General features: G+C 44.0%; 4 protein-coding genes across 5 annotated transcripts in view; all 4 read right to left on the bottom strand.

Moving 5' to 3' along the window:
* bmpr1ba (bone morphogenetic protein receptor, type IBa) overlaps positions 1-9,490 on the bottom strand; it is a 146,133-nt gene extending 136,643 nt beyond the window's left edge. The window contains exon 1 of the mRNA XM_084176647.1: positions 9,340-9,490. The gene's annotated coding sequence lies outside the window, so the exon portion shown is untranslated. The remainder of the gene's footprint in view (positions 1-9,339) is intronic.
* A 2,458-nt stretch (positions 9,491-11,948) lies between these two features.
* On the bottom strand, positions 11,949-133,222 carry pdlim5a (PDZ and LIM domain 5a). 2 transcript variants are annotated; one of them, XM_084176645.1, is made up of 14 exons: positions 133,087-133,222; positions 119,002-119,168; positions 99,959-100,110; positions 69,428-69,464; positions 65,339-65,751; positions 55,069-55,089; positions 54,473-54,645; positions 52,936-52,972; positions 27,441-27,553; positions 17,095-17,314; positions 14,634-14,814; positions 13,507-13,627; positions 13,056-13,171; positions 11,949-12,681 (listed from the first exon to the last, which is right to left on the bottom strand). In XM_084176645.1, the coding sequence occupies exons 2-14, from the start codon at positions 119,098-119,100 to the stop codon at positions 12,589-12,591; spliced, it is 1,776 nt and encodes a 591-aa protein (XP_084032771.1). In that variant the 5' UTR covers positions 119,101-119,168; positions 133,087-133,222; the 3' UTR covers positions 11,949-12,588. The 2 variants fall into 2 exon arrangements, with proteins under 2 accessions (XP_084032771.1, XP_084032772.1); XM_084176646.1 differs by lacking the exon at positions 55,069-55,089.
* Positions 133,223-139,644: 6,422 nt separating this feature from the next.
* On the bottom strand, positions 139,645-171,352 carry opn4xb (opsin 4xb; the record flags this gene model as incomplete). Its single annotated transcript, XM_084176649.1, has 9 exons — positions 139,645-140,043; positions 140,385-140,507; positions 141,735-141,897; positions 142,091-142,198; positions 146,112-146,273; positions 152,573-152,744; positions 153,269-153,472; positions 154,002-154,135; positions 171,183-171,352. 9 exons carry the CDS (start codon positions 171,350-171,352, stop codon positions 139,645-139,647), a joined length of 1,635 nt encoding a protein of 544 aa, XP_084032775.1.
* Positions 171,353-198,646: 27,294 nt separating this feature from the next.
* On the bottom strand, positions 198,647-246,876 carry egflam (EGF-like, fibronectin type III and laminin G domains; the record flags this gene model as incomplete). The annotated part of the gene is made up of 24 exons (XM_084176226.1): positions 198,647-198,798; positions 203,476-203,579; positions 204,309-204,392; positions 204,936-205,079; positions 205,443-205,521; positions 205,884-205,907; positions 206,127-206,307; positions 207,596-207,712; positions 217,617-217,728; positions 217,934-218,177; positions 219,398-219,523; positions 220,694-220,883; positions 221,214-221,358; positions 221,611-221,711; positions 222,109-222,209; positions 223,361-223,781; positions 224,295-224,410; positions 228,990-229,156; positions 233,715-233,850; positions 234,735-234,852; positions 235,036-235,062; positions 238,028-238,114; positions 241,396-241,505; positions 246,771-246,876. The coding sequence occupies 24 exons, from the start codon at positions 246,874-246,876 to the stop codon at positions 198,647-198,649; spliced, it is 3,192 nt and encodes a 1,063-aa protein (XP_084032352.1).
* Positions 246,877-254,699: the final 7,823 nt, after the last annotated feature.

Genomic DNA, 254,699 nt, shown 5'->3' with positions numbered 1-254,699 from the left:
GGCTTCAATAGCATTCACACTGATATAGGGGCTAGGCCTACTGTAAATTGCATTATGTAAGATTAAATTATTTATTGATAAAAAGAGAACGCATAGTTATAATAAAATTCTAAACAAAACAACAACTAGTTTTAAATAGGCTATGTCACACTTACAGGCACCATCATTTCTCCCCGTGGGCATATCATATTAAAACAACGCAGACTATGGAGGGTTTCACCCACATCCAAACTTTTCACAGTAGCTAGACACATTTTTTATTTTATTTATTTGTACCTTTATTTAACTAGGCAAGTCAGTTAAGAACAAATTCTTATTTACAATGACAGCCTACACCGGCCAAACCCGGACGACGCTGGGCCAATTGTGCGCCGCCCTATGGGACTCCCAATCACGGCCGGTTGTGATACAGCCTGGAAGCGAACCAGGGGGTCTGTAGTGACGCCTCAAGCACTGAGATGCAGTGCCTTAGACCACTGCGCAATTTGGGTGCCCAATATTTGTCCAATATTGGACAAAGACCCAATATAAATAGAAAGAGAGAATTTCCACTCACTGTTATCCTGCTCCCATATAGGCATATGTTTTATGAACATAATCAGAACCATCTTACAGATCAGAGCGCATCCACACATCTCCCAAGTTGCATTGCAAGCGTGCCATGGACTTTGTCACCCTAAAACCAGGAAGGTGAATCGTTCTAATAAATTTGGTTGTAATAAAATTTTATGAAACAAGCGTTTTGTTTTTCTTTAACAACAACAACAAATATATGTAAAATGTAATGATATAAAACAGCCAAAATAAAAATAAAAGACACTCATTGTTGTTGAACCAGCCTTCGTTATAGTAGACCTAAGGGAGGGCTTGTTGTTGAACCAGCCTTCATTATAGTAGACCTAAGGGAGGGCTTGTTGTTGAACCAGCCTTCATTATAGTAGACCTAAGGGAGGGCTTGTTGTTGAACCAGCCTTCGTTATAGTAGACCTAAGGGAGGGCTTGTTGTTGAACCAGCCTTCATTATAGTAGACCTAAGGGAGGGCTTGTTGTTGAACCAGCCTTCGTTATAGTAGACCTAAGGGAGGGCTTGTTGTTGAACCAGCCTTCATTATAGTAGACCTAAGGGAGGGCTTGTTGTTGAACCAGCCTTCGTTATAGTAGACCTATGGGAGGGCTTGTTGTTGAACCAGCCTTCGTTATAGTAGACCTAAGGGAGGGCTTGTTGTTGAACCAGCCTTCGTTATAGTAGACCTAAGGGAGGGCTTGTTGTTGAACCAGCCTTCGTTATAGTAGACCTATGGGAGGGCTTGTTGTTGAACCAGCCTTCATTATAGTAGACCTAAGGGAGGGCTTGTTGTTGAACCAGCCTTCGTTATAGTAGACCTAAGGGAGGGCTTGTTGTTGAACCAGCCTTCGTAATAGTAGACCTAAGGGAGGGCTTGTTGTTGAACCAGCCTTCGTTATAGTAGACCTAAGGGAGGGCTTGTTGTTGAACCAGCCTTCATTATAGTAGACCTAAGGGAGGGCTTGTTGTTGAACCAGCCTTCGTAATAGTAGACCTAAGGGAGGGCTTGTTGTTGAACCAGCCTTCATTATAGTAGACCTAAGGGAGGGCTTGTTGTTGAACCAGCCTTCATTATAGTAGACCTAAGGGAGGGCTTGTTGTTGAACCAGCCTTCATTATAGTAGACCTAAGGGAGGGCTTGGGTTGTTGTTGAACCAGCCTTCATTATAGTAGACCTAAGGGAGGGCTTGTTGTTGAACCAGCCTTCATTATAGTAGACCTAAGGGAGGGCTTGTTGTTGAACCAGCCTTCGTTATAGTAGACCTAAGGGAGGGCTTGTTGTTGAACCAGCCTTCATTATAGTAGACCTAAGGGAGGGCTTGTTGTTGAACCAGCCTTCATTATAGTAGACCTAAGGGAGGGCTTGTTGTTGAACCAGCCTTCGTTATAGTAGACCTATGGGAGGGCTTGTTGTTGAACCAGCCTTCGTTATAGTAGACCTAAGGGAGGGCTTGTTGTTGAACCAGCCTTCGTTATAGTAGACCTATGGGAGGGCTTGGGTTTTGAACATATGAAATGGAAAACAAGCCATTTTTACAGGTTTCATGATGGGCATGGACACACAGCCTACATCATGGAGGGGGGACACGTAGCCTACATCATGGAGGGGGGACACGTAGCCTACATCATGGAGGGGGGACACGTAGCCTACATCATGGAGGGGGGACACGTAGCCTACATCATGGAGGGGGGACACGTAGCCTACATCATGGAGGGGGGACACATAGCCTACATCATGGAGGGGGACACGTAGCCTACATCATGGAGGGGGGACACGTAGCCTACATCATGGAGGGGGGACACGTAGCCTACATCATGGAGGGGGGACACGCAGCCTACATCATGGAGGGGGGACACGTAGCCTACATCATGGAGGGGGGACACGTAGCCTACATCATGGAGGGGGGACACGCAGCCTACATCATGGAGGGGGGACACGCAGCCTACATCATGGAGGGGGGACACGCAGCCTACATCATGGAGGGGGGACACGTAGCCTACATCATGGAGGGGGGACACGTAGCCTACATCATGGAGGGGGGACACGTAGCCTACATCATGGAGGGGGGACACGTAGCCTACATCATGGAGGGGGGACACGTAGCCTACATCATGGAGGGGGGACACGTAGCCTACATCATGGAGGGGGGACACGTAGCCTACATCATGGAGGGGGGACACGTAGCCTACATCATGGAGGGGGGGACACGTAGCCTACATCATGGAGGGGGGACACGTAGCCTACATCATGGAGGGGGGACACGTAGCCTACATCATGGAGGGGGGACACGTAGCCTACATCATGGAGGGGGGACACGTAGCCTACATCATGGAGGGGGGACACGTAGCCTACATCACGGAGGGGGGACACGTAGCCTACATCATGGAGGGGGGACACGTAGCCTACATCACGGAGGGGGGACACGTAGCCTACATCATGGAGGGGGGACACGCAGCCTACATCATGGAGGGGGGACACGTAGCCTACATCATGGAGGGGGGACACGTAGCCTACATCATGGAGGGGGGACACGTAGCCTACATCATGGAGGGGGGACACGTAGCCTACATCATGGAGGGGGGGACACGTAGCCTACATCATGGAGGGGGGACACGTAGCCTACATCATGGAGGGGGGACACGCAGCCTACATCATGGAGGGGGGACACGTAGCCTACATCATGGAGGGGGGAAACGTAGCCTACATCATGGAGGGGGGAAACGTAGCCTACATCATGGAGGGGGGACACGTAGCCTACATCATGGAGGGGGGACACATAGCCTACATCATGGAGGGGGGACACGTAGCCTACATCACGGAGGGGGGACACGTAGCCTACATCATGGAGGGGGGACACGTAGCCTACATCACGGAGGGGGGACACGTAGCCTACATCATGGAGGGGGGACACGTAGCCTACATCATGGAGGGGGGACACGTAGCCTACATCATGGAGGGGGGACACGTAGCCTACATCATGGAGGGGGTTTTACACACGTCCAAAATGGGACCTGCATGGCTAAAATAATGTGAGCCTGCCTACAATACAAAGATAAAAAGGGAATGTCAGCTCACTGTTTTACTCCTCTCAAACTTGATATTTTAATAAAGCTTTAGTGATTAAGATGTATTTCCAAGCGGTCTCAGGAGTCAAACCCTTTTGACAGTCTTGACTACTTCGCAATTGCAAAAAAAAAGCCTTCATTGAGAGGAGGGGAGGCTATGCTTGGTTTTTAGTCGAATAAAATGAAATGGGAAAAAACATTAGTTTTTAATTTTTCTAAATATGAAGTATACAGGCACCAAAAGCACATTAGACTCTTGTTCCATGTGCATATGGGCACTATGCGTCACGGCTGGATAGGATGCGTTTCCGTTGTCAAAATTAATGCCATAACCAACTCCGTTACCACTAAAACAAGCTTTTGGTTGGTCTTAAATATCCCCATCAGCGCTGTCTGAAATAAGCACTTTGGATCATGTTTTTAAGGACACACCTCAAATATTTCCACCCTGCCCATCTGTGCAGATATAAGACAGGTAAATTACCGAACCTGGTGTTAGGGCTGGAAAATGCCAGTGCGGCAGTTTTAAATTGCAAACTGACGTGCGTTTGACAGAATAACAACAAAAATCCAGAAAAACGCATGTCAAAAATGTTATAAATTGATTTGCATTTTAATGAGGGAAATAAGTATTTGACCCCCTCTCAATCAGAAAGATTTCTGGCTCCCAGGTGTCTTTAATACAGGTAACAAGCTGAGATTAGGAGCACACTCTTAAAGGGAGTGCTCCTAATCTCAGTTTGTTACCTGTATAAAAGACACCTGTCCACAGAAGCAATCAATCAATCAGATTCCAAACTCTCCACCATGGCCAAGACCAAAGAGCTCTCCAAGGATGTCAGGGACAAGATTGTAGACCTACACAAGCCTGGAATGGGCTACAAGACCATTGCCAAGCAGCTTGGTGAGAAGGTGACAACAGCTGGTGCGATTATTCGCAAATGGAAGAAACACAAAAGAACTGTCAAACTCCCTTGGCCTGGGGCTCCATGCAAGATCTCACCTCGTGGAGTTACAATGATCATGAGAACGGTGAGGAATCAGCCCAGAACTACACGGGAGGATCTTGTCAATGATCTCAAGGCAGCTGGGACCATTGTCACCAAGAAAACAATTGGTAACACACTACGCCGTGAATGACTGAAATCCTGCAGCGCCCGCAAGGTCCCCCTGCTCAAGAAAGCACATATACAGGCCCGTCTGAAGTTTGCCAATGAACATCTGAATGATTCAGAGGAGAACTGGGTGAAAGTGTTGTGGTCAGATGAGACCAAAATCGAGCGCTTTGGCATCAACTCAACTCGCCGTGTTTGGAGGAGGAGGAATGCCTATGACCCCAAGAACACCATCCCCACCGTCAAACATGGAGGTGGAAACATTATGCTTTGGGGGTGTTTTTCTGCTAAGGGGACAGGACAATTTCACCGCATCAAAGGGACGATGGATGGGGCCAAGTACCGTCAAATCTTGGGTGAGAACCTCCTTCCCTCAGCCAGGGCATTGAAAATGGGTCGTTGATAGGTATTCCAGCATGACAATGACCCAAAACACATGGCTAAGGCAACAAAGGAGTGGCTCAAGAAGAAGCACATTAAGGTCCTGGAGTGGCCTAGCCAGTCTCCAGACCTTAATCCCATAGAAAATCTGTGGAGGGAGCTGAAGGTTCGAGTTGCCAAACGTCAGGCTCGAAACCTTAATGACTTGGAGAAGATCTGCAAAGAAGAGTGGGACAAAATCCCTCCTGAGATGTGTGCAAACCTGGTGGCCAACTACAAGAAACGTCTGACCTCTGTGATTGCCAACAAGGGTTTTGCCACCAAGTACTAAATCATGTTTTGCAGAGGGGTCAAATACTTATTTCCCTCAATAAAATGCAGATCAATTTATAACATTTTTGACATGCGTTTTTCTGGATTTTTTTGTTGTTATTCTGTCTCTCACTGTTCAAATAAACCTACTGATCATGTCTTTGTCAGTGGGCAAACGTACAAAATCAGCATGGGATCAACTAATTTGTCCCCTCACTGTAGTGCACAACCCTACGTGGTCAAAAGTAGTGCAGAAAATAGAGCCCATATAGTGCACAACCCTACGTGGTCAAAAGTAGTGCAGAAAATAGGGAATAGGGTGTCATTTGAGACGCTGCCTTATAGCGTCCAGATTGACACTTTCCCTGAGCGTTGTCCTATGGTTATTTTGAATACAACCTTGAACCTTCCGACAACTTTCTGGGTTATGGTGCAGGATAGTAGCTTGGCTCTGGAACATTCTCAGCACATTGATGGAACTTGGTATTTCACTACTTTAACAGAACGTTTCCTAAAAGTTCATCCATGGTTACATTTCATTAAATTTTTACGTAATGTTCTAGGAACGTTTTCCAATGGTTTGACATTGGCAATGTTGTCAAATAGTTCCAAGAACATCCGTTTTTCAGTACTTCATCATTACGTTTCCTACACGTTTCCTCATGATTATATTTAAAGTAATGTTCTCAAATTGTTCAGAGAACTTTAAGAAACAATGTTCTTCTGTGGAAATGTCTGTACTTCCTCAGAACATTCCACACAAGTTCCCATGTGGTTCTATTTAATGTTATATTTTTAATACATTCTGGGAGCGTTTTCAGAAATGGTGTGACTTAAGCGATGTTCTAAGAATGTTCAGAGAATGTAGGAAGGAAAGGACAGGGGGATATCTAGTCAGTTGTACAACTGAACGCATTCAACTGAAATGTGTCTTCCACATTTAACTCAACCCCTCTGAATCAGAGAGGTGCGGGGGGCTGCCTTAATCGACGTCCACGTCATCGGCACCGGGGGTATGGTTCTCTTTTACATTTAACATTTTAGTCATTTAGCAGACGCTCTTATCCAGAGCAACTTACAGTTAGTGAGTGCATACATTTTCATACTTTTATGTCAGTTCTTTGCAATATTCTAGGAATGTTCTAAAAATAATAATTCTACACATTAACATCAACAAGCGCTTAATTTCGTTTTCAGAACATGAAGAAAACTTTAGTAACTTTCAGATTACATTCTAAATACATACTGTATAGACGGGTTGACTGACAACATCACGAAAATGATGCGCGCGCATCAATGTGGCCCGAAGGCGTGTGTTGTTATGCTTCTGAACAGTCAGATAGCTAGCAACAATTACAAGAAACTGCCATGTGGGGAATCGTAAGTGGCTCATTTCTGCTCGTTGCATCTTGTTATTGATACCATGTCTTGTCTTGACCAATGTCATGTCTATGCTAATATGGCAAAAATTTGCTAGCTAACCAACAACTGTAACGATGTATTTGAGAGACAAAAAGTGCTCATTGTGCAAATGTATTCGTTTTCAATAAACATGGAGACAAAATATTGTTTACATGTTAACAGTCTAAGCCCTGGATAAGAGTGTCTGCTAAATGACTAAAAAAACTAAACAAAACAAAAAAATAAGCAAACCCCGTCTGTTTTGCCCCATAGTTGCGTACAAGTTGGTTTTGTTGCTAAACGACCAACCCATCTATACATTCCATTTTCAGAACATGAAGAAAAAACTTTCCATAAAAACAACAAGAAAACATTAGTAACGTTCAGAAAACGCTCTAATAACGTTATTTAAAAAAATATGTTCCTTTCTCAACGTCAACAAAACTCTCTTGTTAAGTGTGTTCAGGTGTGTTGGCCCACTAATTGGCCACACCTGATCTTAATGAGTGATTGTTTCCTTTGAAATGGGGTCTGTTTGAATAGACTAAAATGAACAGGTTTGTATGCGTTAAACAAAACATGGCATACTAGCATTAGCCTGGTGGCGCAGTGGAAGATAATTTCATAGGTTCAACTCTCACTGATGCCGTGTCACAATAGAAAATAAAATGTGTTTGCATGATTGAAGCCTAAGCAAATTAATTTCCATGTGTCCTATCTGTGCTTGGAGTGCTTACCCAAAATAAGCTAGAAGTGTTATTAAAAGTCTTAAAACATTCACTGAATGTTTCAATAAGGTATTCAAAAACCTCCAAATAACCTTTACATTTTGTTGTTAGGGCCATATTCAATCCGTTTTGCGAAAATCCAACGTAATTCAAATTTAAAGGCACTGTTCCCGCTTTAGCAGAAACTGCATTCACGCTGCATACGTCAGCTCAATCGTAAATTAACATTACATGTTTATCAGGGAATCTATAACGCTTCACCATTACAGATTGAATAGAGCCCCTAGTGTTAAAAAAAAGTCCAGCAATAACCATAAAACTTTCAGAACATTTAGAGAATGTTTTCAGAATGTTATTTAACTACCTTCAAATAACCTAATAATTTCCGCTCTCAGAGCGTTAATAAAACCTCCCAGAAAAACTTTCAAGGAACCAGAGTAAAACGTCACAGATCCTCCCTGCAACATAAAAATAAATTTTCCCAGAACAGGCAACATTTTCACTTCTGTTCTCAGAATGTTTGAAATACTTTCTGTTTTACTGGTCAGGAAATGTATGGCTTAGTTCCACAACCAATGTGAAACCAAAAACATAAGTTCCAACTTCCAAGGAACCAAATGTGCTAGCTGGGATGTACTGCAACCTGGTCTCAAAGCATTTCGTATTATTCTGTACGTATATTCGATAAACTCCTTCAGTATGATATGTTATGTTTCTTATGGTAGGTATTCATTTGTGGATGTCCATCATCCACTTCTTATGATATGTTACAAATTTGCAAAACATATGATATGTTATGAATTTGCAAAAATACAATATGTTACAAATTTGCGAAATGAATGATATGTTATGAATTCCAATTTGTTGTGGCTAACGTTAGCTAGATGGCTAGGTGACTAACGATAACTTTAGCTAGCTGGCTAACTTTGGCTAGGCTAGGGGTTAGGGTTAAGGTTAGGAGTTAGGTTAAAGGGTTAGCTAAATGGGTTAAGGCTATGGTTAGGGGTAGGGTTAGCTAACATGCTAAGTAGCTAAAATGTAGTAAATAGTTGAAAAGTTGCTAATTCGCTAAAATGTTATCCGTGATGAGATTCGAACACGCAACCTTTGGGTTGCTAGATGTTCGTGTAATACGCCCAACCAACCACCCTCATTTTGTTTTTGCCTTAAAGGAAAATGTTACCCAAAAAACTATTCGTCCATTGTTGATATAAAAATGCGACATCTATTTTGAATGCTACATATCTTGAAAACGTTATTGCTGACAAGCAAAACATTTTGGGACTATATCAACAATGGACTAATGAAACAAATGCAAAAACATAGTTTTTGTTTGGTTTTCCTTTAAGTAACCTTCTGTCTTCTGTAACCATACCAAAAGTAACATACCATACTAATTTGTTAACCCGGATTTACATTTACTATGTTACGTTTAGTCTATATGACCAGGCTGTGTGAAAAGCCACATTTTAGTGCCATTAGATATAGAGATCTGGAGCTGTCATTGTAAGCGACTGGATTTATGAAACACTATTAAAAAAAAGTGTTATAGCAACAAAGTGTCTCAAACTGGAGGGTAGGCTACATTCCTTGATTGTGTAAAATGCAAACTACTCAACTCCCGTGCCTGAATAAACATGTTTTGCTGTTCTACCTGTGATTATCGCAGTAGCTTTCAGACTGATGAAGGCAGCAATTCGACTGTTCGAAATTGAAACGCCTCCAGCTCTCAAAGTATTTCAACCTTCTAGCCCACATTATTTGTTCTCACCTTACTCTCAGAATGCCAGAAGACTTTTGTAGTCAGCACCTCGGGAATCCACTACAGATGATACTCTTCTGAACACTAGAGGACCGACCGTCTGTCTGTCCGTTCTGCAGATGTCTCACGTTCGCATTCTTGAGTCAACAACCTCTCTATCTCTCAAAAAAGCGTTCTACTTCTTAAGAACTGCTCAGTTCCTTGGCTCCAACTACCGACGTATTGAAGAAGTGCAGTCAAGAAAACAGCTTTTGAATTGAGGATGGTTAGTGGTTCTCAAACCTCTACTTGGGGACCCCCAGGCGTTTCAAAATGTCGTTGTAGCTTTAACTAGAACACCTGATTCTCCTTGCTGATTGGTTGACAAGTTGAACAAGGTGTGGTAGCTCCGGAATAGATAAAATACATATGGAACGGCTGGGGGTCAATGCTACCTTGGCATTGAAGTAACCAATATCAAGGTGTCCAGCGGAACAGTCATGAAACGTGGATCTCAGATAAAAAAAATAGAAGTGACTGAGTCAAATCTCAGGGGTTGTTATTGTTATTTTTCATTTAGGTGACGTCATTATGCATTGAATTATGTTGTTCTATTTATTCAGAAGACATAAATACAATCCATTGAGGGTCATGGTGGTGATTACATGACTCTTGTAAAAACAATGAACAGGAAGATGATTCCACTACCCTATGCTTTTAATACTGCAATATGTAACTTTTTGGGCAACCTGACCAAATTCACATAGAAGTCTAAGAAGCGGTATATATTTTCTATGTGCGCTATTTCTATGCTTCCCATTCTTATGGTTTGTTTTTGCGTCTTTTACTTTAGGTTTTGTACACCAGCTTCAAACAGCTGAAAATACAATATTTTTGCTTATGGACAATATATTTCACAGCAGTTTACATAATACAATGATTATTTACACAATGATAGCTTGTTTTGTCACATAAACAGAAATTAGGTGAACTATTAGAATTTTTGCAACCAGGAAATGGCGTAGCGATTTCTGCGTATTGCAACTTTAAATACACTTTTACAGGAGTATTTTCTAATCAAATCAACATAATTATAATATATGGCCTCAATTGATATGTTAAGATAACCAATAGGATTTGCAAAGACAGGACCAGTAATCCTCCTCATGTCATTTTCACAAAAGGGTAATAACCTAATTAGAATGTTATTTACCTCATTCTTTGTTCATTTTTGTATAATTTTATTGAGATAGGCTAGTGAAGAGGAGACAGGAAATGAAGTACGGATCGCGAGGCAGAAAGGCAGTGGGTCGGATTTGAACACATGCCGACTCTGGTAGCCTAGGTTGTGTGTGCCAGTATCCAAGCACAGGCCACTTAATGTGCACGTTAAACCCTGTGAGAACCAGCGTTAGAAGATGTGAAGTGCTAAGTCATTAATGTAACAGTGAAGTATGCCATATGACAGGCCATACAGTTGAATCCAATGCTAATTGAGACCTCTGAGGTTAAAAGAGAAGAGTTGTTACACTCCATTACCGATGACAGGATTTCAGGATGTGAGATTTACAGTATGGACCAAGACCTTAGTCGAACCTTTTGGACTAACATTTTAACAATAACAAACTGTAAAATAGAAGATAAATAACACATCACATTTTAAAATCAAGAGCTAAATATACGTGATTTTTTAAAATCACCACTGAAAAGATCTCAGACGTATTATCCATGTAACTTGGTTTACTCTTTGTCCTCTGTACCGTTCGTCCATGTCAACAACAACAACAAGATTCAATCATTCATTCTGTTGAGATGGAGGGATAGTGAAGTTTACATCAAGATTAATACCAAGAGACCACAGGAGGTTGGTGGCACCTTAATTGGGGAGGACGGGCTCGTGGTAATGGCTGTAGCGGAATCAGTGGAATGGTATCAAATACATCAAACACGGGGTTTCGATGTGGTTGACACCATTCCATTCGCTCCATTCCAGCCATTATTAACGAGCCGTCCTCCCCTCAACAGCCTCAACTGCAAGAGACTTCAAGAGACTTCAGGGAAAAACAGACGAAGAAAAATGTCTAAACTTCTCCCCTCACTCTTCGGTCTTCGCTCATCCTCACAGTGTAGGCATGTTCCCAGGGCAACGACACAGCTAGCCCGGTTTATGCTCTTGCCGATGATATTGTCAAGCCAAACATGACATGACAATGAGTGACAAGGAGTTGGCATGACAGCACAAACAGACTGTCACTCAGGCTAGAAACAGCCTCCTCGAAAAAATATATTTCTTTACAAACATTATTTTTCAAACCCTTTCATATACAGTATGATGGGTAGCCAACAACAACGTGGCTTTTGGAAACGGTAATGACAATAAGGTCAATGCAGACTCTATCACAGTACGTTGGTAGAAATGATGACAAACAGTCGAACCACCACGTCTCAGGGCAGATGTTTTTTTTGGGGAGGAAAAATTTCATTTATTTATTTTTCAACTGGGACCAATTCTAACAGTTGAATGCAGCATGGTTAATTGTAACGGTATCCTCTCTACCGCTTTTCAATACTCTGTATGCTTTGAGATGTACATGTAAAAGATACACATTGAGTCAAAGCTGACAGGGAGCCCTTCTCCGTTGATTTTGGCAATTCAAAACAAAACAAAAGGTATTCGTTTTAGTCTAGTCTTATTACGAGAGGCAGGAGTATACATGGATAGATATATAGACAATATGAATATAACCCAACAAATTATTATTATCATTATTACTACATATAGCCTATCATACTTGACACAAAGCCAGTAAAACAACACTTCATCCCCAGATCTAAAGACCTCAGTCAGATAAAGTCCAGAAAGATCAGAGGGATCTCCATGGATGTGTCCCAAAACATCACCCTATTCCCTATGTAGTGCACTACTTTTGACCAAGGCTTAGAGGGCTCTGGGCAACAGTTGTACACTATACAGGCAATAGGGTGCCATTTGGGATGCACCCATGGAGATCTCTCTGATCTTCTGGACTTTATCTGACTGAGGTCTTTAGTTCTGGGGATACTCCAAATACCATTCAACAGTCATAACATAAGTTCTCCGTCTAGCCCAGCCCTCTTCCTCCAGCTCTCCTCCAGCTCTCCTCCAGCTCTCCTCCAGCTCTCCTCCAGCTCTCCTCCAGCCCTCTTCCTCCAGCTCTCCTCCAGCTCTCCTCCAGCTCTCCTCCAGCTCTCCTCCAGCTCTCCTCCAGCTCTCCTCTAGCCATCTGCTCCTGTCCTTGTTCAGATTTTCACCACACTATGTGCATGTTTCCTGCACAGAGGCTTGTCCATTTTGGAGAAGAAGGCTTGACCCTCCAGAGTGGTGCAGCAGACCTGGAACACATATACAGATACAGGATAAAGATACAGGATAAAGATACAGATACATGTGCGTATAATTCAGCAATAAGGCCAGAGGGGGTGTGGTATATAGCCAATATACCACTGCTAAGGGCTGTTCTTACGCATGACACGACGCAGAGTGCCTGGACCCAGCCCTTAGCCATGGTATATTGGCCATATACCACAAACCCCCCAAGGTGCATTATTGCTATTATAAACTGGTTACCAACGTAATTAGAGCAGTCAAAATAAATGTTTTGTCATACAGTCTGATATACCACGGCTGCCAGCCAATCAGCATTCAGGGCTCGAACCACCCAGTTTATAAATATATATATAATAAATATATGCAAGGCCTAACGTACCGCACACACAAAACAGGTGTCATGCCAGGTGAATCCCAGAGCCTCCAAGAACTTGTCCCCTGCCTCTATGGGGAACTCACAACCATGGCAACCGGTACCAAACAGGGAGTAATAGTCTGGAGGGGAAAAGAGAAGAGTTAAGATTTAAACTCCTGAACTCAGACTACTTGTAAAACTGAAAACGCCTGGCCCTAGTTCTGACAGACAGGCAGTCAGTCAGCCTGGGTGCATCCCAATAATGTCTCCTTTCTCCTGAAGTGTACACTTGTTCACTACTTCACAAATATCTACAAACATTGAATTGGTGGAGGCATGGGCTAGTGGGAATGTCCAGCATATTTTTTCTACCAGTAATTTCCTTTCAAATCAGTGAAGGGAATTGGACAGGGAAGGGAGGTGCACACCTTGGGAGGAAGGACAGATAATTGAGACATAGCCTATGTGTGTTCACCTCTTTCACAGTAGGGCTCTCCATCCTCCAGGTGAAAGGTGTTGTTCCTAATAGGCTGCTGGCACGATGCACACAGGAAACAATGGATGTGCCAGGTCTGCTTCAGGGCGTTGATCACTTCCTGCAAGGAAACCACAGACAATTACTAGTCCAGCAAGTCAAGCTCATCATTACAGAGCCTTATCGGTGACAAAGCTGCAAGCGTGTGTGTGTGTGTGTGTTTCCGTGTACGTGTGTGTGTGTGTGAATATCCAACCATCTACCCTGCCCTCTGATTGAACTCTCCCTCTCCAGCACCTCTACTGATCTACAGGAAGGCCAGGCTGACGGGTGCTAAATGCCAGGCTGCCGGGTGCTAATTGCCAGGCTACCGGGTGCTAATTGCCAGGCTACCGGGTGCTAATTGCAAGGCTGCCGGGGAGGTTAATTGTCAAGATGCCGGGTGCTAATTGTCAAGATGCCGGGTGCTAATTGTCATGATGCCGGGTGCTAATTATCAAGATGCCGGGTGCTGATGGCCAGGCTGCCGGGGGCTGATGGCCAGACTGCCGGGTGCTGATAGCCAGGCTGCCGGGTGCTGATGGCCAGACTGCCGGGTGCTAATGGCCAGACTGCCGGGTGCTAATTGTGACACATCTGATCGTAGAGCTTTTCTCCAGCTCCCTTTCTTCTGCGGAGCGCATGACAGAGCTTAACACACACACTGATTTCCCACCATTCAGCTGTGAGAACTGGGGAGGTCATTGGGGGATAGACTAATGCTGGAATGAAGGAGGGATTAAGAACGAAGGAGTGAGAAAATTGTTAGCCAGTTAGAAAGGGTGAGAAATAAAAGGGTGGACAAGTTTGAAGAATAAAGGGTTGAGAGAAAAAATGAGGCCTCTGAGGCCTAGTCGTGAATTGTCACTCCATGTTTCCTCAAAGCCGCTCTGTCCTTTTCACGTCAGAGTTTCCATCCAGTCAAACACAGGGTGACAGAATGATTGACAGCCCATGGTAAAGACCCAGAGTTTTTCCTGGTCAGGTGACGCGGTCAGGAAAGACTGTGAAGCTAACTGAAGCTGGTTAGAGGTAGAAAACCCTGAGTAGATCTAGCTCGCTTCGTAGGATGCCCTCTCAGGACTTACCCCCAGGATCTTCAGCTGGCAGCGGCTACAGGTAGGTGCAAAGAAGTCCTCGTAGCAGTGTTCACAGTAGACGGAGCCCTGCTCCTCCACGAAGCCAATGTCTGCCAGGGATGTCCGGCAGTGGGCGCAGTTAAACTCCTCGGGATGCCAGGACTTTCCCATGGCCACCAGGAATGGGCCTCTGGAGGGAGAAAACAGCTTTCATTCAGATTAAAGGAGCATGATTTTATACCTCATATGCATTATATTCAGCACCATACCAGTGTCTAGATATGTGAAAGCGGTGAATTTCGTCATTTTGGAGTAAAAAATATAAGAAAAGGTCCTAAGCAAATTTCTCCCAGTGAAGTGTTCCTTTAAGATGAAATAAGTTCAATTAAATACAATCTAACTTTCCTATTAGCATCTGAAGCAGCGTTTTCTACCATACTCCCAGTTGAACCCTAACCATAATTTTTCTAGAACCATCACTGTTTTCACAGCAGTACATTTAGCTAGTGTCACCAAAGCCTATCACGCCTGCAAATAGGATGATTAGCTTAAGTGGGGAAAACAACAGTGGGATATTTAATGCACACAATGGTCATTCTAAACTGTGCCGTCACCGACACTCTTTGGCAGGAGCTGGATCTGCTACCCTATCCCCGGGGTTCAGTGTAAGCCAACACCAGAGGAGATAGTCTTAGCTACCGGCCAATAACAGGCTGCTGAGAGCCATGAACTGTAATTAAGGTGAGGAGAGAACCAGTCTCTGAATCCCCAATGGCACTCTATTCCCTGTGTAGTGCACTACTTTGACCAAAGCTCTATGATTTTCCCTATGGGTCATGGTCGAAAGTAGTGCATGACATAGGGAATAGGGTGCCATTTGGGACGCAAGCAGTGTGTTCTCCTCCTCCACCACGGACTCTCATGTTCTATTCAACAGTCCTAACTCTGGGCAAATTAAAGAATGAACCAGACACCATCATCGGAGGGAGGGAGAGATAGAGAGGGAGGGGAGAGAGAGAGAGCGCGCGGAACGAGAGAGAGAGCAAGGAGAGAGAGAGAGCGAGGAGCGAGAGAGCGAGGAGAGAGAGAGCGAGAGAGAGAGAGAGAGAGAGAGAGAGCGAGAGAGAGAGAGAGAGAGCGAGGAGAGAGAGCGAGAGAGAGAGAGCGAGGAGAGAGAGAGCGAGGAGCGAGAGAGAGAGAGAGAGAGAGAGCGAGAGAGGGAGAGAGAGAGAGCGAGGAGAGAGAGAGAGCGAGGAGAGAGAGAGCGAGAGCGAGAGTGAGGAGAGAGAGAGCGAGGAGCGAGAGAGAGAGAGAGAGAGAGAGAGAGGAAGAGAGGGAGAGAGAGAGGAAGAGAGGGAGAGAGAGAGAGAGAGAGAGAGGGAGAGAGAGAGAGGGAGAGAGAGGGGGAGAGAGATAGGGGGGGAGAGAGAGAGGGGAGAGAGATAGGGGGTGGGGGTGGGGGTAGGAAGGGAGCGCCAGCCCATATGCCTTATCTTAATCATGGACTGTGTCACATCCCATCCAGCCTCCTCACCGCTGATTGAAAAGGCTTGGACAACACTTTCCCTTTCACTTTTGCCAATAAGGTGTGTGCTGTGCACCATTTTCATTCATATTTTGGAATGATATGTGATTATATTATGTTTTGTTGAATTTTGTAATTCTATTGAAATGGCTGTAGAGCATGGCGCTTGCAATGCCAGGGTTGTGGGTTCGTTTCCCACCGGGGGCCAGTATGAAAATGTATGCACTCACTAACTGTAAATCGCTCTGGATAAGAGCGTCTGCTAAATGACTAAAATGTAAAATGTAAAAGACATTTCCCTCAGGGTCCAACTCTGTACTGTTCTGTATGGTCCCATACAAACACGCTAGAGCTTGGATAAAACAAAATATTATCAATACCGACCGAACCGATAATATATCGAGGGCATTCTAATGATATCAATAATAATGATAATTAGCCTTTACTAGATGAATGTTATGTTCGAAATGAAAGATGTCTGCTAATATGGGCTATTGCTAATGGTCCGTCCAACTGATAGCTACAACATTCAAACAAGTAGTAGTCGTTTTAAGATTAGTATAAATAAGTAACTGGTCAATTGTGATACAGACTTTTGTCCATATTGCCCAACTCTAACTCTCTCTCTCTCTCTCTCTCTATCTCTCTCTCTCTTTTCTCTCTCTCTCTCTCTCTCTCTCTCTCTCTCTCTCTCTCTCTCTCTTTTCTCTCTCTCTCTCTCTCTCTCTCTCTCTCTCTCTCTCTCTCTCTCTCTCTCTCTCTCTCTCTCTCTCTCTCTATTTTCTCTCTCTCTATTTTCTCTCTCTCTCTCTCTTCTCTCTCTCTCTCTCTCTCTCTCTCTCTCTCTCTCTCTCTCTCTCTCTCTCTCTCTCTCTCTCTCTCTCTCTCTCTCTCTCTCTCTCTCTCTCTCTCTCTCTCTCTCTCTCTCTCTTCTCTCTCTCTCACCTGATGTCCATGTTGCAGTGGCCACACATGGGCGTGCGTGTCCCTGCCGGGATGTGTTCGGCCATCTGCACCAGAGTATCCTCGTCTTTGGGATGGGGCTGGGGGGCCGGCCTCTCTGGGGCAGGGCCCTTAGGGAGAACACTGGTGGTGACGTTCCCTCTCATTCCAAAAGACGGGGTGATGAAACATGTCTGAAGGCCAGGTTTAGGGAAACCTGAACCTACAGGATGACAAGCGGGTGGTAAGTTCACACACTCATTCATTTCAACACAAACTACACAGAGTTCAGACACAGCTCAGACAGAGTTCAGACATGTTGAATGATGAATCATGAACATAAACATGTTGGGGGACTTGGGGGAGGAAGTGTGTGTGTGTGTGTGTGTGTGTATGTTTAAGTGCGTGTGAGTGTGTGTGTGTGTGTGTGTGTGTGTGTGTTTGTGTGTGGATGAGTTTGTGAACGCGCATGCATCCCTGCACTGCATGCTTGTGCAATTCTAGGTCTTTGTGTTCCAGGTGTCTTTTTGTTTTGTGTTATTCTCTGAGTTGACCTCTGTGACCAAGAGACCTGGTCTAGGCAGCTGGCCGGATCCAGGAGATCAACCAACAGCACCAGTGAGCAAAACACAGAATCAATTATTTCAAGCAGCAAGACATTCCAACAGCTCGCTGGAACACCTGGCTAAACAAGCTCCCCTTTGATCCCACTTTGAGGCTCCAGAAAAGAAACAGTGTTGCAAATGCAGCTGGGATTGGAGGTCGATCGAAAGTGGTTACATTTCTCAGAGTAAAGTCAGACCTTGCAGACATCGCAACAGGCAGACTCATCAGGGGTATTGAAATAAACGCCACAGCAGCAATCGATCAAAGTCATAGGCCATGCGTACAATTCGGACAACAGTGACCTTCTTTGTCATGTCAAAACATATTAGTGAAAGAGAGCGACTGTAGGTCAGTAGACATTCAGGACTAGACAACTCTAGTGCACAGTGCATGCTGGATCACTGTGTGAACTAGGCCTTTGTTGGCACAGGTCCGAAGCAGCATAGTGTCCATGTAAAACCTGGTGGGAATGAGGTTGAGGCTGAGGCTGGGGCTGAGTCTGGGGTTGAGGCTAGGGCTGGGGCTGAGGCTGGGGTTGATGCTGGGGCTGAGACTGGGGCTGAGGCTGGGGTTGATGCTGGGGCTGAGACTGGGGCTGAGGCTGAGGCTTGGGCTAGGAGGCTGAGGCTAGAGTTGAGGCTAGATTTGGGTCTGGGGCAAGAGTTGGTGCTGGTGCTAGAGTTGTCCTGGGGCTAGATTTGGGCTGGGGCTAGAGTTGTCCTGGTGCTAGAGTTGTCCTGGGGCTAGATTTGGGCTGGGGCTAGAGTTGTCCTGGGGCTAGAGTTGGGTCTGGGGCTAGAGTTGGGTCTGGGGCTAGAGTTGTCCTGGGGCTAGAGTTGGGTCTGGGGCTAGAGTTGGGTCTGGGGCTAGAGTTGTCCTGGGGCTAGAGTTGGGGATGGGGCTAGAGTTGGGGATGGGGCTAGAGTTGTGGTCTAAGTGGCGCAGTGGTCTAAGGCACTGCATCGCAGTGCTATCTGTGCCACTAGAGATTCTGGTTCGTATCCAGGCTCTGTCGCAGCCGGCCGCGACCGGGAGACTCATGGGCGGCGCACAATTGGCCCAGCGTCGTCCAGGGTAGGGGAGGGAATGGCCGGCAGGGATGTAGCTCAGTTGATAGAGCATGGCGTTTGCAACGGCAGGGTTGTGGGTTCGATTCCCACGGGGGGCCAGTATGAAAAAAAATATATATGTATTCACTAATTGTAAGTCGCTCTGGATAAGAGCGTCTGCTAAATGACTAAAATGTACATGTAGATGTAGAGTTGGGTCTGGGGCTAGAGTTGTCCTGGGGCTAGAGTTGGGGATGGGGCTAGAGTTGGGTCTGGGGCTAGAGTTGGGGATGGGGCTAGAGTTGGGTCTGGGGCTAGAGTTGGGGATGGGGCTAGAGTTGTCCTGGAGCTAGAGTTTTGGATGGGGCTAGAGTTGTCCTGGGGCTAGAGTTGGGTCTGGGGCTAGAGTTTTGGATGGGGCTAGAGTTGTCCTGGGGCTAGAGTTTTGGATGGGGCTAGAGTTGTCCTGGGGCTAGAGTTGGGTCTGGGGCTAGAGTTGGGTCTGGGGCTAGAGTTGTCCTGGGGCTAGAGTTGTCCTGGGGCTAGAGTTGTCATGGGGCTAGAGTTGGGACTGGGGCTAGAGTTGGGGATGGGGCTAGAGTTGTCCTGGGGCTAGAGTTGGGGCTGGGGCTAGAGTTGTCCTGGGGCTAGAGTTGTCCTGGGGCTAGAGTTGGGGCTGGGGCTAGAGTTGTCCTGGGGCTAGAGTTGGGTCTGGGGCTAGAGTTGTCCTGGGGCTAGAGTTGTCCTGGGGCTAGAGTTGTCCTGGGGCTAGAGTTGTCCTGGGGCTAAAGTTGGGGCTGGGGCTAGAGTTGGGTCTGGGGCTAGAGTTGGGGCTGGGGCTAGAGTTGGGTCTGGGGCTAGAGTTGGGTCTGGGGCTAGAGTTGTCCTGGGGCTAGAGTTGTCCTGGGGCTAGAGTTGTCCTGGGGCTAGAGTTGTCCTGGGGCTAAAGTTGGGGCTGGGGCTAGAGTTGGGTCTGGGGCTAGAGTTGGGGCTGGGGCTAGAGTTGGGTCTGGGGCTAGAGTTGTCCTGGGGCTAGAGTTGTCCTGGGGCTAGAGTTGAGGCTGGGGCTAGAGTTGGGTCTGGGGCTAGAGTTGTCCTGGGGCTAGAGTTGGGGCTGGGGCTAGAGTTGGGCTGGGGCTAGAGTTGGGCTGGGGCTAGAGTTGGGGATGGGGCTAGAGTTGGGGATGGGGCTAGAGTTGTCCTGGGGCTAGAGTTGTCCTGGGGCTAGAATTGAGGCTGGGGCTAGAGTTGGGTCTGGGGCTTGGGCTCTGAACCTTTATTCACAGCTCCCTCAGTAACTATGACTTTATCTTATGGAGCGGAGGGTATACATCTGCAACGGAGGAGGAAAGGCAAAGCAGGCCTGCAAGCCTGACTTTAATGGGATTCGTGGAAACATATGTCACGCTTAGCCCGTGGAAAATAACCCTCTTTCCTCACTAACAGACCGCAACAGCATTCACTTCAGCCCCAGTAAATCACCATTTTATACTACTCTAAGATTTTAAACCAAACATTTCTGTAAAAGGACAAATCCCTTTAACAACGGAAAACTATATGAGTCAATCAAAATATCTAACACACTAGATTTAATTCAATTTATGTCCTAATCATGAGTTTATTTTTAAACTCTATTTTCGGTTTAATGTGCATGCCATTGCTTCCACTATGAAAAGAGCTTCATGCACCTTGCTCTTATTAGCTTCTTCATTCAATGAAAACAAATATATACATTCGTACATACAGGCATACCACTGTTGGAAGAGGCTGCTTTACTCTATATATTACATACATATGTTGCGGTAAAACTATAAATTTCTCAAGAAAAAATCAATAATAATCTATAGATCCACAGCAGTGGGGGCTGCTGAGGGGAGGACGGCTCATAATAATGGCTGGAATAGAGCGAATGGAATCAAACACATTGAAACCATGGAAACTACGTGTTTGATGTTGTTAATACCTTTCCGTTACCACGTGCCCATCCTTCCCAATTGAGGTGCCACCAACCTCCTGTGAGCCACAGGTCTTACACATTTACCATAACATATACACTGAGTATAACAAACATTAGGAACACCTTCTCTTTTATTGATTTGTACCCCCTTATGCCTTCAGAACAGCCTCAATTCGTCGGGGCATGGACTCTATAAGGTGTTGAAAGCGTTCCACAGGGATGCTGGCCCATGTTGACTCCAATGCTTCCCACAGTTGTGTCATATTGGCTGGATGTCCTTTGGGTGGTGGACCATTCTTGATACACATGGGAAACTGTTGAGTGTGAAAAACCCAGCAGTGTTGCAGTTCTTGACACACTCAAACCGGTGCACCTGGCACCTACTACCATACCCCGTTCAAAGGCACTTAAATATTTTGTCTTTCCCGTTCACCCTCTGAATGGCACACATACACAATCCATGTCTCAATTGCCTCAAGGCTTAAAAATCCATCTTTAACCTGTCTCCTCCCCTTCATCTACACTGATTAAAGCAGATTTAACAAGTGACATAAATAAGGGATCATAGCTTTCCTCTGGATTCACCTGGTCAGTCTATGTCATGGAAAGAGCAGGTGTTCTTAACGTTTTGTACACTCAATGTATGCGTATTTCACACTTATGTTGAGGTAAATATCTGAGTATAAGGCTTGTATGGATGTCAACCCCAATACATGTTCATGTCATCGTCACCAATTAACTGCATTGTAGTTTAAAACGACTTTGACTACCAACACCGATTTCTGTATGCTAGCTATGCTATCAGCTTATACTAACGGGAGTTAGCATTCACTTCTTCTAAACCTGAAAAAGGGAAAACTTCTAAATGTTACGCAGCAAAAAACTGCAAATATATCAAAATCTGACTTTAGTAACCACATTGTGGGTCTGTTACAATACATCAATCATGACGGATTTGACTAATATCCAATGTGTTAGATCAGACATGTTGAATGTGAGCCAATCCGGCGTCTTTCTTCTGTCCCACATGGTCTGCATTCCATGAACCTCTTCACCACATCTATAGGTACAGCAGAATTATACCATGTATTTTTGAGGTGAAATGGAGTACTGTAGGTACAGAGGTGCTGCTATCAGGTGGGCATGTGAGGAATTACTCTAAACGGTGTACTCTCCATAGTAACTTACACTACATGACCAAAAGTATGTGCACACCTGCTCGTCGAACATCTCATTCGAAAATCATGGGCATTAATATGGAGTTGGTCCCCCCTTTTGCTGCTATAACAGCCTCCACTATTCTGGGAAGGCTTTCCACTAAAATTGCTGTGGGGACTTGCTTCCATTCAGCCACAAGAGCATTAGTGAGGTCGGGCACTGATGTTGGGCGTTTAGGCCTGGCTCGTAGTCGGCATTCCAATTCATCCCAAAGGTGTTCGATGAGGTTGAAGTCAGGGCTCTGTGCAGGCCAGTCAAGTTCTGCCACATCGATCTCGACAAACCATTTATGTATGGACCTCACTTTGTGCACGGGGCAATGTCATGCTGAAACAGGAAAGGGCCTTCCCCAAACTGTTGCCACAAAGTTGGAAGCACAGAATCGTCTAGAATGTCATTGTATGATGTAGCATTATTTATCCTCCACCAAACTTTACAGTTGGCACTATGCATTGGGGCAGGTAGCATTCTCCTGGCATTCGCAAAAACCCAGATTCGTCCGTTGGATTGCCAAATGGTGAAGCGTGATTCATCACTCCAGAGAGCGCATTTCCACTGCTCCAGAGTCCAATGGTGGTGAGCTTTACACCCCTCCAGCCGACGCTTGGCATTGCGCATGGTGATCTTAGGCTTTTGTGCAGCTGCTCGGCCAAGGAAACCCTTTTCATGAAGCTCCCGACGAACAGTTATTGAGCTGACGTTCCTTCCAGAGGCAGTTTGGAACTCGGTAGTGAGTGTTGCAACCGAGGACAGACGATTTTTACGCGCTACGTGTTTCAGCACTCGGCGGTCCCATTCTGTGAGCTTGTGTGGCCTACCACTTCGTGGCTGAGCAGTTGTTGCTCCTAGACGTTTCCACTTCACAATAACAACACTTACAGTTGACCGGGGAAGCTCTAGCAGGGCAGAAATGGGATGAACTGACTTGTTGGAAAGGTATTTTGGTATTTTGGTATTTTATTAGAATCCCCATTAGCTGTTGCAAAAGCAGCAGCTACTCTTCCTGGGGTCCAGATAAAACATGAAACATGACATAATATAGAACATTAATAGACAAGAACAGCTCAAGGACAGAACTACATACAGAACTACATACATGTTTTAAAAGGCACACGTAGCCTACATATCAATACATACACATAAACTATCTAGGTCAAATAGGGGCGAGGCGTTGTGCCATGAGGTGTTGCTTTATTTGTTTTTTGAAATCAGGTTTGCTGTTTATTTGAACAATATGAGATGGAACGGAGTTCCATGCAATAATGGCTCTATCTAATACTGTACACTTTCTTGAATTTGTTCTGGATTTGGGGACTGTGAAAAGACCCCTGGTGGCATGTCTGGTGGGGTAAGTGTGTGTGTCAGAGCTGTGTGTAAGTTGACTATGCAAACAATTTGAGATTTTCAACACATTAATGTTTCTTATAAAAATAAGAAGTGATGCAGTCAGTCTCTCCTCAACTCTTAGCCAAGAGAGACTGGCATGAATAGTATTTATATCAGCCCTCTGATTACAATGAAGAGCAAGACGTGACACTCTGTTTTGGGCCAGCTGCAGCTTAACTAGGTCTTTCCTTGCAGCACTGGACCACACGACTGGACAATAATCAAGATTAGACTAAACTAGAGCCTGCAGAACTTGCTTTTGGAGTGTGGTGTCAAAAAAACAGAGCATCTCTTTTTTATGGACAGACCTCTCCCCATCTTTACAACCATTGAATCTATACGTTTTGACCATGACAGTTTACAATCTAAGGTAACGCCAAGTCATTTAGTCTCCTCAACTTGTTCAACAGCCACACCATTCATTACCAGATTCAGCTGAGGTCTAGAACTTAGGGAACGATTTGTACCAAATACAATGCTCTGTTTAATGCCAGTGGCAGGTCATTGGTAAAAATAGAAAAGAGTAGAGGACCTAGAGAGCTGCCCTATGGTACACCACACTTTACATGTTTGACATTAGAGAAGCTTCCATTAAAGAAAACCCTTTGAGTTCTATTAGATAGATAGCTCTGAATCCACGATATGGTAACAGGTTATGGTCAATAATATCAAAGGCTGCACTGAAATCTAACAGTACAGCTCCCACAATCTTATTATTATCCATTTCTTTCAACCAATCATCAGTCATTTGTGTCAGTGCAGTACATGTTGAGTGCACTTCCCTATAAGCATGCTGAAAGTCTGTTGTTAATTTGTTTACAGAGAAATAGCATTGTATTTGATCAAACACCATTTTTTCCAACAGTTTGCTAAGAGCTGGCAGCAAGCTTATAGGTCTGCTGTTAGAACGAGTAAAGGCCGCTTTACTATTCTTGGGTAGCGGAATAACTTTGGCTTCCCTCCAGGCCAGAGGACAAAGACTTTCCTCTAGGCTCAGATTAAAGATATGACAGATAGGAGTGGCTATAGAGTCAGCTACCATCCTCAGTAGCTTTCCATCTAAGTTGTCAATGCCAGGAGGTTTGTCATTATTGATCGATAACAATAATTTCTCCACCTCTCCTACACTAACTTTACAAAATTGAAACTTGCAATGCTTTTCTTTCATTATTTGTTTTTTTATGCATGAATATGATGGCTCACTGTTCATTGTTGGCATTTCCTTCCTAAGTTTGCCCACTTTGCCAATGAAGTAATCATTAAAATAATTGGCAACATCAAATGGTTTTATTGATGAATAAGCCATCTGATTCGATGAAAGATTGAGTTGAATTTGTCTTTCTGCCCATAATTTCATTTAAAGTACTCCAAAGTTTTTTTTCCATCATTCTTTATATCATTGATCTTGGCTTCATAATACAGTTTCTTCTTCTTTTTGTTGAGTTTAGTCACATCATTTCTCAATTTTCAGTAAGTCAACCAGTCAGATATTAGCCACTCCTTTTGCCCCATCTCTTTCAACCATACAGTTTTTCAATGTCTCATCAATCCATGGAGCCTTAACAGTTCTAACAGTCAGTTTCCTAACAGGTGCATGTTTATCAATAATTGGAAGCAATTTCATAAATTCATCATGTGCAGCGTCTGGATGCTCCTTATTAATCACATCAGACCAACAAATATTTGTTTTACATCATCCACATATGAGTCACAGCAAAATCTTTTGTATGATCTCTTATACACTATTTAAGCCCAGCTTTTGGAACTTTGGCTTTCCTGGATATAGCCACTATATTGTGATCACTGCATCCAATGGGTACGGATACAGCTTTAGAACAAAGTTCTACAGTATTAGTAAAAATGTGATTGATACATGTGGATGATGTTGTTCCTGTAGTGTTTGTAAACACCCTGGTAGGTTGATTAATAACCTGAACCAGATTACAGGCACTGGTTACAGTAAGAAGCTTCCTCTTGAGCGGACAGCTTGATGAAAATCAGTCAATATTCAGGTCCCCAAGAAAGTAAACCTCTCTGTTTACATCACATACACTATCAAGCATTTCACACATATTATTTAGATACTGACTGTTCGCACTTGGTGGCCTATAGCAACAACCCAAAAGAAAAGGCTTTAGATGTGGCAAGTGAACCTGCAACCACAACACTTCAATAACACTTGACATAAGATCTTCTCTAAGCATTACAGGGATATGGCTCTGAATATATACAGCAACACCTCCCCCATAAGCATTTCTGTCTCTTCTGTAGATGTTATATCCCTGTATTGCTACTGGTGTATCATCAAATGAATTATCTAAGTGAGTCTCAGAAATTGCAAATATATGAATGTTATCTGATGTTAGCAAGTTATTGATTTCATGAACCTTATTTCTAAGGCTACATATATTAATATGGGCTATTTTCAGCCTTTTCCTGGGTAGCTTATCAGAGATAGACATAATACTGAAAAGAACAAACAAAGCAAGAGAAAAAAATATACATTCAGCAGTCCATTAATCAATTGGTGTGTGTGTGTGTGTGTGTGTGTGTGTGTGTGTGTGTGTGTGTGTGTGTGTGTGTGTGTGTGTGTGCTGCGGAGTTGAAGCTACGAACCCATAGGCTTGTCCTCTCATCCCTTCCAGGCTTCTGGGAGGGAGGGTGGACAATGAGCCTGTCATAGCGGATGTAAGCAATGTCCCCACGCACAATGTCCCCACGCAGCTTTCATGGCTGGGATAAGTTCTTTCCTCTTCTGGCGCAAAGCTTCAGGATAGTCCTCGTTGAGAAAGATATATGTTCCTCTCAAGTTCTTGGCTCTTTCCAGAACAGCTACCTTGTCCTTGAACCTCAGGAACTTGACCACTATTCGGCCTGGGCCTGTCACCTGAGCCGGTGGTGGGTTTTCCAGTCCTGTGGGCGCGCTCCACCTCAATCTTGCTGTGGTCCATCTTCAATTTATTTTCCCTCACTTTGTCCTCAGATTCCGTCCAGGTCTCATGTAGAGATTCTGCAATTCCGTCCACAACCATGTTGTTACGCCTTGATTGCCCGTCATTGTTATCATGGATTCACACACAGAACTGATGTCCTATCTTAATGACTTACAGATTGCTGTAATGTTGACGTTCCCCTGTTTCAACTCATCGAGTTGACCCTGGGAGAACTGCAAACTGTTCTTTAGGTCCTGGACCTCTCTGGTCAGGTCGTCCATTCTTTTATTAGTCGAATCCACCAGTATTTGGACAAAGCACTTTAAGCTATTTTCTTGTTGTTGTAACAACTGCTTGTAGAACAATTTTTGTTTGCTTAAAATATCCTTCACATGTGATAGAGAGACACCACTGTCCTCGACAACGGTACTCCCGCCGGCTTTGGTCTTTGTCATGGTAGCTAGCAACGTAGGTTACGCTGTTACTCCTCGCAGTTCCAGACAGGGAGGTCACAGGGAAGATTGAAAACAACAAACAGCAGGAATCTAGAAAACCACAAACCCGGGACAATCCGTGGTCCCAGCCACAATGGCTAACCACGGGCTTCAAGCCCTCAAGAAAACCCCACTAGCTTGATATGCTACTAGCTAGCAGCTAGGCTAGCTGCAACGCCAAATAGCTCCTCAGACCCGTCCTTGGTCGGCAGGATCACTGGACAGAGATTAGCAATCCCAGCAACTGATGCCAACTGTGTCGCGGGATCCAAACGAAAAATGTAGCTAGCTCCTAAGAACTTCCCAATACACTTTCAAAACAACAAACTTTTCAAAACATCCTATGACGGTGCCACGTTGAAAGACACTGAGCTCTACAGTTAAGGCCATTCTACTGCCAATATTTGTCTATGGAGATTGCATGGCTGTGTGCTCGATTTTATACACCTGTCAGCAACAGGTGTGGCTGAAATAGCCAAATCCATTCATTTGAAGGGGGGTCCACATACCTTTTGTATATATAGTGTATCTCTGCTGTGCCATTGGGACAGCATGAGCACTGTTAGGGAGACATACTAAAATGTAGTACACACACACACACGCACACACACACACACACACACACACACACACGCACACACACGCACCTACACGCACAGACACACGCATGCAAGCACACACGCACACACCCACTCACACAGCTTACCCTGAGTGGTGGTAAAGGTGATGGAGTTTTTGGGGCTTCCAGCAGGTCCTTTGGTCATGGTCTTGACTGCAGACGACACGTGAGAACTGGTCTCTGGCTCCTCCACCTCCTCACTGCAGGGAAACATGGAAGAGAGGTTTAGTCATTCCAGTCTGTCTGACACCAAACTCCAAGTCTTCCTGACTTCAGAGTCTGGAAAGGCTCCATGATGTTGTAGGCAAGATGCGTCAACAATGAAGGGGGGCTGTGCTTTTTACTGGTTGGTTCTCCCCCTGTGTCTTTCTCACTCAAACACCAACATGGACAACCACACACAGCCCCCGAGTTCCGCCCCCCTTCCAATACAACTGTTGGATTTTCAAATCCAAACAACGAAAGGTCTCAAACCCTCTAGGATCAGTTTCCTCCTCCCCCAATCCTAACATTAAGCATTAGTGGGGGAAATGTTAAACTGACCCAAGATCAGTGTCTAGGGGTAACTTCACCCTACTAGTAGCACCATTATAACATCACACTTCTACAGTATCTAGCGTCTTTTAGCGATAATTGGTCATCAAAAACACTTACTTTTTTTGTGCCCATGACTGTAGTAAACTACAGTTCATTCACTCAGAAGTAGACGAGGTTCCCACTTCACGTCAAGACACATCCAAGAACACCAGAGTGCTGAGAGGAGACACATCTCTCACCTCCTAATGTCTTGCACAGGCCTCTACTCTGCCTGATGACTCCCATTGAATCCAATGAGAGAGAGAGAGAACAGAATGAATGAGTCCTCTATGAAGGGCCGCTGTTTTTGAGGAACTCAGATACTTGGGTGGGCCAAAAAAAAGGCCCATTGAATGCTACAGCCATGATCTACAGTAGTGCCATGCCAACTGCTGAAGTTGCTGAAGCTGGATCTCCAGTCTGTCTCCCCCATGTCTGCTTATGGTTCCCCGAGGAGCTGAGTGTTATGGCAACAGCGGCCGCCTTGGTTACGGAGATGAAGAGGTCGGTTGTCCACGACGACTCAGCACTTGTGTATGAGGCTGGCGCCACACCAAAGGAGCTGCTATTGCACCAGCTGCCCTGGCTCTGGGCTGACACACTTCATTGAAACACTGAAGCCAGCTCCACCATGGAATGATCCCTGCACAGCTGAACTGTAATGCACAGTGTAGGGTGAAGTTGCCCCTAGACACTGATCTGGGGTCAGTTTAGCATTTCCCCCACTAATGGTTAAGGTTAGGATTGGGGGGAGGGGAAGCTGATCCTAGATCTGTACCTAGGGAAAAACTTCACCACGGACGTAGTACTTGGACCTTTTTGCATCCTCGGCCTGAACCATACAACTTCCCCTTCATTGTTCAAATGATGTCTGATGTGCACTTCAGGAGAGGGTGGTAGGTAGCCTAGTGGTTAGAGTGTTGCAGTAACTGAAAGGTTACTGGTTCGAATACCTGAAAGTGAAAAATCTGTCTGTGCCCTTGAGCAAGGCACTTAACCCTAATTTGCTCCGTGACAGGGTTCATAAAGTCATGGAATGTGTTTATGTTTTTCAAGCATTTCGCTACATAACATCTGCTAAATGGTCCTGTGTAGCTCAGTTGGTAGAGCATGGCGCTTGCAATGCCAGGGTTGTGGGTTCGATTCTCATGGGGAGGGGGGGTCAGTACGAAAAAATTTATGCACTCACTAACTGTAAGTCGCTCTGGATAAAAGCGTCTGCTAATTGACTAAAATGTAAATATGTGTATGTGACCAATATGATTTGACTTGATTTGAGAGGATGCGCAGAGAAAATACCGTAACACACGCAAACTAGTGTGTATACACACACACACACACAATAACTGTGTTATATTCATACACAATTCAATTCCATGTTTACCTAAAGATATAGACAGCATTGACAGGAGAGGAGAGGTTGGGGTCACCCAGATCAGTGACTGACTGGTGCCAGGAGACTCTTGGACAGAGCAGAGAAGGGGGGGGGGTATGAGGTATGAAAGAGAGAGACAGAGGAATTAAAAGGAAGGTGAGGGGTGAAACGGTGATGACAGAGTATAATGCACACCACAGTGGGTTAAATTATGGTTATTAACCATGGTTACCTGCAGTGGGATAGGTTATGGTTATTCACCATGGTTACCTACAGTGGGTTAGGTTATGGTTATTAACCATGGTTACCTGCAGTGGGATAGGTTATGGTTATTCACCATGGTTACCTACAGTGGGTTAGGTTATGGTTATTAACCATGGTTACCTGCAGTGGGTTAGGTAATGGTTATTCACCAGTCCAACAAATGTGTGTCACTGTGCTTGCTTAACAGTATAGCTTCTTTCCTCACAAATCATTACTCAATCGCAGATCCTCGCACCCAAACGTGACCGCCCGCTGGACAACGTCTCAGCCAGTAACGGCATAGAAAACGACCAATTCGATAGCACCAGTGGACACATTTCAAGCTGTGAGTGAGGTTACGAAGCTGTCCCCTTTCCCCTGTTTAAGCTGGGGAGTGAGGTTACGAAGCTGTCCCCTTTCCCCTGTTTAAGCTGGGGAGTGAGGTTACGAAGCTGTCCCCTTTCCCCTGTTTAAGCTGGGGAGTGAGGTTACGAAGCTATAGCCTTTCCGCTGTTTAGTTTGGTGTGACATCGTTCACAGCTCTGGAGACAGTGTGCACTACAGTGTGCCAATAAATCACTTTTTAATTGGACAAGTCGGCTTGTGCCAAGTTCGTTACGAGAAATATTGTCTGAGCAACACATTTTCAAATATCTAAGCAGTTATCAAGTCCCGACAAGAGGTGACCAATGTATCTCATAAACACATGCCAACTTCACAGGACTGTCATTCTAATAACAAAGCTGTCAGATGTCCAACTGCCTCCTCCCCCCCCCCCACCCCCACCCCCACCGCACACACACGCACACATACAGTATACGGAAATAAACCCACAAACCACAAACACATGCACACACACACATGGACATGTATGAGCGTGGCTATTCCCTGGACAAATGTCAGATCTCACATACCGTCACACGTGTTCTAAACACTTCTATATGCCTACTGTCACGTTTAAACTCAGCGAAAATGCGTCTCATGGCAAATTGTTTCGGCGGGATCATAGCTTGTCCGTAAGGTCCTCTCGGAGACACAACACGGCTGTTGCCATTGGCAGCGTGCTGAGGGAACTCGGCTGTTACATGTCAGAGGCAGTGGCTTTAAAGTTCAACGCTCTTTGTTGACACTAAGCATGCACCCCAATTCAATATTTAGTGCACTATTTTTGGCCGGGCCCATAGGGCTCTGGTCAAAAGTAGTGCACTATGCAGGGAATAGGGTGCAATTTGGGAATAGCCTAAGACTCTCAATTCCAAATGAACCCTTAGCCCCTCATCTCTAGGCGCTCCTGTAGGTCTGAAGGGATTGGAAAGGTGTAATATGGTGCTTGCTTCACCTTCACTTTACCTCTTCTGAAAGGCTGGATGGAATTTCCACCATATTGCTAATATCTATCCATTATCTTATGATGTACAGGGTCGATGTGGAATCGAGAGAAAGAACAGTGTTCTCTCTAGCTGGAATTCATGATATTTGTTTATTTTGTTAGATAAGGTTGTCAGTTAATGACCCACGCTATAACATGCCGTCATGGGGAAATTGTGAGTAATCAGTCATCATTAATGGTTCATGTCAATAGGTCTTCAGCCTACAGGGTAGAGGGAGTGATCACTCGGTGACTGACCACCATACATTACATTACGTGATGACGTCACCCTCTACCTCTTGTTGTTGGGCAGGTGTATGGCACTAACACTCCGACGCTTCTTCTTCCTCAGGCGGAGGGGCGGGAGGGTGGTGATAGGCGTAATGAGCAAGGCATCCAATAGGGACTGAGAGACCGTCCCCTCAGGTGACCTGTGCGGGGTTCTTTTAACGAGGTAGTCATGGAAACACAAGGGGTTGACAGGACAGGAGAGGAGAGGAGAGGACAGGAGAGGAGAGGAGAGGAGAAGAGAGGAGAGGAGAGGAGAGGAGAGGAGAGGAGAGGAGAGGAGAGGAGAGGAGAGGAGAGGAGAGGAGAGGAGAGGAGAGGAGAGGAGAGGAGAGGAGAGGAGAGGAGAGGAGAGGAGAGGAGAGGACAGGAGAGGACAGGACAGGACAGGAGAGGACAGGACAGGACAGGACAGGACAGGACAGGAGAGGAGAGGAGAGGAGAGGACAGGACAGGACAGGAGGAGGGCAGAAGAAGGTAGGACAGACAGGGTGAAGGGAACAGGAATGATAACTTCAGTGATGAATGCAGATCCACATTTACAATGACTGAAATCAATCAAGAATACATCCTAAATAGAATGCATCTACTATGATCACTAGACCTCAGTTTAGCAACCTTTGCACGCTTGTTCGCATGCACACACACACGCGCGCGCGCATACACACACACACACACACACACACACACACACACACACACACACACACACGTGCGCACACACACACACTCAGCACTGAGCTTTACCTGGCCTGTAAACCAATATCAGTAGAATGGGACTGTATAGCCAGGGTCGGTGCACTATGGGTGAGGGCCTGAGGGCAGGGGCCTCCCGGAGGGAGGAACTCCAGTGGGTTCAACAGGAGCCCTCTCCTGCACCCATAGAACAGAGGAAAGGGTGCAGCAGATTTTACACTGATAAGGACACTGGGATAGAGCAGATTGGTGTGACGCCCGTACCTCACTGGCTTTGGGTAGAGCAGTGGCTGTACTGCAGACACAGGAGAAAGATGTGTGAGTGGCTGCACTGGAGAGCAGCTGGGAGGGACAGAGAGATAAGAGGGTGGATGGATGAGCATCCTGTCAATGAAGGGTTTCATCTTTCTTTCCCTGTAGAGCCACTAGTACAGAGAAACAGGTGCATTGTACTGTATACACATAATGAGAAGACTCACTGGTGTGTGTGTGTGTGCTCATATCACAGGAAAGGCCATTGCTGTATGTATCAAGAGTCTCAGAGTAGGAGTGCTGACCTAGGATCAGGTCTCCCCTGTCCATCCAATCTTATTCAAATCAAATCAAAGTTTATTGGTCGGATACACAGGTTTGCAGATGTTATCGCAGGTGCAGTGAAATGCTTATGTTCCTAGCTCCAACAGTACAGTAATAATACCTAGCGATACACAACAATACACACTGAAGAATATCAGAATGAGCAATGTCAGAGTCCGGAGTACAAACACAGATACACTGAGTGTAGAAAACATTAAGAATACCTGCTCTTTCCATGACATAGACCGACCAGGTGCATCCAGGTGAAAGCTATGATCCCTCATTGATGTCACTTGTTAAATCCACTTCAATCAGTGTTGATGGAGGGGAAGAGACGGGTTAAAGAAGGATTGTTAAGCCTTGAGACAATTGAGAGATGGATTTAGTGCCATTCTGTGGGTGATTGACAAGATGCCGCTGATAGACATGGACACCCTGTTCCTGGCTCCTAATCAACTTTGCAATAACATCTGCTAAATATGTGTTTGCGACCAATAGAAATTTGATTTCATTTGAAGACAAAATATTTAAGTGCCTTTGAATGGGGTATGGTAGTAGGTGCCAGGCGCACCGGTTGAGTGTCAAGACCTGCAACGCTGCTGGGTTTTTCACGACATCCAGACAACTTGACACAACTGTGGGAAGCATTGGAGTCAACATGGGCCAGCATCCCTGTGGAACGCTTTCGACACCTTGTAGAGTCCATGCCCCGATTAATTGAGGCTGTTCTGAGGGCAAAAGGGGGTGCAGCTCAATATTAGGAAGGTGTTCCTAATGTTTTGTACACTCAGTGTATATATATAATGGTGTGTCTAGACAGTATGGACAGTATATGAATAGAAAAGGTGTGTACAGCAGTAGTTATATAGGATGAGCCATGACTAGAATACAGTACATATGATTTTAAAAACCAGCATGTAAACATTATTAAAGTGGCCAGTGTTCAATGACTCTATGTACACTAAAGCCCTGGACCAAGGCTAAACCAATCCCAGGTCTCTGCTGTTCTGACCTCACCTGGTCAACCTTCCAATGGAAGGAGAGGACTGAATGGTGATAGATGACTGAGGGCTTTTTATGATCAATTTCATAATAATTTGTTTTGCTTTGTTGTACCTGTGCATTGGTGAGAGAGGAGCCGTATGTGTTTGGTCTATAGCAGAGGAGTAGTCATAGTGATGGAGACATCACTAGCTTCCCAATCCGACTCAATGGGTTGAATCTTACCCTCTAGTGGTGTCATATGGAAACTGCTAGAGCAATGAAAAAGTTGTGGAACATGACAGAGCCACATACCTTGATTATAACATTAGCATGTGCTTCACCGTTGCATATATAATAATCAAATCAAATTGTATTTGTCACATGTTTAGTAAACAACAGGTGTAGACTAACAGTGAAATGCTTACTTACGGGTCCTTTTCCAACAATGCAGAGTTTAAAATAAAGATTAAAATATATACAGTACCAGTCAAAAGTTTGGACACACCTACTCATTCCAGGGTTTTTCTTTATTTTTACTGTTTTCTACATTGTAGAATAATAGTGAAGACATCAAAACTATGAAATAACACATATGGAATCATGTAGTAACCAAAAAAGTGTTAAACAAATATATTTGAGTGTCATGGGCCTCTCACTCCACCGGGTTACCACCTTAATTTTCTTCCACTCTGCTCACCACTCTCTCTACTCAGCCTAACTAGCTCCACCTGTCCCTGCTCTGCTCTGCTCTAATTACTCTGCCAGCTGCGCTGCATTACCCACTACCTCTCCCAGTATTTAAGGCCCTGTCTTTCAGCTCTCCGGTGTCAGATCGTCTGCAAAGCTCACACCCGGAACCTGTTTGCTCGCGCTTCTGGCTCACCCTGGTTTTGTGACCCCGGACCTGCCTGTTTTTTGGATACTCTTCTGCCTCAGGAGATCCAGACCTGCTTCTGCCATTACGACTCCTGACTACTCTTCAATCCCGGTAACTCTGACCAGCCTTCTGCCTTGCTACTACGTATTTTGGATTTCCCTTGAACTGTACTGCTGCCTGGTTTCATTCCGCCCTGTTGTGTCTGTGTCTCCCCCCCCCAGGACTTCTGGACCACCCACCACCGGCTTCATAGGACGCATCGCTGCCACTGGGGGGGGCACAGACCCAGCGCATTGGACGGGATCCCTGTTACCCCTGGAGCCTTCATTCACTCCCTACTTCCCTTTTCCCTTAAGTTTAATAAACTTTCTGGTGTGACGCAATTGTGGTCCTCTGGTCGTCTGTCTGAACCGTGACAGTACGATCTGACCATTATGGACTCAGCGCACACTTTCCCCGACATGGAAACCGATGAGCATGAGCAGCAGTTCCAGCAGCAGCAACAACAACTCGCCATGATCATTCAACTCCTCACCAACCTTACCCCAGCCAGTCTGCCCACCAGCCCAGCCCCCGAGTTACCTGCCCCGGTCATTGCAGCCGCTGCTCCGGAACCCAAGATTGGAAACCCCGAGCGGTTCAACGGCGATTCAACCCAGGTCCGGCCATTCCTGACTAGCTGCCGACTTCAGTTCTCCTTGCAGCCAAGGACCTTCGCCACGGAGGGGGCTAAAGTTGGGTATGCCATCACTCACCTGACGGGCCGAGCTCGACTCTGGGGAACAGCAGAGTTCGAACGTCAAACCCCCGCATGTGCAACCTTCGACCTGTTTGCTGAGGAGATGCTGAAGGTGTTTGACCTGGATTCACCCACCGCAGAGGCGTCTCGTGAACTGTTCAGTATTCGACAAGGCAGACGTACAGTCGCAGACCATTCCATCGACTTCCGAACCCTGGCTAGACGAAGTTCTTGGAACACACCATCGTTGGTGGACGCGTTCTTCCATAGTTTGGCTGACTATATCAAGGACGAGTTGGTCTCCCATGAACTGCCTTCCACTCTTGATGAAGCCATCGCACTGACTGTCAGGATCGACAGAAGGATACAGACCCGTCGTCGTGAGAGGGGGCGCCAAGGTCCACCTACTACCGGCATTCGGAGAGATCCGACTGGGCTCCTGTCATCTACTGCCACTCACCCAGGTCAGCTTGATCAGTCTGAGCCTATGGAGATTGGGCGAGCCTCCCTCACTCCTGCAGAGCGCCAGCGCCGCTTCACCTCAAACCTCTGCCTCTATTGTGGAGGTGAGGGACATCGTGTGGTAACCTGCCCTTTAAAGGGCCGAAGCTCACCGGGCATAGGGGGAGTCCGGTTGAGTTCAATGACCATCCAGTCCTCCGACCGCAAACCCCTGCTGCAAGTTCACCTCCGCCTCTCTGACTCAACTCACACCCTGGCTGCTCTGGTGGATTCTGGCGCCGAAGCCAACATAATGGACATCAAGCTGGCACGCCAACTGGGACTGGAGAACCTCCGTTTGACACCTCCTATTCCTGCCCGGGCACTGGACGGACACTTACTCGGATCGGTCACTCATGTCACGGCCCCGGTCTCGATGGGTCTGTCCGGAAACCATCAAGAAACTATCCAGTTTCACCTGCTCCCCTCTCCAGGCCAACCCCTCATCCTGGGTTACCCATGGCTCCGCCGGCACAACCCTCAGCTCGACTGGGTGACCGGGGTGATCAGGGAGTGGGGAGAGGACTGCCACCGAACCTGCCTGCTTGCTGCCGCACTACCCCCTCGGCCAGTACCTACTAACTCCGCTCCTGACCTCTCCAATGTCCCAGAATGCTACCATGGTCTCAGAGAGGTGTTTAACAAAGCAAGAGCCACATCTCTGCCCCCTCACCGACCGTACGACTGTGCCATCGACCTCCTCCCTGGAACAGCTCCTCCAAAGGGTCGTCTTTATTCGTTGTCTGCTCCTGAAAGAAAGTCCATGGAGGACTACATCAATGGCTCTCTGTCCGCAGGATTAATCCGTTCATCTTCATCTCCTGCTGGTGCTGGCTTCTTCTTTGTGGGGAAGAAGGACGGATCTCTTCGCCCCTGCATCGACTACAGGGGACTCAACGACATCACAGTGAAAAACCGTTACCCTCTGCCTCTGCTCACCTCTGCTTTTGAGTTGCTCCAGGGAGCCACTGTTTTTACCAAGTTGGATCTCAGAAACGCTTACCACCTAGTGCGGATCCGGGAGGGAGATGAATGGAAAACCGCATTCAATACACCAACAGGCCACTACGAGTATCTGGTTATGCCTTTTGGCCTCACCAATGCTCCTGCTGTGTTCCAGGCTCTAGTGAATGATGTACTGCGGGACATGTTAAACAAGTTTGTCTTCGTTTACCTGGATGACATCTTAATCTACTCCAGAAACCTGTCTGAACACACCCGCCATGTCCAGCAAGTCCTTCATCGTCTTCTGGAGAATTCCCTCTACGCCAAGGCAGAGAAATGTGAGTTTCACGTCAAGACAGTGGCCTTCCTGGGGTACATAGTGGCAGAGGGAAGTATCCAAATGGATCCTGCCAAAGTATCAGCAGTCACTTCATGGCCTGTTCCGGAGAACAGAAAGAAGCTGCAACAGTTTCTGGGGTTTGCTAACTTCTATAGGAAGTTTATCCGGAACTACAGTACCGTTGCTGCCCCTCTCACTGCTCTAACCAGCACCAAGCAACCCTTCACCTGGACCCCAGCAGCCGACAAAGCCTTCAGTACCCTCAAGGTGAGGTTCACCTCCGCTCCCATCCTCCAGATGCCTGATGTGGACCGGCAATTCATTGTGGAGGTGGACGCCTCGGATGTGGGAGTTGGTGCTGTGATTTCTCAGTGGGCTGCGGAGGATAGGAAGCTCCATCCCTGTGCCTTTTTCTCACGTCGGTTGTCCCCCTCTGAGTGCAATTACGACATAGGGAACCGTGAGCTGCTGGCTGTGAAGCTTGCCTTGGAGGAGTGGCGTCACTGGCTGGAGGGGTCCACCATTCCATTTCTCGTTTGGACCGATCATAAGAACTTGGAGTACATCCGCACGGCCAAACGGTTGAACTCCAGGCAGTCCCGCTGGGCCCTGTTCTTCACCAGGTTTAATTTCACTCTGTCATACCGGCCTGGATCACGCAACACCAAGCCAGACGCCCTCTCCCGTCAATTCCAGAAGGATGACACCCCCTCCAAGGACCCTGTGTCGATTCTGCCAAGTCCCTGCATCGTTGCAGCTCTGACCTGGGCTGTTGAGGAACAGGTGCTGGAGGCTCTCCGTAACCAGCCAGGTCCCAGCACTTGCCCAGCTGACCGCCTTTTTGTCCCCGAAGACCTGAGGTCCCAGGTCGTTCAGTGGGGACATGACTCCCGCCTAGCTTGTCACCCTGGCTCCACCCGCACTTACAACCTGCTCGCCCAGAGGTTCTGGTGGCCCTCTCTGAGGAAGGATGTACGGGAATTCGTCCAAGCCTGCCCCATCTGCAACCAACACAAGTCGTCCTGCCAGCCCCCAGCCGGATTGCTGCAGCCCCTGCCTGTGCCCAGACGTCCCTGGTCTCACATCGCCCTTGACTTTGTCACGGGGCTGCCCCCTTCAAGTGGCATGACCGTCATTCTCACCATCGTTGACCGTTTCAGCAAGATGGCACACTTCATTCCCCTCCCCAAGCTCCCAACCGCCAAGGAGACCGCCCAGGTGGTCCTGGAACACGTCTTCCGGATCCACGGACTGCCAAAGGATGTAGTTTCTGACCGTGGTCCACAATTCTCCTCCGCTTTTTGGAAGGAGTTCTGTCACCTGCTGGGAGCCACAGTCAGTCTGACTTCCGGATTCCATCCCCAATCCAATGGGCAGTCAGAGCGGGCTAATCAGGAGCTCGAGAAGGCACTGCGATGCATGACTTCACGCAACCCCCACTCCTGGTCGCAGCAATTGACATGGGTGGAGTACGCACACAATTCTCTGACCTGCTCTGCCATCGGTATGTCCCCTTTCCAATGTGTTTATGGATACCAGCCTCCTCTATTTGCCAGCCAGGAAGAGGAGGTTACTTGCCCATCTGCACTTGCTTTTGCCCGTCGATGTCGCCGCACCTGGTCACAAGCCCGAGCCACACTCCTCAGATCCGTTGCCAGCTACACTACCGGGGCCAACCGTCGGAGAATTCCTGCTCCCACCTACCATGTTGGTCAAAGGGTGTGGTTGTCATCGAAGAACCTGCCACTCAGGGTGGAGTCGCAGAAGCTGGCACCTCGGTTCATTGGCCCATTCCCTATCATAAGAGTGATTAGCCCAACTGCTGTCCGGCTCCAACTGCCTAATTCCCTGAGGGTGCACCCCACTTTCCATGTGTCTAAGATTAAGCCCATCCATGAGAGTCCGCTGGTCCCTGCTGCGCCTGGTCCTCCTCCTCCACGGCTCGTCGATGGTGGTCTGGTTTACACCGTCCGCCGCCTGCTTCGGTCCAGACGGAGGGGTAGGGGTCTCCAGTACCTCATTGACTGGGAGGGCTATGGACCTGAGGAGAGGACCTGGGTGCCAGCTAGTCGGATTGTGGATAGGACTCTCATCACCGCTTTCCACCAACGGCATCCTGATCAACCTGCAATCCGTAGGGGCCGCCCCAGAGGGGTCCCTAACCGTCCGGCCCGCTCGGCTTCCTGTCCTGTGCCTGATCCTGTCTCGGGACCTGTCCCATCTCCCGACCACGGCCCTCCGGCTTCCTCCGAGGATGAGGACGTTCACTCGGACCGTTCGGAGGAGTTCTAGCCCTCCTCCGGCTCCCCTCCTCCCGCCCGGCGTGGTGTTGCTCTTGGGACTTCTGGGGCCGTCCCTTGGGGGGGGGGTTCTGTCATGGGCCTCTCACTCCACCGGGTTACCACCTTAATTTTCTTCCACTCTGCTCACCACTCTCTCTACTCAGCCTAACTAGCTCCACCTGTCCCTGCTCTGCTCTGCTCTAATTACTCTGCCAGCTGCGCTGCATTACCCACTACCTCTCCCAGTATTTAAGGCCCTGTCTTTCAGCTCTCCGGTGTCAGATCGTCTGCAAAGCTCACACCCGGAACCTGTTTGCTCGCGCTTCTGGCTCACCCTGGTTTTGTGACCCCGGACCTGCCTGTTTTTTGGATACTCTTCTGCCTCAGGAGATCCAGACCTGCTTCTGCCATTACGACTCCTGACTACTCTTCAATCCCGGTAACTCTGACCAGCCTTCTGCCTTGCTACTACGTATTTTGGATTTCCCTTGAACTGTACTGCTGCCTGGTTTCATTCCGCCCTGTTGTGTCTGTGTCTCCCCCCCCCAGGACTTCTGGACCACCCACCACCGGCTTCATAGGACGCATCGCTGCCACTGGGGGGGGCACAGACCCAGCGCATTGGACGGGATCCCTGTTACCCCTGGAGCCTTCATTCACTCCCTACTTCCCTTTTCCCTTAAGTTTAATAAACTTTCTGGTGTGACGCAATTGTGGTCCTCTGGTCGTCTGTCTGAACCGTGACATTTGAGATTCTTCAAAGTAGCCACCCTTTGCCTTGATGACAGCTTTGCACACTCTTGGAATTCTCTCAACCAGCTTCATGAGGTAGTCACCTGGAATACATTTCAATTAACAGGTGTGCCTTGTTAAAAGTTAATTTGTGGAATTCCTTTGCTTCTTAATGTTTGAGCCAATCAGTTCTGCAGTGACAAGGTAGGGGTGGTATACAGAAGATAGCCCTATTTGGTAAAAGACCAAGTCCATACTATGGGGGCGGCAGGTAGCTTAGTGGTTAAGAGCGTTGTGCCAGTAACCGAAAGGTCGCTGGTTCTAATCCCCGAGCCGACTAGGTGAAAAATCTTAACCCTAATTGCTCCTGTAAGTCGCTCTGGATAAGAGCGTCTGCCAAATTATTAAAATGTATGGTAAGAACAGCTCAAATAAGCAAAGAGAAACGACAGTCCATCATTACTTTAAGACATGAAGGTCAGTCAATATGGAACATTTCAAGAACTTAACGTTTCTTCAAGTGCAGTCACAAACACCATCAAGAGCTATGATGAAACTGGCTCTCATGAGGACCGCCACAGGAAAGGGAGGATAAGTTAATACGAGTTACCAGCCTCAGAAATTGCAGCCCAAATAAATGCTTCACAGAGTTCAAGTAACAGACACATCTCAACATCAACTGTTCATAGGAGACTGTGTGAATCAGGCCTTCATGGTCGAAATGCTGCAAAGAAACCACTACTAAAGGACACCAATAAGAAGAAAAGACTTGCTTGGGCCAAGAAACACGAGCAATGGACATTAGACTGGTGGAAATCTGTCCTTTGGTCTGATGAGTCCAAATTTGAGATTTTTGGTTCCAACCGCCGTGTCTTTGTGAGATGCAGAGTAGGTGAACGGAGGATCTCCGCATGTGTGGTTCCCACCGTGAAGCATGGAGGAGGAGGTGTGACACTGTCAGTGATTTATTTAGAATTCAAGGCACACTTAACCAGCATGGCTACCATAGCATTCTGCGGCGATACGCCATCCCATCTGGTTTGCGCATAGCGGGACTATAATTTGTTTTTCAACAGGACAATGACCCAACACACCTCCAGGCTGTGGAAGGGCTATTTTACCAAGAAGGAGAGTGATGGCGTGCTGCATCAGATGACCTGTCCTCCACAATCACCCGACCTCAACCCAATTGAGATGGTTTGGGATGAGTTGGACCGCAGAGTGAAGGAAAAGCAACCAACAAGTGCTCAGGCATATGTGGGAACTCCTTCAAGACTGTTGGAAAAGCATTCCAGGTGAAGCTGGTTGAGAGAATGCCAAGAGTGTGCAAAGCTGTCATCAAGGCAAAGGGTGGCTATTTGAAGAATCTAAAATATAAAACATATTTTGATTTGTTTAACACTTTTTTGGTTACTACATGATTCCATATGTGTTATTTCATAGTTTTCATGTCTTCACTATTATTCTACAATGTAGAAAATAGTAAAAATAAAGAAAAACCCTTGAATTAGTAGGTGTGTCCAAACCTTTGGCTGGTACTATATATATATATATATATATATATATATATATATATATATATATATATATATATATATATATATATATATATACACACACACAGTATATAGTGACACAAGGAATAAATACACAGTGAATAACAATAATGGGTAAAAATAACATGGCTATATACAGGAAGTACCAGGTAATAACATGGCTATATACAGGGAGTACCAGGTAATAACATGGCTATATACAGGGAGTACCAGTATCGAGTCGATGTGCAGGGGTACGAGATAATTGAGGTAGCTATGCACATATAGGTAGGGGTAAAGTGATGTAGGGGTAAAGTGACTAGACAACAGGATAGATAATAGCTGTAGCAGCAGCGTATGTTGTGAGTGAGAAAGTGTGGCGTCAGTATGCATGTGTGCACATGTTATGTGTGTGTGGGCGTATGCAGTGTGTGTGTGTGTGTGTGTATATGTGTGTGTTGGGTTGTCAGTGTAAGTATGTGTGTGAGTGTGTGAGTCCAGTGTGTTTGCAGAGAGTCAGTGCAAGAGAGTTAAAAAAGGGTAAATGCAGGTAGTCCGGGTAACCATTTGATTAGCTATTTAGTAGTCTTGTTTAGCAGTCATAGCTTGGGGTTAGAAGTTGTTCAGGGTCCTGTTGGTTCCAGACTTGGTGCACTTGGTACCGCTTGTCGTGCGGTAGCAGAGAGAACACTCTATGGCAATTTTTTGGGCCTTCCTCTGACACCACCTGGTATAGGGAGCTCGGCCCCAGTGATGTACTGGGTGGTACGCACAACCCTTTGTAGCAACTTGCGGTCAGATGCCTTGCAGTTTCCGTACCAAGCGGTAATGCAGCCAGCCAGTCAAGATGCTCTCAATGGTGCAGCTGTAGAACATGTTGAGGATCTGAGGGACCATGCCAAATATTTTCAGCCTCCTGCCCTCTTCACAACTGTGTGGATGTGTGTGGACCATGTTAATTCTTTAGTGATGTGGACACCGAGGAACTTGAAGCTCTCGACCCGCTCCATTACAGCCCCATCGATGTGGATGGGGGCCTGCTCGCCCCTCCGTTTCCTGTAGTCCATGATCAGCTCCTTTGTCTTGCTGACATTGACAGAGAGGTTGTTGTCCTGGCACCACACTGCCAGGTCTCTGACCTCCTCCCTATAGGCTGCCTCATCGTTGTCGGTGATCAGTCATGTCGTCAGCAAACTTGATGATGGGGGCGGCCCGTCAGGAAGTCCAGGATCCAGTTGCAGAGGGACGTTTTCATTTGTTCAGTGTTCAGGTGTTGAATGCTGAACAGCATTCCTAATATCAGTGACAGGCTGATTGTCAAAGCTACATTGTTTTTGATGTGACCAGTTAGCACGTACACAACCATGCTCTCTATCAATTCAATTCAATTTAAGAGCTTTATTGCTCTCTCTCTCTCTCTCTCTCTCTCTCTCTCTCTCTCTCTCTCTCTCTCTCTCTCTCTCTCTCTCTCGTCCTCTCTCTCTCTCTCTCTCTCTCTCTCTCTCTCTCTCTCTCTCTCTCTCTCTCTCTCTCCCTATCTCTCTCTCTCTCTCTCGCTATCTCCCTCTCGCTATCTCCCTCTCTCTCTCTCTCTCTCTCTCTCTCTCTCTCTCTCTCTCTCTCTCTTTCTCTCCTCTCGCTTGCTCTCTCTCTCTCTCCTCTCTCTCTCTCTCTCTCTCTCTCTCTCTCTCTCTCTCACTCTCTCTCTCTCACTCTCTCTACCCTTTAGCTCAGTGTGGATGTTGCCTGTAATCCATGGCTTCTGGTTGGGGTGTGTACGTACAGTCACTGTGGGGATGACGTCATCGATGCACTTATTGATGAAGCCAGTGACTGATGTGGTGTACTCCTCAATGCCATCGGAAGAATCCCGGAACATATTCCAGTCTGTGCTAGAAAAACAGTCCTGTAGCTTAGCATCTGCTTCATCTGACCACTTTTTTATTGACCGAGTCACTGGTGCTTCCTGCTTTAGTTTTTGCTTGTAAGCAGGAATCAGGAGGATAGAATTATGGTCAGATTTTCCAAATGGAAGGTGAGGGAGAGCTTGTGGAGTAAAGGTGGTCTAAAGTTGTTTTCCCTCTGGTTGCACATTTAACATGCTGGTAGAAATGAGGTAAAACGGATTTAAGTTTCCCTGCATTAATGTCCCCGGCCACTAGGAGCGCTGCCTCTGGATGAGCGTTTTCCTGTTTGCTTATGGCCGTATACAGTTCATTGAGTGCAGTCTTAGTGCCAGCATCGGTTTGTGGTGGTAAATAGACAGCTACGAAGAATATATATGAAAACTCTCTTGGTAGATAGTGTGGTCTACAGCTTATCATGAGATACTGTACCTCAGGCGAGCAAAACCTCGAGACTTCCTTAGATATCGTGCACCAGCTGTTTTTTACAAATATACATAGACCGCCACCCCTTGTTTTACCAGAGGCTGCTGTTCTATCCTGCTGATACAGTGGGCACTAAGTCATAACATTATATGTATGATTAAATTATTTATTCAGTGGCTTCTATTACAGTGAGAATTAAGTGGGTGCGTCACAATAATCTCTCCTTTCTCCTGAAGTGAGCACTCACTACACCCCTAATGGATTGGTAGAGGCACTACACCCCTAATGGATTGGTAGAGGCACAACATTTGGACGGAGACATGGCTCCGAGAGCAACCCCATTGTACATTGGGACTGGAGCCTGGGCCATCACTTCCTGATCAGGCTCCTCCAGTACTTCCTGATCAGGCTTCTCCAGTACTTCCTGATCAGGCTCCTCCAGTACTTCCTGATCAGGCTCCTCCAGTACTTCCTGATCAGGCTTCTCCAGTACTTCCTGATCAGGCTCCTCCAGTACTTCCTGATCAGGCTAACTCCAGTACTTCCTGATCAGGCTCCTCCAGTACTTCCTGATCAGGCTCCTCCAGTACTTCCTGATCAGGCTAACTCCAGTACTTCCTGATCAGGCTCCTCCAGTACTTCCTGATCAGGCTAACTCCAGTACTTCCTGATCAGGCTCCTCCAGTACTTCCTGATCAGGCTAACTCCAGTACTTCCTGATCAGGCTCCTCCAGTACTTCCTGATCAGGCTCCTCCAGTACTGGGAGTCCACTTTATATTCACACACAGCCAGGGAGGGCACCTGGTGGGATATACAGTATGTAGACCTGGACCTCTGGACACAGAAGGAAACACATGCTGTGGTCACAGTGAGGATATCGAGGGAAGTGCTGAGCTTTGAGTATGTGGTTGTTCACTGCCTGTCATCACTAACAGCACCTAGTATTACTTCTACTGCAGCTGTGAAACACATCGGCTTATGCCAGGTAACAGACGCAGAAATATAATTGCTGTACTTCCTAGCCACCTGTCCACCCATTATGGCCTTATTGTCTTGAATGGGGACCCCCGTTCTAGTCATTCTATTTCTATGGTATCAGACCCAGTTGTGGGATTAGGCCTACATGTTGGTGTAACATACACTGCCATAGACTGGCAATGTCCCTTTATAGGTACTCCAATTAGGACCCCAAAACATTGAGAGGTGAGAGGTGACATATATACCCCAAAATGCTAACCTCCCTTGTTATTGTAATAGTGAGCGGTTAGCATTTATTTTTTGTTGGGCGGGGGGTGGGGGTATGATATTTGTGAGTCTGTAACTTTCTCTCTCATCATTATTCACGATTCTGTCACGACTGCCTCCAAAGCTGCTTCCTCTCCTTGTTCGGGCAGGCTTCAGCGTTCGTCGTCACCGGCCTTCTAGCCACTGCCGCTCCTCATCTCATCATTCCATTTGTTTTGTCTTGTTTATTACACACACCTGGTTCATATCCCCTCATCAGTACCTGTATAAGTGTTCCCTCTGCCCCCCTGTCTTTGTGTGTGATTAGTTATTGTGGAGGTGACTCTAGCTCGGTGGAGCTACTTTGTATTTTGTATCGCCGGGATATTCACCCGTGTGCCTTGTTTTACGCATTGCTTCGTACCGCTGTGTTCCGGAATAAACCATTTATTCTGTGATTTACCCTCCTGCGCCTGACTCCGTCCAAAATCACCAGCTACAGAGTCATTCAGGATTATCCGTAATCATGGTAGCATCCACATTAATGTAGACATTTTTTAGAAGTAATTTAGAAACATATTCTATTCCTATTTACAATAAAAGTTACTCCAAAATGACACAATACATAATTTACCATTCATTTCTATTGGGCACAAAATAATCTGAAACACAACCAAAACAAACAGCAAATACATCCAACAAGTTTGTAGAGTCACAAGCTTGATGTAGACATTGTGTGCTATGAATATGGGACCAAATACTTAACTTTTTACTACTTTAATACACATATTAGTGAATTTGTCCCAATATTTTTGGTCCCCTAAAATGGGGGGACTATGTACAAAAAGTGCTATAATTTCTAAATGGTTCACCCAATATGGATAAAAAATACCCTCAAATTAAAGCTGACAGTCTGCACTTTAACCTCATAGTCATTGCATCATTTCAAATCCAAAGTGCTGAAGTACAGAGACAAAACAACAACAAATGTGTCACTGTCCCAATACCTTTGGAGCTCACTGTAGATCCACAAAGGGACATTTCCTTCAAGAGTACAGAGTGCAGAGTGAGTAGTCGAAAGGTCAAAGGTGAAAAGGTCAACGGTCAGAGAGTGGATGAGTGTGACCGTGCCTGACCTGGCCATCATTTGTCTCAGGTAGAATGGGAGAACTATTGTCAGAGAGAAGAAGAATACAGGGAAATGAAGACTTCTTAACTTTATTGAAACGTCATGACAACTCTTTATGACATCACATTCCAAACACATAACAGAAGTTGAGGCTAATATACCCTGTACATAATGTAATGTATTAAAGAGATTCTCCGGTACATTTGTATACTTTTTAACCAGTAGTTCTGAATGTAGTGCTCACGAGCCAAAAGTTGTCCCCGAAGATTGCATACAATGTTGTGTGCACCACATCATTTCTCTCTCTCTCTCTCTCTCTCTCTCTCTCTCTCTCTCTCTCTCTCTCTCTCTCTCTCTCTCTCTCTCTCTCTCTCTCTCTCTCTCTCTGCTGTGGGTGCATGATGTGCCTCTTGCTATAATTTTTGTTGTCATCACAACACATGGTCTTATAAATTATAAAAACTAAATCCCAGGGATGAAACGATACCAGCAGAAGTACAGTATATTGCATGAATCAACCTTAAGTGGTGATATCATCCTATGTCAACACACCACCCTTGTGAAGGCACTAAGGCCAAAACACGTCAGTTTCTAACAATAATACAACTTTTATCCAGAAAAATGTCAATTTGTCTTCGAAGAGTGTGTGAATACCTCTCACAGAAAACACTTCCCCAGGCCATGCCAAAGTGGGAGTGCTGATCTAGAATGGGTTCTCCCCTCTCTTATTCAGAGGGGAGAAGACAGGTTAAAGAATGATTTTTAAGCCTTGAGACAATTTGAGACATGGATTGTGTTATGTGTGCCATTCAGAAGGTGAATCGGCAAGACAAAAGATTTAAGTGCCTTTGAACGGGGTATGGTAGTAGGTGCCAGGCGCACCAGTTTGTGTCAAGAACTGCAATGCTGCTGGGTTTTTCAAGCTCAGCAGTTTCCCATGTGTATCAAGAATGGTCCACAACCCAAAGGACATCCAGCCAACTTGACACAACTGTGGGAAGCATTGTAGTCAACATGGGCCAGCATCCCTGTGGAACGCTTTCGACACCTTGTAGAGTCCATGCCCCAACAAATTGAGTATGTTCTGAGGGCAAAGGGGGGGGGGGGGGGTGCAACTCAATATTAGGAAGGTGTTCCTAATGTTTTGTACACTCAGTATATGTACTTAATATGTTTGACTATTCTGTTAACCACAGCAGCAGACATACTGTAGCAGTCCAACCCTGTAATCAAGGGTCCTCTGCCTAAAAACTGTCCACATTTTGTTGGCAGTGTCCGTTTTCATTGAATATCCACAGTACACATACATATAGGAGGAATCTAAACCACAATGGAAATAACCCTTATGGTTTTATTGTGTTTTATCCTCAATAATATTGTGTGTCTCTGGCTGGAGCAGACTTATATTTTTAATGATCACATAATACAACCAACCAACCAATCAATCATCAGTACACACTGTATGTATCAGGTTTCAAACATGACCCAACTGTTACACTAAAATATTGCACATTCTGAAGAGCAATATACTATAGACCAATATACTATAGAGCAATATACTATAGACCAATATATTATAGACCAATATACTATAGACCAATATACTATAGAGGAATATACTATAGAGCAATATACTATAGACAAATATACTATAGACCAATATACTATAGACCAATATACTATAGACCAATATACTATAGAGGAATATACTATAGAGGAATATACTATAGACCAATATACTATACAGCAATATACTATAGAGGAATATACTATAGACCAATATACTATAGAGGAATATACTATAGAGGAATATACTATAGAGCAATATACTATAGACAAATATACTATAGAGGAATATACTATACAGCAATATACTATAGACCAATATACTATAGACAAATATACTATAGACAAATATACTATAGAGGAATATACTATAGAGGAATATACTATAGAGCAATATACTATAGACAAATATACTATAGAGGAATATACTATAGAGCAATATACTATACAGCAATATACTATAGACCAATATACTATAGAACAATATACTATAGAGGAATAAACTGTGAGATTGTGAGCCAAACTGGGTATTAAAATTAGACGGGACACAGTCGATGACGTTTGGGATGGCAGTTGTGCTCTAGGCTAATACACGCACACACACACGCACACGCACACACACACACACACGCACGCACGCACACACACACACACACACGGCAACCCGCAAGGTCCGAGCAAGGGCCCCTCCCCAAACCAAATGAATTGCTTTCTTTTAGGAAAAAAACAAAACAAAAACCATGGGACAGAGAAAAAAAATCAGTTTTATAGTTAATCTTGTGCTATTTTACATATTTTGCCATGAGGCTGAGAGAAAAGGTTGCTGTTTTAAAGCTAATTTCCTGTGATTCTAAACATTTTATTTCATGGCTTATGAAATCTTCATACGCTATCTGGGGGGCCCGATCTCCTGAGGGACCCCAACCCAAAAAGCTTGGGGGGCCCCTGCCTTGCGGGGGCTGCGGTGGGGTGTACTATGCCAGTGACACACTCACTCAGAGGGCACTATTGGAGGGTAAAGACGTTGAGTGTGCGTGCAGACACCCCGTGATGCCAGTCTCTCAGCTTGGTGTATTTCGGTCCGATCACCTGGGTGTTCATCTTTTTCACTCTGCCACCCACCCGGAAGAGGAGTGAGAGGAGAGAGGAGAGAGGAGAGAGGAGAAGGGAGAGAGGAGAGAGGAGAGAGGAGAGAGGAGAGAGGAGAGAGGAGAGAGGAGAGAGGAGAGAGGAGAGAGGAGAGAGGGAGAGAGGAGAGAGGAGCGAGGGAGAGAGGAGAGAGGGAGAGAGGAGTGAGGAGTGAGGAGTGAGGAATAGAGGAGAGAGGAGAGAGGAGAGAGGAGAGAGGGAGAGGGGAGAGAGGGAGAGAGGAGAGAGGGATAGAGGAGTGAGGAGAGAGGGAGTGAGGAGTGAGGAGAGAGGAGAGGGGAGAGAGGAGAGAGGAGAGAGGAGAGAGGAGAGAGGAGAGAGGAGAGAGGAGAGAGGAGTGAGGAAAGAGGGAGAGAGGAGAGAGGAAAGAGGGAGAGAGGAGATAGGAAAGAGGGAGAGAGGAGAGAGGAAAGAGAGAGAGGGCAGATCGGAAAGAGGGAGAGAGGAGAGAGGAAAGAGGGAGAGAGGAGAGAGGAAAGAGGGAGAGAGGAGATAGGAAAGAGGGAGAGAGGAGTGAGGAAAGAGGGAGAGAGGAGATAGGAAAGAGGGAGAGAGGAGATAGGAAAGAGGGAGAGAGGAGTGAGGAAAGAGGGAGAGAGGAGTGAGGAAAGAGGGAGAGAGGAGAGAGGAAAGAGGGAGAGAGGAGAGAGGAAAGAGGGAGAGAGGAGTGAGGAAAGAGGGAGAGAGGAGAGAGGAAAGAGGGAGAGAGGAGTGAGGAAAGAGGGAGAGAGGAGAGAGGAAAGAGGGAGAGGGGAGATAGGAAAGAGGGAGAGAGGAGTGAGGAAAGAGGGAGAGAGGAGATAGGAAAGAGGGAGAGAGGAGAGAGGAAAGAGGGAGAGAGGAGAGAGGAAAGAGGGAGAGAGGAGAGAGGAAAGAGGGAGAGAGGAGAGAGGAAAGAGTGAGAGAGGAGATAGGAAAGAGGGATAGAGGAGAGAGGAAAGAGGGAGAGAGGAGAGAGGAAAGAGGGAGAGAGGAGAGAGGAAAGAGGGAGAGAGGAGAGAGGAAAGAGGGATAGAGGAGTGAGGAAAGAGGGAGAGAGGAGATAGGAAAGAGGGAGAGAGGAGATAGGAAAGAGGGAGAGAGGAAAGAGGGAGAGAGGAGTGAGGAAAGAGGGAGAGAGGAGAGAGGAAAGAGGGAGAGAGGAGATAGGAAAGAGGGAGAGAGGAGAGAGGAAAGAGAGAGAGGGCAGATCGGAAAGAGGGAGAGAGGAGAAAGGAAAGAGGGAGAGAGGAGAGAGGAAAGAGGGAGAGAGGAGAGAGGAAAGAGGGAGAGAGGAGATAGGAAAGAGGGAGAGAGGAGATAGGAAAGAGGGAGAGAGGAGAGAGGAAAGAGGGAGAGATGAGAGTGGAAAGAGGGAGAGAGGAGAGAGGAAAGAGGGAGAGAGGAGAGAGGAAAGAGGGAGAGAGGAGAGAGGAAAGAGGGAGAGAGGAGAGAGGAAAGAGGGAGAGAGGAGATAGGAAAGAGGGAGAGAGGAGAGAGGAAAGAGAGAGAGGGCAGATCGGAAAGAGGGAGAGAGGAGAGAGGAAAGAGGGAGAGAGGAGAGAGGAAAGAGGGAGAGAGGAGATAGGAAAGAGGGAGAGAGGAGATAGGAAAGAGGGAGAGAGGAGAGAGGAAAGAGGGAGAGAGGAGAGTGGAAAGAGGGAGAGAGGAGAGAGGAAAGAGGGAGAGAGGAGTGAGGAAAGTCAAGAAGAAGAGGAAGAGAAAAGAAAAGGAGAATATAATAAAAGTATATATCAAAATATAGTAAAAGTATATATCAAAATATAAACTGTCTCAAGTTGTAGAAGCCATTATGACACTTTATGATGCGCTAAAGACACTGTTATGGATACGTCATGAACATCACTTCAAGTGTTACCGAAAAGCTGAATAAAGGACAAATGGATGAGAATGGAATGAGTTGCTGGTCACAACAATCCATGAAGCATGATCACATCACACAAGGCTGAGCATTCCAAATAGACCTATAGGCCCTGGTCAAAAGCAGTGCACTATATAGGAAATAGGATGCCATTTGGGACGGAATCAAGAAGACATGCTCATCCCCAGTCATGAAGATGCTTCTATAAGGAAAGACAATGGCCATTATTTAATTGAACACATTAATGATCACAGCATGACCACGGCATGACCACAGCAAGATCAAGCACTGCCATAACCACATGAATACCAAGACAAAACTGCAATGCGACCGCAAATCATGACCACAGCACTATAATCACCAAAACGGTCATGTTCACAAGAAAACCATGACCACAGAAAGCAACACACACACAGTCACAAACACACACACACACACACACACACACACACACACACACACACACAGAGGTAGTATGTCGAACAAACTGTAGTAAATATTGTTACATTTGGAATACACATATTATTTTGGATGACCTCATCTATAACTCTGTCCTCTCAAGGGAAAACCAGATCCACTACAGCTAATCCACACTACAGGGTGAAGTTTCCCTTAGGTACAGATCTAGGATCAGCTTTCCCTCACCAATCCTAACCTTAACCATTAGTGGTGAAAATGCAAAACTGACCCAAAATGTGCGTCTTGTTGTGGGTTGATGCCAGCCACTAGGCCCACATTCACTACTACTATGCTAAGCACAGGCCCAGAGTCAGACCTCTCAGATTGAAGCAGGTTACTGTAACGCCGGCTACGCCAGGCTTATCTCAAGTGGCTTCCTCCCTCTAATTTGGCGGTCAACTAAACATGCAGGAGTTACTGTAACAGGATCAGGGCGTTTGGGATAGTGTGTGTGGTGTGTGTGTGTGTGTGTGTGTTTAGATATCCACACGATGCATGCACCATGTGACTACCGAATGCCCCATGTGATTATTGATTTCCCCATGTGACTACCAAATACCCCATGTGACTACTGAACACACATTGTGAATACCGAATACACATTGTGACTACCGAATGCCCCATGTGACTACTGAATGCCCCATGTGCCTACTGAATGCCCCATGTGACTACTGAATGCCACATGTGACTACCGAATGGCCCATGTGACTACTGAATGCCCCATGTGACTACTGAATGCCCCATGTGACTACCAAATGCCCCATGTGACTACTGAATGCCCCATGTGACTACCGAATGCCCCATGTGCCTACTGAATGCCCCATGTGACTACTGAATGCCACATGTGACTACCGAATGCCCCATGTGACTACTGAATGCCCCATGTGACTACTGAATGCCCCATGTGACTACCGAATGCCCCATGTGACTACTGAATGCCCCATGTGACTACTGAATGCCCCATGTGACTACTGAATGCCCCATGTGACTACCGAATGCCCCATGTGACTACCGAATGCCCCATGTGACTACCGAATGCCCCATGTGACTACTGAATGCCCCATGTGACTACTGAATGCCCCATGTGACTACTGAATGCCCCATGTTACTGTTGAATGTCCCATGTGACTACTGAATACCCCATGTGACTACCGGGTTCCCCATGTGACTACCGGGTTCCCCATGTGACTACTGGGTTCCCCATGTGACTACTGAATGCCCCATGTGACTACTGAATGCCCCATGTGACTACTGAATGCCCCATGTGACTACCAAATGCCCCATGTGACTACTGAATGCCCCATGTGACTACCGAATGCCCCATGTGACTACTGAATGCCCCATGTGACTACTGAAAGCCCCATGTGACTACTGAATGCCCCATGTGACTACCGAATGCCCCATGTGACTACTGAATACCCCATGCGACTACCAGGTTCCCCATGTGACTACCGGGTTCCCCATGTGACTACTGGGTTCCCCATGTGACTACTGAATGCCCCATGTGACTACTGAATACCCCATGTGACTACCGGGTTCCCCATGTGACTACTGAATGCCCCATGTGACTACCGGGTTCCCCATGTGACTACTGAATGCCCCATGTGACTACCGGGTTCCCCATGTGACTACTGAATGCCCCATGTGACTACCGGGTTCCCCATGTGACTACTGAATGCCCCATGTGACTATTCGATTCCACACGCAACCCCATCATCCAGATAGTAACCGTAACAACAGCAGCAGTAACAGCACAGCCATGCGAATGAAGACCAACCAAGAGAGAACGATCGCCAAGCACTTACCTTGTCTTATTCTCTGCATCGTTCTCCTGGGCTTGCTCTGCATAGGAGAGAAGAACATAACACAGCATCACTCCACTCATCAGCACTTTTTAAATATATTGACATGTACAGAACCATATAAATATAATTACTAGAAGAGGCATCTTCATTCAAGTCAATGAGGTCATAATGGGTGGACCATTGAACAGGAAGTACAGCAGGAAGTGTCCCCATTAACAAAAAAGTAGTGCAGGAAGTACATTTTTCTAATTGTGTTCAAAAGTAAACTAAACTGCTGTTACACAAATGTGAATGAAAGGCCCCTTCTAGTAATTATATTTATATGATTAGAACACTACTTCTTAGGTATAACCTAATAAAGTAAGCTACTGCATTATCACAAATGACCATCAATGACACAAGAAAGAGAATGATGGTTGGTATTCTGGTGTAATTCCATCATTCATTTGATAGGCCTGTATACAGGTAAAATATGTATCATCAATGGCACACTATTTGTACTAGTGCACTACTTTTGAACAGGACTGATAGGGCTCAGGGCAAAAGTAGATTACTATATAGGGAATAGGGTGCCATTTGGGATGCAGACAATGTGTTCATGTACAGGTAAAGTGTTCATTAAGGCCTGTATACAGGTAAAGTGTTAATTAAGGCTGGTATACAGGTAAAGTGTTCATTAAGGCCTGTATACAGGTAAAGTGTTCATTGAGGCCTGCGTGATGTACAGATCAAGTGTTCAGTAAGGCCTGTGTAGTGTTCAGGTAAAGTGTTCATTGATCTACAGGAGTATGTGTAAGAGAGTGTAGAGGGTTGAGCAGCTGTGTTGGTGGTGGTGGTGTTGGTGTTGATGGTGTTGGTGGTGGTGTTGGTGGTGGTGTTGGTAGTGTTGGTGGTGGTGTTGGTGGTGGTGTTGGTGGTGGTGTTGGTAGTGTTGGTGGTGGTGTTGGTGGTGGTGTTGGTGTGGTGGTGTTGGTGGTGATGTTGTTGGTGGTGTTGGTGGTGGTGTTCGTGGTGGTGGTGGTGGTGGTGGTGTTGTTGGTGGTGGTGTTGGTGGTGTTGGTGGTGGTGGTGGTGTTGTTGGTGGTGGTGTTGGTGGTGTTGGTGGTGGTGTTGGTGGGGGGGGGTGGTGTTGGTGGTGGTGTTGGTGGTGGTGGTGTGGTGTTGGTGGTGGTGGTGGTGAGGTTGGTGGTGGTGCTGTTGGTGGTGGTGTTGGTGGTGGTGGTGTGGTGTTGGTGGTGGTGTTGTTGTTGGTGGTGGTGTTGTTGTTGGTGGTGTTGGTGTTGGTGGTGTTGGTCTTGGTGGTGGTGTTGGTGGTGGTGTTGGTGTTGTTGGTGGTGGTGTTGGTGGTGGGGGTGGTGGTGTTGGTAGTGGTGGTGTGGTGTTGGCGGTGGTGTTGGTGGTGTTGGTGGTGGGGGTGGTGGTGTTGGTGTTGTTGTTGGTGGTGGTGTTGTTGTTGTTGGTGGTGTTAGTGGTGGTGGTGTTGGTCTTGGTGGTGGTGGTGTTGGTGGTGGTGTTGTTGGTGGTGTTAGGTACTCACGGTGTTCGGTGCCGGTGATCTGGGCCAGGATTCGGAAGGAGCGGGACTGGGTGGTGCCGCTACGGGGACGCCAGTCCTCTGTGTCCTCCATCAGGCGCTTCTTGCTGGCGTCTCCATGGGAAGGCACGTGGTAGAACTCAATGTCTGTCTCCAGAATGGGCTTCCTAGGAACCCTGCATGTGACACAACAGAGCAGAGCAGGAGACATCACTACTGTTTCTCTTTCCTTCGAGAGGAGAGGAGAGGAGAGGAGAGGAGAGGAGAGGAGAGGAGAGGAGAGGAGAGGAGAGGAGAGGAGAGGAGAGGAGAGGAGAGGAGAGGAGAGGAGAGGAGAGGAGAGGAGAGGAGAGGAGAGGAGAGGAGAGGAGGACTTTATTGTTCCCAAATTGGGAAATAGTTTTATCACACATCATCAATGATTACATGGACAATACAAGGACCAATAACGCCAACACATTTTACCACTCCTTGTACCTTTTAGGTGGAGTTGTCCTTAGAGACAGGATATATGAAATAGAAAAGGACCAAAAAGTGAAGGAATATGAAAAAAGTCTGATATAAAAAAAAGTAATTGTGTTGTGTGAAGGAGTACTTACTTCAGAATGCTGTGTGGTCCACTAGTGGGATGAAAAAGAGGGAAAAGTGAACAAGCAGAGTATTAAAGTTACGAGGAGAATGAAACGCAGGTAAACAAGGAGGGTCAAGACAGTAAAGTACATATAAAGGAGTACTACACTCAAAAACTATTTTTTAGTATTGTTTTCATTAGTCCACCGTTAATACAATCTCCAAAAAATGATGAATGTGAGAAGTCAAGGTTTCAAAATAGAGCATTTTCAGTACAAAGCAAAAACTGTTATGAGGATTCAAAACGCATCATTTAATACAAAATGTGAACAGGAACGCTGCGTGATGACCATCAAGCATGGCTTTGAGAAAGTGGTGTACGTCATTGTCACTAGAATTCATTTGTTTGGTATAGTATGGAATGGCCACATGCTAACATATCTATCTATTCATATATCTGAAGCATACATAAAGTAAACTGGATCTTCCAGTGTGAATGAGAGAAACAAACAGACTAAACTCTAGAGCCTCTGTGAGAATATATTTATATACTGTGTGGTTTGTGTTTGCTTATCTAAAGTGCAGGGCAAGGGGAGGATTTAAAACTATTCATTTGTCCACCACAAGGTGGTGCCACTTGCTTTCTCTTATCATTCAAGCTACCAGGGCTCATATTCGCAACGTGTTTCAGAGTGTTTCAGAGTAGGACTGCTGATCTGGGATCAGGTCCCCCCCATGTCCATGTAATCGTTTTCATTATGATCTAAAAGGCAAAACTGATCCCAGATCAGCACTCTTACTCTGAGACATTTTGAATACAGGCCCTGACTTATTTATTGGCCATACATTTAAAAAAAAGATTTTAAAAAAAAAGAAATACATTGTAGAATAATAGTGAAGACATCAAAACTATAAAATAACACATATGGAATCATGTAGTAAGCTAAAAAGTGTTAAACAAATCAAAATATATTTTATATTTGAGATTCTTCAAATAGCCACCCTTTGCCTTGATGACAGCTTTGCACACTCTTGGCATTCTCTCAACCAGCTTCATGAGGTAGTCACCTGGAATGCATTTCAATTAACAGGTGTGCCTTCTTAAAAGTTAATTTTTGGAATTTCTTTCCTTCTTAATGCATTTGAGCCAATCAGTTGTGTTGTGACAAGGTAGGGGGGGGTATACAGAAGACAGCCCTATTTGGTAAAAGACCAAGTCCATATAATGGCAAGAACAGCTGATTTGTTTAACACTTTTTTTGGTTACTACATGATTCCATATGTGTTATTTCATAGTTTTCATGTCTTCACGATTATTCTACAATGTAAAAAATTGTGAAAATAAAGAAAAACCTTTGAATGAGTAGGTGTGTCCAAACTTTTGACTGGTACTGTATGCTCAGTGCATCTCAGCATAAATCCAATAATGTCAGTAGAATGAGGTAAGAATAGGCTGCTTGTGGATTTATGGAAAATAGAAAGGCTAGTCTGTTGTGAAATGTAGAGTTTCTCTGCCTATGGTTAGTGTTACTGTGTGTTGAAGGGCACAGGAATGATGGATGATGCAGGGAGTTGACAAGTCAAATGCTAATAAGCTGTCAATAAATCAAGACCTCTCTGTCTCCACACACACACGCACACACACAAATGCAAAAACACACGTAATCACACACACAACCACACGTACGCACACACACAAACACGAACATGCACACACACACACACACACACACACACACACACACAAACACACACACGCACACAAACACAAAAACACATTCGCACACACATACAAACATACGCATGCACACACACACACAGGCACACACACAGACAAAGACATAGTTCAAATGAACTGCTGCATGTGTGTACGCAAGTCTTTGAAAGGATTTATTTATTAACAGGTTTTGACAAATGCCTGTCAACACCTCCTATCTGGGTGGGTGGTGGTCTGCCTGTGTCGACGCTGATGCTTGAGCCTGTATTTCTATGTGTCAGTGTGTCAGTGTGTCAGTGTGTCAGTGTGTCAGTGTGTCAGTGTGTCAGTGTGTGTCCATATGTTTGTGTGCACACATGCTGTATGTGTTTTGGTGTGTGTTCTTGTGCATGTGGTTGTGTGTGTGTGTGTGTGTGTGTGTGTGTGTGTGTGTGTGTGTGTGTGTGTGTGTGTGTGTGTGTGTGTGTGTGTGTGTGTGTGTGTGTGTGTGTGTGTTTGTGTGTGTGTGTGTGTGTGTGTGTGTGTGGTTGTGTGTGTGTGTGTGTGTGTGTGTGTGTGTGTGTGTGTGTGTGTGTGTGTGTGTGTGTGTGTGTGTGTGTGTGTGTGTGTGTGTGTGTGTGTGTGTGTGTGTTTGTGTGTGTGTGTGTGTGTTGCATAGCGTTATCTATTAGCTTGCGAGGACATGTGCACTGCTCCATGAAGTAACAGGCAAACTTCCATAGAATGGCACACTATGTGAGCAGGCAGTACATTTACACAGGTTAACTTGTTAATTTCCCTGTAGTATAATGGTTGGTATATTACCTATTAGTACACAAACTCCACACTCCATCCTGGTTAGGTAGGTAGTAGTATATGTGTATGCCATCACACTTATTATGTAAACTCCTACAAACCAATCGTATTACACGAGCACACTTGCATGCTTTACACACTAACTTTGTCACTGGATTTCCTGGCTGTAGAGTGAAGAAAGGGAGAGAGCACATGGTTGATATTCTCATATGGAAAAAAATAGTATTAGACCTACCCAGATAGACAGTATTGGACCAGTGACAAATCAACGACCCCTCTGAAATGAAAGGCACACATCCACATGCACTGACAGCACACACATGCAGGTATTTCACCTGAATCACTCCCAGGTGAAATTTCCCTTAGTAACAGATGTAGGATCAGCTTCCCCTCCCCTAATCCTAACCTTTAGGGGAGAAAATGCAACCACTTGACTACAGAAGAATCGATCCAGTCAGGAGAAGATGTCCAGTGGCCAATTTAAAGGGATACTTCAGGATTTTGGCCATGAGGCCCTTTATCTACTCCCCCAAAGGCAGATGAACTAGTGGATACCGTTTGTATGTCTATGTCCAGTATGAAGGAAGTTAGAGGTAGTTTCGCAAGCCAATGCTAACTAGCGTTAGAGCAATGACTGAAAGTCCATGGGTATCTGCCAACAAAATAATCAATGGGTTTTTGTCATTAATTTAAAATCACAAAAATATATGTACCAATCGCATATTGCCCCTTTAAAGTGTAATTCTAACTTGAACCCTGAATCTAAACTCGAACTTGATCAAAGTGTCTCTGAATCATTTTATCAAATTGAGCTGCATTTCCATTTCTGTTTGGAAATGAGGCATTCCCAGGAAAAGCACTTTGTATGGATTACACAGGCAAGCCGATAATTGAAAGCTCTGATCAAAGTCCGATAATCCGGCCCGTCTAATATGTTGAGGATGTTTCCCAATCATGGGGAGTGAACCTCTGCTCTACTTCACTATGTTACACAGTCTGTCGGACAACAACACAGTCTAACACAGCCGGACAACAATACAGTCCAACACAGTCGGACAACAACACAGTCCAACACAGTCGGACAACAACACAGTCTAACACAGTCGGACAACAACACAGTCTAACACAGTCGGACAACAATACAGTCCAACACAGTCGGACAACAACACAGTCCAACACAGTCGGACAACAACACAGTCTAACACAGTCGGACAACAACACAGTCCAACACAGTCGGACAACAATACAGTCTACCACTGTCGGACAACAGCACAGTCCAACACAGTCGGACAACAGCACAGTCCAACACAGTCGGACAACAACACAGTCTAACACAGTCGGACAACAATACAGTCCAACACAGTCGGACAACAGCACAGTCCAACACAGTCGGACAACAATACAGTCCAATACCAACACAGTCAGACAACAATACAGTCCAACACAGTCGGACAACAGCACAGTCCAACACAGTCGGACAACAGCACATTCCAACACAGTCGGACAACAATACAGTTCAACACAGTCGGACAACAACACAGTCCAACACAGTCGGACAACAACACAATCCAACACAGTCAAGCAACACATCCTAATGGTACGTTCACATTGTCCAGTTCACATGTCCTTATAGGACCAGTGTAGATTACATATTTACAGCACTGTGGTGTTAACAGCTATGGTGCTAACAGCTGCGGTGCTAACAGCTGCGGTGCTAACAGCTGTGGCGCTAACAGCTGTGGTGCTAACAGCTGTGGTGCTAACAGCTGCGCTGTGGTGCTAACAGCTGCGGTGCTAACAGCTGTGGTGCTAACAGCTGTGGTGCTAACAGCTGCGCTGCGGTGCTAACAGCTGTGGTGCTAACAGCTGCGGTGCTAACAGCTGCGCTGCGGTGCTAACAGCTGTGGTGTTAACAGATGTGGTGCTAACAGCTGTGGTGCTAACAGCTGCGCTGCGGTGCTAACAGCTGTGGTGCTAACAGCTGTGGTGCTAACAGCTGCGCTGTGGTGCTAACAGCTGTGGTGCTAACAGCTGTGCTGTGGTGCTAACAGCTGTGGTGCTAACAGCTGCGCTGCGGTGCTAACAGCTGTGGTGCTAACAGCTGCGCTGCGGTACTAACAGCTGTGGTGCTAACAGCTGCGGTGCTAACTGCTGCGCTGCGGTGCTAACAGCTGTGGTGCTAACAGCTGTGGTGCTAACAGCTGCGGTGCTAACAGCTGTGGCGTTAACAGCTGCGGTGCTAACAGCCGTGCATATTAGGGCACACACACTGATAGGAGCATAAGATGGCCTCCATCCCAAATGGCACCCTATTCCCTGCATAGTGCACTAGTTTTGACCAGAGCCCTATCAGCCCTGGTCAAAAGTAGTACACTACACTCTAAGAAAAAAAGGGTTCCAAAAGGATCCTTCGGCTGTTCCCATAGGAGAACCCTTTTTGGTTCCAGGTAAAACACTTTTTGGTTCCAGGTAGAACCCTTTTGAGCTCCATGTACAACCCTCTGTGGAAAGGGTTCTACATGGAACCCAAAATGGTTCTACTTGGAACCAAAAGGTTTTTTACAAGGAACCAGAAAGGGTTATTCAAAGGGTTCTCCTATGGGGACAGCCGAAGAACCCTTTTAGGTTCTAGATAGCACCTTTCTTTCTAAGAGTGTACATAGGGAATAGAGTGCAACTTGGGATGCAGAGATTGGTTCAGATGGGATCCATCTGAGCCTGAGGAGAGACAAGCGGAGAGCATTAAACCATTACTGGGAGATCTGAATCACAACAAAGCAAATACTGGTGTGGCTGGAAGGGGAGAGAACGACAGAAACCAGGAAGAAATCAATCTGACTGTCTGACCGTCTTTCTGTCTGTCTGACTCTCTATCTGTCTGTCTGTCTGTCTGTCTGTCTGTCTGTCTGTCTGTCTGTCTGTCTGTCTGTCTGTCTGTCTGTCTGTCTGTCTGACTGTCCGTCTGTCTGTCTGACCATCTGACTGTCTTTCTGTCTGTCTGACTGTCTATTTGTCTGTCTGACCGTCTGACTGTCTTTCTGACCATCTGTCTGACCGTCTGACTGTCTTTCTGTCTGTCTGACTGTCTGTCTGTCTGTCTGTCTGACCGTCTATCTGTCTGTCTGACCGTCTGACTGCCTTTCTGACTGTCTGTCTGTATGTCTGTCTCTCTGTCTGACCGTCTTTCTGACTGTCTTTCTGTCTGTCTGACTGTCTATCTGACTGTCTGACGTCTATCTGTCTGTCTGACCGTCTAACTGTCTTTTTGTCTATTTGTCTGTCTGACTGTCTATCTGATCTTCTGACCATCTGTCTGTCTGTATGTCTGTCTGTCTGACTGTCTATCTGACTGTCTGTCTATCTGTCTGTCTGTCTGTATATCTGTCTGTCTGACCATCTATCTATCTGTCTGTCTGTCTGACCACCTGACTGTCTTTCTGACTGTCTGTCTGTCTCTCTGTCTGTCTGCCTGTCTGACTGTCTGTCTGTCTCTCTGTCTGTCTGCCTGTCTGACTGTCTGTCTGTCTCTCTGTCTGTCTGCCTGTCTGACTGTCTGACTGACTGTCTGCCTGTCTGACTGTCTGACTGACTGTCTGCCTGTCGGAGTGTCAGGACCAGAGTGAGCTGGATCATCCAGACAGACAGTCAGTCAGTCAGACACGTGTCGGCTTAGCAACAGAACAGAACAGCTGTCTGGGGTTTAACGCCGACATGGCTCACCACTATGTGACTCTGATATAGATAAACAGAGTTGGTGGTAATGGTAAACAGAGTTCAACAACCTCCATGTTATCACCAACACTGTACCTTCTGGTGTATGTTCTGTGATAAGACATTCTAAGTACTGAATGGGTATGTGTGCCACTTCGACAGAACAGCCACAATGTGCTAGTGAGATAGAATGGGTGTTATAGGGGTGTCATATTCTGGGTAATATGATTTTGGGGACAAGCAGGGAAACAGAGACGCCCTCTGGCACCCTGTCACCCAGAGTCAGCCGGGGCTACGGGTCACATGACACCACCGTATGTGTGTGTGTGTGTATTTGTCTGTGTGTGTGTGTGTGTGTGTGTGTGTGTGTGTGTGTATTTGTCTGTGTGTGTGTGTGTGTGTGTGTGTGTGTGTGTGTGTGTGTGTGTGTGTGTGTGCATTTGTCTGTGTGTGTGTGTGTGCCTGTGTGTGTGTGTGCCTGTGTGTGTGTGTGTGTGTGTGTGTGTGTGTGTGTGTGTGTGTGTGTGTGTGTGTGTGTGTGTGTGTGTGTGTGTGTGTGTGTGTGTGTCTAGACAGCTTATTAGCACACAGCCAAAACATCAGGCTCCTCCTAGACGGTAACGCTTTCTTCCGACAAATGGTACGTTTAGGAAAAGCTCCCCACCATCAACCTCATTAAAGCCAGCCTCCCATACTGCACCATACAGTAAACAGATAGGGTTACTGCAGGCTAAAAATATGCAATGGCGTCAAAGTATACCCTCTAGCCTGGGACTCACAGAGGGAAACAGGGGTGTGCGTCACGGACTGTCGGAGATTAGAGAAAGACAGAGACAGACAGATAGACAGTCAGTCAGACAGACAGATAGACAGTCAGTCAGTCAAACACACAGATAAACATTCAGTCAGACAGACAGAGAGACAGTCAGACAGGGAGAAAGACAGACAGATAAGGAGATGGGGAGACAGACAGACAGACAGACAGACAGACAGACAGACAGACAGACAGACGGGGAGACAGACAGACAGATAGACAGTCAGTCAGACAGGGAGCCAGCCAGTCAGACAGACAGACAGACAGACAGACAGACAGACAGATAGACAGTCAGACAGACAGACAGACATACATACATACAGACAGACAGACAGACAGACAGACAGACAGACAGACAGACAGACAGACAGACAGACAGACAGACAGACAGACAGACAGACAGACAGACAGACAGACAGACAGATAGACAGTCAGTCAGACAGACAGACAGACAGACAGACAGACAGACAGACAGACAGACAGACAGACAGAGATACAGTCAAAAGACAGGGAGAAAGACAGACAGATAAGGAGACGGGGAGACAGACAGACAGACAGACAGACAGACAGACAGACAGACTAAAAGTATTTAGTCAGCCACCAATTGTGCAAGTTCTCCCACTTAAAAAGATGAGAGAGGCCTGTAATTTTCATCATAGGTACACGTCAACTATGACAGACAAATTGAGAAAAAAAATTCCAGAAAATCACATTGTAGGATTTTTTATGAATTTATTTGCAATTTTGGTGGAAAATAAGTATTTGGTCACCTACAAACAAGCAAGATTTCTGGCTCTCACAGACCTGTAACTTCTTCTTTAAGAGGCTCCTCTGTCCTCCACTCGTTACCTGTATTAATGGCACCTGTTTGAACTTGTTATCAGTATAAAAGACACCTGTCCACAACCTCAAACAGTCACACTCCAAACTCCACTATGGCCAAGACCAAAGAGCTGTCAAAGGACACCAGAAACAAAATTGTAGACTTGCACCAGGCTGGGAAGACTGAATCTGCAATAGGTAAGCAGCTTGGTTTGAAGAAATCAACTGTGGGAGCAATTATTAGGAAATGGAAGACATACAAGACCACTGATAATCTCCCTCAATCTGGGGCTCCACGCAAGATCTCACCCCGTGGGGTCAAAATGATCACAAGAACGGTGAGCAAAAATCCCAGAACCACACGGGGAGACCTAGTGAATGACCTGCAGAGAGCTGGGACCAAAGTAACAAAGCCTACCATCAGTAACACACTACGCCGCCAGGGACTCAAATCCTGCAGTGCGAGACGTGTCCCCCTGCTTAAGCCAGTACATGTCCAGGCCCGTCTGAAGTGCATTTGGATGATCCAGAAGAGGATTGGGAGAATGTCATATGGTCAGATGAAACCAAAATAGAACTTTTTGGTAAAAACTCAACTCGTCATGTTTGGAGGACAAAGAATGCTGAGTTGCATCCAAAGAACACCATACCTACTGTGAAGCATGGGGGTGGAAACATCATGCTTTTGGGCTGTTTTTCTGCAAAGGGACCAGGACGACTGATCCGTGTAAAGGAAAGAATGAATGGGGCCATGTATCGTGAGATTTTGAGTGAAAACCTCCTTCCATCAGCAAGGGCATTGAAGATGAAACGTGGCTGGGTCTTTCAGCATGACAATGATCCCAAACACACCGCCCGGGCAACGAAGGAGTGGCTTCGTAAGAAGCATTTCAAGGTCCTGGAGTGGCCTAGCCAGTCTCCAGATCTCAACCCCATAGAAAATCTTTGGAGGGAGTTGAAAGTCTGTGTTGCCCAGCGACAGCCCCAAAACATCACTGCTCTAGAGGAGATCTGCATGGAGGAATGGGCCAAAATACAAGCAACAGTGTGTGAAAACCTTGTGAAGACTTACAGAAAACGTTTGACCTGTGTCATTGCCAACAAAGGGTATATAACAAAGTATTGAGAAACTTTTGTTATTGACCAAATACTTATTTTCCACCATCGTTTGCCAATAAATTCATTAAAAATCCTACAAAGTGATTTTCTGGATTTTTTTTCCTCATTTTGTCTGTCATAGTTGACGTGTACCTATGATGAAAATTACAGGCCTCTCTCATCTTTTTAAGTGGGAGAACTTGCACAATTGGTGGCTGACTAAATACTTTTTTTCCCCACTGTAGATAGATAGATAGATAGATAGATAGATAGATAGATAGATAGATAGATAGATAGATAGATAGATAGATAGATAGATAGATAGATAGATAGATAGATAGATAGATAGATAGATAGATAGATAGATAGATAGATAGATAGATAGATAGATAGATAGATGAGAAGGAGGTAAGTAAGTAAGGGGGAGAAAAAACGAGACAAGATGTCCTGATTGTTTTTCTACTGTTTGTGTCTACTTGTATGTACTGGGTACTGCAATTCAACTTTTAGCTGCCAAGTACAGCCTACGTGTAATGTAATAAAACTACTACTAACTAAAAAACATACACATAGGCCTTCCCCACTCCTAAATCTGGTGTTGTGCCTGTACCTTGTGGTTTCACAATAATATTTCCAGTATTTGCAAAGTATGACCCTATTTACTTGAAAAAACACTAAAAACGAAAACAGCTTCTTGCTTTAGTGCCAAAACACTTTTGACCTAAACCACCTGAACCCTGACAAGTTCATACTGCCACTTGAACACGAGCAGTACCAACTAAACGGCTTCAAACCCTCCACTGTTTCATTTAGTAAAATTACTGCTGCGTCCCAAATGGCACGCGATTCCCTTTATAGTTTGATCCTTTTGACGAGGGCCCATAGGCCTCTGGCCAAAAGTAATGTACTGTATAGGGAACCGGGCTCCATTTGGGATGCATCCTCCATCTCAACTGATTTACACCTCAAATAGTTCTGCTGATCATCAAAAACTGTCTGCAACAACATCCACTAGGCTACACACAATGGTGAAAAGTTGATATTAGATGACTGTCGTTTCTGAGCTGTGTGGTCGGTTTCACTGTGGTAACCGACCACACTACGATCCAATGAGATCTCACATATCCACATCCAACCTGTCATATCATATTATAGTACTGTAGCTAACAGAAAGGTCATTCACAGCGACACACAGTGCTGTACATGATGGGCCCAACCTCCTAAACCCTAACCATGGTTTAACCACGGTTTCATACTAAGACCTTTTGGGCAACATCTCTCCATTGGAGAGAGGAGGAGGGGAGGAGGAGTAAACGGGGAGGAGCCTGATAGTGCCACTCACCCGTTCGACTGCATGGCTCCGCCCTGGCTCTCCGTTAGGCCCCGCCTCTGGCCCATGGCCACCTCGCAGGCGTTCTCGTTGGAGTAGAGGTTGAAGGGCGTGTTATAGACGGAGGGCTGGGGTGCGGCAGGGAGGGAGGGGGGTGAGGAGCAGGAAGACAAAGGGAAGGGTGGAGGGGGTGAGGACGGAGGAGGGGTGCGGGTTAGGCCGGCGGGGGTGAAGGCGGAGGATGCAGAGGGAATGAAGGCGGAATGAGGGGAGCGTGCGATGGGGCAGTCCCTGTCCTCGCCCCTGCAGCCCCCGAAGGGCCGTGCAGTTTTGTTGTGTGGGGCGCTGGGGGTGAGACTGGCGGGCTCAGTGGGATGGCGGTGGCTGATAATAGCCACAGGCTTAATGATCTCTGATGGCTCGACCTAAATGTCAAATCAAATCAAATGTTATTTGTCACATGCGCCGAATACAACAGGTGTAGACCTTACAGTGAAATGCTTACTTACAAGCCCTTAACCAACAATGCAATTTTAAGAAAGAATACCAAAACAAATACCAAAAAAACATTAAATAAAAAAAATATAAGAAATAAAAGTAACAAATAACTAAAGAGCAGTAGTAAAAGAACAATAGCGAGGCTATATACAGGGGGTACCAGTACCGAGTCAATGTGCGGGGGCACCGGTTAGTCGAGGTAATTGAGGTAATAGGTAGATATAGGTAGAGTTATTAAAGTGACTATGCATTGATAATAAACAGAGAGTAGCAGCAGCGTAAAAGAGAGAACAGACTATGACTAGGGTGGCTGGAGTCTTTGACAATTTATAGGGCCTTCCTCTGACACCGCCTGGTATAGAGGTCCTGGATGGCAGGAAGCTTGGTCCCAGTGATGTACTGGGCCGTACGCACTACCCTCTGTAGTGCCTTGCACTCGGAGGCCGAGCAATTGCCATACCAGGCAGTGATGCAACCAGTCAGGATGCTCTCGATGCAGCTGTAGAACTTTTTGAGGATCTGAGGACCCATGCCAAATATTTTCAGTCTCCTTAGGGAGAATAGGTTTTGTTGGTGATGTGGACACCAAGGAACTTGAAGCTCTCAACCTGCTCCACTACAGCCCCGTCGATGAGAATGGGGGTGTGCTCGGTCGTCTTCTTTTTCCTGTAGTCCACAATCATTTCCTTTGTCTTGGTCACGTTGAGGGAGAGGTTGTTGTCCTGGCACCACACGGCCAGGTCTCTGACCTCCTCCCTATAGGCTGTCTCGTCGTTGTCGGTGATCAGGCCTACCACTGTTGTGTCATCTGCAAACTGAATTATGGTGTTGGAGTCGTGCCTGGCCATGCAGTCATGAGTGAACAGGGAGTACAGGAAGGGACTGAGCACGCACCCCTGAGGGGCCCCCGTGTTGAGGATCAGCGTGGCGGATGTGTTGTTACCAACCCTTACCACCTGGGGGCAGCCCGTCAGGAAGTCCAGGATCCAGTTGCAGAGGGAGGTGTTTAGTCCCAGGGTCCTTATAGTGATGAGCTTTGAGGGCACTATGGTGTTGAACGCTGAGCTGTAGTCAATGAATAGCATTCTCACATAGGTGTTCCTTTTGATCAGGTGTGAAAGGGCAGTGTGGAGCGCAATAGAGATTGCATCATCTGTGGATCTGTTGTGGCGGTATGCAAATTGGAGTGGGTCTAGGGTTTCTGGGATAATGGTGTTGATGTGAGTCAGCCTTTCAAAGCGCATCATGGCTACAGATGTGAGTGCTACAGGTCGGTAGTCATTTAGGCAGGTTACCTTAGTGTTCTTGGGCACTGGGACTATGGTGGTCTGCTTGAAGCATGTTGGTATTACAGACAGGGAGAGGTTGAAAATGTCAGTGAAGACACTTGCCAGTTGGTCAGCGCATGCTCGGAGTACACGTCCTGGTAATCCGTCTGGCCCTGCGGCCTTGTGAATGTTGACCTGTTTAAAGGTCTTACTCACATCGGCTACGGAGAGCGTGATCACACAGTCGTCCGGAACAGCTGATGCTCTCATGCATGTTTCAGTGTTACTTGCCTCAAAGCAAGCATAGAAGTCATTTAGCTCGTCTGGTAGGCTCGTGTCACTGGGCAGCTCGCGGCTGTGCTTCCCTTTGTAGTCTGTAATAGTTTGCCAGCCCTGCCACATCCGACGAGCCGGTGTAGTACGATTCGATCTTAGTCCTGTATTGACGCTTTGCCTGTCTGATGGTTCGTCGAAGGGCATAGCGGGATTTCTTATAAGCTTCCGGGTTAGAGTCCCGCTCCTTGAAAGCAGCAGCTCTACCCTTTAGCTCAGTGTGGATGTTGCCTGTAATCCATGGCTTCTGGTTGGGGTATGTACGTATAGTCACTGTGGGGACGATGTCATCGATGCACTTATTGATGAAGCCAGTAACTGATGTGGTGTACTCCTCAATGCCATCGGAAGAATCCCGGAACATATTCCAGTCTGTGCTAGAAAAACAGTCCTGTAGCGTAGCATCTGCTTCATCTGACCACTTTTTTGTTAATAGGGTCACTGGTGCTTCCTGCTTTAGTTTTTGCTTATAAGCAGGAATCAGGAGGATATAATTATTGTCCGATTTATCAAATGGAGGTCGAGGGAGAGCTTTGTACGTGTCTCTGTGTGTGGAGTAAAGGTGGTCTAGAGTTGTTTTCCCTCTGGTTGCACATTTAACATGTTGGTAGAAATGAGGTAAAACAGATTTAAGTTTCCCTGCATTAATGTCCCCGGCCACTAGGAGCGCCGCCTCTGGATGAGCATTTTCCTGTTTGCTTATGGCCGTATACAGTTCATTGAGTGCAGTCTTAGTGCCAGCATCGGTTTGTGGTGGTAAATAGACAGCTACGAAGAATATAGATGAAAACTCTCTTGGTAGATAGTGTGGTCTACAGCTTATCATGAGATACTCTACCTCAGGCGAGCAAAACCTCAAGACTTCCTTAGATATTGTGCACCAGCTGTTGTTTACAAATATACATAGACCGCCACCCCTTGTCTTACCAGAGGCTGCTGTTCTATCCTGCCGGTACAGTGTATAACCCGCCAGCTGTATGTTATTCATGTCGTCATTCAGCCACGACTCGGTGAAACATAAGATATTACAGTTTTTTATGTCCTGTTGGTAGGATATACATGCTTCTAATTCGTCCACTTTATTATCAAGCGATTGTACGTTGGCCAATAGTATCGATGGCAAAGGCAGATTAGCCAATCGTCACCGGCTCCTTACCAGGCACCCCGATCTCCTTCCACGATATCTTATTTTCTTTCTACTGCGAATGACGGGGATGAGGGCCCTGTCGGGTGTCTGGAGCAAATCCCTCTCGTCAGACTCATTAAAGAACAATTATTCGTCCAGTTCAAGGTGAGTAATCGCTGTTCTGATGTCCAGAAGCTCTTTTCGGTCATAAGAGACGGTAGCAGCAACAATATGTACAAAATAAGTTACAAACAATGCGAAAAAACAAACAAAATAGCACGGTTGGTTAAGAGTCCATAAAACGGCAGCCATCCCCTCCGGCGCCATTTCTACAATCAGGGAGGAAAAGCATGCAGTATGCATCAACGCATCAACACATCAACACAACACATGCAACACTGATGTTTCCACAGCTCTCTTAGAAACCGCCAAAAAGGCACTTTGTAGTGGGACTTATCTTAACCAAGTTAAAGATTACCGTATAGCTCCTCCCTTTCGCTTAGAAATCGTTAAAAGGCTAAATTATCCCTCTGAGAACAGAGAAGCATCAGTTTATATTTGATTTGAACTGAAACCATAAAAACAATGGAACAACTAGGCAACTATCGTAAGAAAATGGAACAACATAGAATGACTTCACAAATGGTGGTCATGTTCCCAGCATGCAACACAGATGTTGTGTGACATCATTTCAGAGGGGCCCAATTTATGCAAAGACATTCAATATCAATCAAATTAACTATGTTCACTTTTTTACAGTAACTGGCAGTAATACAGGACAGGGAGATGGATTTACCAATGCTGAATCAGATATTTTGTTAGGTCTGTACCTGGCTTAAAGGGGGAGAGAATCACATCAGTAATAAACATACGTACCTTCGGGGCCACGGGGGGTTTTGGGATGGTGGAGGCTCTGCGAAGACAAGAAGAGAATTATGTAGTGGATGTAAATGTATGTTGGCTGGGGTATATCGGTGAAATCACAACTTCCCTGAGATCTAAAGCCAAGATTAGAATCTCGCTCTGTCAGCTAAGACGGCTGGCGTTGAGTTGTGTGTGTTCTTGTGCAGAAGGTTGGGAGTTCGATCCCCACTCGGGTCAGAACAGAATGCACTCGGTTACAAATACGCCAGCATTATCAGCCATGAACACACTGGGACCAAATCATGTGTCGATGTAACTGTGTCCACATTGCAAATGATACACAGAACACGAAAACAGTCACACATACATTGGCTTGCGAAAGTATTAATTATAGTACTTCCTTCTCCTTATATGACTTTGGGAATGCGCTTGTATGCCTTATCACTTCTTGCTTCAGTGTGTCATTTTCCACAGAATTCTGAGGTCGTTTGGATGTGAAGGGCCACTTTATACAGTGACTTGCGAAAGTATTCACCCACCTTGGCATTTTTCCTATTTTGTTGCCTTACAACCTGGAATTAAAACGGTTTTTGGGGGGTTTGTATCATTTGACTAACACAACATGCCTACCACTTTGAAGATGCAAAATTTTTGTATTGTGAAACAAACAAGAAATAAGACAAAAAAGCAGAAAACTTGAGCGTGCATAACTATTCACCCCCCCAAAGTCAATACTTTGTAGAGCCACCTTTTGCAGCAATTACAGCTGCAAATCTCTTGGGGTATGTCTCTATAAGCTTGGCACATCTAGCCACTGGGATTTCTGCCCATTCTTCATTGCAAAACTGCTCCAGCTCCTTCAAGTTGGATGGGTTCCGCTGGTGTACAGCAATCTTTAAGTCATACCACAGATTCTCAATTGGATTGAGGTCTGGGCTTTGACTAGGCCATTTCTTGACATTTAAATGTTTCCCCTTAAACCACTCGAGTGTTGCTTTAGCAGTATGCTTAGGGTCATTATACTGCTGGAAGGTGAACCTCCGTCCCAGTCTCAAATGTCTGGAAGACTGAAACAGGTTTCCCTTCAAGAATTTCCCTGTATTTAGCGCCATCCATCATTCCTTCAATTCTGACCAGTTTCCCAGTCCCTGCTGATCAAAAACATCCCCACAGCATGATGCTGCCACCACCATGCTTCACTGTGGGGATGGTGTTCTCGGGGTGATGAGAGGTGTTGGGTTTGTGCCAAACATAGCGTTTTCCTTGATGGCCAAAAAGCTCAATTTTAATCTCATCTTACCAGAGTACCTTCTTCCATATGTTTGGGGAGTCTCCCACATGCCTTTTGGCGAACACCAAATGTGTTTTCTTTTTTCTTTTTCTTTAAGCAATGGCTTTTTTCTGGCCACTCTTCCGTAAAGCCCAGCTCTGTGGAGTTTACGGCTTAAAGTGGTCCTATGGACAGATACTCCAATCTCCGATGTGGAGCTTTGCAGCTCCTTCAGGGTTATCTTTGGTCTCTTTGTTGCCTCTCTGATTAATGCCCTCCTTGCCTGGTCCGTGAGTTTTGGTGGGCGGCCCACACTTGGCAGGTTTGTTGTGGTGCCATATTCTTTCCATTTTTTAATAATGGATTTAATGGTGCTCCGTGGGATGTTCAAAGTTTCTGATATTTTTTTATAACCCAACCCTGATCTGTACTTCTCCACAACTTTGTCCTTGGTCTTCATGGTGCCGCTTGCTTGGTGGTGCCCCTTGCTTAGTGGTGTTGCAGAATCTGGGGCCTTTCAGGACAGGTGTATATATACTGAGATCATGTGACAGATCATGTGACATTTAGATTGCACACAGGTGGACTTTATTGAACTACTTATGTGACTTCTGAAGGTAATTGGTTGCAGAATCTTATTTAGGGGCTTCATAGCAAAGGGGGTGAATACATATGCACGCACCACTTTTCCGTTATTTTTTTCATTTCACTTCACCGATTTGGACTATCTTGTGTATATCCATTACATGAAAATCCATTTAAATTACAGGTTGTAATGCAACAAAATAGGAAAAACGCCAAGGGGGATGAATACTTTTGCAAGGCACTGTAGCTTTACTAAAAAGTGTCTGTTTTCAATTTGTAAAGCCTCAACTGCATGCAGGCCCCATTGCTGCAGACATTAGACCTGCCACAGTAGCACTCTTGATATTCCTAAGAGCATTCTGTTCTGCTAAGGTCATCTTTGAATTTTTCTGGGAGTTGAAATAAACCCCCTGCAATTATGAGGGAAACATTTTGACTTGAGATTTGAATGGAGCGCAAGAGGCAGTTGCTGAGAGGTTGTTGTCATCGAACTTGGCAGCATCCAAAAGTGATCCCTGTCTGTGAAACTTGAATTACAGACAGAAAGAACACACGCCACATTAGATGCCAGCTGTTGAAAGTCAATTAAAACAACCCATCTATTTGATACTCTTGAATCTGGTGCCCTGAAGAGACTGGCTAAAGCTGGCCCTCAGAGACATTTGAATGTCAGCAGCTAGATTAAACATTCTAGAACATCTCAGAGTCACCATAAACCTTTCCAGAAAGTTTTCCCTGACCCTCTCTGACCCTGCTTACAGCCTCTTCCCTTGGCCAAGTTTCCCTTGTAAAGAGGTCTTCTGAGCTCAACGGGAGGAGAAATAAAGGGTAAATAATTGTAGTTTCAAGCTGAAAGACCCTCTCCTGTAATGATTATAAACAACTTTGAACAGTCAACTTTTGACTTTGAAATGTGAACAAAATATAATGGAAAAAGAGTTGCACTCGCTTAAGCTAATGAGCTAATGACCATCAAGCTTGACATAAAGCAAAAACGGACGCAAGAACAGGTCTCAGTAAATTTAGCAGCCGGTGGCCGTTTACCTGCGGCCCCCTGTCTTAAGCCATTAGAGTATCCCTCCATCTGGGCTGTATTACAGGGGACATCAATTAGAGGAGATATGATAGCCTATTAATCCTACACTCCCACGTCTCTCCTGTCCTGCCTGGGGACAGCTCAGCATCCCAGAGCATAACCAAAGTGCCCTGACACCTCGGCATTAATCTCCCTTCGGGCCGGGGTGAAGTCTCCCGTAGGTACAGATTTAGGATCAGCTTCCCCTCCCACAATCCAAACCTTAACCATTAGTGGGGGAAATGCTAAACTGACCCAAGATCAGTGTCTAGGGGAAACTTCACCTGACACCTCGGCATCCATCTTCCTCCCACAGTGCCTGCTGACCTGTGGATGGATCAGCCATCTCAATCACACCCCACAGCTTGCACAAGCCCCTTCACAGGTCAGCCTATGGGAATGTGTTAGGGTCAGAGAGAGAGGGGGGGGGGGGACTACCGCTGTGTACTGACTGAAGCATAGCAATGAATAAATAAGATTGAAAGCACAAGCAACAATCTGATCAGATTGTCGCTTGTGTTTGTAGACAAGGTTCAATCAAACTTCCAGGCATCCTTTCAGTGAGCTTGTCTGTGTGTCCATTGGCTTTGAAATAATGTCTTAGTTCAATATGGCTGGGCTTTTACAGTGTGTTGGGTGTATTGTATGTTCTGTGTGCTCTGTTACTGTGGATGCAGACACTGACGGATGACTCCAACACCGACGGATGACTCCAACACTGGCGGATGACTCCAACACTGACGGATGACTCCAACACTGACGCATGACTCCAACACTGACGGATGACTCCAACACTGGCGGATGACTCCAACACTGACGGATGACTCCAATACTGACACTGACGGATGACTCCAACACTGACGGATGACTCCAATACTGACACTGACGGATGACTCCAACACTGACGGATGACTCCAACACTGACGGATGACTCCAACACTGTGCCATGACGTGGTATCAGCTTCCACAGAGCAGAACATGTTGAATCAATAAAGCCCAGTGTTAGATTTACTGCGGAAGATGAGAATGAGGTCAGAGCCAGGAGAGATCAGGTGAAGGGGAGCGCGCCTCCTCCTCTTCCCCAGGGATGGAGGCAGTTTGGTGGTGAGAGAACAGAGGTTGTGCAGGCGCTCTGGAGGTGCTCTGGAGGTTCCTCCAACCACTTTCCCTGACTGTGATGCCTTGTATACACGCCACGCCACTCCCCTCCTGTCTTTGACTGAGTTTTATGGGGGGAGACATTTCACACAAGCGCTCTTTATGTGTGTAACCCCATAAAAATAATGTGTTTTATGCCTTGACTGGACGAGGCTGTAAATACTTAATGCTCCCAATACATAAACACACCCCATATGGGTGCACCCTCAGACAAACACACACACACACACACACACAGACACACACTCACAAACTCACACACTCACACACACACACACTCCCTAGGTCCCTGGGATAATGCAGTTATTTGATTCTGTGCACTGCCATTTGGCAGACAGACTGGTTCAAGGCAGTGTTATGACAGAATGGTACACAGCCTAGTTTGGGGGAACCTGTGAAGGTTTACAGCATCATAACCTGCTCACATCCCACAGTAAAGCAAGGTGGTGCATACACGCTTTGCACCCACACACACACACACACACACACACACACACACACACACCACACACACACTCAAACACAAGCACACACACACACACACACACACACACACACACAACACACACACAACACCCACACAGACAGACACACAGACAGACAGGCAGGGCGCGGTCCCATGGATGCCAGGCAGGTCGTGCCAGAGCACATTTCATGGGCTGTGGAATAACACAAAGGACAGGCTGTGGAATAACACAAAGGACAGGCTGTGGAATAACACAAAGGACAGGCTGTGGAATAACACAAAGGACAGGCTGTGGAATAACACAAAGGACAGGCTGTGGAATAACACAAAGGACAGGCTGTGGAATAACACAAAGGACAAACGGCTGGTCAATCCACTTCCTAACACCTGCACACAGACTCTCACAGCAGCAGCACAACATGCTGCTTCCATGATGTGTTCAGCGCGTAAGGTTTACAAATCAGAAGCTTTGACTAAGACCAAGAGGCTGACACGTAAGGTTTAAACATCTAAAGCTCTGACTAAGACCAAGAGGCTGACACGTAAGGTTTAAACATCTAAAGCTCTGACTAAGACCAAGAGGCTGACGCGTAAGCGTGAAAACACAAATTGAGGAGCAGTGTGCTGGTTTGTCGTTTCCTGGAAGATACTAGCACATTATTGTTTGCAACAAGAGACCGGTTTTGTTTTGTATCGCTTTGGTACTATTTTTACAAGTATGTGGTAAAATTTCACAACTCTTGGTCCAAAACTCAAAACAGTTCATCAAAAAGGCTTTTTTTTTTTTTTTTACTTTAAGCACATTTTCAATTGACTAAGTACAACACACAAAATCACACAGTAACTTTTAGAAATACCTTTCATATAAAGTAATTGCCTTTCACAATGCAATGCTCACAATACTTTTCATATGATTCTCTTCTCATTTGTTTAAATACATTTGACCATCTCTTATTCCAACTGCGCTTAATGGTTAATCACTTAACCGTTTGGTAAACCTATTGACTTTATATTGGTTTGTCTACTATATATGGATTACATGTGTGTTTGTCAAGTATAAACATCTAAATTACATGTATGACACATGATAACCATACATAATGACTACTTGTTACTGCTAATTGATTTCACATAGTGGTAATCACAATTGGTCACCATATAAAAGGGGGTGTGTGAACACTTGCAATTTCTTTCACCATGGAGCAGGATAGACAACAAGGGAGAGGAAGAAATCAAAGAGCTGGTGGACAAGGGGCCCGTCAGAGAGGAGGGCATGGGGCCCGTCAGAGAGGAGGGCATGGGGCCCGTCAGAGAGGAGGGCATGGGGCCCGTCAGAGAGGAGGGCATGGGACCCGTCAGAGAGGAGGGCATGGGGCCCGTCAGAGAGGAGGGCATGGGGCCCATCAGAGAGGAGGGCATGGGGCCCGTCAGAGAGGAGGGCATGGGGCCCGTCAGAGAGGAGGGCATGGGACCCGTCAGAGAGGAGGGCATGGGACCCGTCAGAGAGGAGGGCATGGGGCCCGTCAGAGAGGAGGGCATGGGACCCGTCAGAGAGGAGGGCATGGGGCCCGTCAGAGAGGAGGGCATGGGGCCCGTCAGAGAGGAGGGCATGGGACCCGTCAGAGAGGAGGGCATGGGGCCCGTCAGAGAGGAGGGCATGGGGCCCGTCAGAGAGGAGGGCATGGGGCCCGTCAGAGAGGAGGGCATGGGGCCCGTCAGAGAGGAGGGCATGGGGCCCGTCAGAGAGGAGGGCATGGGACCCGTCAGAGAGGAGGGCATGGGGCCCGTCAGAGAGGAGGGCATGGGGCCCGTCAGAGAGGAGGGCATGGGCCCCGTCAGAGAGGAGGGCATGGGGCCCGTCAGAGAGGTCAGAGAGGTGGGCATGGGCCCCATCAGAGAGGAGGGCATGGGACCCATCAAAGAGGTCAGAGAGGTGGGCATGGGCCCCATCAAAGAGGTCAAAGAGGTGGGCATGGGCCCCATCAAAGAGGTCAAAGAGGTGGGCATGGGCCCCGTCAAAGAGGTCAAAGAGGTGGGCATGAGAGAGAGGGAGGCAGACGTCAGGGATCTGTTGTGTCTAATGAAGTCTGGGCCATTGTCGTTGACCATGTGGTAAACAGAGGCCTTACCATGACAGAGGCTGACAGATTAGTTCACCTCGATCTGGAAAGATCAACTGTCAATTCAATCGTGAGAACATTTTGCCAAGAAAACCGGTAAGTCTGCAGGATATGCATTATGCTTTACCATTACATTTATAGTAAATTACATATTGTAATGCATGTAAATTCACAAAACATGTTACAGTATTCTTACAGTATGATCTATTGACAGTATACTCTGTTCTACCCTCAGAATTGACAGAAGACCCAGTGGCTGTGTGCTGACCGACCAGCAGGAGTGGGCAGTGGTGGAAGTGGTGAGGGCCAGGAATGACATACGGCTGTCTGAAATAAAGCAGGCCATTGAGGCGAACGATGACACCTTTACCAATGTGGCATCCATCAGCCTACCAACAATCGCCTGCCTTTTGAAGAGACACCAGGTATCTATGGAACACATTTACCTGGTGCCTTTTGAAGAGACACCAGGTATCTATGAAACACATTTACCTGGTGCCTTTTGAAGAGACACCAGGTATCTATGGAACACATTTACCTGGTGCCTTTTGAAGAGACACCAGGTATCTATGAAACACATTTACCTGGTGCCTTTTGAAGAGACACCAGGTATCTATGGAACACATTTACCTGGTGCCTTTTGAAGAGACACCAGGTATCTATGAAACACATTTACCTGGTGCCTTTTGAGAGAAACAACGACCGGGTGAAACAACTGTGGGCCGAGTATGTTCAGGTACAGCCCCATACTGTACATGTATACTGTATTATTGTTACTATTAATGCACAAGCTACTTCACAATATCATAATGGAACTATACTGTAAAAAAGAACTAACCAAAATATATTGTTAGAGGGTGATGGTGCTTGATGCTGCTGATGAAGCTGGCTTCAACCTGGCCAAAACTTGGAGTCGTGGGCGGAACCGCATCGGCCAATGGGCGACCGTCCAAGTGCCTGGACAACGTGGGGGACACATCTCCATGTGCGCAACTATCTCTGAAGATATTGTGGTAGGACGCAGGCCATTACGTGGATCCTACAACGCTGCACACCTCATTGTGTTTCTCAATTAAATTTAGCAGGCCTGTCAAGGTGAAGGGGTCACCTATGTCATTGAGTGGGACAACGTCAGGTTCCACCATGCAGAGGTGGTTCAGGCATGGTTTTGGGCCCATCCCCGATTCATGACCCTATACCTGCCCCCATACTCTCCTTTCCTCAACACTATTGAGGAATTATTTTCAGCATGGAGTTGGAAGGTCTACGATCACCCTCCCCATGAGCATGCCACCCTCCTTCTGGCCATGGATGAGGCATGCGACGACATCAATGCAGACCAATGTCAAGCTTGGATTCGCCATGCCGAAAGGTTTTTCCTGCGGCGCATGAACAATGAGGACATACAATGTGATGTGGATGAGAATTTATGGCCAGATGCTCAACAGGCTTGATGCAAATTAATGCGTGCTAAACGTTATGTTTTATTTTCATTCATTTAATTTGTTTCATTTAATTTCTTACATTTGATTAAAGACAGTACACCTATGTCGCAATTATATACAGTGGGGAAAAAAAGTATTTAGTCAGCCACCAATTGTGCAAGTTCTCCCACTTAAAAAGATGAGAGAGGCCTGTAATTTTCATCATAGGTACACGTCAACTATGACAGACAAATTGAGAAAAGAAAATCCAGAAAATCACATTGTAGGATTTGTAATGAATTTATTTGCAAATTATGGTGGAAAATAAGTATTTGGTCACCTACAAACAAGCAAGATTTCTGGCTCTCACAGACCTGTAACTTCTTCTTTAAGAGGCTCCTCTGTCCTCCACTCGTTACCTGTATTAATGGCACCTGTTTGAACTTGTTTTCAGTATAAAAGACACCTGTCCACAACCTCAAACAGTCACACTCCAAACTCCACTATGGCCAAGACCAAAGAGCTGTCAAATGACACCAGAAACAAAATTGTAGACCTGCACCAGGCTGGGAAGACTGACTCTGCAATAGGTAAGCAGCTTGGTTTGAAGAAATCAACTGTGGGAGCAATTATTAGGAAATGGAAGACATTCAAGACCACTGATAATCTCCCTCGATCTGGGGCTCCACGCAAGATCTCACCCCGTGGGGTCAAAATGATCACAAGAACGGTGAGCAAAAATCCCAGAACCACACGGGGGGACCTAGTGAATGACCTGCAGAGAGCTGGGACCAAAGTAACAAAGCCTAACATCAGTAACACACTACGCCGCCAGGGACTCAAATCCTGCAGTGCTAGACGTGTCCCCCTGCTTAAGCCAGTACATATCCAGGCCCGTCTGAAGTTTGCTAGAGTGCATCCAGAAGAGGATTGGGAGAATGTCATATGGTCAGATGAAACCAAAATATAACTTTTTGGTAAAAACTCAACTCGTCGTGTTTGGAGGACAAAGAATGCTGAGTTGCATCCAAAGAACACCATACCTACTGTGAAGCATGGGAGTGAAAACATCATACTTTGGGGCTGTTTTTCTGCAAAGGGACCAGGACGACTGATCCGTGTAAAGGAAAGAATGAATGGGGCCATGTATCATGAGATTTTGAGTGAAAACCTCCTTCCATCAGCAAGGGCATTGAAGATGAAACGTGGCTGGGTCTTTCAGCATGACAATGATCCCAAACACACCGCCCGGGCAACGAAGGAGTGGCTTCGTAAGAAGTATTTCAAGGTCCTGGAGTCTCCAGATCTCAACCCCATAGAAAATCTTTGGAGGGAGTTGAAAGTCCGTGTTGCCCAGCGACAGCCCCAAAACATCACTGCTCTAGAGGAGATCTGCATGGAGGAATGGGCCAAAATACCAGCAGCAGTGTGTGAAAACCTTGTGAAGACTTACAGAAAACGTTTGACCTGTGTCATTGCCAACAAAGGGTATATAACAAAGTATTGAGAAACTTTTGTTATTGACCAAATACTTATTTTCCACCATAATTTGCAAATAAATTCATAAAAAATCCTACAATGTGATTTTCTGGATTTTCTTTTCTCATTTTGTCTGTCATAGTTGACGTGTACCTATGATGAAAATTACAGGCCTCTCTCATCTTTTTAAGTGGGAGAACTTGCACAATTGGTGGCTGACTAAATACTTTTTTCCCCCACTGTATTGGATAGATATTATGGAAATTATAGATTTTCTGTCAATTTTGTTGGGTAATGTAAATGTATTACCAAATGTGAAAATTGTGTAATTTACATATTACTTTCAGCACTTCTAAGGGCGATTTGAATCACGTACTGTATCTTGCATTGTTTGCTATTGGATTAACTGATAGTTAAAATGACAAAATTGAAAATATATAATTATGTTGTGTTTTGGTGATTGAACCAATGTTGTGATTACATTACACAATAAACGTATATTTTGAATCAATGGTTGTGTGGTGAGAGATGTTTACAATCCAAATTAATGCACAATGACAGGTTTTGAATGAAAGACTGGCTGCATTACAAGTGTGACCAGTTTTGGAGTTGTGAAAATGTACTACGTACTTGTGAAAATAGTACCAAAGCGATTTTTTTTTTAAACGAACTCAGATGTGAGTGCTTTTTATTTATTTTAGAAATCGTACAAAAATAAAGGGAAGATAGATATGCCTTGATATGGCCATAAGGATTCTGTTTCGTATCAGATGGAGCGCATAGATAACAGCTCCCATTAGGGCTGAGGTATGCACTACATGACGAAAAATGAAGTGATATTAAAACTTGTCCTTTCCCATGGGAGCCTAATGCTAATTACCAAGACTATATGCCCTTCTGGAAACATGACTGTAGAGCCCTAATTGATGTACTGGCTCACTAATACCTTCCAGCTACTGAGCAAGACTTGACCGCTGGGTTTTTCTTTCATTAATAACTAAATGTCCTCCTCCTCCTTCTCCCCCTCCTCCTTCTTCTCCTCCTCCTTCTCCTTCTCCTCCTTCTTCTTCTCCTCCTCCTCCTCCTTCTCCTCCTCCTCCTCCTCCTCCTTCTCCTCCTCCTCCTCCTCCTCCTTCTTCTCCTCCTCCTTCTTCTCCTCCTCCTCCTTCTCCTCCTCCTCCTTCTTCTCCTCCTCCTCCTCCTCCTCCTTCTCCTCCTCCTCCTCCTCCTCCTCCTCCTCCTCCTCCTCCTTCTCCTCCTCCTCCTCCTCCTCCTCCTCCTCCACCTCCTTCTCCTCCTCCTCCTTCTTCTTCTCCTCCTTTCCTCTTGTTTTTCTTTTTCTCCTCCTTTCTCTCTGCAGTTAGGTCACTTTTATTATGCAAAAGAACCAATCAGCACAGCCTTTCCAGAAAGTAGTCGTCATTCCTGAAAGTGGGACACACTCTGAGGCCATCTCTCTCCCTTATTAGGAAGAGAGGCAGGAATGAAGTGTTTTCGGAGCACTGTTTTCCCTTAAACTGAAGCAGACAGACAGACAGACAGACAGACTCCCTTCTCTCCAGAGTGAATGTCAGGGCACCACCAAAGGCCCCTGATGGATGGGATTGTTCCCACATGTGTGTGTTGTGTTTGTGTGTGTGTGTCTGTGCGCGTGGGTGTCTGCGTGTGTATGTGTGCGAGAGCGAGAGAGAGAGAGAACACTTGTCTTTCCCCTGTGCCTCCTGGTAAGGCATGCTAATAGGCTGAGTGAGTCCCACATAACAACTTGATTCCTTGCTATTTTTAAGACCAAAGTGGAGAGTTATCTAAAAGGCACTTAAAATAGTGTGGGAAGCTGTGGCTGGTTCTTTTTATCTGGGCTCACACTACGGGGGACGGAGGTCAGACAGAGAGCGTGTGTGTGTGTGTGTGTGTGTGTGTGTGTGTGTGTGTGTGTGTGTGTGTGTGTGTGTGTGTGTGTGTGTGTGTGTGTGTGTGTGTGTGTGTGTGTGTGTGTGTGTGTGTGTGCGTGTGCATGTGTGCATGCTTGTGTGTGTGTGCACGCACGTGCACAGCAGTCATATCTCAGCAGAGGAACAAGAAGGTTGTCCAATGTCACCACAGATCCTTCTAGAAGCCTGACAATGACCAGACCTGGGGAAAATACAGATTTTAAGCCTACAGTGGTTTCCTCAATGTATTTCAACCAGATCACATACCGGTATTTCAACATTTCAAAATACTTTTAAAATATACTGTATATGGCCTGTAGATGTGGACCAAAGTGCAGTCTACGATGAGCATCAATATGACCAGACGGTCTGGGGTCAAAACACAAAGACAGCTTCCAGACTATGAACCTATAACCTCAGGCTAAACCTAAATTCAATTCAATTTCATTTGGATGAAGCTTTTCACTAGGAAAGCTTAACAAAGGCCCAGGCAACATGCACAAAACCAAGTATTGCACAGACAGGCATCTACTGCACAGACAGGCATCTACTGTATGATTTAACTGACAAAGATACAGCCCTATAAACAAAAGCAGTACATCACCGTGCAGTACATCACCGTACAGTACATCACCGTGCAGTACATCACCGTACAGTACATCACCGTGCAGTACATCACTGTGCAGTACATCACCGTGCAGTACATCACCGTACAGTACATCACCGTGCAGTACATCACTGTGCAGTACATCACCGTGCAGTACATCGCCGTGCAGTACATCACCGTGCAGTACATCATACAGAGCCTGCATCACAAACGGCACCCTATTGACTATGTAGTGCACAACTTTTGACATAGTGAATAGGCTGCCGTTTGGGTCACAGACAGAGAGCAGCAGAACAAGATTGAAGTAACCGTATAAGGCCTAGTAGTTTATCACGGTGGATGGACAAACCAGAGCACATCAAAGAGTCAGAAGGCTGAATCTGATCAAGGGTTTTTATCATTTTACAAGTTGTCTGTCTCATCTTTATTAAAATATAGATATTTTCCCAGAGAGTCAAACAAAACAAGCATTCACTTGAAACACTATGGTAAGTCCCCATTTGTGAGTTATAGTGGTTGTCATTGAGACCTAGGCATACTAGTAGACCTGCATGCAGACTCCCTGTCACATCTATGGAGAGTCATGGGGCACTAAATGGTGTGTGTGTGTTGTGTGTGTGTGTGTGTGTGTGTGTGTGTGTGTGTGTGTGTGTGTGTGTGTGTGTGTGTGTGTGTGTGTGTGTGTGTGTGTGTGTGTGTGTGTGTGTGTGTGTGTGTGTGTGTGTGGACGTGTTTAACTATACCTGTGGTGACCAGAAGAAGGTTAGAATTAGTGTTAGGGTTAGAATTAGGTTTAGGGTTAGGTTTAGGAGATAGGGTTAGGTTTGGGTTAGGGTTAAGGTTAGGTTTTTGGGTTAAGGTTGGGGTTAGGGTTAGGGTTAGGGTACGGGTTAGGTTTGGGGTTAGGGGGTTAGGGAAAATTGGATTTTGAATGGGACTGAATTGTATGTCCCCACAAAGGTAGCTGTGCAATACTGTGTGTGTGTGTGTGTGTGTGTGTGTGTGTGTGTGTGTGTGTGTGTGTGTGTGTGTGTGTGTGTGTGTGTGTGTGTGTGTGTGTGTGTGTGTGTGTTTGTGTTAGGAGTGAGGCCCCTTGTTATCTTTTCAAATCTAATGTAGTCTTTTATAGCTATGGTTCCTAACAGACTGACCCGGCCTAGAACCAAACACACAGTGTATCAATGAGGCATGCAGGGAGGCTGCGTCTGGTGTGTTTATAACAGTCTAAACCTCATTCTTAATGAGTCTTGTTTATAACAGTCTAAACATCATTCTTAATGAGTCTTGTTTATAACAGTCTAAACCTCATTCTTAATGAGTCTTGTTTATAACAGTCTAAACCTCATTCTTAATGAGTCTTGTTTATAACAGTCTAAACCTCATTCTTAATGAGTCTTGTTTATAACAGTCTAAACCTCATTCTTAATGAGTCTTGTTTATAACAGTCTAAACCTCATTCTTTAATGAGTCTTGTTTATAACAGTCTAAACCTCATTCTTAATTAGTCTTGTTTATAACAGTCTAAACCTCATTCTTTAATGAGTCTTGTTTATAACAGTCTAAACCTAATTCTTTAATGAGTCTTGTTTATAACAGTCTAAACCTCATTCTTAATTAGTCTTGTTTATAACAGTCTAAACCTCATTCTTTAATGAGTCTTGTTTATAACAGTCTAAACCTCATTCTTAATGAGTCTCCTGTCAAGGCGTTATACTTCCTCAACGTTTTCCTAAAGGCGCCTCCACCACAATGCATTAAAATCCTGTCTAAAAGACTTCTATTGGAATTGTATAAACAAATTACTCAAGGCCAGCACTTGGAGTGAGGCCAGGCATTTGGTGTGTGTGTGTGTGTGTGTGTGTGTGTGTGTGTGTGTGTGTATGTGTGTGTGTGTGTGTGTGTGTGTGTGTGTGTGTGTGTGTGTGTGTGTGTGTGTGTGTGTGTGTGTGTGTGTGTGTGTGTGTGTGTGTGTGTGTGTGTGTGTGTGTGTGTGTGTGTGTGTGTGTGTGTGTGTGTGTGTGTGTGTGTGTGTGTGTGTGTGTGCGTGTGTGTGTGTGTGTGTGCGTGCGTGTGTGTGCGACCATGACTCTACACACATCCTGTCAGAGCCAAGTCAACCTACTTGGTCCCACGTAGAGGGAAAGTCACAACCACCGAATGGTTTTGCCTTTTAGATCATAATGAATAAGATTAAATGGACAGAGGGGACCTGATTCTAGATCAGCACTACTCAGAGACACTTAATGTATTTGGGCACCTAAAGTCAAGGGGTGTGAATACTTTCTGAAGGCACTGTATTATTTGACAGCCATGAAGCTGCTTATACAGTGTATATGTGCTTGTTTTCTCTCAGGCAGCTTCTAAGGCGGCCAAAACAGCAAGGACCCCAGCTGGGCAAAAAGCAACACTCTGAGACATGCTGTCAGTCAAAGTGATCTACAGTATAGTCGGAACAGGAACCCTTTCCAAATGGATATATATTGTACAATCGTGGTCAAAAGTTTTGAGAATGACACAAATATTAATTTTCACAAAGTCTGCTGATTCAGTTTTTATGATGGCAATTTGCATATACTCCAGAATGCTATGAAGAGTGATCAGATGAATTAATTGCAAAGTTCCTCTTTGCCATGAAAATGAACTTAATCCCCCAAAAACATTTCCACTGCATTTCAGCCCTGCCACAAAAGGACCAGCTGACATGATGTCAGTGATTATCTCGTTAACACAGGTGAGAGTGTTGACGAGGACAAGGCTGGAGATCACTCTGTCATGCTGATTGAGTTAGAATAACAGACTGGAAGCTTTAAAAGGAGGGTGGTGCTTGAAATCATTGTTCTTCCTCTGTTAACCATGGTTACCTGCAATGAAACATGTGCCGTCATCATTGCTTTGCACAAAAAGGGCTTCACAGGCAAGGATATTGCTGCTAGTAAGATTGCACCTAAATCAACCATTTATCGGCTCATCAAGAACTTCAAGGAGAGAGGTTCAATTGTTGTGAAGAAGGCTTCAGGGCGCCCAAGAAAGTCCAGCAAGCGCCAGAACCATCTCCTAAAGTTGATTCAGCTGCGGGATTGGGGCACCACCAGTGCAGAGCTTGCTCAGGAATGGCAGCAGGCAGGTGTGAGTGCATCTGCATGCACAGTGAAGCAAATACTTTTGGAGGATGGCCTGGTGTCGAGAAGGGCAGCGAGGAAGCCACTTCTCTCCAGGAAAAACATCAGGGACAGACTGATATTCTGCAAAAAGTACAGGGATTGGACTGCTGAGGACTGGGGTAAAGTCATTTTCTCTGATGAATCCCCTTTCCGATTGTTTGGGGTACCCGGAAAACACCTTGTCCGGAGAAGACAAGGTGAGCGCTACCATCAGTCCTGTGTCATGCCAACAGTAAAGCATCCTGAGACCATTCATGTGTGGGGTTGCTTCTCAGCCAAGGGAGTGAGCTCACTCACAATTTTGCCTAAGAACACAGCCATGAATAAAGAATGGTACCAACACATCCTCCGAGAGCAACTTCTCCCAACCATCCAATAACAGTTTGGTGACGAACAATGCCTTTTCCAGCATGATGGAGCACCTTGCCATAAGGCAAAAGTGATAACTAAGTGGCTCGGGGAACAAAACATCGACATTTTGGGTCCATGGCCAGGAAACTCCCCAGACCTTAATCGCATTGAGAACTTGTGGTCAATCCTCAAGAGGCAGGTGGACAAACAAAACCCCACAAATTCAGACAAACTCCAAGCATTGATTATGCAAGAATGGGCTGCCATCAGTCAGGATGTGGCCCAGAAGTTAATTGACAGCATGCCAAGGCGGATTGCAGAGGTTTTGAAAAAGAAGGGTCAACACTGCAAATATTGACTCTTTGCATAAACTTAATGTAATTGTCAAGAAAAGCCTTTTACACTTATGGAATGCATGTAATTATACTTCAGTATACCATAGAAACATCTGAAAAAAAGATCTAAAAACACTGAAGCAGCAAACTTTGTGAAGACCAATACTTTTACAAAATTTTTGACCACGACTGTATAGGTCCTTCAGTTTCAGTCGAATGGGTTCCCTTACAACAACAAAAAACATGAACAAATCACGCAAACAAATCATGTGAAAAATGTCACATGTAAAAAAAAACGACATGTGGTTTTCGGACACGTGTGATGTTTCACATGAATTTATCACATGTGAACAAATCACATATGAAAAATGTGACATGGAAAAAACAGACACATGTTCATTTTTCACATGAGGTTTCCCAACGTTTCACATGATATTATAAACATGATATTATAAATTCCATGTGTGCTTTTGTAACTGGTGGGATTAGAAACCGGGTCTCCCCTAGGAGAAACCTACATCTGGACCGTTAGACCAATAGGGACAACACTAATTTTGAAGTCGCAGGTGGGGCTACCTCATCACGTGACCATGAGCAACCATGAGGACTCACGTCCACTACACTTTCACATGTGCATTTTCACATTTTAATGTCAACTAGGGCTGTCAAACGATAAAAAAATTGTAATTGAGTTATCGCAGGATTTACTGTGATTAATCATAATTAATCGCACATTTATAATTTGCTCAAATTGTGTTGTAATTTAAGATTTTTAATACAAAAAAAGCATTACAAGATTTACATTTTAGTCATTTAGCAGACGCTCTTATCTAGAGTGACTTACAGTAGTGAGTGCATATATTTTCATACTGGTCCCCTGTGAGAATCTAACCCACAACCACGGAGCGCTAGCTTCTCTGTTCTTTTCACTGGGCTTCTTCCAACAGTCACTGACCAACGCATGAAGAAGAGAGGCGTGAGCCTGCAGCAGTAACACTCCAAATGGATGGCTCAGAAATAAGAAAGCATTACTTTTTAACACACTTGAATTATTTTACTCAGGTAGGCTGTTACCTTTTTACAGAATGGCATTACAGAATTTGCAATTCCATTGCTACTGCAACATGTTAACACCACCTTTTCACATGTGAGGAAAATCACACTATTTCACCACCATGTTAACTTGCAATCCCACATGTGGGTTTTTCTTACATGTGAAGTGGCAAACGTGATTTTTACATGTGATTGTTTTCTTACATGTGAAACCACAAATGTCACATGTGCAACTGCAATTCACACGTGAGGTGAAAACATGTTTTTTCTTCTCAGGTGAAAAGGTGGTGTTAAAATATGAACTCTAAACTTAATACATTTGAAAATATGGGATCACGTGAAATGTAAACTTAACATGTGAAAACAGCTATTTCACATGTGAAACTGCAAAATTGACAGTGTTTTTTCGTATGTGTTGTTAGGGCAATCCATTTTTCTGCTTCATATAATAGATTACCTACACACTGACAAAAAACATGCAAATACACACAGACACACACACACACACACACATTTGACATGGTAGTGAGCGCTTTGGGAGTTGTCGTCCCGGTGACTGACAGCCTGAGGGGCCTATAAACAGAGGAGACAGACAGTGTCATTAAAGTGACAGTAAAATAAAAGTTGGCGAGTCCTACCTAGAGTTACGGAATGCATCAATCTCTCATTTTCCTCTATTAAAAACGGACTGCGTTGTTCTACAGACGAGCTACGTGGATCGGAGAGGTACACAAGCTCACAGGTGAAGAATGTGCTTGTGTCACTGACTGATCGTTCGACTCGAGGCTACCGGTGTGCATGACGTCACCCAATGCTTCATGTGGTCTAACAACATCGATTGGGTCAATTTTGAATTGAAATTGCAGTCAATTCAGGAAGTGATTGGAAAAAACGTTTGGAATCAATATTATCTGCTTTTCGATACACTGAGAAGTCATTGAAAATAAAAGCAAATTTTTTTTTTCAATTATTGAATTGGAATTTCAGTTTACTTCCTCAAATTGACACCAACCCTGGTACACAGTATTATTGTTGGTAGTAAGACTACAAGGGAATTGTTCTTGGACGTTTACAATGCAGATTACTATGGATGCCACTCAGCCCATGAAATGTTGCCTTTCCAGTCCCGAGACCTTGTGTCTGTAGACAGAGCAGAAAAAGCTTAATGATGATAAAAAGCTTTTCAAAAGGTTAACCTAAGGTCCATGTAGTAGTAAAGTGAACCCCGATGTCACTAAAGTACCGCCGTCATCTAGAGGAGACGAACAGAGAACAGCTTAAAGGGAAAGTACATCTTTAAATATTTGTTTCCTGACTTGAAAGCAGTCTAAGGACTGTCTGCAATCCACTCTTTGCTTTTGCTAAACTAGCCACTGCCAACTAATTTGTCTAATGTAATTTATACTGTATGTTGTATTGTGTATATATTCTACCAGTTGTATTACTACTATCTATTACTTCCATGTTATATTTTTGATTTCGGTTTGACTTTGACTTTGTCTCTGATATGTGACATTTGATTATTGATATTGATATTTGCACTGCACTGTTGAGGAGAGTTTGAAAGTTAGCATTTCACTGTACCATTTACACCTGCTGTATCTTGTGCCGAATACACTTTGGTTTGATCATGCTAATGTTAGGATTTTCAGACCAAAAACTAGTGCCTTCGGACAGTATTCAGACCCCTTGCCTTTTTCCACATTTTGTTACGTTACAGCCTTATTCTAAAATGGATTAAATAAAACAATTTCCTCAGCAATTTACACACAATACCACATAATGACAAAGCAAAAACAGGTTTTTGGAAATGTTTGCACATTTATTTAATATAAAAAACAGAAATACCTTATTTACATAAGTATTCAGACCCTTTGCTATGAGACTCCAAAATTGAGCTCAGGTGCATCCTGTTTCCATTGATCATCCTTGAGATGTTTCTACAACTTGATTGGAGTCCACCTGTGGTAAATTCAATTGATTGGACATCGAAGGAGGTCGAAGGAATTGTTCGTAGAGCTCAGAGACAGGATTGTGTCGAGGCACAGATCTGGGGAAGGGTACCAAAAAATATCTGCAGCATTGAAGGTCCCCAAGAACACAATGGCCTCCATCATTCTTAAATGAAAGAAGTTTGGAACCACCAAGACTCTTCCTAGAGTTGGCCGCCCAGCCAAAATGATCAATCGGGGGAGAAGGGCATTGGTCAGAGAGGTGACCAAGAACCCGATGGTCACTCTGACAGAGCTCTAGAGTTCCTCTGTGGAGATGGAAGAACCTTCCAGAAGGACAACCATCTCTGCAGCACTCCACCAATTAGGCCTTTATGGTAGAGTGGCCAGACGGAAGCCACTCCTCAGTAAAAGGCACGTGACAGCCCGCTATGAGTTTGCCAAAAGGCACCTAAAGACTCTCAGACCATGAGAAACAAGATTCTCTGGTCTGATGAAACCAAGATTGAACTCTTTGGCCTGAATGCCAAGCGTCACGTCTGGAGGAAACCTGGCACCATCCCTACGGTGAAGCATGGTGGTGGTAGCATCATGCTGTGGGGATGTTTTTCAGCAGCAGGGACTGGGAGACTAGTCAGGATCGAGGCAAAGATGAACGGAGCAAAGTACAGAGAGATCCTTGATGAAAACCTGCTCCACAGCGCTCAGGACCTCAGACTGGGGCAAAGGTTCACCTTCCAACAGGACAATGACCCTAAGCACACAGCCAAGACAACGCAGTAGTGGCTTCGGGACGAGTCTCTGAATGTCCTTGAGTGGCCCAGCCAGAGCCCGGACTTGAACCTGATCGAACATCTTTGGAGAGACCTGAAAATAGCTGTGCAGCAACGCTCCCCTCCAACCTGACAGCGCTTGAGAGGATCTGCTGAGAAGAATGGGAGAAACTTCCTATAACTTCCGTCATCAACTAAGTAAAATACATAGACCTAGCCGACAAATAAAAACAGTAGAAAATATCCTGATGAAAATGATGGTTCTTTCAATCACATTCATCTCTCTACTCTGCCTGTCTGCCTTCCTTTGTATCTGTCTGGACTTGAGCTACTGTACATTGTATCATGTCATCGCTGGGTACGGCCCGAAGCTGTCGCTAGGGAACTTGCAACATTGTATCATGTCATCGCTGGGTACGGCCCGAAGCTGTCGCTAGGGAACTTGCAACATTGTATCATGTCATCGCTGGGTACGGCCCGAAGCTGTCGCTAGGGAACTTGCAACATTGTATCATGTCATCGCTGGGTACGGCCCGAAGCTGTCGCTAGGGAACTTGCAACATTGTATCATGTCATCGCTGGGTACGGCCCGAAGCTGTCGCTAGGGAACTTGCAACATTGTATCATGTCATCGCTGGGTACGGCCCGAAGCTGTCGCTAGGGAACTTGCAACATTGTATCAACTAGCCTATTCCGGGCCCTCACAGTTCCCTGCGCCAGTGAGCTCAGGACAGAAAGCAGTTTTTTATGACGTTTCCACTGGATGTATGGGATCATCATATTTTGCTCTTTCACACTGATGCTTGGTTATTATCGAGGCCGGGAGTGGTCAAAAGATTTTTCAAATACTGAGGAACTATCAATCGCAATGGATGTAAAAAAATAAATTAAAAAAATACTTCCTTGACTTGTGTGAGGCGAAGAAAAAAGTAACTGTGAAGCTCAGCTTATTAGTGGTGTGCGTGGTGAGTTAAGACAATCAGAAATCAGACATTGCCAAATGGGTACTTTCTTACATACAGCAATGCATTCTGGACGCACCATATCTTTGTCACACCCCCCACCCTTTCTTCTAGATGCAACATTTAAAATTTTACTCAAGACACATTATCTTCAGACATATTTTAGACGCTTTTCACTGACAGCCGCAACTCAATCAGCTAGACCTACTGCCAGAAGCTCTACCCAAATTGCGGGCTTCCCAAATAAGCATAGGCCTACACACTTGTGATTTGAAACAATCCACAGCCATTTTTTAAAAAGAAGCTAATGATCCTGGTGAAGTATTTTGAATGTCTTTAGACAGGAGTAATTATATAATTTTGCCAAAACATCAATTTACTTTAGGGCAATCCATCAACTTTCCTTTCCAACTCGCTAGAGGCTGAAACCAGAGATCTGTATATAATGATGAGATGCTCATGTCTCCTCCCTGACAATGGGAGTCTTTTGTCCCAAAGGCGGGCAGGCAGGCGAGAAGCTTAGGACAGATTTTGGGGAGCGCTCTCGCTTCGCCTCTTCCTCTCTGCTGAAACTATATCACTGGAGAAAGCATCCTAGCGAGCGAAACAGCGCCCCTCAGTATGTATAGTCCATGTATCTGATGCTGTCTGGACAGAAATAGCATGACATGCTATACTCTTTTGGTCCAGACAGAATCAGATACATGGTCTATACATACTGAAGGGCGCTGTTTCGCTCGCTAGGATGCTTTAACTAAGATTGTTGTGCCTTTCTGTCGGCTCGCATCTCGGCCAAATAAATGATCAATATTTATATTTTATTTGGATGGGCAAGGAGGTACGGTAGGGCTGGCCAGGCCGCTAAAGGCCCTCCCATAACGCAGGCCCTGTGGGCCTTGGGGATTTACACAGAGCTGTTATATACTGCAGCCAGAAGTCTCCTTCACATGTTACTTGTTATAACACATTTTTATTTATCCCAGAGGAGCAATTAATTGTTACTTGAACTGTCTGTTATAAGCACATGTAACCATGATAAGATAGATGCAATTAATACGACTGGAAATAAGCGCTGGGTTATGACAAATTATAGGATGCTGTCACGTTGCATGCAGTCATGTGAAGAAGAAGAAGAAGAAGAAGAAGAAGAAGAAGAAGAAGAAGAAGAAGAAGAAGAAGAATCTATCTTGTCGGCTAGCTGTCTAACTAAGCCTATATTTATGTTTGTGTCACAACAGTGTTAGATCATTTATCATAGACTGCCAGCCGGTGTTGAGTTACGAAGGTTCAAGTCAAGTGTTACCGGAGGAGTCTCCTCAGGCTCCTCTTCGATGCCAAGAGAAGGTTTTATTAGCAACCAATCAGAGGTCAGAACCGGTCTGAGGTGGTCGGTCGGGCCTCCTCCCTCACTGCTGCCCACGTGGATGTGTGTCACTGTGTAAAACCCCAACACTCACCCATGACAACCCCGAGCCCAACCTTTACCCATGATACCCCCGACTCCACCCTCAAGCATGACACCCCCGAGCCCCAACCCTCACCCATGACACCCCCTGAGCCCCAACCCTCACCCCTGACACCCACTGAGCCCCAACCCTCACCCCTGACACCCACTGAGCCCCAACCCTCACCCCTGATGTCCCATAATACCCCCTGAGCCACACAGACACCCACACAGACACACATATACAGTACATTCATTCTACACACACATCACAACTGCTGCTACCAGACTCTTATCATGAATGCTAAATACTGCACAATTTATATACTTGACCCCCAATCCCCCTTCCCCAAAACACATGTAAATATTGGACTGTAAATTGTGCCTTCCAGTATTATACTGATGCTAAAATGTTTATTATATTCTACTGAGACATTTTACTTTAGGTTCGTATTCTTATCTTTCATTATTTCTTGTTGTTGTTGCATTGTCCAGAAGGAAGCTGGAAGGAAGCGTTTCATTGGACGGTGTATACATACTACTAATAAAACTTGAAACTTGAAAGGGGAAACTGCACCCCACAGCCTGTTGCACAGGTGGTGCACAGAACTACTAGGAACATAAAGTGCTTTCTCTAGTCAAACAACTATGGGGAAACATGATGTGCCTCTTTGTGTGTGGGGTGTTTTCATTGCCAAGATCTATATTATAGCAGAACCTTCTTTTTTATTAGATTGAAAACGAAGCATAATCAAGCTAAATGTGTTTGTGTTTAAGCCTTATCAGGACCTAGTATCTGTATCCTTGGGCTGTGTTTGTGTTGCTGTACTGTTCCACTGTGGGCTCAGTCACAACGGAGGCTTGTCAAGCAGCGCAATTATTCTCTACCAGTCTTTTCAGCAGGAGAGATGTGAACACTGATAACGGGACAGAAACTATGAGAGCAATTAACTCTGCAACACAAAAGCTTTTTCATCTGCGATCTGAGCGTTTGTGTGTGGTGTGTGTGGTGTATGTGTGGTGTATGTGTGGTGTGTGTGGTGTGTGTGTGGTGTATGTGTGGTGTGTGTGGTGTGTGTGGTGTGGGGTGTGTGTGTGGTGTGTGTGGTGTGTGTGGTGTGTGTGGTGTGTGGTGTGTGTGGTGTGTGTGGTGTGTGTGGTGTGTGGTGTGTGGTGTGTGTGGTGTGTGGTGTGTGTGGTGTGTGTGGTGTATGTGTGGTGTGTGTGGTGTGTGTGGTGTGTGTGGTGTGTGTGGTGTGTGGTGTGTGGTGTGTGTGGTGTGTGTGTGTGGTGTGTGTGGTGTGTGTGGTGTGTGTGGTGTGTGGTGTGTGTGGTGTGTGTGGTGTGTGTGGTGTGTGTGGTGTGTGTGGTGTGTGTGGTGTGTGGTGTGTGTGTGGTGTGTGTGGTGTGTGTGTGGTGTGTGTGGTGTGTGTGGTGTGTGTGGTGTGTGTGGTGTGTGTGGTGTGTGTGTGGAGGCAATCAAGCTGGAGTGCCTGTAAGAAGCAGCATGTGTTACCTCCTAAGCACCTCATCACACGCACACACACACACCACACACACCACACACACCACACACACCACACACCACACACACACACCGAGAGTGGGCAACGCCCATAAGGCACGGCCACTGCCATTTACCAGAACAAAACAAATAATGTAATTAAGGAGAATGGGTTTCTAATTGAACCCTCTTTGGGAACTAAGTCATTTCTCCCCATATTGGGCAGTAAACATATAGGATAATAGCAATACACAAAGACTGTTCTGTTGAAAGAGATGAAACATTTGACAACAGTGCCAATGAACACCTTATAGACACAATAACTCAAAAGGGAAAATAGAGTATGAACCAGGAAACATTGTTTCTATACTGAATGAAATACCTATTTTCTCCCTTTCCATCATTCTTTTCCAACTTTCCTTCCCAATAACCCTGATATCCTGGTCTTCCCATCCCCATGAATCTCTAAGCATATCTGTGACTGTTTTGTGTCCGTTGGAGACCATCTGACAGTCATTGGACGACGACGGGTTAATATACAGCAGAGCTCCATGTGTTTGTTATGGTCCCTTTCTGAACTAACTGACAAGAATTTGTCCTTTTTATTAGCCTTATCGAACAGAAATCCAGTAAAATCTTAATACGGGGATGGAAATATTATTAATTAGTGAATCGATTCGATTTCGCCAGCTGCCCCTAGCTGCCCGTAAAACTTTATGGAAGCTTGTGAATGTTAACGTGGCACAATGTTAATTGTGTTTTTGCAAAGGAGCAGCGTTTTGTCGCTCTCGTTTATCCGAGGCTCTGGCGCTCTAAATGTCACTCTCTCTCCTGCTCTCTGGCTCGCACAAACACACACACGCACACACACAAACGTTTTCTCTCTCCCGCCCTTCTCTCCCCGCCTCTCTCTCTCTCATCCATCCCTTCTCTCAGTGAGCTGAGATGAGGACAGGGTAATTCAGGGTAAAATGGCATAGTGAGATGGGAGCAGAGCGGCCTGACAGTTTAAAAGGCTCAGTGTTGTGGTTAGCAGCAGCACTGGTTCTGTGTGTGGAGACTAACAGTAGGTAACAATCCAATGGGTTTAGAGCCCATCTTGAACTAAGAGCTACCCAAGCAAAAGGACCACTGCAGTGATCGTGTTTTATTTGATTGCATGACTTCTCTCAGTCTAAAGATGGACGTTTTCCCAAAGTCGATAAACCTGAGGGTGACCAGCAAGACAGCAGAAATGGGAGAGGAACTGTTTCACATAGTGATACCACTTAGCACCATTAAAACCAATTTACATGCTTACATTTTCAGACGGTTGACATGACACACAAAGTCAGAAAAAAGTTATCGGTAGACGTCGCCAGTGCATTACTAATTCACTGTAAAGCCATCTTCAAACGTTATTCACTATCAATAGTCCTACATTCCATGGGGCAAGTCGAATTTTCACTTAGTCTCCCATTGGCTTCAATGCATGACTAAGTTAACATTTTAATTGGGGTTAAGTGAAAAAATAGGATTCGTCCCCATGAGAGTCCCAATTTCTCTATAAAATATTAGTAAGTATGATCATTGTGAGTGTGAAACAATCTGATATAGACTGATATAGCAGCAATGCTTTCTTATCTAAAACCAGTCAAAAAGCTGTGCCTCACATTAATCTAAGATTTAAAAAACACCTGACCACAACAAAAAAAAGAAGTAAAATGAATCTAAGAATATCTAAGAAGGTTTTTAATACGGTGCTTGTAAAAAAAGAATTGTCCGTGTTACAATCGTACTGTCTCACATCTGTCTGTTTGACCTTTTACCCCATGTCTCACATCTGCAGCCCATCTCCTCTCATCAGGCCTGCTTTCAAACCAGAGCCTTTGCTGGAAAATAACTAAAAAAGTGTCTCCTTTTCAAACACAAGGAGATACAGAAAGCGTTGTTGTAATTTTTAACGTCCTCTTCCTGTGATATCTGACCTGCCAACAAACCCAAATCAAAGACGCAAAAAAAATAAAAACCGGCCTTTCTGAGCGAGGCAGTAAAAACTAACAGTAACCGAAGAGAATATTGTTTTTTTTTTCCATTACACATGTTCACTCATTAAACTCCAGATGGAGTAGGGACCTATCCCTAGCTTTACTGCCAGGGAATGCCATGAAGCACAAAGCTAGCTCTGATAAGGCAACTTGGTGTTTAAATAGGATTTGAGGAAATCTACCCTTAAGTGGAGCAATAAAGGAGATGTGGAACATGTTTTCCCCCACAATGGCCATCCGATCACACAGATGTTAATGTTAATAATGGTTGTTAATGAAACTAATGAAACACGTATCACAGCATGTGTTTTCAATAGGTCGGGATCTACCCCTAAAGAACTGATGGCTCTCAGCTAGCCTAACGCTCAACCAGTTTTCTTTAAAACAAACTCTCGAACTGAAGAACAATTAAATTAGATCGGCACTTGGCAACGACATTTCCACCCTAATAAAATAATCGAGAAAAAAACGTCCACCATTTAACAGGGCCTCTAGCTGGCAGTGTTGGAATAGTATGACCAATGGAAAGACAGATGACCCACAACAGAAAATATGTGGCATGGGGTTTCATAAGTTCAATCATAAGTGGATCTATCTTTTCATTAGCTTAAAAAGAAATGTACAGTTAAAGTTTCATCTAGCCTATTATTCATATTCCTCTAAATCATTTGGTAAATGTAACTAATTGAAATGACTGGTCTGTCAGACTGTGGCCTTAAAGTAGAACATCTAACGAAATAATCAAGACATAACTTAGCCATCTCAGCCTTCAAGTGTCTTTCAAGACAATCCTTGAGAAGAACATTGAGTGTACAAAATATTAGGAGCACCTTCCCTTTCGCCCTCAGAACCATCTCAATCCGTCGCGGCATGGATTTTACAAGGTGTCGAAAGTGTTCCACAAGGATGCTGGCCCATGTTGACTCCAATGTTTCCCACAGTTGTGTCAAGTTATCTGGATGTCCTTTGGGTGGTTGACCATTAATGATACACATGGGAAACTGTTGAGCGTGAAAAACCCAGCAGCATTGCAGTTCTTGACACAAATTGGTGCGCCTGGCACCTACTACCATACCCCGTTCAAAGGCACTTAAATCTTTAATCTTGCCCATTCACCCTCTGAATGGCACACATACACAATCCATGTCTCAATTGTCTCAAGGCTTAAAGATCCTTCTTTAACCTGTCTCCTCCCCTTCATCTACACTGATTGAAGTGAATTTAACAGGTGACATCAATAAGGGATCATAGTTTTCACCTGGATTCACCTGGTCGGTCTATGTCATGGAAAGAGCAGGTGTTCTTAATGTTTTGTACAATCAGTGTATGTAACCCGATATGCAAAGTAGGGTCCAGAATTCGGAGTATAGAAAACAGGGGATCCAATCATTTTTGACCCCTATCTTTTTTAGATTTTTTTTATTACTGGTTAAACAGAATCGCTTTCTCTGAGCAATTTTATTAGTATAAAATAATATAATTTTTTATCATACAATACAGCTCAGTATTTGTATTATTTATTTTATACAGTCTTTTTTGCTAATCTTTATCAAGGCATCCAATAATTCCGGACCCCACTGTATTATACATGCTTACTGACTGACTTTCCCATGTGGAATCACACATACTGTATGTATAGAATTCCCTTGATGTCGAGGAGCATGACATTTACTCAAGTCTTATTTTAGGAACTGTCTCTTCCATCTCACAGATCATTGGCCAGGTTTTTGTTCGTGTTTATTTTTTACACATACATGTGTCCTTGAGTTATACGCTATGGTTATGGCATTACAAGTTTCTTTCGAGGCTGTTATTTTTCCCATCAGACCTAAAGCAAACCTCTTTAATCTTTCAGCGCTGAGACAGAACCAGAGGATACGCTCCCTAAGCCCAAAATTGCTCTGTCAACACAATTCATGCATGTGTTTTCTTTACTGTTGCTCCAGTCCCAATCTGAGTATGCATGTGTTTTCTTTACTGTTGCTCCAGTCCCAATCTGAGTATGCATGTGTTTTCTTTACTGTTGCTCCAGTCCCAATCTGAGTATGCATGTGTTTTCTTTACTGTTGCTCCAGTCCCAATCTGAGTATGCATGTGTTTTCTTTACTGTTGCTCCAGTCCCAATCTGAGTATGCATGTGTTTTCTTTACTGTTGCTCCAGTCCCAATCTGAGTATGCATGTGTTTTCTTTACTGTTGCTCCAGTCCCAATCTGAGTATGCATGTGTTTTCTTTACTGTTGCTCCAGTCCCAATCTGAGTATGCATGTGTTTTCTTTACTGTTGCTCCAGTCCCAATCTGAGTATGCATGTGTTTTCTTTACTGTTGCTCCAGTCCCAATCTGAGTATGCATGTGTTTTCTTTACTGTTGCTCCAGTCCCAATCTGAGTATGCATGTGTTTTCTTTACTGTTGCTCCAGTCCCAATCTGAGTATGCATGTGTTTTCTTTACTGTTGCTCCAGTCCCAATCTGAGTATGCATGTGTTTTCTTTACTGTTGCTCCAGTCCCAATCTGAGTATGCATGTGTTTTCTTTACTGTTGCTCCAGTCCCAATCTGAGTATGCATGTGTTTTCTTTACTGTTGCTCCAGTCCCAATCTGAGTATGCATGTGTTTTCTTTACTGTTGCTCCAGTCCCAATCTGAGTATGCATGTGTTTTCTTTACTGTTGCTCCAGTCCCAATCTGAGTATGCATGTGTTTTCTTTACTGTTGCTCCAGTCCCAATCTGAGTATGCATGTGTTTTCTTTACTGTTGCTCCAGTCCCAATCTGAGTATGCATGTGTTTTCTTTACTGTTGCTCCAGTCCCAATCTGAGTATGCATGTGTTTTCTTTACTGTTGCTCCAGTCCCAATCTGAGTATGCATGTGTTTTCTTTACTGTTGCTCCAGTCCCAATCTGAGTATGCATGTGTTTTCTTTACTGTTGCTCCAGTCCCAATCTGAGTATGCATGTGTTTTCTTTACTGTTGCTCCAGTCCCAATCTGAGTATGCATGTGTTTTCTTTACTGTTGCTCCAGTCCCAATCTGAGTATGCATGTGTTTTCTTTACTGTTGCTCCAGTCCCAATCTGAGTATGCATGTGTTTTCTTTACTGTTGCTCCAGTCCCAATCTGAGTATGCATGTGTTTTCTTTACTGTTGCTCCAGTCCCAATCTGAGTATGCATGTGTTTTCTTTACTGTTGCTCCAGTCCCAATCTGGGTATGCATGTGTTTTCTTTACTGTTGCTCCAGTCCCAATCTGAGTATGCATGTGTTTTCTTTACTGTTGCTCCAGTCCCAATCTGAGTATGCATGTGTTTTCCTCTCGTCCTGGCTATAGTCAACACCAAGTCAAATATGCAAACAGGCATAGTGATTTATGAATTCAAGCTTAATGAAATATTGCTGTCCCAGCTGGTCTGTTTAATTAGTGTCTGCTACCAAAGAAGATCCAACCCGGTTCACAGAACCTAATCCCGAAAAGATCACCCCTTGCAAAATTGTGATTCGTCAAAAGAATCAGTGACAGAACATCACGGCACCAAAACGAATTGATGCCCCTAGACACTGATCTTGGTTCAGTTTTGCATTTTCCCCACTAATGGTTAAGGTTAGGATTGGGGGGCAGGGAAGCTGATCCTGGATATGTAGCTAGGGGAAACTTCCTGCACCACAACAACAGCTCAGAGTAATAGGCCCATAAGCCATACTGTGATTGCTTTAGCAGATTCCCCTACAAAAGTTCAACTGGGCTCTATGAACCATTTATGTAATAATACCTACGCAAAATTCCACCCAGTCTGTATAAATGTTCTCTCTCTCTCTCTCTCTCTCTCTCTCTCTCTCTCTCTCTCTCTCTCTCTCTCTCTCTCTCTCTCTCTCTCTCTCTCTCTCTCTCTCTCTCTCTCTCTCTCTCTCTCTCTCTCTCTCTCTCTCATCCCCCCTGCCACACCTTTCCTGTCTGACCTCTCTTTGTGCCAGTGGACTGAGCTCAGACCAGACGATCTCATCACCAGCTAGAAGCTCTTTGCTCTCCTTACCATGTGATTGTGATGTCATTGATGAATCAATGGGATGAATCAATGGGATGAAATAGCATATTGGAAATACAGCGAGTGTGTCTGTTTGACTGTGTCTTACAGCCCTAGCCCCTAGCTAGCACGCACACAGGCAGAATGTTACCAGAACAACAGTGACCAAACAATTAAAACCACATGACCACAGACAAGAGACTGCAATACATTCAACTTCAGTGTACATCAGCATCCCCATATGGAGGAGACCAGAGAGCATTGCAACTTTGATTTGTTTCACTTTGTTCTATTTCAGGGAAGGAAACATACAGTGTGAGTCCACTTAAGATACATTTTTACAATAGCTGTGAACATCTGCCTGTGTGTGTGTGTGTGTGTGTGTGTGTGTGTGTGTGTGTGTGTGTGTGTGTGTGTGTGTGTGTGTGTGTGTGTGTGTATGGAGTCTGTGTTCTTATACCGATATGTAAATTAATGCACCACTGGGAGCACATGTGTTGTGACTTAGTTGTGCTGTTATGATGTGAGCGGCAGGTAGCCTAGTGGTTAAGAGCATTGGACCAGTAACCGAAAGGTCGCTGGTTCAAATCCCCGAGCTGACTAGGTGATACATCTGCCGATGTGCCCTTGAGCAAGGCACTTAATCTCAATTGCTCCTGTAAGTCGCTCTGGATAAGAGTGTCTGCTATAAAATAAATTCAAGGTGTGTGTGACCTTACACTGGCTAATTGTAAACCCAGCAAGCGGTTGGATATTTGCAGATGATAGTTTGTTAATATCTTGTAGATCATCTATAGGGGGACTATATCCAAATACAGTGTGACCCTCCGTGTTGCTGTATCAGTTCTTACCTTTGCAGGGTGAGGTTGAGGTTGCCAGTGCAGGCCTTGATCTTGTTCTGAGCTTCCAGATGGTTCATTCCATCAGTAGTGATGCCATCAATAGAAAGAAGCACATCGCCCACTGCGATACGTGCCTTGGCTGCCTTTCCCAGGTCCGTGAGCTGAAAAACACGACAACACACATTTGTTAGAGAGATCTGTTCATAATGTATACAGTATATTTTACAGAAACTAAGAGAGACATATAATCTAGCGGTGTAATTTAAATTGAAATTTTTCCTTCAACAATGTGTCATGTAAAGAGCCCTCTATTTATGTATTGCTCAGTTTACTAAAACTCTAGTTAAGTAAATGCCTTCTTATAATGGTCATTGCTGAAGAAAAGTTTGACATGAAATCACACTCCCAGAATATGATGAGGCTTATGGACAGATCATTTGTTTGCTTGTTCTGAACAACTAGAAGCCAGACACACACTTGTCAGACTCTGGTTATTATCACATGGATAATAAAATACAACAGATTTGAATTCTTCTGCATGGTTATATGATAAACCAGCATGCAAACAAAGTGAAATTATACCACTTAGATTCCGACAGAAAACTGACTAATTTGAAACAGCTTTTACAAACACAAAATAAGGGTTTTGGAGGACGTTAAATAACAGCACAGCCTTGTAAAATGGTGGGAATAAACGTTTCACAGCCACAAACACAATAGCATCACTCTGTTATTGAAGTCAATGCTGTTCGCCATATGGTTGATGAGCCATGTCATAACTGGGGTTACCACTTGAAAAAGGTTTCCCACTTGGCAGAAATGATTAGTTGGCATTGGCTGGTGAGACCAAACACACATATGGAAACATATTCCTGTCATAGTTACATCTTAAATTCAAACAGTGTTTTCCTTTTGCTCTTTCTGAGAAAGTCACTTTAACACAATTAAACAACGTTGCCGTTGAAAATTATGTATGTGGTAAAAAAACTAATTAATACACGTGCCAAGCCTTGATTCTGTTACTGTAAATGCACATCCGTGATTTAAGCAACACACAAAGAGACTACGTTTCGGGGTATACTGTACGCAAAAACGTTGTCCTGTACTGCTTGTAGCCTCATAGATCATGCTGTTGTCAGAGCAGTACGTTTAGTTTATTTATATGTATGACATCATGATATTCTGTGTTTTAATTATGTTGTGGGCTGTAAATGCCAAACGAATTTCCCAAGTGTGAGATAATAAAGGTGTTCTAATCAAATCTAGACATTCCCAACAGTTCATCCTCCTCAGTTTACATTTGCTCTTACACTCTGCTCAAACCAACTGACGACTCAGTAGTATCTCGTGACTGCCTAAACCCAGTCGCTGATGTGGTTATTTGTACCGAGAATAACTGCTGACTATCAGGGGCCAGATGTATAAAAAGTCAAAGTGCCGATCTAGGATCAGATCCCCCCTAGTCCATGTAATCATATTTGGTATGATTACACATACCAACTGATCCTAGATCAGTACTCCTATGCTGAGAAGCGTCATGAATACAGGCCCTGCTCTCCAGTCAACTTACTGTCCCTTTGACATGATATTTACAAATGGCTCATAGTGTAGCTGGAACATGAGAAAGGGCTGCGATAGGGACCTTCTCTTCTGGAAGAGGAGGAACATGAGAAAGGGCTACGATAGGGACCTTCTCTTCTGGAAGAGGAGGAACATGAGAAAGGGCTACGATAGGAACCTTCTCTTCTGGAAGAGGAGGAACATGAGAAAGGGCTACGATAGGGACCTTCTCTTCTGGAAGAGGAAGAACATGAGAAAGGGCTACGATAGGGACCTTCTCTTCTGGAAGAGAAGGAACATGAGAAAGGGCTACGATAGGGACCTTTTGCTTGGACAACACATCCTCATCAGAGTTCTGGAAGAGGAGGAACATGAGAAAGGGCTACGATAGGGACCGTTTGCTTGGACAACACATCCTCATCAGAGTTCTGGAAGAGGAGGAACATGAGAAAGGGCTACGATAGGGACCGTTTGCTTGGACAACACATCCTCATCAGAGTTCTGGCAGAGGAGGAAGTAATACAGGTGAAACCGTGTCCCATGACGATCAAGCAACTGTGTTGCCTGGAAAACAGACACATACTGGTTGCATCTCAAATGGCATCCTATTCCTTATATAGTGCACTACTTTTGAACAGAGCTTGGGACCACCCAGTAAAGCGCTTGTCTTTGCAAAGTATTACGGTTCCTCTACTCACTCGGCGATGCACTCTATCACAAAGTTTCTACAAAACATGGTTAATGGTTCTAAAATAAATCAAAACAGATTTTTGAATGACAGTACATTCCCGGTTCATACCATTGTAAACACATGCAGTACTTGGAGGTTGTGGTTAAACCCAGTATTAAGGCCATTCGCTTCTTTTGACACCATCAAGAGAAACTACAGGGACCACTTCACAGACAGTGTGTTCCCTTGGGCAGATGGGAACACAACTGAGGGAGGAGTGGAATATATCTGGTCATGTGTGGCAGCCTGAGAGACAGAGAGAGACATTGCACTGTGTGTCTGTGTGCGTGCGTGTGTGCGTGTGTGCGTTTGTGCACGTGTTTAAATATACTTGTGTGGACCAGAAGTCCCCACAAGAATAGTAAACAAACAAAAATCTGACCAACTGGGGACATTTTGTTAGTCCCCACAAATGCTATTTCTAGGGGGTTTAGGGTTAAGGTTATAATTAGTTTCAGGGTTAGGAGCTAGGGTTAGTTATAGGGTTAGGGTTAGGAACTAGGGTTAGGGTTAGGGTTAGGGTTAAGGTTAGAGTTAGGGTTAAGGTTAGGGTTAGGGTTAGGGTTAGGGTTAGGGTTAGGGTTAAGGTTAGGGTTAGGGTTAAGGTTACGGTTAAGGTTAAGGTTAGGGAAAATAGGATTTTGAATGTACGTGTGCGTGTGTTCTCTCTATTTCTACAGCGTGAGTGAGTGAGTGAGTGAGTGAGTGAGTGAGTGAGTGAGTGAGTGAGTGAATGAGTGAGTGAATGAGTGAATGAGTGAATGAGTGAGTGAATGAGTGAATGAGTGAGTGTTCCTGTGTCTCTACAGTACGAGTCTTCTCTAATCCTGCCTGGTGAGGGGTAGGGCTGATGCTCAGTGAGGCACTGTGTTAAGGAACTAGCAGCAGGACAGAAAGTACTAATGAAGGGCTTCACCGCCAGGATTAGACCAAAGCTCTGTGGCTCCTGCCTTTTATAGTCATATTAGGGAATCACACGCAACATCACTCATCACTCCATATACACAGTCAAAAGCACCACCCGTTGGTCTCCACATAGGGGAGTACAAGGGGGTATACAGGCAGAGCATGGGTACTGGATGTGTGGTGGTGGTGGTGGTGGTGGGGGGGGTTCTTTCCAAAGGGTGTGTCTCTGACTCTTTCCTAACCGCTTGGGGCCCCTGAAGAACAAATATTTATGGCGAGACACCCAATCCCTCTTATTATCACCCCTCCCCTCCCCTCCCCCCTCCCTCTACCCTCACCTCCTCTCCCGTCCAGTCCTCTCCCCTCACCTCCCCTCCCCCCTCCCTCTACCCTCACCTCCTCTCCCGTCCAGTCCTCTCCCCTCACCTCCCCTCCCCCCTCCCTCTACCCTCTCCTCCTCTCTCCTCTCCCTCTACCCTCACCTCCTCTCCCGTCCAGTCTTCTCCCCTCACCTCCCCTCCCTCCCCTCACCTCCCTTCCCCCCTCCCTCTACCCTCACCTCCTCTCCCGTCCAGTCCTCTCCCCTCACCTCCCCTCCCCTCCCCTCCTCTCCCCCCTCCCTCTCCCCTCACCTCCTCTCCCGTCCAGTCCTCTCCCCTCCCCTCCCCTCCCCTCCCCTCCCCTCCCCTATACTGGAAACACTATAGTCTTTCATGCTAATGAAGGTCCACAGGTCATAAAAGTGAAAAGAAATATGATGGTGCTGAGTAACACTTTATGAAACCCCTGTTGTTCTAATTGGTCCAGTGGCTAAGTTCTAAGTTCTAAGTTCGTATGCATGTAGGGTTGCCTCTTTTGACAATATTCCTTTACATGACCATATGACCGGCACACACACACACACACACACACACACACACACACATACACACACACACACACACACACACATGGAGTAAACCATACGTAGCTGTAGTAACTGCAACAATATGAAGAGAGAGGCTGTGTGTGTGTGTGTGTGTGTGTGTGTGTGTGTGTGTGTGTGTGTGTGTGTGTGTGTGTGTGTGTGTGTGGGGGGGGGGGGGGGGGGGGGGGGGGGGGTGGGTGTGTTTGTGTGTGTGTTTGTGTGTGTGTGTGTGTGTGTTTGTGTGTGTGTTTGTGTGTGTGTGTGTGTGTACTGTATGTGCAGTATGGTAATGTAAGATAGGCGAGCACATAGTTTGGGGTAGTGTGTCTGTCTGTGTTCCACTCTGAACAGATCTCATTGCTAATTGTCTCCATGTGTTTCTCTGGTAGTTTTTATGACACTATTAGCCACAGTAAACACAGCCAATCAGAGGAAAAACAAAACCCAAAAGTGCTAATCTAATTGGACTCAAACTGCTTACATAAAGATGGTTCTGATTAGGGTTGCAAAGGGAGGGTATATTACTGGAAACTTTCTAAGTTTACTAGTAAATGTTGGTATCTTTCAAGGATTTTATGTAACCGATCACAAGACATCTACTGGCCCTTTTGGATACTCCAGATTATTACAGGTGTCTGTAATAATCTCTGGCCCTCTGTGTGGCTTTATGACATGTAGAATATCTGAAATAATTGAATAAGATGATTTTAAACAGAAAATAGAATGAACGACAAAGCTGTAAAACACTATCCTAAATATAAACCATCAATTTAGTGAATACCATTTGGGTTTCAGCATAAAATATCCTTTCTTTACAGTGGGGGAAAAAAGTATTTAGTCAGCCACCAATTGTGCAAGTTCTCCCACTTAAAAAAATGAGAGAGGCCTGTAATTTTCATCATAGGTACACGTCAACTATGACAGACAAAATGAGAAAAAAAATTGAAATGCTTCTTACGAAGCCACTCCTTCTTTGCCCGGGCGGTGTGTTTTGGACCATTGTCATGCTGAAAGACCCAGACTCATTTCATCTTCAATGCCCTTGCTGATGGAAGGAGGTTTTCACTAAAAATCTCACGATACATGGCCCCATTCATTCTTTCCTTTACACGGATCAGTCGTCTTGGTCCCTTTGCAGAAAAACAGGTTTCCACCCCCATGCTTCACAGTAGGTATGGTATTCTTTGGATGCAACTCAGCATTCTTTGTCCTCCAAACACGACGAGTTGAGTTTTTACCAAAAAGTTATATTTTTGTTTCATCTGACCATATGACATTCTCCCAATCCTCTTCTGGATCATCCAAATGCACTCTAGCAAACTTCAGACGGGCCTGGACATGTACTGGCTTAAGCAGGGGGACACGTCTGGCACTGCAGGATTTGAGTCCCTGGCGGCGTAGTGTGTTACTGATGGTAGGCTTTGTTACTTTGGTCCCAGCTCTCTGCAGGTCATTTACTAGGTCCCCCCGTGTGGTTCTGGGATTTTTGCTCACCGTTCTTGTGATCATTTTGACCCCACGGGGTGAGATCTTGCGTGGAGCCCCAGATCGAGGGAGATTATCAGTGGTCTTGTATGTCTTCCATTTCCTAATAATTGCTCCTACAGTTGATTTCTTCAAACCAAGCTGCTTACCTATTGCAGATTCATTCTTCCCAGCCTGGTGCAGGTCTACAATTTTGTTTCTGGTGTCCTTTGACAGCTCTTTGGTCTTGGCCATAGTGGAGTTTGGAGTGTGACTGTTTGAGGTTGTGGACAGGTGTCTTTTATACTGATAACAAGTTCAAACAGGTGCCATTAATACAGGTAACGAGTGGAGGACAGAGGAGCCTATTAAAGAAGAAGTTACAGGTCTTTGAGAGCCAGAAATCTTGCTTGTTTGTAGGTGACCAAATACTTATTTTCCACCATAATTTGCAAATAAATTCATAAAAAATCCTACAATGTGATTTTCTGGAAAAAAAATTCTCAATTTGTCTGTCATAGTTGACATATACCTATGATGAAAATTACAGGCCTCTCTCATCTTTTTAAGTGGGAGAACTTGCACAATTGGTGGCTGACTAAATACTTTTTTCCCCCACTGTAAATATGTATTTTACTATGTCGATATGTCTTTGTTGTAAGTGTTTTGACATCAAACTGGTGGCAGTTGTGAAAAAAGTCAATAGTTGTAAGAGTTAATTTAAAATAATGCCATTGTTAATGAGATGCTTTTTATTTTTATTAATTGGGCTATTTTCTCTTAAAACATATGCTCTATCCACACTCATGGACAATATGGACACAGATTTATATATTTTTTTATATTTATATATATATATTAAAAAATGTATTGTTACCATAGATTGCCATACATTTTCTGTTAATTACCAAAAGTGTGTTTGAGTTTATGTGAGTGAGTGAGTGAGTGAGTGAGTGAGTGAGTGAGTGAGTGAGTGAGTGAGTGAGTGAGTGTGTGTGTGTGTGTGTGTGTGTGTGTGTGTGTGTGTGTGTGTGTGTATGTGTGTGTATGTGTGTGTGTGTGTGTGTGTGTGTGTGTGTGTGTGTGTGTGTGTGTGAGTGTATTACTATCCTTGTGAGGACAAAGGCTATTTTACGCTAGATTAGGGTTAGGGTTACAATTAGGGTTGGAATTAGGGTTAGGGGTTAGGTTTAGGGAAAATGTTTAATGGATCTTTTGGGGGGTCCCCATAAGGTTAGTAAAACATGCTGTGTGTGTGTGCGTGTGTGTGTGTGTGTGTGTGTGCATGCGTTGAATACTTATGCATGTGTACGTTTGTTGTATGCATTCGTGTGTGAGTGTTGGTGCACGTGTGTGTCTGTGTGTGCGGGGGCGTGTATTCAAAACCATGTGTGGATCAGCCGTTAAAACCGAGGTCAATTAAACACAATGAAATAATTGAGTGTCTCCTTGGGAGCAGGAAGACGCGGTACAATGGAGACACGTACAGTACAGCACCTCACCTCACCTCACCTCATTCAGGGGCTTGAGAAAGGAAGCCAGCTCAACCAGGGCCAGTGGAGTTAATTAGACGGAAGTCAGACTCCAACATGGACACTCCAAGAAAGCTCCTACTGTCAATACTCTCAGAAAAAAAAGGGTTCCAAAAAAGGGTTCTTCGGCTGTCCCCATAGGAGAACCCTTTTTGCTTCCAGGTAGGATCCTTTTTGGTTCCAGGCAGAACCCCTTTGGGTTCCATGTAGAACCCTCTGTAGAAAGGCCTCTACATGGAACCCAAAAGGGTTCTACCTGGAACCAAAAGGGTTCAAAAGTGTTCTACCTGGAACCAAAAAGGGTTCTTCAAATGGTTACACTATGGGGACAGCCGAAGAATCATTTTAGGTTCTAGAGAACACCTTTTTTTGTAAGAGTGTAGTACTAAGGAGCATGGGAAAAGAGAGAGAAATATTGAGAGAATGAGATCAATTCCTGGTCTACCATAGAGAGATGGTGGTGGGGTGATTCTCCTCTCCAAACATTCAGATTAAAGTGTTGTGGGTCTGTTTAAAAACCCAGTGATCAAATGTTCAAAACGTTTGGAACTAGTTCTACTAAACCTCAATATGTGTCTTGCAAACACAAATAGATCTGGTACCAGGAGGGAGAAGGCTATATCTGTGTCCCTAATGCAGTAGCAGTGCGTGGGTAAAATCACTGGGGAAGCTCCCCAGTTGTTTGCTCTATAACCTGTTAATTAATATGCCTTGCAGCTGTGATATATAGGCCTAAAGGCCGAGACAATAAGAAAACACAGTGGCAGAATAAATGAAACCACACCTTTGTTTCATCACAAAACCGGATAACAACCTCTGTCTGGTGAAGTCCACAAAGCATATTGCATGTACAGTAACAGACAGTTACATGACCTACAGCATGGTCAAGCAAGTTAATGTTTACGAAATGTTGGACTACTAAACAACTATTGATTTAGAACCACAGAGAGTTACCGCAAGTCGCAAAGAGAACAGGAGCTGCCTCCACTGTTCCAATAAAACACAGAAAAATACGAAATATAAATTATTATTTAAAAATAATAATATTATTGGTCCATTTTTGGGGGAGGCCTGGCCTTCCCTTGGCCTCCATGAATACACGCCAACGCCCAAATACCACCCTATTCCCTACATTGTGCACTACCTTTGACCAGGGCCCATAGGGGGTAGTGCACTTCAAAGGTAGTGCACTACATAGGGGAAAGGGTGCCATTTGGTACACAGCCTATAGGTTCCAGTCAGTGCTCCAAGCCCTCTGCTGGGCCTCTGGCAGGGTTCCATGGAGGCAACAGTAAACAGTCCTCCTGAATAACTAACACTATCCAGGAGACCTTGTGCCAGACGTTCCCCCAGAGGAGCCCACACACCGACCCAGTCCTGGGAACAGCAGGACATCCGCTAACACTTCACCACTGTTTGTATTCACATAAATACATCTGGAGAATCTGACCTCGGATCAGTTGATCTCATGTGTACAATAGATAGATGACCAGTAGAGATAGGAAGAGAGAGGAGGGGTTGGGGGGGGTTGAAACTCTAAGGGAGGGAAGGTTTGTGATGAATTATTGTAAGAAGTTCCTTGTTTGACCTGCCACTCGGGTATTCATACTGTACGGGGAGTTACTCACACAAAAAAAAGCTCAATATGTTAACACGCATACAGTACAACCAATACAACCAAATAATAACTGGAAACATAAATAGTGAGGGTTACATTTTCAGCTAGAGATGGATATCAGTGCCGTGTTTTTTCAACAGAGCACATAAAGGACGGTCCATATATCGCTCAGCTGGAAAGAAGGACTTGTGTACTTTATCCATTATTTTAAGGCATGTGTTCAAAATAATCTCAGGGATTTTCTTTGAAACGTGCATTTCAGTTGCATATAAATCAACGTCACAAACTAACCCAAGGACGGAATCCTACATTTATTAAAATGTCCGAACATTGATTTTGTTCGCAGCTTAAACTTTCCCAGTGCTAAGAACAGTGTGAAGGAGTGGACAAGCAGATGTTCCCCAACACACTTCAGTAAGTAAAGCTAAGGAACAGTAAACAGATTACCATTTTTTTTGTGTGTGTGTGACAGTTTACCCACCTTTTACGGAAAAAAATGCATTGAAAGTATAAGGAGCGTTACTTTTTTCACCGCGATCGGTGATCAGAGTTTAGCCGATTTTTTTTTACCACTATATCACTGCCTGCAATTAAATCATGTTATAATTTATAAGCCAACAAAAGCTTTATTTTTTAACAAGAGTAAAATAATCAAATATGGCCAAAAACTGCAAAACAGCAGTTAAAGCTTAAAGTCCATAGCAACTCAGCAACAGAAACACAACAACAAACATGCCGTTGAGAGAGAGGGAAGCTCACCTCAAGCAGCGCCACACATACAGCCATCAACGGCACATCATAAAATGACCGAATTAAGGTTTAATTTAAATAATGCACTGTGAGAGTTAAATTAGAATCAGTACGGATGACGGCCGGGGGACACTATTTGGCATGACAGGCCCTGGTCAAAAGTAGTGTGCAAAAAAATAAAAAAAAGGTGCCATCTGGGACGTAGACAGTTTTACAAGTGCGCGACAAATAAGGCACTACCATCATCCAAAGATTACAAAAATGGATGTAGGTAAACCATAATAGAAGTAGTTATGTAGCCCAGGCTCCACCTGTATTGCATTATGGTAGGCTGGCTCATGTTCATCTCTCTCTCTATGACCGGATTAAACCTGTTCTATGAGGGTTTTATCTGCCTGGCTGTAGGTCTCATCAAGACTGAAATGGGCTGCTGCTGCTAGCACCTTCTCTGACAATACTAACAGAAAGCACTAACAGACGTTATGTGTGGATTGGATTCTGTTGTTGTTGTTGTTGTTGTTGTTGTTGTTGTCGTCGTTCTTGTTTACATCAACTGCCTAGTGACTTTTCTTTTTCTTTGTTAAAATGCAGTCAAACACCTTGGCCCGTATGCATGAAACTTAATGATGAGAATTACTTCTGAATGAAAAAGTTCCTTTATGCATACAGGCCCTTGTTTCTAGGCTAGGGCTGTTAGGACCTCCATTCAATCCACATCCGCTGGGACCTGAGAGAACTCAACACAGTAACTCATCACATTTCCTCTTAACTAAAGACAAACTAAGAACGATCATCATCATAGTATTCGACATTATACTAATATCAAATCAAAGTTTAGCTATATACTATGATGCTGTTTATATAATATCATTCTGTTAGGTAGAATCCATTTGGATGGCCTCAAATTATACCATTGTCAAATCCCCAATGCCCATTGCTGTTCTAGGTTGCCCCTAGACGCTGATCTGGGGTCAGTTTTGTATTTTACCCACTAATAGTAAAGGTTCGGAATGGTGGAGGAGAAGCTGATCCTAGATCTGTACCTAGGGGAAACCCCATAGCGCTTATCTAACTGTTAGCTGGTCTATGTTCAAGTCGACAACACAAAGATACTTTAGAGCAATAATTAATAATAATTTAGCAGACGCTCTTATCCAGAGCGACTTACAGGAGCAATTAGGGTTAAGTGCCTTGCTCAAGGGCACATCGACAGATTTTTCACCTAGTCGGCTCCGGGATTAGAACCAGCGACCTTTCGGTTACTGGCACAACGCTCTTAACCACTAAGCTACCTGCCGCACTGCGTCACTATAGAAGCCCCTACAATCACCACTACCATCACTTTAGGGCAGGGGGTACTGCAAGGGGTCTGCAGTACCTCACCTTTTTTTTTTTTTTACATTTAATTTGTTCAATGAATAAAGTAACAACAGATTAAACAAATTGTGGTCAAGGGATCTGTGGAATAAGTTTAGAGGGTGTAATACAATACAATATAATGTAATATTATTAATCTACATTAATGTTTTTAACCCTGGGCTTGCGAGGCTAACAGAGATATTGGTATCCACAGTATACATTTTTCAACTAAATAATTATTGTTTTCCCCCCTATTTTTATTTTCTTCATAAACGCACTGTAATTTAAGCTTTAAAACTGAAAAGTTTTCTCTCTGCCTCATGGCAAAATGTATAGAATGGCAGGAAATGAGCTTTAAAACTGCCAAATGTTCTCTCCGATGCCAAGAGGCGGGCCTTTAAAATGTTTCTTCCCAGGGCCCGAGGTTCGTCCGACTATGCACTGCGGAAGTCATAGTAAAACTCCTTGTATGCTATTTTCAGTATTTCACTTGAGTTGTGTTCTCATTATGAGGGGGTCCCTGATGAACTTGCTATAACAAAAGGGGTCCCCAGACCCAAAAGGAACCCCTGCTTTAGAGAACATTCTCTATAGGTAACCCAATTAGCAACCACATGCAGTGCCTACAGAAAGTATTCACACCCCTTGACTTTTACCAAATGTTGTTGTGTTACAGCCTGAATTTTAAATGGATTAAATTGAGATATTTTGTCACTGGCCTACAAACAATACCCCATAATGTCAAAGTGGAATTACGTTTTTCTAAATTCAACCCCTTTGTTGTGGCAAGCCTAAATAAGTTCAGGAGTAAACATGGTCTTAACAAGTCACATAATAAGTGTTATGGACTCAGTCTGCTGAGGATGGATCAACAACATTGTAGTTACTCCACAATACTAACTTAATTGACAGAGTGAAAAGAAGGAAGCTTGTACAGAATAACAAATATTCCAAAACATGCATCCTGATTGCAATAAGGTAATACTGCAAAAAAAATTGGCAAAGCAATTAACTTTTTGTCCTGAATACAAAGTGTTATGTTTGGGGCAAATCCAATACAACACATTACTGAGTACCACTCTCCATATTTTCAAACATAGTGGTGGCTGCAACATGTTATGGGTATGCTTGTAATCGTTAAGGACTTGGGAGTTTTCAGGATAAAACATAAATGGAATGGAACTTAGCACAGGCAAAATCCTAGAAAAAAACCTGGTTCAGTCTGCTTTCCAACAGACACTGGGAGATGAAGACACATTTCAGTAATCACTTAAAACACCAATAACTTAATAACTTAAAAGGCCAAATCTACACTGGAGTTCCAAGCGACGGTGAACGTTCCTTAGTGACCGAGTTACAGTTTTTACTTAAATCTACCTGAAAATCTATGGCAAGACCTTAAAATGGTTGTTTAGCAATGATTAACAATCAATTTGACAGAGCTTGAATAATTTTGAAAAGAATAATGGGCAAATGTTGCACAATCCAGGTGTGGAAAGCTCTTAGAGACTTACCCAGAAAGACACAGCAGTAATCGCTGCCAAAGGTGCTTCTACAAAGGGGCGTGAATACTTACACTATAAATACAAAAGTATGTGGACACCCCTTCAAATTAGTGGATTCGGCTATTTCAGCCACACCCATTGCTGACAGGCGTATAAAATCGAGCACACAGCCATGCAATCTCCATAGAAAACAATGGCAGTATAATGGCCGCACTGAAGAGCTCAGTGACTTTCAACATGGCACCGTCATAGGGTGCCACTTTTCCAAAAAGCATGTTCGTCAAATTTCTGTCCTGCTAGAGCTGCCCCGGTCAACTGTAAGTGCTGTTATTGTGAAGTGGAAACGTCTAGGAGCAACAACGGCTCAGCCGCGAGGTGGTAGGCCACACTTGCTCACAGAGCGGGACATCCACCAAACTGCCTCTGGAAGCAACGTCAGCACAATAACTGTTCGTCTGGAGTGGTGTAAAGCTCGCCGCCATTGGACTCTGGAGCAGTGGAAACGAGTTCTCTGGAGTGAAGAACCACACTTCACCATCTGGCAAGCTGACGAACGAATCTGGGTTTGGAAGATGCCAGGAGAACACTAGCTGCCCGAATGCATAGTGCCAACTGTAAAGTTTGGTGGAGGAGGAATAATGGTCTGGGGCTGTTTTTCATGGTTCAGGCTAGGCCCCTTAGTTCCAGTGAAGGGAAATCTTAACGCTAAAGCATACAATGACATTCTAGACGATTTTGGCTTTCCAACTTTGTGGCAACAGTTTGGGGAAGGCCATTTCCTGTTTCAGCATGACAATGCCCCATGCACAAAGCGAGGTCCTTACAGAAATGGTTTGTCGAGATCGGTGTGGAAGAACTTGACTGGCCTGCACAGAGCCCTGACCTCAACCCCATCGAACACCTTTGGGATAAACTGGAACGCCGACTGCGAGCCAGGCCTAATCGCCCAACATCAGTGCCCGACCTCACTAATGCTCTTCTGGCTGAATGAAAGCAAGTCCCTGCATCTAGTGGAAAGCCTTCCCAGAAGAGTGGAGCGTGTTATAGCAGCAAAGGGGGGACCAACTCCATATTAATGGCCATAATTTTGGAATGAGATGTTCGACGAGCAGATGTCCACATCCATTTGGTCATGTAATGTATTTAAATTAGATATTTCTTTATTTCATTTTCAATACATTTGCTAGAATGTCTAAAAACTTATTTTCACTTTGTCATTACGGGGTATTGTGTGTAGATGGGTGAGGAAAATAATCTATTTAATCCATTTTGAATTCAGGCTGCAACACAACTAAATGTGGAAGGGGTGTGAATACATTCTAAAGGCACTGAACCAACTGAAATCACTTCCCTTCCATACAGGAATATGAAAGTATCCCATATCTGACTCTCTCGTTTCCATTGATTGTACCATAAACATAGATATTATACCATAAGGGAGTAGGCTTTTCCTTCTAATGTCTTTGTTGAATCTATTGAAACCAAAGGCATTCAAGCGTATACAAGGTTATAAAGGGAAAAAATAGGGGAAGAATTTGATATTAAAACACGGCCTCAAGACTCTTTATATAAATGTGAGTAATCCGTCAGTAAGAATCTATATTATGTTCTGAGAGTTTTAAAAGCTCTGATACGAGCCAAAGACCCTTTTAAGTGATTGAACATTCCTGTAATATGAACAGCTGTTCTACGTGAGGACTGACTCATTCAATACAATGCATCTGAAAATAACTCGCTTTTTTCTCCACAGCTGTGTTGCATTGTCTTATAATTGGATCTGACATGCACTTAATAAAGAGACACAAGGAGAACCATGTTCCCATAGATACTTCACTGCAGGCTTTGCCAAAGCCACGGAAAGTCGCGGAACACTTTATATAACGTAATGTTTTGCAAACCAGATATAAAATCTGGCCCAGTGTTCAGAGCCATGGTTTCTCCAAGTCAGGCTTCCATGTCAACCATAACCGGTGAGCTAATCTCAGCTGCTTTTGGTAAGCGTAGAAAGCCAAGACAAGGCAGGTAAAGCGTTTCAGAGATTTTGAAAAACAAAAAAAACTATGAATTGACTAGGATCTCCATATCTCTATACAGCAAGACCTAGGGAACCCACATGAAACAGCATGTAAAGTAGAACATTGCTAACAGACATGCAGACACAGTGAATGAAGACATTGCTAACAGACATGCAAACACAGAGAATGAAGACATGCAATAGTAGCATAATGGTATTTCGTCATGTGACAGAGAACTGAAGAAAACATGGCACCCATGTATTTGCGTGACTGTGGTACAACATTGCAAAACTAAATGACGCCTACCTAAAATAGTCCTAACAACCCAGTGTTCACAGAATGACGGAGAAACTGAATGACAACATTGTCTGAGTGTGAAAGACAAAGAAAAACAGTGCCTTTGGGACTGCACAGAGAACACTTGAGAGTAAGACTGTCACTCCGAGGGAAACGTTGTCAGACTCGCTACTCCAAATCTACGTACTTGCCGTTGGTGGTGCGGGAACTTGGTTGTCTGCCAACCTTAAATCCCAGAGTGTCACAGTCTGAAAGGAATGTCGGAGCAAGGTAGCATTGGTAGCATGGTGGAACATACATACAGCAGCATTCACCAATAATGTATCTCTCTGTCTCACACCTACAGAGATGGCTTGGGAATCTAATTTGACGTCAGATTTGACACCAGATCTGTCTCAAAGTCAGATTTGGCACCAGATCTGTCTCTTGACACTACAAAATTACGGCTGTGTTTACAGAGTGAGTCCAATTCTGACCATTTCTAAATTATTGGCAAAAGAGCTGATCTGATTGGTCAAAAGACCAAGTAGTGAAAAAAGATCAGAATTGGGCTCCCTGTATAAACACAACCTAAGAGTTGAAAACCAGTTTTAAAAATAAACCAGTTTCAAACTAATGTAGTGTAAAAGGGCTCTTTGTTTAAAAAAAGACATCATCTCTAACTAGCGGAGGTTTGATTTTTGATACCTGCTGAGAGTGATGACACCTTGACTACTGTTGCCTGATAGATTAGTGATGAGTGATTTCTATGACACCTTGACTACTGTTGCCTGATAGATTAGTGATGAGTGATTTCTATGACACCTTGACTACTGTTGCCTGATAGATTAGTGATGAGTGATTTCTATGACAACTTGACTACTGTTGCCTGATAGATTAGTGATGAGTGATTTCTATGACAGCTTGACTACTGTTGCCTGATAGATTAGTGATGAGTGATTTCTATGACACCTTGACTACTGTTGCCTGATAGATTAGTGATAAGTGATTTCTATGACACCTTGACTACTGTTGCCTGATAGATTAGTGATGAGTGATTTATATGACACCTTGACTACTGTTGCCTGATATATTAGTGATAAGTGATTTATATGACACCTTGACTACTGTTGCCTGATAGATTAGTGATAAGTGATTTCTATGACACCTTGACTACTGTTGCCTGATAGATTAGTGATGAGTGATTTCTATGACACCTTGACTACTGTTGCCTGATAGATTAGTGATGAGTGATTTCTATGACACCTTGACTACTGTTGCCTGATAGATTAGTGATAAGTGATTTCTATGACACCTTGACTACTGTTGCCTGATAGATTAGTGATGAGTGATTTCTATGACACCTTGACTACTGTTGCCTGATAGATTAGTGATGAGTGATTTCTATGAAACCTTGACTACTGTTGCCTGATAGATTAGTGATGAGTGATTTCTATGACACCTTGAGGAGTTAGAGTTAAGCACCTCATCTAAACAGAATTCCTCTCTTTGCGTTCTCAATTTTCTCCTTATGTGCGTACAGACACCTTGAGACCGACCATACAAAGGTTTACGACGTCACAAAGAGGTTCAATATTAACGTTAATATTAGAGTAAAACAGAACAGGACCCTCTGTTAAAACACTGATTCGTGTGTCTAAACGATAAGCTGTTGTTTAGGCCTCAAACATGTTTGATTAAGATAAATGCTCAAGAGTGTAGGGCCTGTCAATCCAAATTCCCCTAGGTACAGATCTAGGATCAGCTTCCCCTCCCCTTAATAATAACCTAAACCATTAGTGGGGGAAATGAAAAGCTGCCCCCAGATCAGTGTCTAGAGAAATCTTCCCCCCCTAAACACTGGCCAGACAAGGGTTGGTGTAACCCTGGAGAAAGCCTGTCCCCCCTAGCTGGCACACAGTTGAGAAAGACCGAACAGTAAACAAGTGTCTCTAAAAAAGCTCCAATAGCCAACACGTCCACTTCGGTTCTCTTCCTGTGGCTTTCTTTCATAGCACAGCTGTAACATTTTTATTGACACCCCCCGAAAAGCAACACCATCAATCTACGCCTTTTTTTTAGAGCTGCTGGTCTGGCAGAATGACGAATGAATGACGCTCCCCACAGGCTCCACAGTTGAGACTGTGGCCATCGCAGTATTCGGAGGGACGTTCACAAATCTAACACAGCAGATCTAGCCAAGCATCTCTCTGTCAGCGTTCTCACCCCCCAGCTGTCAGCGTTCTCACCCCCCAGCTGTCAGCGTTCTCACCCCCCAGCTGTCAGCGTTCTCACCCCCCAGCTGTCAGCGTTCTCACCCCCAGCTGTCAGCGTTCTCACCCCCAGCTGTCAGCGTTCTCACCCCCAGCTGTCAGCGTTCTCACCCCCAGCTGTCAGCGTTCTCACCCCCAGCTGTCAGCGTTCTCACCCCCAGCTGTCAGCGTTCTCACCCCCAGCTGTCAGCGTTCTCACCCCCAGCTGTCAGCGTTCTCACCCCCAGCTGTCAGCGTTCTCACCCCCAGCTGTCAGCGTTCTCACCCCCAGCTGTCAGCGTTCTCACCCCCAACTGTCAGCGTTCTCACCCCCAGCTGTCAGCGTTCTCACCCCCAGCTGTGTTGCATCATTCCCTGTCAAGAGCAGAGTTTGAGTCCTCAAAGGCGGTCATACTCTCTCAATATATGTTATCATAATACAGTCTTATTGGCTATCATCTCAAAATGATATTGAGGAATGAATACATTTTGAGTCAATGAAAATGTGCTATTTATAGAGATATAACATATTATGAGCCTAATAATAAAACATTAGAACGTCTCATACAGTACACAGCCTCACATTTACAGATACATCATTTCTGTATTTCATTTTACATTTCTTATCAATTTTCACTTTGTCATTATGGGGTATTGTGTGTAGATGGGTAAGAAAATAAATATTTTGAATCCATTTTGAATTCAGGCTGTATCACAACAAAATGTGGAATTAGTCAACGGGTATGAATACTTTCTGAAGGCGCTGTACATGCCTGTTATAAGTTATAAAGCATTTTAAGTGTTCCTAAAATACTATTGTGAAACTGTGGACACTTCAGAGAGAGGGGGGTTGTTAAGTCATAGACAACGAGGTCAGAAAACAAGAAAGAGTTATTAAAGTAAGGCATGTCCACAATAAGCATCATAGAGGTAAAAACAATGGTCTGGCACCAGCACTGGGGCTTCTAATAACCTATGCACACGGCTTTTTCCAAGAACCTCTACTGTAGTTAGATTGGGAAGTGACCATATCTGTTATGGTCTGCATCCCAAATGGCACCCTATTCCCTATACGTATGACCAAGGCCCATAGGGGCTCTAGTCAAAAGTAGTGCACTAAATAGGGAATAGGGTGCCATTTGGGAGGAGCCCATTGTCCTTTGGCCTCTCTTCGAGAAACTCTGATAGGTCCTTGCCGCTCTTCAGTGTTCCGAGGCTCCGTCCACAATCTTTAAATGGAATTGAATGGCTCGGTCTCTGGTGTGGAAACAATAGTGTTTATGGAGTATGAGTAATGTCTCACAAGAGATGTAACAGAGGGAGACTGAGTTCAATTAGAGTGTTAGGTCATAGACTGGCATTACAGCGGGGCTCTCCCGCTCTCACCAGTCCTTGTTAACCCTGACCCTCTTCTCTCCGCCACTCATTTCTATACCGTGGGAGGCGTGCATTACCAACATAGCATTGGACAACATATATACCCATACATGTGTAGGCCTACCATTGTATACAGTAGGTGGGGCACATAAACAGTGTGTGGCTTCAATTGTTTGGTTTGGACTTTTGCGGGGGTTTGCAACTCACCTGACCAATAGTCTAGGGGAAAGACTGGTCCATACATTTTGGGTGCTGATGGGGAATGACAGTTGAAATAAGCTCATGAGGCATTCATAAGTTACATTGTCTTGCCAATGCACCCAAACCTCACATAGCCAGATAACCTATCCATTAGGCTACTGCTGCCCTCAGTGCGTTGCCAGTTTGGACAGTATGCCGGCAACACTGAGAGAGCTAAGGCAAAGCACATCCATCGTCTTTTACAACCCTCAACAGCCAGATGGCATCGTAGGGATGGTAGCCATTCTAGAGCTGAGAGGTTTCTGTGAAGTGGGCTGGTGGAACGGGAAGGGGGAGGGGCAGGGGGAGGGGGAGGGGGAGGGGCACCAGGACAGTGAACAGAGCAGCAAGAAGGTGAGGAGGGAGGAGGGGGGTTAAGATTAGAAGGTAGGGGCCAATGCTTGCTCCAACCAGAGGACATTTCAGGGAATATTGAGAGGGTGTCAAGCAAGAGGAGACGGAGGGGGTTGTGTGTGCGTGTGTGTGTGTGTGTGTGCGTGCGTGTGCACGCGCGCGTTTGTGCGTGCGTGTGCATGCGTGCGTGTGTGTGTGCGTACTCACCCTGGAGATGGTGAGTGGCATGTTGAAGTCTTTTCCCCCCTGCAGTCTGAAGCCCCATGGGGCAGGGCCGAGCAGGGACACACTGTAGTTACTGCTCATGGTTCTAGAACACTGGTAAGGATGGATTTCCACTGGTATGTTAACCCCGTAACTATGGCTTCCAAGATCTGGGATGTGATAAGGGAAAGAGATTGTGTTTATTATATAATTGGAAGCAATACGGACAATCCATAAAAGTCTGTTAAGATTGAAATCAACCTGAATACCATACCTTATATTCAAAAACAATATATGTGAACATTTATTTAATATATACATAAATCGGAGTTTAAAATCTGTGGTATGATGCAATGTTAATATAGGTGAACATTTATTTAATATATACATAAATCTGAGTTTAAAATCTGTGGTCAGATGCAATGTTCAAATATGATTAAATATTAAATGCAGAGAGAATACACTGTACTTCCTAGCACATAAATAAAACAAGGGAGCGAAATACGTTTCTTAAAATAAAACTCATAACATTGTCAAACGAGAGCCTTCAAATCTCAGCCCACAGGATTCCCAAAATAATAAACCGTATCACTGTGTGGAAAACTATTCTAATAAGTAATAGGCTACAACTGAAGGACACGACTAGAAGATGTTTAAACACAAATGCTACTCAGGGGCTGGTTTCCCAGACACAGATTAAGCCTAGTCATTAAGTAAAAGGCATTCTTAATGGAGAGTCGGTATATAATCCCGGACTTGGCTTAATCTGTGTCTGGGAAACCAGCCCAAGTGTTTTAGAATATGTCAAACCCTACCTCTATAGTAGGTAGTCGTATCAGAGATGTAACTGCTGTGCAGATAGGTGGACAACGCAGCACACAGACCAATTCCCCAAGACAAATCCCTTACCGGCAAAACACTGAGCCACACAGCAGTGATGTAATGGCCCTTTATACTGGACTAGTGAAGGAGGGGAAGGGAGGGGGTAAAGGGGAGGGGTTAACAGGGATGGGGTAAAGGGGAGGGGAGATGGGGTAAAGGGGAGGGGAGATGACGGGAGGGGGTAAAGGGGAGGGGAGGGGGTAAAGGGGATGGGAGATGAGGGGAGGGGGTTAAGGAGAGGGGAGATGAAATGAGGGGAGGGGGTAAAGGGGAGGGGAGATGAGGGGAGGGGGTAAAGGGGAGGGGAGATGAGATGAGATGAGGGGAGGGGGTAAAGGGGAGGGGAGATGAGGGGAGGGGGTAAATGGGAGGGGAGATGAGGGGAGGGGTAAAGGGGAGGGGAGATGAGATGAGGGGAGGGGTAAAGGGGAGGGGAGATGAGATGAGGGGAGGGGTAAAGGGGAGAAAAGATGAGATGAGGGGAGGGGGTAAAGGGGAGGGGAGATGAGGGGAGGGGGTAAAGGGGAGGGGAGGGGGTAAAGGGGATATGAGGGGAGGGGAGGGGAGATGAGGGGAAGGGGTAAAGAGGAGGGGAGATGAGGGGAGGGGGTAAAGGGGAGGGGGGATGAGATGAGATGAGGGGAGGGGGTAAAGGGGAGGGGAGGGGGTAAAGGGGATATGAGGGGAGGGGAGATGAGGGGAAGGGGTAAAGAGGAGGGGAGATGAGGGGAGGGGGTAAAGGGGAGGGGAGATGAGGGGAGGGGGTAAAGGGGAGGGGAGATGAGGGGAGGGGGTAAAGGGGAGGGGAGATGAGATGAGGGGAGGGGGTAAAGGGGAGGGGAGATGAGATGAGGGGAGGGGGTAAAGGGGAGGGGGGATGAGATGAGATGAGGGGAGGGGGTAAAGGGGAGGGGGGATGAGGGGGTAAAGGGGATGGGGAGATGAGGGGAGGGGGTAAAGGGGAGGGGAGGGGGTAAAGGGGAGGGGAGGGGGTAAAGGGGAGGGGAGATGAGGGGAGGGGTAAAGGGGAGGGGAGGGGGTAAAGGGGAGGGGAGGGGGTAAAGGGCAGGGGAGGAGAGGGGGTAAAGGAGAGGGGGTAAAGGGGAGAGGAAAAGTCCTCTCCTCTCCGTTCAGTTCTATTCCAGGCCAATATTGACTCGTTTTTTAGCAGGAGACTGATATAGTTGCACTCAGTCGGTTGTTCCACAGCCAGCTCATAGCTCTCAGTGTGTACACCCAGCCAGTAATAGCTGTCTTTAATGGGCCTTCATTCAAAAGTAGGGCTGTGACAGTCATTTAATTTTAGATGACGGTAATTGCCCAGCCAAATGACCTCGGTCTCCGTAATAACCGTTGGAATAGCAAACAAAATATATAGAGTGCCAGTCAAAAGTTTGAACACACCTACTCATTAAAGGGTTTTTCTTTATTTGTACTATTTTCTACATTGTAGAATAATAATGAAGACATTTAAACTATGAAATAACATATTTGAGATTCTTCAAAGTATCCACCCTTTGCCTTGATGACAGCTTTGCACACTCTTGGCATTCTCTCAACCAGCTTATGCAGTCTAGAAGTAGTTCCCACATATGCTGAGCTGCTTTTCCTTCACTCTGCGGTCCAACTCATCCCAAACATCTCAATTGGGTTGAGGTCGGGTGATTGTGCAGGCCAGGTCATCTGATGCAGCACTCCATCACTCTCCTTCTTGGTAAAATAGCCCTTACACAGCCTGGAAGTGTGTTGGGTCATTGTCCTGTTGAAAAACAAATGATAGTCCCACTAAGCCCAAACCAGATGGGATGGATATAGATGCAGAATGCTGTGGTAGCCATGCTGGTTAAGTGTGCCTTGAATTCTAAATAAATCACAGACAGTGTCACCAGCAAAGCACCCCCACACCATCACACCTCCTCCTCCATGCTTCACGGTGGGAACCACACATGCGTCTCACAAAGACACGGCAGTTGTAACCAAGAATCTCACATTTGGACTCATCAGACCAAAGGACAGATTTCCACCGGTCTAATGTCCATTGCTCGTGTTTCTTGGCCCAAGCAAGCGTCTTCTTATTATTGGTGTCCTTTAGTAGTGGTTTCTCTTTGCAGCAATTTGACCACGAAGGCCTGATTCACGCAGTCTCCTCTGAACAGTAGATGCGGTAAAGAGGTCAACGGAACTCGAACCAAACAACGGAAATGCCATGGCAGAAAGATGCCGTGGGGGAAAGATCCCAAATCTCCTCATTTCCCACAGCAAAATGTAAAAAGGTTTTCACTACCACCACCGATTTCTGTATGCTAGCTATCTACTGTACCAGCTTCTACAAACAGCAGTTAGCATTTAACACCTTGCTTGTTTCAGCAAGGGGCAACAGAGTCCATGTTATCGCAGAAAAGGACTTGTGTGGACTACCACTTCGTGGCTGAGCTGTTGTTGCTCCTAGACGTTTCCACTTCACAATAACAGCACTTACAGTTGCCCGGGGCAGCTCTAGCAGGGCAGAAATTTGACGAACTGACTTGTTGGAAAGGTGGCATCCTATGACAGTACCACATTGAAAGTCACTGAGCTCTTTCGTACGGGCCATTCTACTACAAATGTTTGTCTATGGAGATTGTATGGCTGTGTGCTCGATTTTATACACCTGTCACCAACGGGTGTGGCTGAAATAGCCGAATCCACTAATTTGAAGGGGTGTCCACATACCTTTGGCAATGTACTTATATATAAATACAGTATATATATCATTTAAATGGTTATGATGGTTATTTTATTTTTCATGAAGGTTTGTAAATCTCTAATCAAAGGGATTTTTCATATTAAAGCCAAGAGAGAAAAGAATGCATGACCTTATGTGACAGGCTGAGGCATTTCATTAGGCATTAATGAGTTCATCCATCTGCCACAGACATTTATGATTCATTATCTCCATCTACTTTCCCGCACAAATGCTCTGTTATGACAACTTCCACCAAATAAAGCCGTTAACTGACACAAAGAGGCGAAACACACAGAGGGGACGGTCTTGGTTAGTCTCTCAGACAGACGGACAGACAGACGTACAGACGTACAGACAGAGAGACAGACGGACAGGCAGACAGGCAGGCAGACAGACTGTCTGAATCATAGTCTGTTTGTCCGGAGGCCTGCCAGGTGTAACAGGAGCAGCCCCGGGGAGGGAAGCCAGCCCACTGACCAGCTGCAGCCCTGTGCCGTGAGGTCACAGGTCACCAAAGGTCCCCAGATGTCACCAGAGGTCACAGGAAAGTCTGGGTGTAGAGGAATAGGAAGTACCAAAGAATGGAGGTGGATCAAAGGGACCCTGATTACTACTACAGCTAATCGCTTATAAAGAGCCACGTGGAAGGGCCATGAGCAACACCACTTCCATTATGGGAACCATGGAAATGGTAACAAACAATTGCGTAACATGGAAGTTGCTCCGCGACCACCCAAGGCAGGGTTGCATTTCAGTTCAGTCCCAGTGCTGCTTTCTGAAAATATAACATGGAGGTCGACTACATTGACTTGATTGAACAAAAATGTGCCATGTTGTATATACACACAGTGTCCATATTAGGACAGCCTCAGTCTCAGCAGGACTTGTGTCATTATATTACGTACCCTACAATAGAGATAGGATAGAACCTGAAACAGGGACTACAATAGAGATAGGATAGAACCTGAAACATGGACTACAACAGAGATAGGATAGAACCTGAAACATGGACTACAATAGAGATAGTATAGAACCTGAAACATGGACTACAATAGAGATAGGATAGAACCTGAAACATCTACTACAATAGAGATAGGATAGAACCTGAAACATGGACTACAATAGAGATAGGATAGAACCTGAAACATGGACTACAATAGAGATAGGATAGAACCTGAAACATGGACTACAATAGAGATAGGATAGAACCTGAAACAGGGACTATAATAGAGATAGGATAGAACCTGAAACATGGACTACAATAGAGATAGGATAGAACCTGAAACATGGACTACAATAGAGATAGGATAGAACCTGAAACATGGACTACAATAGAGATAGGATAGAACCTGAAAGTGTACAACAGAGATAGGATAGAACCTGAAAGTGTACAACAGAGATAGGATAGAACCTGAAAGTTTACAACAGAGATAGGATAGAACCTGAAAGTGTACAACAGAGATAGGATAGAACCTGAAAGTCTACAACAGAGATAGGATAGAACCTGAAACATGGACTACAATAGAGACAGGATAGACCCTGAACCAGAGGGGCCAAGGGGATCTGAGGCCCAGGTGGGGGTAGTCAGTCATAATAACAGAAACAATGAGTATATGCACTGCAGTCACAACCCTCAGACGTGGTGCCATTCAAATTTCCTTTGTTCCAGTGTCTATTTCAGGCCCCATATAATCACCTCTCTACCCCTAATGATCTTAGCTTTGCCCCTGCCTCCCCTCCCCCCAACACACACCCCAACACACACACTGCACACACACACACACTGCACACACCCACATGCCACCCCACCCCTGTTTAAATTGCATGATAATCTGTCCCACATAAATTACATTTAATGCACCATCCACATGAACAAAAGAATCCCCCAGGCACAGTGCAATGTACGCTACACCCAGTCCTTCTTCTAGCCTGAGGGGAACAGCTGAGCTTCAACAGAATGATCCATGGCCTTTACGGCATGTTCAGATATACACATTTCAAACAGCAGGATCATATGTAGGCAATGCTTGCAACCCCCTCCAGGCATCCTCCTTCGCCAAACAAAAGTGAAATATGCCGTCTAGCTAGCTAGTTATTTTTTGTTTATTGGGAAATACAAAAGGAAGTAAATTATCCAACGGTGGCTCTTGTGTGATCCGTTATTACTTAGTTTTATTGTTGCTGCAGATTGTGCCCGCCGTGGGGAAAAGGGGCGGTGTGCCAGCATCAACACCATGAGGGCTCAGATGAGCAGCACCACTCACAGAGCAGCCAGCCGCGCGGCGGTGGTGGATTTACTCTTAACGATGTCAGTCTCGCCATCTGATCGCTCTGTTCCCCCACACCTGAGCCTACATAATACCCATTCTATCCTGCCTCTACTGTCGTATTATGTATAGTTCTCATGTACTGACGGAGACCCTGCTGTGTCCCAAATGGCACCCTATTTCCTATACAGTGCACTACTTTTGACCAAAGCCCTTTGGGACCTACACTATGTAGGGATAAAGGGTGTCATTTGGGACGCAGGTCCTCTCCAACCCGCAACCATTACGCTCTGAAAGCTAACCACCAATGGCTGGCTGACAGAAATACAGTCATTTAATTTAGGCAATCTAGACACAAAACAATCATGCTTAATTGTAGCCGTGCGGCTCCCAAAACTCCACGGCATTGGAACAATATGAAAGTATGAAGGAGAACTTATTTTAGTTTCCAATGGACAACCTTTTTATTATCCACTCTTTCACTGTTCCTGGAGCAGCCTAGTGTCCTTTGTTACTTGTTTACAGTTGAAGTCGGAGATTTACATACACTTAGGTTGGAGTCATTAAAACTCGTTTTTCAACCACTCCACAAATTTCTTGTTAACAAACTATAGTTTTGGCAAGTCGGTTAGGACATCTACTTTGTGCATGGCACAAGTAATTTTTCCAACAATTGTTTACAGACAGATTATTTCACTTATAATTCACTGTATCACAATTCCAGTGGGTCAGAAGTTTACGTACACTAAGTTGACTGTGCCTTTAAACAGCTTGGAAAATTCCAGAAAATGATGTCATGTCTTTAGAAGCTTCTGATAGGCTAATTGACATCATTTTAGTCAATTGGAGGTGTACCTGTGGATGTATTTCAAGGCCTACCTTCAAACTCAGTGCCTCTTTGCTTGACATCATGGGAAAATCTAAAGAAATCAGCCAAGACCTCAGAAAAAAGATTGTAGACCTCCACAAGTCTGGTTCATCCTTTGGAGCAATTTCCAAATGCCTGAAGGTACCACGTTCATCTGTACAAACAATAGTATGCAATTATAAACACCATGGGACCACGCAGCCGTCATACCGCTCAGGAAGGAGACGCGTTCTGTCTCCTAGAGATGAACGTACTTTGGTGCAAAAAGTGCATATCAACCCCAGAACAACAGCAAAGGACCTTGTGAAGATGCTGGAGGAAACAGGTACAAAAGTATCTATATCCACAGGAAAACGAGTCCTATATCGACATAACCTCAAAGGCCGCTCAGCAAGGAAGAAGTCACTGCTCCAAAACCGCAATAAAAAAGCCAGACTACGGTTTGCAACTGCACATTGGGACAAAGATCGTACTTTTTGGAGAAATGTCCTCTGGTCTGATGAAACAAAAATAGAACTGTTTGGCCATAATGACCATTGTTATGTTTGGAGGAAAAAGGGGGTGCTTGCAAGCCAAAGAACACCATCCCAACCGTGAAGCACAGGGGTGGCAGCATCATGCTGTGGGGGTGCTTTGCTGCAGGAGGGACTGGTGCACTTCACAAAATAGATGGCATCATGAGGAAGGAAAATGATGTGGATATATTGAAGCAACATCTCAAGACATCAGTCAGGAAGTTAATGCTTGGTTGCAAATGGGTCTTGCAAATGGACAATGACCCCAGCATACTTCCAAAGTTGTGGCAAAATGGCTTAAGGACAACAAAGTCAAGGTATTGGAGTAGCCATCACAAAGCCCTGACCTCAATCCTATAGAAAATGTGTGGGCAGAACTGAAAAAGTGTGTGCGAGCAAGGAGGCCTACAAACCTGACTCAGTTACACCAGCTCTGTCAGGAGGAATGGGCCAGAATTCACCCAACTTATTGTGGGAAGCTTGTGGAAGGCTACCCAAAACGTTTGACCCAAGTTAAACAATTTAAAGGCAATGCTACCAAATACTAATTGAGTGTATGTAAACTTCTGACCCACTGGGAATGTGATTAAAGAAATAAAAGCTTAAATAAATCATTCTCTCTACTATTATTCTGACATTTCACATTCTTAAAATAAAGTGGTGATCCTAACTGACCTAAGACAGGGAATTTGTACTACGATTAAATGTCAGGAATTGTGAAAAACTGAGTTTAAAAGTATTTGGCTAAGGTGTATGTAAACTTCCGACTTCAACTACATTCAGACGCCAGGACACTTTTCAGGTCTGATAGCTTGTTATAATCACTAAACATTTATTGGAGTAATTCAGACACATGTAATTACATTAGTAATTGAATAGGATCTCTGTGTTCAGACAGTGCACGTTCATAGGTCAGCTAATGCTGAACCTTTTCGGCATGAAATCAAATGCTAAAGAAACACTAGCTATTGACAGTCTACGATAAGTCCCATTTGGAGACTCATAACATATTTTCAACTCCCTTACCTTTGCTGACTGTGGACCACGGTGTGGGGTGGCCCTTAGGCCCTGATCTTAGGTCAGTTTTGTCTTTCCCCCGCTAATGGTTAAGGTTAGAATCAGAGGAGTGGAAGCTGATCCTAGATCTTTACCTAGGGGAAACTTCACCCCGGAGCCTGGCCTAAACTCGGTGAATCTGATTCTGATCTCATCATGTTTTTTTATTGGCAGGTGATAGTCAAGAGAGAATACAACATACAATAACAGGCAACATGTGTAGATGTAGTCTAGGTACTACAATATCCAAAATGCTTGTGTTCATCCATTCATTTGATCTCCTCCACTCTACTAGCCTTTTCATCCAAGTCCTCTTATCTGTGCCCACGACTCATGTATTGAAGTTTCCTTACTTACAGTAGGCTGCGTCCCAAATGGCACCCTATTCCCTATTTAGTGCACTATTTTTTTTTAATCATAGCCCTATGGGAGACATGTCAAAAGTAGTGCACTACATAGGGAATAGGTTACAATTTGGGACCAACTCTTACTCACAGTGGAAAATATTCAGAAGGGTGATCCCCTATAAAGGGGATTTGCAGTTCTAAGCAAGACTCTGAGTGAAATGTCGGGATGTGCAGCTGTTCAGGGGCCCCAGATGGGAGGGGCCCAGATGGCAGGGGCCCAGATGGGAGGGGCCCCAGATGGGAGAGGCCAAGCGCCCAAGCCAATATCATTTTTTTTTACATTTTTACATTTTTAGTCATTTAGCAGACGCTCTTATCCAGAGCGACTTACAGTTAGTGAATACATATTTTTTATACTGGCCCCCCGTGGGAAACGAACCCACAACCCTGCCGTTGCAAACGCCATGCTCTGTCAACTGAGCTACATCCCTGCCGGCCATTCCCTCCCCTACCCTGGACGACGCTGGGCCAATTGTGCGCCGCCCATCATTAGAAGAGATATGCCCAAATGGATCCTACAGTATGCTCTCCTATAATGGATCCTACAGTATAGTCTCCTATAATGGATCCTACAGTATAGTCTCCTATAATGGATCCTACAGTATAGTCTCCTATAATGGATCCTACAGTATAGTCTCCTATAATGGATCCTACAGTATAGTCTCCTATAATGGATCCTACAATATAGTCTCCTATAATGGATCCTACAGTATAGTCTCCTATAATGGATCCTACAGTATAGTCTCCTATAATGGATCCTACAGTATAGTCTCCTATAATGGATCCTACAGTCTCATATAATGGATCCTACAGTATAGTCTCCTATAATGGATCCTACAGTATAGTCTCCTATAATGGATCCTACAGCATAGTCTCCTATAATGGATCCTACAGTATAGTCTCCTATAATGGATCCTACAGTATAGTCTCCTATAATGGATCCTACAGCATAGTCTCCTATAATGGATCATACAGTATAGTCTCCTATAATGGATCCTACAGTATAGTCTCCTATAATGGATCCTACAGTATAGTCTCCTATAATGGATCCTACAGTATACTCTCCTATAATGGATCCTACAGTATACTCTCCTATAATGGATCCTACAGTATAGTCTCCTATAATGGATCCTACAGTATAGTCTCCTATAATGGATCCTACAGTATAGTCTCCTATAATGGATCCTACAGTATAGTCTCCTATAATGGATCATACAGTATAGTCTCCTATAATGGATCCTACAGTATAGTCTCCTATAATGGATCCTACAGTATAGTCTCCTATAATGGATCCTACAGTATAGTCTCCTATAATGGAACCTACAGTATAGTCTCCTATAATGGAACCTACAGTATAGTCTCCTATAATGGATCCTACAGTATACTCTCCTATAATGGATCCTACAGTATGCTCTCCTATAATGGATCCTACAGTATAGTCTCCTATAATGGATCCTACAGTATACTCTCCTATAATGGATCCTACAGTATAGTCTCCTATAATTTACTTCTTCTCATGAATCACCTGTTTTAAATACAGTCTTGTCCCAAATGGCACCCTATTCCCTACATAGTGCACTACTTTTCACCGGGGCCAATAGGGTTCTGGTCAAAAGTAGTGCACTATATAGGGAATAGGGTGCCATTTGGGACGCAGTCACAGCCTACCGGTCCCCCACCTTCAGAACATTCCAGACTATTTAACCAATCCACCAATCCCGAGTATGGAGCCATCGAGGGTGCCTGTGCAAACAATAACTTTCCTAACTCTCTTTGCTTCCTGCTAGGGCAGCTGTTGTGTGTTGACTGCATGCTGGCTGTGGGGTGGGTGATGTGTGAGTGTGTCTCTTCTGGAAACTCACGTCCAGTCCAGTTCCAGTTCCAGCCTTTAGTTTGGATTAGCTGTGCCTCTCCTGTTTCCCCATGCAGGCTCAAGCTAAGGGACCCCTTTTAGAGAGGCTCCGTCTGTCTGTCTGTCTGTCTGTGTTACGGAGAGGCTCCGTCTGTCTGTCTGTGTTTTAGAGAGGCTCCGTCTGTCTGTCTGTCTGTCTGTGTTTTGGAGAGGCTCTGTCTGTCTGTCAGTCTGTCTGTCAGTCTGTGTTTTGGAGAGGCTCTGTCTGTCTGTCTGTCTGTGTTTTAGAGAGGCTCCGTCTGTCTGTCTGTCTGTCTGTGTTTTAGAGAGGCTCCGTCTGTCTGTCTGTCTGTCTGTGTTACGGAGAGGCTCCGTCTGTCTGTCTGTCTGTGTTTTGGAGAGGCTCTGTCTGTCTGTCAGTCAGTCTGTGTTTTGGAGAGGCTCCGTCTGTCTGTCTGTCTGTCCGTCTGTCTGTCTGTATTCCAACCCCCTGTCCGCCTGCCTTCCTGTCTGTCTTTCTGTCTGTCTGCCTGTGTTTTAGGTAGGGCTGGGGATTGCAAGGGACCTCACGATACGACATTATCACAATACTTATGTGCCGATTCAATATGTATTGCGATTCGATACTGTGAGATTATTGCGATTCAATGTTCCAAACATATTGCTCACCATAAGTCTGCTGCAGAGATACAACAGAGAGCCATAAGAAAACAAGTTTTGATCAGTCATGTAAATAAAAAAATACTGGAGTTTTGGTGCAGGTACAGCCAACTAGCGCAAAAATAATATTGCGATATTGTCAAAATGATACGATATATTGTCAAAAATAATATCCCGATATGTAACTATATCGATTTTTTTACCCATCACTAGAGGCTCCGCCTGTCTCTCTGTTCATCTCTCCATCTGTCTGTCTGTTTTCAACCATCTGTCTAACGCCCTGCCTCCCTGCCTGTCTGCCTGTGTTTTAGAGGCTATGTCTGCCTGCCTGCCTGCCTGCCTGTCTGTCTGGTCTGTTTGTCTGTCAGTCAATGGCTTCCTACCCCACCCCCCTGGCTGCAGACAGGGCTTCCTACCTCACCCCCCTGGCTGCAGACAGGGCTTCCTACCTCATCCCCCTGGCTGCAGACAGGGCTTCCTACCTCATCCCCCTGGCTGCAGACAGGGCTTCCTACCTCACCCCATTGGCTGCAGACAGGGCTTCCTACCTCATCCCCCTGGCTGCAGACAGGGCTTCCTACCTCATCCCCCTGGCTGCAGACAGGGCTTCCTACCTCATCCCCCTGGCTGCAGACAGGGCTTCCTACCTCATCCCCCTGGCTGCAGACAGGGCTTCCTACCTCATCCCCCTGGCTGCAGACAGGGCTTCCTACCTCGTCCCCCTGGCTGCAGACAGGGCTTCCTACCTCATCCCCCTGGCTGCAGACAGGGCTTCCTACCTCATCCCCCTGGCTGCAGACAGGGCTTCCTACCTCATCCCCCTGGCTGCAGACAGGGCTTCCTACCTCATCCCCCTGGCTGCAGACAGGGCTTCCTACCTCGTCCCCCTGGCTGCAGACAGGGCTTCCTACCTCATCCCCCTGGCTGCAGACAGGGCTTCCTACCTCATCCCCCTGGCTGCAGACAGGGCTTCCTACCTCGTCCCCCTGGCTGCAGACAGGGCTTCCTACCTCATCCCCCTGGCTGCAGACAGGGCTTCCTACCTCATCCCCCTGGCTGCAGACAGGGCTTCCTACCTCATCCCGCTGGCTGCAGACAGGGCTTCCTACCTCATCCCCCTGGCTGCAGACAGGGCTTCCTACCTCGTCCCCCTGGCTGCAGACAGGGCTTCCTACCTCGTCCCCCTGGCTGCAGACAGGGCTTCCTACCTCACCCCCCTGGCTGCAGACAGGGCTTCCTACCTCGTCCCCCTGGCTGCAGACAGGGCTTCCTACCTCGTCCCCCTGGCTGCAGACAGGGCTAGGCCTGTGCCACATAGTAGCTCTTGTGCTGATGTAGACAGCTCAGTGAAATGATAAACACAAGAGCAGATTCCCTGGACTGCTCCATTACATGTCACTCAGTCTGGGCTTTGTGCACAGAATCTGTAACAATATGACACGTTTATACTATTTAATGATTAATTGAATTATTACAATTCCTAATGCAGTCATTGACAATATGTATTTTTTTAAACAACAAGAACATGTGCCTTCTTCCTACTATACAATTTGAGGCCATATGGCCGTGGCTTAAGCCACTACATGAGAGGCAAGCTTGGTCTCAGAGGGATATCAAAGCATCTGGTCCAATCACTGAGCTAACATCAAAGCACCCACCCCCCGACATCAATGCACCCACACCCACCCCTAGCAATGTAAAGCTCCCTGCCTCCCTCTCCTCACTGTCTCTCTTCAACAACAATGAATGAAAATAGTACACTGATGTCTGCTGCTTGATGGTCACTGCTGGTAAGTAGCTGAGGTTAACAGGATCTATCTATTCCACATGCAACTCAATCTGCTCTCTCTCTCTCTCTCTCTTTCTCCGTCAAATGAAAAAAATAAAGTAACATGCACATACACGTCCCCCTACACATGCACACGCGCGCACACACACACACACACACACACACACACACACTCACACACACACACACACACACACACACACACACACACACACAGTAAGTATATCTAATCGAGTTTGTATTTGTGACAGAAAATGCCAAATGCTACAAATAGAAAGGTAGCCTTCAGTTGTGTTGAAATGTGTTGGAATGAAATAATGTGATGGCACACACATTACAAGCAAACCCAAATGTATTCCTTTTTCACCAATTTAGCCTACATTATGAGAGGACTTTATGACAGCTTACATTATGAGAGGACTTTATGACAGGTTCATGACAAGTAATGTAAATAAGCTATAGCAGCAGCCCAGTAAAAACAATATAGCCTATACTAATTAGGGTGACCATGGTTACAATATGCATCATCCTTCACCTGGCCAGGGTTGGGCAGTAACACACCAGGGTTGATTACACACACAAAACATAACAGTAAATCGGTTACTTTACCAGCACAAATGTTGTAATCAGATTACCAATACTTTTGAAAAACTAGATGGTTACTTCTTGTGTTTCTTTTAAATTCAGAAAGGATGTTTGCGAGAAAAAAATAATACATTATGACACCTTTCTGTTTTCTGAATGACATTCAAATCAACATCGAAAAAAGGTGCAAGTCTAAGTTTGTTCCACCCGAGCAAGTCTGACCACAAGTCAGAGGTAAAATTACTTTACTGATGAAAATTTGGGACAGGCAACTAGTAACTAACAAATTACATTTAGAAAGTAACCTACCCAACCCTGCACTTGACCCAGTCTCACACGGCACGGGGCATTGAACACAGATCTTAACTAACTAACCCATCATCTATTGTAGAACATTTTTTCCCCAGTGCACTTGTTTCAGCGCGGTTGTCATCTCCTTTGCCATGCATGCTAATAGATGTTTCGCAGATTGGTTCACCCACCTCTTCACTGCGCGGTCCAGGCTCCGTTGTTCACGACTACTGTCTGCTCCAGTTCAATGGGAATGTGCTCCTGTGGCTTTCCTCAGCGTCCCAGACCAGTTTGACTTCCGCCACGAACTCCGCTCTTTTCATTCAGTTCAACCGCGAGGGAGGCGAATTGCCCTCTTCATTTTACATCATGAAAGCAAGGGCAGTATCAGTGCATTAATTTGTTTCGATTCATAAGGTGTGCTGTTTGAATGCACGCGATTTTCATGGTGATGACGAAAGAAAACAATGAAAACTTAAAATAGAAAGCAATAAAGAAAAAAAGAAAAAAAGAAAGGACATACAGAGAATAATATCCAATATATTTCTGTGAACATTAACCCATTAAAATGTCAATTAAATGATATATGCAGTGTCCTACTTAATATATATATATATATATATATATATATATATATATATATATATATATATATATATATATATATATATAATTTTTTTTTTCAAATAGCTTATAATTGTGAATGACCCAAGAAAATCTGCTCAACGAAGTGTTTGTTCAAGTTAATGTGACTGATGCTGGATGTGTGTATGATAGCAATTCTAATTGCATTTTACGGTAAGTTTCACTTTAATCAGAGTGAGAAGGATGCCAAAACTAGACTTACTTCATTCTCATCCCAGTAATAGCGTTCAGTTAGCTCTGGTCCATGGCGTTAGTGCGCGTTCGTCTAGGACCAGGCCCACTGGTGGAGAAACGCGCACTAGCGCCCTGGACCAGAGCTAGCATGCAGTTTGCTCCTGCTCCAGAGTTGTGAAGTCTTTCACGATAGCTACAGTAAATGAGGGAAACAAATATAAAATAAATAGATACCTTCAGGTAATGGATAATGAATATTGACTAGGCCTAGGCTACTATATTCAGTACATTATGGGATAAATGTATGGATGGCATTCATATTGGGACTCATTTGTTTGCTCTAAATTCCCTTGAGAAAAATATATCCTATTCTAATCTATTCTATAGTATTGTAAGTCACTGCAGATGTGTACATCGCAGTAGAAGTGAGTGGAGCATCCAGTTGATTGCACCTCACAGCTATGCAGCTGCAGAGACTGGGGTTTACGTCCCAAATGGCACCCCTAATCCCTATATAGTGCGCTACTTTTGACCAGAGCCTTATGGGCCCTGGTCAAAAATAGTGCACTAAATAGGGATTAGGGTACCATTTGGGATATATCCTTGGTATCGCTGACTTCAGATACCAGGTATTCTGGTTTCCTGATTACATATCCAGTTTCAGCAAGCGCCATGGAAAGTGATGTCATCTTTTCCCTCAATCAGCTGCTGAAAATTAGTGCCACTTGGAGACTAGGGGAACTAGCAGAGGGGAAAATCCAGTAGTTGATTGTTCTTCAGATATTAATGTTGAACTCCGTACATTATATAAGAAGGAGATCTGATTGAATGATTACTGTTTGCGCATCAAATCGCACCCTATATCCCATTTAGATAATTACTTCTGACCAGGGCCCATATGGCTTTGGTAAAAAGTAGTGCACTATGAATAGGGTCCCATTTGGGACGAAATCTCGATCTTTCTTTCTTTCTTTCATTCATTCATTCTGTCTTTCATTAATTCACTCATTGGTTGGTTGACAGACAGACACAGACTCACACAGTATGTTTTAATTTGGTATAGGTGTGTTAACAGTCTTCCAAAGTACATTTTGTTGTGCTTGTCTACTTCACCATCAGATTAAAGGATGGCTATACTGTGAATGGGTATCTACAGCCCTCTAGTGGCAAGAATGTCCACTGCCGCTTCTCTCCCATCATCGCTCAAGGGCCCGTATTCATAAAGCATCTCATAAGTATGAGTGCTGATCTAGGTTCAGTTTTGCCTTTTAGATCCGAATAAATGACATTAAATGGACGGGGGGGGGCCTGATCCTAGATCAGCACTCCTAATCTGAGATGCTTTGTGAATACAGGCCAGTATGTCCTTGTCGCAACCCATGTAATCATCACTCTCATCAACAAGCAACTGATGGTGTGACATTAATCCCACATTTTACACACTCTCTGTCATGCGTTAAAACACTGTCCGTTGAGTGATACCAGACAGAACCATTGATTCAAGACAGGTAAAACATGATCAAATCCATGCAAAACAGGATAAAATATATATATATATTTTTAACTTTCTGCTTTTATGGCATCACTTAAAGGCCCAATGCAGACGTGTTTATATCAAGATCAAATACTTTCTGGGTAACAATTAAGTACTTTACTGTAATAGATTTCCATTCAAATGGGGCAAAAATTGCTTTTTTAGCAAAAACATATTTCTCAATAAATAATTTTATCTAGGTCTGTCTGTGAGTTGTCTGAGTGGGGATGGGAAAACTGAAAACTAGCTGTTATTTGCAGAGAAGTTTGGTACTCTCTTTGTTATTGGTCTATTAACCAATTTACCGCATGGTGATATCACCATGGAAAGACAAAACTCCCGCCCATGCAAACCTGCTGATTAAAAGGTCCAGTGTAAATTGTATATACAACAAGCAACTATCAGGAAATAATACTGATTTTAAAAAATCACACGCATTTTTTTTTTACAGTGTTTGTTTTTTACAGTGTTTTTCACACAATGTTTTTTACTGTGTTCATTTCATCAGCTGTTGTACAGTCGTGGTCAAAAGTTTTGAGAATGACACAAATATTAATTTTCACTAAGTCTGCTGCTGATGATGGCAATTTGCATATACTCCAGAATGTCATGAAGAGTGATCAGATGAATTGCAAGTCCCTCTTTTCCATGAAAATGAACTTAATCCCCAAAAAACATTTCCACTGCATTTCAGCACTGCCACAAAAGGACCAGCTGCCATCATGTCAGTAATTATCTCGTTAACACAGGTGAGAGTGTTGACAAGGACAAGGCTGGAGATCACTCTGTCATGCTGATTGAGTTAGAATAACAGACTGGAAGCTTTAAAAGGAGGGTGGTGCTTGAAATCATTGTTCTTCCTCTGTTAACCATGGTTACCTGCAAGGAAACACGTGCCGTCATCATTGCTTTGCACAAAAAGGGCTTCACAGGCAAAGATATTGCTGCTAGTAAGATTGCACCTAAATCAACCATTTATCGGATCATCGAGAACTTCAAGGAGAGAGGTTCAATTGTTGTGAAGAAGGCGTCAGGGCGCCCAAGAAAGTCCAGCAAGCGCCAGGACCGTCTCCTAAAGTTGATTCAGCTGCGGGATCGGGGCACCACCAGTGCAGAGCTTCCTCAGGAATGGCAGGAGGCAGGTGTGAGTGCATCTGCACGCACAGTGAGGCGAAGACTTTTGGAGGATGGCCTGGTGTCAAGAAGGGCAGCAAAGAAGCCACTTTTCTCCAAGAAAAACATCAGGGACAGACTGATATTCTGCAAAAGGTACAGGGATTGGACTGCTGAGGACTGGGGTAAAGTCATTTTCTCTGATGAATCCCCTTTCCGATTGTTTTGGGTATCCGGAAAACACCTTGTCCAGAGAAGATAAGGTGAGCACTACCATCAGTCCTGTGTCATGCCAACAGTAAAGCATCCTGAGACCATTCATGTGTGGGGTTGCTTCTCAGCCAAGGGAGTGGGCTCACTCACAATTTTGCCTTAGAACACAGCCATCAATAAATAATGGTACCAACACATCCTCCGAGAGCAACTTCTCCCAACCATCCAAGAACAGTTTGGTGATGACCAATGCCTTTTCCAGCATGATGGAGCACCTTGCCATAAGGCAAAAGTGATAACTAAGCGGCTCGGGGAACAAAACATCAACATTTTGGGTCCATGGCCAGGAAACTCCCCAGACCTTAATCCCATTGAGAACTTGTGGTCGATCCTCAAGAGGCGGGTGGACAAACAAAAACCCACACATTCTGACAAACTCCAAGCATTGATTATGCAAGAATGGGCTGCCATCAGTCAGGATGTGGCCCAGAAGTTAATTGACAGCATGCCAGGGTGGATTGCAGAGGTCTTGAAAAAGAAGGGTCAACACTGCAAATATTGACTCTTTGCATAAACGTAATGTAATTGTCAATAAAAGCCTTTGACACTTATGGAATGCTTGTAATTATACTTCAGTATACCATAGTAACATCTGACAAAAACATCTCATAACACTGAAGCAGCGAACTTTGTGAAGACCAATACTTGTGTCATTCTCAACTTTTGACCACGACTGTACACTATGATACAAAACACAGGATAAACTGAATTTTGACTGCAATGACTGGTGATTTGAGTTTATCTCCAATTTAGGTAAAAAAGATGTTCACTTGAAAGTGTGTGTGTGTGTGTGTGTGCATGTGAGTGTGTGGATGTGAGTGCATGCATGTGTTCGGAGAGGAGGGCATTATGGTGCATTGAAGCGTGGGGAACAGCAGGCTGTCTGAGGCCTCTTATCTGGAAAGATTAAATAGGTTGAGATTCAGGTCATTGGCAAGTGAGGGTTGGCTTAACCAACTCAATCCCCATCAACACATAAACATAACCAAAGCATTGTTGACTTGGGAGCTATCAAAAGATGACGCTTCGGTTAGGGTTAGGTGTCCAGAATCTAGTCAAGTCAATTAATCAGTGATGACGGCACATTTTGTCAGATTTGTCAGATTTCCAGGACAGCACTGAACCATGATATTTTTTGTTACATTTTCTATATTTCTAAATTCAGTGCTCATCATTTTCCTCTTTGTATTCTTTCAGATATCAATTGGGTTAGAGCTATTATTAATACGTAATAGCAATACTGCCCTACCAAGCAAATGTCACCCTCTTCTGTGTCCCAAATGTCACCCTCTTCTCTATGTAGTGCACTACTTTTCACCAAGGCCCATAGCGCTCTACCAAGCAAAAAGGCAGTAACTGCTCATTTGGTCGAAAATGAGTTAATGCCATTTTTGCTACATTAAATACCTGCTTAATCACGTGGACAAGTATCCTGCCTCTGTTGTATTGTGTTTTGGAGAAAATGGGGGTCATGTTAGCAGTAACTGCATAAGGTTACTGTGAAACCAAGGTAAATAAAAGCCATTTTTCTCAGTTCCACGCTATGAGCATTTCCTGCCTTTTTGCTTGGTAGGGCAGAATACAATGTTGTTGTTGTTGTTTTTTTCATTTCACAAAAAAACTTAAAAGGGATGACTAGCAACATTAGTGGGGCAGACAAGTCTCAAAGCAAACAAATAAAAATGATCCAACGATATTGTCAAGAAACATAACCACATGAACAAAATGGACGATAGTGACAACAACATGTACAATAAGTGAAAATTTAACAAAATGTATTTAAATAAACAGGAATCAGGATTGATGATTACATCACTGCCCATGTCATAAAGCAAGCTGTGGTCAAATTAAATGCAAAGGGCACATAAGATTCCATAGCCAAACAGATACAGGGAAGAAGTTTGACCAGAATTATTTTGTTGTGTGTGTTCTTTTCCAAGTGTCAAAATTCTGGAATGTCCATTAAAGGCACAATCTGTAATACATTTCTTACTGTTCAATAGTCATTTCAATGAACTATGCCCGTTGATTATTGAAGAATACAACTTTTGTGAGCTTTCTTAATCAATATATTTTTGTGAGCTCACTACAGCTGTCCTCACCTATCCTAACCCAAATCTAAAGTAAAATTACCCTATTGTTCAGGTTTTTTGGTTCCATTTGAGCATTTGTTTGTAACAATGTATAGCTTCAAAATATATTTAAAACCATCATGTCGATCTCATGGATTGTCAGTCCATAGCTCCATGAATTTGGGAGTGGTCACATTTAGCTACCCCTCCCTCTGGAATGCTCCTTTAAAAATGGTCTAAAAACCCTCCTCTTTAGATATAGCTGTGTTCCTTGTTGTCCTGGCCCTTTGTAGCGTGAGCTTTGTTCTTTGTGTCTAGCTGTGTCCTTTTTTGTCTATGTCTCTTGTTTTTATTTATTTTAATGCACTCAATTTGAAATTGTTTTTCAATGAAATGTGCGTTATAAATTCTGCGTATTATTATTTTAAAACACAGACTCCAGATTGTGGCTTTAATGTCCATATTTCATTAACACTCATTGCCAACATTGGTCCATTGGCATGAGGATGTTAGTTCTATTTGCTACTATAAAGGCCTTCTTTCTAAGTCAATATACATTATGGAACCACTATCCAATCATAGTTCCTCTGAATGAAGGGGGCCATGTAAACAAACAGCAGAAAATGGGATGTTAATCACAGTGGCTGGGGAATGAATCAGCTGGCTTCGAATATTCCCTTCTACCCGGCAACACTTTTTTGTGACCAGAGCACACCAGAATCAGCTGCTCCCTTCCTGGGTTTCTTTCTTCCTTCTGTTCATTAAAGCAACATCAGATCTAGGCCTTGGTCTCCTTCTAAAAGTCTGTTTCAAAAAAGGAGCTGGGTGGAATGGATCGGTTGTCCAACTGGGGGGTAGAATAAGAAGGAAAGAAAGTTCCAAATGGTTTAGGGTGCCATTTGGTACACAGACAAAGAGTTGAGAGTTTGTAGGTGAACTCAGGAGAGGAATCTTTCCACTGACTCCAGTAGCCCTGAGGAACAGTTCAAGCTCCGAAGGCCCACCAGCAGTTCGCCCGCCTCGTGACTCATCATGGCTCCCTGCTTCTCCTCTAAGAACAGGTTGTCATCCGACGTTAGGCTGCTCTCCGACGTTGGGCTGATGATGATTTGCGGGATACTGGAGATGTGAGAAAGCTGGGCTCGTAAACTAGGGGAGTCCAAGGTGCTCCTGCGCTCGCTGCCGCTGTCGCTCTCTCTCGTCTCTCCTCCATTGGATAGCTGGAGACTCTGGCTCCTCTTCGATAATGCCAGCAAGGGGACGGCTGCCATGCAGAAGGAGCCAGACACTACCTCGTGTTCGCTGACGCTCATAGATTCTTTCAGTGCAGGGCTGGGCTGAAACACAGACATGAGAAGAGCATGGTAATGATGACAGTAAATACAGGGCTGACGTTTAATGTGGTCCTGTGTGGCTCAGTTGGTAGAGCATGGTGCATGGAACACCAGGGCTGCGGGTTCGATTCCCTCTGGGGCCACCCACATGAAAAAGTATGCATGCACTACTATCAGTGGCTTGGGATAAAGTGTCTTCTAAATGGCATAAAAGGCTCCATCAATCAAGTAGTACAATTCAGATCAATTTGCTATCACAACATAATGTTCAATGACTGAGGAGGTATCCCAAACCAATGGCAAATAAAAAGGTAAACCACGTGACAAAGTATCTCTGTTCTCACCTTCTGTGCAGCACAAATAATCTTGGTCTTGCAACGTTTGTCTTTGGGCATCTTAAAGGACGAGGTGCTTCTGAAGGAGGAGTCGTTCCGCTCTGGAGAATCCAGCTCCACATCTCCAAACACCTGTGGTTAGGAACCATATATGGATTTAGTTCAACTTTCCCTTCCCGACAAGAAAAACCTGAGGGAGCCATAATCTTCAAAAAGCAAAGAGGATTCTTCTGAGATGCCTGTGAGGGTAGCAGCAGGGTCGAGCCAAGAAAATACCCACATGGCACAACACCTTGTCTAGGCTCAGTGCTCATATTAGACAACATTTAATTTGTTTCACCTACAGCAACAGAAACCCCCCACTCTAATGTGTTGGTAATAAACAGTGTCCTCCACAGGTCGTCAGTGGCACCTTAATTGGGGAGGATGGCTGGAGCGGAATCAGTGGAATGGTGTCAAATACATCAAACACATGGTTTCCATGGTTTCCATGTGTTTGATGCCATTCCATTTGCTCTGTTCCAGACATTATTATGAGCCGTCCTCCCCTCAGCAGCCTCCACTGTGATGAGGTGGTGATGAAGGAGTCAGGCGCAGGAGGTTAAATCACAGAATAACAGGCTTTAATCCTCAAAATACAGGTTAACACAGAAATGCGTCAAACACACTCCAGGGCACAAAACAGGCGCCCTGGAAAATACAAGGCATACGGGGAAAATACTCCCGTCGATACACAATACACGAGCTCCACCGAGCTTCACTAACCTCCACAATAAACAATCACCCACACAGACAAGGAAGCAGAGGGAACACTTATACCATGACTAATGAGGGAATAAGGACCAGGTGTGTGTGATTGAAGACAAGACAAATGGAGTGATGATAAATGGATCGGCAGTAGCTAGTAAGCCGGTGACGCCGAACGCCGAAACCTGCCCGAACAAGGAGGGGAGGCAGCCTCGGCGGAAGTCGTGACATCCACTGGTGTCGTCCCTCCCTGAACTGCAGTGTTCAAATATTGACCCTGTGTTTTGGAATAAAGTTAAATTACCCCATTGCTTATGTTTTTTTGGTTCCATTTGAGCATTTGTTTGTAACAATGTAGAGCTTCAAAATATATTTAAAACTATCATGTCTGTCTCATATGGTTGTTTAATGTCAGTAGTTTTACAGTGAAGTTCTGCCATAGGGAATGATAATGTTGACCTAAAGTCAAATCTACGCCATTGATCTTACTATAGGTCCAGGGTGAAGTTTCCGCTAGGTACAGATCTAGGATCAGCTTCCCCTCCCCCCAATCATAACCTTAACCATTAGCAGGGGAATACACAACTGACCCGGCTTCACCCTACACCTTACCATACTGGAGGAGATGGAGGAAGCGGCGCAGAAATGGGTCCTTGAGACAGACGACTGCCTGCTGATGGTGGAATCTCGGAAGGAAGACTCGCTATTGAAGTCCTTTTTGTCCTTTCTCGGTGACAGACATCTCAAACAAGGTACCTTCTCCGCCAACGTGGCCCTGTAGATGACATGGAGGACAAAAAAAACATTTCAAAAACATTTTTTTATTTTTTATATACAGTAAATAGCACAGAGGAATGTGAATTTTCCTAGTCAGGGTTGATAAAACATCCATTAATTAATTAATTCAGTCATTAGTTTGTTTGTTAATTTATTAATTCATTGGATTGACATAACACACAGTAATTTACCTGTACTTAGTGTGTATAATGGCATAAATAAAAGGGTTGTAGATGGTAGAGGCTTTTGCTATAACTGCCGGTACGGCTTTGGAGTACGGCGACAGAATGTTGGCGTGTCTGTAAAGACAGAAGAGAAGTAAGTAATCTCTCCATTACTCCATTATCCAGTAACGAAGGCAGTGTAATGGTTGGGATTATCCAAAACATCTATCAACAGCTGGACCAGGGTTTATGTACTTTCCAGTACAGATGGAGAGAAATATTTAAATGTTATATAAGGAAGCCTCTGTCTCGGTAGTAATGGGAAAAACACATTGTTGAATGTATTCATTTGAATCTATCATTTTTATATATACACTACCGGTCAAAAGTTTTAGAACATCTACTCATTCAAGTTTTTTTTTTCTCAAATAGCCACCCTTTGCCTTGATGACAGCATTGCACACTCTTGGCATTCGCTCAACCAGCTTCACCTGGAATGCTTTCCAACAGTCTTGAAGGAGTTCCCAAATATGCTGAGCACTTGTTGGCTGCTTTTCCTTCACTCTGTGGAGGAAACCAGATGGGATGGCATATCGCTGCAGAATGCTGTGGTAGCCATGCTGGTTAAATGTGCCTTGAATTCTAAATAAATCACAGACAGTGTCACCAGCAAAGCACCCCCACACCATACCACCTCCTCCTCCATGCTTTACAGTGGAAAATACACATGCGGAGATCATCCGTTCACCCACACCGCATCTCACAAAGACACGGTGGTTGGAACCAAAAATCTCATATTTGGACTCCAGACCAAAGGACAAATTTCCACCGGTATAATGTCCATTGCTCGTGTTTCTTGGCCCAAGCAAGTCTCTTCTTATTATTTGTGTCCTTTAGTAGTGGTTTCTTTGCAGCAATTCGACCATGAAGGCTTGATTCACACAATCTCCTCTCAACAGTTGATGTTGAGATGTGTCTGTTACTTGAACTCTGTGAAGCATTTATTTGGGCAGCATTTTCTGAGACTGGTAACTCTAATGAACTTATCCTCTGCAGCAGAGGTAACTCTGGGTCTTCCATTCCTGTGGCGGTCCTCATGAGAGCCAGTTTCATCATAGAGCTTGATGGTTTTTGCGACTGCACTTGAAGAAACTTTCAAAGTTCTTGAAATGTTCAGTTTTGACTGACCTTCATGTCTTAAAGTAATGATGAACTGTCGTTTCTCTTTGCTTATTTGAGCTGTTCTTGCCATAATACGGACTTGGTCTTTTACCAAATAGGGCTATGTTCTGTATAACCCCCCTACCTTGTCACAACACAACTGATTGGCTCAAACGCATTAAGAAGGAAAGAAATTCCACAAATTAACTTTTAACAAGGCACACCTGTTAATTGAAATGCATTCCAGGTGACTACCTCATGAAGCTGGTTGAGAGAATGCCAAGAGTATTATTTTCTAAAATTTATTTTGATTTGTTTAACACTTTTTTGGTTACTACATGATTCCATATGAGTTATTTCATAGTTTTGATGTCTTCACTATTAATCTACAATGTAGAAAATAGTCAAAATAAAGAAAAACCCTTGAATGAGTAGGTCTTCTAAAACTTTTGACCGGTAGTGTATGCAGTACCTTCGGAAAGTATTCAGACCCCTTGACTTTTTCCACGTTACAGCCTTATTCTAAAATTGATTCAATATTTTTTTTTATTCAGCAATCTACACACAATACCCAATGATGACAATGGGAAAACAGGTTCATATAATTTTTTGCAAATGTATTAAAAATAAAAAAACTGAAATACCTTATGTACATATTCAGACCCTTTGCTATGAGACTCGAAATTGAGCTCAGTTGCATCCTGTTTCCGTTGATCATCCTTGAGATGTTTCTACAATTTGATTGGAGTCCACCTGTGGTAGATTCAATTGATTGGACATGATTTGGAAAGGCACACACCTGTCTATATAAGGTCCCACAGATGACAGTGCATGTCAGAGCAGAAACCAAGCCATGAGGTCGAAGGAATTGTCCGTAGCGCTCCGAGACAGGATTGTGTCGAGGCACAGATCTGGGGAAGGGTAGCAAAACATTTCTGCAGCATTGAAGGTCCCCAAGAACACAATGGCCTCCATCAGTCTTAAACGGAAGAAGTTTGGAACCACCAAGTCTCTTACTAGAGCTGGCTGCCCGGCCAAACTAAGCAATCGGGGGAGAAGGGCGTTGGTCATGGAGGTGACCAATAACCCGATGGTCACTCTGACAGAGCTCTAGAGTTCTTCTGTGGAGATGGGAGAACCTTCCAGAAGGACAACCATCTGTAGTGTATCGCGTCGAATGCTGGTACTTATTGCTGTCAAACAAAGAGTCCGCTTAGGCTGCACTTTGATTACAAGTTTTATTTATATCACAAGATGTCAGCATAAGTTACAGACCCTGCAGGGCTGGAGAAACAGTGTCCCAAAATAATCTGTCTGTTTCTAACCCCCTCTTCCTCCAGCATATACTTATAAACAATGCAAAAATATGGGTTGCTCCCTCTGCTGTCCAATCACCTGTCTCCCCTGGGGCGTCACCCTACAAATGGCTACTTTTGAACTAACATAAACATCTTTTCATTTCTACATGAAAAACATTAACAAAGACATAATCCTAATACACTACACATCTCTGCAGCACTCCACCAATTAGGCCTTTATGGTAGAGTGGCCAGACGGAAGCCACTCCTCAGTAAAAGGCACATGACAGCCCGCTTGGAGTTTGCCAAAAGGCACCTAAAGACTCTCAGATCATGAGAAACAAGATTCTCTGGTCTGATGAAACCAAGATTGAACTCTTTGGCCTGAATGCCAAGCGTCACGTCTGGAGGAAACCTGGCACCATCCCTACGGTGAAGCATGGTGGTGGCAGCATCATTCTGTGAGGATGTTTTTCAGCAGCAGGGACTGGGAGACTAGTCAGGATCGAGGGGAAGATGAACGGAGCAAAGTACAGAGAGATCCTTGATGAAAACCTGCTCCAGAGCGCTCAGCACCTCAGACTGGGGGCGAAGGTTCACCTTCCAACAGGACAACGACCCTAAGCACACAGCCAAGAAAACGCAGGAGTGGCTTCGAGACAAGTCTCTGAATGTTTTTGAGTGGCCCAGCCAGAGCCCAGACTTGAACCCGATCGAACATCTCTGGAGAGACCTGAAAATAGCTGTACAGCTGACAGAGCTTGAGAGGATCTGCAGGGAAGAATGGGAAAACTCCATACGGGTGTGCCAAGCTTGTAGCGTCATACCAAAGAAGACTCAAGGCTGTAATCGCTGCCAAAGGTGCTTAAACAAAGTAGTGAGTAAACGGTCTGAATACTTATGTAAATGTGATATTTCGGTTTTTTATTTGTAATATATTAGCAAACATTTCTAAAAACCTGTGTTTGCTTTGTCATTATGGTGCATTGCGTGTAGATTGATGAGGGGGGAAAAAACAATTTAATCAATTTTAAAATAAGGCTGTAACGTTACAAAATGTGGAAAAAGTCAAGGGGTCTGAATACTTTCCGAAGGCACTGTATATATTTTTTTGGGGGGTATTATAACTTTTTTGGGGGGACAGAGATATATTTAAAATGAGAGAGGCGACAGAGAGAGAGAGAGGGAGCGGTGGGGCCGGAATTCATACTGGGATTTGACATATTCTTTCAGAAAACCCAAAAAAAATCCCCTACATTTTGGAAACAAGAACAGAAATGCCAAGATTGGTGGTAAATCTAATCTTGAAAAGTGCAGAATACCTCAGTATGATCTGAATTTAAAGCTTGTGAAAATATCACTCAATGCATGTACATCAAAAAGGCAAAGCAAGACAAACATGCTCACACACTGTACATCCAGTAGCTCTAGAAATACAAACATAAACAATAAACATCCAGCAGAGGCTACACTAGTATCTTGGAAACGTGGACATTGCTACATGGTCTCATTGGATGACGTCAAAAATAAACATATAAAGCCATTGTAGATATGTTACCCAAGCTTTTGTATATATTTGATATGTTTACCCTGCCCAGGAGATCATGGTGACGGTGGCATACGGCGACCAGGACAGCACATACACAACAATGACCACAAAGGCGATTTTGGCCAGCTTCCACTCATTCTTGATGCTCTTCTGCTGGATCAGGGTGGATTTCCTCACTTGTGTCCCCAGGTTCTCTACTTCCCTGCAGGCACATACAGAGGGGCCTGTCTGTTAGGTGGAAACAATGACACAAAGGACAACCCACATGAAAAAAATACTACAGTTTACTATAGAATACTACAGTACTTACTATAGAATTCTGTAGTAAACATTAGAATAATATACTACACGCTGTAGTATCCTTCGATCATGTGTAGTACTTACTATAGAATGTTGCAGTCAGTGGAGGCTGGTGGGAGGAGCTATAGGAGGACGGGCTCATTGTTTTGGCTGAATATAATAAATGGAACGGAGTCAAACGTGGTTTCCATATGTTCAATGTGTTTGATACTGTTCCATTGATTCCATTCCAGCCATTACAATGAGCTGATCCTCCTATAGCTCTTCCCACCAGCCACCACTGGTTGTAGTATACTGTAAAATACTATGGTAAATACTATAGTATTATCCGCAAAAAAAACACTGTTATAAATACTATAGTAACGTCCACAAAAACACTACAGTTTTTTACTACAGTTTTTTAACGATAGCAATAGTACAAGTATTTAATTTGTATATACCCTGCCCGTTCCCCTCACCATATCCCAATTTGAGCCACCCATAAGTGAGAAACCTACATGCCAAGTATATATCATATATTGTGTTCCCTACCTGGTTACAGAAAGAGCAGAACTTCTGAAAATTTGAAATTGTGTTTTTTACATTGGATAAAAGCAGACACAGAGCTACAAAATGGTATATCATACACTGCATTTAAGGGAACAATGGGAAAGTAATTCTGCTTTGAAAGTTGATAAACTTGTAATCTCACTTTTGAGAAAATGGCCTTTGAATATTTTGGTATCTACTGAAGAGCTCTTCTTTGTCTACACCCATTCAGCATCGTTCACACCCTCTTAAGCTTTAGCCCCACCCATCTCGTTTCGCTCTCGGAGCGTTCAGAGCGCACACTTGACGCTCTGGCCGATGAGTAGGGTTGATCCAAGCGTTCTGACCTCACAACGGCAGTCAAGCACCCAAGCTAACTGGCTAACATTGGCTAGCTTGCTAGCTACTTCCAAACACAAAATTGGGAACAAAATTGGGATTATGGTTAATTGTTTACCTCTGGATAACATGAAAACAGCCTACAATGACCTAGTACCTAGTTATTTTCTGATCTCATTTTGCTCTTTTGTAGCTTTGGCAACTATGTGTGTGTTTTCTATACCTGTTGGCTCCTCTCCCTGGAGGCTTTACAGACGCTCCCCACCCCTGGCTGCAACCCTTCTAATTTAGTCTACCCTGCACGCACAACCCATGTGGAATTCCGGGTTTCACCCTCCCGACGTCTGCCTTCGATTCATTTCTTTCCAACTCTCTCTTTCACCTCCTTGCCTTTTTTGACCTCACCCTTTCCCAATCCCCTCCAACTCACAAGGCAGGCAATACATTTGACCTCATCTAATAATCCCACTCCAAGTCTCTGATCACTACTTTGTTTCCTTTACTTTCTCCCTTTCCTCCAACCCTAGCCACTCATCCCCTACCCAGATGGTCATGCGCCATCGCAATCTTCGCTCCCTCTCTCACTACTCTCCCCTTTTCTATCATATCATCTCTCCCTTCTGCTAAATCCTTCTCCCTCCTGTCTCCTAATTCTGCCTCTTCGGCCCTAATCTTCTCCCTTTCTGCATCCTATGAGTTGCACTGTCCCCTTTCCTCCCGGCCGGCTCGACCCTCCCCTCCGTGTCTGAGTGACTCATTGCGAGCTTAAAGAACAGGGCTGCGGGCAGCTGAGCAACAATGGAGGAAAACTAAGGTTCCGGAGGACCTATCTTCCTTTCACTCCCTCCTCTCTACCTTCTCTTCCTCTGTATCTGCTGCTAAAGCCACTATCTATCACTATACATTTCAAACTTCCGCCTCTAACCCTAGGAAACTATTTTCCACCTTCTTCTCCCTCCTTAATCCTCCACCCCATCCCTCCTCCCTCTCTGCGGATGATTTTGTCAACCACTTTGAAAAGAAGGTCGACGACATCCACTCCTCATTTACTCAGCCTATTGAGTCCACTGGTCTCACTCACATCGAACTACCCTACGTCTTGACCTCCTTCTCCCCTCTCTCTCCAGATGAAATCCTGTGACTTGTGAGGTCTGGCCGCCCGACAACCTGCCCGCTCGACCCCATCCCCTCCTCCCTTCTCCAGACCATCTCTGGAGACCTTCTCCCATTCCTCATTTCCCTCATCAACTCATCCCTGATCACTAGCTGCGTCCGCTCTGACTTCAAAATGGCCTGAGTTGCTCCCCTCCTCAAGAAACCAACACTAGACTCATCTGACATCAAAAACTGTTTCCCTTCTTTCTTTTCTTTCCAAAACACTTGAGTGTGCTGTCTCTGATCAACTCTCTCGTTATCTCTCTCAGAACAATCTTCCCTAACCAGTCAGGCTTCAAAACAGTTCACTCAGCCAAGACTCATGGAGGCTCTCCAACTCTCTCTCCTCTGTTCTCATCTTCCTAGATCTATCCTCTGCCTTCGACACCGTGAACCATCAGATCCTCCTTTCTACCCTCTCAGGGATGGGCGTCTCAGGCTCTGCACACTCTTGGATTGCATCCTACCTGGCAGGCCACTCCTACCAGGTGACGTGGCAAGGATCTTTGTCTGCACCACGTACTCTCACTACTGGTGTCCTCCAGGGCTCGGTTCTAGGCCCTCTCCTCTTCTCTCTATACACCAAGTCACTCGGTTCTGTCATATCCTCACATGGTCTCTACTATCATTGCTATGTGGATGACACTCAATTACTTTTCTCCTTCCCCCTTTCTGACACCCAGGTGTCGACACGCATCTCTGCATGCCTGGCAGATATCTCAGCTTGGATGTTGGCCCACCACCTCAAGCTCAACCTCGACAAGACGGAGCTGCTCTTCCTCCTGGGGAAGGCCTGCCCGCTCAAAGACCTCTCCATCACGATTGACAACTCCACAGTGTCGCCCTCCCAGAGTGCAAAGAAACTTGACGTGACCCTTGACAACACCCTGTAGTTCTCTGCAAACATCAAAGCAGTGACTCGCTCCTGCAGGTTCATGCTCTACAACAACCGTAGAGTACGACCCTACCTCACACAGGAAACGGCGCAGGTCCTAATCCAGGCACTTGTCATCTCCTGTCTGGACTACTGCAACTCGCTGTTGGCTGGGCTCCCCGCTTGTGCCATGAAACCCCTGCAACTTATCCAGAACGCTGCAGTCCGCCTGGTTTTCAACCTTCCCAAGTTCTCCCATGTCACCAAGCTCCTCCACACCACTGGCTTCCAGTCGAAGCTCGCATCCACTACAAGACCATGGTGCTTGCCTACAGAGCAGCAAGTGGAACTGCCCCTCCCTACCTTCAGGCTACACCCCAACCCAAGCACTCCGCTCTGCCACCCCTGGTCTCTTGGCACTCCCACCCCTATGGGAGGGCAGCTCCCGCTCAGTCCAGTCCAAGCTCTTCACTTTCCTGGCAACCAAATGGTGGAACCAGCTTCCCCCTGAAGCTAGGACAGTAAAGTCCCTGCCCATCTTCCGAAAGCACCTGAAACCCTACCTCTTCAAAGAGTATCTTAAATAATCCCCCTCCTCACCTCGAGTTATGTGGTTGTCCCACCTAGCTATCTTAAGACAAATGCACTAACTGTAAGTCGCTCTGGATAAGAGCATCTGCTAAATGACTAAAATGTAAATGTAAATGAAGGTTTCCTCAAGGAGAAAGACCCCAATTATATGTCAAAGATAATAAAACAAAAACACTACAGTAAATACTCCAGTATATACTACAGTGTTTTTAACTACACTATTAATACTATAGTAAACTGTATATACTACAGTAAAGTCAGAAAAAACACTACATTGAATACTACGGTAAAGTCAGCAAAAATACTGCAGTGAAAACTACAGTAAAGTCAGCAACAACACTACAGTAAATAATTCAGTAAAGTCAGCAAAAACACTACAGTGAATACTACTTTTTTCATGTGGGGAGACCTGGAACAACCCTCCTGGGTGTGGAGCCGTGGAGGCTCCTCAGAGGAGGAAGGGGAGGACCATCCTCCTTAGTGAATTTTATAAAAATTGTGAAACATTTAAAAAGTTATACTTTTTAGATAAAACTGTACCAAAGATATTCACGTCACCAAATAATTGATTAAAACACACTGTTTTGCAATGAAGGTCTACAGCAGCCTCAAAAGCACTCTGTAAGGTAGCGCCATGGTGTAGCCGGAGGACGGCTAGCTTCCGTCCTCCTCTGGGTACATTGACTTCAATACAAAACCTAGGAGGCTCATGGTTCTCATCCCCTTCCATAGATTTACACAGTAATTATGACATCTTGTAGTTACAGTATACAGTGGGGGGAAAAAGTATTTAGTCAGCCACCAATTGTGCCAGTTCTCCCACTTAAAAAAATGAGAGAGGCCTGTAATTTTCATCATAGGTACACGTCAACTATGACAGACAAAATGAGAATCTTTTTTCCAGAAAATCACATTGTAGGATTTTTAATGAATTTATTTGCAAATTATGGTGGAAAATAAGTATTTGGTCAATAACAAAAGTTTCTCAATACTTTGTTATATACCCTTTGTTGGCAATGACACAGGTCAAACGTTTTCTGTAAGTCTTCACAAGGTTTTCACACACTGTTGCTGGTATTTTGGCCCATTCCTCCATGCAGATCTCCTCTAGAGCAGTGATGTTTTGGGGCTGTCACTGGGCAACACGGACTTTCAACTCCCTCCAAAGATTTTCTATGGGGTTGAGATCTGGAGACTGGCTAGGCCACTCCAGGACCTTGAAAGGCGGTGTGTTTGGGATCATTGTCATGCTGAAAGACCCAGCCACGTTTCATTTTCAATGCCCTTGCTGATGGAAGGAGGTTTTCACTCAAAATCTCACGATACATGGCCCCATTCATTCTTTCCTTTACACGGATCAGTCGTCCTGGTCCCTTTGCAGAAGAACAGCCCCAAAGCATGATGTTTCCACCCCCATGCTTCACAGTAGGTATGGTGTTCTTTGGATGCAACTCAGCATTCTTTGTCCTCCAAACACGACAAGTTGAGTTTTTACCAAAAAGTTATATTTTGGTTTCATCTGACCATATGACATTCTCCCAATCCTCTTCTGGATCATCCAAATGCACTCTAGCAAACTTCAGACGGGCCTGGACATGTACTGGCTTAAGCAGGGGGACACGTCTGCCACTGCAGGATTTGAGTCCCTGGCGGCGTAGTGTGTTACTGATGGTAGGCTTTGTTACTTTGGTCCCAGCTCTCTGCAGGTCATTCACTAGGTCCCCCCGTGTGGTGCTGGGATATTTTTTGCTTGTTGTGATCATTTTGACCCCACGGGGTGAGATCTTGCGTGGAGCCCCAGATCGAGGGAGATGATCAGTGGTCTTGTATGTCTTCCATTTCCTAATAATTGCTCCCACAGTTGATTTCTTCAAACCAAGCTGCTTACCTATTGCAGATTCAGTCTTCCCAGCCTGGTGCAGGTCTACAATTTTGTTTCTGGTGTCCTTTGACAGCTCTTTGGTCTTGGCCATAGTGGAGTTTGGAGTGTGACTGTTTGAGGTTGTGGACAGGTGTCTTTTATACTGATAACAAGTTCAAACAGGTGCCATTAATACAGGTAACGAGTGGAGGACAGAGGAGCCTCTTAAAGAAGAAATTACAGGTCTGTGAGAGCCAGAAATCTTGCTTGTTTGTAGGTGACCAAATACTTATTTTCCACCATAATTTGCATATAAATTCATTAAAAATCCTACAATGTGATTTTCTGGATTTTCTTTTCTCATTTTGTCTGTCATAGTTGACGTGTACCTATGATGAAAATTACAGGCCTCTCTCATCTTTTTAAGTGGGAGAACTTGCACAATTAGTGGCTGACTAAATACTTTTTTCCCCCACTGTATGTCACATAAGTTGACACATTAGTTGTGTTAATTACTTATTTAATTACATATTCGTTATATGTCACAAAGCATGGCCAGGGTTAGGGACATACAGTATATGTCAAAATAGTGACATGTAACCAATGGAGTTATATGTCACATACCTGTAAGCTGACGTATTAGTATGAGTTAAAAGTCACAGAGCATGGCTAAGGTTAGGGACAGGTTCATGGTTAGGCTTAGGCTTAGGCTTAGGCTTAGGCTTAGGGTCTGGGGTGGATGTAGGTGTCCCAGCCTGAGAGAGTGTGGCCTCTCAGTTAATAATATGATGATTATAATATGATTATTACGATTATTATTATGCCACCTAAGAAACTGGCATAGTAGTCCCACCTGCTGGCAGTGCGGATGGCCAGGAACATGAAGAGGTAGCAGTAGAAGATGACTCCCAGCGGGATGAAGAAGGTAAAACAACACAGCATCATGGTGTAGCTCTGGTTGGCGTATGTGTATGTCACATAATCCCAAGTGCAGGAAGTCATGAGGCCCTCTGGGATATAGGAGCCTGTAAGAGCCAATCAAAAAATATATATATACACACTACAGTGAAAATCCTGGCAGGTACTGGATGTGTTGAATAGAATAGGATAGGATCTAATAGGATAGGATAGGATCTCATAGGATAGGATAGGATCTAATAGGATAGGATAGGATAGAATAGGATAGGATAGGATCTAATAGGATAGGATCTAATAGGATAGGATATGATCTAATAGGATAGGATAGGATAGAATAGGATAGGATAGGATCTAATAGGATAGGATAGGATCTAATAGGATAGGATAGAATAGGATAGGATAGGATCTAATAGGATAGGATATAATAGATGTTTAATTTAATTGGCTGGGCGCAACACAGCCCATGAAGCATTTTAATGGTTAAATATATTGCTCCAGGGCACAACAGCAGAAATATTGATGCCAGCGACCCTATCAGCCCTTGGGTTCGAACCGGCAACCATCCATTTTTACATTTACTTCTTAACATTTGAGGATGTGAATTTGTTGAGTTGTTGGTGAAAGGACTTACTCCAGCCAACAAGTGGGGCAAAACTCCAGGCAAAAGAGTAGAGCCACACCATTAGTATTGCCAGGGTGGTCCGACGCCTTGACGACCGGCCGAGGGCCTTGAGTGGCTGGGTGATGACCAGGTAGCGGTCAATTGAGATAGCCAACAGGTTGATCATGGAGGTGATGCCAAAGAGAGCCCCACAGAAGGCATACATTTTACATCCTGCAGACACACAGTTCAAATGCAGGTCAAAACCAACAATGCCTGTTCAGAGATTCAGATTGTAACCGTCGCTAGAAAAGGAGACTAGAAAAGTATCAATTATCAATAGTCAACATGAACAAATAGCAACAAATAATGTTTTGTGTTACTCTTGGGGTGTTCCCTTTCACCGTCCACCATGGTGGTTGAACACAATGGGCAACATTTACGTAGTGCAAAAATTTTTTTGCAAAAAAATACCATAAACCTCATTATAATCTCGCAGTAAGATTTAATTTGAATTATTTTTCAACAATGTGCATTATTAGGAGACTATTATCTAACTAGAGTTTAGGAAACTGAGCAATACGTAAACAGTAGCCTCTTTATAGCGCACATTGTTGAAGAAAAGTTTCTAATTAAATCATGCCACTAGATTATAATGCGGTTTATTGTAAATTTTGCACTTTGCACAATTATTTTGAACTATATGAAAAGCAAACGTTTGAGATGATGTGGTGACAAAGGAGAGAAAGGGTGGATGACTTACCGTATTCGCCAAAAATCCACTCTTTATAGAGACAGTTAATGAAGAAGATTGGCGACTGTGTGAAAGCCATGAGGAAGTCGCTCACCGCCTGGTTCACGATGAAGTAGTTGGGCAGATTGCGCAGCTTCTTATTACTGCAACACAGGTAGGTGGAAATATATTTCTATATTATATATACACTGCTCAAAAAAATAAAGGGAACACTTAAACAACACAATGTAACTCCAAGTCAATCACACTTCTGTGAAATCAAACTGTCCACTTAGGAAGCAACACTGATTGACAATACATTTCACATGCTGTTGTGCAAATGGAATAGACAACAGGTGGAAATTATAGGCAATTAGCAAGACACCCCCAATAAAGGAGTGGTTCTGCAGGTGGTAACCACAGACCACTTCTCAGTTCCTATGCTTCCTGGCTGATGTTTTGGTCACTTTTGAATGCTGGCGGTGCTTTCACTCTAGTGGTAGCATGAGACGGAGTCTACAACCCACACAAGTGGCTCAGGTAGTGCAGCTCATCCAGGATGGCACATCAATGCGAGCTGTGGCAAGACGGTTTGCTGTGTCTGTCAGCGTAGTGTCCAGAGCATGGAGGCGCTACCAGGAGACAGGCCAGTACATCAGGAGACGTGGAGGAGGCCGTAGGAGGGCAACAACGCAGCAGCAGGACCGCTACCTCCGCCTTTGTGCAAGGAGGAGCAGGAGGAGCACTGCCAGAGCCCTGCAAAATGACCTCCAGCAGGCCACAAATGTGCATGTGTCTGCTCAAATGGACTCCATGAGGGTGGTATGAGGGCCCGACGTCCACAGGTGGGGGTTGTGCTTACAGCCCAACACCGTGCAGGACGTTTTGCATTTGCCAGAGAACACCAAGATTGGCAAATTCTGCTGCCTGCAACATCCTCCAGCATGACCGGTTTGGCGGTGGGTCAGTCATGGTGTGGGGTAGTATTTCTTTGGGGGGCCGCACAGCCCTCCATGTGCTCGCCAGAGGTAGCCTGACTGCCATTAGGTACCGAGATGAGATCCTCAGAACCCTTGTGAGACCATATGCTGGTGCGGTTGGCCCTGGGTTCCTCCTAATGCAAGACAATGCTAGACCTCATGTGGCTGGAGTGTGTCAGCAGTTCCTGCAAGAGGAAGGCATTGATGCTATGGACTGGCCCGCCCGTTCCCCAGACCTGAATCCAATTGAGCACATCTGGGACATCATGTCTCGCTCCATCCACCAACGCCACGTTGCACCACAGACTGTCCAGGAGTTGGCGGATGCTTTAGTCCAGGTTTGGGAGGAGATCCCTCAGGAGACCATCCGCCACCTCATCAGGAGCATGCCCAGGCGTTGTAGGGAGGTCATACAGGCACGTGGAGGCCACACACACTACTGAGCCTCATTTTGACTTGTTTTAAGGACATTACATTAAAGTTGGATCAGCCTGTAGTGTGGTTTTCCACTTTAATTTTGAGTGTGACTCCAAATCCAGACCTCCATGGGTTGATAAATTTGATTTCCATTGATAATTTTTTTTTGTGATTTTGTTGTCAGCACATTCAACTATGTAAAGAAAAAAGTATTTAATAAGATTATTTCATTCATTCAGATCTAGGATGTGTTATTTTAGTGTTCCCTTTATTTTTTTGAGCAGTGTATATATATATTATACCAAACCACATTTGAAATCCATGAGCATACAAATGGCATAGGCTTATACAAAAAAAAAAAATGTTTTAAGTGAGAATAGGCATTGGTCTGAAGCCGAAAAAGAAAGGAAATTCACATGAGGGCCACAACGCCTATTCCACCCATGCTCTACCAAGGTTTTCCAGCACACAGCTTTGACCTATTACAGTAGCTACAGTAGGTTGTAGTACTGTACTTCAAACTATGTGTCGGCAGGTTGCTTGGGATTCAAACCTTCTCAAACAGCATAACTCATATTCTTAGAGGAGGTGCTTCCACAATAATGTGATTTGTACCGCATACAAGGTAAATTATTGGATTCTTCACACACCACAGTAAGACATTATCCCATTGTCTTGTTTTGTATGCTTTATATAAAATAATAAAATGCAGCACGACAGGATCTTTATAAACATAACTCTTTATTACCTAGCTATAACTGGCATGTTCATGTGTCTCCGGCCATGATCATCTTGAAGATGACCTCACCACCTGGGTGGTCTTAACCAATCATAACGCAGTATGATACGATGGTAGAACGCACCCAATTACAATTCAGTATGCTGACACATATGAATATTACACCCATTACACTATATTTTCATTTATTAATTTTTTTAACTGAAAGCAAACTTTGCTTTTATTCTTAAAAGACCATCAGGCTTGATTGAGCTGTTTTGTCTTGTAGTAATGTGGTGCATGCCTGTATGTCCTTTAACCTTTATTTTAGCTATACATAATAATCATAATAACATCCTTTTTTGGTCAGTAGGTGCACAACATAACAACAGGTGGTGGTGTGTTGGACACAGTAGCTCAGATAGATACAACCTGTCTGCATTCCTGATTTCTGTAACTGTTATCTTACCTGTGTAATATTGAATTAAGGTCAGAACCACTTGTGTTTCAAACATGGTCCTGTTTTATCAATTGCTGTTCTGATCAATGGACAGTTCATTACCTCTGTCAAAATAATGTGTAGTTTAAAGTTATGTTTGTACTGCAATAAAGATGGTGATGCAATAATAATACACATTTACAACAGGCCTACAGTATATCTAAAAATACAGTATATCTAAAAATACATATAAGCTGTCATCAAGGCAAAGGGTGGCTATTTGAAGAATCTCAAATATAAAATATATTTTGATTTGTTTAACACTTTTTTGGTTACTACATGATTCCATATGGGTTATTTCATAGTTTTGATGTCTTCACTATTATTCTACAATGTAAAAAATAGTACAAATAAAGAAAAACCCTTGAATGAGTAGGTGTGTCCAAACTTTTGACTGGTACTGTATATATATACATTACCGTTCAAAAGTTTGGGGTCACTTAGAAATGTCCTTGTTTTCGAAAGAAAAGTACTTTTTTTTTTGTCCATTAAAATAACATAGAATTGATCAGATATACAGTGTAGACATGAGAAACATATCTGAGATATGGCTTTTTCTTTGCAACTCTGCTTAGGTCAGCATCCCGGAGTCGCCTACCGGTCTACATCATTTTAATAGCAGGGCACTGTAAAGTCCATTATCCCTCTGAAGAGTTGAATTAGGCAGTTTGAGAAGGTTTGAATCCTAATCAACCTGCCTACACATAGTTTGAAGTACAATACCAACATAGCTACTGTAGTAGGTCAAAGCTATGTGCTGGAAACCCTTGGTAGAGCTTTGGTGGAATAGGCATTGTGGTGCTCCTGAATTAACTTTTTTTTTCCGGCTTCAGACCAATATCTATTCTCACCTAAAACATAGTTTTTTGTTTTTAATTTCCATGGTTTTTACACCGGAAGGTGATCATGCAACATTATTATATAACATTATAATACAGCATAACAACATTTGAATAGGCATAAGTCGTTTGTCAGTTCCACATGGGCCAGCTTGCATTTCTGTGACAGCTGCATGCCCTCAATCCGCCACTCTGCCATAAATGGGTAGTACTGTAGGGATGGCGTGCATCTCATGGATGAGAGCAACGACCTCTTTCTTCCTTGAGAGTCTGAAAGCTGGTCTCTCCTCCGTTCTAGCAAGACGCACGCAGTAGTAGCTACATACCACCACACTCACTGCCACTTGCCTGCCACTCCATGAATCCAAAGGTTATTTTAATAAATGCAAATAAGCACTGTGTGTCAAAACTATACACTAAACACAATGGTGAAAATGTATCCTCCGAGTGCCGAAACCTTCAGTTCCCAAGGCCGTGACGCTAACCGTTAAGCTACGAGCCTTGTTATAAACATGTCAACTTCACACTCTGTTTAACTGGACAATCTGGTGATGACAGAAAAGCTTTTGTTACACAATGTTTTTGTTGTTCATTCACTCAGTACTGGTTGAACGTTTATTTCTCTTGCTTGGTTAAAAAGAAATCGTCTGAAACAGTTCATGTGTTGACAACAGTCTCATTTATACAGTTAGGTCATTTATAGAGTTAGCTCTAACCAAGTTAGCAAGCATGGCGTTTTCTTTTGACTGCACACAGGTTCAGTTGCACTTGCAAGCAATGATGTTGTTGTTTTAACTGGGTGTACGTGTGCACTCGCACAAAGTGCTACTTATGTGGATGGAAAATGCGTATATTTTTTGGGAAGACACTGAAGAGTAACTTGACACTATTGATCAGTCAGCGCAAATGTGGATTATAATGACAAGAAGACAATTGCATTGAGAGAGGAGGGAGCTTACTGAATTAATGCATAAGGTAAGATCTGGAACATTAGCTAACGTTAAATTACTTTGCTTTGAATGGTCGAAAAGCAAAGTTTCTGTCTGGTGTGCTAGCTAGCTAACTTGTTCTTAGCAAGGCAATTTTATCAGCTACTGTTTGTGTTCTGAGAGGTATGGCTGATCTTGGTCGAGGATAGCTAGCTAGCAGCTGTTATGTTATGAGCTGAAATTTGGTTGCACACGTAACGTTAACAAGCAAGCCAACATTTTGACTGTATGGAGTAGCTAACATTAGATGAGCAATGCCCATTGCATTATGTTTTATAAATTAGCTGCGTGGCAGTTTCCCAAAGCTTGGTGTTGACTATGAACTTTACTTAGCTAGGTAGCTAGCTAGCTATGCTTTGTGGAAGAAGGTGGGATATAAGTTATTGTCTGACAAAGTTTGGTATTGACTATGAACTTTACTTAGCTAGCTATGTGGAATAATGTGGGATGTAGCTAGCTAAGTTATTAATAACATTGAGTTATTACTGGCTAACTAGTTGGCTAGCTAAATGTCTATATCAGGCAAGGACGTTCACTAGCTTATTTGTTTCTTTACACAGATGACTTCAGCCTTATATATATATAAAAAAAACTTAAATATAGCTAGCTAGCTAGCTAAATATAGCTAGCTAGCTTTCCTCGCTTGTTGGTTAGCTATATATATAAAATATAGCTAGCTAGCCAACATTAGCTCTCATCTGACTGGTAACTTAGTCTATCTGTGGCCTCCCAAGTTGCACAGCTCTAAGGCTGTGTCACAGCCGGCCGTGACCGGGAGACCCATGAGGTGGCCACAATTGGCCCAGCGTGGTCCGGGTTAGGGGAGGGTTTGGCCGGTGGGGATTTCCTTGTCCCTTCGCGCTATAGCGACTCCTTGTGGCGGGCCGGGCGCCTGCAAGCTGACCTCAGTGTGGCTGGCTTCCGGGATAAGCGAGCAGTGTGTCAAGAAGCAGTGCGGCTTGGCAGGGTATTGTTTCGGAAGACGCATGGCTCTCGACCTTCGCCTCTCCCAAGTCCATAGGGGAGTTGCAGCAATGGGACAAGACTATAACTACCAATTGGATATCACAATTGTTTTTGTAAAAAAATCTATCTGTGGTGTAACATTATGTTAGCTAGTTGGCTAACATTACAGCTGCTGGCTAGCTGGCTACCTAATGTTAGCTAATCAAAACAAAACCACATTCAGCTCACTAACAACAACCAACCCATTTTTCATGTTGGACAATTATCTGTATGCATTTATTGATTAACCTCAGCTTGAGAACCAACATATAGCTAGCTATCTATAGTAGCCTAGGTTTGTCCGCAACCACTTCTTATCATGGCTGGCTGCTGCCTGGCTGGTGCAGGCAGCCAGCTGTTTGTGTTGTCGAGTTGCTGAGCAAGCGAGCTGCTGGCCCGGTTTGACAGAACTCTGAGATTCGGCTGAAAAGAGATGTTAGCATTGTCAAATGCTACAAAAAGGTAGCATATAGTTGGTTCTTAATGGACGGAAATGTGCACGTCAAATTGAGTAAATTCGTAATTTTTTAAGTCCAATGGTCACTTTATGGACTCTACAGTCTCATTTTAATTCGACGTCTAGAGTTTGAGCTAGGTAGCCACAAGAAATACTCTTAAAACTCAGATTTCAGCCACCCCGAGCTCAACAAGTGGATGTCCAAATGTAGGCCTACATCGTACTACATCCTTACACAACAACAATAACAACAATGTTTTTGAATGATCCCAGCCACATTCATCATTATATTGATCTATTGTTTAATACATGAAAACATTCTGTCATCGATCCTCATCCACGGTAGAATGTCACCACTCCTACCCACCGTCTACTCCCTATCTTTTATAGAGTGTATACGTGCGTGACTGTGTTCTGACTTCATAAATGCATGCAGCACCATGTATGGAACAATTGTCCGAAGAGGCCATTTAATCTGGAGGAGAGCTGAAATATAAAAGCTTTCGGTAATACCTTCTACCTTGAGACCCACCAGACCTAATCTCAGAAATCAATTATCTTCAATAAAATAATAGACAAGACCAGGGAAAGAGTAGGGCGGCCATACTCTTTCTGGATCAGAGCATAATCTTATCATGCATGACCATCTTGTCTTGACCAAATGTAATAACATGCATGGCGCTTTCTCCTTATACCCAGTGGTGGAAAAAGTACCCAATTGTCATACCTGAGTAAAAGTAAAGATACCTTAATAGAAAATGACTCAAGTAAAAGTGAAAGTCACCCAGTAAAATACTACTTGAGTAAAAGTCTAAAAGTATTTGGTTTTAAATATACTTAAGTTTCAAAAATAAATGTTATTGCTAAAATATATTTAAGTATCATAAATAAAAGTATAAATCATTTCACATTCCTTATGTTAAGCAAACCAGACGGCATTTGTGTTTAGTGAGTCTGACAGATCAGAGGCAGTAGGGATGACCAGGGATGTTCTCTTGATAAGTGTGTGAATTGGACCATTTTCCTATCCTGCTAAGCATTCCAAATGTAATGTAGTAAAAAGTACATTAATGTCTTTAAGAATGTAGTTGAGTAAAAGTAAAAGTTCTCAAATATAAATAGTTAAAGTACAGCTACCCAAAAAAACTACTTAAGTAGTACTTTAAAGTATTTTTACTTAAGTACTTTACACCACTGCATATAACATGCAATAGTAGCAATGGCTAGCAGACCTGGGTTCAAATACTGTGTTTCAGTAAGTATTTAGACAACTACTTCAAGTATAAATGCATACTGTTATACATGAACCTACACATGTATTTGAACCCAGGTCTGAAATGTTTAGTGGATGTTTTACGGGCTTCTGACCAATTCTGCTATTTTGTGTGTTTTTTTGCGTTGATCTTAAATATTATGTTTCCGCCATCGTTTCCTTTGACCGAAAAGAGCTTCTGGACATCAGAACAGCAATCACTAACCTCAATTTGGATGAAGATTTCTACTTCAATGAGTCGGCAGCATAGTACATACTGCTCACCCTGGACCAGGCCCTAATCCCCGACACTCGGAAGAGAAAGAGACGGCGATATAAAGGCAGACGTGCGGGTGCCCTGATGAAACTACGGCGATGAGTAAATAATCCTACCCTCTGTTCTGTTCGCGAATGTACACTCACTGGAGAACAAACTGGACAAGCTCCGTTTGAGACTATCCTATGTTTCTCTGAAACTTGGCTGAGCAAGGACTGGATAATATTCTAGCTGGTTTTTTTCTATGCATCGGCAGAACAGAACGGCAGCGTCGGGTAAGCTCAAAGGGGGTGGTGTGTGTCTCTTTGTTAACAACAGCAAGTACGCAATCTCTAATATTAAGTGTCGAGGTTCTGCTTGCTTGAGTTAGAATACCTCATGATAAGCAGTAGACCATACTATTTACCAAGAGAGTTTACCACATCAGTCACCGGCTTCATTAATAAGTGCATTGATGATGTCATCCCTACAGTGACTGTACATATATATCCCAACCAGAAGCCATAGAATACAGGCAACATCCGCATTGAGCTAAAGGCTAGTGCTGCCGCTTCGAAGGAGCAGGACCCAAATCCGGACGCTTATAACAAATCCTGCTACACCCTCCGACGAACCATGATATAGGCAAAGCGTCAATTCAGGACTAAGATCAAATCCTACTACACCAGTTCTGATGCTTGTCGGATGTGGCAGGGCTTGCAAACTATCACATATTACAAAGGGAAACCCAGCCATGAGCTGCCCAGTGACGCGAGCCTACCAGACAAACTAAATGCCTTCTATGCTTCGATTCGAGGCAAGCAACACTGAACCATACGTGAGAGCACCAGCTGTTCTGGACGACTGTGTGATCATGCTTTCCGTAGCCTTTAAACAGGTTAAGATTCACAAGGCCGCAGGGCCAGACGAATTACCAGGACGCGTACTCGGAGCCTGCGCTGACCAGCTAGCAAGTGTCTTCACTGACATTTTCAACCACTCCCTGACCCAGTCTGTAATACCTACATGTACACATTATTCTTTTAGGGGGTAGATTGTAACTTCCATCAATGTAATTGTCTGCATCACTTCCAATCCCCCATATGTTTTTTTTAGTTTTTTTTCTCGCATATATATATATATATATATATATATATATATATATATGTACACACATACATACACATACATACATATACGCATATACATACATACAGTGGGGAGAACAAGTGTTTGATACACTGCCGATTTTTGCAGGTTTTCCTACTTACAAAGCATGTAGAGGTCTGTAATTTTTATCATAGGTACACTTCAACTGTGAGAGACGGAATCTAAAACAAAAATCCAGAAAATCACATTGTATGATTTTTAAGTAATTAATTTGCATTTTATTGGATGACATAAGTATTTGATCACCTACCAACCAGTAATAATTCCGGCTCTCACAGACCTGTTAGTTTTTCTTTAAGAAGCCCTCCTGTTCTCCACTCATTACCTGTATTAACTGCACTTGTTTGAACTCGTTACCTGTATAAAAGACACCTGTCCACACACTCAATCAAACAGACTCCAACCTCTCCACAATGGCCAAGACCAGAGAGCTGTGTAAGGACATCAGGGATAAAATTGTAGACCTGCACAAGGCTGGGATGGGCTACAGGACAATAGGCAAGCAGCTTCAAATCAAATCAAATCAAATTTTATTGGTCACATGCGCCGAATACAACAGGTGCAGACATTACAGTGAAATGCTTACTTACAGCCCTTAACCAACAGTGCATTTATTTTAAACAAAAAAGTAAGAATAAAACAACAACAACAAAAAGTGTTGAGAAAAAAAGAGCAGAAGTAAAATAAAGTGACAGTAGGGAGGCTATATATACAGGGGGGTACCGTTGCAGAGTCAATGTGCGGGGGCACCGGCTAGCCTTGGTGAGAAGGCAACAACTGTTGGCGCAATTATTAGAAAATGGAAGAAGTTCAAGATGACGGTCAATCACCCTCGGTCTGGGGCTCCATGCAAGAGCTCACCTCGTGGGGCATCAATGATCATGAGGAAGGTGAGGGATCAGCCCAGAACTACACGGCAGGAACTGGTCAATGACCTGAAGAGAGCTGGGACCACAGTCTCAAAGAAAACCATTAGTAACACACTACGTCGTCATGGATTAAAATCCTGCAGTGCACGCAAGGTCCCCCTGCTCAAGCCAGCGCATGTCCAGGCCCGTCTGAAGTTTGCCAATGACCATCTGGATGATCCAGAGGAGGAATGGGAGAAGGTAATGTGGTCTGAAGAGACAAAAATAGAGCTTTTTGGTCTAAACTCCACTCGCCGTGTTTGGTGGAAGAAGAAGGATGAGTACAACCCCAAGAACACCATCCCAACCGTGAAGCATGGAAGTGGAAACATCATTCTTTGGGGATGCTTTTCTGCAAAGGGGACAGGACGACTGCACCGTATTGAGGGGAGGATGGATGGGGCCATGTATCGCGAGATCTTGGCCAACAGCCTCCTTCCCTCAGTAAGAGCATTGAAGATGGGTCGTAGCTGGGTCTTCCAGCATGACAACGACCCGAAACACACAGCCAGGGCAACTAAGGAGTGGCTCCCTAAGAAGCATCTCATGGTCCTGGAGTGGCCTATCCAGTCTCCAGACCTGAACCCAATAGAACATCTTTGGAGGGAGCTGAAAGTCCGTATTGCCCAGCGACAGCCCCGAAACCTGAAGGATCTGGAGAAGGTCTGTATGGAGGAGTGGGCCAAAATCCCTGCTGCAGTGTGTGCAAACCTGGTCAAGACCTACAGGAAACGTATGATCTCTGTAATTGCAAACAAAGGTTTCTGTACCAAATATTAAGTTCTGCTTTTCTGATGTATCAAATACTTATGTCATGCAATAAAATGCAAATTAATTACTGAAAAATCATACAATGTGATTTTCTGGATTTTTGTTTTAGATTCCGTCTCTCACAGTTGAAGTGTACCTATGATAACAATTACAGACCTCTACATGCTTTGTAAGTAGGAAAACCTGCAAAATCGGCAGTGTATCAAATACTTGTTCTCCCCACTGTATATATATATATACATACATATCCTTTAAAAATATATATATTTCCCTTTATTACTTTCCAACCCCACCATCCCTTCCCTAATTTGAGTAAACTAGTGAACAACAATGCTTAGGCCTCTACTTCATGCTTATACATACTATATACATTTTATGGACACAGTCAATAATTATATTTTGTTTGTTTTTACTCCTGAACGTCCTCCGATTATTTTCATGATGTCCATCTGGTATGCTTCTATATGCCATATCTTTCTAACTGTGCTCTTTCACAAAAGCTCACAATATATAACCTATATACTTATTATGGACACAGCATGTCTTACACTAGTTATCTTGTTGTTATTAGTTGTTGTTATTAGTCCCATCCTTCAGCTCCATTCAGCACCTTCCATCTATCTCTTAACACCATCCATATTGGATTTCTATTTGCCATATATTTTTCAACTGTACTGTGATGTTTTACAAAAGTTCTGAACCTTTCTATTCTCATTGTTTCTACAGTTTGTGAATTGAAAATAAACATTTTTGCTAAAAGTATTATTATATTATTGATCGATTGACTATGACTTTTCAGATCACCCAGTAGTGCTATCTGCAGGGTCAGCTCCATGCAAATATTGCAATCCTTCAGCCATTCCTGGACCTGTGTCCAGAAACAAGCTACAAATGGACAGTACCAAAACAAATGATCTAATGATTCTTTCTCTTCACAGCCAAATCTGCAGAGCTGGGATGATTGTATCCCCCATACAAATAACATTCTATTGGTAGCAAGAATTTTATATAATAATTTAAATTGAAAAATTCTAAGTTTTGAATCCGGCGTCGTTTTGCGTATAAGTTCATAAACACTATGCCATGGAATCGGTACGTAAAAATTCTCTTCCCAACTATTTTGCAATCTATATGGGACGGCTGTCAATCTTTTGGTCCTTAAATGAAACTGGTAAACCTTTTTATTTATCACAATTTTCTTTAACCAATTATGTTCTTTAATGCAAGGCCGACAGACAAGTTCCTTACTTTTTCCTCCTTCCACTTTCTTCTTCCATTTTTGCGGTAATGCTGCAATTATTTGGTTGTAATTTTGGGTAGAGCAGACATTTCCATATGTTTTTGTTAGCTGCATGTGCGAGATAACTCCACCATTCCTACCGATAATATCATTTATGAAGATTATACCTTTTTTAAACATCTTCTCAAAAAAGAATGTTTTTTAAAATAAATTAGTATATTTGAGTTTAACCACAATATTTGTTGCAATATTTGTTCTGTCGTTTCTGGAGGATTAAATTGAAATTGCAACCAACTTTTTATGGCTTGTTTTAGAAATAGTGATATTTGGGAGATGATTTCCTTTTCAAATACCTGAAAGTGAGGGGTTGTAATCTGAATAAAGGGAAAAAGTCCCTTCTTGAACATTGGGTGAGACAATCTTACTAGTTTGCTAGAGAAGCAGTTTGGATTTAAGTATAATTTTTAAGTATAGTTTGACTGAAGCTTTTAGTGATAGGTCTAATGCTTTAATATTTAATAATTTCTGTCCTCCGAATTCATATTCATTATATAAATAGGCCCATTTAATTTAATTTTGTCTGGTTTGCCGTTCCAAATAAAATGGAATATTTTTTTCTCATAAAAAAAACTGTTCGCTAGGCGTAGGCAAGACCATAAGCAAATAGGTAAACTGGGATAATACTAAAGAGTTAATCGGGGTGATTTTTCCACAAATTGACAGGTATTTACCTTTCCATGGTAGCAAGATCTTATCTATTTTTGCTAACTTTCTATTAAAATTGTATTGGAGTGAGATCATTTATTTCCTTTGGGATATGTATTCCGAGTATATCCACATCACCATTAGATCATTTTATTGGTAAACTACAAGGTAATGTAAAAAAAATGTTAGTGATCCAATACGTAATATAGTACATTTATCATAATTTGGTTATAATCCATAGAGGTTAGAAAATGTATCTTGATCCTCTATGAGGCTGTGGAGGGATTCAAGTTGTGGATTTAAAAGAAAACATGAATCATCAGTGTACAATGACACCTTTGTTTTTAAGCCCTGGATTTCTAATCCCTTGATATTATTGTTGGATCTGATTTTAATAGCTTCATCTCGATGGCAATAATACATAGATATGCCGATAGTGGACAACCTTGTTTCACTCCTCTTGACAGTTTAAAACTTTCTGAGAAATAGCCATTATTTACTATTTTACACCTAGGGTTACTATACATGATTTTAACCCAATTTATAAGAGATTGTCCAAAATTGAAATGCTCCAGGCATTTATATATAAACCCCAGTCGTACTTTATCAAATGCCTTTTCAAAGTCAGCTATGAATAGCAGGCCTGGTTTCCCAGATTTTTTAGTGTTCTATTGTTTCCAGTTCTTGCCTTATATTATCTCCAATGTATCGCCCATGTAAAAAACCTGTCTGATTAGAATGAATAATGTCCGACAATACCTTTTTAATTCTATGCGCTATACATTTTGCTAGAATTTTTGCATCACAACACTGATGTGTAAGGTGCCACCAATTCTTTAAATGGACTGGATCTTTATATTTTCCACTTGTATCCTGTTTCAGTAATAATGAAATCAGACCTTCTTCTTGAGTGTCTGATAATCTACCATTTACATAGGAGTGGTTAAAACATGCTAATAACGGTCCTCTGAGGTTTGGTATACCTCGACTGATATGCCATCCAACCCTGGAGTTTTCCCAGACTTAAAGTCTTTAATTCCATCCAGAAGTTCCTCTGTATGGCTGTTAATTTTACATTATCATTAGAAAAAAAATCTCTACAATTTGCTTCAGTTAGAGGAGATGGAGGCGACTGAAACGAAAACATATGCTTAAAGTACTTTGTTTCTTCCTTCAAAATATCATTTGGTGAATCATGGGTGACTCCGTCATTTGTAACCAGTTTCAATAAATTATTTTTGGTAGCATTCATATGTTGAAGATTAAAAAAGAATTTGGTGCATTTTTCCCCATATTCCATCCAGTTTGCTTTATTTTTGATAATATATTATACTTGATCTTTCTTGAATAAGTTTCTCCATTTCTTTTTGTTTTTCCTCTAATTTATTTTGAGCCTCTATTTTACAGTTTTTATTGCTATCTATCTGTTCTGTTAGACCTTCTATTTCCTTTGTTAGTGTGGACTCTTTTGACCTAAATTGTTTTGTTTTCGAGATGAGTACTGAATTGCATGGCCTCTAAAGGCACATTTAAGGTGTCCCATACAATAAGGGGATTTGCTGTACCTATGTTATGTCTGAAAAAATCAGTTATAAATCCCTCTGTCCTAGTTAAAAACAAGTTATCATCCAATAGGCTTTGATTAAATTTCCAATATACTCGCCCACGTGGAAATTCAGTAAGAGTAATGTATTTGCCAATTATATGATGGTCCGACCGCGTTCTGTCCCCTATCAACACTTTTTAAACTTTTGGTGCCAATGAGAATGACATAAGAAAGAAGTCAAGACAACTAGCTTGATTGAGACTCCGCCATGTATATCTCACTAGATCAGGATATTTAAGCCTCCATATATCTACTAGTTCTAATGTATCCATGACATTCACAATTTCCTTAAGAGAATGAGGGTGATTGTTTGTAGTGTGATTTCCTTTGCGGTCCATTGAGCTATTTAAAACGGTATTATAATCTCCCACCATAATAATAGAGTCTTGAATTGCTTGCAAGGTCGATAATTTATTATATATATTTTCAAAGAAGTGTGGATCATCATTATTTGGTCCGTAAATGTTAATGAGCCATATTTGTTTATGGTCCAATAACTTATTTAAAATAATCCATCTACCTTCCGTATCTGTTTGGAAAATTTGCACATTCGGATCGAAATTACTGTTAATTAATATCATCACCACTTTTGAGTTTCTTAGCCCATGGGAGAAGTATATTTCGCCCCCCCCATTCCTTTTTCCACGCAACTTCATCTAGAATTGTTGAATGGGTTTCCTGTAAACAATAGATATTATATTCCTTCTCTTTGAGCCATATAAATATTGTTCTTCTTTTGTTATTATCTGCTAAGCCATTACAATTATAACTGGCTATACTTATTTCACCACATACCATAATGAGATACAAGTTTCAAATCTATTTGTCATTATATATGTTTGTAAATTTACCAATAGAAAATACCAAAGTGATTGAGTGTCCATATAGCTATACCACGATAAATGCAATGTTACTAAATAACCCTCCAATTGTTCTCCACTAATTCCCCCGCTAAAACCCCTCCCCATCCCAAGTTGGGCCGTCATCCCAGTGATCAGCATACCATCCCTGTCGCCCCGGATCCCTATGCCCCCAAGCGGCCAGGACCCATCCATCGAAAACATCACATAGTGCCACCCACAAAACAGAAGCAGGTCAACCGCCAAAAGCATTTCCAATGCTCTCACCTCAATATATTTATATAGCTATTTAAAAAATATCTATTCAAATATCTTGCTTATCTAATTTTCCATCATTATCAATTAATGTGCGTAATAATGTCGGCAGTTCATGCGTTACAGTTACAGCCGTTTGAGAAAGCATGCAAGATTGAGCAAACACCTGGCAGTGTTGTGTCAGGACAACAGCCTCTGACTCAATATCAGCAAGACAAAGGAGCTGATTGTCGACTACAGGAAACGGAGGGCCGAGCACGCCCCCATTCACATCAACAGGGCTGTAGGGGACCGGGTCGAGAGCTTCAAGTTTCTCGGTGGCCACATCGCTAAGGACCTATCAGGGTCCCAACACACCAACACAGTCGTGAAGAGGGCACAACAACGCCTCTTCCCCCTCAGGAGGCTGAAAAGATATGGCATGGGCCTTCAGATCCTCAAAAGGTTCTACTGCTGCACCATTGAGTGCATCTTGACTGGCTGCATCACCGCTTGGTAAGGCAACTGCTTGGCATCCGACCACAAGGCACTACAGAGGGTAGTGCTTACGGCCCAGTACATCACTGGGGCCGAGCTCCCTGCCATCCAGGACCTCTATACCAGGCAGAGTCAGAGGAAGGCCTATTTTGACTCATCACATACGCTGCTGCTACTGTTTACTATCTGTCACTATATTCCTAGTTATATGTACACACAGTATATCTAATTATGCTATAATTATAAAATCAGTCTAGACAACCTGGTTATTATTGTCCCAAAACTATTGGTTCTATTGACACCTGAGTGTAATGAATTAATACATTACACTAAGAAGGAAGTGTTTAATGACAACTTGAATAATTGATCAAGTCTGAGAATGATTGAGGAGACTAGTTATAAGAATAGTCCAAAGACTTATAATTCTGGCAATACGAGACAATGACAAGTTGACTACACATTGCAAAATGTCCCTGTAAATTTACAGTAACATACTGGTAACAGAGTTGCCAGCAACCTTGTCATACACGTCCTGGTATTGTCAGTATGAAAGTGGATGCACTCACTAACTGTAAGTCGCTCTGTTTTATAGCAGGGATGCTGTTTTACAGTAAGGAAAACAGTCCTGTGATATGCAATGCAGTATATTACTTTGCTCTATAAAGAAACAATTAACTTGGACCAGGACAAAGTGTAAACCATAAATATGGTTATGCCTGCTGTTTTTTTTACCCGTAATATATGTGTTGGGCAGGGAACAAAATGTAAGCCTATTCCCTCAAGTCCAGCAATGCAATTTTAGAAATATCCAATTTATGTCCCGGGAGGCTTTTTTCTCCTTTTTCAGGAACTGTTAACTGTTAACTGGACTTCATCTCTCCTCGGTGAATCAACGTTGCGTTGTGCATTTTTGGACTTTAAATTCATGATATACAGTATACCCATTGGTTCTTGAAGAATGTAACTTTGAACTAAGTTTAGTTCAACTGTCGTACCTCATCAGAACCCAAAATATAGATGTTTTACTTCAATGTTTGTGTCAATGTAAATGTAAACAAACACTGCAAAGCCTCAAAACATAGTTAAAACTATATGTTTGATATCATGGATGGTCAGTCCTTGCATCCATAGCGCTCTCTTGAGAGTGGTTACATTTCTACAGCCCCATCCCTCAGCTTTTTACCAAAACAGTGGCGTGGTGCCGCATTGTTGTTGTTTGAACTGCAGATTGCCTCTTTAAGCTTCCATAGATGGAACACAGAGAGCAGCTGTGGCTGCAGGCTAATGGAGTGCACAAACAACTGCAATTCAGTCAGCAGCCAGAGCTTATCCTTCTGAATTTTCTTTATTTAGGTCCTGTTCCCAGGAGTACAATTCAAATAGATTTTCTAAATTTGGCTTCATATGGATCATCATTAGACAGCACACCCTGCATGCACCATTATCTTGCCCTACCTGTTGCATACCCCATATTGCAATGTTCATTCAGTCCCTTCCATTCCTTGAAAATGACCACATTTGGCTACCATGCTCTCACTCTGGTAACAGCAATGGAAATTAACGAGACCACTGCGGCCAAATCAATTCAAACTAACAGAAACTGAAGTATATATTACACAATGTTGACAAACAATGACCTCTAAAAATGTACTTTGAAAGAGCTAAAAATAATATTTCATTGAATTTAAGACAAAAAAAAAAAGACCACAACATTCTATTGCCCTCATTCACGATAGACTCTCTGAGTGACTGTAAACCTTTAGCAAGGCATCCTCTCCCCCATGCTTCCCCCCAGCCAGTCACTAACCTCCAGAAAGCGAACATGACCAAAGCATTCCCTGTCAACCCCAGTGTTCCAATAATACACACGAAGAAGGCCACGATGTAGTGGACATGGTCTGGGACGTCCACCTTCTTGAAGAAGCTGTGCTGGACCTGATGCTGCTCCTCCATGTTGCTCGCCTGGCCCTGGACCATAGGGGTACCAGCATCTGTCCAGTCCATTCCAACGTGCCCCAGCTCCCTCTCGCTGGCTTTAGTCGCACTCTCTCTCTATCCTCTCTCTCTCCCTCTCTCAAACTCCCCCGTCTTTCTCTCTTTTTCTGTATCTCTCTTTCTCACACACACAACCACTCTCTGTCTCCATCTGTCTCTCTCTCTCAAACACACATACTCTCTCTCAGTCCCTCCTCTCCTTCTCATATCACTCTCTCTCTGTCTTTCTCTCTCTCCCAGTCACCGCACGCAAAGCAGATTCAGTCCCACCACCCTGTGCTATTATGTCAGAACCATAATGTCATCCACCAGCTACAGAAAGCAGGCAGCAGGCAGCAGGCAGCAGGCAGCAGCAGCACAGACACAGAAAGGGCAACGATCCTAACTCTAACCCTAGACCAATGACCCTAGCCCAATGATCCTAACCCTAGCCCAACGACCCTAATCCTAGCCCAATGACCCAAACCCTAGCCCAACGACCCTAAACCTAGCCCAATGACCCTAACCCTAGACCAATGACCCTAACCCTAGCCCAATGACCCAAGCCCAATGACCCTAACCCAATGACCTTAACCCTAGCCCAACGACCCTAAACCTAGCCCAATGACCCAAACCGTAGCCCAACGACCCTAACCCTAGCCCAATGACCCTAACCCTAGCCCAATGACCCTGACCCTAGCCCAATGACGCTAACCCTAGACCAACGACCCTAACCCTAGCCCAATGACCCTAACCCTAGCCCAATGACCCTAACCCTAGCCAAATGACCCTAACCCTAGCCCAACGACCCTAACCCTAGCCCAATGACCCTAACCCTAGACCAACGACCCTAACCCTAGCCCAACTTCCCTAACCCTAGCCCAATGACCCTGACCCTAGCCCAATGACCCTAGCCCAATGACCCTGACCCTAGCCCAATGACCCTAACCCTAGCCCAATGACCCTGACCCTAGCCAAATGACCCTAACCCTAGACCAACGACCCTAACCCTAGCCCAATGACCCTAACCCTAGCCCAATGACCCTAACCCTAGCCAAATGACCCTAACCCTAGCCCAATGACCCTGACCCTAGCCCAATGACCCTGACCCTAGCCCAATGACCCTAACCCTAGACCAATGACCCTAGCCCAATGACCCTAACCCTAGCCCAATGACCCTAACCCTAGCCAAATGACCCTAACCCTAGCCCAACGACCCTAACTCTAGCCCAATGACGCTAGGCTAATGACCCTAGCCCAATGACCCTAACCCTAGCCCAATGACCCTAACCCTAGTCCAATGACCCTAACCCTAGCCAAATGACCCTAACCCTATCCCAACGACCCTAACCCTAGCCCAATGACGCTAGGCTAATGACCCTAGCCCAATGACCCTAACCCTAGCCCAATGACCCTAACCCTAGCCCAACGACCCTAACCCTAGCCCAACGACCCTAACCCTAGCCCAATGACGCTAGGCTAATGACCCTAGCCCAACGACCCTAACCCTAGCCCAATGACGCTAGGCTAATGACCCTAGCCCAATGACCCTAACCCTAGCCCAATGACCCTAACCCTAGCCAAATGACCCTAACCCTAGCCCAATGACCCTGACCCTAGCCCAATGACCCTGACCCTAGCCCAATGACCCTAACCCTAGACCAACGACCCTAGCCCAATGACCCTAACCCTAGCCCAATGACCCTAACCCTAGCCAAATGACCCTAACCCTAGCCCAACGACCCTAACTCTAGCCCAATGACGCTAGGCTAATGACCCTAGCCCAATGACCCTGACCCTAGCCCAATGACCCTAACCCTAGCCCAATGACCCTAACCCTAGCCCAATGACCCTGACCCTAGCCCAACGACCCTAACCCTAGCCCAATGACCCTAACCCTAGCCCAACGACCCTAGCCCAATGACCCTAACCCTAGCCCAACGACCCTAACTCTAGCCCAATGACGCTAGGCTAATGACCCTAGCCCAACGACCCTAGCCCAATGACCCTAACCCTAGCCCAATGACCCTAACCCTAGTCCAATGACCCTAACCCTAGCCAAATGACCCTAACCCTAGCCCAATGACCCTAACCCTAGCCCAACGACCCTAACCCTAGCCCAATGACGCTAGGCTAATGACCCTAGCCCAATGACCCTAACCCTAGCCCAACGACCCTAACCCTAGCCCAATGACCCTAACCCTAGTCCAATGACCCTAACCCTAGCCCAATGACCCTAACCCTAGCCCAATGACCCTAACCCTAGCCAAATGACCCTAACCCTAGTCCAACGACCCTAACCCTAGCCCAATGACCCTAACCCTAGCCCAACGACCCTAACCCTAGCCCAATGACCCTAACCCTAGTCCAATGACCCTAACCCTAGCCCAACGACCCTAACCCTAGTCCAACGACCCTAACCCTAGCCCAATGACCCTAACCCTAGCCCAATGACCCTAACCCTAGCCCAATGACGCTAGGCTAATGACCCTAGCCCAATGACCCTAACCCTAGCCCAACGACCCTAACCCTAGCCCAATGACCCTAACCCTAGTCCAATGACCCTAACCCTAGCCCAATGACCCTAACCCTAGCCCAATGACCCTAACCCTAGCCAAATGACCCTAACCCTAGTCCAACGACCCTAACCCTAGCCCAATGACCCTAACCCTAGCCCAACGACCCTAACCCTAGCCCAATGACCCTAACCCTAGTCCAATGACCCTAACCCTAGCCCAACGACCCTAACCCTAGTCCAACGACCCTAACCCTAGCCCAATGACCCTAACCCTAGCCCAATGACCCTAACCCTAGCCCAATGACCCTAACCCTAGCCCAACGACCCTAACCCTAGCCTTGTCCCCAATTATGTACTTCACTTCATCCAGCAGTCAATACGACTTGACCATAGGCTACACTGTAAACCCCAATATACTGTCATTACTCAAAACTTTTGAGGAAACCCGTTGCACTTAAAGCTGCAAAATGTAACTTTTTGTGCGACCCGACCAAATTCACATAGAAATGTGAGTTATAGATCTGTCATTCTCATTGAAAGCAAGTCTAAGAAGCGGTAGATCTGTTCTATGTGCTCTATTTTTATGCTTCCTGTTCTTAAGTTTTGTTTTTGCGTCTTTTACTTTCGGTTTTGTACACCAGCTTCAAACAGCTGGAAATACAATATTTTTGGTTATGGAAAAGGTATTTCACAGCGGTTTCGATTGTTCTTCGGGCCCTGTGTAGCTCGGTTGGTAGAGCATGGCGCTTGCAACGCCAGGGTTGTGGGTTCGATTCCCACGGGGGGCCAGTATGAAAAAAACCAACTAACGAACTATTTGAATTTGAGCAACCAGGAAATGGCGATGCAATTTCTGCATAGTGCTTCTTTAATAATCAAATCAATTCAAATTGTATTTGTCACATGCGCCAATTACAACAGGTGCAGACCTTACAGTGAAATGCTTACTGACAAGCCCTTAATCAACAAGGCCGTTTTAAGAATAATAAGTGTTAAGTAAACAATAGATAAGTAAAAAATTAAAGCAGAAAAATAACAGTAAAAATAACAGTAGCGAGGCTATATACAGGGGGTACCGGTACAGAGTCAATGTGCGGGGGCAGCGGTTAGTCGAGGTAATTTAGGTAATATGTACATGTAGGTATAGGTAAAGTGATTATGCATAGTTAATAAACAGAGAGTAGCAGCAGCGTAAAAGACAATGCAAATAGTCCGGGTAGCCATTTGATTAGCTGTTCAGGAGTCTTATGGCTTGGGGGTAGAAGCTGTTAAGAAGCCTTTTGGACCTAGACTTGGCGCTCCGGTACCGCTTGCCGTGCAGTAGCAGAGAGAATAGTCTATGACTAGGATGGCTTTTACCATTTTTACGGCCTTCTTCTGGCTGCCTGGTATAGAGGTCCTGGATGGCAGGAAGCTTGGTCCCAGTGATGTACTGGGCCATACGCACTACCCTCTGTAGTGCCTTGCGGTCAGAGGCCGAGCAGTTGCCATACCAGGCAGTGATGCAATCAGTCAGGATGCTCTCGATGGTGCAGCTGTATAACTGTTTGAGGATCTGAGGACCCATGCCAAATCTTTTCAGTCTCTAGAGGGGGAATAGGCTTTGTTGTGCCCTCTTCACGACTGTCTTGGTGTGTTTGGACCATGATAGTTTGTTGGTGATGTGGACACCAAGGAACTTGAAGCTCTCAACCTGCTCCACTACAGCCCTGTCGATGAGAATGGGGGCGTGCTCGGTCCTCTTCCTTTTCCTGTAGTCCACGATCATCTCCTTTGTCTTGATCAAGTCGAGGGAGAGGTTGTTATCCTGGCACCACACGGCCAGCTCTCTGATCTCCTCCCTATAGGCTGTCTCATCGTTGTCAGTGATCAGGCCTAACACTGTTGTGTCGTCGGGAAACTTAATGATGGTGTTGGAGTATGTGGACACCCCTTCAAATTGCTTGCTGTTGCTAACAGGTGTATAAAATGGAGCCCAAAGCCATGCAATCGCCAAAGACAAATATTGGCAGTGGAATGGCCTTACTGAAGAGCTCAGTGACTTTCAACGTGGCACCGTCACAGGATTTCATCACATTTCTGCCCTGTAAGAGCTGACCCAATCAACTGTAAGTGCTGTTATTGTGAAGTGGAAACGTCTAGGAACAACAAGGGCTCCGCTGTGAAGTGTTAGGCCACACGAGCTCCCAGAACGGGACCGCTGTGTGCTGAAGCGCGTAAAGATCGCCTGTCATTGGTTGCAACACTAACTACCTAGTTCCAAACAGAGCCCTGACCTTAACCCCATCGAACACCTTTGGGATGAATTGGAAATCCCACTGCGTGCCAGGCCTAATCGCCCAACATCAGTGCCCGACCTCACTAATGCTCTTGTGGCTGAATGGAAACATGTCCCCGCAGCAATGTTCCAACATCTAGTGGAAAGCCTTCTCAGAAGAGTGGAGGCTGTTTATAGCAGCAAAGGGGGGACCAACTCCACATTAATGCCCATGATTTTGGAATAAGATGTTTGTGGGTCTGAGTATAGTTACTTAAAGTGATTTTGTAGTCATTACTCAAACCGATAGTCACTGTAGAGCTGCGGTTCCCAAAATAGGGGTCGCAACCCCATATTATAATACCTTAAAAATCTAAATGAAAATGATTCAAATCTAAAAGATAAAATTCAACCAGAGAGCACCCTTAGATCATGGGAAAAGAATGCACTTGAATCATTCCCATGGTGAATGGCTAGGCCCGCTACTCTATGAAACCACACACTATTACAGAGACTTTGAAATTACCAGCTGCAGCTGATATGGTGAAAACAATGTGTGGGGAGGCAGAGGCACAGAAACTCACATCAATACCTGCATCGGATAACACTGTTAAACTAAGAATTTATGCTATTGCTAGCAATCAAGAGGAAACTCTGACTGAACAACTCAAAAACTCCCCAGCTTATGCTCTCCAAATGGGCGTTAGCTTTGAGGGCCGAGATGCCAATGCATTGACTTTTGTTCGCTATACATGTCGGGGGATGCTATTCACGAGGACATATTATTCTGTTTCACGATTCCCGAGCATGAAACGGCACAGGGGATGTTCAGTGTGCTGTATGGCTATATTGACGAAAAACAGATTCCATGAGATCTAATTATGTGCTTTCGTACAAAACAACTGGGAACTCGGAACTGGGAACTCGGAAATCTCCGACTTCCGACTTCAGTGTGTTCAAGACAACTGGGAACTCTGAAAAATAGTTTGGAACGGTTATCCAGCTCGGAATTCCAACTCGTGAATTCAGGCCTTCGACTTTCCGACCTGAAGATCACTGACGTCATGATTTGACCTCATATTTTTTAGAGTTCCCAGTTGTCTTGAAAGCACCATCAGTGCTCTCATCTGCATTAAAACCAAATATTGATCCAGATTGGATGTGACAGCAGAGATCAGGTGTGCACAGTCGACCACGCCCCCTGACTTTGAGAAACTCCGACACGACATGCATCAAGCACACCCATCTCATTACTGGTGGTGAGATTAGATACATTATGTCAGACTAATTTACAATTGACTGTCATAGCCTCACATTAAACATATGTGATGGTGAGTTGAGAAGACAATCAGAAATACTGTTATAATTTTGTTCAATTGAATGCCATAGCCTCAAATAAAAAAGTAAACATTGGATGTTGATTACATAATTTTTTTTCACATGGTTGGGGTCGCAAGAATTTTGAGATATCAAAATGGGGTCGTGGGCCCAGAAAGTTTGGGACCCCCTGCTGTAGGGGGTCCAGATTTGAGTTGTATCAGCTTGAAGAAAAAAATGTCAAGCCCCCACTAAGCCACGCCTCCAGTGAGTTCCAAAAGTATTGGTGGAGTGACACATTTGTTTTGGCTGAATTTGAAATTATACAATGACTATGAGGTTAAAGTGCAGACTGTCAGTTTTAATTTGAGGGTGTTCTTATCCATATCAGGTGATCCGTTTAGAAATTACAGCACTTTTGTACATAGTGGGGACCAAAAGTATTGGGACAAATTCACTTATGTGTATTAAAGTAGTCAAAAGTTTAGTATTTGTTCCCATATTCAACGCAATGTCTACATTAAGCTTATGGCTCTACAAATTTGTTGGATGCATTTGCTGTTTGTTTTGGTTGTGTTTTATTTTGTGCCATTTAGAAATGAATGGTAAATAATTGAATGTGTCATTTTGGAGTCACTTTTATTGTAAATAAGAATATAATGTTTCCCAACACTTCCATATTAATGTGGATGCTACCATGATTACGGATAATCCTGAATGAATTGTGAATAATGATGAATGAGAAAGTTACAAAGGCATAAATATCATACCCCCAAGACATGCTAACCTCTAACCATTACAATAACAGGGGAGGTTAGCATTATTTAGGGATATGATATGATGTGAAAAAATCTAAAATGCTAACCTCCCCTGTTATTGTAATGGTGAGAGGTTAGCATAACTTGAGGGTATGATATTTGTGCATCTGTAACTTTCTCAGTCATCGTTATTGACGATTAATTCAGGACTATCCGTAATCATGGTAGGATCCACAATAATGTAGAAGTGTTCAGAAACATATTCTATTCTTATTTACAATAAAAGTGACTCCAAAATGACACAGAGTACAGAGCCAAAACAACAAAAAATGTGTCACTGTCCCAATACTTTAGGAGCTCAGTGTAATGTCCCAGTGTGCCTTGCCTTTTGTAGGGTTACCACCCATGACTGACAGAGACATGGTTGTTGAATTCATTCATTTTCACTCCTGTGACCTTCACCAAGTGAATTCCTAGGCGAATGTTATCATTATAATTAAACTCTTTATGACAATACATTACATATCTCATCAGGCCTTATTTTGAGGCCTAGCTTTTCCCTAGTACAGTGGCCTGAAACTCATGGTTTACAGGCCACATCAGGCCTGCAAGTAGGGTTGCAAAATGTAAGTAACTTTCCCCAAATTGCCAGATTTGAAAAGAAATCCTGGTTGAAGGATTTCCAGGAATCTTCCAACTGGGATTTCTGGCAAACCTGGGAAATTTACCAGAATTTTGCAACCCTACCTGCAAGTTACATTATGCTGGCTTGCAAAGTGATGTGTAATTCCTATTGGAATCCAGTCAGTTGAAATGTTATTCACCCACAATGCTCATAATGTCTGCCAGGGTTAGGAATAGCGTGAGGAGACTACCTAAGCCATTTAAACTAGAACAACCATTTCAGTAACGGGTGCATTTATCTTTGTGTAGCATAAGACAAACAAAAACCCAGATATTAAAAACTATTCCAAACAAAAACCGAGATATTAAAAACTATTCCAAACAAAAAACCAGATATTAAAAACTATTCCAAAAACTCTACCTGCAGTAGAGCATGCCGGAAAAAAAGTTAATTTGTTATCATAACTTTAAAAAAAGTTAAGTTGATGTGACTTCGTTTTGAGTCAGTTATTTACTAAAGGTAAATCCTTGGGGTTTACAGTGTACTCTATATCTCTCCCCCTACTTTTTATGGAGTGAAGTCAGTCAGTCGTCTGGTGGATGAGAGAGAGAGAGAGAGAGAGAGAGAGAGAGAGAGAGAGAGAGAGAGAGAGAGAGAGAGAGAGAGAGAGAGAGAGAGAGAGAGAGAGAGAGAGAGAGAGAGAGAGAGAGAGAGAGAGAGAGAGAGAGAGAGAGAGAGAGAGAGAGAGATGAATGGATGAGACGTTCCAGATAGGAAGAGAGTAATTACTTCTTTCATCTTTCTAATCCCCCCCTGACACTCATATAATGGATGCTAGCTCAATAAAATGGAGCTAAGCAGATCATGAGAGAATCAATCCACTTGGACCTTAAGCACAACCCGTCTGGATGTATTCTACATAGAGGAAGGGCTGTCCATTGATGGGCTCTTGGTGTACAATAAATGTACATTTACTGTCATTCCTGTCATTTACTTTCATTCCTGTCATTTACTGTCATTCCTCAAGTCTTTTTTGTGGCCCATGATGCCGCTGTACGCTGCAACATACCCAACACTGGCCGAGAGACTACAGTGATACGCACACACACATCAAGGCAACACACACACACACGTATGGTTAAACATAAATACACACACAAACCACAGGCCCATGATGAGCAGATTCCTTCCTTTTGTCTACTGATCCAAACACAATCAGCAGTGTGGAAAGAACATTAGCCATTGATGGAATACTTGTGGGGAACACTGCATGAAGTACAAATTAGCATTGACTGGGTTCAATCCTATGACCCACATGCCCCAGGCCCTACATAGTAGCTACAGATATATGGAATCAATCAACTCCACCGTGGACAACTACTGAGAGCTCTTCGGTGGCCAAATGTGTTCTACAAAAGCATCATCCTTCAAATCGGTTTTATTCCCGTTTTTTTCTGAACACGTTGAAATAGAAACAGCAAAAAATAAAAATTCCCTTAAGCTGATATATTAGAGAACTTAAACGACAAAAACAATTAGGATTCTTCAAGGTTAGAATGGCATGGTTTCATTGTTTACATCGTCAAGGCTGATAGATTGGCATTTTGGTGCTATTTTGGATGGTTCAGCAGTTTGATAAAACCATGGATGAATCTCTAGATCTGTACCACAAGGTGAGATGGAAAGAGATATTTACGCAATAAGGCCCGAGGGGGTGTGGCATATGGCCAATATACCACAGCTAAGGACTGTTCTTAAGCACGACGCAACGCTGAGTGCCCGGATACAGCCCTTAGCCGTGGTATATTGGCCATATACCACAAACCCCCAAGGTGCATTATTGCTATTATAAACTGGTTACCAACTTAATTAGAAGAGTAAAAATAGATGTTTTGTAATAGCAGAGGTATACGGTCTGATATACCACTGCTTTCAGCCAATCAGCATTCAGAGTTAATCCTGAATGCTGATTGGTTAGAACCGCATTCAAGCCGGTGTCTATTCTACAAGTTACCACCGGCTAAATCGATGACGTTAAAATGCCTATTTACTCTGTTCCATCTGAATGCGCAATCCACTGTCTCATCAGCCCAGCCAAGCAATTTATAAACATGATCTCCACTATAAAAAGCATCTAGACATTATCTCACATTTCTTTTAGACTAATATTTAGTTTTCAACAGCGGGGATTTGTATAAACCTTACTGTCTGTCTCTCCGACATTTGCAACATTGTTTCAATATTCAAATTCGATCTCCAGCTGTCCCATAGTAATGAACGTGTCGGGAGTCGGGACGAGACAGACAGGCAGCGTTTATCTTTCTTTGGATATATACACAAAGAAATGTCAATGGAAAAAAGGTCAAACGAAACGAAGTGCAGCTAAGTTGCGGTCTTTCCAGCTTCAGTTTGAAGTGATTGTGTTAGCTGTGGCTAGCTCCTCTTAACAACAGTGTCCTGATGAATGAGCACATTTTGTATGCCAGGCGAAATTGCACCTCATTAGCTCATTGTTATGGATATATCCAAATAAATGTCACTAGAAAACAGTTTAAACAAATGCAAATGCGGCTACTTTGCTGTTATTCTGGCTGCACTTTTTGATGTGACCGTAAGTTAGCCGTAGTTGGCTAGCTAGCAAGCAAGGGATAAGAATGTTGCCAGCCAGTATGGCAATGGAACTTTTAGAACGAACGACTGGGTCGTGTCCATAGATACAGAACAAAAAGACTGAACGACTGGGTCGCGTCCATAGATACAGAACAAAAAGACTGAACGACTGGGTCACGTCCATAGATACAGAACAAAATGACTGAACGACTGTGTCGCGTCTCTAGCAACCGAACCGATAGAACGAATGACCAGCCGGCTTGGGTAGCAACCCTAGATTTGTGTCGGGACTATATCTTGTGGAAGGATGAAATAATATGAATAAATTAATCAAAAAAAGTATTATTTGAATATGTTGGTAACCCGTTGTATAAAAGTGATAATGCCCTCGAAGCCGGTGTTTGGAGGATATATTGGCACGGTTTGCAGGCCCTCGACTTCTTCTCGGGCCTAACAACACCGGTGCCAATATATCCTCCAAACACCGGCTTCTCTGGCATTATAGTTCATTCTTACATATTTAGTTTGAGCTGCTTTTTAAACAAAAGTAGAATTGAAAACATTATTGGTATTGTTGAATTCGATTTTCATAATAGCAAGCTAGGACTGATGGTTTGGTTAGCTAAACTAGCAAGTCTGTTTGTTTGGTTACCAAGGTACTGTAACTACTGTAGCTATCCAGTTAACTTCCTGTAGGTCTTGACCAGGTTTGCACACACTGCAGCAGGGATTTTGGCCCACTCCTCCATACAGACCTTCTCCAGATCCTTCAGGTTTCGGGGCTGTCACTGGGCAATACAGACTTTCAGCCCCCTCCAAAGATTTTCTATTGGGTTCAGGTCTGGAGACTGTCTAGGCCACTCCAGGACCTTGAGATGCATCTTACGGAGCCACTCCTTAGTTGCCCTGGCTGTGTGTTTCGGGTCGTTGTCATGCTGGAAGACCCAACTACGACCCATCTTCAATGCTCTTACTGAGGGAAGGAGGTTGTTGGCCAAGATCTCGCGATACATGGCCCCATCCATCCTCCCCTCAATACGGTGCAGTCGTCCTGTCCCCTTTGCAGAAAGCATCCCCAAAGAATGATGTTTCCACCTCCATGCTTCACGGTTGGGTTGGTGTTCTTGGGGTTGTACTCATCCTTCTTCTTCCTCCAAACACGGCGAGTGGAGTTTAGACCAAAAAGCTCTATTTTTGTCTCATCAGACCACATGACCTTCTCCCATTCCTCCTCTGGATCATTCAGATGGTCATTGGCAAACTTCAGACGGGCCTGGACATGCGCTGGCTTGAGCAGGGGGACCTTGCGTGCGCTGCAGGATTTTAATCCATGACGGCGTAGTGTGTTACTAATGGTTTTCTTTGAGACTGTGGTCCCAGCTCTCTTCAGGTCATTGACCAGGTCCTGCCATGTAGTTCTGGGCTGATCCCTCACCTTCCTCATGATCATTGATGCCCCACGAGGTGAGATCTTGCATGGAGCCCCAGACCGAGGGTGATTGACCGTCATCTTGAACTTCTTCCATTTTCTAATAATTGCGCCAACAGTTGTTGCCTTCTCACCAAGCTACTTGCCTATTGTCCTGTAGCCCATCCCAGCCTTGTGCAGGTCTACAATTTTATCCCCGATGTCCTTACACAGCTCTCTGGTCTTGGCCATTGTGGAGAGGTTGGAGTCTGTTTAATTGAGTGTGTGGACAGGTGTCTTTTATACAGGTAACGAGTTCAAACAAGTGCAGTTAATACAGGTAATGAGTGGAGAACAGGAGGGCTTCTTAAAGAAAAACTAACAGGTCTGTGAGAGACGGCATTCTTACTGGTTGGTAGGTGATCAAATACTTATGTCATGCAATAAAATGCAAATGAATTACTTAAAAATGATACAATGTGATTTTCTGGATTTTTGTTTTAGATTCCGTCTCTCACGGTTGAAGTGTACCTATGATAAAAATTACAGACCTCTACATGCTTTGTAAGTAGGAAAACCTGCAAAATAGGCAGTGTATCAAATACTTGTTCTCCCCACTGTAGCTACTTCAGTGTAAGGGTTGGTGTGAGGTGTGACCCAGGTGCGGTGCCGGATAGACAGTAGGCAGTAGGCAGAGATGGTGAAACAAGGATCTTTACTGGTGGTCCTGAAGCCAGGATACAAAACAACGGACTTAACACGATAAAAGAAAGGTGGAGCAAATAAGTCTGCAAAAACAGGCTGACAGCCGAAATACGAAATAGTAACTATGACTGAAATAAAAAAGAAACAGGGAGAACACTTCTCGAGTACCTGTACATACTTCTCTGATCAGACACTGATTAGTACTGCTGAGCATAGAGAAACTAGCAGAGAAAACTGAGCAAGGGAACACAGGGAAGTGAGGGCATAAATACACAGGTGAACAGGTAGACACAGGTGACACCAATAGGATGATGATTAGTCCTGACTGTGAGTAAGGAGGTGCCTAAGGTTGTCGGAGGATGACACCTAGTGGATCGCTCCGGATCTGCGACCCCCTCCTGTTACAGTGCCCCATCCCGACGGAATGTTGTTATCAGCCCTGGGTCCAGAATGTCCCTCCTGGGCACCCAGGACCACTACTCCGGCCCAGAATGTCCCTCCCAGTCCACCAGAAATTGGAGACCCCTCCCCACCTGCCGGCAGTCCAAGATCCAGTCCACAGTAAAAGCCGGCTGCCCTCCGACGAGGCGCAGCGGGGGAACAGGACGAGGAGGGGGAGCCAGGGGACAGGTGGCGACGGGATTGAGGAGGGACACATGGAACGTGGGATGCACCCGCATGGTGGGGGGAAGTTGCAGGCGGTAGGCCACTGGGTTGACTCGCCGGACCACTCTGAATGGCCTGACGAACCGGGGGGACAGCTTCCTGGACTCCACGCGGAGGGGAAGAGCCACACACTCTGTCCCGGGCGAAAACCCAGGGCCGGGCGACGCCTGCGGTTGCCCTGATGTTGATACCTGACCGAGGTCCGCTTAAGCGTCGCCCGTACCTGCCTCCAGGTGCGGCGACAGCGACTGATGTGGGCCTGGACCGACGGGACCGGTGCCTCCTCCTCTTGCTTGGGGAATAGGAGGGGTTGGTACCCGTATTGGCACTGGAAGGGGGACAGGCCGGTGGACGAGTCCACGTAGCTGGGTTGCTGGACACGTAGCACCTCAGCACCCCCTCCAGATCCTGGTTGACGCACTCCGTCTGCCTGTTCGACTGGGGATGGAAGCGGGAAGACAAGCTCATGGAGGCGCCGAGGCAGGTGGCTAACACCTTCCAGAACCTGGAGGCGAACTGATGGCCCCGATCCGACACCACATCTTGGGGAAGGCCGTGGACCCGGAAATTGTGCTGCACCACCAACTTAGCCGACTCCCGGGCAGACGGGAGTTTGAGAAGTGGAATGAAGTGGACACCTTCGAAAACCAGTCCACAACGACCAGGATGACTGCGTATCCATCAGAGGAGGGTAGGGCAGAAATGAAATCCAGCGAGATGTGGGACATGGGGCGCTAGGGGATATGCAGGGGTCGGAGCAGCCCTGCCGCGGGCTGACATGAGGTCTTCGTGCGCGCGCACACTGTCAAGCGGCCACGAAGGCGCGCGTATCCCTCTCAGCTGATGGCCACCAGAACATCCTACGCAGGAACTCCAACTTCTTGGCGCCCCCTGGATGGCTGGTGATGTCGGACGCATGCGCCCACTGAAGCACGCGTTGGGGTACGTACATCCTCCCCGATGGACCTCCGCCCGGATCGGGCTTCCGCCGAGATTTTAGACATGCCACCCAAATTGTATTAATCGAAGCACATTTCCTGTCCGTCGTGTTTTCACATGGCACTCATGATCTAACCTAGTTGGCGTCCCAAATGGCACCATATTCCCTATTTAGTGCACTACTTTTAACCAGAGCCCTATGGGCATTGGTCAAAATTAGTGCACTATAAAGGGAATAGGGTGCCGTTTGGAACGTAAACCTAGATTCCCCATTTTAAGAGAAAGCCAGGCATGCTTAAGAGGCTTAGATAGAATTACATGTCACTGGAATGTCTCTGATAATGCTCTTTAAATGAGGGAGTAAGGGATGGGATCCCCATGCTGGTATTAAATTAGTGATTTTATTTACAGTAGCCTACCCACGCACAAATAACATCTCCTTGTTCAGAGGAACAGACGGCCGTCAAGATTGACGAAACCACGCGTTCTCATCAAATGCAAAACGAAGGCTCATCAAATGCAAGTCTGTCACTTTCGAGATTCAAGCCTTGATTGATTCGCCGAATGTCATATGATGGATGTGAGGGGGGGATTACACGTATAAATAAGATTGAGAATTCTATTCCCCTTTACCCAATGTGAAATGCGCTAAATGTGTGATTAATGAGGTTTAACTGTGTACAGTTGCATGAGGTTATCTTAATACATCGTACATTTATACAGTACAACAAGGGATTAGGGTTGGGAGAGTTGGCAATAATCGTTGACATTTAGACCTCAAATTCATCCACGTAAGAACAGCAGCAGGCTGTCAACAGCAGATTCACCGGCCCGCCAGGAAACTACTGCAGCCTATATAGAGATGGACTGGAATGCTATTTTCAGGCATCCCGACATAATTCAGCATAGCCATTCTACATTGATTAGCCCTTACACAGCCTGGAGAGGTGTTTTAGGTCATTGATTCCTGTTGAAAAAACAAATGATAGTCTCACTAAGCGCAAACCAGATGGTGTATCGCTGCAGAATGCTAAGGAAGCCATGCTGGTTGAGTGTGCCATGAATTCTAAATAAATCACAGACAGTGTCACCAGCAAAGCACCCCCACACCATCACACCTCCTCCTCCATGCTTCACGGTGAGAACCACACATGTGGAGATCATCCATTCACTACTATTCTGCGTCTCACAAAGTCACAGCGGTTGGAACCAAAAATCTCAAATTTGGACTCATCAGAACCAAAGGATAGATTTCCACCGGTCTAATTTCCATTGCTCCTGTTTCTTGGCACAAGCAAGTCTTCTTATTGGTGTCCTTTAGTAGTGGTTTCTTTGCAGCAATTCGACCATGAAGGCCTGATTCACACAGTCTCCTCTGAAAGGTTGATATGGAGATGTGTCTGTTACTTGAACTCTGTGAAGCATTTATTTGTGCTGCAATTTCTGAGGCTGGTAACTCTAATGAACTTATTCTCTGCAACAGAGGTAACTCTGGGTCTTCCTTTCCTGTGGCGGTCCTCATGAGAGCCAGTTTCATCATAGTGCTTGATGGTTTTTGCGACTGCACTTGCAGAAACTGTCAAAGTTCTTGAAATTTTCCGGATTGACTGACCTTCATGTCTTAAAGTAATGATGGACTGTCATTTCTATTTGCTTATTTGAGCTGTTCTTGCCATAATATAAACTTGGTCTTTTACCAAATAGGGCTATCTTCTGTATACCACCCCTACCTTGTCACAACACAACTGATTGACTCAAACACATTAAGAAGGAAAGAAATTCCACAAATTAACTTTGAACAAGGCACACCTGTTAATTGAAAGGCAGTCCAGGTGACTACCTGATGAAGCTGGTTGAGAGAATGCCAAGAGTGTGCAAAGCTGTCATCAAGGCAAAGGGTGGCTACTTTGAAGAATCTCAAATCTCAAATATATTTGTACATTTTACATTTTACATTTTAGTCATTTAGCAGACGCTCTTATCCAGAGCGACTTACAGGAGCAATTAGGGTTAAGTGCCTTGCTCAAGGGCACATTTACGTCATTTAGCAGACGCTCTTATCCAGAGCGACTCACAAATTGGTGCATTCACCCTATAGCCAGTGGGATAACCACTTTACAATTTTTTTTTTTTGGGGGGGGGGGGATTGTATTTGTTTAACACTTTTTTGGTTACTACATGATTCTATATGTGTTATTTCATAGTTTTGATGTCTTCACTATTATTCTACAATGTAGAAAATAGTAAAAATAAAGAAAAACCCTTGCATGAGTAGGTGTGTCCAAACCTTTGACTGGTACTGTATGTAAATATGGTATTTATGTTTTTATTTTTAATAAATTAGCTAACATTTCTAAAAACCTGTTTTCGCTTTGTCATTATGGGGTATTGTGTGTAGATTGATGAGGATTGTATTTATTTAATCCATTTTAGAATAAGGCTGTAACGTACATTTTTTTGGAAAAAGTCAAGGGGTCTTTCCAAATGCACTGTATGGACACACACACCACAGGAGGTTGGTGGCACCATAATTGGGGAGGACGGGCTCGTGGTAATGGCTGGAGCGGAATTGGTGGAATTGTATCAAATACATCAAACACATGGTTTCCATTCCATTTGCGCCATTCCGGCCATTATTATGAGCCTTTCTACCCAGCAGCCTCCTGTTGCACACATAATACACAAGGCGCATACCGACACAACACAAACACAAGCACACATAGATACGCACACACTTTTACCCTCATCATATGCTGCTGCTACTCTGTTCTTTATTTTATTCTCATTATTATCGATCCTGATGCCTAGTCACTTTACCCTTCCTTCATGTACATATCTACCTCAAATACCTTGTACAGGGGCGCAACTTTCACTGGGGACGGGGGGGGGACATGATCCCCCCCCACATTCTAAAATTGCATTTTTGTCCCCCCCCCCCCCAGTTTTATCATTGCACTGTGATACAAAAAATTGGCATCGGTGTGCTTTAGGACCATGCAGACTCCTCAGAGCGGTCAGGTAGGCTGTTTGGTGGTTTCAGCCGGCTGGATTTCGGATCATGCAGACACCACAGAGTGACAGGCTGTGTGAAGGCAAAGCTTCTGACCAGCACGGTGCTGCTGTCTGTGTGTTGCGCTTTTTCGCCGAGTTGTAAAAGCAAGCAGAGCAGAAACTGGCTACTCTTTATTTGATTGACTTAACAGAAAAAAGTATTTTGTCTCAGTGCTGAGCTAATAGTGTAACTGACATGTAACGTTAGCTAATGTTTCATCCTTTCTCGACTGAAGTTCTGTCTGAAGAGAATGAACTAGCTTGCTAGCTAATAGCTACCACAGCCAGTTCAGCTCTAGCTATCTGTCAGATAGCAGTATCTAACAGCCAGGGTTGGGGAGTAACAGATTACATGTAATCCGTTACCTATAATGGAATAGAAAAAAACTGTAACTGTAATCCGTTACGTTACCAGCAAAAATATTGTAATCTGATTACCGATACTTTTGAAAAAGTTGATAATTACTGCTAGGATTACATTCACATTTAGAAGGGATGTTTGCAGATTTTTTTTTTCTTCAATAAAACAAATGCCTGTTTTCTTAATTACCTTTCATATTAACGTCAGTCATTAACCGAAAAAGTGCTACCTTGATCTTCCCACTTGAGCAACATACACGGTCACAAAAAAAAAGGTACGTCTTGCCAACGCAGTGCATTTTTTGGATGGCGTTTCAAATAACAATTTGTGTTCAAAGAAGAAAAGGGCAGGAATGTAACAGTTCAATGCAAACTATGTTTGCCCACGGTAAAGCTGCTGTCGACATTCAGAGACTCTACTTCAAACCTGAAGAGAGGTAAGGATGACGATTGGCAGGTGTGGCACGTTAGCTTGCTTAGCTAGCTAGTCTCTAGAGACAGACAGGTTGTCTTCACAATGTTACAAATGTTCCAGCATAGGTCGGAGATTTCAGAGAGTACTAGCTAGCTAGTTAGTCAGATTTCTAGCTGGCTAGCCTGTTTAGTTTGCTAATTTGCTTGCCAACTCTCCTACACTATGTGGTATGCTGCTCACTTAAGGTTGCTCTGTCGGTTGCTAGCTACTGTAGTTAACGAGATATCATAGCAAGTATGCTATTGTGCTAATTTGTAAACAATTTCGCTAATTAAATATATTTTAACTAAGATAAATCAGTTGTAGATAGTTGGGTGAGATTCACTGGGCTACATAGCCTAGCTAGCTAGCTAAATAAAAAGTTACAACAAAAAAAAAACAGTTTGAAAGCTAGTTGCACACTGTAACCCAACATAACAAGATGCTCACTGTCAGGGCTGTTGTTAGCTAGCTAGCTAGCTATGGTTTCATAGTAACATTCTACCCAAATCAATAAAGCCACACTGCAGTTTTACTGCTGTTCAATTCTTTTTTTCAACCCAAATAAATGCCTGTATTATTCATTCATAACTCAAAGTATAATACTGTATTAGTCCATTTTATATATATATATATATATATATATATATATATATATATATATATATGAGTATTTCTAGACCAACAATATAAACCACCATAGACATCCTTGCATCCACAGCTTTGTCCATGTGTGAGTGGTTACATGTTCCAACCCCAGCCCTGTGTGTATCAGACAGGGGCAGACTATAGAAAGGGAAACATATGTTTCAAAACGGTGGACAAAAGTTGGGTAAAGCTACAATCCTTAATTGAAACAATAACAAGGTGTTATTGTACTTACACATTATAAGTACCACTGTTATTGTACTTATAATGTAGTGTCATAGTTAGGTAATTACATTTTGTTTTTTCAGAGGATGCAAAAACAATTAATGGAAGACCCTGAGCAGGAAAAGGCAGCCAGATGACATGGAGGAGTGCAGAGATGCACAGCCATCTATAGATGGCCAAAAAGGGACATATTGTACACCATGGAAACAAGCAAAACTACAACCAGGAGGACCACACACACCTCACAAAGCCGGGTTAGTCACCTGGTATTTGACTTCATCATAGAGGATGTGCGACCCTTTTCACTAGTAGAGGTGCCTTCATTCCACAAGCTAGTAGAAGGAATCAGTGGTGGGAGAAAGAATTTGATTGAAAGGGAATTTGAAAGAAAGAAGCTCTCTTCACCAAACTCCAGAGCGTAAAGACAGTCTGCACCACAGCAGACATCAAGGTCTGCACATAACAGAAGTTTATTCGGCATGGCATGCCACTGGATCAAGGAGGACACCTTGGAGAGGAAGTCAGCTGCTTTGGCCTGTGCGAGACTGAGAGGACGTCATACCTACGATGTGATTGCTGCCAAGTTAAGTGAAATACTTGCAGACTTTAAAATTCAGCACAAAGTGAGGACTACAGTGACAGACAATGGAAGCAACTTTGGAAAGGCATTCTGGGAGTTCAGTGGACATGAAGAGGAGCAAGATGAGATGATGGAGTGAGGTTTGATGATGGAGTGAGGTTCGATGATATGGGGCAGATTTTTGAGGAGGTTGAGCAAGAACTGAACTTTTTTCTCCCTCCACATCAACGTTGTGTTACACAAACCCTCAACCTCATCGCCACCAATGAGGTGGACAAAACTGCATCCCAAGGTCCATCACGAAAATTGTACAGAAGTGCAATGTCAAAATGTTTCGGAGAAGACAAGGTGAGCGCTACCATCAGTCCTGTGTCATGCCAACAGTAAAGCATCCTGAGACCATTCATGTGTGGGGTTGCTTCTCAGCCAAGGGAGTGGGCTCACTCACAATTTTGCCTCCGAGAGCAACTTCTCCCAACCATCCAAGAACAGTTTGGTGACGACCAATGCCTTTTCCAGCATGATGGAGCACCTTGCCATAAGGCAAAAGTGATAACTAAGTGGCTCGGGGAACAAAACATCAACATTGGGTCCATGACCAGGAAACTCCCCAGACCTTAATCCCATTGAGAATTTGTGGTCGATCCTCAAGAGGCGGGTGGACAAACAAAAACCCACAAATTCTGACAAACGCCAAGCATTGATTATGCAAGAATGGGCTGCCATCAGTCAGGATGTGGCCCAGAAGCTAAGTTAATTGACAGCATGCCAGGGCGGATTGCAGAGGTCTTGAAAAAGAAGGGTCAACACTGCAAATATTGACTCTTTGCATAAACTTAATGTAATTGTCAATAAAAGCCTTTGACACTTATGGAATGCTTGTAATTATACTTCAGTATACCATAGTAACTTCTGACAAAAATATCTCATATCACTGAAGCAGCGAACTTTGTGAAGACCAATACTTGTGTCATTCTCAAAATATTTGACCACGACTGTACAGTCCTACAGCCACTCGCATTCTATATTGATTGTCACGATCGTTGGAGGAAGTGGACCAATGCGCAGCGTGATGAGTGAACATAGTTTTATATGATTCACCACACGAAACAAAACAACAAAACGATACGTGAAGTCCTAGGTAACAGACACAAACCATACACGGAACAAGATCCCACCAAACACTGTGGAAAACAGGCTGCCTAAGTATGGTTCCCAATCAGAGACAACAAGCAACAGCTGACACTCGTTGCCTCTGATTGAGAACCACCCCGGCCAACACAGAAACACATGAGCTAGATAACGAACCTAGAACACAAATACATAGAAACTACACACCCTGGCTCAACATAACAGAGTCCCAGAGCCAGGGCGTGACATTGATCTTCTTCAGGGAGAGAAGAAGTGTTTTCTTGGCTTTCTTATCCCAACAATCCTAAGCTTGAAATCTAAGCTCTCAGAGAAAATACCTCTTCCGACATTCTCTGCACACATCATCACTGTGGCCATTGAGGCTATAGAACGGCAGTTTGGAGCTATGCTAAGCACCCATGAAGCAAAAATGGAAACTGCTACCATGCCACATTTTTGACTGTGTTGGCTCAACCCTGGAAAGAGAGAGGAGATGCGGAGCACATTAGTTCAAGAAGCAGCTTCTATGGAGAACACAGACTCTGAAGAGGTTGATAAGGGAGCACAGAACGAGTCAGAAAAAAAAAAATGTGTGTTCGGAGGTGCAACAACAAGGGCCAGTGGCACTGCAGAGGTTGATTTGAGGTAGTACCTCGAAGACAAAGACAAGTCATAGTCCAGAACTTGTTTCTGAAGCACAACACTACACTGCCCTCCAGTGCCCCAGTTGAGTGCCTTTTCAGCTATGGTGGAAACCAGTTTACCCCTCAGAGAAACAGGATGTCTGACGCTCATCTAGAGCATGTCCTCTTGCTGCGATACAACAGCAATTTCTGCCTTCAAACATCTGAGTAGGCTAGCTACAGAATAGGCGTACTGCAATGCCATGTCTGATATGTGGGATTATTGCACCTAGCTGCACTTTATTTTGCAAAAACTTTTTTTTTAACTACTTAGCGGACTAAATGTGTGATTACACTGTGCATGTTGTAAAAAAAGTCATATTTGTATTTCTCATTTTAGTAATTTAGCAGGCACTCTTATCCAGAGCGATTTACAGTATTGAGTGCATACAATTTGATACTTTTTTGTACTGGTGTCCCGTGGGATTGTACTGGTGTCCCGTGGGATTGTACTGGTGTCCCGTGGGATTGTACTGGTGTCCCGTGGGATTGAACTGGTGTCCCGTGGGATTGTACTGGTGTCCCGTGGGATTGTACTGGTGTCCCGTGGGATTGTACTGGTGTCCCGTGGGATAAGTGTTTAGCACCATCCATGTTGCTGTGTTACTTAAGCATTACTTATACCTGGTTTTAACATGTATCCTTTGTCCTGCACATTGTGTTTGTGCCCACATTTTTAGACAGGTGTAAAGATGCATTGTGGTCTGACTGTGATCAGATCTTCTAGGTGTAAATGGAAAAGATCAGGATGAAGGATGCATGTTAGAGGCAGGTATACAGGGCTTAAATACATTTTTGTCACAATGTTTTGTGATGTGTTCTAATGTGGCTCTGCTTAGTGGTTCAAACATCCTGCAATAGATGTTGTTAAATTGGTAATAATCTTTTTTTTTCTTCTAATGTGTTTTACGGGTGAAGTAATCCAAAAGTAACTGAAAGTAATCAGATTACGTTACTGAGTTTAGGTAATCCCAAAGTTACTTTACTGATTACAATTTTAGACAGGTAACTAGTAACTGTAACGGATTACATGAAAAAAGTAACCTACCCAACCCTGCTAACAGTTGTTGTGTGTATGGACATGTTTTGTAGCCTTTTTGTCCTGTTTCAACAGAACAAAATTAATTTGGCTAGTTTTCACTAGTTGATGTACCATTAGAGCTAGCCAAAAGTTGGCTAACATTAGCTAGGTAGCTCACTAACTTTAGCTATTATTTTTGCCTCAACCGCACTACAGTAGACCTGAATCAAACAATGAAACCAGCGGCCAAACGATTGAAGACCGATATTCTGGCTACAAAAATGTTAATGTTACAAAAATAATCCCAGGGTCATTGTTACAGAAATACTTTTAGGTCAATGTTACAGAACTAATCTCAGGTCATTGTTACAGAAATACTCTTAGGTCAATGTTACAGAAATACTCTTAGGTCACCAAGAACATTGTGTCTCTGAACATGCTGCATAATTGATATACATATTAAAAAATACACCGGTAGCGAGCACAAGGCAGCTATTTAAAAGTTTTTGCGCCGTATGCTTAGTGACAGCAACTCAAAGTAAATTATGTTATATTATTGTACATTATTGAATAATGTAATAGTCTCAATTTTGAATTTTCTAAGAGGCTACAGGCAGCACAACCTGACTAAAATTGTTCATCCATCATTTATTAATTAACTAACACATTATTACAGAGTCACAGAATGTACTGTAGTGTCCTGCTGTTTGAGCTAAACTAGGGTCATAATCACACTGTTTCATTGGAGATCATTCAACCAATCATAAAGGGTTCGGCTTATCATCAGCGTCCATCAGCAGATAGACTTCTGTTACCAGGAAAAACCAATACACATTATTTCATCACTCTAATGGGAAAGCCTTTTTCGTGAATATCTAAACATCTTTCTGGGTTTTGGGGATAGACGTCTGCTCCTATCTTTAGCTAGCGTCCCAAATCTCCTTTTCCAGAAGACTGCATTTGCATACTCCCTGTCATGGATTTAAATGCATATAGGATTGGTGTAAGGCACATTGGAGTGGAGGGAGTTTCTACCGTTTTTAAATTCGAGCGATAAAGTGGGCAAGTGCACAATTTGGAAGAATGGTGGAGAATTAGGTCACAGATGTAGTGGCAATGAGACTGGATTGTGGATCCCCACATGAACAGCTAACTGGGCCGTCTGGCCCAGGGCATGGAGGAACGCCATTGATTTGTAGCGCTGATAGTATTGTTAACACCCAACAGGGGAGAACCCAGGTCAAAAGAGGAGTGGGGGCGCGATGCAGCGTGACAATGCAGATTCACAAAATAATCTCCCAGCTATTGAATCAAATCAAATGTAACCTCTATGTCTACTTTTCAATGCCATTTTGGGATGTGAGATCACGCTCCCTTCTCTGCTGGAGGACCCTTTTGATCTCATTCAAGGAAGTAGCTGCTGCAATCTGTTAATGGACATGCTTGTGATATGCACCCGGCTCCATAGTTGGATAGACTTGGCCCAAAGCCTGTTTTTCGCATGGGCAGCGCCATTGAGGGCTTTCACCATTTTAAAGTAGTAAACTGGATGGGACTTTCTATGGTTTAAGGAAGGATCAAAGAGCAAACATTCCATAACTGCAGGTGACAGTAAATCACCAACCTTGGCTTTATACCTGTTCAGACTGTTTCAGTTTATTAATGAAGTGCCAATACACATAGAAGTAGTAGAAGAAGAAAGTAACTACTTTAAAATGGAGGAAGCCCTCAATGGCACTGCTCATGCTGTCACGGAAGCGGTCATTGCAAAGATAGGAGATGAGCTCTCTAGTACATTTCTATGGAGATTCATCCTGGCATGTCAACACAGCTCTCTGAAGAAAAAAACATGTAGAAACAAGTGAAGTGACAGTGCACGACAACAAACTGTAGGGTGATGCTCAAGTGTCATTCATCACAGGGATGTCAAAAGACTCATAACAAAACATGCCATCTTCTATCCTTGTGGGGATATAAAATTCCCCAAAGTCCAAGGATAGTAGAACAAAGACATTTTTTCCCACGTCCCCATGAGGACAAAGGCTATTTTAAGCTTAGGGGTTAGGTTTAGGGTTAGGGTTAGAATTAGAATTAGGGTTAGGGTAAGGGGTTAGTGGTTAGGTTTAGGAGTTAGCTTAAGGTTAGGGTAAGGGTTAGGTTTAGGTTTAGGGGTTAAGGAAAATAGGATTTTGAATGGAAATACATTTTAGGTTCCCACGAGGATAGATGAACAAAATGTGTGTAGGTGTGTGTGTGTGTGTGTGTGTGTGTGAGTGAGTGAGTGTGAATGTGCGTGTCAAACCAACATTTTCTTTCACTGACTTTTTGTGGAAGTAATTTTGTAAAATAGTCCAGTTCGGTCAGTCATTTTATTCTTAGCAGTCAGAAGGGGAATCATTATTCAAAGATTTTCAGTAGGCCATAGACAAAATATACAATGTTTGTTGCTCTTACGGTATAAAACACACAATGACATCAAAGGAACACGGCACAAACCATCATCTTCACAAAAGAGGGAACTTAAAAGCTGTGGCAATGTCTTCATTGATTTCTGTGGAATGCAGTAGTTACCATAGATAAGTCCAAATCAAATGGTAACATATTAGCTAGATAACTGCTACCTGTTTGAACTTCATTGAAATCAATCAAATTGTTTTTATTCCAAATATCTAACATTAGCTATGTTCTCTGGACATTGAGTATTCTTTTCTGTTTTAAACCAAACAAGAACATTTTAGCAACAAAAACTTTCCCAAAATAAGACAAAATATCAACACAGAACATTGGCAGAATGTCCTTGGTGGTGAACTACGGCAACTAAATGAACCATTGGTATTTGAGGCGTTCAAATACACAAAACTGGGGAAGTTAATTGGGTTCAAAACTGGAGTGGCAACACAACTAAAAGGCTGGCATGTGCAGTACAGCCGTGGTCAAAAGTTTTGAGAATGACACAAATACTACTTTTCACAAAGTCTGCTGCCTCAGTTTTGATGATGGCAATTTGCATACACTCCAGAACGTTATGAATAGTGATCAGATGAATTGCAATTAACTGCAAAGTCCCTCTTTGCCATGAAAATGAACTTAATCCCCCAAAAACATTTCCACTGCATTTCAGCCCTGCCACAAAAGGACCAGCTGCCATCATGTCAGTGATTCTCTCGTTAACACAGGTGAGAGTGTTGACGAGGACAAGGCTGGAGATCACTCTGTCATGCTGATTGAGATAGAATAACAGACTGGAAGCTTTAAAAGGAGGGTGGTGCTTGAAATCCTTGTTCTTCCTCTGTTAACCATGGTTACCTGCAAGGAAACACGTGCCGTCATCATTGCTTTGCACAAAAAGGGCTTCACAGGCAAGGATGTTGCTGCTAGTAAGATTGCACCTAAATCAACCATTTATCGGATCATCAAGAACTTCAAGGAGAGAGGTTCAATTGTTGTGAAGAAGGTGTCAGGGCGCCCAAGAAAGTCCAGCAAGCGCCAGGACCGTCTCCTAAAGTTGATTCAGCTGCGGGATCAGGGCACCACCAGTGCAGAGCTTCCTCAGGAATGGCAGCAGGCAGGTGTGAGTGCATCTGCACGCACAGTGAGGCGAAGACTTTTGGAGGATGGCCTGGTGTCAAAAAGGGCAGCAAAGAAGCCACTTCTCTCCAGGAAAAACATCAGGGACAGACTGATATTCTGCAAAAGGTACAGGGATTGGACTGCTGAGGACTGGGGTAAAGTCATTTTCTCTGATGAATCCCCTTTCCGATTGTTTGGGGCAAGGTGAGCGCTACCATCAGTCCTGTGTCATGCCAACAGTAAAGCATCCTGAGACCATTCATGTGTGGGGTTGCTTCTCAGCCAAGGGATTGGGCTCACTCACATTTTTGCCTAAGAACACAGCCATGAATAAAGAATGGTACCAACACATCCTCCGAGAGCAACTTCTCCCAACCACCCAAGAACAGTTTGGTGACGACCAATGCCTTTTCCAGCATGATGGAGCACCTTGCCATAAGGCAAAGTGATAACTAAGAGGCTCGGGGAACAAAACATCGACATTTTGGGTCCATGGCCAGGAAACTCCCCAGATGTTAATCCCATTGAGAACTTGTGGTCGATCCTCAAGAGGCGGGTGGTCAAACAAAAACCCACACATTCTGACAAACTCCAAGCATTGATTATGCAAGAATAGGCTGCCATCAGTCAGGATGTGGCCCAGAAGTTAATTGACAGCATGCCAGGGCGGATTGCAGAGGTCTTGAAAAAGAAGAGTCAACACTGCAAATATTGACTCTTTGCATAAACTTAATGTAATTGTCAATAAAAGCCTTTGACACTTATGGAATGCTTGTAATTATACTTCAGCATACCATAGTAACATCTGACAAAAATATCTCATAACACTGAAGCAGCGAACTTTGTGAAGACCAATACTTGTGTCATTCTCAAACCTTTTGACCACGACTGTACATCATATCAAATGAAGAGGGTGAAAATTTTTTCCACACATTATTTTGGTTGACTTATAGCAGTGTTTCCCAAACTCGGTCCTCGGGACCCCAAAGGGTGCATGTTTTGATTTTTGCCATAGCACTACACAGCTGATTCAAATAATTTGATAATTTGAATCAGCTGTGTAGGGTTAGGGCAAAAACCAAAACGTGCACCTCTTGGGATCCCAAGAACCGAGTTTGGGAAACGCTGACTTATACGGTCAGATGGGGACTTAATTATTATTTTTATGATAGTGCAATAATGATAGTGTCCATATTTCTTTGTGAAAAAGAAAAAGCAGAGTGACATGGATATTCAAAGAGGAAAACCATGTGTTTGATGTATTTGATACCATTCCACTGATTCCACTCCAGTCATTACCACGAGCCCGTTCTCCCCAATTAAGGTGCCACTGACGACCTGTGCCTTCCAACACTAGCAACCTGCAAACAACTCACATGAATTGAAGTCAAAAACACTGTGTAGTCTATGGACTGGTTGATACAGACACCACAACACAACAATCACAATAACATGACTCCGTGTGCCAAGAGCAGACTCAAAAAATACATCTAAAAAAAGGTACTTTTTCTACAAACATCATGTTTTGTCACTTAATGAAAAACATCATTTATTACTAAATCTTTTGGTTCTCGAAATCATTCAATAAGGACGTAGAAAAAAAATGGATATCGTCGAAACCATCCCATGAAATTGTCCTTCGGAAGTTGAAGTTGCAACCCTAAATTTCAGGAAGTGCTAGCGAGGTCTCTCCACTCCAGTCTCGTTGGGTCCTTTGGTGAACGTGTCTTGCTGCCGAGTGGACAGAAAGCCCCCTGGACACACAGGACTTTTAGTTGGTACAAGTGTTGATGTTCTTGCCATCGGCAGCGTCCTCCACTAGGGAGAGGTGATAGTCGGTGGACAGGGTGAAGTGGGAGACACAGCCCACCAGACCTCCACTGTACTGCCGGTTAGTGTGCAGAGCAATCTCCTTCATCCCCCCTAGGCAGAGCAGAGACATAAAAAAAAAAAAAAGAAGGTCATTTAGCAGACACTCTTATCCAGAGCGACTTACAGGAGCAATTAGGGTTAAGTGCCTTGCTCAAGGGCACATCGACAGATTTTTCACCTAGTCAGCTTGGGGATTAGAACCAGCAACCTTTCGGTTATTGGCACAACACTCTTAACCACTAAGCTACCTGCCGCCATCAGGTATTACAGTTCTAATCCTACTCATCTTAATCATCATCACCATAATTACAATCTCATCATCATCACCATAACCATCATCGTCATCATCACCACCATCCTTATTGTCATCGTCATCACAACCATTATCATCACCATCATAACATTATCACTGTTATTGCTATCATAACCATAACCATCATCGTCATCACAACCATTATCATCACCATCATAACATTATCATCATTGTTATTGCTATCATAACCATCATCGTCATCATCATTATCAACACAGGTTGTACCATCTTACATTTAGTCTTCCAACCACCAGACAAACAGACAGACAGACAGACAGACAGACAGACAGTGGAACCGACAGACAGACAGTGGAACTGAGGGACCACCAGACAGACAGTGGAACTGAGGAACCACCAGACAGACAGTGGAACTGAGGATGACTTAGAATGATGCTCTATATAAATAACTGACCTTAGAATTATGCTCTATATGAATAACTGACCTTAGAATGATGCTCTATATGAATAACTGACCTTAGAATGATGCTCTATATAAATAACTGACCTTAGAATGATGCTCTATATGAATAACTGACCTTAGAATGATGCTCTATATGAATAACTGACCTTAGAATGATGCTCTATATAAATAACTGACCTTAGACTGATGCACTATATGAATACCAGAACTTAGACTGATGCTCTATATGAATAACAGAACTTAGACTGATGCTCTATATGAATAACAGAACTTAGACTGATGCTCTATATGAATAACATAACTTAGACTGATGCTCTATATGAATAACAGAACTTAGACTGATGCTCTATATGAATAACAGACCTTAGACTAATGCTCTATATGAATAACAGAACTTAGACTAATGCTCTATATGAATAACTGACCTTAGACTGATGCTCTATATGAATAACAGAACTTAGACTGATGCTCTATATGAATAACAGACCTTAGACTAATGCTCTATATGAATAACAGAACTTAGACTAATGCTCTATATGAATAACAGAACTTAGGCTGATGCTCTATATGAATAACAGAACTTAGACTGATGCTCTATATGAATAACAGACCTTAGACTAATGCTCTATATGAATAACAGAACTTAGACTAATGCTCTATATGAATAACTGACCTTAGACTGATGCTCTATATGAATAACAGAACTTAGACTGATGCTCTATATGAATAACAGACCTTAGACTAATGCTCTATATGAATAACAGAACTTAGACTAATGCTCTATATGAATAACAGAACTTAGGCTGATGCTCTATATGAATAACAGAACTTAGACTGATGCTCTATATGAATAACAGACCTTAGACTAATGCTCTATATGAATAACAGAACTTAGACTAATGCTCTATATGAATAACAGAACTTAGGCTGATGCTCTATATGAATAACAGAACTTAGACTAATGCTCTATATGAATAACTGACCTTAGACTGATGCTCTATATGAATAACAGAACTTAGACTGATGCTCTATATGAATAACAGAACTTAGACTGATGCGCTATATGAATAACAGAACTTAGACTGATGCGCTATATGAATAACAGAACTTAGACTAATGCTCTATATGAATAACAGAACTTAGACTGATGCTCTATATGAATAACAGAACTTAGACTGATGCTCTATATGAATAACAGAACTTAGACTAATGCTCTATATGAATAACAGAACTTAGACTGATGCTCTATATGAATAACAGTACTTAGACTGATGCTCTATATGAATAACAGTACTTAGACTGATGCTCTATATGAATAACAGTACTTAGACTGATGCTCTATATGAATAACAGACCTTAGACTAATGCTCTATATGAATAACAGAACTTAGACTGATGCTCTATATGAATAACAGAACTTAGACTGATGCTCTATATGAATAACAGAACTTAGACTGATGCTCTATATGAATAACAGAACTTAGACTAATGCTCTATATGAATAACAGAACTTAGGCTGATGCTCTATATGAATAACAGAACTTAGACTGATGCTCTATATGAATAACAGACCTTAGACTAATGCTCTATATGAATAACAGAACTTAGACTGATGCTCTATATGAATAACAGAACTTAGACTGATGCTCTATATGAATAACAGAACTTAGACTGATGCTCTATATGAATAACAGAACTTAGACTGATGCTCTATATGAATAACAGAACTTAGACTGATGCTCTATATGAATAACAGAACTTAGACTGATGCTCTATATGAATAACAGAACTTAGACTAATGCTATATACAGTGCATTCGGAATGTATTCAGACCACTTGACTTTTTCCACATTTTGTTACGTTACAGCCTTATTGTAAAATTGATTAAATTATGTATTTTCCTCATCAATCTACACACAATACCCAATAATGACGAATAAATGTTTGCAGTAAAAATAAAAACAGAAATACCTTATTTACATAAGTATTCAGAGCCTTTGCTATGAGACTCAATTTTTTATTTTACCTTTATTTAACTAGGCAAGTCAGTTAAGAACAAATTCTTATTTACAATGACGGCCTACACCGGCCAAACCCGGACGACGCTGGGCCAATTGTGCGCCGCCCTATGGGACTCCCAATCACAGCCGGTTGTGATACAGCCTGGAATCGAATCAGGGGGTCTGTAGTAACGCCTCAAGCACTGAGATGCAGTGCCTTAGACCGCTACGTCACTCGATATAGAGCTCAAGTATATCCTGTTTCCATTGGTCATCTTTGAGATGTTTCTACAAGTTGATTGGAGTCAACCTGTGGTAAATTCAATTGATTGCACATGATTTAGAAAGGCACACACCTGTCTATACAAGGTCCCACAGTTGACAGTGCATGTCAGAGTAAAAAAACAAGCCATGATGTTGAAGGAATTGTCCGTAGAGCTCCGAGACAGGATTGTGTCGAGGCACAGATCTGAGGAAGGACACCAAAACATTTCTGCAGCATTGAAGGTCCCCAAGAACACAGTTGCCTCCATCATTCTTAAATGGAAGAAGTTTGGAACCACAAAGACTCTTCCTAGAGCTGGCCGCCCGGCCAAACTGAGCAAACAGGGGAGAAGGGCCTTGGTAAGGGAGGTGACCAAGAACCTGATGGTCACTCTGACAGAGCTCCAGAGTTCCTCTGTGGAGATGGGAGAACATGCCAGAAGAACAATCATCTCTGCAGCACTCCAACAATTAGGCCTTTATGGCAGAGTGGTCAGAGAGAAGCCACTCCTCAGTAAAAGGCACATGACAATCCGCTTGGAGTTTGTCAAAAGGCACCTAAAGGACACTCAGACCATGAGAAACAAGATTTTCTGGTCTGATGAAACCAAGATTGAACTCTTTGGCCCCGTGTAGCTCAGTTGGTAGAGCATGGCGCTAGCAACGCCAGGGTTGTGGGTTCGTTTCCCACGGGGGGCCAGTATGAAAAATGTATGCACTCACTAACTGTAAGTCGCTCTGGATAAGAGCGTCTGCTAAAAATGACTAAAATGTTATTGCTATCATAACCATCATCGTCATCATCACCACCATCCTTATTGTCATCATCATCACAACCATTATCATCACCATCATAACATTATCACTGTTATTGCTATCATAACCATCATCGTCATCATCACCATTATCATCACCATCATAACATTATCACTGTTATTGCTATCATAACCATCATCGTCATCATCACCATTATCATCACCATCATAACATTATCATCAACTGTTATTGCTATCATAACCATCATCGTCATCATCATTATCAACACAGGTTGTACCATCTTACATTTAGTCTTCCAACCACCAGACAAACAGACAGACAGACAGACAGACAGACAGACAGACAGTGGAACTGAGGAACCACCAGACAGACAGTGGAACTGAGGATGCAATGATAATCCAGGAGACTATCCATGGAAGGGGGATACCTAGTCAGTTGTATAACTGAATGCATTCAACTGAAATGTGTCTTCCGCATTTAACCCAACCCCTCTGAATCAGAGAGGTGTGGGGGGCTACATCCACGTCATCAGCGCCCGGGGAACAGTGGGTTAACTGGGTAGCTCAGGGGCAGAACAAAATATTTTTACCTTGTCAGCTCAGGGATTCGGTCCAGCAACCTTTCGGTTACTGGCCCATCGCTCCTACCCACCAGGCTACATGCCGCGCCTGCACCTACTTCACTCTGTCGCATCACACCATTGTTATGAATGTTCCCATCCAGAGTGGCTCCTGCCAAGTCATTTTTAACGGGGACTAATGATGATTTAGTGTAAACTACACTATAGTTTCTTAAAAATATGATGAAAATAGGACAAAATCTTAATCAGCGCCAATTGAGAATGTAGTTAGTGGAACTGTCAGCCGCGAGTCAAATAACTTTCAGAGGTGGAGTGATGTAACGTGTAACCCAATGAATAATAGGTGACTAAATAGCTTTTGGTGGAGACATACCAACATACAGGACCCCGTTGACGTTCAGCTGTCTCATCTTCCCAGGTGACCTGCCAGTCTTGGCCCCATAGTCATCTACTGTCAGCTTCCCAGACTGGCCATCCCTGAAGAACATGCAACAACAGGAAGGACGCACATCAGATTGACACACAACGAGAGAGAGATAGAGAGAGAGAAAGAGAAAGAGAAAGAGAGAGAGAGAGAGAAAGAGAAAGAGAGAGAGAGAGAGAGGGAGAGAGAGAGAGAGAGAGAGAGAGAGAGAGAGGGGGGGGGGGTGGGGGGAGAGAGAGAGAGAGAGAGAGAGAGAGAGAGAGAGAGAGAGAGAGAGAGAGAGAGAGAGAGAGATGAATGGATGAGACGTTCCAGATAGGAAGAGAGTAATTACTTCTTTCATCTTTCTAATCCCCCCCTGACACTCATATAATGGATGCTAGCTCAATAAAATGGAGCTAAGCAGATCATGAGAGAATCAATCCACTTGGACCTTAAGCACAACCCGTCTGGATGTATTCTACATAGAGGAAGGGCTGTCCATTGATGGGCTCTTGGTGTACAATAAATGTACATTTACTGTCATTCCTGTCATTTACTTTCTTTCCTGTCAGTTACTGTCATTCCTCAAGTCTTTTTTGTGGCCCATGATGCCGCTGTACGCTGCAACATACCCAACACTGGCCGAGAGACTACAGTGATACGCACACACACATCAAGGCAACACACACACACACACACACACACACATTATGTTCAATGTATTCCCAGAAGCCCTAGTAGAATGTAAGGGATTTTTCTATTCATTTCCAAGTGAGAAGTGAGAAGGCATTGAAAAGCACCTGACAGCCTTTACTCTGTGCCACCTTCCATCGCTGAAGGTTCCATTGACGATCACATTGGCCACACCACTTCCCAGGTTATAGCTAGAGAGAAAGGAAGACAACGTTGGCATTAACTCCTGCTACAACCACCCCACAGCCAGGAAGGAAACACTGCACATTCCACCAGGCTCAACTCAAAAGGGTTGGTTTCCCAGACGCCGATTATGCCTAGTGTATTGGTGTATTGAGCTTACTTTTTAGTCCAGGACTAGTTTTAAGGCTTAAGCTGGGATTCAATCCTTTTCGGCTATGCACCTTTTAAAAGGCAATGTTCCCGCATTTGTGGAGAATTCATTCACGGTAAACGCTGCATGTGTCTGCTCAATCGGAAATTACCTTCAAATGTAAATCGCGCTACATTGCGGATCTAACACAGATCGCAATGAATCCTGGCGTTAATCTGTATCCAGGAAACTGTCCCAAAGATACGGAAAGAAAAGTCTGGGCAATGTTTTACCGGCCTGATTTCAGATCTGTTTGTGCTGTCTTTCCACAGCATGACCAGAGGAGTTGTTGTTTTTCTTCAGGAAGCATTAGGGAAAGAGAAGGTGTGGACTCGAGTGATGAGTGACGTGAGGGGTTCACCTAAAGATGAGCGCTCCATCCTGCAGTCCGAGAGACAGGAAGTCACTGTTGGGCCTCACTTGGCTGTCGCCTCGCCATAGCAACAGACCATCCTTCGCCGTGCTCTTAAAGCGCATGAACATGTTGGTCCTGACGCCCGAAACCCTGGGGTGAGAAACACACAGGACATGTCAGCACAGAGTGGCACACTTAGCCCTTTTCTTATAATCCCACACACCCCGAGGGAGGGTTAGTGCTTTCTAGTTCACTGTGTTTTACTCCCATTGGCTGACTGTATATCCCTGTGTTACCATAGTGATATCCCTGCGTCATCATCTGACTAAAGCTAATAGACAGAAACTATGTCATACAGGACAACTCAACTACTGCTGAAGTCATAGTATAACTGTCTGAACCCAATGCTTTAGAAAGGCAAAATGGTGTGGTAGTGTTTTCACTTTAAATCACACATACATGCATACACACAAACACGCACGTTCACACACACACACACACACGTAGACAAACCTTTTCAGGATTTCAGGATTGTCGTAGGTGAGGTAACTGCGGCCAATGAATTGTGGAATCTCAATGGCCTCTGTGAAAGCTGAAAATAATAAAATGCTACATTTACACAATGTGGCCAGTAGATGTCCTCCTAAGCATGGTACAAACTGAGGATAATGAACGGGTGTATTCATTAGTGGATACCGTAGCAAAACGTTTTGCAACTGAACATGTTTTGTTGCGAATTTGAGAGTTTCTGATTGGACAAATTCAGGAGTGTCCCTCCTGGTTTTGGCCTATTTGTTCTGTGTGGTTCCTAGTAAATACACCCGAGGTAAAATAAGTGTACAAACAGCGTTATTAAAGTCTGATGTGGTAGATGAACAGAGGTAGCCTCGTATTTGTGAACATGTTTTAAAGTATGGTTTACTGTATGCAATACAGTGGTGATAGAAAACTTACTGTTTAAACAGTAATTCCCACACTCTGCACAGAGAAAGCATAAAACAGAGAAGACAACGGCTTAGAAGACATTATGTCGTTCAAATACATTACATACATAAAAAATTACATTTAAATGCTGAATATTTTCCACCAAAATCTACCTTATCATACAGAATGTAGCCTACAGAGTATAACTTGTGGAAAATGTGGATGTTGGCACAATTTCTTTCCTTAGGGTGTCCCCTCCCTTCCATCTCTCACCCTTCTGGCAGTGCCGGCCATCGTAGCCGAGAGGGCAGTCACACTCGTAGCGGTCCCATTTCGGCCTGCAGGTGCCGCCGTTGGCACAGGGACTCTCCACACATGGGTGGGCTGCGTTCTCCACGTTCACCCCCAGAGCAAAGTCCTTGGTCAGCAGGATGCTGCGGTCATTCAGAACCAGCTGACACAACAAGGAGAGAGGGTAGATGAGGAGAACGTTAAATGAACAATCAGTAATTCTACTGTTTCCTTCTCCTATATGAACAAATGAATGAATGAAATACTGAATTAATTAACAAACGAATGAATTAATAAATGAATGAATTGAGTTGACCATTGTAAAATATATCTAAACTTTCCTCAACCATGTGAATACCACAACACACACATTAACAACAATCGAGGAGAAAAACACAACTAAGTCAAAAATACTTATTTCCACTGTGGTCCTCCTCGTTGTCAGATGGGCCGTCCCAACACTTTAACATGTATTTGAAAAGCCAAATCAGTTGTGTTTGTGGGATATCATACTCATTTTCTGAGTCATTATATACTATGAACTCTCTTGACACAGTTAGTTAAAACCTAACAACTGGGCTGCGTTCAGTGCGAAAAAAAACATAATGCAACGTACAATTAAACGGAAACGGTGCTGTTCTGAACGACCAGTTGAAAAACGGGGAGGGGTTTGGGGAACGCTGTCAGCTGCCCTTTAAATACGTCACTCATTGCTACAAGCCACACCTCGCCACACCCACCAAACGGAGCAAACGTACCTCAAAGTCTTATTTTTTTGTTGTACTTTTAACCCCTTTTTCGTGATTTCCAATTGGTAGTTACAGTCTTGAACTCCAGTACGGACTCGGGAGAAACGAAGGTCAAGAGCCATGCGTCCTCCGAAACACGACCCTGCCAAGCCTCACTGCTTCTTGACACACTGCTCGCTTAACCCGGAAGCCAGCCGCACCAATGTGTCGGAGGAAACACTGCACATCTGGTGACCGTGTCAGCGTGCATGCACCCGGCCCGCCACAGGAGTCGCTAAATCAAGATGGGACAAGGGACATCCCGGTCTGCCAATCCCTCCCCTAACCCGGACGACGCTGGGCCAATTGTGCGTCGCCTCATGGGTCTCCCGGTCACGGCCGGCTGCGACACAGCCCGGGATCGAACCCGGATCTGTAGTGACGCCTCAAGAACTGTGATGCAGTGCCTTAGACCGCTGCGCCACTCGGGAGGCTCGTACCTCAAAGTCTGTTCAAGAACGTTCAAGAAACGTGTCAGTACAAGACGTTACGCAATGTAGCAAACATGTAATCGAACTGAACGGACCCCTGGAGGGACTGTGGCACCCTATTCCCTACATAGTGCACTACCTTTGACCAGAGCCCTATGGGCCATTTGGGACATTGCCTGTGTGACAGGGCAGGAGGTATGGCTGTTTCAGCCCCTCCATACAGTAACAGTACCTTCTGGATGGTGCCGCTGAAGGGGCGGCGCACGGCCGCGGCGCTCTTGGTTTTGTCGTATTGTGGAACTCCGCCGATGTACAGAGGAGAGCTGCACTTGATCTGAGTGAAGGCTCCCTGGAGGTGGAGTCACAGTAGTCACAGCAGAATCACAGTAGAGTAGAGTCACAGTAGAGTAGAGTCACAGTAGAGTCACAGTAAAGTAGAGTCACAGTAGTCACAGTAAATTAGAGTCACAGTAGTCACAGTAGAATCACAGTAGTGTAGAGTCACAGTAGAAGCACAGTAGAATTTTCCCTGACCATGCCACCTGACTTAGGAAAACTCTGTGCCCTAGAGTTTTTACCTGGTCAGGTGTAGGGCTGTTGTGGTGACCATATTACCGACGGTCATGAGTCATGACCGCAGTAAAATTCCACGTGACCATTGAGTCACGGTAATCTCCTTTTATGCACTCTGGACATGCATTGATGCAACCCAACTCACAAACGACCATCAGGTCACTAATGGCCTGGTACTCAGGGCTCTATTGTCCCTCTAACCACTTTGACATCAATACAAATGCAATCGAACAAACACTTATCATCAAAACAGTCTCATGCTTTTAAAACTCACATCACTGTGATTGATCAATTTGAAGAAAGAAGTTAAACAACAGGTTGAAACTGAGCGGAAAACATGGTCATTGTGGATGTTGTTTCAAAGCCTAATATAATGAAATGGACAGCGCACTCTAAGGTGATAATTAATTCAAAACACTCATATGCATATTAGAGCTTATGCATACGAATAGGCCTATACTGTATATGAACCCAAGCCCAAAGAAAACACTGAACTAAAATAATGATTGTGCAGTTACGCAATACATAGCTTACAGCATATTATGCACGACAGAAAAACATAAAAAGCACTGATTTAAGATGTCTTTGGTACATGATTGGTCTAGCCTATACTCCAAAATTAAACAAATTCTAGTAATGGCCTTTGAGTGTGGACTGTATTATTATGCATACTGGATGGACTGGTTACCTTATGCTATGCTCCAAACTTTCTATCCATGAGTCTGGGAGAGAACATATAGGCCTAGGCGATGTTGTTTGTTCACTGATTGTTCAGGGCGGCTTACAGAGTCAGCCTACCATTATAGCGAATTTCTATTTGATTTTGAATAGCATAGTAATCTGGCATTTTTTATATTTTCATAATTCACAGTAGAGACACAGTAGAGTCATACTAGAGGCACAGTAGAATAGAGTCACAGTAGAGTCACAGTACAGTCACAGTAGAGTTGGAGTAGAGTAGAATCATAGTAGAATCACAGTACACTAGAGCCACAGTAGAGTAGAGTTACAGTACAGTCACAGTAGAGTCGGAGTAGAGTAGAATCATAGTAGAGTAGAGCCACAGTAGAGTAGAGTCACAGTAGAGTATAGCCACAGTAGAGTAGAGTCACAGTAGAGTAGAGTCACAGTAGAGTAGAGTCACAGTAGAGTAGAGCCACAGTAGAGTAGAGTCACAGTAGAGTAGAAACACAGTAGAGTAGAGCCACAGTAGAGTAGAGTCACAGTAGAGTCATAATAGAGTAAAGTCACAGTAGAGTAGTCACAGTATAGTCACAGCAGAGTAGAGTCACAGTGAAGGAGAGTCACAGTAGAGTAGAGTCACAGTAGAGTAGTCACAGTATAGTCACAGCAGAGTAGAGTCACAGTGAAGGAGAGTCACAGTAGAGTAGAGCCACAGTAGAGTAGAGTCACAGTAGAGTCATAATAGAGTAAAGTCACAGTAGAGTAGTCACAGTATAGTCACAGCAGAGTAGAGTCACAGTGAAGGAGAGTCACAGTAGAGTAGAGCCACAGTAGAGTAGAGTCACAGTAGAGTCATAATAGAGTAAAGTCACAGTAGAGTAGTCACAGTATAGTCACAGTAGAGTCACAGTGAAGGAGAGTCACAGTAGAGTAGAGTCACAGTAGAGTAGTCACAGTATAGTCACAGCAGAGTAGAGTCACAGTGAAGGAGAGTCACAGTAGAGTAGAGTCACAGTAGAGTCGCAGCAGTCATAGTAAAGTCACAGTAGAGTCAAAGTAGTCACAGTAGAGTACAGTCACAGTAGAGTAACAGTAGACTAGTCACAGTAGTGCCATAGTAGAGTAGAGTTACAGTAAAGTAAAAATAGATTTACAGTAGAATCACAAGAGTAGAGTCACAGGGTAGTCACAATAGATTCACAGTAGAGGTAGAGTAGAGTCACAGTAAAGTCATGTTAGAGTAGAGTCACAGTAGAGTAGAGTCAAACTAGAGTAGTCAAAGTAGTGTAGTCAGTAGAGTCACAGTAAAGTCACGGTAGAGACGCAGTAGAATCACAGTAGAGTAGAGTCACAGTAGATTTACAATAGTCATATTAGAGTAGAGTCACAGTAGAGTAGAATCAGAAGTCTATAGAGTCACAGTAGAGTCACACCAGAGTAGACAGAAGTCACAGTAGAGTCACAGTAGAGTCACAGTAGAGTAGTCACAGTAGAGTCACAGTAGAGTAGAGCCACAGAGTCACAGTAGTCACAGTAGAGTACAGTAACAGTATAGTCACAGTAGAATCACAATAGAGTAGAGTCACAGTAGAGTAGTCACAGTAGAGTATAGTCACAGTACAGTCACATTATAAATAAATTATAACAAACTCACAGTAGAGTCACAGAAGAGTAGAGTCGCAGTAGAGTAGAGTCGCAGTACAGTCACAGTAGAGTTACAGTAGAGTAGAGTCGTAATAGAGTAGAGTCACTCTAGTGTCACAGTAGAGTAGAGTCACAGTAGAGTAATGACACATTAGAGTAGAGTCACAGGAGGGTCACTGTAGAGTACTGTCACAATAGAGTAGAGTCACAGTAGAGTCGTAGTAGAGTAGAGTCACTCGTGTCACAGTGGAGTAGAGTCACAGTAGAGTCACAGTAGAGTAGGGGCACAGAAGAGTAGAGTCACAGTAGAGTATAGTCACAGTATAGTCACAGTAGAGTAGAGTCACAGTAGTGTAGAGTCACTGTAGAGACAAGGTAGAGTCACAGTAGTTTTTCCTGACCATGCCACCTGACCTAGGAAAACTCTGTGCCCTAGAGTTTTTACCTGGTCAGGTGTAGGGCTGTTGTGGTGACCATATTACCGACAGTCATGAGTCATGACCGCAGTAAAATTCCACGTGACCATTGAGTCACGGTAATCTCCTTTTATGCACTCTGGACATGCATTGATGCAACCCAACTCACAAACGACCATCAGGTCACTAATGGCCTGGTACTCAGGCCTCTATTGTCCCTCTAACCACTTTGACATCAATACAAATGCAATCGAACAAACACTTATCATCAAAACAGTCTCATGCTTTTAAAACTCACATCACTGTGATTGATCAATTAGAAGAAAGAAGTTAAACAACAGGTTGAAACTGAGCGGAAAACATGGTCATTGTGGATGTTGTTTCAAAGCCTAATATAATGAAATGGACAGCGCACTCTAAGGTGATAATTAATTCAAAACACTCATATGCATATTAGAGCTTATGCATACGAATAGGCCTATACTGTATATGAACCCAAGCCCAAAGAAAACACTGAACTAAAATAATGATTGTGCAGTTATGCAATACATAGCTTACAGCATATTATGCACGACAGAAAAACATAAAAAGCACTGATTTAAGATGTCTTTGGTACATGATTGGTCTAGCCTATACTCCAAAATTAAACAAATTCTAGTAATGGCCTTTGAGTGTGGACTGTATTATTATGCATACTGGATGGATGGACTGGTTACCTTATGCTATGCTCCAAACTTTCTATCCATGAGTCTGGGAGAGAACATATAGGCCTAGGCGATGTTGTTTGTTCACTGATTGTTCAGGGCGGCTTACAGAGTCAGCCTACCATTATAGCGAATTTCTATTTGATTTTGAATAGCATAGTAATCTGGCATTTTTTATATTTTCATAATTCACAGTAGAGACACAGTAGAGTCATACTAGAGGCACAGTAGAATAGAGTCACAGTAGAGTCACAGTACAGTCACAGTAGAGTCGAAGTAGAGTAGAATCATAGTAGAATCACAGTACACTAGAGCCACAGTAGAGTAGAGTCACAGTAGAGTAGAGTCACAGTAGAGTCATAATAGAGTATAGTCACAGTAGAGTAGAGCCACAGTAGAGTAGAGTCACAGTAGAGTCGCAGTAGTCATAGTAAAGTCACAGTAGAGTCAACGTAGTCACAGTGGAGTACAGTCACAGTAGAGTAACAGTAGACTAGTCACAGTAGTGCCATAGTAGAGTAGAGTCACAGTAAAGTAAAAATAGATTTACAGTAGAATCACAAGAGTAGAGTCACAGAATAGTCACAATAGATTCACAGTAGAGGTAGAGTAGAGTCACAGTAAAGTCACGTTAGAGTAGAGTCACAGTAGAGTAGAGTCACACTAGAGTAGTCAAAGTAGTGTAGTCAGTAGTCACCGTAAAGTCACGGTAGAGACGCAGTAGAATCACAGTAGAGTAGAGTCACAGTAGATTTACAATAGAGTCATATTAGAGTAGAGTCACAGTAGAGTAGAATCAGAAGTCTATAGAGTCACAGTAGAGTCACACCAGAGTAGAGACAGAAGTCACAGTAGAGTCACAGTAGAGTTATAGAGTCACAGTAGAGTCACAGTAGAGTCATGGTAGAGTCACAGTATAGTATAATCACAGTAGAGTCACAGTAGAGTAGAGTCATGGTAGAGTCTCAGTATAGTAGATTCACAGTAGAATCACAGTAGAGTCATAGTAGTCACAGTAGAGTCACAGTAGAGTAATAATAATAATAATATAATATGCCATTTAGCAGACGCTTTTATCCAAAGCGACTTACAGTCATGCGTGCATACATTTTTTTTTTGTGTATGGGTGGTCGCGGGGATCGAACCCACTACCTTGGCGTTACAAGCGCCGTGCTCTACCAGCTGAGCTACAGAGGACCACGTGTAGAGTAGAGCCACAGAGTCACAGTAGTCACAGTAGAGTACAGTAACAGTATAGTCACAGTAGAATCACAATAGAGTAGAGTCACAGTAGAGTAGTCACAGTAGAGTAGAGTCACAGTACAGTCACATTATAACACACTCACAGTAGAGTCACAGAAGAGTAGAGTCGCAGTACAGTCACAGTAGAGTTACAGTAGAGTAGAGTCGTAATAGAGTAGAGTCACTCTAGTGTCACAGTAGAGTAGAGTCACAGTAGAGTAGAGACACATTAGAGTAGAGTCACAGGAGGGTCACTGTAGAGTACTGTCACAGTAGAGTAGAGTCACAGTAGAGTCACAGTAGAGTAGGGGCACAGTAGAGTAGAGTCACAGGCGAGTCACTGTAGAGGACAGTCACAGGAGATTCACAGTAGAGTAGAGTCACAGTAGAGTATTCACAGTATAGTAGAATCACAGTAGAGTAGACTCACAGTCGAGTCACAGCAGCATCACAGTATAGTAGAGTCCCAGCAGAGTCAAGTCACAGTAGAGTAGAGTCAAAGTAGAGTCCCAGTAAAGTCCCAGTAGAGTGGAGTCACAGTAAAGTAGAGTAACAGTAGAGTCACAGTTAAGTGAATTCACATTAGAGTAAAGTAAAGTAGAGTCACAGTAGTCACAATAGAGTAGAGTCACAGTAGTCATGGTAGAGTCACAGTAGAGTAGTCACAATAGTATACAGTAGAGTAGAGTCATAGTATAGTAAAGTCATAGTAGAGTAGAGTCACAGTAGAGTAGAGTCACAGTAGTCACAGTAGAGTAGAGTCACAGTAGTCACGGTAGAGTAGAGTCACAGTAGAGTACATTGACAGTAGAGTCATAGTAGAGTTGAGTCACAGTAGAGTCACAATATAATCACAATATAGTAGAGTCACAGTAGATTAGAGTCACAGAAGAGTAGAGTCACAGTAGTCACAGTAGAGTATAGTCACAGTATAGTCACAGTAGAGTAGAGTCACAGTAGTGTAGAGTCACTGTAGAGACAGGGTAGAGTCACAGTAGTTTTTCCTGACCATGCCACCTGACCTAGGAAAACTCTGTGCCCTAGAGTTTTTACCTGGTCAGGTGTAGGGCTGTTGTGGTGACCATATTACCGGCAGTCATGAGTCAGGACAATTCCATGTGACCATTGAGTCACGGTAATCTCATTTTATGCACTCCAGACATGCATTGGTGCAACCCAACTCACTAACGACCATCAGGTCTCTAATGGCCTGGTACTCAGGGCTCTATTGTCCCTCTAATCATCACATCAAACACTTATCATCATATGCATATTAGAGCTCATGCATATGCATACACATAGGCCTATACAGTGCATTCGGAAAGTATTCAGAGCCCTTGATTTTTTCCAAGTGTTGTTACGTTACAGCCTTATTCTAAAATATATATTTTAAAAATAACAAATATTAATCTACACAAAATACCCCGTAATGACAAAGCGAAAACAGGTTTTTAGAAATTTTAGCAAATGTATTAAAAATCTAAAACAGAAATACCTTATTTACATATGTATTCAGACCCTTTGCTTTGAGACTCGATATTGAGCTCAGGTTCCCTGTTTCCATTGATCGTCCTTGAGATGTTTCTACAACTTGATTGGAGTCCACCTGTGGTAAATTCAATTGATTGGACATGATTTGGAAAGGCACACACCTGTCTATATAAGGTCCCACAGTTGACAGTGAATGTCAGAGCAAAAACCAAGTCATGAGGTTGAAGGAATTGTCTATAGAGCTCAGAGACAGGATTGTGTCAAGGCACAGATCTGGGGAAGGGTACCAAAAAATGTCTGCAGCATTTAAGGTCCACAAGAACACAGTGGCCTCCATCATTCTTAAAATGGAAGAAGTTTGGAACCACCAAGACTCTTCCTAGAGCTGGCTGCCCACCCAAACTGAGCAATTGGTAGAGAAGAGCCTTTGTTAAGGGAGGTGACCAAGAACCCGATGGTCACTTTGACAGAGCTCCAGAGTTCCTCTGTGGAGATGGGAGAACCTTCCAGAAGGACAACCATCTCTGCAGCACTCCACCAGTCAGGCCTTTATCGTAGAGTGGCCAGACGGAAGCCACTCCTCAGTAAAAGGCACATGACAGCCCACTTGGAGTTTGCCAAAAGGCACCTAAAGACTCTCAGACCATATGAGAAAATGGTTCTCTGGTCTGATGAAACCAAGATTGAACTCTTTGGCCTGAATGCCAAGCGTCACGTCTGGAGAAAACCTGGCACCATCCTACGGTGAAGCATGGTGGTGGCAGCATCATACTGTGGGGGTGTTTTTCAGCGGCAGGGACTGGGAGACTAGTCAGGATTGAGGCAAAGATGAACGGAGCAAAGTACAGAGAGATCCTTGATGAAAACCTGTTCCAGGCCGCTCAGGACCTCACACAGCCAAGACAACGCAGGAGTGAATGTCCAGTTTCCGGACTTGAACCTGATCGAACATCTCTGGAGAGACCTGAAAATAGCTGTGCAGCGACGCTCCCCGTCCAACCTGACAGAGCTTGAGAGGATCTGCAGAAAAGATTGGGAGAAACTCCCCAAATACAGGTGTGCCAAGGTTGTAGCGTCATACCCAAGAAGACGCAAGGCTGTAATCGCTTCCAATGGTGCTTCAACAAAGTACTGAGTAAAGGGTCTGAATACTTATGTAAATGTGATATTTCCTTTTTTTTATTTTTAATACATTTGCAAAAATGTCTAAAAACATGTTTTTGCTTTGTCATTATCGGGTATTGATGAGGGAAAAAAACAAATGTAATCCATTTTAGAATAAGGCTGTATGTAACAAAATGTGGAAACTGTCAAGGGGTCTGAATACTTTCCAAATGCACTGTATATGAGCCCAAGCCTGAAATATAACCTGAACTATAATGATTGTGCAGTTATGCAATACATAGCCTACCGAATATTATGCACGACAGAAAAACATAAAAAGCACTGATTTAAGGTGTCTTTGGTATATGATTGGTCTAGCCTATACTCCAAAATTAAACAAATTCTAGTAATGGCCTTTGAGTGTGGACTGTATTATTATGCATACTGGATGGACTGGTTACCTTATGCTATGCGCCAAACGTTCTATCCATGAGTCTGGGAGAGAACATATAGGCCTAGGCGATGTTTTTGGTTCACTGATTGTGCAGCTTACAGAGTCAGCCTACAATTATAGTGAATTTCTATTTGATTTTGAATAGCTTAGTAAGAGGGCATTTCTTTTATTTCCATAATTAATAGGCTAACACATTACCTTTAGCTACAGAATATCTCACCACTGCGCATTTCCATCTCCTCTCTCTCCTTCATTCCTTTCTCGAGCACGAATTGAGAGGGGCTGTGTAACAGTGTAATGAAATATGTTTAATGGTGAAAACATCGAATTTGGTTTGCCAAATTAAGCACTGGGTAGCTGCAGGAACAGGGTTGGAGAGGCAATGGCATACAGAGTTTGGGACGGAATACCTGTCGCGGAGCGAGAGGCATTATGCTCCTCAAACAGTGGTTGATGCATGGAGTGAAATAACCGGAGTAGCTTAATTGGCATGATTGAAAAAATAACAAAGAACCTGCAGGAAAGCAGCCTCCATTCGCTATTCTAGTGCATACAGATAGCCAGTAGGTGTGTGGGTAAAATCACTGGGGAAGCCAACCCAGAAAAAAATGCCATATTACAACCTACTGTATGTGTTGTGATAATTGTGTTGTTTGCTCTATAACCTGTTAGTTGATATGCCTTGACACTGTGATATGTAGGCCTAAAGGCCGAGGCAATAAGAAAACACAGTGGCAGAATAAATTCAACCACACCTTCGTTTCATTACAAAACCGGAGAGCAACATCTGTTGTCCTAGGCTACCTGGCTAAAATACCTGCTCGCTAGCTTAACTTCCTTTCATGGGAAATGATGCGCCAGGCCAGCTAGTTAACATTAGCATACTACATCTAGCTACATGTTGAACTTCCATCCTCTCAGGCCAGGGGCACAATGTATGAATTTATGGTTGGATCAGAATCGCCGTTATAATCATTGGCCAGTACGGAGAATTAGGTACAACCACAACCACAAGTCCAAATCCCTATCTCCATCCATGACTAATTTAGGAAAGGGACGATTTTAGCTAGCTAGCCACCAGAGGACAACAACACAACGAGATGCAACAATTCAAGTTTTTTTTCTGTCAATAATGACGTTTGGCTTGTGATGTGATTGGTCTGAAGCCAAATCCAAATTGGCTTCCCTTGACACTTTTTTTGGTGCGCCAGGACCATTCACAGCTTAGCTTGCTCAGTTTAGATCAACACTGATTGGCTATTATTTTATATATTTCTTTATCAAGGGAGGCCAAATGCTCGCTGGCTTCCCTTCCATTCAATGCTATGGGCGGCAACAATGTTTTTGCTACTTTCTCAAATCATCAATAGCCTATAGTCGCATCATGCAGCCCATATATGTTTTGACTTCTGTGACATTCTAAGGTTTGTATCATTCACAACTAAAGTTGCCAAAGAACTCTAAATCTAGTGTATAGGACCTGTTTCAAATGATCACTTTTACGCTCAACATAGCCACTTCATATGTACACTCGTTCCGGAATGGGAAAAATATCCCCTTTCTATTTTATTCAGCTAAGTTAAATTATATTCTTCTCACTATTAAATAATAAATCATATAATATAAATAATAAATCATATAATATAAAATAATGGCACAGGACTTAAGCATATCTTGTCTACTAAATGAACAAGCCAACAGCCTAAGCATGACACATAGCCAGATAACATACAGTAGGCCAACTCATATTCTGTTCTAAAAGGTGAGTATGCACTTGGGTGGCAGATTTCTGGTAACTTTCCCCAAAATCCCAATCGATAAAATTCCCAGAATCAGGATAGAAAAGGTAGGACATCTGTAATTCTCCAACCAGGATTTCTGGAAAACCTGGGAATTTGGGGAAAGTTATGGGAAATGTCCAATCCTAGTCCAGTCGTGTACCTCAGCTATGCCCTCCATGGGCCTCTGGTTGTCCACTTGCAGGATGCCACTCTTGGCTGTACGAGAGACCCGCAGCTCATGCCATGTGCCTATACTGACCTGCTCCTCACTCCTACACATGCATGCGCACGCACGCACACAGACAAACACACACACACGCACACAGACACAGACACACACAGACAGGAAAAGCTTGGGTCAAACAGTCACCATTTCCAATACATATGAACAAAGAGTTGCCAGCACAAGTCTACAAACACTACAAAACAGTCATAACAAAGTCGTATCTTCTAAAGATCTTTCAATGAAGCCTGTACCTAATGACGGACCCTCCCGAGCCACAGTCAAAACGGAACTCCACGTATCCTTCCACCAGGTTGATAGACAGGAAGTCCCGGCTGCCGGCGTCGTCGCTGTAGAGCAGCGTGCCGTCAGGACTGGTCGGCTGGAAGGTGATCTCAAACTCCATGAAGGACAGGTAACTGAGGAGGGACTGGGGCCAAGGGGCGCTGGCGTACGAAAACATGGTCTCGTTGAAGAGCGGCAGAGACAGCAGGAAACCTGGCAGTGGTTTGAGATAGAGTGACAGGTTTTAGATAGAGGGACAGGTTTTAGATAGAGTGACAGGTTTGAGATAGAGGGACAGGTTTGGGATAGAGGGACAGGTTTGGGATAGAGTTGGGGGAGAAGAGTTGGAAAAATTTTCCTAATCGAACGCTGATCTTTCTAAGTAGCATGCAGGGTCTGTAGCACAAGAAAGAAACATGTCTATGGCTTATGTCACAACTGTACAAGTATGATTTAATGGGCAGAGGGATGAGGGAAAGAGAGGGGGATGAGGGAGCGAGAGAGGGGGATGAGGGAAAGAGAGAGGGGGATGAGGGAGAGAGAGAGGGGGATGAGGGAGAGAGAGAGGGGGATGAGGGAGAGAGAGAGGGGGATGAGGGAGAGAGAGAGGGGGATGAGGGAGAGAGAGGGGGGGATGAGGGAGAGAGAGGGGGGGATGAGGGAGAGAGAGGGGGGGATGGGGGAGAGAAAGGGGGGGATGAGGGAGAGAGAGGGGGATGAGGGAGAGAGAGAGGGGGATGAGGGAGAGAGAGGGGGATGAGGGAGAGAGGGGGATGAGGGAGAGAGAGGGGGATGAGGGAGAGAGGGGGATGAGGGAGAGAGAGGGGGATGAGGGAGAGAGGGGGATGAGGGAGAGAGAGAGGGGGATGAGGGAAAGAGAGAGGGGGATGAGGGAAAGAGAGAGGGGGATGAGGGAGAGAGAGAGGGGGATGAGGGAAAGAGCGAGGGGGATGAGGGAAAGAGAGAGGGGGATGAGGGAGAGAGAGAGGGGGATGAGGGAGAGAGAGGGGGATGAGGGAGAGAGAGAGAGGGGGATGAGGGAGAGAGAGAGAGGGGGATGAGGGAGAGAGAGGGGATGAGGGAGAGAGAGGGGGATGAGGGAGAGAGAGAGGGGGATGAGGGAGAGAGAGAGGGGGATGAGGGAGAGAGGGGGGATTGAGAGGATGAATGAATTTGTTTCTAATAACACCATATTATTATAGCTAAATCTGCTCTGATAAAAGGGGCTATGCAATGTCAATCCAAAGACAAACAATGATATCTAAAACAATCAATACAATGTATTCACAATTGCCATTATACAGTTAGTGTTGTAGAGAAGTACAGTACGATACTTCCCACATAGCACCCTATTCCCTACATAGTGCACTACTTCTGACCAGAGCCCTATGGGCCATTTGTGATGCAGACTAGAGGACAGAGAGATGACTCACTCTCTTCACAGAGCGTGCCTCTGAAGCCCAGAGGGCACAGACAGATGTACCCGTCCGCTCGGTTGGCAAAGCAGATCCCTCTGTTGGCGCAGGTCACCATCTCACACACACTGTCACTACACTCACCTGGAGAACAAAGAAGAGGACACACACAGAAGCTATAGGGTTTAAAGCGACCGTTCACTCAACAACAACAACAACAACACAACTGTCCACTGTTAATGCAATCCCAATAAATTGTGCAGTCAAGTTTTCACTTTCAGTACAAAGCTAAAACTGTGATGATGTGTTTTGTGTTTTATGATGATGATGAACTATCTCTTTAACAGCCCCCTAACTCTAAATGAACTCTCTTTAACTGCCCCCTAACTCTAAATGAACTATCTCTTTAACAGCCCCCTAATTCTAAATGAACTCTCTTTAACTGCCCCCAACTCTAAATGAACTATCTCTTTAACAGCCCCCTAATTCTAAATTAACTCTCTTTAACTGCCCCCTAACTCTAAAATAAATATCTCTTTAACTGTTCTCTAACTCTAAATTAACTATCCCTTTAACTGCCCCCTAACTCTAAATTAACTATCCCTTTAACTGCCCCCTAACTCTAAATGAACTATCCCTTTAACTACCCCCTAACTCTAAATGAACTATCTCTTTAACTGCCCCCTAACTCTAAATGAACTATCCCTTTAACTGCCCCCTAACTCTAAATAAATGTATTTGTACAGCCAGACTTGGCCAATAGATTGAATGTGGATGACACTACCACAGAGGAAGAGCCAAGCGTAAGAAAAGTGTTTCACTGCTGTCTATCCCTATCCTACACATCATCATTATGGGATGGGATGTGTATTTCATATCATCTTTCTTTGGACGAATCACCTCATTGATTTCACCTACATGGTGTTACAGTGTGAGTCCGCACTTTGACACAGAGTGAGAACCAGCGGTGCATCTCCCTCGTTCTGTCGACACTCATCAACATTGACTGTCCATTCAACTCCACACCCGGTATAAATACACTAATCGATATGGTGTCTGACTGTTGACCTACAGAAAGCCAGACAACAATCCAGCTCAAGTCTGACCTGGGGACAGATTCATTCCACAGACATGGCCTATTCATGGTATTTGGACAAATTGACATTCTGTTAGAAGTGCTAGAACTAAAACTAGCAGTAGACGATTTTAAGACTTGAATGAAAAAGATAAAGAAACATCAGAAACCAGTGGGAATTAAGAAGATATAAGCTAGCTAGACATCCAGACGTGTATGGATCGGACCCCCTCCCTTACCGATGTCTGCCCCGCTCAGTGCGCTGCCTAGGGGCCAGGGTCTGAGATCCGTGGCCTTGTTGTTGATGGTCAGGCTCTGGATGCAGCCCTGGAAGCCCCGGTTGCTCCCTGTGGCCCTGACCAACCAATAGGCAGTGGGCGCCCCTCCCACGTACAACGGGCTTCGGAATGTGATCTTGGTGTACTGTCCCTGTGAGGAAGAAAGAGAGGGGGAAACCATTACAGTCAAGCAAATCTCTAACTAATCCTGGCAAAACAGAAAAAGCCAAATAGCAAACGTGATGCGCCAAAGCTCTCTAATGAGAGGGATTATCACCTGTCAATCATGGATGTATGCATTCCAAATGGCACCTTATTCCCTATATTGTCTACTACTTTAGGGATCTGGTCAAAAGTAGTGCACTACATAGGGAATCAGGTGCCATTTGGGACACAGACTATGATAGATCACACTTCCATCTCAGTGAAATATCGACCCAATCTAAAATCTGCTGGCTCTGCTGGTGTGTTCTGCCTTCACCTGTGAGCGTCCTGAAACGGGCGTGTCGTTGTCCATTCTCAGCCAGCCACTCACGCCGTCCCTGAATACGGTGACCGTGTGCCACTGTCCTGGCACCATACGAGTCTCACTGACTATCTGAGCTGCCCCCGTGCCACAGTTAAACCTGCAAAAACCACAACACATTGTCTGTCACCCCCCGACACAACCACACTGGCCCTATCACAGCATGCCTAATCTCTGTCACACAGTCTGGGATGAAGTTTCCCCTAAGTACAGATCTAGGATCAGCTTCTCCTCCCCCAATCCTAACCTTAATTATTAGTGGGGAAAATGCAAAACTGACACAAGATCAGCATCAAGGGGCAAACTCACCCTACACCCAGACAAACCCGTCGCAACCACACTGGTCACACACCTGTAATGCAGCTTGCCTCGTACAAGAGCCAGAGAGGTGAAATCTCCACGGCCATGTTCATTCTCCCCACAGTACAGCAACAAGCCATCCTCCAAGTCTGCCTAACACACAACACACACACAGATACAGATGGAAATACACACACATGCACAGACCACACACACACACACACACACACACACACACAGATACACACACACACACACACAGATACACACACACACACACACAGATACACACACACACACACACACACAGATACAGATGGAAATACACACACATGCACAGACCACACACACACATACACGCACACACACACACACACACAGATACAGATGGAAATACACACACATGCACAGACCACACACACGCACACACACACACACACACACAGATACAGATGGAAATACACACACACACACACAGATACAGATGGAAATACGCACACACACACACACACACACACACACACACACAACCAGTGGTATAGTACTGTACCTTGAATTCAAGGGTCATCTGAAAGGTCTGGTAAGAGTTCTTCAGAGGTTCAAAGGTCATGTGGGAGTGCCCATAGAACCTTGGGAACTGCACCGTCACTCCTGGCAAACACAGAGGAGGAAACACCAACTAATCTTTTGCCACTGTGTTTTACAATGACATTGATCGAGTCAGACAGTTGTGTGAGCATGCAACACACTCAACTGAATTCAAATACTGGGGCTCAAAAAAGTAGGAGCGCAAGGCAAAACAAGGTGGGAGACAGGATGGTATTCATTAGGGCACACCGTGGCAAAAGGCTTTGCAACGGAAAGCGAAAACAAGCGTTGGTTATTGGACAAGCTCAGGTATAGTCCATCCTTGTTTTAGTTTGTTTCTTCCATTTGGTGAGTATTTTTTTTTTTTTTTAAACCTTTATTTAACAAGGGGCAAATTTGGTGAGTAATGAATATGACCCAGTTGAATTTAGGTGAAACACAAACATATTCAAAACTCTGCCCCCCCTCCCTTCTCCCTGCGCTCCACATGATCAATTTGTGACACATAATTAGGCCTACACAAGAGACCCCATCCACAGACCCTATCTCCACTACTAGAGAGACGTTCTTAGAGAAATAGAGGACACAGATCATTTTCAGAAGGACGTCTATAGACCTAAACTCAGCCACTGTCTCTGGGGTACCCCCCCCCCCCCCCAATTATAGAGGATAGAACGCTCCGATTGCACAGGGTTGATCCATTCTCCCACAAGGAGAGGGGTTAAAAACACTCATTAAAGTCAGGAAAACGATTGTCAGGGTTTATAAGACTCAGGAGATAAGCTTTGAGTATATTTCTGAGGAGGAGGAGGAGGAGGGGCAGGAGGAGGAGGAGGAGGAGGAACATGAGGAGGAGGAGAGGCAGGAGGAGGAGGGGCAGGAGGAGGAACACGAGGAGGAGGAGGGGCAGGAGGAGGAGCAGTTGAAGGAGGGGCAGGAAGAGGAGGAGAGGGAGGAGGAGGGGCAGGAAGAGGAGAAGGAGGAGGAGGAGGAGGAGGAGGAGGGGCAGGAAGAGGAGGAGAAGGAGGGGCAGGAGGGGGTGGAGCAGGTGCATTAAGAGCAGGAGGAAGAGGAGGAGGAGAAGGAGGGGCAGGAGGAGGAGGTGGAAGAGGAGCAGGAGGAGGAGAAAGCTGGCATTGTCCCTGTCCTAATCCAAGGTCCTAGTCCTCTCATCACAGGGTTAACTCCCCCTGACCTGACCTGGCCTGACTCACCATAGGAGCAGATGTCTCCACTACGGCCCAGGTTGCAGTGGCAACGGGAGCCTCCGCTATCGTAGTCACTGAGGCAGAAGCTGTCGGGGGGGCACACCGTGTCCTCACAGGCTAGGTCGTAGAGCCTGGGCACGGGGCCCATCCACTGGGTCATGGGGGGCGTCGAGGGTGTGGTGGGGCTGGGGGAAGGGGAAGACCTGTCGGTTGTGGGGCTGATGGTGACCAGCTCGGGGGTGACGGGGGTAAGTGGGGAGCCCAGCTCTGGGTCAGAGGAGGGGGAGGGGAGGAGGGTGGCGTTGGGCGTGGCCGTGCCCATCCTGTAGATGACGTTCCCGCCTGGCTGAGAGGATGGCGTACCAGACCGGGAGCGGAGCTGTGATCTCTGGTTGTCACCGTTGGGAATGGCAGGGAACGGCTTCAGCTGCGAAACGGCAAGATGGAGTAAGAGTGGTGCCAAGGTTAGTTTAGTTTGCTGGATTAGTTATTGGACAGACTGGGTTCATGCCAAAAACAAACGGTGTTGCCAAACGTATAGTTATACTTATAGAGCTGCTTTCTTCGACCCAGATGAACCCTATTCCTGGACCAAAAACCAATCTCAATTGATAATCTGCATTAAAAGTGCTTTTTGACCAAGGAAACCAGAACATACTGTTGTTAAATATTTGCCCTGAGAATAGCTTCCTGATTGGGATATGACAGAGATAAGGATAAGATTGGAAGGGTGGCATATGGTGAGTTAGACCAGATTTCCTGGGTTTCTAGGGCCCCTGTGACTGGTCTAGGGTGAATTTGCCCCTAGACACTGATCTTGGGTCAGTTTTGCATTTCCCCCACTAATGGTTAAGGTTAGGATTGGGGGAGGGGAAGCTGATCCTAGATCTGTACCTAGAGAAAACTTAACCCCAGAGCCCTGAGGTACACGATGACCCACCTCCTCAATGAAGACATCGTAGTCAGAGTCATCTATGTCAAATCCGTCTTCATCTTTGATGTTGGCGTTTGTGATGTAGCGCTGGCCATAGCCGCTGCTGCCAACCTCTGCTGTGCCTGTGAATATGGACACTGCCTTTAATATTTCACAATATTTTGTATGGAATTAAATAGATACAGTGTACAGTACAATATCAACATCATGGGACTATAACAAGAGCACAGTGAGTCACAATGTCACAGTTAGTCTGACTCTCAAGACAGATGGACAGGTGGGGACCATAGAGTTAGGAAATAGCTGGTCATGCTAACAAAGGCTTTGTGGCAAGTACTCTATCCAACTCTATGGTGATGACTTGGTCAGTGGGCAGCATACACACAGGGAACCCACAGGGAACCCACAGGGAACCCATGGTGCTGAGGATGATGGTGATTAGCTAATACATGTTGGTGGAATGATCCCCCTTATAGGGATGGATGACATACAGTAGTAGCCTGATCCCAGGTTAGTTTGTGCCGTCGTGTCAAAGTTATGACAAGGAGTTGACATAATAGCACAAACAGATCTGGGACCAGGCTAATACAGTAATTGTCCCAGGTCTACCTGTCACCGTGTAGAGAGCTTGTTTCACCACATACTGGAACCTGTCCTCGAGATAACCTGACCGTGCAGACAGAGACAAGGCTGAGTCCGGCCAGACAGTAGGAAACAAAAACACTGTGATGTTTAGGAATCCCCAACCTAAATGATTTATTTCAAATACAATGCTGTGTGTGCGTGTGTGCCCGTGCGTGTGCCCGTGCGTGTGTGCCCGTGCGTGTGCCCGTGCGTGTGTGCCCGTCCGTGTGTGTGTGTGTGTGCAGAACAAACTCAAAATAATTACTCCTAACCATAATGTAGAAGTGGGGTAAGGTTATTACTGACTGTAATGTAATTGTGGGGTAAGGTTACTATTGACCACAATGTAATGGTGGGGTAAGGTTACTGCTGACCATAATGTAGGAGTGGGGTAAGGTTACTATTGACCATAATGTAGGAGTGGGGTAAGGTTACTACTGACCATAATGTAATGATGGGGTAAGGTTACCACTGACCATAATGTAGGAGTGGGGTAAAGTTACTACTTACTATAATGTAGGAGTGGGGTAAGGTTACTACTGACCATATTGTAATGGTGGGGTAAGGTTATACTGACCATATTGTAGGAGTGGGTGATGGTTACTATTGACCATAACGTAGGAGTGGGGTAAGGTTATTACTGTCCAGAATGTAGTGGTTGGATAAGGTTACTATTGACCATAATGTAGGAGTGGGGTAAGGTTACTATTGACCACAATGTAATGGTGGTGTAAGGTTACTACTGACCATAATATAGGGGTGGGGTAAGATTACTCTTGACCATAATGTTAAGGTGGGTTAAGGTTACTACTGACCATAATGTAATGGTGGGGTAAGGTTATACTGACCATATTGTAGGAGTGGGGTAAGGTCACTCCTGACCACAATGTAATGGTGGGGTAAGGTTACTCCTGACCATAATATAGGAGTGGGGTAAGGTTACTACTGAACATAATGTAGGAGTGGGGTAAGGTTACTATTGACCATAATGTAGGAGTGGGGTAAGGTTACTATTGACCATAATGTAGGAGTGGGGTAAGGTTACTACTGACCATATTGTAGGAGTAGGGTAAGGTTACTACTTACTATAATGTAGGAGTGGGGTAAGGTTACTACTTTCCATAATGTAATGGTGGGATAAGGTTACTATTGACCATAATGTAGGAGTGGGGTAAGGTTACTATTGACCACAATGTAATGATGGGGTAAGGTTACTACTGACCATAATGTAGGAGTGGGGTAAGATTACTACTTACTATAATGTAGGAGTGGGGTAAGGTTATTACTGACCATAATGTAATGGTGGGGTAAGGTTATACTGACCATATTGTAGGAGTGGGTGATGGTTACTATTGACCATAACATAGGAGTGGGGTAAGGTTACTACTGTCCATAATGTAGGAGTGGGGTAAGGTTACTATTTTCCATAATGTAATGGTGGGATAAGGTTACTATTGACTATAATGTAGGAGTGGGGTAAGGTTACTATTGACCACAATGTAATGGTGGTGTAAGGTTACTACTGACCATAGTATTGGAGTGAGGTAAGGTTACTCCTGACCATAATATAGGGGTGGGGTAAGATTACTCTTGACCATAATGTAAAGGTGGGGTAAGGTTACTACTGACCATAATGTAGGAGTGGGGTAAGATTACTACTTACTATAATGTAGGAGTGGGGTAAGGTTACTACTGACCATAATGTAATGGTGGGGTAAGGTTATACTGACCATATTGTAGGAGTGGGTGATGGTTACTATTGACCATAACGTAGGAGTGGGTTAAGGTTACTACTGACCATATTGTAGGAGTAGGGTAAGGTTACGACATACTATAATGTAGGAGTGGTGTAAGGTTACTACTTTCCATAATGTAATGGTGGGATAAGGTTACTATTGACCATAATGTAGGAGTGGGGTAAGGTTACTATTGACCACAATGTAATGATGGGGTAAGGTTACTACTGACCATAATGTTGGAGTGGGGTAAGATTACTACTTACTATAATGTAGGAGTGGGGTAAGGTTACTACTGACCATAATGTAATGGTGGGGTATGGTTATACTGACCATATTGTAGGAGTGGGTGATGGTTACTATTGACCATAACGTAGGAGTGGGGTAAGGTTACTACTGTCCATAATGTAGGAGTGGGGTAAGGTTACTCCTGACCATAATGTAGGAGTGTGGTAAGGTTACTACTTTCCATAATGTAATGGTGGGATAAGGTTACTATTGACCATAATGTAGGAGTGGGGTAAGGTTACTATTGACCACAATGTAATGGTGGTGTAAGGTTACTACTGACCATAGTATTGGAGTGAGGTAAGGTTACTCCTGACCATAATGTAGGAGTGGGGTAAGGTTTACTACTTACCATATTGTAGGAGTGCGGTAAGGTCACTACTGACCACAATGTAATGGTGGGGTAAGGTTACTCCTGACCATAATATAGGAGTGGGTGATGGTTACTATTGACCATAACGTAGGAGTGGGGTAAGGTTACTACTGTCCATAATGTAGGAGTGGGGTAAGGTTACTACTGACCATAATGTAATGGTGGGGTAAGGTTATACTGACCATATTGTAGGAGTGGGTGATGGTTACTATTGACCATAACGTAGGAGTGGGGTAAGGTTACTCCTGACCATATTGTAGGAGTGGGGTAAGGTTACTCCTGACCATATTGTAGGAGTGGGGTAAGGTTACTATTGACCAAAATGTAGGACCATAATGTAGGAGTGGGGTAAGGTTACTACTGACCATAATGTAGGAGTGAGGTAAGGTTACTACTGACCATTATGTAGGAGTGGGTTAAGCGGTTCAGAATAAAACGGGTTGTGTTTAGTAAGGCGAAAATGTTTTGAAACAGAGTGAAAACAGAATGAGTCCTCAATGTGTTATGGTAAAGAAGATTGGCATTAAAACGATCCTGCCCTCTTTATTCTACAAATAAGACCCCCCCAACCTGCCCCCCTCCCCTCACGTGCCCCATGTTTTTTGTCATGCAGTGAGTTAATTTGGAGATATGGGTGCTAGTCAAATCCTGTACAAACCCGCCCTTCCCCGCGGGGGGCAAACCTCCCCCCATCCTCCCGCTCTTAATCCTGTCTGATGAGACCAGGGCGTAACCCGATTTTCGCCCTGCGGGGAGAGGAGGGAGGGGGGGTGGCAGGCTTGTGACGCGGTGCGTTGGGACAGCCTCTCTGTCCAAACCACCAGGACTTAAGATGCTTCATTCAATCAGTCCAGTTTAACCCTGTGATTGCCACCATGCGTGCCAATGGCGAGGCGCGTCAACCGCCCACCCACATGGCTCTATGAGGTGGATTGACGGGACAACAGCCCCCACAGTCCTCCTCACAACATGGCATGGGGAACCTCTCTCTGCTCTGTAAAGTGTTAAACTTGTATTTGTTACGTATTGGGCTTCTTACCTCCTACCTGTATTTATTACCTTATGTTTACCTAATACAGTGTGGGTGCAAACAAATAAACAAATAAACAAACAAATAAATAAAACAAATAAACACACTTCCATACTTGCACACACACACACACACACACACACGCACACACACACCAGACTAAAGCTTACTTGCTAATGTTTGTCCATACACTGCCAGTCTACCATGGCCCCTCTCTCCCCCATAAAGACATTATTGATCTGGAGCCTCAGGGTTATCTCTGGGAGCCTCCTAAATAGCATCGTATTCCCTACATAGTGCACTACTTTTGACCAGGGCCAATAAGGATCTGTCAAAAGTAGTACACTATGTAGGGAATTAGATGCCATTTCACAGCGTCTCTCTCTCTCTCTCTCTCATGTCAATATCAATCAGCCCAAAACCTCCCCTCCCCCACCACACACACCAATTGTAATTTACATTATAATAATAGGAAAATATTATACAAATACAATTCTCTGGCACCGGTCCAAGTCTATCACTTTATCACCATGGACTTAAAGAAATGGACAGAAAACACATACACTCTCTATGCATGCAGACCTCACACACACACACACACACACACACACACACACACACACACACACACACAGTGGCGGGGTAGATACCAGGGGTGCGGATGGGATTGTTGATGGCGCTGGGAGGGCTCACTCCGTGGATGTTGGCGGCTCGAACCACAAACTGGAATTCCGTGTCGGGGCTTAACCCTTTCAGTACCATGGAGTTGGCCTCGATGGGCTCCCTGATGTAGGTCCACTCTGTGTCCAACTCAGGCCTGTATGGAGGACACCATTCACATTACACTGGTGCACTGACTAAAACACTATTCATAATATAAAACACTGAAGGAAAAAAAAGAATATCTCATGAAATAATTAAATAATGCATTTATTAATTTTTTAACTGGGAGGAATATGTAGTGTTCAACTTCATTTTTTCTAAATTCATGGTCTGCATTAGTCTGCACCCTGTTTACGGGTGTGTTTCTCCAGCTCCATGCTTAACTACTAACTAGAGGGCCACTGACTGCAGAACTTCCATGTTGGCTTACAGGGTTCTCACCCCGATCTGCACACCTGTCCTGCACACTTCAAATCAAATCAAATCAAATGTTATTTGTCGCATGCGCCGAATACAACAGGTGTAGACCTTAACATGAAATGCTTACTTACAAGCCCTTAACCAACAATGCAATTTTAAGAAAAATAAGAGTTAAGAAAAATATTTACTAAATAAACTAAATTAAAAAATAAAAGAGCAACAATAAAATAACAATAATGAGGCTATATACAGGGGGTACCGGTACCAAGTCAATGTGCGGGGGTACAGGTTAGTTGAGGTAATTGAGGTAATATGTACATGTAGGTAGGGGTAAAGTGACTATGCATAGATAATAAACAGAGAGTAGCAGCAGTGTAAAAAAAGGGTGGGGTCAATGCAAATAGTCCGGGTAGCCATTTGATTAGCTGTTCAGCAGTCTTATGGCTTGGGGGTAGAAGCTGTTAAGAAGCCTTTTGGACCTAGACTTGGCGCTCCCGTACCACTTGCCGTGCGGTAACAGAGAGAACAGTCTATGACTAGGGTGGCTGGAGTCTTTGGCAATTTTTAGGGCCTTCCTCTGACACCGCCTGGTATAGCGGTCCTAGATGGCAGGAAGCTTGGCCCCAGTGATGTACTGGGCCATACGCACTACCCTCTGTAGCGCCTTGCGGACGGAGGCAGAGCAGTTGCCATACCAGGCAGTGATGCAACCAGTCAGGATGCTCTCGATGGTGCAGCTGTAGACCTTTTTGAGGATCTGAGGACCCATGCCAAATCTTTTCAGTCTCCTGAGGGGGAATAGGCGTTGTCATGCCCTCTTCACGACTGTCTTGGGTGTGTTTGGACCATGATAGTTTGTTGGTGATGTGGACACCAAGGAACTTGAAGCTCTGAACCTGCTCCACTACAGCCCCGTCGATGAGAATGGGGGCGTGCTCGGCCTTCCTTTTCCTGTAGTCCACGATCATCTCCTTTGTCTTACTCACGTTGAGGGTGAGGTTGTTGTCCTGGTACCACACTTCAAGGTCTCTGACCTCCTCCCTATAGGCTGTATCATTGTTGTGTCGTCGGCAAACTTAATGATGGTGTTGGAGTCGTGCTTGGCCACGCTCTCATGGGTGAACAGGAAGTACAGGAGGGGACTGAGCACGCACGTCTGAAGGGCCCCCATTTTGAGGATCAGCGTGGCAGATGTGTTGTTGCCTACCCTTACCAACTGGGGGCGGCCCGTCAGGAAGTCCAGGATCCAGTTGCAGAGGGAGGTGTTTATTCCCAGGGTCCTTAGCTTAGTGATGAGCTTTGAGGGCACTATGGTGTTGAACGCTGAGCTGTAGTCAATGAACAGCATTCTCACATAGGTGTTCCTTTTGTCCAGGTGGGAAAGGGCAGTGTTGAGTGCACTAGAGATTGCGTCATCTGTGGATCTGTTGGGGCGGTATGCAAATTGGAGTGGGTCTAGGGTTTCTGGGATGATGGTGTTGATGTGAACCATGACCAGCCTTTCAAAGCACTTCATGACTACAGACGTGAGTGCTACGGGTCGGTAGTCATTTAGGCAGGTTACCTTGGTGTTGTTGGGCACAGGGACTATGGCGGTTTGCTTGAAACATGTTGGTATTACAGACTTGGCCAGGGACAGGTTGAAAATGTCAGTGAAGACACTTGCCAGTTGGTCAGCGCATGCTCTGAGTACACGTCCTGGTAATCCGTCTGGCCCTGCGGCCTTGGGAATGTTGACCTTGTTTAAAGGTCTTACTCACATAGGCTATGGCGAGCATGATCACACAGTCGGCCGTAACAGCTGGTGCTCTCATGCATGCTTCAGTGTTGCTTGTCTCGATTCGCGCATAGAAGTCATTTAGCTCGTCTGGTAGGCTTGTGTCACTGGGTGGCTCGCGGTTTGGCTTCCCTTTGTAGTCCGCAATAGTTTGCAAACCCTGCCACATCCGACAAGCGTCAGAGCCGGTGTAGTAGGATTCAATCTTAGTCCTGTATTTACGCTTTGCCTGTTTGATGATTAGTCTGAGGGCATAGTGGGATTTCTTATAAGTGTCCGGGTTAGAGTCCCGCTCCTTGAAAGCGGCAGCTCTACCCATTAGCTCAGTGCGGTTGTTGCCTGTAATCCATGGCTTCTGGTTGGGATATGTACTTACGGTCACTGTGGGGACAAGGTCATCGATGCACTTATTGATGAAGCCAGTGACTGATGTGGTATACTCCTCAATGCCATCGGATGAGTCCCGGAACATATTCCAGTCTGTGCTAGCAAAACAGTCCTGTAGCATAGCATCTGCATCATCTGACAACCTCCGTATTGAGTGTGTCACTGGTACTTTCTGCTTTAGTTTTTGCTTGTAAGCAGGAATCAGGAGGATATAATTATGGTCAGATTTGCCAAATGGAGGGCGAGGGAGAGCTTTGTACGCATCTCTGTGTGTGGAGTAAAGGTGGTCTAGAGTTTTTTTCCCTCTTGTTGCACATGTAACATGCTGGTAGAAATTAGGTAAAATGGATTTAAGTTTCCCTGCATTAAAGTCCCTGGCCACTACGTGCGCCGCCTCTGGATGAAAATGTTCTTGTTTGCTTATGGCTTTAGATGAAAACTCTCTTGGTAGATAGTGTGGTCTGCAGCTTATCATGAGATACTATACCTCAGGCAAGCAAAACCTTGAGACTTCCTTAATATTTGATTTCGTGCACCAGCTGTAATTGACAACTAGACACAGACCGCCACCACTTGAGTTACCGGAGGCAGCTGTTCTGTCTTGCCGATGCACGGAAAAACCCGCCAACTCTATATTATCCATGTTGTCGTTCAGCCACGACTCTGTGAAACATAAGATATTACAGTTTTTAATGTCCCGTTGGTAGGATAGTCTTGAACGGAGCTCATCCAGTTTATTCTCCAATGATTGCATGTTGGCCAATAGGACGGATGGTAGAGGCGGGTTACCCACTCGCCGACAAATTCTCACAAGGCACCCGGACCTGCGTCCCCTGTATTGGCGTCTTCTCTTCATGTGAATGACGGGGATTTGGGCCTGGTCGGGTATCTGGAGTTAAAGAAAATATCTTTGTCCAGTTCGAGGTGAGTAATCGCTGTTCTAATATCCAGAAGCTCTTTTCGGTCATAAGAGACGGTGGCAGAAACATTATGTACAAAATAAGTTACAAACAACGCGAAAAAAACACACAAAATAGCACAATTTGTTAGGAACCCGTAAAACGGCAGCCATCTCCAGCGCCATTCTTGTTCAGTGTCCCAACACGGTTCACAGGTCAAGGTTAAGACTTAACACGCTCGTCTCAACATAGCTTAACACAGAAACACCCCTCATTCTCAACTGATTGGCAGGCAACATCGGAATAATGTTTTCAGCAAATGTTAATGTACATTTGAATATATGCTAAGGTCTAGAAATATAAGAGATCTATTGATGTAGCCCCATTTAAATCACTTTTTAGTCCAGGACAAGGCTCTGTGTCTAGGAAACTGGCCCCTACTGTCCAGTGTACCCTGGCTGACGGGTGTGTTAGCATGACTGAGCTGGTTGACTGACTCAACTCTCTGCCACTGGTACAGAAGTGGGCATCCCTTTATTAGAGGGGCATCCCTTTATTAGAGGGGCATCCCTTTAACAACTGATTCTAAAGAACAACCGTTTCTACCTTTTTTCAAAGTTGCCATTTGATATTAGAATCTGGCAACGGATCAACCCAAATCCAAGTACTTGCTTGTTCTTACAGGCGTGAAACAGTATCTTACCCTATTGGCTGGGAACATGAGGATATTACAAATCAGACAATTGTCTGTCAGACGCTTGGCAGGGTGAGGTGATCAGAGTTTAACTTGTCTAGCTGTTACTTTTAATACTGTCCAGCTCGCTTTCCTCCGACAATGTTATTTTTTAAAATCAATACTTCTCATTTTAAAATGGACTGTGTGAAGAAAACAGCTGTTCAAATAAAACCACTGTGGTTTGGTAGAGTTGAGAATTTAAACCGAAACATGCATTCTTGAGTGGAACAAATCTGCAGAAAGGTATAAAAACATTACCGTCTTCAGAGTGGTTTTCAGGGATCAACACAGTAGTGGCAAGGAATCTCAATAACCTTTACATTTCGGGTACTGCCATAAATAAGCCATCTTGTCATTTTGGATATTGTTAAGATATGTATTTGGATGTATACTACAACAGACCACAGACCACATATAGGCAGTACAAGGCTGACTAGAATTGTTAACCGCTAGCGTAAGCAAAATACACTGAATAGTCACTGTATAAACGTACCTGATGTAAGCAACGAGGAAGTGTAGAACTGGTGCACTTCCCTCGCTCTCACCCTGTGTCCACGACAACGCGAGCTCTGTGTCTGATACGGCCATGACAGTGGGCTGAGTTGGGGGTGACGGAGGCATACACATCTCTGCGGATGGGAAAAGAACAACCCTGTCATATGACATTTAAATGTCCCGCTGAACTCAATGTAAGACCATGCTCGATTTACAAAGTCAATTCAATTCATCCTAGAGGCGGAGTTACAAGGAAGAAAACAATAAACAACAACATGACAACAAGAACAACATTAACATACCACAACATACTGTATAACATAGATGACATTAACATACCACAACATACTGTATAACATAGATGACATTAACATACCACAACATACTGTATAACATAGATGACATTAACATACCACAACATACAGTATAACATAGATGACATGACATTAACATACCACAACATACTGTATAACATAGATGACATTAACATACCACAACATACTGTATAACCTAGATGACATTAACATACCACAACATACTGTATAACGTAGATGACATTAACATACCACAACATACACAGGGTTTCTTGAACTTTTTCTGCACACAACCCAAAGTTGACACTAGAAAATGCAGGGGACCCAACTTGGAAAATGTATTCCCTAATTACTGCTGCGCGTTCATGTTCACTCCATTTTAGGTCCCGTGGGTTCTCTCTACACATAATACTGACATTAAGTGCTTTATTAGAATAGTGTAAAGGGCTCTTAGTTGACACTAAAAGGTTGTGTTCTATAAAAAAGTTATTAATTTGTTTGATAAGATTAGAGATTTTCTCAGGGGACCTCATTTAAGTTTCAAACCCCACGTTTGGGAACCACTACATTAACACATACAGCACACTTCAGACAGGTCTAGCTTGCAGAGTAAAAAAAACAACAACAAAAAACATTCAATACAGCACAGTATTGTGGGTTCTGTGGTCACCTTTGCTGTCACCTCTGCTGTCACCCTTGCTTACCTTGTGAAGAAGTACTGACATCCCTAGGCATGCTAGGTCGGCCCTCGCCTGCCCATCCATACGCACCAACACTAACTCTGTACTGGGTGGCAACTTTAAGGTTACCAATGTCCACATCCTAGGAGAAAGGGTGAGAGACTGTGAGAGAGTGCATAGTAAGCTTGTCTGCTCTGAAACGTCCATTCACATACATACAAAGGCTTTGGATTAGCTTACATTAGACAACAATAATGTAACTTTAAAGTCTTGCACTCAAATATGTTTGGCACAAGTAGCACAGTTCTGTCTGAATACTACTTACAAAACTTGCTTGTCCATCCAACTGCCCCTAAGAGAGAATAAGAGCCAAAATAATTAATCAGTAATTATGTTGGATTAAGTAGGATAAAACAAACAGTCAACTATTTGTTTTACAAGAAACACTATGTGACCTCCTCAAAACTGATTAAAAAATTGCTACTTTTAAAAGAATTCCACCAGATGCCCAATCATCTACTTCTATCACCCAGTTATTTTATCAATTACTGTAAGGACAAGTCCATACTGTTAGAATTACTGTAAAGGACACGTCCGTACTGTTAGATTTACTTTAAGGACACGTCCATACTGTTAGATTTACTTTAAGGACACGTCCATACTGTTAGATTTACTGTAAAGGACACGTCCATACTGTTAGATTTACTTTAAGGACACGTCCATACTGTTAGATTTACTTTAAGGACACGTCCATACTGTTACTTTAAGGACACGTCCATACTGTTCCTTTAAGGACACGTCCATACTGTTACGGTAAGAACACGTCCATACTGTTACTTTAAGGACACGTCCATACTGTTACTTTAAGGACACGTCCATACTGTTACTTTAAGGACACGTCCATACTGTTACGGTAAGAACACGTCCATACTGTTACTTTAAGGACACATCCATACTGTTACTTTAAGGACACGTCCATACTGTTACTTTAAGGACACGTCCATACTGTTACTTTAAGGACACGTCCATACTGTTACGGTAAGAACACGTCCATACTGTTACTTTAAGGACACGTCCATACTGTTACTTTAAGGACACGTCCATACTGTTACGGTAAGGACACGTCCATACTGTTACTTTAAGGACACGTCCATACTGTTACGGTAAGAACACGTCCATACTGATACTTTAAGCACACGTCCATACTGTTACGGTAAGAACACGTCCATACTGTTACTTTAAGGACATGTCCATACTGTTACTTTAAGGACACGTCCATACTGTTACGGTAAGAACACGTCCATACTGTTACTTTAAGGACACGTCCATACTGTTACTTTAAGGACACGTCCATACTGTTACTTTAAGGACACGTCCATACTGTTACGGTAAGAACACGTCCATACTGTTACTTTAAGGACACGTCCATACTGTTACTTTAAGGACACGTCCACACTGTTACTTTAAGGACACGTCCATACTGTTACTTTAAGGACACGTCCATACTGTTACGGTAAGAACACGTCCATACTGTTACTTTAAGGACACGTCCATACTGTTACTTTAAGGACACGTCCATACTGTTACGGTAAGGACACGTCCATACTGTTACTTTAAGGACACGTCCATACTGTTACGGTAAGAACACGTCCATACTGATACTTTAAGCACACGTCCATACTGTTACGGTAAGAACACGTCCATACTGTTACTTTAAGGACATGTCCATACTGTTACTTTAAGGACACGTCCATACTGTTACGGTAAGAACACGTCCATACTGTTACTTTAAGGACACGTCCATACTGTTACTTTAAGGACACGTCCATACTGTTACTTTAAGGACACGTCCATACTGTTACGGTAAGAACACGTCCATACTGTTACTTTAAGGACACGTCCATACTGTTACTTTAAGGACACGTCCACACTGTTACTTTAAGGACACGTCCATACTGTTACTTTAAGGACACGTCCATACTGTTACGGTAAGAACACGTCCATACTGTTACTTTAAGGACACGTCCATACTGTTACTTTAAGGACACGTCCATACTGTTACGGTAAGAACACGTCCATACTGTTACTTTAAGGACACATCCATACTGTTACTTTAAGGACACGTCCATACTGTTACTTTAAGGACACGTCCATACTGTTACTTTAAGGACACGTCCATACTGTTACGGTAAGAACACATCCATACTGTTACTTTAAGGACACGTCCATACTGTTACTTTAAGGACACGTCCATACTGTTACGGTAAGAACACGTCCATACTGTTACTTTAAGGACACGTCCATACTGTTACGGTAAGAACACGTCCATACTGATACTTTAAGCACACGTCCATACTGTTACGGTAAGAACACGTCCATACTGTTACTTTAAGGACACGTCCATACTGTTACTTTAAGGACACGTCCATACTGTTACGGTAAGAACACGTCCATACTGTTACTTTAAGGACACGTCCATACTGTTACTTTAAGGACACGTCCATACTGTTACTTTAAGGACACGTCCATACTGTTACGGTAAGAACACGTCCATACTGTTACTTTAAGGACACGTCCATACTGTTACTTTAAGGACACGTCCACACTGTTACTTTAAGGACACGTCCATACTGTTACTTTAAGGACACGTCCATACTGTTACGGTAAGAACACGTCCATACTGTTACTTTAAGGACACATCCATACTGTTACTTTAAGGACACGTCCATACTGTTACTTTAAGGACACGTCCATACTGTTACGGTAAGAACACGTCCATACTGTTACTTTAAGGACACGTCCATACTGTTACTTTAAGGACACGTCCATACTGTTACTTTAAGGACACGTCCATACTGTTACTTTAAGGACACGTCCATACTGTTACTTTAAGGACACGTCCATACTGTTACGGTAAGAACACGTCCATACTGTTACTTTAAGGACACGTCCATACTGTTACTTTAAGGACACGTCCATACTGTTACTTTAAGGTCACGTCCATACTGTTACGGTAAGAACACGTCCATACTGTTACTTTAAGGACACGTCCATACTGTTACGGTAAGAACACGTCCATACTGATACTTTAAGCACACGTCCATACTGTTACGGTAAGAACACGTCCATACTGTTACTTTAAGGACACGTCCATACTGTTACTTTAAGGACACGTCCATACTGTTACGGTAAGAACACGTCCATACTGATACTTTAAGCACACGTCCATACTGTTACGGTGACTGTAAGAACACATCCATACTGATACATCTGACAGTATCACTGCCACCACTCTGAGGAGAGGAGACGTTACTTACGGTGGTCAGCATGTCCAGACTGAGAGGCACCTCCAGTGTCACGGCAGTACTCACTGGCCGACTGTTCCTCATCTCTGTGTAGAACACCTGACAAACACACACATACGAACGCACACACACACAAACACACGCACACACACTCACGCACACACACCCTGTGTTCAAGATTGTGCAGTATACTATCGTCAGGCTTAGAAAATGTACAAGGTGGCAACAAGGTGAAGTGTCCTTCTGAGGAGTAGAGAGAAAGGTAAGTGGGGAAAGTGGTAGGGCAGAGGACGTGTCTGTGTGTGTGTCTGTGTGTGTGTGTGTCTGTGTGTGTGTGTGTCTGTGTCTGTGTCTGTGTCTGTGTGTGTGTGTGTGTGTGTGTGCGTATGTGCGTGCATGTGTGTGTGTGAGTATCTGTTTCACAGCAAAAGCCTGGGTCCAGTACAATAAGCTTCTCTTTATGTGAATGAGGAGCAGAAACATTATCCTGTCTTCTCTTTATGGGAATGAGGAGCAGAAACATTATCCTGTCTTCCCTTTATGGGAATGAGGAGCAGAAACATTATCCTGTCTTCTCTTTATGGGAATGAGCAGCAGAAACATTATCCTGTCTTATCTTTATGTGAATGAGGAGCAGAAACATTATCCTGTCTTCCCTTTATGGGAATGAGGAGCAGAAACATTATCCTGTCTTCTCTTTATGGGAATGAGCAGCAGAAACATTATCCTGTCTTATCTTTATGTGAATGAGGAGCAGAAACATTATCCTGTCTTCCCTTTATGGGAATGAGGAGCAGAAACATTATCCTGTCTTCCCTTTATGGGAATGAGGAGCAGAAACATTATCCTGTCTTCTCTTTATGGGAATGAGCAGCAGAAACATTATCCTGTCTTCTCTTTATGGGAATGAGCAGTAGAAACCGTATCCTGTCTTCTCTTTATGGGAATGAGCAGCAGAAACATTATCCTGTCTTCTCTTTATGGGAATGAGCAGCAGAAACATTATCCTGTCTTCTCTTTATGGGAATGAGCAGCAGAAACATTATCATGTCTTCTCTTTATGGAATGAGGAGCAGAAACATTATCATGTCTTCTCTTTATGGGAATGAGGAGCAGAAACATTATCCTGTCTTCTCTTTATGGGAATGAGCAGCAGAAACATTATCCTGTCTTCTCTTTATGGGAATGAGCAGCAGAAACATTATCCTGTCTTCTCTTTATGGGAATGAGGAGCAGAAACATTATCCTGTCTTCTCTTTATGGGAATGAGCAGCAGAAACAATATCCGGTCTCCTCTTTATGGGAATGAGGAGCAGAAACATTATCCTGTCTTCTCTTTATGGGAATGAGCAGCAGAAACATTATCCTGTCTTATCTTTATGTGAATGAGGAGCAGAAACATTATCCTGTCTTCCCTTTATGGGAATGAGGAGCAGAAACATTATCCTGTCTTCTCTTTATGGGAATGAGCAGCAGAAACATTATGCTGTCTTATCTTTATGTGAATGAGGAGCAGAAACATTATCCTGTCTTCCCTTTATGGGAATGAGGAGCAGAAACATTATCCTGTCTTCCCTTTATGGGAATGAGGAGCAGAAACATTATCCTGTCTTCTCTTTATGGGAATGAGCAGCAGAAACATTATCCTGTCTTCTCTTTATGGGAATGAGCAGTAGAAACCGTATCCTGTCTTCTCTTTATGGGAATGAGCAGCAGAAACATTATCCTGTCTTCTCTTTATGGGAATGAGCAGCAGAAACATTATCCTGTCTTCTCTTTATGGGAATGAGCAGCAGAAACATTATCATGTCTTCTCTTTATGGAATGAGGAGCAGAAACATTATCATGTCTTCTCTTTATGGGAATGAGGAGCAGAAACATTATCCTGTCTTCTCTTTATGGGAATGAGGAGCAGAAGCATTATCCTGTCTTCTCTTTATGGGAATGAGCAGCAGAAACATTATCCTGTCTTCTCTTTATGGGAATGAGCAGCAGAAACATTATCCTGTCTTCTCTTTATGGGAATAAGGAGCAGAAACATTATCCTGTCTTCTCTTTATGGGAATGAGCAGCAGAAACAATATCCGGTCTCCTCTTTATGGGAATGAGGAGCAGAAACATGATCATGTCTTCTCTTTATGGGAATGAGCAGCAGAAACATTATCCTGTCCTCTCTTTATGGGAATGAGGAGCAGAAACATTATCCTGTCCTCTCTTTATGGGAATGAGGAGCAGAAACATTATCATGTCTTCTCTTTATGTCAGTTTGAGATGAGAAACAGGAGCACCAATGCTTCTTGGTCCACGATGGTAATGAGGCCTTAGCTGACATTCACCACAAGGTCATCAGACTGCTGTCAAATCAGAGACATGTCTGCGTCACAAATGACACCTTATTCCCTACTTAGTGCAGTACTTTTGAGTAGTGATGGGGGGAAAAATCGATACGGTTACATATTACAATAATATTTTGTACGATATTATATCGATATTTTGACTCCAAGTGTCGATTTGTAAACAAATATATATATATACACACTGAACGCACTGATTCATAGATGAGGGCCTAATGAATTCATTTTAATTGACTGAATGCCTTATATGAACTGTAACTCAGTAAAATCGTTGAAATTGTTGCATGTTGCGTTTATATTTTTGTTCAGTGTATAAATATATATATTTTTGCTAGGTAGCGTTAGTTAGTGTTAGTCAGCTGCACCTGCGCCAAAACTCTATTTTTGATCCTGCAGCTTGTTCTCCATCTTCTTTTTAAATAGTTGGCCAACATGTATTTTATTTCCATGACTGATCCATGACTAATAAAAAACTAATGTTCTCATGGTCTCTCTGCAGCAGACATATAGTGAGCAATACGTTTTGGAACATCAAATTGCAATAAAATCGCAGTATCGAATCACAATACATATAGAATCCTGAGAATCGCAATAAACATCCTGTTGGCACCTAGGTATCGTGATAATATCATATCGTGAGGTCCCTGGCAATTCCCAGCCCTACTTTTGACCAGGGCCCATAGGACTCTGGTCAAAAGTAGTGTACTATAAAGGGAATAGGGTGCCATTTGGGTGCAGATAGAGACAGTTCTGATTGACCTCATATCATGTAACATTAAACAAATAAGTCTGCTTGAAAACATCCATCTGTTAAGGGTAGTGATCTGCACGCCACGTTCCATGTACTGTGTATGACCACGTTCCAGACCCACTACATTGCTGTCGAGCTGATGCGGGGATCAGATTGCAATATCATATGATGTGCTTGACAGATATGTTAAACCAGGCACTGTGAGATGTGACAGACTGCAAAGTAGTCAGCCTGAAACGTGGTCACTGTGTTGGTGTATGTAAGCCAATTGTTACCTTGTAGCCTGTGATGGTGCTAACATGACGCCGGGGCATCTTCCATCGCACACTGAAGGCTGTGCAGTTCACCGTCTCCAACTGGATGTCCAATGGAGGGCTGAGGCGCTCTGTATGGGCCAGGTAATGATGTCATCAAAATGGGTCAAAGTGAAAAGGCAGTGGTACTCATTAGGGGTTATAGGTCATTCACAATCCAAGAAGCGACAACAAATAAGAGTGATCTACAACCAATATGTAATCATAAATACTGTACAAATACTGTCCCTCTGTAAATGAGTTCAAGAGTTAAAACACACACACACACATGCTGTAATAAAAAATGATGTGTTTGACTGCCGCAACAGATACACTGCTAATATTTGACATTACACTGATTCTGCAGACAACCAGAATTTTCAGAGGACCTAATTAATCTCTTCATTTAGTGCCCTTCTGAGTAAGCAACCATAGAGCCGGGTCCATGGGTAGTGCACTATGTAGGGAATATGGTGCCATTTGGACCCAGGCAGCCAGAGTAAAACACTACTCTGGAGCTCTCACACACCCATGGTAGATACTGTACATGGACCAGAACTTCCACTATGACTCACTTGCTGAAACCTAATGTCAGCACTGCACTTAGAACAGACTTTTCCAGAGCAGTGAGAGGAGAAGAGGGCCCGGCAAGGACATCTTTCCACTGGGGTAAATGTTTTGATAGGGAGCAGACCTCCATGGCCAAATGGAAAGGACATGTAGGGAGCCTGCACGGCTCTCTGAGCAGATAATGCAGTATGTCAGTTGACTTGTTCCTGTCCCCAGGTGCTCTTGAGTAGGTCATGTAGAACGGATTCTTAGAATCGAATTTAATAGAATAGGAATGATAGAATAGAATAGAATGCTCATGGATCTCCAAGCAGACGGTACATGACGTGATAATGTGGGGGTCTGCAGTAAGATGTAGTGGTTTAGGATAGTTTTTAGGATGCTACAAAGCACTTCCCGGTACGGTACACCAGGACTGTGCAGTGTCTAGGATGAAAAAGCCCCTTGTTGTCAGACAAAAGCTTGTCAATCATCATTTGATCATTTTCCTCAAGCTACATTGTTTTTACAAAGCACTTCCCGGTACGGTACACCAGGACTGTGCAGCGTCATTGTTTTTCTGACGAAGAAAAAAAGGCTACCTTTAAGGAAGGGTTCCCCAACTAGCCTTTAAGGCAGGGTTCCCCAACTAGCCATTAAGGCAGGGTTCCCCAACTAGCCATTAAGGCAGGGTTCCCCAACTAGCCTTTAAGGCAGGGTTCCCCAACTAGCCATTAAGGCAGGGTTACCCAACTAGCCTTTAAGGCAGGGTTCCCCAACTAGCCATTAAGGCAGGGTTCCCCAACTGGCCTTTAAGGCAGGGTTACCCAACTAGCCATTAAGGCAGGGTTCCCCAACTAGCCTTTAAGGCAGGGTTCCCCAACTAGCCATTAAGGCAGGGATACCCAACTAGCCTTTAAGGCAGGGTTCCCCAACTAGCCATTAAGGCAGGGTTCCCCAACTAGCCATTAAGGCAGGGTTCCCCAACTAGCCATTAAGGCAGGGTTCCCCAACTAGCCATTAAGGCAGGGATACCCAACTAGCCTTTAAGGCAGGGTTCCCCAACTAGCCTTTAAGGCAGGGTTAACCAACTGGCAGCCCGCTGGTGATTTTATTTGGCCTCCAAGTTGTCAGAGCAAAAAAATATATATATATATTTTGTTTTTGTTGTTGTTGGAGCTAAAAGACTGTAAAAACACCAGCACATCAGCTCCAAGTGATTTTAATTTTGGAAATCTGTTCCCAAGTATTCCCATGCATAATAGAGAGACGTGATCGTATACAAATGTAAGCAAGGTTTTAAATTATTATGTTTCAGTCAAATATTATATCTGTTTGGGCTTCTTGCCGGTCAACATTTGTAATTATGTTCCGGCCCACTGACCATCCGCTCAAATAAAAATCGGGTAAAAATCGCGCCTGAATCTAGTTGATGATCCTGACTTTAAGGCATAATTAGGAGGAGTCAATCATTTTTTAGATGCCGCAGGACCCCTACACTCTTAGAAAAAAGGGTTCCAAAAGCGTTCTTCTGCTGTCCCGATAGGATAATCTTTTTTGGTTCCAGGTAGAACTATTTTAAGGTTCATGTAGAGGGTTCTACCTATAGGGAAAGCCAAAGAATCCTTTTAGGTTCTAGATAGCACCTTTCTTTCTAAGAGGGTAGGCTACGTCCCAAATGGCACCCTATTCCCTATGTAGCACTATGTAGGAAATAGGGTGCAATTTGAGACGCAACCCCAGTCTTGTGTTTTAGAGGGGATTTGATTCATGTGGACACATCCCTGCCAATCTCCTCGTAGAATGTGACCGGAATGACTGGAAACACACCCCGTAGAATACAGCCTTCCCTGCCTGGAAGAGATCAGGATACAAGCTGTGTGTCAGGAACAACTGCTCTGAGTTCACTCCACAGTACAGCCAGATGTAATAGTCTCATTCCAAAAGGCTTAGAGGTCAGGCGGACAGAGCAACACACTATCACAGGAAATGGAGAAAGGCACAGTAGACTAGAACCCGAACATTGTAGCACTTAATATCCATGAAATACACTTTTTCATGAGGGCATGCTCTGAAATATTCCTGCTGGCCAACACCAGGTCACCAAGCTGCACTAAAATTAACACACTGCAACATTCTGAATGCTTCTCTATAGTGATAATGATCGCTGATGGCCAGCGAGCAGGCCACAAGATAACGGTTACTAATTGAGATGAATGTCAAATGAATAACTCTGACTTTTATAACACCTGTGATAAAATGTGATAGTTTTCTTTAACCTTGTTTAAACAAGGGGTTTAGGCAGGGTTTCTGAATAAGCACTTTGTGACAACTGCTGATGTAAAAAGGGCTTTATAAATACATTTGATTGATTGATTGACTGATTGAGAGATTGATTGATTGATTGATTGATTGATTGATTGATTGATTGATTGATTGATTGATTGAACAACAGAGTAAGCCACCTCCAAGGATGTTGTTCTTTGACTGCTACTAGTACAGCAAGTGAGACATTTCAACTTGGAACTCGCTATAGTAGTTCTAGTGCAGTAGGTTTACATTACATTATACAGTAGGTTTAGTGCAGTAGGTTTACATTACATTATACAGTAGGTTTAGTGCAGTAGGTTTACATCACATTATACAGTAGGTTTAGTGCAGTAGGTTTACATTACATTATACAGTATGTTTAGTGCAGTATGTTTACATCACATTATACAGTAGTTCTAGTGCAGTAGGTTTACATTACATTATACAGTAGGTTTAGTGCAGTAGGTTTACATTACATTATACAGTAGTTCTAGTGCAGTAGGTTTACATCACATTATACAGTAGTTCTAGTGCAGTAGGTTTACATTGCATTATACAGTAGTTTTAGTGCAGTAGGTTTACATCACATTATACAGTAGGTTTAGTGCAGTAAGTTTACATTACATTATACAGTAGGTTTAGTGCAGTAGGTTTACATCACATTATACAGTAGTTCTAGTGCAGTAGGTTTACATTACATTATACAGTAGGTTTAGTGCAGTAGGTTTACATTACATTATACAGTAGGTTTAGTGCAGTAGGTTTACATTACATTATGCAGTAGGTTTAGTGCAGTAGGTTTACATTACATTATACAGTAGGTTTAGTGCAGTAGGTTTACATTACATTATACAGTAGGTTTAGTGCAGTAGGTTTACATTACATTACACAGTATGTTTAGTGCAGTAGGTTTACATTACATTATACAGTAGGTTTAGTGCAGTAGGTTTACATTACATTATACAGTAGGTTTAGTGCAGTAGGTTTACATTACATTATACAGTAGGTTTAGTGCAGTAGGTTTACATTACATTATACAGTAGGTTTAGTGCAGTAGGTTTACATTACATTATACAGTAGGTTTAGTGCAGTAGGTTTACATTACATTATACAGTAGGTTTAGTGCAGTAGGTTTACATTACATTATACAGTAGGTTTAGTGCAGTAGGTTTACATTACATTATAAAGTAGGTTTAGTGCAGTATGTTTACATTACATTATACAGTAGGTTTAGTGCAGTAGATTTACATTACATTATACAGTAGTTCTAGTGCAGTAGGTTTAGGCTACCAGACTCACTTTGTACCAGAGAAATAGCTGTCACTCCGCTATCACATCACTTTGTACCAGAGTAATAGCTGTCACTCTGCAATCACATCACTTTGTTAATACATATAAGAGGGCACATTTTTATGTTTTACGTAAATGTTTTTTGATGATTTGTATTTATTTATTTTATTTCACCTTTATTTAACCAGGTAGGCCAGTTGAGAACAAGTTCTCATTTACAACTGCGACCATGATGCATATAATATAGAGGTTAGACAAACTGTAGCTAGTAAGGGATATGTCAAATGGAAGAAGGGAGGTGTAACACCTCTGGGTGTGCCCGTTTAATAAGAAATGTAGCATGTGTGCTCAGCACAGTCTTTGGGTATCCAAACGTCTGCGTGATAAATCAACTCAGACAAGTGGCGCAGTGGTCTAAGGCACTGCATCGCAGTGCTAGCTGTGCCACTAGAGATCCTGGTTCGAATAAAGGCTCTGTCGCAGCCGGCCGCGACCGGGAGACCCATGGGGCGGCGCACAATTGGTCCAGGGTAGGGGAGGGAATGGCCGGCAGGGATGTAGCTCAGCTGGTAGAGCATGGCGTTTGCAACGCCAGGGTTGTGGGTTCGATTCCCACGGGGGGGGCAGTATAAAAAATTATGTATGCACTCACTAACTGTAAGTCGCTCTGGATAAGAGCGTCTGCTAAATGACTAAGATGTAAATGTAACATCAGGTACACTGCATATACCATGTTCCTTCATACAAGCTCTCTCCTCCACTAATACTCAGTATACATTGTGTACTTCTGCAAAAATCCCCTTCCTCACTGACAGAAACAACACTGACATGTGTCTGGCACTGGGCACCTACTATGATAACGTCTCTGTCACCTACTATGATAATGTGTCTCACCTAGTATGATGACACAGACTTGTTTTAGATGAGCCTAATTATGAGTGTATTACTATATGGTAATATGGCTAATTGTCCTACTGTATTCCAAAACATGTACTATTGGTGTAAATACATAAATGTACTTTATGAAAATGGCAATCAGAAAATTGCTTATTGTTCCTATTGATTCTGCAGTAAATGATGTAGGCCTAATAAATATTCACCAAAGTATAATATGTATGCATTTGTCTTTATGTTTATTAAAATCAGGAGAAACATCTCTTGACCTAGGCCTACATATAAATCTAGAATATGACCAATAGTGAACTTACCCGATCTTCGAACGTTGGTCCTTTTCGCAGAAAAAGAAACGTTGATCATCCATATTGAAAAAAACAATATATATAAAACGCTCCTGTCTTTACTGGTTAACTCCATATCTTCGTCTAAAGTTAAAAATGTCAAATGGTCATTTTAGGCTACATGCAAAATAAAAACTCCTTGCGCCTAATTATAAGGAAGGACGAGAGACGCAACTGATCAAAGTTTCTGATGACAAAGACAACTATAGTTCCTCACAACCTGCTCTCAAAGAACGCAAACGAAAAGGAAATTATGTTTGGAAGGCAACTGAGGTTTGACACGGATAAGATTGCAAGCTGTTGAGATCAGTTGAATGCAGCACGCGCTACTGTGACATTGTCGACGCGCACATGGAGACAAGTGTCCTGCGTAAACGTAAAAAAAACACTATCCGGAATTCCGAGTGGGTACTAATTTTATGCGCGACGCTCTTCTTCTTGTCATTCGTCTTGTGATTTAGAAGTTTGCGAAATGGCAGAGGAGAGCCGAAAAGGGGTGACATTTAGAGCTAAGAGGATAACAGGAGTCTAATCCACCCAGATGGAGACTTGGCAGCTCACTACAGCCACTCAGACTAATATAGAAACACACTGACCGCGCGCGTAATAGAAAACAAATAAACCATGAATGAATGAATTACATTCAAAATGTCATATAAACTTTTAAAGAGAAGTCGGCTTTTTGGCACAAATATTGTAGTCTAAACAAATGACTGAAGAATGGGCATATAAAGCTATTGTACCATAGGCTAGGCTACCATATGCACTGCTGACTCTAATTTCAAAACAATGACCAGCTGACTCGGGTATAACTAATTTCACCAAGTGAGAAGATTGATTGGTAAACTCAATTGTCTTGAGGGACTTGGGGTCTCTCGCTGTGTGTTAACGCTCACTGTTGGCCACGCTTTCTGGAGAGATCAGACAAATGGCTTAAGTAAATTTGCCAATTCCCTCCTCCCCCCTAGCAGAATCCCTTGAAGAACTACTGTCTTATTTCCCCGGGAAATGTATTATTATTATTTTATTAAAAACAGAGGCTATCTTGCATAGCCATGTAGCAATTGAATCAGCTCAAATGGAAATGAAGGAACATGTGAAATGTAGAATTAGGAGGTTAATATTTGCTGCAGCGCTGCATCTAGTATAACGTTCACACACACACCCTCACACACACACACACACACACACACACACACACACACACACACACACACACACACACACACACACACACACACACCTCACACACACACACCCTCTCACACACACACACCCTCACACACACACACCCTCTCACACACACACACACACACACACACACACCCTCACACACACACACACACACACCCTCACACACACCCTCACACACACACACCCTCTCACACACACACACACCCTCACACACACACCCTCACACACACACACACACACACACACACACACCCTCACACACACACACACACACACACACACACACACACACACACACACACACACACACACACACACACACACACACACACACCTCACACACACACACACACACACACACACACACACCCTCACACACACACACACACACACACACACACACACACACACACACACACACACACACACCCTCACACACACACACACACACACACACACCCTCACACACACACACCCTCACACACACACACACACACACACACACCCTCTCACACACACACACACACACACACACACACACACACACACACACACACACACACACACACACACACACACACACACCCTCTCACACACACACACACACACACACCCTCACACACACACCCTCACCCTCACACACACACACACACACACACACACCCTCTCACACACACACACACACACACACACACCCTCACACACACACACACACACACACACACACACCCTCTCACACACACACACACACACACACACACACACACACACACACCCTCACACACACACACACACACCAACCATGGAGGGAAGGGTGACAGGTGACAAAAATCGGAACCCCATAATGGATACGATTAATAGGTACTTCCAATCGTCTTAATAACATAATACATCCAATCAAAGCTCTTCATAGGACAGAAGCTGTCTACTCATCATAAAGTTCAGAGGTTTCCTTTCTGTTCCTCCACCAAATGTCCCGTATCAAACCGTTTTAATTAGTCCATGAATTTCGTCCCAAATGGCACCCTATTCCCTACAAAGTAGGCTACACTACATTTGACCAAGGCAAATAGGGCTCTGGTCACAAGTAGTGCACTATATAGGTAATAGGGTGCTGTTTAGGACGCATACCCATGTGAAAAACATTATATTGTTTCAAACGTTCTAACAGATACACCTTGCTCGGTGGGAAATCTACACGGATTAGTCTGTTAAATCTACACCGAGAATGTCAATGACTGTTCTGTGGTCAGTCTTATTAGCACTCCTCTTCAACCTCTATTATCTTTCCCTGCAGTTCACCACAATTTAACCTTCCTTGCCTGGGAAGGAAATGAGGAATCACAAGCAGAAGTCGAGAGGAAATTGTTGAATTCATTACCCAGCACAGCAATGCTCTATTATTTTTCCTCTATAGGGTTATAGGGGAGTGAAGTTGATCTCTTATTTTCTAATGAAAGATAAGAAAGTAAAATAGAAAAAAAGAGAAATGAAAGAAAGTATAATAGAATGAGATAACAAAACATTAAGAACACCTGCTCTTTCCATGACATAGACAGACCAGGTGAATCCAGGTGAAAGCTATGATTCCTTATTGATGTCACCTGTTAAATCCACTTCAATCAGTGTAGATGAATGGGAGGAGACGGGTTAAAGAAGGATTTTTAAGCCTTGAGACAATTGAGACATGGATTGTGTATGTGTGCCATTCAGAGGGCGAATGGACAAGACAAAATATTGAAGTGCCTTTGAACGGGGTATGGTAGTAGGTGCCAGGCGCACCGGTTTGTGTCAAGAACTGCAACGCTGCTGGGTTTTTCCCTCTCAACAGTTTCCCGTGTGTATCAAGAATGGTCCACCACCCAAAGGACATCCAGCCAACTTGACACAACTGTGGGAAGCATTGGAGTCAACATGGGCTAGCATCCCTGTGGAACGCTTTCGACACCTTTTAGAGTCCATGCCCAAATGAATTGAAAATATTCGGAGGGCAAAAAAAAAACTAAATATTAGGAAGGTGTTCTTAATGTTTTGTACACTCAGATACCGTATGGCTGTATCCTCTTAAAAGGGTTAGGGTTAGAATGTAGATGCCTAGAGTATGGCTGTATCCTCTTAAAAGGGTTAGGGTTAGAATGTAGATGCCTAGAGTATGGCTGTATCCTCTTAAAAGGGTTAGGGTTAGAATGTAGATGCCTGCCGTACGGCTGTATCCTCTTAAAAGGGCAGTAATGATTATTTTTGACTATTACATACTTGTAATTTACATTTACATTGTATTGATAATTACACAATACTTAAATTATATTTTTTGTAACGACTATCATTCTTGTATCGGATTGACTATTTACAATATGATTTTGTTGAACTATTAGTTAATGATGCCACTATTATTCACAACCATACTGAATATACCATCCTTATAGAGAAAGCCTCTATGGCCTCTACTTCTTCTTTCACATTCCTACAGCAGACATCAAATCAGACACAATTAGTTTTTTTGTAAACCAATGTCTTTGTTCATTATCACATCTTTATAGGATCCTATGGTCCCCCTGGCTACCAATGTGGCATCCTTGTACTCAATGTAGAACTCCCTAATGACACTCTATTCCCTACATAGTGCACTACTTTTGACCAGAGCCTTATGGGCCGTGGTCAAAAGTAGTGCACTGAATAGGGAAAAGGGTGCCATTTGGAACGCATTGATCTCTACTTCCATGCATGCAAATACACATCACATCTCCCTGCAAATGAAGACGTCGAATTCTGATCAGGAACCAGCACCAAACAAACTAGCTTGATGATTTGTGCAATTGTTATAAACACTGAGGAAAAAAGATAACAATGTTGTTTGTCATTAAAATTCCATACCAGTCATCAGTGTTATGGGTTTTCCTCATCTGTCTTCACACAGCAGTATGGTTTCTCTGTCTCTAGAGGGTGGTAGATGGTTGCCTGGTTACCCAAACTCCTTGCTCTGGCCAAATGCTACGCCACCGACGTTAGTTTCTTCTCCTCAATGAGTCTGGATCTGAGTACCTCCCCAACGATTTCTAGAACGGAAAATCCATTCTAGACCATCTGATTGGTCCCAGAAACTGATGGGTTGGGCCAGAGCCAGAACACATGTGGGTAAAGTGGCGTTTTGAAAATTCGTCATTGGCTTTGATACTCTGATTGATTAGAGATGATCCAATCGCTGATGACTTTGTCTTGTACAACACCCCTCATTTTGACATCACCACATACGACTTCAATGATGGCAGTCTCAAACTGAAGTATGTAGTGAACAATAGAGCAGAGGAAGAATTCCGTTTGAGTCGTCAGGCCAGGTAGATGGTGCTCTGGGTTTCGGGGGGGAGATCACAACAGTATGGTAGATAGAGAAGCCTCTGTCCTGGTTTAAAAATGTAAACTTTTTCTCCCCAATATTTTAATTCTTGTCTCATCGCTACAACTCCCCAATGTGCTCGGGAGAGGCGAAGGTGGAGTCATGCGTCCTCCGAAACATGACCCGCCTAACCGCGCTCCTTAACACCCGCCAGCTTAACTCGGAAGCTAGCCATACCAATGTGTCGGAAGAAACACCGTTCAACTGGCACCCGGCCCACCACAAGGAGTCGCTAGAGCGCGATGAATCAAGTAAAGCCCCACCAGCCAAACCCTCCACTAACCCGGACGACGCTGGGCCAATTGTGCCTCCATCCTATAGGACTCCTGGCCATGGCCGGTTGTGGCACAGCCCGGGAATGAACCCGGGTCTGTAGTAACGCCTCTAGCACTGAGATGCAGTGCCTTAGACCGCTGTGCCACTCGGGAGGCCCCAGGCATTTCTAATTTCCTTTTTCCCTTAAGGCCTCCACAACGGGCCCATTGTTTTCCTCGAGGCCCCCATTATTAGCCATTCTACGCAGGTAGCAGGTAGTGGTTAAGTGCGTTGGGCCAGTAACCGAAAGGTTGCTGGTTCAAATCCCTGAGCCGACTAGGTGAAAAATCTGTCGATGTGCCCTTGAGCAAGGCACTTAACCATAATTGCTACTGTAAGTCTCTCTGGATAAGAGCGGCTGTTAAATGACTAAAATGTTCATGTAAAATGTAAAACTTCTGCTGGCCAGGCCTTACCCTGCTGGAAACAGGACATCTGCTCTGATGAGATACAACCAATAAACCCACTACACAGGCTCTAGACTACCCAACCTGGGGGAGCAACCATGAAATCTTATTGGGAAAGTTTGTATAAACTAAATGTGAGGACACCTAACAACACCATGCTTCTGTGTCATCCTCAATGATTTGATATCTGCACCTTGTCTGTGATATGTGTGTTTATAAAATGTTCAAATAAACAATAGGTTAGCAATGTTGCACTGTCATGGAGTTATCATTTTATTAAGGCCATGGCTGGAAATACTGAGTTTTCACCCCCGCCCCTTTCTCAAAACTATAGATCATTATCAAGTTATGTGGCAGGAATACCTGGAATAGTATAAAGTAATCCTTCTAGCCCCCCCCCCCCCCCCCCCCTCCCCCACAAAAAAAAAAGAAGAAAAAAAGTGGTTGTCCCACTTGCTATCATAAGTTGAATGCACCAATTTGTAAGTCGCTCTGGATAAGAGTGTCTGCTAAATGATGTAAATGTAATGTGTCATTTCACGCACACATTATTTTCTGTGTAGCAGCCGCTCACACTCCACACCTCCCTTCACATTTCTCTCTTTACTCACCCTCTTCTGAACCACGATGATGTAGCCTGTGTCTCTGAATCATATTTCTGAACAGCTGAAATAAAAACCCTGCAGCGATTTGAACGAACATTCAAGGCCAGCATTATGAAGGCTACAACCTTCTCTGTCTGTTGTAACTGATATTGAAGTTGCACAAGCAGGACAGTCCCTACACACATTGCATAGGAGCAAAAACAATCTGCGTTTTGTATGATGATGTAGGTAGGCTAATCTTTGTAGTTGCTGCCATATCGAAGCCACTAGTCAGAGTTGCTGAAAAATAACATTACTACATTGACTGCCTGGTCCCACTTTTGCTGCTATAACAGCCTCCACTCTTCTGGGAAGGCTTTCCACTAGATGTTGGAACGTTGCTGCGGGGGACTTGCTTCCATTCAGCCACAAGAGCATTAGTGAGGTCGGGCACTGATGTTGGGCGATTAGGCCTGGCTCGCAGTCGGCGTTCCAATTCATCCCAAAGGTGTTCAATGGGGTTGAGGTAAGGGTTAGGTGCAGGCCAGTCAAGTTCTTCCACACCGATCTCGACAAACCATTTCTGTATGGACCTTGCTTTGTGCACGGGGGCATTGTCATGCTGAAACAGGAAAGGGCCTTCCCCAAACTGTTGCCACAATGTTGGAAGCACAGAATCATCTAGAATGTCACTGTAGCGTAAACATTTCCCTTCACTGGAACTAAGGGGCCTAGCCCGAACCATGAAAAACAACCCCAGACCATTATTCCTCCTCCACCAAACTTTACAGTTGGCACTGTGCACTGGGGCAGGTAGCGTTCTCCTGGCATCCGCCAAACCCAGATTCGTCCATCGGCCTGCCAGATGGTGAAGCGTGATTCATCACTACAGAGAACGCATTTCCACTGCTCCAGAGTCCAATGGCGGCAAGCGATACACCACTCCAGCGACACTTGGCATTGCGTATGGTGATCTTAGGCTTGTGTGCAGCTGCTCGGCCATGGAAACCCATTTCATGAAGCTCCCGATGAATAGTTATTGTGCTGACATTGCTTCCAGAGGCAGTTTGGAACTCGGTAGTGAGTGTTGCAACCAAGGACAGATTATTTTTATGCGCTACGTGCTTCAGCACTCGGCGGTCCCGTTCTGAGAGCTTGTGTGGCCTAACACTTCGCAGCGGAGTCATGGTTACTCCTTGACGTTTCCACTTCACAATAACAGCACTTACAGTTGACCAGGCAGCTGTAGCAGGGCAAAAATTTGACGAACTGACTTGTTGGAAAGGTGTAATCCTATGACGGTGCCACGTTGAAAGTCACTGAGCTCTTTAGTAAGGTCATTCTACTGCCAATGTTTGTCTATGGAGATTGCATGGCTGTGTGCTCGATTTTATACACCTGTCAGCAACGGGAGTGGTTGAAATAGCTGAATCCACTGATTTGAAGGGGTGTCCACTTACTTTTGTATATACTGTATAGTGTATGTGTGTTCATTGTATAATAAATTACTGCAAGAGAGCCTCAAATGTCACATTCATTTGTATATACAGTGCCTTTGTGTTACAAAGTGGGATTCAAATTGATTTAATTGTCATTTTTTGTCAATCCCCCTTGGCGTTTTTCCTATTTTGTTGCATTACAACCTGTAATGTAAATGAAGTCACATAATTAGTTAAATAAAGTCCACCTGTGTGCAATCTAAGTGTCACATGATCTGTCACATGATCTCAGTATATATACACCTGTTCTGAAAGGCCCCAGAGTCTGCAACACCACTAAGCAAGGGGCACCATGAAGACCAAGGAGCTCTCCAAACAGGTCAGGGACAAAGTTGTGGAGAAGTACAGATCAGGGTTGTGTTATAAAGAAATATCAGAAACTTTGAACATCCCACGGAGCACCATTAAATCCATTATTTAAAAAATGTAAAGAATATGGCACCACAACAAACCTGCCAAGAGAGGGCTGCCCACCAAAACTCACGGACCAGGCAAGGAGGGCATCA

The sequence above is a fragment of the Coregonus lavaretus genome (assembly GCF_964263955.1).
Source record: "Coregonus lavaretus genome assembly, chromosome: 14".
NCBI lineage: Eukaryota > Metazoa > Chordata > Actinopteri > Salmoniformes > Salmonidae > Coregonus > Coregonus lavaretus.
The sequence above is the reverse complement of the archived record's forward strand: the minus strand, read 5'-3'. Positions and strand labels throughout refer to the sequence as shown.

Excerpts from the sequence above, each read along its gene's own strand:
- pdlim5a (XM_084176645.1), bottom strand. The coding sequence starts at position 119,100 with ATGAGCAGTAACTACAGTGTGTCCCTGCTCGGCCCTGCCCCATGGGGC. Across the intron at positions 69,465-99,958 it reads CTCAACCTCACCCTGCAAAG|AGCCTCCACCATCCCAAAAC; the intron begins GTAAGAACTGAT and ends TTGTCTTCGCAG. Across the intron at positions 14,815-17,094 it reads CACTGCAACATGGACATCAG|AGGCCCATTCCTGGTGGCCA; the intron begins GTGAGAGAGAGA and ends TTCTCCCTCCAG.